The sequence below is a fragment of the Callithrix jacchus genome, chromosome 1, assembly GCF_049354715.1.
Source record: "Callithrix jacchus isolate 240 chromosome 1, calJac240_pri, whole genome shotgun sequence".
Lineage (NCBI taxonomy): Eukaryota > Metazoa > Chordata > Mammalia > Primates > Cebidae > Callithrix > Callithrix jacchus.
This window is the reverse complement of record NC_133502.1, coordinates 62,797,312-63,076,816: the sequence shown is the minus strand read 5'-3', so window position 1 is coordinate 63,076,816 and position 279,505 is coordinate 62,797,312. Positions and strand designations below refer to the sequence as shown.

General features: G+C 41.3%; 3 protein-coding genes, 3 long non-coding RNA genes and 1 pseudogene across 20 annotated transcripts; 3 read left to right on the top strand and 4 right to left on the bottom strand.

The window, feature by feature from the left end:
* The first annotated feature begins 16,345 nt into the window (after window positions 1-16,345).
* LOC100389552 (protein arginine N-methyltransferase 6-like) lies at window positions 16,346-18,930 on the top strand (annotated as a pseudogene).
* A 432-nt stretch (window positions 18,931-19,362) lies between these two features.
* LOC128931525 (uncharacterized) lies at window positions 19,363-21,713 on the bottom strand. The gene is made up of 3 exons (XR_008479948.2): window positions 21,587-21,713; window positions 20,031-20,930; window positions 19,363-19,721 (listed from the first exon to the last, which is right to left on the bottom strand). It is a non-coding gene; the product is annotated as an uncharacterized LOC128931525 (long non-coding RNA).
* A 42,689-nt stretch (window positions 21,714-64,402) lies between these two features.
* LOC144579477 (uncharacterized) lies at window positions 64,403-139,556 on the bottom strand. 4 transcript variants are annotated; one of them, XR_013527170.1, is made up of 3 exons: window positions 139,324-139,556; window positions 117,378-117,502; window positions 64,403-66,852 (listed from the first exon to the last, which is right to left on the bottom strand). XR_013527170.1 is itself a non-coding variant. In XM_078350348.1 (2 exons), the coding sequence occupies exon 2, from the start codon at window positions 122,185-122,187 to the stop codon at window positions 121,624-121,626; it is 564 nt and encodes a 187-aa protein (XP_078206474.1). In that variant the 5' UTR covers window positions 122,188-126,841; window positions 139,324-139,556; the 3' UTR covers window positions 119,292-121,623. The 4 variants fall into 4 exon arrangements, 1 of the variants encoding a protein (XP_078206474.1); XR_013527174.1 differs by having other exon boundaries at window positions 139,508-139,556; XR_013527186.1 differs by lacking the exon at window positions 139,324-139,556 and adding an exon at window positions 137,440-139,281.
* A 52-nt stretch (window positions 139,557-139,608) lies between these two features.
* Window positions 139,609-163,493, top strand: LOC108591197 (uncharacterized). 6 transcript variants are annotated; one of them, XR_004742184.3, is made up of 5 exons: window positions 139,609-139,765; window positions 151,497-151,639; window positions 152,922-153,056; window positions 161,002-161,145; window positions 163,459-163,493. It is a non-coding gene; the product is annotated as an uncharacterized LOC108591197 (long non-coding RNA). The 6 variants fall into 6 exon arrangements; XR_004742183.3 differs by having other exon boundaries at window positions 162,578-163,493; XR_004742180.3 differs by having other exon boundaries at window positions 162,155-163,493.
* Window positions 163,494-168,667: 5,174 nt separating this feature from the next.
* On the bottom strand, window positions 168,668-170,313 carry LOC108591195 (uncharacterized). Its single transcript, XR_001911028.4, has 2 exons — window positions 170,241-170,313; window positions 168,668-170,095 (listed from the first exon to the last, which is right to left on the bottom strand). It is a non-coding gene; the product is annotated as an uncharacterized LOC108591195 (long non-coding RNA).
* Window positions 170,314-170,451: 138 nt separating this feature from the next.
* Window positions 170,452-222,346, top strand: SUGT1 (SGT1 assembly cochaperone of MIS12 kinetochore complex). 4 transcript variants are annotated; one of them, XM_054252693.2, is made up of 14 exons: window positions 170,936-170,990; window positions 171,078-171,135; window positions 177,175-177,265; window positions 178,078-178,147; window positions 178,852-178,922; window positions 180,962-181,058; window positions 182,109-182,176; window positions 182,557-182,573; window positions 183,605-183,627; window positions 185,218-185,314; window positions 186,395-186,502; window positions 196,409-196,499; window positions 200,127-200,308; window positions 208,366-222,346. In XM_054252693.2, the coding sequence occupies exons 1-14, from the start codon at window positions 170,953-170,955 to the stop codon at window positions 208,465-208,467; spliced, it is 1,113 nt and encodes a 370-aa protein (XP_054108668.1). In that variant the 5' UTR covers window positions 170,936-170,952; the 3' UTR covers window positions 208,468-222,346. The 4 variants fall into 4 exon arrangements, with proteins under 4 accessions (XP_035152889.3, XP_054108668.1, XP_017826626.1 ...); XM_017971137.4 differs by lacking the exon at window positions 180,962-181,058 and having other exon boundaries at window positions 182,123-182,176; XM_054252685.2 differs by lacking the exon at window positions 180,962-181,058 and having other exon boundaries at window positions 177,175-177,906; window positions 182,123-182,176.
* Window positions 222,347-224,681: 2,335 nt separating this feature from the next.
* Window positions 224,682-259,864, bottom strand: CNMD (chondromodulin). 4 transcript variants are annotated; one of them, XM_008988963.5, is made up of 7 exons: window positions 259,709-259,864; window positions 259,330-259,470; window positions 253,890-254,030; window positions 246,179-246,292; window positions 233,938-234,091; window positions 229,765-229,943; window positions 224,682-225,229 (listed from the first exon to the last, which is right to left on the bottom strand). In XM_008988963.5, exons 1-7 carry the CDS (start codon window positions 259,859-259,861, stop codon window positions 225,014-225,016), a joined length of 1,098 nt encoding a protein of 365 aa, XP_008987211.2. In that variant the 5' UTR covers window positions 259,862-259,864; the 3' UTR covers window positions 224,682-225,013. The 4 variants fall into 4 exon arrangements, with proteins under 4 accessions (XP_008987211.2, XP_008987267.2, XP_002742678.4 ...); XM_008989019.5 differs by having other exon boundaries at window positions 224,682-225,226; XM_002742632.7 differs by having other exon boundaries at window positions 229,765-229,931.
* Window positions 259,865-279,505: the final 19,641 nt, after the last annotated feature.

The following is a 279,505-nucleotide window of genomic DNA, read 5'->3' as shown; positions in this document are numbered from 1 at the left end:
GCGTATGCCTGTAATCTCAGTTACTTCAGAGGCTGAGGCAGGAGAATTGCTTGAACCCATGAGGTGGAGGTTGCAGTGAGCTGAGATTGCGCCATTGCACTCCAATCTGGGCGACAAGAGCAAAACTCTGTCTTATAAAAAAAAAGTTATTTCACATGCATAAGCTTGTTATGCAATATATTTTATGGACAGTAACATCTCTACACCACTGTGTAGTAAAAGCCTTGAGTGTTTCTCTATTTCATAAGATAATCAGATATGAAGCCAAGAGAAGTAGGTCTCTGAGCCTATCCTTCTAATAAAGCTTCATAAGACTGGCTACAGTAAGACATCACTCATTGATATCTCATGTCTCTGTTTTGTCTGACTTTTTGATACTTAAGATCAAATTATTTAATTTCTTCTTTTTTTTTTTTGAGATGGAGTTTGCTCTTGTCCCCCAGGCTGGATCGTTGCCCAGGCTGGCGTGCAGTGCAGCTCACTGCAACCTCCACCTCCCAAGTTCAAGTGATTCCCCTGCCTCAGCCTCCTGAGTAGCTGGGACTACAGGTACGCACCACCATGCCCAGCTAATTTTTTGTATTATTAGTAGAAATGGGATATCGCCAGGTTGGGCAGGCTGGTCTCGAACTCCTGATCTCAGGTGATCTGCCTGCCTCAGCGTCCCAAAGTGCTGGGATTACAGGTGTGAGCCACCATGCCCAGCCAATTTAATCTCTTCTACCTAATTATTTGCTTTTGAAAATTTACCAGTTCTCCTTAGTCTCATTTCTTCTAGCTGTCCTGGAAAGACCTTTCAATAACTCAGAGAAAATCATCAGGCCCATATCCTCCCCCACAAATAACAAATTAAGATTTCAGAATTAGCACTTGGTAATTTACTTGAATTTTTGGTTCCTTTTTAAAATTTATTCATTTATTCATTCATTCGAGATGAAGTCTCTTTGTCACCCAGGCTGGAGTGCATTGGCATGATCTCAGCTCACTGCAACCTCCACCTCTGGTTCAAGCAATTTTCCTGCCTCAGTCTCTTGAGTAGCTGGAACTACAGGCACCTGGCATCACACCTGGGTAAGTTTTGTATTTTTAGTAGAGATGAGATTTTGTCATGTTGGCCAGGTTTTCTGGAACTCCTGACCTCAGGCAATCCACCCATCTCAACCTCCTAAAGTGGTCCTTTTTTTTTTTTTTTTTAGATGGAAATTCATTTGTTTAGGCAGATGCCATAAGTTCAAATTCTACTTCCAAAATCTGTTTCACATCTGCCCAGGTCTTTTCATCTCTAGCCTAATGGCATGTCCATATCTCTGAAGATTTACTACAGTAGCTTCTTGTGTTCCCCTCCTGCCCTTTTTTTCTTTTCTTTTCTTCTTCTTCTTTTTTTTTATTATTTTTTTTGATAGAGTCTCATTCTGTCGCCCAGTCTGGAGTGCAGTGGTGCAATCTCAGCTCACTACAACCTCTGCCTCCCAGGTTCAAGTGGTTCTCCTGCCTTAGCCTCCTGAGTAGCTGGAATTACAGGCACCTGCCACCACACCTAGCTAATTTTTGTATTTCTAGTAGAGACAGGGTTCTACAGTGTTGGTCAAGTGATCCACTCGCCTCAGCCTCCCAAAGTGCTGGGATTATAGGTGTGAGCCACTGTGCCTGGCCTGTTCCCCTTTTATATTTGCATTCCCTCCACAGAAAATAATGAACCATATGACTCTACTTCCTAAAACTATTCATCAGATTCACTTACGATAAAATGTAGCATACTTAATGTGGCCTAATAGGCTGTTCTTAATTGGACTCCAGTCATCCTCATCTCCTGCCACTATTCTTTTCAAACACTGTACTCTAGTCACATGGTCTCAGGTTCTTCAATACATCAAGCTGTTTCCTCCTCAGGGCCTTTGCACATACTGTTCCTCTTATCTACCATGCTCTTTTCTCTACTGTTTAGTCTTTTCTATAATTACAGTTACATTTCACTTGCTTGGTCTATAGGTGAGAAAAATTAAAAGCTAATAAATAGCATTTAAGAAATGATTTTCTGCATATGAGTAATTATAAAAACAAGTAGTAAGAAATAAAAACATAGGTGTACAAAAAGACTTGCACTTAAATATTCATAGGGCTTTATTCTTAATATCCCCAAGTTGTAAACAACCCAAATTCCATCAGCAGAAGAATAAACAAAATGTGCTATATTTGTACAATGCACTATTAATAGCAAAAAAGAGAACCTCGAATACATGCAACCTCGTGAGCCTCCAATGTAATATATTGAATCAAAGAAGCCAGATATCTTAACAGAAGAGTGCTTACAGTATGATTCTTTTTTTATGATGATTATTATTTTATTTGAGATGGGAGTCTTGCCCTGTCACCCAGACTGGAGTGCAACGGCACCACTTTGGCTCTGCAACCTCCACCTCCCAAGTTCAAATGATTGTCCTGCCTCAGCCTCCCGAATAGCTGGGATTACAGGTGCCCATCACCACGGCCAGCTAATTTTTGCATTTATAGTAGAAATGTGGTTTCACCATGTTGGCCAAGATGGTCTTGAACTCTTGACTTCGTGATCTGCCCACCTTGGCCTAGCAAAATGCTGGGATTACAGGTGTGAGCGACTGCACCCGGCCATGATATGATTCTATCTATGTGAAGTTAAAAGGCAGGCAAACCAATCTATAGCTATGGCAATCAGAACAACATTGCCTGTGGGTGTGTGTGTAGGGCAGGGACATTGGCCTGAAACAGCACAAGGGAACTTCCAGGGGTGATGCCAATACTCTGTATTCTGCTTTGGGTAATAGTTACAAAGGTGTTTGCATTTGCCAAAACTCATTATGCTGTACACTGAGCTGTGCTTTTTGTTATCTATGAAATATATCTCAAAGAATAATATAATCTTATGTTTTCATAACTTGGCTGCTCAAAAGAGACAGTTTCAAGAATCAAGTCCAGTGAATCATTTTATTTTATTTCTAGTTTCCTTCTTCTGGATCCTACTCAAAGCTCATGTATGTTGTTAATGTGAGAGGTTATCACACATGCTTCCCTATAGGACTCTTATTTTACATGTTATTTTATGATCTCACCTATTTCATTTTCAAGCCTACATCAAGTTAGAAGTAGCCGAAAAGTACAATGAGGCACATTGGTAATAGTAGGGTGATATCTTGACAGCAAAAGTGAAAAAAAAAACAACAACTAAAAGTATGACTTAAGAATTAAAAAAGAGTGTGGGCCTAGAATATGCTCTATTTTAAATGTGAGAAAGGATAAATACATGAAAATTCCATAGAGAACAGTTTAGAAAACATTTTTTGTTTTGGTGCTTAAAGGGCTAAAACATCAGATATCTGGATTAATCCAGGCAATGATTAAAGCCACTCCATGGTAGAGCCTGGGACTTGTGGTAAAAGAGCAACCTTCAAGAAAATAACTGACACTAAACAACTAACTGGAGCTTCAGGCAACTACAACGAGTCATGCAATACCAACAAGTAATGACTTAGCACCAATACTGCCCACGTGCCATTCTCTTATTGCTGTAATGATGCTGAGTAATTCAGAGAGCATGTGCTTTCCTTGAGTCACTTGGGTGGAAGCACTTCATAGGGTGAGGCCATAAAAAGGTCTTGCTAGGCCAGGTGCGGTGGCTAATGCCTGTAATCCCAGCACTTTGGGAGGCCAAGGCGGGTGGATCACAAGGTCAAGAGATTGAGACCATCCTGGCCAACATGGTGAAACCCCCTCTCTACTAAAAATACAAAAATTAGCTGGGCGTAGTGGCGTGCACCTGTAGTCCCAGCTACTCGGAAGGCTGAGGCAGGAGAATTGCTTGAACCTGGGAGGCAGTGATCCAAGATTGCACCACTGCATTCCAGCCTGGTGCCTGGTGACAGAATGAGACTCTGCCTCAAAAAAAAAAAGAAGGGCTTGCTAGTTCTTCTGAAAGCAAACCATTCTAAATGGGCTCTCAGAGAGTTTTCTGCATTATTTCTACTCTATATTTATTTTTGTTTTTGGTTTTTATATTTTGTAGAGACAGGGTCTCGCTATGTTGGCCAGGCTGGACATGAACTCCTAGCCTTACGTAATCCTCCCACCTTGGCCTCCTAAAGCATCAGGATTACAGGAATAAGCCACCATGGTGGGCAATTTTTTTTTAAAGAGATGAGGTCTCACTTTGTCACCCAGGCTGGAGTGCAGTGGTAGATCAGAGCTCTGCAGCCTTGAATTCCTGGGTTTAAGCAATCCTTTTGCCTCAGCATCCCGGTTGGCTAGGACTACAGGCACAAGCCATGATGCCCAGCTCAGCCCACTGAAGATTTGATCATAGAAATTTTCTAGTAAACTTGAAAAAAGGAGAAAAAAACCCAGCAAACTTCCTGTGACAAATACTGTACAAGGAGAGGTAAAGTGTTAAAGACATTTTGTTGTGTTGAAGAAGTTTTTGAAATAAGAGAAAAAGGTGGAATGGTCAAGAGGAAGAGACCTGATTTTAAAGACTAAAGAAAATCTTGCCGAAATTAGATAGCATAATGAAAAGGGGAACCCTCCTAGTTTGAGGTATTGCATCCCTGAACTCAGATTTCTATTTTTATTAGATGCTGTGTTTCTGCAGGAATGAAGGCCCCAGTGGAAGAGTTCTCACAGGGAGGCAGATGCTGTTGGAAGGAGAGAGCCTGGAATGTCCATCGTGGTCAAGAGAAATGTGTATGTGGGCGTGTGGGAGGGTATCAAGGGAAGTGATCACTGCCAAGCTGTTCTGTTGTTTAACTGCCAAAGCATTCCCGGGATATTTTTCCTAGTAGCTAGGATTAGAGAGCTTGTAAGTTTCAACAATACCTCCATCTATTCCAAGTACAAGCACTTTTTTGGTAAACATAATTTTAATTCTAAAAAGACGCTAAGATTAAGGAAACTTTGAAACAAAATGACCACTCAGAATTCCATTACTCTTAAGTAGGTGATATTGTATTTTTGTGTTTTCTTCTAGTCCAAATACTCTCTCTTTTTTTTTTTTTGAGACGGAGTTTCACTCTTGTTACCCAGGCTGGAGTGTAATGGCGCGATCTCGGCTCACTGCAACCTCCGCCCCCTGGGTTAAGGCAATTCTGCTGCCTCAGCCTCCTGAGTAGCTAGGATTACAGGCACACACCACCATGCCCAGCTAATTTTTTGTAATTTTTAGTAGAGACGGGGTTTCACCATGTTGACCAGGATGGTCTCGATCTGCTGACCTCGTGATCCACCCGCCTCGGCCTCCCAAAGTGCTGGGATTACATGCTTGAGCCACCGTGCCCGGCCCCAAATACTCTCTTTAACAAGACTTTTGTGTAAGTTTCCTCTTGGCATAATATCTGCTAAAGCAGCTTCTAACACCCAACAAGCTGGGAACAATTCTACATCACTCTGCATCTAGGTGGAAAGTTGAACATCAGAGATAAATTATTAATACCTACAAATATAATTTCATGCCTATTTGCAAGACTCTCCATTTCCACAACTGCTAATCAGTGACTGTATAGCTTGCTGAAGTAAAGGAAGGCAAACATTGTGGGTGAGAACCTCTTCATAGTTCTCCAGAACGGACGAGGGATTGTCCATCCTAATTCACTGTTTAGTAAGAAAACTGAGGCCCAGAAAGGTCATAAAGCTAATAAGTGCTAGAGCTCAGACTCGAACCAAGGCCTTAAAAAATAAGACTTATGGAAAAGTTACAAAAATAGTGCAGAGGGTTTATGGGTAACCTTCACGCAGCTTTCCCTCATGTTAGTAATTACTCATAGTTAAAGATAAAAACCAGAAAATTAACGTCAGTAACATTGGTACAATACTATTAAATTACAGACCTAATTTGAATTTTATGAGTTTTCTCGCTAGTGTCTTTTTTTTTTTTTCTACTGTTGTTAGTTCTGATTCAGAATCCCACATTGCACTAAGTTACCACTTGACAGTCTTCTCCAATCTGGGAGATTGTCTCAGGCTCTGCCTTCTATGACCTTGACCCTTTTGAAAAGTACTGGTCAGGTATTTGTAGAATGTCCCTCAGCTGGGGTTGTCTGGTGTTCTCATGATTAGGTTGAGGTTATAAATGTCTAGTGAGAATATTATAGAGGGGAGGTGCCCTTCTCAGTGCATCATATCAGGAAGTGCACGATGTCGATGTCTATTAACCTCGGTCACTTGGTTAAGATGGCATCTGTCTGGTTTCTCCACTGCAAACGTACTATGTTTTGCTTTGTGAATGATAGTTATCTTAGAGGAGATACATTGAGACTATGCTAATACCCTGTTTTACCTTAAACTTTCACCCATGGATTTGAGACTACCAGTAGATCTTGCCTGCAACAATTATCATTGTGTTGTCCACCCAACAGTAACTTTGTATTTTCCTCATTTCTCCTGTGTTCATTAATTACAAGTCTCCTGTAAGGCAGAGGTATCACTTCACCCCCATTTATTTATATATTTACTTATTTATTTATATTGATATGTATGGACTGATGGATATTTATGTTATTCAACTAGATTAGAATCAAATACTATCATTATTTTCTTGCTCAAATTGTTCCAGCTTTGGCCATTGGGAACTCCTTTGGGTGGGCTCTTGTATTCATGTGACCCTATCATTGAGGGGTAGCTGTTATTGTTTTCAGTCCTTCCTTGTTTTCTGACATCACAAGATTTTCATGCTCAATTAGATTTTCCCTGACCCAGTCCTAGAATCAACCACTTTTCCAAGGAGCTCTATGAACCAAGACCTTTTGATGTAAACTTATACTCCTTCCATTGGCTCATGTTACATCTGAAACAATTTAGACTTGAACGCTTTACAATGTTTTTCAAAAATATGCTGCAAAGACAGGTGGAGTTTGTACTTGCTGAGCTTGTTCCAGTCATCAGACATCATTTATGTTACTGCCAGTGCTCCTCCATCCACTCTGTACCACCAGGACGATCCAGACCTGAGAAGATGAGAGGATATGGAAGTGGATCAAAGTGTAGACAAGGATTTGGCTGTAAACAGAGGTGCTGTGGATACAGATACTGATGGGATAGGGAGGCCGGGAGAATCCCTAGACGGAACTCAAATATACACACCTAAATTCTTTTTGCTTCATCACTATGCAAATAAAAAACACAAAGGTTTTTAAAGCAAGTCCAGAATTTCTGAACTTTAATTTTTTCTGGCCCTTCTTGACACTGCCTGTAGGGCAAGTGCTCTCTCTGACTTCAAGGTCTCTTCTCTCTCTCCCCACCTCAAATTGCCTCCATCAGCTGTCTGGGCTGGTGAGGGGGTCATGGCAAGCCTGTTTCTCGATGAATCTCACACTCACTGAGTGTGTATTATTATATGGCCTGTGTTAGGGATGAATACAATTAAATACATGCACGTTAGATGAGAACAGTTACATTCATGGGTATTAAGAGAAAGACTGGAAACAAACAAGAAAACTAGATTTCCAATCTTTTGCATGAATAATAGGATTTTACCAAAAAAAAAAAAAACTTAGAAGAACTATTCCAAATAGATGAGCCTGAAATGTATGCAGTAAGTCCCATCTTCCATTTCAGAATGGCACTGGATTTAATCTAATCAGGTTAAAATGTGAGAGAAAAACACATCTGTAACATCTGAGCCGTGTTTTCACAGAACTTGACTGTGATCCTACTGGCACCTTTGAATGACAAGTTTATAATTCCTTGAGGATTTTCCATTTCTAGTTGACTCTGGATCAAGCTCTAATAATAGATATAATTTAAAACACAAAGAATTACACTAATTATAAAGATGAGATAATAATCATCCTCATTAGGGGCCAAATCATTGAGAATCTTCTTACTAAGCAAAAATAAAAGCACACTTGGGCTTCTTATTTACAAAATAAATATAACGCCTTGAAAAGTAAAACATGTAATCATAAGAGCATTGTTTATCAGGTTATTTCACAGGTTGAGTAATTCTCAGAATTGGCTGAAAACAGATTCATCTTGCATTATAATTGCATAATCTTTTCTCAGAAGGGGAAAAAACCTCTCTTGAGGTTTATTTGTTATTTCAACTCTGCCCAGCCTCTTACCTCCACCGAAAACATAAGGTTGAAATGGAAGAGAAGTTGGCTCTCAGATTTCCGGACCAATATGTCTGAGACACTGACTCAGACCCTCCAGAGAGTGGAGTGGAACGTTTTTATGCTAAAGAGCAGCAGTTCTCAAACCTGGCTACACAATAGATCACCCAGCAAACTTCTGCAGACAGGATGCCTGGGCCCCATCCCAGACCATCTAGGGCAGAGAGAAGCATCTGAATTTTTTAAAAGTTCCCTACTTGGTTGTGCTGCTGCACAGCAAAAGGTAAAGCCACTCGGGTGGAGCACATGCACCGCAAGCACACGCATGTCTGATCATAGCCATCATTACCTGCACAGGTGCTTCTCCCTCACGTGCATCTTGATGGACAGGCAGGTTACTCTTCTTCACCAAATAGGTTTTATGATTATTTTTGAGTTCTCCTTTAACACAAATTATACACAGTCAACAAGATTGGTTCTGAATGAGCTCTGAAGGCTACTTGGTTGATGTGCGATCAATGGAATGGCTGGACCGAACCCTTTTTATAGCTCCTTTTCCACACGGCAGCCTCAGTATTTCCCAGTCTTCCTCCATAGACTCTGTAAAAATGTCTGCTACAGACATTTCTGCAGGGTCAGGCTGCCCATCCCAGACCAGCTTTAGACATAAGGCTAATGATGGCTCGAGGCTGCCCACCATGAGCCAGGCCTCTGCTCTGGAGAGAACCACCACCATGCTGCCTCTCCCAGCACACACAGTCCTCTGTCCCAAGCTTTGCATGGCTTTTTCAGAATGCCCACTCCTCTCCCTTAACTCTGCCTCTCCAAATTCCACTCTTCCTCTCAGACCCAGTTTAGGCCACACCCACTTCTTTCATAAAAACCCATTTCCTGCTCATTCTGCTCATCTTGGCACCTGTGCACCTACGGGGCTTACTCTATGACTGTTTTGTGTCTCGTCATTCCAACCATTTACAAGTAGATCTGCATATACCAGAAAAAATAGTGGTTTTAATTATTATTTTTTATTTTTTGAGACAGGATCTCCCTCCGCTGCCCAGACTGGAGTGCAGTGGAACAATCACAGTTCACAGCAGTTTCAATCTCAGGCTCCCACCTCAGACTCCGGAGTAGCTGGTACTACAAGTGTCTGCCACCACGCCCCACTAATTTTTTAAATTTTTTGTAGAGATGGAGTCTCATTATGTGGCCCAGGCTGGTCTGAAACTCCTGAGCTCAAGCGATCCTTCTGCCTTGGCTTCCCAAAGTGCTAGGATTACAGGCATGAATCCAAGTAGGGGTTTTGTAGTCTGGTTTTTGTTTTGTTTTACTTTTTATTTTTTTTTTTGGGATAGAGTCTTGCTCTGTATTCTGGGCAGGAGTGCAGTGGCACAATCATGCAGCCTTTCACTCCTAGCTCAAGCAATCCTCCGGCTTTAGCCTCCCAAGTAGCTAGGACTACAGGTGCAAACCACCGTGCCCAGCTAATTTAATTTTTTTTGTATATATGGGCATGTATGTAAATATATATATATATATTTATGTGTGTGTGTGTGTATATATATATATATATTTTTTTTTTTTTTTTTGAGACTGAGTCTCGCTCTGTTGCCAGGCTGGAGTGCAGTGGCATGATTTCAGCTCCCTGCAACCTCTGACTCCCTGGTTCAAGCAATTCTCCTGCCTCAGCTTCCCGAGTAGCTGGGGCTACACGTGCGCACCACCACACCCAGCTCATTTTTGTATTTTTAGTAGAAACAGGGTTTCACCATGTTGGCCAGGATGCTCTCAATCTCCTGACCTCATGATCTGCACGCCTTGGCCTCCCAAAGTGCTAGGATTACAGGCATGAGCCACCACGTCGGGCCTTTTTGTACTTTTTTTTTTTAGAGCAGGGAGGGTCTCCCTATGTTGCCCAAGCTAGTCTCAAACTCCTGGGCTCAAGGAATCCTCCCACCTCAGCCTCCCAAATTGCTGGGATTACAGACATGTGCCCAACCTAAAGTCAGATATTTAAATATTTAGTCTGCTTTGTAATATCTAAGTGACTTTGGATGAGCTACTTAACTTCTCTGTATGGGGGTAAATTAAAGTAAGTATGGCTGGGCGCGGTGGCTCATGCCTGTAATTCCAGCATTTTGGGAGGCTGAAGCGGGTGGATCATCTGAGGTCAGGAGTTCAAGAACAGCCTGACCAACATGGAGAAACACTGTCTCTACCAAAAATACAAAAATTAGCCAGACATGGTGGCACATGCCTGTAATCCCAGCTACTAGGGAGGCTGGGGCAGGAGAATCGCTTGAACTCAGGAGGCAGAGATTGTGGTGAGCTGAGATCACACCATTGCACACCAGCCTGGGCAAAAAGAGTGAAACTCTGTCTTTAAAAAAAAAAAAAAGAAGTATGTATGATATGGTTTGGCTGTGTCCCCACCCAAATCTCACCTTGAATTGTAATAATCCCCATGTGTCAAGGGTGGGGCCAGGTGGAGATAACTGAATCATGGGAGCAGTTTCCCCCATACTGTTTCCATGGTAGTGAATAAGTCTCATAAGATCTGATGTTTTTATAAATGGGAGTTACCCTGCACAAGCTCTCTTGCCTGCTTTCATGTAAGACATGACTTTGCTCCGCCTTTGCCTTCTCCCATGATTGTGAGGCCTCCCAGCCATGTGAAACTGTGAGTCCAATATACCTCTTTTTCTTTGTAAATTACCCAGTCTCGGGTATGTCTTTATCAGCAGTGTGAGAAGAGACTAATACAGTATGTGAAAGCTCTAGTTCACAGCCTGGCAAATACAACTGAATTGTACCACACATTCATTTGACTTCTATTAATTTGTCTGTATGCACTGTGGCAGAAGAGAAAGAGAGAGAGAGAGACAGAGCGATCAATTTCAGCAGCATGGTGGCTCTACTCATGAGTGTGTGGGATGGAGACAGCCATCTCAGTGCCTGCAAGCTTCTCCTAGGAGGGCATTCTAGGGCACTGAGTGTGTTCCTAGTGTTTCAATAGTCATGTGTCTTTCTTACAACATGGTCTCCAAACACAGGCTGCCTATTTCATCTGACGCGCTTCTGAAGAAGCAGTAACTCTATAGACATTCTTGGGAGATGGAATGATCAATTTCCAATGTGGCGCCTTGAAGAGATTTTTAAGAATCAGTTCAAATGCACTCAGATTTTGCCTTAAATAGCCTTTAGAACCTTACCCTGCAGATAGCTGAAAAAATGCTAATGTGGTGGGTTTTTTCCCCCTCCTTCTGGGCATGAGCTTACACTCACTTTGGACTTTCTGCATCTAATCCAGTTCTGGTCTAAAGTTGCTGCTCAGTAAATACATATTGACTGATTCATGAGGAAAACAATCAACACGTACTTTAATAATAGCCATTCCTGACAGTCTCAGATGTCCTTATTATCTTGTGTAGTCTCTCATAAACCATAATAAACTGAAGCTCCAATGAGGTCTGACAGCTTTCCTATTACAAAAGAAGTCTGCATGATTATCTCTATGATAAAACTTTATCTTTTCTATGAGGAAATCATTACTTTTCATAGCAGCTCAATTTGGTTAGCTCTAAATCGATAGAACAATGTTTCCCCTAGAAGAACGAATTTACCTCTAGTTCTCTCCCCATCTTCTTTCTAATTTCTTTCATGTCATTGTGGTAGTGTTGGTGTATTTCCTCTAACTGCTTCCAATATTCCTGGAAAGCAAACCCAATCCAGAAACTTTAAGTGTTTATGAACACCATAACAAACATAATCCTTATGCAGTCTACAATTTTAAAAGTGTGTAATAGAAAATAAGATAGAAAAATCTGTTGTTCCTAAAATGATAATCTGCCTTATGTTTGGCTGCAGTACTTCACACCCTGTGAGACAGCGGCTTCAGATACAGAGCTCGATTTTATATATAACCCAAATGTGTTCATGATGTACACTTACTTTATAAATCCCATCTTTATATATAACCCTGATATGCACTGAATTTTGTCCCTCACCAAAAAGAGATATGTTGAAGTCCTAACCGCCAGTGCCTTAGAATACGGCCCCATTTGAAAACAGCGTTGCTGCAGATGTGACTAGTTAAGCTGGGATCATACAGGTGAGCCCTTAGTTCAACATGCCTGGCGTCCTTGCAAGAAGATGGCCATATGAAGACAGGGACACACAGGCAGAACAGCGTGTGATGAAGGCAGAGAATGGAGTTTTGCGACTGCAAATAAAGAAAATGCCAAAGATTGTCAGTAACGCACCAGAAACCAGGAAGAGGCAAGGAAGGATTCCCTACAGCTTTCAGAAGGCACTTGGTTCTGGTGACCCCTTGATTTTGGATTTCTGCTCTCCCAGAATTGTGAGCCAATACATTTCTATTGCTTTAAGTCAGCTAGTTTGTTGAACTTTGTTAAGGCAGCCCAGGAAACTTAATACAAATCCCAAATCTGTTACTGATGGACCATTACTCTGTGAATCCAAGGTGAAAAGCTTCATGAACTTAGCCATATTGCATTTTCTGAGAAAGTGAAATACCTAACTCTGTATCCCCTGTAACACTCAGCATAGTGTTGACAAATTGAGTGTCCAAGTATTTACACAACAGCAGCCTCTCAGGGGCACTGTAGGAAATAGAAGTAACTTCCTGTTACGTACAAAAGACAGTAATACAAAGAAATACAATGGTAGCCCTGGAATTAAACAGTCTTTAACCTGTTCCTCCATTTCGTTTTTCCTGAATGGCAGCTCCTGGAATCTAGGCTCTCCTCCATTACTTCTTAGCCCTTCTCTCTGGTTGCAATTTGGCTCCGCAGAAGATGGACAAAGACCCTATTTAATGAATGAAATAATTTAAAAGCATACTTTGATTTCAGAAACATCTTCTGATTTGACCTTGACTTTTTCCTATAAACAAGAATTATATCACTAAGCAAACTCAATATTTGGGAGGTTTTGTGGTAAGTAGTATATTTTTCTTAATTTAAGTATAAAACATTTATATATATAGAAATATATATACATATTATAGATATAGATATAGATTTATATACAGATATATAAATATATATAGATATTTTATATCTGTGTGATGTAAAATAACTCATAGATAATAGTCTTATTATACATTGCTATTCTAGCAATGTATTCAGCAAATTCTACTCTGTCTTCTACAGAGTAGAAACTCTGTCTCTACTAAAAATAAGAAAAATTAGCCGGGCATGGTGGTGGACACCTCTGATCCTAGCTACTCCAGAGGCTGAGGCAGGAGAATCACTTGAACCCAGGAGGCGAAGGTTGCACTGAGCTGAGATCGCACCATGGCACACCAGCCTGAGTGACAGTGTGAGACTCCATCTCAGATGAAAAGAAAAGAAAATAAGCCAATCATGTCAACATTATTATTATTATGGTCCCTTATGGCCCTACATTTCTCAGTCTAAATTAAACTGCTAATTTAAGAGGGATGAGGAATATTCTCACACATCTTGTCATTCACATCTTTAGTATTAAACTTAATTGTAGCTGATTCAGGCCTCGTGAAGCCTTGTTTAATCTTATTCTCAATGTCCAGGTTCCAACCTCTACTGTTCTTCGATTGTTGACCTTCCCTTGCCAGGCCTATCTTAACAGCTGAACCCTGGGCTTCTGTTTCTCTATCTTTTTTTTTTTTTTTTTTTGAGACAAGAGTCTCACTCTTGTTTCTCAGGCTGGAGTGCAATGGCACCATCTCGGCTCACCACAACCTCCGCCTCCCGGGTTCAAGTGATTCTCCTTCCTCAGCCTGACGTGTAGCTGGGACTACAGGCGCATGCCACCACATCCAGCTAATTTTTGTACTTTTAGTAGAAACTGGGTTTCACCATGCTAACCAGGACAGTCTCAATTACCTCGTGATCCGCCCCCCGGGCTTCCCAAGGTGCTGGGATTACAGGCATGAGCTACCGCACCCAGCCTGTTTCTCCATCTTTAACTGTGTTGTTTTAGGCTCTTGGGTAAAACCCTGTCAACTCAATCCCCAGGTTTCTTGAGCCACAGTGACGCCCCTGAAGTTTGTGCTCCCTGAATGCCCCAGAGCTGGAAACCTGGCAGCTTTTGCACATAAAATTCCTTTTTTATAAAAGTGTTCAGGCCAGGCATGGTGGCTCACACCTGTCCTTCCAGCATTTTGGGAGGCCAAGGCTGGCAGATCTTCAGGTCAGGAGTTTGAAACCAGCCTGACCAACATGGTGAAATCCCATCTCTACCAAAGATACAAAAATTAGCTGGACATGGTGGTGTGCGCCTGTAATCCCAGCTACTCAGGAGGCTGAGGCAGGAGAATCGCTTGAACCCAGGAGGTGGAGGTTGCAGTGAGCTGAGATCGCGCCACTGCACTCCAGCCTATGCAACAGAGCGAGACTCCATCTCAAATAATAATGATAATAATAATAATTTCCCACTAGTACATACTAACAGCTATGAGATACTGATTTTAAAGACTGTTTTAATGAAAGCAAATAACAGAACAGTGCCTTATGAGCCAATATTTAAAGAAAGCTGAGAGCATTATGAAATATTTTATTTTTATTGGCTGGTAATTATACCTGGATGGCTCACGAAATTACTGTCACATCCTTGGTTTTATTATTCCCTCAGGAATTCCTTCTTTATTTTAAATGTGTTTTATGCACTGAGTGCATTTAGTGTCTCCAGTCTGTTAGACAATTACAACACTGTACACACACAGAGCTATGTAGTGTGCCTATTTTAACTATAGATTAGCTTTCTAGGAAGAACTGTGTTGGTATCCTTTTCCATTTAGAGTCAAAAGGAGTCTGCTGGCAGTCCTTTACAAAGAGCTGTTGAGATGACTGAATCTTCCTGAGCCAAGTCTTCACATCTCTATTTTGTTTTTTTAATTTGAATAATTATGAAAGATGGATTTTTTTTTAAAGACAGATTCTCACTCTGTCACCCAGGCTGGTGTGCAGTGGCACCATCATGGCTTACTGCAGCCTATATCTCCCTGGCTCAGGTGATCCTCCCACCTTAGCCTCCCAGGTAGCTGGGACTACGCCTGTAGTCCCAACTACCATACCTGGCTAATTTTTGTAGGGATGGGGTTTTACAATGTTGCCCAGACTAGTCTTGAATTCCTGAGCTTAAGTGATCCTCCCACCTTTATCTCCCAAAGTACAAGGATTACAGGCATGAGCTACTGTGCCCAGCCAAAAAAGACTGAAATCTTTTATTTCTGATAGAGACCTCAAAGAGCTTGCTGTATAGGACTGACCCCAGCTTGTCTTTTTATTTCCTGCATTTTTCTTCTGTTGCTCTTCAGAGAAACTGTATGACATGAATGAATGAATGAATGTGTGTGTGTGTGTGTGTGCACGCATGCACACATATATCTCCATTCAAAAGCTATAGCACATGTATGTTTGTGTGTATGTGTATATATGTGCATTTACATAAGTATATACACACACACACACACACACACACCCCTATAGAAAATATATATCTTGTGACTAAAACTCTCTGAACTACCAGTAACTCCAGAAATCCTATTCTGGAAAACAATGGGTAACATCTAATTCATTATCTCTGAATTTTCACAAAAGGAATATGAAAATGTGGTTTCTACTGCAATGCAGTTCAGATGGGTATTCTCGGAGGCCATGGTTCCAAGACATTTGTTTGACAACTGTATTGAGTAGTATATTTCTCCACTTCCTTTATTTTTTCCCTTGCAAAAAAATTAAGAAAAATGTGTTATTCTTCCTTCAAGTTCTCTTTTTCCTGGCTTACAAAGTGAGTATGTTACTAGCAGAACTTTCTCTAAAATGAAAGAAAGTCATTGCTAAGAAGAGACAAAAAGTTAACAGGATTAAGGGAATAAAAAGGCACATGGAATTGCTGGGTATGTCCAGAATCTGAGAAGATTTGAGAAGAGGAGCAGCAAGAATTTTTGTATTTTAGAGTTTGAGGGGCCCTTCTGGCCTAGTTTGAAAAACACAATCAGCCCGGGCGCAGTGGCTCACGCCTGTAATCCCAGCACTTTGGGAAGCTGAGGCAGGTGGATCACGAGGTCAAGAGATGGAGACCATCCTGGTCAACATGGTGAAACCCCGTCTCTACTAAAAATACAAAAAATTAGCTGGGCATGGTGGTGCGTGCCTGTAATCCCAGCTACTCAGGAGGCTGAGGCAGGAGAATTGCCTGAACCCAGGAAGCGGAGGTTGCAGTGAGCCAAGATCGCGCCATTGCACTCTAGCCTTGGTAACAAGAGCGAAACTCCGTCACACACACACACACACACACACACACACACACACACACACACACACACACAAGTAAAAAAATAGCTGGGGATGTGTGCACATGCCTGTAGTCCCAGTTACTCAGGAGGTTGAGGTAAAAGGATTGTTTGAGACTGCAGTGAGTTGTGATCGCACCACTGCATTCCAACCTGGGTGGCAGAGAAAGACCCTGTCTCCAAAAGCCAGGGTTGGGGACTGGGGAAGGAACAATTCTGTATGATACTGGGTTGAGGATAAATGGCTCTGCATTTCTTAAAATCCATAGAACTGTATATCACAAAGTGGGAACTCTTAATACATACAATTAAAAAAAATTAGGGCCAAGATGTCGCAGCCCAAGAAAAGAAAGCTTGAGTCGGGGAGCGGTGGCGAAGGAGGGGAAGGAACTGAAGAGGAAGATGGTGCTGAGCGGGAGGCGGCCCTGGAGCGACCCTGGAGGACTAAGCGGGAGTGGGACCAGCTGTACTAGGAGTGCTACTCAGACGTTTCGGTCCACAAGGAGATGATCGCAGACCGTGTCCGAGACCGTGTCCGCACCGATGCCTACCGCCTGAGCATCCTGCGGAACTGGGCAGCACTGCGAGGCAAGACGGTACTGGACGTGGGAGCGGGCACCGGCATTCTGAGTATCTTCTGTGCCCAGGCCGGCGCCTGGCGCATGTACGCGGTAGAGGCCAGCGCCATCTGGCAACAGGCTCGGGAGCTGGTGCGGTTCAACGGGCTGGAGGACTGGGTGCACGTCCTGCCGGGACCGGTGGAGACTGTGGAGTTGCCGGAGCAGGTGGATGCCATCGTGAACCAGTGGATGGGATACGGACTCCTGCACGAGTCCATGCTGAGCTCCGTCCTCCACTTGCGAACCAAGTGGCTGAAGGAAGGCGGTCTTCTCCTGCCGGCCTCCGCCGAGCTCTTCATAGCCCCCATCAGCGACCGGATGCTGGAATGGCGCCTGGGCTTCTGGAACCAGGTGAAGCAGCACTATGGTGTGGACATGAGCTGCCTGGAGGGTTTCGCCACGCGCTGCCTCATGGGCCACTCGGAGATCGTGGTGCAGGGACTGTCCGGCGATGATGCGCTGGCCCGGCGCAGCGCTTTGCTCAGCTAGAGCTCTCCCGCGCTGGCCTGGAGCAGGAGCTGGAGGCCGGAGAGGGCGGGCGCTTCCGCTGCAGCTGCTACGGCTCGGCGCCCATGCACTGCTTTGCCATCGGGGTACAGGTGACCTTCCCTGGAGGGGAGTCGGAGAAACCCCTAGTGCTGTCCACCTCGCCTTTCACCCGCCACACACTGGAAACAGGAGCTCCTCTACCTGAACGAGCCGGTGCAAGTGGAGCAAGACACGGACGTATCAGGAGAGATCACGCTACTGCCCTCCCGGGACAACCCCCGTCGCCTACACGTGCTGCTGCGCTACAAAGTGGGAGACCAGGAGGAGAAGACCAAAGACTTTGCCATGGAGAACTGAGCTTTGCCTTTTCTCTCAGCTACCTCCCAAGGCAGACAAAGGGGAAATATCCGTCTCCCTTTTCCCTCATAGCCTCTGGGGAGGGAGAGTGACTTCATTCTCCGTTTGAAGAGATTCTTCTGGTGATGTTTATTTAAAAAGTGATCCCCTTCAACAACGGATGCAGCGTGCTTATTATTGGGCTTTTAAGCCTCAAAAACATGTAGTACCAAGCACTTGTATTTCCGTATATTTTGTCTCGCAGGAGAGGGAAGGGGGAAGAACACGGATGAAAATATCATTTTTGGAAGGGTCCATGCACATCCCTGACATCTCACACCTTATCTAAGTCTGAAGCTGGGGCGAAAGGGTTCATTTCGACTTCATAAATTTGCAATACGACTTTGGTGTCTCTCCAGAGCCATATTTTCTCAGTCTGAATTAATTCCCCATTCCTAGGTGCCTGTGGGCTATGGTACTTCTTCCTCATTGTTTTCTGTCAACTTTACTACTGGTAATGAAGGCCAAGGCTATGAGGAAGCAGTTTAACTAGCCCGTTCTCATTACTCTTAACACACACATAGGGTGCTAAAGTTGATGAACACATTAATCCATTAAGTAAAGTAGTCTTTGTAAAGCATACCTAAGAAACTCAGAAGGTGCATTTAGGAGAAAGAGACCGGAACGAGAAATAGTACGGATTTTAAAAATTCTTGTCTCTACTATTACAACCCAATATATATATATATATTTCATGTATGTCCCCTAAATATTTTTTTAATTCTTATGAAACAGGCTGGTAGAAGAGGTTTCTGAGCCTAGCCCAAGGGCTTATTCATCACTATGGGTAAATTATTTAAACTCAATTAAGGAAAATATTTTCCCAGCTAGGAAAAAAGTACTCATTCTCATTTAAACTCATTTGGAGGGATCATATGAGTTGGCCTACTTAAAACTAGTGAAAGTTCCCTTTTTTCTCTCTCTCTGTTTCACGCAGCCAAATGTGAAAGTTGTGTTTTAGGAAAATCACTTGTGATAAAGTGTAAATCTTATTATCAAAATTATTTTGCTGTTTTCCTCCTTATCCTTGTACCAAATAAAACATTGACATTCTCACATTTTGTAGATGAAGAAAAATAACCAGGATGGAGGGGAATGTAGATTTTCAGGAATGAGTGTCACTGTACACATAACATCCCTGAGGGGTTGGGAAAAGGAGCAAACCAAAGTAACCTTGCAGGTGCTGCTTTGACTTACAATTGCAAGGCTAAAGGCCAAAGGAACTGGACCTCAGCACTGTGTTGCAACTTGTAAGTTTGTTTCTCATCCGGCTTGGGGTGGGGCTGGGGGTGGGGAGGCTGTGACCAATTCTGAAATAGCTTTACATGCACCATGAGTAAGAAGGGGCAAATAAGTAAATGAAGAGTGGATAGTGGGGGTCAGGTTTTTCAATGCTGGAGAGAGAAGTTATAGATAAGCAAAGGCAGAAGGCTAGAAGGAACCCTGTGATACTGGATTTGAGTTAGAGAAATAAGTATGACTCATATTTAACCACACATATATAAAAATTTAATAGATATGTGTATATACATGGGTTAATACACATATCTCCTATCAGTGTGCTCTGAGAGGGCCTATTACAGGGTTACAGATAGTATAGGGTTGCCAGATCAACACAGGATGCATAAATAAATTTGAATTTCAGATAACAATAAACAAATTAGGTCTGCATGGATGAGAGTGTTGGGGAGGTCCTGCTGGTGCACCTTACTGGGGGCTTAAAACCATCCCAAGTGTTTGGGTGTGGAGGTTCACGCCTGTAGTCCCAGCACCTTGAGAGATTGCGGCAGGATAACTGAACCCAGGTGTTTAAGATCAGTCTGGACAATGCAGCAAACTCCATCTCTAGAAAAGAGAAAAGGAAAAATTAGTCAGGCATTGTGGCACACACCTGTAGTCCTAGGTACTGGGGAGGCTGACACGGGAGGATGGCTTCAGCCTAGCAGTTAGAGGCTGCAGTGATCCATGATGGAGCCAAGCAGGGGAGAAATATGGAGATGCACACACCCCTCCATCATCTCTACACAGACACAGAACCATGCACAGCTCTTGGGGGGAGGAAGATGAGCTGCTCAAAGCCAGGGACGGACCCGCACAGTGGCCAGCATGGCAGGGACGGTGCTTTTGCCAAGGCAGGGATGGCGGGAGACCTACTTGGGATCCTCAAGGAGGCTGCAGCACTTCCATGTTCTTTCCAGATAACAGGGATGTGTCGATGATGATGAGTGAGATGGATGTACACGCCATCGCAGACATGCTGAAGCTCTACTTCCGTGAGCTGCCTGAGCCCCTCTTCACTGACAAGTTCTACCCAACTTGGATGAAGGCATTGGTGAGCACTGGAGGCCTTGGCGTCATAGGAGGCATCTCCTCCATGTGCACTGCTGCCGTTAGGGGCTGTGGAAAGTGAGGTGTGAGAACCCAAGCTGTGTCCTTTCTGCCATGGCCAGTGTTTTAACCAAGCTCAGAAAGCAGGGACCACAACTGAGGCAGTTGTGTAAGTCCTCGTCTGTCCCCAGAGGACTCCTTGTCCTATTCCTCAAGGAGACCAAGAGAGTAAAATGCTCATCATTGCTGTGCTGTGGGGTCCTAAAGTCTGCTGTCCCCCTTCCAGCAGACCAGGGCTGAACGAGGGTCCCCAGGTGCTCTAGCCATGGGTCCTGGCCCAGTCAAGCACAGGATCAAACCTGGCCTGACCCCGAGTCCACCTGCAGGCTGATGTCTAAGCAGGGCACTGGCGTGTGTGGCCCTGTATCCTCTGCATGACCCTTAGGGCAGGCCTGCCTCCTGGGCCCACGCCCAGAGGACCAGCCTGAGGTGCCCCTGCGGAGTCTAGGGTGAAGAGAGGGTCTCTGCTTAGTTTGTGGGGCTGGAGCCACCCATCTCCCACCTCCTTGTGTCCCTCACTCCCCTTTTTAGTTTTATGCTGAGCCTCCACTACTCTGGGCTGCCCTTGGGAGGGGGTGGCAGCTGCAGTTTCCCACTGGCAGCTCTGCCCATGAGCCACTGCTCTCACGCCGTCTCCTGCTGCTGTTCTCCAGGTGCTGCTGACCCCTGTGGGGCAGAGAAAAGGGATTCAGGTGGCTTATACCCCACACTGGCACCCTTCACAGGGTCCTTATTGGGGCCCAGTGCTGTAGGAGTGAGGATGATGACGAGCCTAGGCTGTTCAGTAACATGTGTCCCAGGTGCTTCATGTCACCAAGTCGGGAGAGGTCTCCAGCTCGTTGTGACCATGAGAAGTAACCCACTGCCTTCTGCAGTAATTTCAGACCCCGCTGCAAAGGAGAACTCCATGCTCAACCTGCCCTCGTCCCGGCTGGAGGCCAACCTGCTCACCTTCCTTTTCCTTCTGGACCACCTGAAAAGGTAGCCCAGCTCTCTCATGGCTGCCCAGGGAGGGCTACAAAAACCCAGGCCACAGGGTGCCCCTCTGCTCACATCAGACCCCCAGCACAGAGGACCTTTTCCCCCAACCCATCTACAGTCCCTTACTGCCTCTGGGAACCAGCACCCCTGCCATCCCCACCCCAGCCTCTCCTCTTTGCCCTGCTCCCCCCTCTGCTCTGTGGCTTCACAAAGAGAGAGCTTTGGCCATAGCCAACAGTGCACTTGAATCCCCCAACTCCCTCACTCCCTGACCATGGAGGAGACCTCCCCACCAGCCCAGAGCTAACCCCTCATTGTGGGCCGCTGAGACCCACAAGTACCAGGGCTGGAATCAGCTTGCAGCACAGCCAGGGTCGAGGTCGCTCCCTCCCAGAGGACTCCAGCATGGCCCAGCCCCTCTGCCTCTTTCCTGGTGGTGGCATAGAAATAGCACCCTCTGCTTTGGTCCTGCACAGGGTGGTAAGAAAAAGGCAGTCAATAAAAGTCCCTGCACAACCTCACCATGGTCTTTGGCCCCACGCTGCTCCAGCCTCAGAGAAGGAGAGCAAGCTTTCTGCCAATCCCAGTGGCCCATCACCATGACCTACAGCTGGTCCTTGGAGGTCATAACCTACGTGTGGGAAGACAGGCTTCAGCCAGTCCATGCCACCCTGACTTGACAGAGGTGGCCTCTGCCTGCTACACCCTCAGTCCTGCCCTGCCCAGCTTCCTACTTGCATTGTCTGTGGTGGTGCCTGAGATTCAGAGAGAGAAACTTGCCTAGGCCTGCATGGATGAGAGTGTTGGGGAGGCCCAGGCCACCTCTTGGTCCTGCTGGTGCACCTTACTCGGGGCTTAAAACCACCCCAAGTGTTTGGGTGTGGAGGCTCATGCCTGTAGTCCCAGCACTTTGAAAGACCACAGCAGGATAACTGAACCCAGGTATTTGAGACCAGTCTGGACAATGCAGCAAACCCCATCTCTAGAAAAGAGGAAAGGAAAAATTAGTCAGGCATTGTGGCACACACCTGCAGTCCTAGGTACTGGGGAGGCTGATACGGGAGGATGCCTTGAGCCTAGCTGTTAGAGGCTGCAGTGCTCCATGATGGAGCCACTGTACTCCAGCCTGGGTGACACAGCAAGGCCCTGTGCACCTCTAAAATAACCCCCCCAAGTCATGCCTTGTCCTCATCCACACCCCCACCTCCCATCTCACTGTAAAGGTTTCATGGCAGCAGCAGAGGACCCAGCACCTCAGCTGGACTTGGGGCTAAAGATCACCAGCTGTGAGCACCCTCTGAGCCTCTCTCCTCTTTCCCACTCTTTCTGGAAGGTCCAGGTGCTGCTGTACTTCCTGCAGCTGGAGGCCATCCCTGCCCCAGACAGTAAGAGACAGAGCATCCTGTTCTCAACCGAAGTCTTAAGGCCCCTGTCCATCTCCAGAAGGCAGATAGATGTCCCTCTGTATAATCAGACCATTGTAGAGTGGGACCCAAACCTTCCTGAGGTGTCCTTGGGCCAGCCCCAAGCATCAGGCCATCTGCCAAGGGACACTGAGACAAAGCAGAAGGACAGGTGGCCTGGGAACATCCTGGCCAGGTCTGGAAGCCCCAGACTAGCCCTAAACTGTGGTTTTTCACATAGCCACCTGAGGGCATCCCAAGCCAGTGTATCTCAGAGTCTGGGCCAGGTCCTGGGGGACAGAGTGAAGGGAGTGGTTTTAGGAATTTACATGTCTTCTGGATCACATCTCAACATGTGCCCTCTCTGGGGACATAGGAATGTGACAGGATTTCCTCACTGTTGTATCTTGAATAAATGCTGCTGCTTCATCCTCTGGGGTCATGGCCCTATCCCTGTGTGGGAGGGGCCTCTTCCATTCCCTGACTAGGAAATGACACTCCATTTAGAAAAGAATTGAGAGGCTAAGTCAGCACTGGGTAACATTTTGACTCCATTCACAGCTTTCTTTTTTCTTTTTTCCAGAAGGACTTTTGTGCAGAAATGGATCTTTTCTTGCTGTGTTTGTCCTTATTGGAAGGCAACTCCAGGAGGCCTGTGAAATGTTGGGGGACTGGACCCCAGGGGAGGGAGTCCCAGGCTGTGCCCTTTAGGATTCCTCCTCCATGGAGAGCAACCTCATCCCCGATCCTGACCGCCCTCCTGGCTCACGCTCTCCTGTTTGGCTTCCACAGGACGGGACTTCTCTGGCTTCCCTCTGCCAACACTCTCCCCGCCTCAAGTGTCCCCAGCACAGGTGGCTTCATTTTTCTCTCAACTCAGGGAACTTGTTCAACTTCTGTAAAAGTCCCCACTTAGTGGTAGAAGCTTGCTGATGGCATGTTTTAAAACGTTGATTCAAATAACCTTTTAATACTTGAATATTTTAAGTTTTATACATAGCTCCTAATTTTTTCCTAACTGATTCAGATACCTAATAAGATCCTAGAATGGCACCATTTTGTGTTTCTCCAAGTGCCTGGCTCTGCTCTCTCAGGAGTGGGTTCTGAGGTCTCTGGACTACAGGATATTCAGAAGGTCAGGAAGAAGCCCGGCCTAGGGACGAGGGGCAGGGGGATGGTCTCCTTCCTCGAGCAGGCAGAGGCACAGCACCACCTGCCACCCCTTCTGCCAGCACCTGTGTGGGAGCCCAGGCATCCTTTGTAACCCTGCATTACCAGCAGGCTGAAAGAAAACAGAAGCGTGGAGGCCACCACTTATTTTCAACAAATTAACCCATAAACAATTCCTTCACTTTTTCAGAAAAAGGAGGTTGGGGCAAGGAGAGGGGAGAAGGGAGATGAAACCCAGAGCCGAGTTTCCAGAAAATCCTGCAGGAGAAAAGGATGCAGCTGCCCAGCAGAGGGAAGCAGGATCACACTAGCAAAGTGTGTGGGGTTCTGGATGACACCAACACCCAGTGTAGTTCTGTCCAGCTACCTCTGCACCGGACAAGGTGGGGAAGGTGAGTGTTCCCTAAATGTCTGTGAGCAGATCCTGCTGAGCATGCAGCATGTTGGGGAATCTGACACTGGAGCCATTCTCCTCCACTCCAGGCAAGGCAAGGTAGGGCAGGGCAGGGCAGGGAAGGGTAGGGCAAGGCAGGGCAGGGCAGGGAAGGGCAAGGCAAGGCAAGGCAAGGCAAGGCAATCCCAGGCAAGGCAAGGCAAGTCAGGGCAGGGAAAGGCAAGTCAGGGCAAGGCAGGGCAAGGCAGGGCAAGGCAGGGCAAGGCAAGGCAAGGCAAGGCAAGGCAAAAGGAAAGGCAAGGCAAGGTAAGGCAAAAGGCAAGGCAAGGCAAGGCAAAAGGCAAGGCAAGGCAAAAGGTAAGGCAAAAGGTAAGGCAAGGCAAGGCAAGGCAAGGCAAGGCAGGGCAAGGTAGGGCAGGGCAGGGCAGGGCAGGACAGGGAAAGGCAAGGCAAGGCAAGGCAATTGCAAGCAAGGCAATTCCAGGTAAGGCAAGGCAAGGCAATTCCAGGTAAGGCAAGGCAAGGCAATTCCAGGGAAGGCAAATCCAGGCAAAGCCAGGCAAGACAATATCAGGCAAGGCAAGGCAACCCAGGGTAAGGCAATTCCAGGCAAGGGAAGGCAAGGCAATTCCAGGCAATGCAAGGCAAGGAAAGGTAAACAAATTCCAGCAAGGAAATTCCAGGCAAGGCAAGGAAAGGTAAGGAGAGGCAAGGTCATTCCAGGCAAGGCAAGGCAATGCAATGCAATGCAATTCCAAGCAAGAAAATTCCAGGCAAGAAAAGGCAAGGCAATTCCAGAGAAGGTAAGTTCAGACAAGGAAAGGAAAGGCAATTCCAGGCAAGGCAAGGCAATGCAATGCAATGCAATTCCAAGCAAGAAAATTCCAGGCAAGAAAAGGCAAGGCAATTCCAGACAAGGTAATTTCAGACAAGGAAAAGAAAGGCAATTCCAAGCAAGGCAAAACAAGGCAAAAAAGGGCCATTCCAGGCAAGGTGATTTCAGGCAAGGCAAGGCAAGACAAGGCAAGGCAATGCAATTCCAGGCAAGGCAAGGCAAGACAAGGCAAGGCAATTCCAGACAAGGTAATTCCAGGAAAGGCAAGTCAATTCACCTGGAATTGCCTTGCCTAGAATTGCCTTGCCTTGCACTACTTTGCCTTGCCTTGACTGGAATTGGGTTGCCTGGAATTGCCTTGACCTGCCTTTGTAGGAATTGCCTTGCCTGGAATTGTCTTTCCCTGCCTTTTTTTGCCTTGCCTGGCCTGGAATGCCATTCCGGCAATTGCCTTGCCTGGAATTGCCTTGCCTTTTATTGCCTGGAATTGCATTGCCTTGCTTTGCCTTGTTTTGTTTTGCCTGGAATTGCCTGGCCTAGAATTGCATTGTCTTGCCTTACCTTGCCTTGCCTGGAATTGCCTTGTCTGAAATTGCCTTTCCTTGCTTTTCCTGGAATTACCTTGTCTGGAATTGCCTTGCCTTGTCTTGTCTGATATTTTCTTGTTTGGAATTGTGTTGCATTGCATTGCCTTGCCTTGCCTGAAATCGCCTTGCCTGGAATGACCTTGCCTCCTCTTGCCTTTCCTTTCCTTATCTGAAATTACCTTGTCTGGAATTGCCTTGCCTTTTCTTGCCTAGAACTTTCTTGCTTGGAATTGCATTGCATTGCATTACCTTGCCTTGCCTGAAATTGCCTTGCCTGGAACGACCTTGCCTCTGCTTGCCTTTCCTTGCCTTGCCTGAAATTTCCTTGCTGGAATTTTTTTGCCTTGCCTTGCCTTGCATTGCCTAGAATTGCCTTGCCTGGAATAGATTTGCCTTCCCTTGCCTGGAATTGCCTTACCCTGTATTGCCTTGTCTTTCTTGGAATTGCCTTGCCTGATATTGCCTTTCCCTGCCTTGTCTTGCCTTTCCTAGCCTGAAATTGCCTTTCCTGCAATTGCCTAGCCTGGAATTGCATTGCCTTGCCTTGCCTTGCCTTGTTTTGTTTTGCCTTGCCTGGAATTGTTTTGACCTGCATTGCCATGCCTGGAATTGAAATGCCTGGAATTGCCTTGCCTTGCCTTACCTGGAATTGCCTTGCCTGGAATTGCATTGCATTACCTTGCTTCTCCTTGCCTGTAATTGCCCTGACTTGCCTTCCCTGGAATAGCCTTGCCTGGAATTGCCTTCTCTTGCCTTGCCTTGCCTGGAATTGCCTTGTTTCACGTTACCTTGGTTTGCCTCTCCTTGCCTGGAATTGCCTTGCCTAGAATTTCCTTGCCTTGCATTGCATTGCTTTACCTTGACTGGAATTGCCTTGCCTTAGCAGAAATTTCCTTGCCTGGAATTGGCTTTTCCTGCCTTTTCTTGCCTTGCCTGGCCTGGAATTGCCTTTCCAGCAATTGCCTTGCCTGGAATTGCCTTGCCTTGCATTGCCTGGAATTGCCTTGCCTTGCATTGCCTTGCCTTGCCTGGTATTGCCTTGCCTTGCCTTACTTTGCCTTGCCTGGAATTGACTTATCTGGAATTGCCTTGCCTTGTCTTGCCTTGCCTTGCCTGTAATGGCCTTGCCTTGCCTGAAATCACCTTGCCTGAAATTGCCCTTTTTTGCCTTGCCTCGAATTGCCTTGCTTGGAATTTCCCTGCCTGCCTTGACTTGAATTGCCTTGCCTGGAATTACCCTGCTTTGCCTTGCCTTTTCTTACCTTGAATTACCTTGCCTGGAATTGGCCTGCCTTGCCTTGTTTTGCCTTGCCTGAAATTGCCTTGCCTGGAATTGCCATGCCTTGTCTTGCCTTGCCTGGAATTTTCTTGCATTGCCTTGCTTTGCCTAGCCTGGAATTGCCCTGTCTGGAATTACCTTGCCTTACCTGTAATTGTCGTGCCTAGAATTGCCTTGCCTTGCCTACCATGCCTGGATTTCCCTTGCTTGCAATTTGCCTTGCCTAGCTTTGCCTGAAATTTACTTGACTGGAATTGCCTTGCATTAACTTGCCTTGCCAGGAATTTTCTTGCCTTTCCTTTCCTTGCCTTCCTTTCCTTGCCTTGCCTTGTCTTGCCTTTCCTGGAATTGCCTTGCCTTGCCTTGCATTGCATTGCCTAGAATTACCTTGCCTGGAATTGCCTTGCCTTGCCTTACCTGGAATTGGCTTGCCTGGAATTACCTTGCCTTGCCTTGCCTGGAATTGCCTTTCCCAGAATTGCCTTGCCTTAGATTGCCTTGTCTTGCCTTGCCTTGTGTTGCCTGGAATTGCCTAGCCTGGAATTGCCTTTTCTTGTCTTGCCTGGAGTTGCCTTGCCTGGAATTGCATTGCCTTGCCTTGCCTTGAATTGCCTTCCCTGGAATTGTCTTGCCTTGCCTGAAATTGCCTTGTGTTGCCAAGAATTGCCTTGCCTGGAATTGACTTGCCTGGAATTGCCTTTAATTTCCTTGCCTGGATTTTTTTTGCCTTTCCTTTCCTTGCCTTGCATTGCCCTACCTGGAATAGCCTTGCCCTCAGTTTCCTTGCCTTGCCTGGCGTTACCTTCCCTGGAATTACCTTGCCTTGCCTTAACTGCAATTGCCTTGCCCCAAATTTCCTTTCCCTGCCTTGTCTTGCCTTGCCTGCCTTGACTTTCCTGGAATAGCCTTGCCTGGAATTGCCTTGTCTTGCCTTACCATGACTGAAAATGCCTCACTTTGAATTCCCTTGCCTTGACTTTCCTTGGCTGGAATTGCCTTGCCTTGCCTTGAATTGCCTTCCCTGGAATTGTCTTGCCTTGCGTGAAATTGCCTTGCCTGGATTGGCCTTGCCTTGCCTTGCCTTGCCTTTAATTTCCTTGCCTGGAATGTTTTGCCTTTCCTTGTTTTGCCTTGCCTGGAATTGCCTTGCCTGGAATAGTCTTGCCTTCCCTTGCCTGGAATTGCCTTACCCTGTGTTGCCTTGCCTTGCCTGAAATTGTCTTGCCTGATATCCTTGCCTTGCCTTGCCTGGAGTTTCCTTCCCTGGAATTGCCTTGCCTAGAATTGCCTTTCCCTGCCTTGTCTTGCCTTGCCTAGCCTGGAATTTCCTGTCCTGCAATTGCCTAGCCTGGAATTGCATTGCCTTGCCTTGCCTTCTGTTGCCTTGCCTGGAATTGCTTTGACTTGCATTGCCTTGCCTGGAATTGACATGCCTGGAATTGCCTTGCCTTGCCTTACCTGGAATTGCCTTGCCTGGAATTGCATTGCATTACCTTGCTTCTTTTTGCCTGGAATTGCCCTGACATGCCTTCCCTGTAATAGCCTTGCCTGGAATTGCCTTGTCTTGGCTTGCCTTGACTGGAATTGATTTGTTTCAAATTGCCTTGCCTTTCCTCGCCTGGAATTACCTTGCCTAGAATTTTCTTGCCTTGCATTGCCTTGACTAGAATTCCCTTGCTGGAATTCCCTTGCCTTGTTTTAGCTAGAATCGCCTTGCCTGGAATGACCTTGCCTCTCCTTGCCTTTCCTTTCCTTGTCTGAAATTACCTTGTCTGGAATTGCCTTGCCTTTTCTTGCCTGGAATTTCCTTGCTTGGAATTGCGTTGCATTGCATTGCCTTGCCTGGAATGATTTTGCCTCTCCTTGCCTTTCCTTGCCTTGCTTGGAATTTCCTTGCTGGAATTTGTTTGCCTTGCCTTGCCTTTCATTGCCTTGCTTTCCCTTGCCTGGAATTGCCTTACTCTGCGTTACCTTGCCTTGCCTGAAATTGTCTTGCCTGATATTGCCTTGCCTTGCCTTGCCTTGCCTGGAGTTGCCTTCCCTGGAATTGCCTTGCCTGGAATTGCCTTTCCCCACCTTGTCTTGCCTTGCATAGCCTGGAATTGCCTGTCCTGCAATTGCCTAGCCTAGAATTGCATTGCCTTGCCTGGAATTGCTTTGACTTGCATTGCCTTGCCTGGAGTTGACATGCCTGGAATTGCCTTGCCTTGCCTTACCTGGAATTGTCTTGCCTGGAATTGCATTGCATTACCTTGCTTCTTTTTACCTGGAATTGCCCTGACTTGCCTTTTCTGGAATAGCCTTGCCTGGAATTGCCTTGTCTTGCCTTGCCTTGACTGGAATTGCCTTGTTTCAAATTGCCTTGCCTTGCCTTGCCTTTCCTCGCCTGGAATTACCTTGCCTGGAATTTCCTTGCCTTGTGTTACCTTGCCTTGCCTTGACTGAAATTGCCTTGCTGGAATTGTCTTGCCTTGTTTTAGCTGGAATTGCCTTGCCTGGAATTGCCTTGCCCTGCCTTGTCTTGCCTTGCCTGGCCTGGAATTGCCTTTTGGGCAATTGCCTTGCCTGAAAATGCCTTGCCTTGCATTGCCTGAAATTTCCATGCCTGAAATTGCCTTGCCTCACCTGGAATTGCCTGGCCTAGATTGCATTGCCTTGCCTTACTTTGCCTTGCCTGGAATTGTTTTGCCTTGCCTTTCCTGGAATTGCCTTGTCTGGAATTACCTTGCCTTGCCTTGTCTTGCCTTGCCTTGCCTTGTCTTGCCTTGCCTTGCCTTGTCTTGCCTTGCCTTGCCTTGCCTTGCCTGAAAACGCCTTGGCTGGAATTGCCCTTTTTTGCCTTGCCTTGCCTTGCCTTGAATTGCCTTGCCTGGAATTACCCTGCTTTGCCTTGCCTTACCTCGAATTATCTTGCCTGGAATTGGCCTGCCTTGCCTTGTTTTGCCTTGCCTGAAATTGCCATGCCTTGCCTTGCCTGAAATTGCATTGCCTGAAATTTTCTTGCCCTGCCAGGAATTTCTTTGCATTACTAGCCTGGAATTGCCCTGTCTGGAATTACCTTGCCTTGGCTTGCCTTGCCTTGCCTGGAATTGCCATGCCTAGAATTTCCTTGCCTTGCCTGCCGTGCCTGGATTTCCCTTGCTTGCAATTGCCTTGCCTAGCTTTGCCGGAAATTTACTTGCCTGGAATTGCCTTGCATTGACTTGCCTTACCAGAAATTTTCTTGCCTTTCCTTTCCTTGCCTTCCCTTGTCTTGCCTTACCTGGAATTGCCTTACTTTGCCTTGCCTTGCTTGGAATTGCCTTTCCCAAAATTTCCTTGCCTTGCCTTGTCTTGCCTTGCCTTGCCTTGCCTGAAATTGCCTTTCCTGCAATTGCCTTGCCTGGGATTGCATTGCCTTGCCTTGCCTGGCATTGTCTTCTCTTGCCTTGCCTTGCATTACCTGGAATAGCATTACCTGGAATAGCCTTGCCTGGAATAGCCTTGCCTTGCCTTGCCTGGAATTGCCTTGCCTTGCCTTGCCTGGAGTTACCTTTCCTAGAATTGCCTTGCCTTGCACTCCTCTCTGCTTGTGGACTTGGTGAGGCAGGGAGCAGAAAATACAAAAATTAGCAGGACAAGGTGGCACTTGCCTTTATACCCAGGTACTGTTGACACTGAGGCAGGAGAATTGCTTGAACCTGGGAGGCAGAGGTGCAGTGAGCCAAGTTCGGGCCACTGCACTGTAGCCAGAATGACTGCTCAACACTCCAGCTCAAATAAATAAGAAATAAATAAATGTAAGCCTGTAATTCTATCACTTTGGGAGGCTCCGGTAGGTAGTTCACCTGAAATCAGGAGTTCGAGATCAGCCTGGCCAATATGGAGAAACCCAATCTCTACCAAAAATATAAATACTAGCTGGGTGTTGTGGCATGCGCCTGTAGTCTCAGCTGGTCAGGAAGCTGAGACAGGAGAATTACTTGAACCCAGGAGGTGGAGGTTGCCATAAGCCAAGATCACGCCACTGCACCTCAGCCTGCATGACAGAGCCAGACTCCATCTCAAAATAAATAAATAAATACAATTAAAAATTTTAAAAAATGTAGTAAGATTGCTGTCATGCAGTGCAAGCATACTAGTGAAGGCAGACTTCATACACAAATCTCACAAGCACTTTTATACCCACCCCTGAAAGAAAGCCCTGATTGCCTTCCAAAGAAGCAGTACATGGACAAATGCATGGGCTGTCCCAAACAGCGCTGGAATGATCAACAGAAAACAGGGAGTGACATGCTCAGCCCTTGAGGCCAAAATGCCCTTTTTCAGAGCAGCTGCCAGAAGATAGCAAGCAGGATCGGGTTGGTGGTCACCTGTGGGTGAAGGGGAGAATGGTCAGATCTGGGCAGGGGCATAGGAGCCTGAGCATCCTCACTGGAACAGAAGAGAACTGCTCCGTGATGCTCAGCTGACAGGCAGAGCCTTGCAAATCCAAGTTCTCATGGTACAGAGAGGCCAGCCAAGGCAAGGACAGACAGGCACACACATGAATGGTTTCCTGGAGGACAGGACCCAGTTACATCTCTCAAATGGGACCAGATTGGTAAGAAGATCAGCTGCTTTGGGCAACCAAGGTACCTTCTGGGTGAGCTCCCAAACTAGATGGTGCCAGGGGCCCTGGACCAGGCAGCTGGACTGGACATCTCATGGTCCTGTATTCCAGGAAACAGCATCTAGCACTTAACTGGCCAGTTCTCCAAAATTACCATCCACATACCATCTTTCCATTCCCCCACTGTTCACAGACTGGGCAGGGCCTGACCAGAAACTCTTCCTTAAGGTTTTCAGTCACTGCCAAAATCGGAGCCTGGCAGTGAGGAGGTGATGTTAACATGTGACTCTGGGCCAGGCGCTTCCTCAGGCTTTAAACTCAGTGCTTTTGGGAAGCTGAGCTGGGAGGATCACTTGACATCAGCAGTTCAAGACCAACCTGAGGAACATAGATCTCTACAAAAAAAAATAAAAATAAAAATTACCTAGCTCTGGTGACATGCACCCAGAGTCCCAGCTACTAGGGAGGCTGAGGTGGCTGGAGCTCAGGAGTTCAAAGCTGTAGCTCTGATGTTGCCTCTGCACTCCAACATGAAAGACAGAGTGAGGCCATGTCCTGAAAAAGGAACAAACACACTAGGCATAAAAGAAACATACCTGAAAATGGCTGGGTGTGTGGCTCATGCCTGTAATCACCGAACTTTGAGAGGCTGAGGGGAGTGGATCACACGACGTCAGGAATTCAAGAGCAGCCTGGCCAACGTGGTGAAACCCCATCTCTACTAAAAGTGCAAAAATTAGCCAGGCATGGTGGTGGGCACCTGTAATCCCAGCTACTCAGGACTCTGAGGAAGGAGAATTGCTGGAACCTGGGAGACGGAGGTTTCAGTGAGCTGAGATCCCGCCATTGCACTGCAGCCTGGGTGAAAAGAGCAAGACTTCATCTAAAAAAGAAAAAAACAACCAACGTACCTGAAAATAATGAAAGCTGTTTATGACAAAGCCATGCCTAACCTACTACCTAATGAGGAAATGTTGAAAGCATTTCCTCTGTAAACAGGAACAACACAAGGATGCCCATTCTCACCACTGCTATTCAACATCACACAATCAGGCAAGAGGAAAAAATCAAAGGTATCCACATTGGAAAAGAGGACATCAAATTATCCTTATCTGATCTTGGATTTAGAAACATGTAAAGGTTCCACGAGAAAACCCCTAGAGTTGATCAGTAAATAAATACAGTTATTGCAGGATACAGAATCAATGTACCAAAATCAGCAGCATTTCTATATACCAATAATGGTCTAGTTGGGAAGGAAATTAAGAAGGCAATCCCATTTACAGTAGCAACAAAATGAAAAAAGATATGCCACAGAATAAATTTGACAAGGAGTTTGAAGATTTCTACAAGAAAAACTACAAAACACTGATGAAAAACTTCAATAAGACAGAAAGAAATGAACAATCATCCCATGCTAATGGACGGAAGAAACTTGTAACATTAAAATGACCATACTGCCCAGAGCAGCCTAGAGATTCAATACAACCCCTGCCAAAATACCAGTGTCATCACTCACAGAATTGGAAAATCATACAATTCATATGGAACCAAAAAGGAGCTCAAAGAGTCAAAGCCTTCCTCAGAAAATAGAAAAAAACTAGAGGCATCCCATTCACTACAAATTAGAACAGACAAAATTTTTGACAAGTGCGTGGTAAATAAAACAGTATGATGTTATCAGGAAAATAGACACATAGATCAATGGGACACATGACAGAGCCCAGAAAGACAGCCACATATTCACAGCAAATTGATCTTCAACACAGCTGACAGAAACACACACTGGGGAAAGGACACCCTCTCAGTGAATGGTACTGGGAGGGCTGGATAGCCACATGCAGAAGAATGAAACTGGACCCTTTTTCTCTCACCGTATACAAACATCACCTCCAGATAGATCCAAGACTTGAACGCAAGGTACAAAACTAGAAAAATATTAGAAGGAAACCTAGAGAAAACTCTTCTGGACCTTGTTTAGTGGAATTGCCTAACTGGACAGTGTATAGTCTGAGGAGGCAGCATGTGCATCACAGGGAGAGGAAGAAGATGGGTTAGAAAGGGTCCCAGCCTGGCTCGAGGTGGAAGTGGTGGGTAAGGAAACCCCTGTGGCTGAGTGTGCTGTGGTGCCCTGGGCTGGCTGTCTTGGAGCAGAAGATGATGCCTGGGCTGCAGCTGAAGCAGCTGGATGGGAAGATGGATGAGGCCGCTTCAAGCCGTGGGTTCCCTGCTGCTGTCCATGAAGGACCACAGGTTTGGGCTGGGTGGTGGCTGCAGTGGTCACGGGAAGTTTCAGTACTGAGGTGGGACCACTGACCCTCTGTCTGGCCAGGGTGGTGGTGGGAGAGGTAGAAGATGGGTCAGTAAGGCTCCCAGCCAGGTCTGCAGCCCAGGTCAACTTTCTTTTGGTGCAGGGGCTCGAGGTGGAAGTGGTGGGTAAGGAAGCCCCTGTGGCTGAGTGTGCTGTGGTACCCTGGGCTGGCTGTGTTGGAGCAGATGATGAGGCCTGGGCTGAGTCCCAGGAGGGTGCCGAGGTGGCAGGAAGGGTGTCTGAGGAGGAGAACAGGGGGCCTGCTGACCTGCGCTTCCTCCCAGATGCTTGGAGGGTCATGGGGGTCCAGGCCATCTTGGGACTTGTGTCTCTCCTGCTGTGCATCCGTGCTGGGTTGCTTTAGGGACAGCAGGCAGAGAAGACGTCCCTGTTGCTGGTGAGGACAAAGCATGGGAAAGCAGTGAGGCTCTGCACTCCCAGAGAGACTTTTCCTCACCCTGCAGTGCACTATTTATGCACATGATTTCGGCGTTTTTCTCCAGGTCCAGGTCTTCAGCAGTGACCCGGAACCCCAGCTGTAAGGGAGGTGGCAGCATCAGAGGCTCCCCTCGCCTGCGTGGCAGCAGAGGGAACTTTCGTCTACGAGGCCTAGAGGCCTGAGATGTCGGGGAGCCACTCCTGGGGGCTGGTTTTCTCCCTAGGCGCTGAATCTGCTGCCTTTTCACACTGGGCCTGACCCTGAGAGACAGCCTGAGGGCTGACTTCACTCACTGTCTATGAAGAAGTGAGGGGCAGCTGGCAGTGGGATGAGGCTGGCCCCTTCCTCCTCTTTAGCCATGGGAAGCCTCCCGTAGAGCTGTAGGAGCTGGAGATGGAATTGCGTTTGACCCAGCAGCTCATCCCGGAGGGCTGGGATGTCTTGTCAGATGGGATTCTGACCTCTGGGCATGGAGGTCTCTCTGCAGGGGCCCGGGCCTGGATACAAAGGGAGAGAGGCCTCCACTGTCCCACAGGGGTCTAAATGCAGACTGACCGTGCATCCCTGGTGCCCTCAGGGCCCCCTTTCTGATAATAAGACTTCTCTTGGACTCTGGGGTCCTTGTCCTGCTCAGGCATCCCTGCTCCACTCTCCATGAGGGCCCTCGACATGATCTCTGGATGGGAGTGTGGGGTAGAGCTGGGTGTTCTGGGCCCCAAAAAGGTGAATACCTCCTCCAGGGTTTCTCTGAGAGTCCTTAGGATCTGTGCAATTGCTGTGCTGCCAGACATTCTGGTATAGCGAGCACACAGCACTGACTTGCTGTGGTACCTGTGCCTCAAATTGAAGGCAGGATCGCCGGACGGAACACAGGGCTTGTAGGATACAGAAATCCTTGGAGTTGTTTTGACACCAGGCTGATTCCAAGTGTCTGGGTACTTGTAGGATGGCTTGCCACTCCATCCAGGGGCAGGAGCAACAGAGAGATCCCACAAGCAAAGTGAAGTGAGGGATGCGGGCAGTAGGCTCAAGGCAACTGAGTCCTACTGGCAGGTCCTGGGCCCCGGGACGGGACCAAGACAGGGATAAAGGGCACAGAGTACCCAGGTAACTGCTCCTGGGAGCAGTGGGGTATTTTCGGTTGCTTGAACTCTCAAGAGCTGGGCTATGAGCATCCTCTTTTCTGCTGCCAACTGGCCAAATGCGAAGGGAGCATTCTCGTGTTGCCAGGAAGCACATCGTCCAAACCTGAGCCAGTGTGGCGCATGCAAAGACAGGTGCGAGTACTGGATCTGTGCCGGAAGGGTGACCTTAAGGGATTCCCACGACAAGGTATGCGTGCCAGGCACCCGCTGACAATGTGGAGTTGGTGGCGGTGGTGGTGGCGGGGCACCTGCTAGCAATGGCACGGGGCACCTGCTAGCAATGGCGCAAGGCACCTGCTAGCAATGGCGGCGGGGGAGGGCGCGGGGTAGAAGGGGCGTCTGATAGGTACTGGAAGGAGAGGCACGTGCACAAAGTATGCTAGACGTTAACGGTTTGGCTGGCAAGGTTCGCGCACAAGGCACCTGATGGCAATGGAAGGGTCGGTGCGCACAAGGTGTACTGTAGGGAGAGGCGCGTGCACTAAGGACCTGGGACCTTAATGGATTGGCGGGGCAAGGCACGGGCACAGGGCAGCTACTGGCAACTGCGGGATTGGGGGCGGGATAGGGAGCGTCACGCGCACTAGGTACTGGAGGGAGAGGTGAGCACAAAGGGCTCGGAATCTTCACAGATTGGCCTGACAAGGCACACGTGCAAGGCCATGATTATCAGTCCACGATTATTATCTCTAAGCTTTTGCTCATGCTATCCTCTCCCTTCCTGGAAAACCCTCCCCACCGCAAGGGTTATCGAGACCATCCTGGCCAACACGGTGAAACCCCCGAAAAATAGGAAAATTAGCTGGTAATGCTGGCACGCGCCTGTAGTCTCATCTACTCGGGAGGCTGAGGCAGAAGAATCGCTTGAACCTGGGACGCGGAGGTTACAGTGAGCTGAGGTCGTGCCACTGCATTCCAGCCTGGCAACAGAATGGGACTCTGTCAAAAGAAAAAAAGAAAAAGAACCAAAAAGAGCCAGCAGAGCCTTGTCCACACCCAGCGCCACAGCATCGACGAGCTGGAGCGGCGGCTGGACGGAGCTGAGCACAGAGAATCGCTGCCTGTGGGAGCATCAGCAGCTGCTGCAAGCGTAGCCTCCGCCAGGATTCCTTACCTGGTGGTCTTCCGGCTGCCGGCCTCCGAGGCCCAGGAACCTCTTCAGCACTACGGACAGCGCTCTTTCACCCAGTCACAGCCGGCGCTTCAGCCGGCACCGTTTCAGAACCACGGACAGCTCCTGGCGCAACCCCAGCCGGGTTCTGGCGGCAGGGCTCACACACCCCAGGCGCTCCATCAGCACCTGGGCACACTTGGGGCCAAGGCCAACAATGAGAAGAAAGGTTCCCCGGATTGCTATGTTGCCCCCGGAGCCCCTCTTCAGCAAGAATCTCCCTCGCCGTCGCCAAAGACGTACCGAGCAGCAGACCTGAGTGAGCGGGGAGGAGCAGATGGGCACTGCCATGGTGGGAGCAAGGGAAGCAAGCGGGTGTGAAGGTACAGAGAAATTGGGTGCATAGGAATTTAAAGGACCTGGGCGATGTGGTGTGAAGAGGTGAGAAGATGTTTGGGGGCAGAAGCCTGACAGGGAGATTTGTGCGGAAAGAGGGGAAAATATCAGTGTTTGAGAAGGTTTCAGGGGAATGTTGGAGCAAAAAGGAGTAACAAGATCATCGGTAGGGGCAAAGGAGGAAAGAAATTGGACATTTAAGCCATTGGGGATATTGAAACCTGGCAGCATTTAAAGGGGCTTGACTGGGAGGAAGTTGGAGTGAAAATCAAACTGAAGAAAATAGAACCATTGAAAAATTTTTTTTAAGTTAGAAAAAATTTGGAAGAGAGTTTGAGTAGTAAAAGTATTTGAATGGAGAGTGGGATACGAAAAAATCAGAAGCTTGGAGGCACGCGAAGAGCTCTAAAAGGGCTGCAGCAAAAAAAGGGTACTGGGTAGAGGGAAATTCAGAAAGCTGAAAAGCAGGAGTGATATGGGAAGGCAGGGGAGCTGGAAGCAGAGGAAGAGAAAATGTGGCTCCATACAGTGATAGTCACAGCCAAGAGTGGCTCATTTGGGGAAGCTTTCTCTGCTCTGACCCAAGTGAGCCCCTTTCTTCTGAGCACTGTGAGTCGCTGGGCCCGGTGACTCATGCCTGTAATCCCAACACTTTGGGAGACCTAGGTGGGTGGATCACGAGGTCAAGAGATCGAGACCATCCTAGCCAACACAGTGAAACCCTGTCTCTACTAAAAATACGAAAATTAGCTGGTAGTGCTGGCACGTGCCTGTAGTCTCAGCTACTCGGGAGGCTGAGGCAGAAGAATCGCTTGAACCTGGGACGCAGAGGTTACAGTGAGCTGAGGTCGTGCCACTGCACTCCAGCCTGGCAACAGAACGGGACTCTGTCAAAGAAAAAAGAAAAAGAACCAAAAAGAACCAGCAGAGCCTTGTCCACACCCAGTGCCACAGCATCGACGAGCTGGAGCGGAGGCTGGACGGACCTGAGCACGGAGAATCGCTGCTAGATGAGCATGAAATGTCTGCAGTAAATCCCATCTTCCATTTCAGAATCTAAGAACATCCGAGAGTAACAACCACACGGTTTCCTGGGGCACATTATGAGCACAAGATTGTTTTTGTGCTCTATGCATAGTAATTCCATATATTTTCTACAAAGGTGACACTATACTTTTTCTATATACTTGTCTGTGTGTGTGCATGGTTGCACATGGTGTCTGTGTGTGTGTGTGTGTGTGTGAGAGAGAGAGAGATAGAGAGGAAAGGGGAGTAAGAGATGACATACTAGTTCCTTATTTTTACTGGAAATTTAATACACGGCAGCACAAATCTAGACTGAGACTGACTCATTTGGCAGGAAGACTACGTTTACATGCCAGAGTAAACGGAGAATGGGGTGAGATCTCAAGAAAAGGGAAAGAGTGGGAAGGCAGTTTACAATTTAAGATATGAATAGAGGTGCCTTATTAAAATTATTTCCAATTTCTCCTAGTCATGTTGAATTTTTATCCTGACCTCCACAGTGCTTGTTTCAAATATCTAGAAAATTTCCTTCTCCCCTCCGTTCCCAGCAACCATCGAGTCATCAAGTGTAACCTCCTCTCCCTCCTCCACATCTGCACTTACCTCCTCCTTTCTACCCCCGCTCCCAGGTACGCATCTGGTTCAGGCCCTCACCAAGTTTTGTCTGAACTATTGCTGTAGTCTTATTCTCATTCTTGACTGCCTCTGAATCATTCATCCCTTGAAACTCATCCCAAGCATCTCTTACTCAGTAAGAGCCAGCCATTTCTCTCTTGGTGCAACCAGCAAACCTGGTGTTCACCCATTCTGTAATTTTGCCCCGAATGTATTCTAATTAATAGTTTACATACTTTTCTCCCCTTGACAGAGGCTGTGAGCTTCTTGAGAAGTACGGATCGTGTCCTCTTTATTTTTGTATCCCAATGCCTAACAGTGTTGGACAAACTAAGTGTTTGGTCAATGAATAAAAAAATGAATATATAAGTGGGTAAATTAATGAAAAAATCCACTCAGTTCACTGATGAAATATTAACTAGTAAACTACTCACTATCAATCCCAGCAAATGTTTCTCCCTGGGGCCAAGAATTTATTACATGGAAATCATCTCCCTTAAGATGACATCTTACAAGCTGTAGTTTCTCATCTGTAAATAAATTGTGTTTTTCAAAGTATCAAGACTTATAAAGTATTTCCTTTTTGAGGACATTTGTAGTTCTTGGGCCTCATGTCTCCATCTAGTGAAGCAAATTGGTAATACAGCAATTAAGATACCTGGGTATGAATATAAGAAACACAGTTGTGAAAAATTATTCATAGAAAATTACCCTTCCTTTTCCAAGGTTCAAAAACCTAGAATTGTATCTACTTTATATGTTCCAGAATTCAGCAAGCTCTTTCTTTCCCAAATAGCCTATTTCTAAATATCTGGACAGTGGACAGTGTCATGCTATTGGAAAATATATGGGTACATAAAAAAACTTATGATTGCTGATATTTCTTAACACAAATATTATTTAGATTTGTTATAGAATAACAAGAATAAAATTTTTGTAAATTATGCCAACAATCCTATCCATTTAACAAATTTCTATTTAAAACAGGGTTTTTTATTTTTGTTTTTGTTTCCTTCAACTTTTATTTAAGTTCTGGGGTACATGTGCAGGATGTGCAGGATTGTTGCATAGGTAAACGTGTGCCATGGTGGTTTGCTGCACACATCAACCCATCACCTGAGTAGTATTAAGCCCGGCATCCATTAGCTATCCTTCCTGATGCTCTCCCTCCCCCATCAGGCCCTCCCGGCAAAAGGCCTCAGTGAGTGTTGTTCCCCACCATGAGTCCATGTGATCTCATTGTTTGGCCCTCACTTCTAAGTGAGAACATGCGGTGTTTGGTTTTCTGTGCCTCTGTCAGTTTCTGAAGATAACAGCTTTGCATGGGTTGTGTGTGTGTGTGTGTGTGTGTGTGTGTGTGTGATCTTTCTTGCTGCTGCTGTTGCTTTCTGTTTTTTTTTTTTTTAACAGGCCACTTTTCCGCAGGGCTGCCGTGGTTTGCTGGGGGGGTTGCTGCAGACCCTAGTTGCCCAGGTTTTCCCCTTTCCTGGAGGTATAATCAGTGAAGGCTGCAAAACAGCAAAGATGGCAGCCTGCTACTTCCTCTTGGAGCTCCACCCCAGGGTGGGTATTGATCTGCTACAGGCCCAGATGCTCCTGTAGGAGGTGTCTGGACAACCCTGTTGGAAGATCTCATCCAGTCAGGAGGGACAGGATCAAGGGCCTGCTTAAAGAAGCAATCTGGCTGCTTTTTGGTAGAGCAGGTGTGCTGCATTGCGGGAACCCTTCCTGGACTCTCCAGAGCCAGCAGACTGGAAAGGCTAAGTTGACTGAACCACAGAGACCTCCGCTGCCCCCGACCCCCGCCTCCCGCCACCCCTGACTAGGGGCTCCAACCCAGGGAGAGATCAGAGTTCTGTCCATATAATCCTGTCTGGAGTTGCTGAAATCCCACAGGGAAGCCCCACCTAGTGAGGAGGGGTGGGTCAGGGTCCCACTTAAAGAGGCAGTCTGGCCACAATTTGGCACTGCAGCTGTGCTGTGTTGTTGGGGATTCCTCCTCGCCAGGACCACCTGGAGTCCCAGGAGCCAGCAGGCTACAACAGCTGAGTCAACCTAATGGCAGAAATGGCAGCTATCCCATGCTACACCCCCCCTTAATTATATAGGTTCCATGCTGCTCGGCATGCTCTACCTGGCGTTTCTTTGTTCTCTGTGGGTCAAGCCTTCTGCCTAGTCAGTCCCAATGTGAGAACCTGGATATTTCAGTTGGTGCTGAATTCACTCACTGTTTCACTCTTTTCCATGAGAGCCATGGACCATGGTGCTTATAATTAGCCATCTTCATCTCTCCTCCGGCCCCTCCACCTTCGTTTTTTTTTTTTTTTTTTTTTTTTTTTTTTTTTTTTTAATTGAGTCAGTCTTGCTCTGTTGCCAGGCTGGATGTAGTGGTGCAATCTTGGCTCACTGCAACCTCTGCCTGCCAGTCAAGTGATTCCCCTCTCTCAGCCTCCTGAGCAGCCGGGACTAGGTGTGCGCCACTACTCCCAGCTAATTTTTTATTTTTAGTAGATACAGGGTTTCACTTATTGTCCAGGATGGTCTCCATCTCTTGGCCTTGTGATCCGCCCGCCTCGACCTCCCAAAGTTTTGGGATTATGGGCGTGAGCCACTGCACCCGGCCGAGGGACACCTCTTTCAAAATAAAACGAAAGGGGCTGAGCGCGGTGGCTCGTGCCTGTAATCTCAACACTTTGGGAGGTGGTGGCGGGTGGATCACTTGAGGTCAGGAGTTCAAGACAAGCCTGGGCGTGGTGGTGCATGCCTGTAATCCCAGCTACTGGGGAGGCTGAGGTTGCAGTGAGCCGAGATCTTGTCACTGCAACCTGCCTGCCAACAGAGCAAGACTCTGTCTGAAAAAAAATCTATATATCCATATATCCCTCTAGGAGACTTTGTCTTGGCCCTTCCTTCATTCCAGCAGTGTTCACACTGTGTAGTGACTTTCGCTTGCTCATCTGTCTTCTTCGAGGTTGGGGCCCCTGTGTGTCTGCTCACTGTGTAACCCCAGTTTAGCCTGTGGTTGATGCTCACTAACCATTTGGCAGAAGGAAGGACCCACCCGAGGGAGCTCTGGGAGGAGGCGCTGCCCAGCTAGCCTAGCGCCGGGGTGGGGCCCACGCCGGGGGCGGGCCTGGCGGGAGTTCTGCTCAGGCTTCAATACAGTCGTGTCTGTTGACTTGGCCTGTGAAAACCGAATTTCACCTCCATGGTTTCCCCAGGATATGAATTGGGGGCCTAACCTCACCGATAAGGGTCAGGCGAGCTTTCTGGATGCGGAAGACCTTTCAGCCTGCGCCACCTGAGGAGCTCATCCCACTGCTCTGCCATTTCTGTGAGAACTCACAAAGCCTGGGAGGAGCCTCAGAGCCCCCGCGGGTCCTCGCGCCACTGCCTAGAGAGGGTGCTCAGAGCCCTGCTCAGGAACTGGTCCCCAGCGAGGTGTGGAACCCCTCCTTGCTGGAACTCTACGGAGAGAGTGGTAATAAGATAGTAATAATACAGACTACTGTTGATTGAACCTCCTTAGGCATTGGCGGTGGGGCCTTGGGCGGGGTGGAGTTGGGGGGTGGAATCTAAGGCCCAGATTTCCTCTATTACAGCCATATTAAGCCTAATAGAGTTGTTGCGAGACATGGAATGGGCAAGAAAGGCACTTTTTAAACAAAGTATTATTATTTTTGAGATGGAGTCTTGCTCTGTCACTCAGGCTGGAGTGCAGTGGTGCACCCTTGGCTCACTGCAACTTCCACCTCCCAGGCTCAAGCAGTTCTCCTGCGTCAATCTCCCAAATAGCTGGGATTACAGGTAGCGCCACCATGCCCAGCTAATTTTTGCATTTTTGGTAGATGCATCAAGGAGCCTGCATCAGCCTCCCACAGTGCTGGGATTACAGGTTTCATCATGTTGGCCAGGCTGGTCTCGAACTCCTGACCTCTAGTAATCCACCCGCCTCGGCCTCCCAAAGTGCTGAGATTACAGGTGTGAGCCACCGCATCCGGCCAAGAAAGGCACTTTTTAAAATCCATTTGTCTGTTGATGGACACTTGGGTTGATTCTGTATTTTTGCTGTTGTGAATAGTGCTGCAGTAAACATGGAAATACAGGTATCATCCCTTTGATATACTGGTGTTCTTTCCTTTGGATAAACACCCAGTAGTGGCATTGCTGGATTGTATGGTAGTTCTATTTTCAGTTTCCTGAGAAATCTCCTTACTATTTTCCATAGTGACTGTGCTAATTTACATGCCCACCCAACAGTGTATAAGAGTTCCCTTTTCTCCACATCCTCACTCACATCCATTTTTATTTTGTCTTTTTAATAATAGTCATTCTCACTGGGTAAAGAATGTCATTGTGGTTTTAATTTGCATTTCCCTATGATTAGTGATGTTGAGCATGTTTTCATATACCTGTATGTCATCTTTGGAGAAATATCTATTTATGTCCGTTGTGCACTTTTATTTATTTATTTATTGTAGTCAGGGTTTTGCTCCTGTTTTCCAGGCTAGAGTCAGTGGCGAAATCATGAGTTACTGCAGCCTCCACTTTCTGGGCTCAGATGATTCTCCTGCCTCAGCCTCCAGAGTAGCTGAGACCACAGGCACATGCCGCTATGCCCAGCTAAGTGTGTGTGTGTATGTGTGTGTGCACGTGTGTGTGTGTGCACGTGTGTGTATATATATTTTTGGAGACAGTGGTGGGAGTGCAGTGGTGCAATCACTGCTCATTCTAGCCTCAAACTCCTGAGTTCAAGTGATCCTCCCACCTCATTTTTTGATTTTTTTTTGTAGAGATGAGGTCTCACTATGTTACCCAGGCTGGGCTTGAACTCTTGGGCTCAAGCAATCCTACTGCCTCAGCCTCCCCAAGTGCTGGGATTACAGGCATAAGCCACCAAACCTAGCCTAATTTTCATATGTTTTTGTAGAGACCGGGTTTTGCTATGTTGCCCAGGCTGGTCTCAAACTCCTGGGCTCAAGGAGCCTGCATCAGCCTCCCAAAGTGCTGGGATGACAGACATGAGCCATCATGCCTGACCCTTTGCACATTTTTCTTTTTTTGAGACTGTCTCGCTCTGTCACCCAGGCTGGAGTGCTGTGATGCGATCTCAGCTCACTGCAACCTCCACCTCCCGGGTTCAAGCAGTTCTCTGCTTTAGCCTCCTGAATAGCTGGGATTACAGGTGCCTGCTACGACGCCTGGCTAATTTCCTTTTGTATTTTTAGTAGAGGTGGGGTTTCACTATATTGGCCAGGCTGGTCTTGAACTCCTGACCTCGTGATCCACCCGCCTCAGCCTCCTAAAGTGCTGGGATTACAGGCGTGAGCCATTGCACCTGGCTGTATCCTACAGCTTTACTGAATTTATTTATCAGATTTAAGAGTTTTTGGTGGCATCTTTAGGTTTTTTTAGATACAAGATCATGTCAACTGCAAAGAGGGACAATTTTACTTCCTCTTTTCCAATTTGGAAGTCTTGTATTTGTTTCTAATGCCTGATTTCTCTAGCTAAGACTTCCAGTACTGTGTTGAATAGGAGTGGCGAAAATAGACATCCTTGTCTTGTTCTAGTTCTTAGAGGAAAAGCTAAAAGCTATGATAGTATGATGTTAACTCTGGGTTTGTCATATGTAGCCTTTATTATGTTGAGGTATTAATATACTCCTTCAATGCCTAGTTTGTTGAGAGTTTTTATCATGAAGAGATTTTGAATTTTATCAAATGCTTTGTCTACATCTCTTGAAATGATCATAAGGTTTTTGTCCTTCCTTCTGTTGATGTGATGTGTCATTTTTGTTGATTGGCTTATGTTGAACTACCTTTGCATTTCTGGCACAAATCCCACTTGCCCTGGTATGTTATCTTTTTGATGTGGTGTTGGATTCAGTTGATCAGTGTTTTGTTGAGGATTTTTGCATCTATGTCTATCAGGGATCTTAGAATGTAGCTGTCTTTTTTGTTGTTGCATTCTTATCTGGTTATGGTGTCAGGGTACTGCTAGCCTAGTAGACTGAAGAAAAATTCCCTCCTTTTCAACTTAGTTTGAGGAGAATTGGTATTAGTTTGTCTTTGCAAGTTTGGTAGAATTTGGTAATGACATCATTATCAGTGAAACCAGTGGGTCCTAGGCTTTTCACTGTTGGGATACTTTTTGCTGTGGATTCAATTTTATTACTCATGATTGGTCTGTTTAGGTTTTCTATTTATTTCTGATTCAATCATGGTACGTTGTATGTGTCAAGGAATTTATACATTTCCTCTAAGTTTTCTAGTTTATTAATATATAATTATTCATAAATAGTGTCTGATGATTTTCTGGTATTTCTGTAGTGTCAGTTGTAATGTCTACATTGATTGATTGATTGACACGGGGTCTCGTCTGTCACACAGGCTGGAGTGCAGTGGTGTGATCATGACTCACTGCAGCCTCAACCTCCTGGGCCAAAGCGATCTTCCCACCTCAGACTCCTGAGTATCTGGGACTACAAGTTTTTGTCACCATGCCCAGCTGATTTTTAGATTTTTTTTTGAGACAGAGTTTAACCATGTTACCCAGGCTGATCTCGTACTCCTGAACTCAAGCAATCCACTTGCCTCAGCCTCTCAAAATTCTGGGATTACAGGCATGAGCCACTGTATCTGGCAATGTCTTCTTTTTCGTCTTGGATTTTGTTTATTTGGGTCTTTTTTTTTTCCTGGTTAGTGTAGCTAGCAGTTTATCAATTTTCAAAAAACTAACTTTTTGTTTCATTGATTCTTTGTATTGTTTTTGAAATCTATTTCATTTAGTTCTGCTCTAATCTTTATTATGTCTGTCCTTCTAATTTGGGGTTTGTTTTGTTCTTGCTTTTCTAGTTCCTTGAGGTGTATCATTAGTTTGTTTATTTTAAATCTTTCTACTTTAAAAATATAGGTGTTTATTGCTATAAACTTCCCTCTTAGCACTGCTTTTGTTGTATCCCATAGGTTTTGGTATGTTGTGTTTCAATTTTCATTTATTTCAAGACATTTTATTTTTTGAGACAAGGTCTCTCTCTGCTGCTCAGGCTGGAATGCAGTGGTGCAATCTCAGCTCACTACAACCTCCACCTCCTGGGCTCAAGTGATCCTCTGCCTGAGCCTTCTGAGTAGCTGGGATTACAGGCACACACTACCATGCCTGGCTAACTTCTATATTTTTTCATAAAGACAGAATCTCACTATGTTGCCCAGGCCAGTCGCAAACTCCTGGGTTCAAGCGATCCACCCACCTTGGCCTCCCAAAGGGCTGGGATTACAGGCGTGAGCCACTAGACCCAGCCTGTTTCAAGACATTTTTTGATTTCCTCTTTAATTTCTTCCTTGACCTAAAGGTCATTCAGGAGCATGTTGTTTAATTTCTATGTATTTGTACAGATTCCAAAGTTTTTTTTGTTATTGATTTCCTATTCTATTTTACTGTGGTTTGAAGATACTTGGTATGATTTTGATTTTTAAAAATTTGTTGAGACTTATTCTATGTTCTAACCTATGGTCTATCTTGGAGAATGTTCTAGGTGCTGATGAAGAAGTATGCATATTCTGTAATGAAATGTTCTGTAAATGTCTGTTAGGTCCATTTGGTCTAAAGTACAGTTTAAAATCAGTGTTTCTTTGTTAATTTTCTGTCTAGATGATCTGTCTAATGCTGAGTAGACTGCTGAAGTGCTCATCTATTACTGTGTTACAGTCTATCTCTCACTTTAGATCTAATGACATTTGCTTTCTATATCTGGGTATCCCAGTATTAATGCATATACGTTTAGAACCGTTATATCCTTGCTAATATATCTCCATGTCATTATATAATAACCATCTTTGTCTCTTTTTACTGTTTTTGACTTAAAGTCTGTTTTATTTGATATAAATATAGCTACTCTTGCTCACTTTTGGTTTCCCTTTGCACAGAATATCTTTGCCCACTCCTTTTCTTTCAGTCTGTATATCTCCACAGGTGAGATGGGTTTCTTGTAGGCAGCATATATTCGGGTCATGTTTATTTTTAAAATGCATTCAGCCAGTCTATATCTTTTCAGTGGAAAGTTTAATCCATTTACATTGAAGACTATTTTTGATATGTGAGAGCTATTCCTGTAACTTTCTTAATTGATTTCTGGTTGCTTTATATATCCTTCGTCCCTTTCTTTCTGTCTTATTATCATTGTGGTTTGGTGGTTTTCTTTAGTGATAACCTTTGAATTGTTTTTCTTATTTGTGTGCTTGCTCTACCATTGGGTTTTATACTTTCATGTGTTTCCACGATGGTAGATATCATCCTTTTGCTTCCAGCTGTAGGACTCCCTTACACATTTCTTATATAGCTGGTCTAGTGGTGAGGAATTTCCTCAGCTTTTGCTTGTCTGGGCAAGACATTATTTCACCTTCATTTATGAAGGATGACTTTGCTGAATGTAGTATCCTTGGCTTATGTTTTTTTTTCCTATCTGAATTTAGAATATATCATGCCATTCTTTCTTGTCCTGTAAGGCTTATGGCGAGAAATCAACTGTTAGTCTCATAGGGTTTCCCTTATAAATGACTAGACATTTTTCTCTTGCTGTTTTTAGAATTTTCTCTGTCTTCAATTTTTGACAATTTGATTATAATGTGCCATGGAGAAGATCTTTTTGAATTATATCTGTTTGGGATCTCTGCACTTCCTGTATCTACATGTCTAAATCTCTTGCTATACTTGGAAAATTTTATTACCTTGTTAAATAGCTTTTCTATCCCCTTGGTTTGCTCTTTGCCGTCTGAGACACTGAAATTCATATGTTTAGTTGCTTTATGGTATCCGATGTGTCATGGAGGATTTGCTCATTTTTTTCTTTATTTTTGTCTGATGGGGTGATTTTAAAAGATCTGCCTTCAAGTTTTGAGATTTGTTATACTGCTTACTGATTGACCTAGTCTGTTGTTGAAGCATTTTTTTTTTAATGTTTATTCCACATTGTGTCAGTTCTCACACATCTCTTAGGATCCATTTGACATGTAATCTGTTGGTTTTCCAGCAGTGATGGTTTCATGTAAAATCCTAAATCTGACCTGAAATATTTTCTCTTCTCTTTTTATCTTTACATCAATATTAACCATTTTGATATACTGAGATGTAGTTCAGTTGGTTCATGACTATTCCAGTAGCTTTCTTTTTATATACAAATAGACATGTCTAAATCCAGTTTATTTTTTTGTATGTACATTTTATTAATTTTTAACTTTTAGGTTCAAGGGTACATGTGCAGGCTTGTTATATATGTAAATTGTGTGTCATGGGGGTTTAATGTACAGGTTATTTTGTCACGCAGGTAATAAGCCTAGTACCTGATAGGTAACTTTTTGATACTCACCCTCCTCTCAACCTCCACCATCAAGTAGGCACCAATGTCTGTTGTTCCCATATTTGTGTCGATGTGTATTCAATGTTTAACTCCTACTAATAAGTGAGAATATGTGGTATTTGGTTTCCTGTTCCTGTGTTAGTTTGCTTAGAATAATTTTTAAGCTGAGGCTGTATGGCCTCCAGCTGCATTCGTATTGCTGCAAAGGACATGATCTTGTTTTTGTTTTATGGCTGCATAGTATTTCATGGTATATGTGTGCCACTTTTTTTTATTCAGTTCACCATTGGCCACCTAGGTTAATTCTGTCTTTGCTGTTGTGAAAGTGTATATTTATATATATACACACACACACACACACACACACACACTCAGTAATATGATTTCTGGGTCACAGGGTAATTTTCAAGTTCTTTGAGAATTCACCAACTGCTTTCCATAATGGCTGAACTAGTTTCCATACCCACCAGTAGTGTGTAAGCATTCCCTTTCCTCTGCAACTTTGCCAGAAACTATTTTTTGGCCTTTTAGTAATAGCCATTCTGGCTGGTATGAGATGGTATCTCACTGTAGTTTTGTTTTGCATTTCTCTAGTGATTAGTGATGTTGAGCATTTTTTCATGTTTGTTGTGTATGCCTTCTTTTGAGAAGTGTCTGTTCATGTCCTTTGCCCCCCTTTTTTAAAAAATGAAGTTGTTTGGTTTTGCTTGTAAATTTGTTTAAGTTCTTTATAGATTCTGGATATTAGGCCTTTGTCAGATGCATAATTTGCAATTTTTTTTCTCATTCATTCTATAGGCTGTTTTGTCTGCTGATAGTTTATTTTGCTGTGCAGAAGCTCTTTAGTTTAATTAGGTTCCACTTCTCCGTTTTGTTTTTGTTGTAATTGCTGTTGGCATCTTCATCATGAAATCTTTGCAAGCTCCTACCTATGTCAGAATGGCATTTCTCAGGTTATATTCCAGGGATTTTATAGTTTTAGTTTTTATCCACCATGGGTTGATTTTTGTTTGTGGTAAAAATAAGGGGTCCAGTTTCAATCTACTGCATATGGCTAGTCACTTATCCCAGCACCATTTGTTGAGTAGGGAGTCCTTTCTCCATTGCTTGTTTTGTTGGCTTTGTTGAAGATCAGAGGGTTGTAGCTGTGCAGCTTTATTTCTGGGTTCTCTAACCTGTCCCATTGGCTTATGTGTCTGTTTTTGTACCAGTGCCATGCATGTTTTGGTCACTGTAGCCTTGTAGATGGTTTGAAGTCGGGTAGTGTGACACCTCAGCTTCATTCTTTCTCTGTGGGATTGCTTTGGCTAGCCTCCACATAGCTAGTCAATCACAAGTTGTGCTAATTTTTTCTGCTGTTTCTCAAATCTCTCTTCTCAGTTCTTACTACCACCCTGGTTTTTCAGGCCCTCAACATCTCTCACCTAAGCTGTGCAGGAGCCTCCTAACTGATCCCTGACACTTCAGTGTTGCCCCTCTCTCCTCACAAAGGCAGACTACCTAAAACAAAATTATCATGAGACTTCCCTTAAAATCCCTTTTTGACTCTTTGTTGCCTATTACATAGTATTTATTTTTGTTACTCCCTTGCTCTACATTTGTTACTGTAGTAATTAATTATTGACTGTCCTTCAAGCACAAGCTCAAGAATCATCTTTTTCAGAAAACCTACTTTGAAGTTCAGAGTGGACCAATGGCCTCTTTCAATGCTCCCCATAGTGTTGATCTCTATCTTTTCTTTTTTTTTTTTTAATTTTTTATTGGATTTTAGGTTTTGGGGTACATGAGCAGAGCATGCAAGACAGTTGCGTAGGAACACACATGGCAGTGTGCTTTTCTTTCCTTCTCCCCTTCACCCACGTTTGGCATTTCTCCCCAGGCTATCCCTCCCCACCTCCCCCTCCCACTGGCCCTCCCCTTTTCCCCCCAATAGACCCCAGTGTTTAGTACTCCCCTTTCTGTGTCCATGTGTTCTCATTTTTCATCACCCGCCTATGAGTGAGAATATGCGGTGTTTCATTTTCTGTTCTTGTGTCAGTTTGCTGAGGATGACGTTCTCCAGATTCATCCATGTCCCTACAAACGACACAAACTCATCATTTCTGATTGCTGCATAATATTCCATGGTGTATATGTGCCACATTTTTCCAATCCAGTCTATTATCAATGGGCATTTGGGTTGATTCCAGGTCTTTGCTATTGTAAACAGTGCTGCAATGAACATTTGTGTACATGTGTCCTTATAGTAGAACAATTTATAGTCTTTTGGATATATACCCAGTAATGGGATTGCTGGGTCAAATGGAATTTCTATTTCTAAGGCCTCGAGGAATCACCACACTGTCTTCCACAATGGTTGAACTAATTTACACTCCCACCAGCAGTGTAAAAGTGTTCCTTTTTCTCCACATCCTCTCCAGCATCTGTTGTCTCCAGATTTTTTAATGATCACCATTCTAACTGGCGTGAGATGGTATCTCAGTGTTGTTTTGATTTGCATCTCTCTGATGACCAGTGACGATGAGCATTTTTTCATATGATTGTTGGCCTCATATATGTCTTCTTTCGTAAAGTGTCTGTTCATATCCTTTTCCCACTTTTGAATGGGCTTGTTTGTTTTTTTCCTGTAAATCCGTTTGAGTTCTTTGTAAATTCTGGATATCAGCCCTTTGTCAGATGGGTAAACTGCAAAAATTTTTTCCCATTCTGTTGGTTGCTGATCCACTCTAGTGACTGTTTCTTTTGCCGTGCAGAAGCTGTGGAGTTTCATTAGGTCCCATTTGTCTATTTTGGCTTTTGTTGCCAATGCTTTTGGTGTTTTGTTCATGAAGTCCTTGCCTACTCCTATGTCCTGGATAGTTTTGCCTAGATTTCCTTCTAGGGTTTTTATGGTGCCAGGTCTTATGTTTAAGTCTTTAATCCATCTGGAGTTAATTTTAGTGTAAGGTGTCAGGAAGGGGTCCAGTTTCTGCTTTCTGCACATGGCTAGCCAGTTTTCCCAACACCATTTGTTAAAGAGGGAATCCTTTCCCCCTTGCTTGTTTTTGTCAGGTTTATCAAAGATTGTATAGCTGTAGATATGTTGTGTTGCCTCCGGTGCCTCTGTTTTGTTCCCTTGGTCTATATCTCTGTTTTGGTACCAGTACCATGCTGTTTTGATTACTGTAGCCTTGTAGTATAGTTTGAAATCCGGTAGTGTGATGCCCCCCGCTGTGTTCTTTTTGCTTAGAATTGACTTGGCTATGCGGGCTCTCTTTTGATTCCATATGAAGTTCATGGTGGTTTTTTCCAGTTCTGTGAAGAAAGTCGATGGTAGCTTGATGGGGATAGCGTTGATTCTGTAAATTACTTTGGGCAGTATAGCCATTTTCACGATATTAATTCTTCCTAACCATGAACATGGAATGTTTCTCCATCTGTTTATGTCCTCTCTGATTTCGTTGAGCAGTGGTTTGTAGTTTTCCTTGAAGAGGTCCCTTACATTCCTTGTGAGTTGTATTCCAAGGTATTTTATTCTTTTTGTAGCAATTGTGAATGGCAGGTCGTTCTTGATTTGGCTTTCTTTAACTCTGTTATTGGTGTAGACGAATGCTTGTGATTTTTGCACATTGATTTTATATCCTGAGACTTTGCTGAAGTTGCTTATCAGTTTCAGGAGTTTTTGGGCTGAGGTGATGGGGTCTTCTAGGTATACTATCATGTCGTCTGCAAATAGAGACAATTTGGCTTCCACCTTTCCTATTTGAATACTCTTTATTTCTTTTTCTTGCCTGATTGCTCTGGCTAGAACTTCCAGAACTATATTGAATAGGAGTGGTGAAAGAGGGCATCCTTGTCTAGTGCCAGATTTCAAAGGGAATGCTTCCAGTTTTTGCCCATTCAGTATGATATTGGCTGTTGGTTTGTCATAAATAGCTTTTATTACTTTGAGATACGTTCCATCGATACCGAGTTTATTGAGGGTTTTTAGCATAAAGGGCTGTTGAATTTTGTCAAATGCCTTCTCTGCGTCAATTGAGATAATCATGTGGTTTTTGTTTTTGGTTCTGTTTATGTGGTGAATTACGTTGATAGACTTGCGTATGTTGAACCAGCCTTGCATCCCCGGGATGAATCCTACTTGATCATGATGAATAAGTTTTTTTATTTGCTGTTGCAATCGGCTTGCCAATATTTTATTGAAGATTTTTGCATCTATGTTCATCATGGATATTGGCCTGAAGTTTTCTTTTCTTGTTGGGTCTCTGCCGGGTTTTGGTATCAGAATGATGTTGGTCTCGTAAAATGATTTGGGAAGTATTCCCTCTTTTTGGATTGTTTGAAATAGTTTTAGAAAGAATGGTACCAGCTCCTCTTTGTGTGTCTGGTAGAATTCGGCTGTGAACCCGTCTGGACCTGGGCTTTTTTTGTGTGGTAGGCTCTTAATTGCCACCTCGACTTCTGACCTTGTTATTGGTCTATTCATAGTTTCAGCTTCCTCCTGGTTTAGGCTTGGGAGGACACAGGAGTCCAGGAATTTATCCATTTCTTCCAGGTTTACTAGTTTATGTGCATACAGTTGTTTGTAATATTCTCTGATGATGGTTTGAATTTCTGTGGAATCTGTGGTGATTTCCCCTTTATCATTTTTTATTGCATCTATTTGGTTGTTCTCTCTTTTCTTTTTAATCAATCTGGCTAGTGGTCTGTCTATTTTGTTGATCTTTTCAAAAAACCAGCTCTTGGATTTATTGATTTTTTGACGGGTTTTTCGTGTCTCAATCTCCTTCAGTTCAGCTCTGATCTTAGTTATTTCTTGTCTTCTGCTGGGTTTTGAGTTTTTTTGATCTTGCTCCTCTAGCTCTTTCAATTTTGACGATAGGGTGTCAATTTTGGATCTCTCCATTCTCCTCATATGGGCACTTATTGCTATATACTTTCCTCTAGAGACTGCTTTAAATGTGTCCCAGAGGTTCTGGCATGTTGTGTCTTCATTCTCATTGGTTTCGAAGAACTTCTTTATTTCTGCCTTCATTTCGTTGTTTACCCAGTCAACATTCAAGAGCCAGTTGTTCAGTTTCCATGAAGCTGTGCGGTTCTGGGTTGGTTTCTGAATTCTGAGTTCTAACTTGATTGCACTATGGTCTGAGAGGCTGTTTGTTATGATTTCAGTTGTTTTGCATTTGTTGAGCAGTGCTTTACTTCCAATTATGTGGTCAATTTTTGAGTAGGTGTGATGTGGTACTGAGAAGAATGTGTATTTTGTGGATTTGGGGTGGAGAGTTCTGTAAATGTCTATCAGGTTTGCTTGCTCCAGGTCTGAGTTCAGGCCCTGGATATCCTTGTTGATTTTCTGTCTGGTTGATCTGTCTAATATTGACAGTGGAGTGTTAAAGTCTCCCACTATTATTGTGTGGGAGTCTAAGTCTCTTTGTAAGTCATTAAGAACTTGCCTTATGTATCTGGGTGCTCCTGCATTGGGTCCATATATGTTTAGGATCGTTAGCTCTTCTTGTTGTATCGATCCTTTTACCATTATGTAATGGCCTTCTTTGTCTCTTTTGATCTTTGTTGCTTTAAAGTCTATTTTATCAGAGATGAGAATTGCAACTCCTGCTTTTTTTTGCTCTCCATTTGCTTGGTAAATCTTCCTCCATCCCTTTATTTTGAGCCTTTGTGTATCCTTGCATGTGAGATGGGTTTCCTGTATACAGCACACTGATGGGTTTTGGATTTTTATGCAATTTGCCAGTCTGTGTCTTTTGATTGGTGCATTTAGTCCATTTACATTTAGGGTTAATATTGTTATGTGTGAATTTGATACTGCCATTTTGATGCTAAATGGCTGTTTTGCCTGTTAGTTGTTGTAGATTCTTCATTATGTTGATGCTCTTTAGCTTTTAGTGTGATTTTGGAATGGCTGGTACTGGTTGTTCCTTTCTATGTGTAGTGCCTTTTTTAGGAGCTCTTGTAAAGCAGGCCTGGTGGTGACAAAATCTCTGAGTACTTGCTTGTTCGCAAAGGATTTTATTTTTCCTTCACTTCTGAAGCTCAGTTTGGCTGGATATGAAATTCTGGGTTGAAAGTTCTTTTCTTTAAGAATGTTGAATATTGGCCCCCACTCTCTTCTGGCTTGTAGTGTTTCTGCCGAGAGATCTGCTGTGAGTCTGATGGGCTTCCCTTTGTGGGTAACTCGACCTTTCTCTCTGGCTGCCCTTAGTATTTTCTCCTTTATTTCAACCTTGTTGAATCTGACGATTATGTGCCTTGGGGTTGCTCTTCTTGCAGAATATCTTTGTGGTGTTCTCTGTATTTCCTGCATTTGGGTGTTGGCCTGTCTTGCTAGGTGGGGGAAGTTTTCCTGGATGATGTCCTGAAGAGTATTTTCCAGCTTGGATTCATTCTCTTCGTCCCCTTCTGGTACACCTATCAAACGTAGGTTAGGTCTTTTCACATAGTCCCACATTTCTTGGAGACTTTGTTCATTCCTTTTTGCGCTTTTTTCTCTAATCTTGGTTTCTCGTTTAATTTCGTTGAGTTGGTCTTCGACTTCAGATATTTTTTCTTCTGCTTGGTCAATTCGGCTATTGAAACTTGTGCATGCTTCGCGAAGTTCTCGTATTGTGTTTTTCAGCTCCTTTAATTCATTCATATTCCTCTCTAAGTTAGCCATTCTTGTTATCATTTCCTCATATCTTTTTTTAAGTTCCTTAGTTTCTTTGCATTGATTTAATACATGTTCTTTTAGCTCACAAAAGTTTGTCATTATCCACCTTCTCAAGTCTAATTCCGTCATTTCGTCACAGTCATTCTCCGTCCAGCTTTGCTCCCTTGCTGGTGAGGAGTTTTGGTCCTTTCTAGGAGGCGAGCTGTTCTGGTTTCAGGTGTTTTCCTCCTTTTTTCACTGGTTTCTTCCCATCTTTGTGGGTTTATCCGCTTGTCGTCTGCGTAGTTGCTGACTTTTCGATTGGGTCTCTGAGTGGACACCCAGATTGTTGATGATGAAGTATTTCTGTTACTTGGTTTTCCTTCTACCAGCCTAGCCCCTTTGCTGTACGACTGCTAAGGTCCACTCCAGGCCCTGCTTGTCTGGGGTGCACCTCTAGCAGCTGTGGCACAGCGAGGGATGCTACCCGTTTCTTTTTCTGCTATCTTTGTCCCAGGATGATGCCTGCCAAATGTCAGTCTTTTGGATATAGAGGGGTCAGGGAGCTGCTTGAGTAGACAGTCTGTACTTTTTTGGAGCTCAATTGCTGAGCTGTGAGCTCTGTTGTTCATTCAGGGCTGTTAGGCTGCTATGTTTGATTCTGCTGCAACAGAGCTCATTAAAAAAACCCTTTTTTTCTCAAATGCTCTGTGTTGGGGGGTTCGGGCTTTATTTTTCGATGTCCGTTGAGGTTTCCTGCCCAGCTAGAAGGCAGACTAGCCACTGTTTGGCTGCCGAGGCTCTGCCCTGCTGTTGTGTGATTCGCCCTGTTCCTGCAGGCTCTGCTGTGATCTCCGCAACGCCCTGCGGCGGAGTCTCTTCGTTGTAGCATGTTGCCTCGGCAACGGCAGGCTGCGTCAGCAGTGGGCGTGTATCTCAGTACGGACGGGTTGCCTCGGCAACGGCAGGCTGCGTCAGCAGTGGGCGTGTATCTCAGTAGGGACGGGTTGCCTCGGCAATGGCTGGCTGCGTCAGCAGTGGGCGTGTATCTCAGTTGGGGCGGGTTGCCTCGGTAGTGGTGGACGCCCCTCCCCCACAGAGCGTCTCGGACCCTCTGCTCGGGATAGTTTGAAATCGCGGTTTTGTTCCTCCCACTGGGTCCCCCAAACGCTCTGTCCCTGCAATCCCCTGGGCTGGCCTAATGTCCAAGTCTCGTTCAGTCTCAAGTCCAGCCCTCTCAAGTCTCAGGTTGCCGGTTCAACAGGGCACTCGGACAAGCGCGCCCTGTGGGGATTGCTGGGTAGGGCCGGCCGCCGCCGCCCCGGCTGCCGGCTTCACCAGGCAGACCTACTGCCTGGCGTCCCATGTCTTTTTTATGCTTGGGAGTTTCCCCGTTCTGTGGGCAACAAAGATCAGTCTGGAAATGCAGCTCAGACTTACCTCTTTGCGGATTCAACGAGAGCTCCAATCCTGGGTTGTTCTCACAGCGCCATCTTGAGTCCTCCGATCTCTATCTTTTCACTTTAAACATACTTTTAAAACTACTTTCTGAGTATTAAATTTGTTATAATTTTAATATTTGTATTTTTCTATGTCTTTTTCTTCTCTTTATGGTGTCTGTTGACTCCTGTTTATGGAGGAGTTTGACTCTTCAACTCTTTGTTAAATTTTAGAAATAGCTCACATTTGTCTAAACTTTCACTTAGGGTATCCTGAGAGACCAGAATTGAGAGGATTTTCTTGGTTTCTGCTTGGCTCTGAAAGTAGTACCAATCAGAAACCATTCTAGTTTGATTTATTGGTTTGAGGTTTCTTGACTATGAGAATAGTGTAATCAAATTTTAGCATAAGAGAAAAGCTGGTTAGAAACATTAGGGAAGACTATTAAAATTATTAATGTTCTAAAATCCACCTCCTGCAGAGGCTGGTTTGCTTATGGGTTCACTTGTCATATCCTTCCAACTTTGTATTTTCTACTAAATATACAGCCCATTTTGATACCTGGATTTATGTGGAGATCCCAGATTCAGTTTTCTGCTTTGTCAGGTTCAAATCCTATTAGTCAGTTAACCAGAAAAATTCTAGATTCCCCAAGAATGTGTCAGAGCCTTTCAAAGTCCCCTATTGACATCTCATTCCTGGCTTTTAAAAAAAGAAAGTATATTGATTTTCCTATTAATAACCCCAATTCTCACTCTTCAGAGTGAGAGTCCATCTTTAAAAAAAAATTATAGGTAGAAGACATGAACAGAAATGTCTTCTGATGGCAACTGGATTTGGTACTCTCAGCATTTGTTTTTTGTTTGTTTTGTTTACACTTTTTTTTTAGCATATTGTATATCTCAACTTATCTATACTTCAGGTAGTCATGATGCTGAGCAATAGCCTCTGTCTTAACAAAGGCGAAGGGAGCACCAAGTCAGGCCAAATAAAGATGGTCTTGTGAGTGGGGTTTTCCTGGGACCTCCTAATCACATCACATAATGACATTTCTTTGGGAATAAGGCTTTGAATGAGTCCCAAGCCCTTTTTGTTCCTTTCTGTGGCTCCCAGGAGCTTGTTCTTCTCCAAGATTGTAGGATGTTGGTTTTAAGGCTACCATGAAGCTGGGAGGATATGATGAGCATAGAAGAACACTACAAAGCTCACTATTCTCACCAAAATTCAGCCTACCTTCTTACATAAATAAAATTTTCAACAAAATCGATAGCTAAGCTAGCCTGATCAAGAAAAAAAGAACTCAAAAATATGGTAAATAAACTAAGTAAATAACAACAAAAAAACCCCCAAATCCTAAGATAATCTAGTAAAAATTATGAAAAACCAAGAGCTAATATTTAACTTAATGGTGAAAGTCTTGAAGCTTTCTCCTAAGAAGATGAACAAGACAAGGATGCCTGCTCTTGCTTTTTCTATTCAACATTGTACTGGAGGTTCTAGCCAAGATAATTAGACAAAAACAAAACAAAACAAAAAGAAATAAAAAGCATTTAGATTAAAATGGAAAACGTGAAACTATTTTTTTCCAGATAAATAATCTTGTATATAGAAAATCTAAGGAATCTGTAACAATAAGAACAAACCTCCTGGAGGTAACAACTGAGTTCACAGAAGACAGAAGATCAATGTGCAAAAATCAGTTATATTTAGAAACACTAGCAATGAGTAGCCTGAAAGTGAAATTAAGAAAGTAATTTTATTTACAATAGCATTAAAAAACAAAATAAGGGCCGAGCATGGTGGCTCACGCCTGTAATACCAGCACTTTGGGAGGCTGACGTGGGCAGACCACAAGGTCAGGAGTTCAAGACCAGACTGGCCAACATGGTGAAACCCTTTCTCTATTGAAAAAAATACAAAAATTAGCTGGGCATGGTGGCTCATGCCTGTAATCCCAGCCACTTGGGAGGCTGAGGTAGGAGAATTGCTTGAATTGGGACCTGGGAGGCAGAGGTTGCAGTGAGCCAAGATTGCACCACTGTATTCCAGCCTGGGCTACAAAGTGAGACTCCATCTCAAAAAAAAAAAAGAATAAAACAAAAGAAATGTAAGATACAAAACATTATTGAAAGTGATTAGTAAGACCTAAATAAATGGATATACATTCTGTATTCATTGAATGGAAGCCATTACTGTTAAGATGACAGTACTCTACAAATTGATCTACATATTCAGCTCAATTCCTATCAAAATCTTAGCTTCTCTTTTTGCAGAAATTGACTTGCTGATCCTAAAATTCATTTGAAAATGCAAGGGACTCTGAATAACCAAAACAATCTTGAAGAAGAACAATGAAGTTGCAGAGTCCACACTTCATTATTTCAAAATGTACTATAAAGCTATAGTGGTTAAAATTGTAGTACTAGAATAAGGATAGACATGTAGATCAATGGAACAGAATTGAGACTCCAGAAGTAAATCCATACATTTAAGGTTAATTGATTTTCCACAACAATACCAAGACCATTCAGTGGAAAAGAATAGTCTCTTCAGCAAATGCTGGGACAACTGGATATCCACATATAAATGAATGAAGTTAGCTCTCTTCCTCACATCCTACAGAACAATTAACCTCAAGTGGAAGAAATATCTAAATGTAAGATCCCAAACTGTACCCTCAGACAAAAACATAGGTGTAAATTTTTATGATGTTGAATTAGTAATGATTTTTTTCCTCTCCTTTTATGTGGAACAGGAAAGCTAGAGGGCTTTAGAGTTGTCTTACTGCTTTTTCCCCATGTCAGACAAGACCCTGTTAAGCCAGTTTTTCTTTTTTGTGAGGGGATGAAGTCTCACTCTGTTGACAGGCTGGAATGCAGTCGTGCTATCTTGGCTCACTGCAACCTCCGCCTCCTGTGTTCAAGCGATTTTCCTGCTTCAGCCTCTCGGTAGCTGGGACTACAAGCACATGCCACCATGCCCAGCTAATTTTTGTATTTTTAGTAGAGATGGGGCTTCACCAAAGGCCGTTTTTCTTTAGGGCGGTTCTTTCACACAGGGAATAGAATGCTCTGGGTATATTTCAAAATGGTTGCTATACCCACTCACTCTCTCTATCCCCCAACTAGGGTATATTTTGAAATGGCTGCCTTTCCCTTTTCCTTGTGTAAAAAGCCTGAGGAAATTTTCTTCAGCCTTCGTTATGAGAACCTGGCAGTAAAATTCATGAAAGTATAAGGGGTCCCCAAGACAGGACTCCCAGAAGTTTTTAATTCTCAAGCTAGTCCACACTCAGCCACCAGTAATTTACTGATTACCACTTAAGTGTTCCTACCAGCACTTGGTGAACAACAAGTGGCTTCTGCTTGTGATTTTCTGTAGTCACCCATCTCCCTAGTTTTCGAGGAAGTGGTTTGCCCTGTGACCTCTATTCTCTGACAGATCAAAGAAAAATTGTTGATTTTCAGATTGATTATCTTTTCTCCTGTTGTGAAGATGGAAGTGATGACTTCTAAGTTCTCTACACGTTAGAGTGGGAACTAGAAGGCCTAAGTAACTTCTTAAGAAACTGCCAAACTGTTTTCCAAAGTGGATCTAGCATTTTATATTCCTGGCATTGTATGAGAGTTTCAGTTTCTCTCTCTCTGTGTCAACACACCATCTTTCTAATTTTAGATATTCTAATAGGTATCTAGTGGTTTCTTACTGTAGTTTTAATCTGCATTTCTCCAATAGCTAGTGATGATGACCATCTTTTCATTTGCTTATTTGCCAGTTGCAAATCTTTATTAGTGAAGTATATGTTCACATATTTAGCCCATTTTTAAAAAGTTGGGTTGTTTTCTTAAAATTGAAGTTTATTTTTTCTTGTAATCAAATTTTAACACATAATAAATTATACATATTTATGAGGTACAATGTGATGTTTCAGTACATTTATACATTGTATCATGATCAAATCATAGTAATTAGCATACCCATTGCCTTAAACAGTTACCATTTCTTTGCTGTAAGAACATTCAAAATCCTCTCTTCTAGGTAGAATATGAGTGTATTTTAAATGTACAACTGTTTGTTTTCTTTTTCTCACAATCTTATAAAATGATAGCTTGAATAAATGAAGGTTTCCCCTCAAGTCCTATCAACCTTGCCTATTTTAGTAAAATTTAATATTGTCTAGAAAACACTGAGCCCTCTAGTTATTCTCTCTAACCCACAAAGGAAGCTGAACACTTGATGTTAAACTTCATCAGAGTAAATAAGAATCCCCTCTATTACATACAAAAGAAAAAATAACTGGAGAGACAGTCTCTGCTCTGAGGTTATTATTTTGGGGTCTTTGGTTTTGGCACATTCTCCCCACCCCATGCCTTCTCCCTCATCTTTATTGAGTATCTGCATCTGTGGCAGAACAGCATCTGTTTTTAAGTCTGCAGTCTTGGACCAAGCTCATTCTATTCCCCACTCTTCGAGAATCTCAAGAGCACCAGGATTGTTTGGGGTTGCCATGGATGGACACAGAGTTCTTATCCCAGTACTCACTTGTTCTCAATATGAGGTAAGGTAAAGAACTAGAGGTGAGGGTCTCTGAGCAAGGGAGTTCCATCCCATCCTCTGCCCTCTCTGTTGGCTAATGTTGTCCTCTCATCCTCATCAGGAGGATTAAAATCATGTAAAGTTTTTGTGGGGGAACTAGATGGAGGTCTCTTGGGCCCACAGACAGGAAAGTTTGCTTATACCAGAGCTGTGGAGATCACTAACATTCCTTTCCCCTCCCAGGGACCTTACAGAGTCTCCTTATCCTCATGGTGCAGGAGGACCACGGGTGTAGGGCCAAATAGCAGTAACCTTGTTACTTGCCAGGAATGGGGTAAAGATTTGATTTAACAAGCTTAGTTTTGGGAAATTAAAAATAAAAAAAGGAAAAGCCATAATACTGAAAGGCAGCAGGAGATGAAACTGCTAACAGGATCTTGAATAAATTTCTCCCACTTAGAGAAAACTGTATGGAAGACACGAAACCTGAGACGTGTCATTTTTGTGGCTGAATTGACCCCAGGCTCTTCTGAACGGCAGTGGCCCTGAAGCAGTCTGGCCTACAGGTAAGCAGGTCCAGGGCTTATGGGGAAAAACTCCCAGAAATCCAGCTCTGTCTTGGGTTTCCCTAGTTCACGTCCAAAGATGTGCTAGGGTCACATCTCTGGAGCATGAGGTGGTAGACTGAGAGCTTTGATATTTATACTCCTACTGCAGATGAAATGGTGTAACCTGGAAGGTATGGAATTTGCTGCTGTCTTTGACCCAGCAAATAGAAACAGAAAAAGAATTAGATAGGAAAATAATAGAAATAGAAAAAGCATTTAAAATAAAAAGCCTCACTCAATGCCTGTTAATGTTCTTAAAAATAGGACATTTTAGGCAGCGTGATAATATGCATCTACTGGTTGCTTTAATCTTTCCCCTAGGGGAGGCTTGTCCTAATGGTGGATGCTGTGTTCAAAGATGGTGAGCTAGTGTTCAGCTCAGGAAGCAACTCCACAGAGATGGCCACCAAAAGGGCTTCAGTGGTCCCATCTCAATTAACACCTGAAACATTGTTAATTATTACAGTGAAGGTCACCAATGGGTTTTTATTAGAGATTGGTGGCTTACAAAGCAGCATGATGGATGTTACAATTATATGACATTTTAAGATCTGTGAATAGCGCAAGTATTTTGGAGACAGCCCACCCTTGCATAAACAGGATAAATGAAGATGAGTGTGGCCTTTAGTGTATACTTAGAGATGACACCCAAGGCTTGATCCTCATATGGTCCTATCTCCAGGAAGGTTTAGGAAGACTTTGGCCTCTGAAATATTAGGAATCTGTTGAGAATGAATCTTTCATGCTTGGAGCACCTAAAGTTCAGAAAGCTTACAGAAGCTTACAAACTGTGCCTGCTTGCCACTGAATGTTTTGTTATATGGAGACCTACTTTTCATTATAACGTGGTAGCATGATTATAAAGGTGTGGCTAACCCTTCACCTACCTCAAACTTCTGTGGTTGCTACTATCTACCAAAAAGCATTTAAGAATTCTGCATGACCACGTTAGTTTAGGAGAGTTTGCAATTCTCACCTTCCTTAGAAGGCAATTTAGCTATCTACTTATTCATGTCCCATGGGGGAAGTCATTCTGCACCCCCAAGCAGCTTATCAAAGTATTATTTTAGACTTCATGCAATACTCTCCCTGAAAGGAGTTCAGGTAACCTCTATGACTGTCTTGTGCCCTTTTTGGAGATTAGTGTCCCAAGGAACTTGCTCAGTGGTCCTGGCTTGTCATCTGGATCTGAAGAGTAATTTGAGTGTCTTCCAGTTCTCTTCCTCAGTCAATAGAAGATATCTGAAAAATCCAGTAATCATTCAATAAGGCTGTTTATGTCAGAAAATCAAATTCTTACCTTTTTGGTGTTCTGAACATTTCCCCCGTTATGACTTACTAGTGTATTCTGCATAGACAATCCAGTTGTTCTTCCTGCTGAAAATCAGGGATACCTGTAGATGGCTTTCTTTTTGTAAAAGGTATTCTTTTTCTTGAGACCTAGATGAATTTCCATGAGCCATTCAGGACATGAGAACACTCACTTAGAACTGGAAAGGCTCCTTTCATGGCCCTCAGACCAGGCTAAGGAGATTTGATAATCTGAACTCCAACACTCCTTTCCTCACAGGCTGAAAGAATAGCACAATATTAATGTCTATCTACTCTTAAAGGTTTCAGCTATTGATCAGAGTCCAAAATTAGTTTGTGTAGGAGGACTTTCACTTAAAGACATAAAAAGATACCATTGAATATATTGTTTCCAAAATGTATTTCTCACACATTTCCTCTGTGAGAAAGAGGTTCTATGGTCAAATAAGTTCAGAAACCTCGGCACACTCTTAGAGAATCCCAGTTTTTATCAGCAGCAAAAAAATGTGTGCAATCAGTTTCTTCAACTTATTTAAACATTTGAAAAGTTAGCAAACTGTGGTTAAGAGCATTAATTATTGAGTCTTGGAAGTATATTACTTCGATGAGAATGTTTATGTATTTGAAACTAAAAATACCTATCAGTTTATATTGCCACATACTGATTTTTATGGCATAATATATGGTATAGAGGGCAAGTTGTTTAAAAAACAGTATTTGCAAAATGCTGAATATTCAGCATGGTTTACAAAGTGTACAGATGTGGAATGTGTTTTGCATGTGTCTTAACTTGCAGATGAGGAAATGGAGTTGTAGAGAGATAAGTTAGTCAAGCCAGTGCTTTGGGTGCTAGGAAGTCTTGATTTTGTAAAATATAGTCTTATATATAAGTTAAAAAAATGAATCCAGACAAAAAGAACAAAATCGTTCTGAATATATAATCTACTTTCAGTTCACAAAGTCTTTTAAACATAATTTAGGCTATCCTTGACTTACCTACTTGTTTACTTTTCCTTCCAAGGATGACCAGGAACTAGCCATTGATATAGGAACATTCATTTTTCTGACATTTTCTTTCTTTTTTCTGTATTCTTTCACACACAGAAACACACACACACACACACACACACACACACACCCATACCCATCTCAGAAGTACTAGTGCTGTACCCTGAAATTGTTTTAGTTTTTGTCAAAATTTCTCTGATTTTACTTTTTGTGTCCTGAAATACCATGGAGATTAACAACCTGATTGCCTTCCAAGATATCTGACTTTATTTTTTGTATGTGTTTTTTACTCTCTGGTAGAATTATGGATTCATTAACAGCTTCTACTGTACGCTCTGACAACTATGACCACAATGGGTGAGTTCACCGATCTAAGTGGGGAAAAATACTGGGAGCATCAATGGCCATAACAGCTTTCCATAAAAGACTATAAGCATCTTTAGGTAATGTTGTATTTGAACCTAAGTGGAAAAAGTAAGATCAGGTCAGAAGAGGGACACTTGGCACTCCAAGATTATTTGTGACCCTTAGTAATTAGCAGCCAAAACCCTCAGGAAACTGTCAGAATGCTTGCATATGAGACTCTATCAAGAGCCATCCAAGAGAGGAGAGAATCCTACCTGGAGAAAGAAGGTGGTAGCATTGGACAAGCAGCAGCGAAGCCCTCAGCAGAAAGAAAGTGGTAAGAGACCCTGTATCTGTCCCTCACCCTTCAGTGCTGGTGCCCCAAACCCAAAGCTATCATCACATTGGATGGAGCTCTCGCCTCAGGTTTAGTCTCTTGATCCTATTTGAGAGGAAGCAAAGATACCTGTGACTCACGAAGAGCATGAAGGTGGTGGAGGGACTTGAGAATTAGGAAATCAAAATGGGCAAGAACAATGTGCGCCTACAAATAGAACACAAATTTTAAGCAAATTTAAATTCAACTTGATGTCACACATGATGATCAGGTTCAGTAATAAAGACTTTTTTGAGAGTTCTAAACAATTTTTATTACCAACACATAAAGACTTCTACAGAAAAATGAAGTGCCAGGTGGCAAATAACAGCCTTACATGAGAATTTTTTAGACAACACATTGTAATTTGTAGTGCCATCATAGCCAATTTGAACCAAAAAAAAAGGAGTTTATGAATTTATGTTGTTTCTTCCTATTTAGCTTTTAATCCTTTTCCCTGATCCCAATGAATTGAAATCAGAAATCTGTGCTGAAGCCAACAACGAAAGGTGATGTCATAATATATATTGGAGATGGGAGGGATTCAGGTTTGTGAAATTCAGTCTCAGAATTATTCATGGGAAAACAGTTTTCTGGACACTCATTCTAAAATTCCTTCTAAAAAGTTAGGTCGTCAGTGAGCTAAGTCATATTTGCCATATCTTTTAGATACAAAGAATTTTGTTGTTCAAATAAATTGGTCATATCACCACTCCATGTGGCAAATCTCTAATATGTTTTTGCATTTGGTATTTAAAGTGAAATATAGCAACCTTACATAGAGATTTATAATAAGCTTCATGTGCTAAAATATAATTGATACTTTTATGACTAACGCTGTTTGTTATACTCAGAAAGTTCTTTCCTATCTTAAGATTACAAATATATTCACCAATTTTTTTATACTTTGAATTAATTTTCTACATTTAAATAAAACAAGTGCTAATGTTGTTACTACTCCCTTTCAACATCTACCCAAATTAGTGTTTTATTCTATACACTTTATGAGATGCCAGCTTAACAAGACCCTTAATATGGCCCAAAGATGCTACAAAATAAAATGCCAGTATGTTTGACAAAAGTGTTTCCTGGCTGGGTGCAGTGGCTCATACCTGTAATCCCAACACTTTGAAAGGCTGAGACGGGCAGATCAGGAAGTCAGGAGTTTGAGACCAGCCTATCCAATATGGTGAAACCCGTCTCTACTAAAAATACAAAAATTGGGCCGGGTGCGGTGACTCATGCCTGTAATCCCAGCACTTTGGGAGGCCGAGGCGGGTGGATCACGAGGTCAAGAGATCGAGACCATCCTGGTCAACATGGTGAAAACCCATCTCTACTAAAAATACAAAAAATTAGCTGGGCATGGTGGCGCGTGCCTGTAATCCCAGCTACTTGGGAGGCTGAGGCAGGAGAATTGCCTGAACCCAGGAGGCGGAGGTTGCAGTGAGCCGAGATCGCGCCATTGCACTCCAGCCTGGGTAACAACAGCGAAACTCCATCTCAAAAAATACAAAAATACAAAAATTATCCAGGCATGGTGGCTCACACCTGTAGTCCCCAGCTAACTCAGTAGGCTGAGGCAGAAGAATTGCTTGAACCCGAGAGGCAGAGGTTGCAGAGAGTCGAGATCTGCCACTGTACTCCAGCCTGGGAGACAGAGCAAAACTACATCTGAAAAACAACAAAAAAAGTGTTTCCTGTGCAGTTTATCTATTCATCACTTGCAGACTTGAAGTTTACTAGGCATGTATGATATCTAAAAATTCATTTGAAGGATTATTATTTTCAGTGCAAAAAAAAAATGTTTAAAAGTGGGATATAGGAAGATGCAATGATGCAATCTCCATACATTTCAATTTTCACCAGGAGGACGTAACAGAATGTCTAACAGCTACTTTTACATATTTTTGAAATGTCAGCAGGGTGATTTAGTTAACAAAAAGTAGATTCTGAGATTAAAATGTTTATTGACTGTTGGGGGCAGGAAAGACAACTAGGATGAGGAAAATAGAAAAGGTGACTGGAGGTGATTGAGAACGAGGAATTCAGATAGGATTATAAGAAGGGGGACTTACAAACTAAAGTTGAACTGGAATTAAGAGCCCTACAAAAATGCTGTTATACATTAAGATAAAGATACAGTTCCTTAATCTGGATGCATTGCTATGTTCACAGCCTATGATATTCACTATTAGTATATAAAAGCTCATTTCTAATTTAAAATATGCCATCCCAGGTCAATTTAGTGATATACCTACATGTGAATATTTAAAATGTAATCAGGAAATAACTCAGAGTAACTGGAGCTAGTTGAAGCAAAACATTAGAATTACACATCATGTCTGACTCGACAATATTTGTCCTTTAGTCCCCATCTGAATGCCCTGGAGGGACTCATCATTGACAGAACCACCAATAACATGTGTTATAAAAGATGAACACATGGCCAGGTGCAGTGGTTCATACCTGTAATCTGAGCACTTTTGAGGGGCTGACAGAGGCAGATACCCTGAGGTCAGGAGTTTGAGACCAGCCTGGCAAACATGATGAAATCTCGTTTCTACTAAAAATGCAACAATCCTAGCTACTCAAGAGGCTGAGACAGGAGAATTCCTTGAACCGGTGAGGTGAAATTTGCAGTCAGCCAAGACAGCGCCACTGTACTCCAGCCTGGGCAGAAAGAGCAAAACACCATCTGAAACAAAAAAGAAAAAACAATAAACACACACAGACAAAAAAGGGATGGAGAAAGAGATTGAGATTAGTGGGATTTACTCTCAGGAGTGTCCATGGCAATACAGAGTGTCTTTGACACAGTTTCTTTATCATCTCACTGTATCACATATAGGTAAATGTCCATACTTTTACAGTTGTTTAGGAAAAAAGAGTAACAGACTATAGCGGGAGGCTTCAGTCTGTTACTATCTTGTCACCCATAGTTCATAGCAGTCAAAATACCTTGGAGAGTCAGATTTTCTGTTTATGAGACATACTAGGGTGGGCCAAAGGAAGAGAGAATCCTATTTGGAGCAAGGAGGAAGAGGGAGTCGTCAGGGACCTGTGACGCTCTCAGCAGAAAGGAACAGAGCTAACAGCCTTGGAGTCCTTCAGCCTCCAGAATTCTGCCACCATGGAGGCTGGTGCTCCAAACCTCAAATTACCATCATACTGATTGTGTCCCTGTGTCAGACCTCCAGTTACTTGACTCCTTTTATAGGGCTGGGGAGACACCCATGCTGGGGGAAAGCAGCAGGTAATGAAGGGCCTTTGAAACAGGGCATTCGGTGAAATAAGAGGGCTGACTACCTCCAAACAAAAGTTGAGTTTCAAATAACTGCCATTGCAAAAGCTGTCCCACATTGGGACTGAGGTCATAATAAAGAGGTTTACTTAAAGCTGGAAGCATTACTGTTTTCCCAGCCTAAGATGTTGGTTGCCATCATATAAATCCTCATTTTTAATTTTAAAAAGAGACATTTTAGAACCAAACAGTGTTTTACAAATGAATAGTCAGAAATTAACTGATTTATGTGTAGAGTAATGAAAGCTAGTTTTCCCGGAAAAGTAAATTTTGAATTGTGTCTCCTGTCTGACTGTATTCTTTTATCCTCCTCTAGGCTACACGCAGATGACTTGGCAGGAGCAAACAGGCAAACATCAGTGAAAGGTGAGTTATGATCAGATAAATAAACACATGAATGCATAACTGTGCACAGAAGTATTCACACAGCCAGGCACATAAACATATCCATGTATCCATCGTTGCATCCATCCATACACACTTCTCTCAGCACACGTCCACTAACAAACCCATGCACACAATGGAAACATACAAGGAAACAGATGGACATTTGTGGAGTTTATTGTGGGAAGCCCACATGGCCATAGAGAGTGATTTTTAACAAGGTTTCCAATTCTTCTCATTGCAGGCTTAGTAGGTAACACTGCACTCTTTTTAAATGGAGTTGTATAAAAAGGAGCAGGTGCTAAGAGTGTTGGTTCTGCCTCTTAGTGTATTTGTCACCCTTAGTTCCTAGTAAGCAGCTTCTTAAATGACTCAGGTTTCCTGAGTTTGAGAGGCTACCAGATTGGCACAAGGGAGGAGAGAATCCTATTTGCAACATGGAGGAGACAGCAGCTGACAAGGAGCAGCGAAGCTCTGGGCAGAAAAGAACGCAGCTAGTGGAACATGGACTTGTCCCTCACACTCAGAGCTCTGTGAACATATGAGGTTGGTGCTAAAACACAAACACAAGCACCCCACCTCACTGGATGCAGCCCTTCATTAGGCCCTCAGCGACCTGTCTGTGTCTCACAGACAGGAAAGACTAGCATGATGAGTGAAAGGAAGGATGTGATGGGGAGATCCAGGAAGTAGATCCATTAGATGGGAGTAGAGGGATGACTGCCTAGACAGTGGAGTTGATTGAAAAGCCATTTGGCCACAAAAGTCTGTCATGCAATGTTCAGCTTTAGTGGTAGAGAATTTTGGTTAAATCTTGAGGCACTGAGTCCTGGATAGGTATGAAATGATTGCTGCAATCATGTAAAGTAGGACGTGTAGGGAAAATGGCATGGCAGCTTCCCAAGAATCCCAAGAACCAAATCCACACATGGAGTTTGTAAGGGTAAAGCAGTTTACAGGTGGAAAAGTAATTGGATGGCCAGCTGTGGTGCCTGATGCCTGTAGTCCCAACAGTTTAGGAGGCTGAGGCTGGTGCATCACGTGGTCAGGAGTTTAAGACCAGCCTTGCCAACATGGTAAAACCCTGTCTCTGCTAAAAATACAAAAATTAGCTGGGCATGGTGGCGCACACTTGTGGTCCCAGCTACTCGGTAGTCTGAGGCAGTAGAATTGCTTGAACCCAGGAGGCAGAGGTTGCAGTGTCCTGATTGCACCACTGCAGACCAGCCTTGGTGACAGAGCCAGACTCTGTCTCAACAAAGGAAAACAAAACCAAAAAACAAAAGTGGGGATTCCAACAAGATGGCTGAATAGGAACAGCTGCAGAGTGCAGCTCCCAGCGAGAGAGATGCAGAAGGTGAATGACTTCCACATTTCCAACCAAGGTACCAGGTTCATTTCAATGGCACTGGTTGGCCAGTGGGTATAGCCCAAGGAGGGCAAACCGTGGCAGGGTAGGGCGCTGCCTCACCGAAGAAGTGCAACTGACCAGATAATCGGGGACTTCCCACCCCACCCCCAGCACTCTGGTTCAGATACTGCATGTTTCCCATGTCCTCTGCAACCCACAGACCCAGACCAGGAGATCTCCGCCAGGCTCAAAAGCACCATGAGTTACACAGATCTGAGTGGCAGCTCCGGCAGGCACCATGGGTTGTCAGCACAGATCTGGGCAAATGTTTCAACCAGCACTGAGAGCACCTGTGGGATGGAGCTACCCTCTTCCCAGAAAGAGTGGCAGCTGAAAGCAGGGAGACAGGTGATACAGCTGGGTGGGTCCCACCCCCACAAAGACCAGCAAACTGAAGCCCTCTCACTTGAGAGTTTCACAGCTAGCATATCAGTTCGAGCTTGATCTGGGTCAACTGAGCTCTGTGTGGGGAAGGGCATCTGCCATTGCTGAGGTGGGTCTAAACCTACCTGTGTAAATGAAAGCCAGAGGAAGCTTACACAGCAGCAGGACTGAGTCTGTGATGGCCCAGCAGCACCTCTGCAGGTAGACAAGGGACAGACTGCCTCCTCAAGCTGCTCCCTGACCCCTGTATAACCAAAAAGATGCCTTATACAGAAGGGCTTTGCTGTCACCTGGCAGGTACCCTTTCAGGATAAAGCTAGCAGAGGAAAGATCAGGCAGCAATACTTGCTGTTCTGCAACCCTCATGGGTGATTCCCAGGCAAGAAAGGTCTAGAGTGGACCTCAAGCAGTGGGACCCAACTGTTAGAAGGAAAACTAAAAAACAAAAAGAAATAGCTTCAACATCAACAGAAAGGACGTCCACTCAGAGACCGCATCTGAAATCACCAACTTCAAAGATCAAACATAGATAAATCCATGAAGATTGGAAGAAACCAGTACAAAAAGGATGCGATCATCAAAGACCAGAATGCCTGTTCTTCTCCATGGGATCACAACTCCTCACCAGCAAGGGAACAAAACAGGATGGAGAATGAGTTTGACAAACTGACAGAAGAAGGTGGGTAATAACAAACTTCTCTGAGCTAAAGGAAAATGTTCTAACCCAATGCAAAGAAACTAAAATCCTTGAAAAAAGGTTAGATGAAATGCTAACTAGAATAATCAGCTTAGAGAAGAACATAAACAACTTGATGGAGCTGAAAAACACAGCATGAGAACTTTGCGAAGCATGTACAAGTTTCAATAGCTGAGCTGATCAAGCAGAAAAAAGGATATCAGAAACTGAAGATCAGCTCAATGAAATAAAATGAGAAGGCAAGATTACAGAAAAAAGAGTGAAAAGAAATGAACAAATCCTCCAAGAAATATGTGGCAAGACATAATCTAGGCTTGATCAGTGTACCTGAATGTGACAGGGAGAATGAATCCAAGCTTGAAACACTCTTTGGGATATTATCCAGGAGAACTTACCCAACCTAGCAAGGTAGGCCAACATTCAAATCTAGGAAATACAGAGAACACTACAAAGATAATCCTCAAGAAGCGCAATCCCAAAGCACATAATCGTCAGATTCACCAGGGTTGAAATGAAGGAGAAAATGCTAAGGGCAGCCAGAGAGAAAGGTCGGGTCACCCACAAAGGGAAGCCCATCAGACTCACAGTGGATCTCTCTGGAGAAACCCTACAAGCCAGAATAGAGTGGGGGCCAATATTCAACATCCTTAAAGAAAAGAACTTTCGACTCAGAATTTCATGTCCTGCCAAACTTAGCTTCAAAAGTGAAGGAGAAACAAAGTCCTTTATGGACAAGCAGTTACTGAGAGATTTTGTCACCACCAAAGCTGCCTTACAAGAGCTTCTGAAGGAAACACTAAACATGGAAGGAACGGCCAGTATTGGCCACTGCAAAAACATACCAAATGGTAAAGACGAATGATGCAATGAAGAAACTGTGTCAACTAATGGGCAAAATAACCCGCCAGTAACAAAATGACAGGATCAAATTCACACAGGACAATATTAACGTTAAATGTAAACAGCCTAAATGCCCCAATCAAAAGACACAGACTGACAAACTTAATAAAAATTCAAGATCCATCAGTGTGCTGTATTCAGGAGACCCATCTCCCGTGCAAAGATACACACAGACTCAAAATAAAGGGATGGAGGAAGATTTACCAAGCAAATGGAGAGAGAGAGAAAAAAAGCAGGGGCTGTAATCCTAGTTTCTGATAAAATGAACTTTAAACCAATAAAAATCAAAAGAGACAAGGGCATTACATAATGGTAAAAGGATTAATGTTACAAGCAGAGCTAGCCATCCTAAATATGTATGTACCAAATACAGGCACACTCAGATACATAAAGCAAGTTCTTAATGATCTACAAACAGATATAGACTCCCACACAGTAACAGTGGGAGACTTTAACACTCCACTGTCGATATTAGATCAATGAGACAGAAAATCAACATGGATTTAAACGAAAGTTGCCCGGGAAAAAAAATCAACAAGGATATCCAGGATTTGAACACAGATCTGGACCAAGCAGACCTAATAGACATTTACAGAACTCTCCACCCCAAATCCACAGAATATACTTTCTTCTCAGCACCACATTGCACCTACTCTAAAACTGACCACATAATTGTAAGTAAATCACTCCTCAGCAAATGCAAAAGAATGGAAATCATAACAGTCTCTCAGACCACAGTGCAATCAAATTAGTACTCAGGATTAAGAAATGCACCCAAAACTGTACAACTACATGGAAATGGAACAACTTGCTCCTGAATGACAACTAGATAAACAATGAAATGAAGGCAGAAATAAAGATGTTCTTCGAAACCAATAAGAACAAAGACACAAAGTATCAGAGTCTCTGGGACACATTTAAAGCAGTGTCCAGAGGGAAATTTATAGCAATAAATGCCAACATTAGAAGCAAAGAAAGATCTAAAATCAACACCCTATTGTGAAAATTGAAAATCAATAAATCCAGGAGCTGGTTTTTTGAAAATATTAACAAAATAGACTGCTAGCCAGACTAATAAAAATAAAAGAGAGAAGAACCAAATAGATGCAATAAATGATTAAGGGGATATCACCACTGATTCCACAGAAATACAAATTACCATCAGAGATTACTACAAACAACTCTATGCACATAAACCAGTAAACCTGGAAGAAATGGATAAATTCCTGGACACTTACACCCTCCCAAGATTAAACCAGGAAGAAGTTGAATCCCTGAATAGACCAATAACAAGGTCTGAAGTTCAGGAGACCAATTCATAGGCTACCAACCAAAAAAAGTCCAGATCCAGACGGATTTACAGCTGACTTCTACATATTCAAAGAGAAGCTGGTACCATTCCTTCTGAAACTATTCCAAACAACACAGAAAGAGGGAATCCTCCCTAACTCATTTTATAAGACCAACATCATCCTGATACCAAAACCCAGCAGAGACACAACTAAAACAGAAAACTTCAAGCCAATATCTGTGATGAACATTGATGCAAAAATCTTCAACAAAATACTGGCAAACTGAATGCAACAGCACATCAAAAAGATCCATCACGATCAAGTAGGCTTCATCCCAGGGATGCAAGCCTGGTTCAACATACACAAATCTATAAACGTAATCTAGCACATAAACAGAACCAAAGACAAAAACTACATGATCATCTCAATAGATGTAGAGAAGGCCTTTGACAAAATTCAACAACTGTTTATTCTAAAAATTCTCAAAAAACTAGATATCAACAGAATATATCTCAAAATAATAAAAGCCATTTACAACAAACCCACAGCCAATATCATACTAAATGGGCAAAAACTGGAAGCATTCCCTTTGAAAACTGGCACTAGACAAGGATGCCTTCTCTCACCACTCCTATTCAATATAGTATTGGAAGTTCTAGCCAGAGCAATTGGGCAAGAAAAAGAAATAACTGGTATTCAATTAGGAAAAGAGGAAGTCAAATTGTCTCTATTTGCAGATGACATGATTGTATATTTAGAAGACCCCATTGTCTCAGCCCAAAACCTGCTTAAGCTGATAAGCAACTTCAGCAAAGTCTCAGGATACAAAATCAATGTGCAGAAATCACAAGCATTCCTATACACCAATAACAGACTAACAGCCAAATCATGAGCAAACTCCTATTCACAATTACTACAAAGAGAATAAAATACCTAGGAGTACAACTGACAAAGGATGTGAAGGACCTCTTCAAGGAGAACTACAAACCACTGTGCAAGGAAATAGAGGACACAAACAGATGGAAAAACATTCCATGCTCCTGATTAAGAAGAATCAATATCATGAAAATAGCCATACTGTCCAAAGTAATTTATAGATTCAATGCTATCTCCATCAAGCTACCATTGATCTTCTTCACAGAATTGGAAAAAACCACTTTAAACTTCACATGGAACTAAAAGAGAGCCCACATAGCCAAGACAATCCTAAGCAAAAAGAACAAAGCTGGAGGTGTCACACTCCCTGACTTAAACTATACTACAAGGCTACAGTAATCAAAACAGCATGGTACTGGTACCAAAACAGAGTTATAGACCAGTAGAACTGAACAGAGGCCTTGGAAGTAACACCAAACATCTACAACCATCTGATCTTTGACAAACCTGACAAAAACAGGCAATGGGGAAAGGATTCTCTGTTTAACAAATGGTGTTGGGAAAACTGGCTAGCCATGTGCAGAAATCCAAAACTGGACTCCTTCCTTACACCTTACACTAAAACTAACTCCAGATGGATTAAAGGTTTAGCCATAAGACCTAACACCATAAAAACCCTAGAAGAAAACCTAGGCAAAACCATTGAGGACATAAGCATAGGCAAGGGACTTCATGACTAAAACACCAAAAGCAATGGCAACAAAAGCCAAAATAGACAAATGGGATCTAATTAAACTTAACAGTTTCTGTACAGCAAAATAAACAATCATCAGAGTGAACTAGCACCAAGAGAATGGGAAAAAATTTTTGCAATCTGCCCATCTGACAAAGGGCTAATACCCAGAATCTACAAAGAACTAAGCAGATTTACAAGAAAAAAACAAACCCATTCAAATGTGGGCAAAAGATCGAACAGACACTTTTCAAAAGAAGACATTTATGAGGCAAACAAACATGAAGTGAGATTCTAATTTTACTTTCTTCCACATGAAAAGGGAATTTTGTGAACATGAGTTGTTAAAGAATTTACTTCTTTTGTTGATTTGTAATGCAATCTTTAACAAATATATTTCCATATATATTTGTTTCTCTTTCTGGAGTAATGTATTTATTGTTCTCTTGGCACCACAGAACAATAATGGCAAGTCAATTTAAAAGTGAGACAAAAACTTTAATTGGCATTTCTTCAAAGAAGATATGCAAATAGCCAGTTAGCACCCAAAGAGGTGTTCAGCATCATTAGTCATTAGGAAAATGCAAATCAAAACCACAATAAGATACCACTTTATACAAAATATTAAAAAGATGGGAAATAACAAGTGTTGGTGACAACTTTTACAACTTTCTTGGCATTATGTTTTTCTTCTTTTAAAATTGAGGTATATTTTTCATATACTAGAAGATTCAGCATTCTAAAGTGTATGACTCAGTGTATGACCATCTGGACTGGTCATTAGAGAAATGCAAATCAGAACCACATTGAGATACCATCTCACGCTAGTTAGAATGGTGATCATTAAAAAATCTGGAAACAGCAGATGCTGGAGAGGATGAGGCAAAATAGGAACACTTTTACACTGTTGGTGGGAGCATAAATTAGTTCAATCATTGTGGAAGACAGTGTGGTGATTCCTCAAGGATCTAGAAATAGAAATTCCATTTGACCCAGCAATCCCATTACTGAGTATATACCCAAAGGATTCTAAATCATTCTACTATAAAGATACATGGACACATGTGTTCAATGTGGCACTGTTTACAATAGCAATGACCTGGAACCAACCCAAATGCCCATCAGTGATAGACTGGATAAAGAAAGTGTGGCACACATGTACCATGAAATACTATGCAGCCATAAAAAAGGATCAGTTCATGTTATGGATGAATCTGGAAACCATCATTCTCAGCAAACTGAACCAAGAACAGAAAACCAAACACTGCATATTCTCACCTATAGGCAGGTGGTGAACAGTGAGAATACATGGGCACAGGGAGGGGAATGCCACACACTGGGGTTTATTGGGGGGTGGGGACTAGGGGAGGGACAGCGGGGGGTGGGAAGGTGGGGAGGGATAACATTTGGAGAAATGCCTGATGTAGGTGACAGGGGGATGGAGATAGCAAACCACCATGGCATGTATGTACCCATGCAACAGTCCTGCAAGATCTGCACATGTATCCCAGAACTTAAAGTACAATTTTTAAAAAAAGTATTGGGAACTCTTTTTCACTGAAAACATTAGGTCTAGGAAGTTACATGTTGTGTTACTCTGTACACTGTAAATCCTTTGGCATTGCCCTGTGTGTGAATTGAGAGTATCTTCTAGCAGGCTGGCCAATGCAACACGTGATATAAAGGAATACAATTACACATGTATATATGCACATACAAACACACATACATGTATACACAGATTGAGATTTGGGCTAGTCACTGTCACGAGCATCCATGGGAACAAGGAGTTCTTTCCAAAGTATTTCTCAAGTTTTCTCAGGATGAGCTTTGTATTGAATATTCTCTTGGTTTTTGGATGGAGGGAGGAAAATGGGGAAGAACTCATAGAAGGAGGCTTTTATGTTCGTGTTTGTCACCTTTCATTTCTGTGGGAATGAGACTGTACTAGTAGTGTGGACAAGGGAGAAGCGAATCCTGCTTGGAGCAAGAAGGAGATAGGAGTGGACAAAGAGCAGAGAAACCCCAGAAAAAAATAATACAGAGCTGATAACCCTGGAAGTATTTCACACCTTCCAGAGCTCCACCAGTATGTGCGGCTGACTCCCTTGGCCCAAACCCACCATCACATGGGATGGATGGAGCCCTTGTTTGAGGCCACAGCTACTTGACCGTAACCCTTGGGCAGGAAAGACAACTAGGATGCGTGAAAAGTGAGGAGGTGATTAGAGGTGACTGAGAATGAGGAATTCAGATGGGATTATAAGAGGATGGACTTCAACAGTAAAGTTGAAGTGGAATTAACTGCCCTCACAAAAGCCTGTTAAACATTGAGGTAAGGATACAGTTACTTAATCTGGATATATCACTCTATTCACAGCCTAAGATATTCCCTGTTGGCATAGAAAACCTAATTTCTAATTAAAAAATGCCATTCCAAGTCAATTTAGTGATATACAAACGTGAATATTTAAAGTGTAACCAAGGAATCACTCATACAGTAACTATAGTTATTTGATATAAAATACTAGAATTATACATCGTGTCTGACTCTGACCATATTTGTCTTTTAGTCTCAATTCGAATGACCTGCTGGAAGTCAACACTGATGAAACCACTGATGATATGTGAGTTACAAAGGATGTACACACAAACAAAACAATGACAGAAAAAGAGGTTGAGATTAGTGGGATTTACTCTCAGGAGTGTCCATGGCAATACAGTGTGTCTTGGACAGTTTCTTTATCTTCTCACTGTACCACATTTTTCGTTGTTTTGGGAAAGAGAGAAACAGACCATAGAGGGAGGCTTTTGTCTGTTACTGTCTTGTCACCCTTCGTTTGTAGCAGTCAAATGCCTTGGAAACTCAGATTTTCTGTGTATGAGACATACTAGGGAGGGCCAAAGGAAGAGAGAATCCTATGTGGAGAAAGGAGGAGGTAGAAGTAGTCAGGGACCTGTGAAGCCCTCAGCAGAGAGAAACAAAGCTAATAGCCTGGAGGTGTTCTCCACCCTCCAGACCTCTGCCACCGTGGAGGCTGGTGCTCCAAACCTCAAATCATGGTCATATTGGATTGTGCCCCTGTGTCAGACCTCGAGTTGAGTCTTTTCTGTGGGGCTAGGGAGACTATCATGGTGGGTGAAAGTAAGGAGGTAAGGAAGGCCTCTGAAACAGGACATTCAATGGAGTAAGAGGGCCTACTACCTAAAATTGGGAGTTGAGTTTGAAATAACTGCCACCATAAAGGCTCTCACACATTGGGACTGAGGTTGTAATAAAAAGATTTACTTAAATTTGGAAGCATTACTATTTTCCACATCCTAACATGGTGGTAGCCATATAAATCCTGATTTCTAATTCAGAAAAGATATTTCAGATCCAAACAGTGCTATACACATGAATAGTCAGAAATTAACCAGTTTATGTGTAAAGAAAGCTAGTTTTTCAAGAAAAGTAAATTTTGAATGATGTGACCTGTCTGACTGTATTTTTTTTTAATCATTGTCTAGTCCACACACAAATGAACTGACAGAAGAAACCCAGGAGACCTTTATCTATGAAAGGTGAGTTATAAATAGATAAAGACACATGTATGCATAAGGGGGCACAGAAGTATACACACACACAGGCACATCATCAAACATATCCATCCATCTATCTGTACACACTTCACATCATCCATCCATCTATACACACTTCTCCCAACACACATACAGAAACACATACACATCATCGAACATATCCATCCATCTATCTATACACACTTCTCCCAACACACATACACAAACACATACACATACACATCATCAAACATATCACAGAAGTATACACACACACAGGCACATCATCAAACATATCCATCCATCTGTCTATACACACTTCACATCATCCATCCATCTATACACACTTCTCCCAACACACATACACAAACACATACACATACACATCATCCATCCATCTATACACACTTCTCCCAACACACATACACAAACAAACCCATGCATACAACTGAATCATAAAACAAGGAGACAGATGGACATTTGTGGAATTTTCTCTCAGGAGCCTGCATGGCCATACAGAGTGTTTTTTAACAGTTTCTAGATCTTCTCATTGTTGCATTTGTACATAACTTTGCATCCTTTTTTTTGATGGGAGTTACATAAAGAGGAGCAAGTCATAGAAGAGTTGCTTCTTTCTGCTTGTGTATTTGTCATCCCTAGTTCTTTGTAAGCAGTTTTTTAAGGGACTCAGAGTTCCTGAGTTCAACTGCCTACCAGAGTGTCTCAAGGGAGGAGAGGTTCCTAGTTGCAACATGGGGGAGATAGCAGCTGACAAGCAGTGAAGCCCTGGGCAGAAAGGAATGGAGCTAATGAAATAGGAACTTGTCTCTCACCCTCCAGAGCTCTGTGAACATGTGAGGTTGGTGTTCAGACCCAACCCCAAACCCACCAGGTCACTGGATGCAGCCCTCTCTTAGGCCTGCAGCTACCTGTCTGTGTCTCATGGACAGGAAAGGGTAGCATGATGGATGAAAGGAAGGATGTGATGGATGGTTTTCAAAGGCATGTTCAAACCTCTACTGGAATTAAATCATTAATAATTTAAGTAATAGGGAAAACCTGATCCAAGTTAATTATAGTATAATGCTCAAGAAAATTTACAAAATTAATCAGATGTCATAGAAGCTATGAAAAGAGTGTGTTTAATAACTGATTTTTAAAGAGGTTATTTGCACAATGTATTACCACTTCTTTTGCAAGGAAACATCAAGGTGAGAGTTTTGTAATTGTTCATTAAGCAGTAGTATACTAATTGAATATGTAGTATTTATTTTTTAAGCTAGTAAATAAAAATTTTCTCTATTCATTTTATAGTACAGTGGAGACATGGATGAATTAAAATGTATTTCTAATATGCAGATAGGTTTAATTTTTATACTGTCATTTAATTGTGGTTTAATTAATTGGCCATTGAAAAATTAGTCTTTGCTAATTGTTGGAATTTACTTACTGGACTTACAGGATTTGCATACTTTCACTCATTACATATGTATATATTTGATATTTTATTTTTATGGAAAAACTCCTTTTGTGCAAAAAATGTTTTTGCTAATAGTGTCAAAAAAAGAGAAAATCATGTGGTGTTTATATGTCTAAGTACCTTTTTACTCCATTATCACTGACTTCAGTGAAAAGACAACAGTAACTCCTGAAGCAACCTTCAACAAAATGTGAGGTCTAAATAAATTAAAAGCTAGATGTGAACATACGTATGTAAATGTACACATAGACACACGCAAAAAAACATACATGTCGAGAAAGAGATTCATATTTGGGAAGTTCATTGTCTGGAGCATTGATAACAATACACAGTGTCTTAGATACTGTTTTCTAAAGTCTAATTACTGTAGTATCTGCAGTTATCTTTCTATCTCTTTTGGATCTAGTTGGATAAAAGAAGAACAAGTAATAAGAGCAATACTTATTCCTATTCCATTGATCACTCTTATTTAGCAGCAGCCAAACACCTTAGGAAAATATGAGAATGTGGGTATGACACAATATTGGAGTGAGCCAAGAGATGAGACAGTCCTATTTTTAACATGGAGGAGGTAACAGTGGGCAGGGAGCTGAGGAGCTGTAAACAGAGAAGAATAAAGTCAGCAGAACTTTGGTCTCTCCCTCTGTTACCACATGAGCTACTGCCCCAAGGCAAACCCACCATCCAACTGGACGGAGCCCCTGCCTTAGGTCTGCAGTTACTTAACCATATCTGAGGGGTAGAAAAGACATCCATGATTGGTGAAGGGTTATTGGTATTTACATGTGAGAAGGCAGAAAATTACAAGGGTAAGCAAGGTGGGTATTTACAAACTGAAATTGAATTTATGTAAATTTTGGCAGAAATGGTAACTTGGAGATTAGGGTTAGGAGTAAAGAAATGTATATAAAGTTGATTCACAAGTTTTTTTACAGGCCTAAGAATTTCACTACAAACATCTGAAACCTCATTTCTAGAGAAAAATTAAAGACCAGGTTTCAAATAAATAACTGATTAACATGTAAATTTTTTAGGGTAACTAGATTATAAATTGTAGAGTAATTACTGCTAATTTGTATTAGAAAAATATGTCTAGGAAGACATGTGGAGTTTTGCTCTGTTCATTTTTAATTGTTTGGCTATTACCCTACTGAATTAAAAAGAGTACTCTGTGGGAGAGTCATCAATGTATGGAGAGAAAGAAGAGAAGGAGATAGTGAGATTGGTAAGATTCACTCACAAATGAAATAATAAATAAGTCCACTTAAATTTTGATTCACTAGGCTGTTATTAAGGCTCAAACAAGAATTCCTTGCATTATATAAGGCTTTATTTTAGGAAAAAAATGATATATTAATACTAGATTCCAAATATTGACATATATATTTTCAGAATTCAAACCATTTATAAATGTAGAGCAATGTGGAGCAATTGTACATAACATCAACCAAGTCTCTGAGAAGTAAGTCTCTGAAGTTGCTTGATCTGACAGGTACATTTTTAATCCTTACACTGGCCCAGATAAAATGACATCAGTAGTCTTTCACTACTTTGATATATCTGATATAATGTGCCTTTCAGTGGTAGTGTCACTGAAGATGAACTGATATTATTAATTTGGGTCGGTGTTAAAGGATGTATCTATACACACACACACACACACACATTTGTATATATGTATGTGTGCATAGATATATCCTTTAGCTATATATATGTTTGATATATATAGATACCTACGCACATGTGTGTATATACATATATACAACATATCTATATATGTGCACATATAGATATATACATATCTTAATGTGTATCTATATGTACATATATATGTATCTATATATTCCATAGCACTGACCCAAATTAATAACATCAGTAGTCTTTTTATATACATACTTTAGCATATATACGTACATATGTATATACATTGTTTAGCATATGTGCATATATACATATATGTTTGTGTGTATACATGTATACCTTATTTTATTGTGCTTTACTTTATTACCCCTTAGATATTACTTTTCTATAAACTGAAGTTTGTAGAACCTTGCATTGAGTGAGTCTCTTGGTTTCATTTTTCCAATAGCATGTGCTCACTTTGTGTCTCTGTGTCACATTTTGGTAATTCGTGCAATGTTTCAAACTTTTTTGTTGTTATCCTATCTGTTTTGGTGATCTGTGATCAGTAATCTTACTATCGTAATTGTTTGGGGGCAACATGACCATGTCCGTATAGGACAACAAACTTAATCAGTGCCATGGTTTTTGGCTGCTCCACTGACCAGCCATTCCACCATCTCTCCCCTCTTCTGTGGCCTCCCTGTTCCCTGAGATACAACAATATTGAAAGTAGGCCATTTAATAAGTCTGTGATGGTTTCTAAGTGTCCTAGTGAAAGGAAGAGTCACAGGCCTCCCATTTTAAACTAAAACCTAAAAATGATTGTGAGGAAGGCTAGACTTCTTTTTTTGGGGGGGAGGAAGGCAGGAAGGGAGGGAAGGAGGACGGTAGGGAGGAAGGAAGGGATAAAGGAAGGAAGGAAGGGAAGAAGGGGAGAGGGAGGGAGGGAAGGAGGGAGGGAAGGGAAGGAAGGAGATCAAGCAATGAGAGAGACATTGCCGACCTGGATCTAGAGGTTTACAAGTTGATTTCTTTTTTTTTGAGAGAAGGAAAGAAAAAAATAATAAGTAAGGCCAGGCGCGGTGGCTCAAGCCTGTAATCCCAGCACTTTGGGAGGCCGAGGTGGGTGGATCACGAGGTCAAGAGATTGAGACCATCCTGGTCAACATGGTGAAACCCCGTCTCTACTAAAAATACAAAAAAAAATTAGCTGGGCGTGGTGGTGCGCACCTGTAATCCCAGCTACTCGGGAGGCTGAGGCAGGAGAATTGCCTGAACCCAGGAGGCAGAGGTAGCGATGAGCTGAGATTGCGCCATTGCACTCCAGCCTGGGTAACGAGAGCGAAACTCCGTCTCAAAAAAAAAATAATAATAATAATAAGTAAAGGAGAGGAAGAAAGAGGAAGAGAAAGAGGGAGAGTAAATGGAAATATTGCTTTATTCTGAAAAAAATTAAGTATTAATAATGGCCAATCAATGTTTCATTTAAACTTATGGGTAGGTGTGATGTGGTATTGACAAGAATGTATATTTTGTGTATTTGAAGTGGAGAGCTCTATAAATATTTATTAAGTTTACTTGTTCCGGATCTGAGTTCGAGTCCTTGATATCCTTATTAATTTTCTGTCTCATTGAGTCTAAGTCTTTATGTGTCTGGGTGTTAGGATCATTAGCTCTTGTTGTTGCATTGATCCTTTTACCACTATATCTTTGTTGCTTTAAAATCTACTTTATCCGATACGAGCATTGCAACTCCTGCTTTTTATTTATTTATTATTTATTTTTGCTCTCCATTTGGTTGATAAATCTTTCTCCATCCCTTTGTTTTGAGTCTTTGTGTATCCCTGCATGTGAAACAGGTCTGGATGTAACATGCCATTGGGTTTTGGCTGTGTCTTTTGATTGGGGGATTTAGTCGATTTAAATTTAGGGTTACTGCCATTTGATGTTGACTGGCTGTTTGATCCATTCGTTGGTGTAAATTCTTCTTTATGTTGGTGCTCTTTACTTTTTGGTGTATTTTTAGAAAGGCTAATACTGGTTGTTTCTTTCTGTGTGTAATGCTTCTTTCAGAAGCTCTTGTAAAGCAGGCCTGGTGGTAATAAAATCTCTGAGTTCTTGCTTGTTCATAAAAGATTTTATTTTTCCTTCAGTTGTGAAGCTTAGTTTGGCTGGATATGAAATTCTGGGCTGAAGGTTCTGTTCTTTGAGGATGTTGAATATTGGCCCCCACTCTCTTCTGGCTTGTAGAGTTTCTGCTGAGAGATCTGCTGTAAGTCTGATAGGCTTGCCTTTGTGGGTAACCTGACCTTTCTCTCTGGCTGCCCTTAGTATTTTCTCCTTCGTTTCAGCCCTAGTGAATCTAACAATTATGTGCCTTGGGGTTGCTCTTCTTGAGGAATGTCTTTGTGGTGTTCTCTGTATTACCTGGGGTTGAATATTGACCTGCTTTGCTAGTTTAGGAAAATTTACCTGAATAATATCCTGAAGGGTATTTTCCAGCTTGGATTCATTCTCTCCGTCGCATTCAGGTACACCTATCAAACGTAAATTTGGTCTTTTCACATAGTCTCACATTTCTTGGAGACTTTGCTCATTCCTTTTTATCCTTTTTTCTCTAAGCTTGTCTTCACGTTTTATTTCATTAAGTTGGACTTTGACCTCTGATATTCTTTCTTCTGCTTGAATAATTCGAGTGTTTAAACCTGTGCATACTTCTCGGAGTTCCTGTATTGTATTCTTCAGTTCCATTAATTCACTCATACTCTTCTCTAAGTTGTCTATTCTCAATAGGATTTCATCGAACCTTTTTTCAAAGTTCCTAGTTTCTTTACGTTGGGCTACAACATGTTCTTTTAACTCACCGAAGTTTGTTATTATCCATTCCTTGAAGAGTGATTCTGTCATCGGGATGTGCTTGTTCTCCATCAAGCCTTGTTCCATTGTTGATGTGGAACTGTGATCATCTTTAGAGGGAGAGGCGTCCTGACTTTGAGTATTCTCAGCTTTTTTATGCTGGTTTCTTCCCATCATTGTAAATTTATCCTCCTGTCCTCTTTGAATTTACCAACTTTCAGATTAGGTCTCTTGAGTGGGCGTCCAGGTTGTTAGTTCCCAGGGCCAGAGCAGCGACGTTATAACTGATGGTGCTTTTCTTCCCAGGATTCTCCTGTCGGGCTTCCTTTTTGTGTCGGTAGTAGGTGACTCTGCCTTCCCAGGGCTCCAAACCTCGGTCAGAAGGGGAACCGGTCCCGTTTACTCTGCGCCGAGCACTGCCGCATCGAGGTGCCATCACAGCCGCTGCGCCGGGCTCTGGTGTTGTGCTGGGGGCCCGTGCGGGTCCTCCAGACCTGTTTACTCTGCTCCAAGAGCTGCTGCACCGAGGTGCCGGCGGAACGGCTGCGCTGGCCCTGAGAGTTGCGCTGGCCACCCATGCGTTTCCTCCACTGGGGGATCTTCTGCTTCATGAGCGACCAGAATTTGTCTGAAAGTGTGGGGTCCTCTAGTTCTCCACACCTTCCCTGAGAGCTGCAATCCTGGGATGTTAGCGATCGGCCATCTTGGATCGTTCTGGCTAGACTTCTTAAACCAGTCAGCCAAGTTGTGAGTGAAAAATAAAATTCTTGAAGAAAATTAAGACTGCTACCCCAGTGAACATACAAATGATGAGGAAGCAAAAGAGTTCTGATTGCTAATATGGAGAAGGTTTTAGTGGTCTGAATAGATCAAACCAGCTATGACATTCCCTTAAGCCAATGCCTGTCCTCACTCTCTTCAATTCAATGAAGGCTGAGAGAGGTAAGAAAGCTGCAGAAGGAAAGCTTGAAGCTAACAGGTTGGTTCATGAGGTTTAAGGAAAGAAGCCATCTTCATAACATAAAGTGCAAGGTTAAATAGCAAGTGCTGATGCAGCAGCAGCAGCAAGTTCTCCAGAAGATCGAGCTGAGATAATTGATGAAGCTGGCCACACGAAACAACAGATTTTCAATGTAAACAAGAGAGCCTTTTATTGGAAGAAGATGCTATCTATGACTTTTATATTTAGGGAGGAGAAGTCAATGCATGGTTTCAAAGCTTCAAAGCACAGGCCAATTCTCTCACTAGGGGCTAATGAAGCTGGTGACTTTAAGTTGAAGCCAACAATCATTGACAGTTCTGTACATCCTAGGGCTTTTATGAATTATGCTAAATCAAGCAAGATGAGTGACCAGAGATGCCTGGTGCTCATCTCACCTACAAGAAATAACCTAGGTAACAAATACACATCTAAGATTAGAGTATCAAATATCTGGATAGTCCTGGAGTGCAGCAAAGGAGTGGAGACATACCTGTGGTAACTGGAAGCACTCAGCCTCTGCAGCCCCTTCCCCCTGACCTGGACTGAATTAGCCCAGATACAGGAGGGACTTCTCATTGCAGGGTAAAGGTAAGCAGAAGATCCCCACGAGCCCCACTGCCATCACAAACACAAAGTCTTTACAACAGGAGAATCTCTCAGTCTTTGCAAGCCCTGAGGCCAATTTGGAGAACTACCAAGAATTTACACAGCTGTATGTCCTGGACTAGTAATACAAAGTAAAGACATCCCACCCCCAGAGATCTAAGCTGCAGCAACAAAGCACCATCTTGAGACCAGAGTCATCTCTTGAGTGTGCCCTCCTCTAGGGGCCAGTAGCCACTACACCTCTCCAGCACTGGAGCTTTATCTTCAATACACAAGGCTACATGGGTGGGTTAAATACATAACTCCAGCTGTGTGGAGGTTGGTCCCTGGATTGGCTGTAACTCAAGTCCTGCAGAGCAAGGAAATCAACCCCTCGCCACCATGCTTCCAGACAGGAATTATCTGCAGTCCCATCCAGGGTGAATTCACCCTTGAGCCAAACCACTACATGCCCTCTCCCAAGTGGGAGAGGTCCCTAACTAAGCCTCTGAGCAGCTGATACACCCCCAGGTCAGCAGAGTTAACTCTGAGCCCATGCTCAGGACCTGAGAAACAGCCCTGCAGGCCCATCCAGCACAGACATGCTCCTGGCCTGTCCAGCAGCCCTCTGCCTTTAATAAAGGGCCTGAGAAACAGTCCCACAGGCTGTCCCCAGCAGACACACCACTGAGTGGGCCTCGCACCTGTGTCTCAGACCTGAGAAACAAGCAGCTGTGTGTGCCCAAGTCTCAGACTGAGAAACAACCCTGGGAGCTTACTCTGGCCAGCATACCCTCAGGCCAACTAAGCAGTCACATACCTATGTCCCAACTTGAGGAACAGCCCTATAGGCCACCCCCCAAAGAAACACTCCCAGGCCAACTAAGCAGCTGTACAACCTTTCATGAGCCTGAGAAACAGTACTATACCCATTCCCAGCAGATGGATATTCAGACCAGCCAATCGGCCATGAATGCCCATGTTCTGGACCTGAGAAAGAGCCCCATGGGCTACTCCCAGAAGACATAACCCTAGGCCAGCTGAGAGCCTTGTGCCCACATCCTGGGTCATAGAAGCAGTCCCCTGGGCTTCCCCTGGCAGGTACCACCCAGGCCAGCTGAGCAGCAGTATGCCCACATACTGAGCTAGTCCACATCCTAGACTACCCCCAGCAGACACACATTCAGGACAGCTGAGAAGTCATTTGACTGTATCCCAGGCCTGAGAAACACCCTCTCTTGGCCAGCCCTGGCAAAGATACCTTCAGTCCAGCTTAGCAGCCATGCTGCTATACATTTGGACCATGAGTTTCCCCCAGCAGACTGGCCCCAGGACAGATGAGCAGCTGTGTACTCACATACCAGGCATGGGAAATAGCCCTTCAGGCCACTCCTGAAGTGCATGCTTCCAGGCCAGGTAAATAGCTGTGTGCCTGCATCCTGGGCCTGAGAAACTGCCGTGCAAGTCACATCTGGCAGGCATGCTCTGGTTGAGCAACTGCATCCCCATGCTACTAGCCACAGTAACACACCATGGCCAGCCCCACAAAGCCATACTCCTATGATCCAATGTATGCCTGCCCATACCCCTACCCTGAGAAGCAACCCAGTGAACCCACCCCAGGCAAAGCTGCACCACGATTACCACAAACTTCCTTAGCCTACGCCACTGAGAAACTTGCAAATGTTACTAGAGTTTATCACAGCTGAATAAACCACATGGAGAATACACTTACTGCATCCATGTAGAATTAAGGCCAATATACCCCAATGAAGTGACACCAAAGACCCATTCATACAAACAAATTCATACAAGTAAACCTATTCCATAAAACTGGAAAAAATGACTTTTTCACATGATGTACAGAAATCAACATAGAAACATATCAATCATGAAAATGCAAGAAAACATGTTACCTACAAAGGGAAATAATAATTATTCAATAATAGACTCTAATCATAAACATACAAAATGCCAGAAAAAGAATTCAAAAGAATAATCTTATGGAAATTCAGTGAGATATAAGGTAATACAGACAGATAAGTCAATGAAATCAGGAAAACATGATTTGAATGAAAAATTCAGTAAAGACACTGATATCATCAAATGAACCAAACAGAAGCCTTAAGAACTATAACAGTTCAATAGATGAAATAAAAAATACGGCCAGGCGCAGTGGCTCACACCTGTAATCCCAGCACTTTGGGAGGCCAAGGCGGGTGGATCACGAGGTCGAGAGATCGAGACCATCCTGGTCAACAGATCGAGACCATCCTGGTCAACATGGTGAAACCCCGTCTCTACTAAAAAATGCAAAAAATTAGCTGGGCATGGTGGCACGTGCCTGTAATCCCAGCTACTCAGGAGGCTGAGGCAGGAGAATTGCCTGAACCCAGGAGGTGGAGGTTGCGGTGAGCCAAGATCGCGCCATTGCATTCCAGCCTGGGTAACAAGGGCGAAACTCCATCTCAAAAAAAAAAAAAAAAATACAATTAATGGCTTTACCTACAAGAAGAAGCAGAAGAAATAATTTCTGAACTTGAAGACAAGTCTTTTGAAATAACACAGGCAGACAAAAAAGAATGAAAAAAGCCTACAGGATTTATGGGACACCATTAATTTGAACAAATATTCATATTAGGGCATTACAGAAAAATGTGAAGAGAAAATGTGAGGAAAACATATTTAATAAAATGATAGCATAAAACTTCCTAACTCTTCAGAGAGCACTAGACATCTATTTCCAGGAAGATCAAAGAACCCCAAATACATTCAATCCAGACATACTGTGAAGTTGTGAAAAATCAAAGACAAAGATAGTTTAAAACAGCAAGAGAAAAGCATCAAGACACTTGTAGTGGAATCCCTGTTAGACTAATAGCTGATTTCCCAGCAGGAACCTTAGGCTGGAAGAAAATGGGATTATGTATTCAAAGTTCTGAAAGAAAAAAAAAAACTTTTAACCAAGAATATTATACCCAGCACAGCTTGCTTGTTTGCTTTCCTTCCTTCCTTCCTTCCTTCCTTCCTTCCTTCCTTCCTTCCTTCCTTCCTTCCTTCCTTCCTTCCTTCCTTCTTTCCTTCCTTCCTTCCTTCCTTCCTTCCTTCCTTCTTCCCTCCCTCCCTTCCCTCCCTCCTCTTCCTTCCTTTCCTTCCTTCCTTCTTTCCTTCTTTCCGATGGAGTCTCACTCTGTTGTCCAGGATGGAGGGCTATCTAACTTGGCTTACTGCAACCTCCATTTCCTGGGTTCAAGCAATTCTTCTGCCTCAGCCTCTCAGGTAGCTGAAACTACAGGCACATGCCACCTTGCCCAGCTAACTTTTCTATTTTTAGTACAGATGGGGTTTCACCATATTGGCCAGGTTGCTCTCAAACTCCTGACCTTGTGATCCACGCAGCTTGGCCCCTCAAAGTGCTGGGACTGAGCCACCACACCCAGCCAGCTATCCTTTACAAATGAAGAAGACATAAAATCTGTCACATATAAACAAAAATCAAGATAATTCATCACCACTAGACCGGCCTTATAAGAAAAGCCCAAGGGAGTCCTATATCTGGAAATAAAAAGATGAAAGCCACCATCATAAAAACAGAAAACTTTAAAAGCCACTGGTAGGGTCAATACATGAAGGATAAAGAGAAAGAAATGAAACTTTATCACTACAGAAAACTACCCAACTTCAAAAGTAAACAGAGGAAGAAAAAAAACATACACAAAACAACCAGAAAACAATAAAATGTCAAAAGTAACTCCTAACATAACTTTGAATGTTAGTAGATTATATACCCCATGAAGGATATAGACTTGGTAAGTGTATTAAAAAATAAGACCCAACTATATTTTATCTAAAAGAAACTCACCTTACCTGTAAAGAAACACATAGACTGATAATGAAGGAATGCAAAAAGATATTCTATGCAAACAGAAGCCAAAAGTGAGCAGGAATAGCTATACTTAGACAAAACAGACTTCAAGTTAAAAATCATAAAAAGTGACAAGATTATTATGTAATAATAAAGGGTTCAATTCAGTAACAAATACAACATAATTGTAATATGTATAGAATTGTAAATATGTATGCATTCAACACTAGAGCACCCAGATATATAAAGCAAATATTACTAAATCTAAAGAGGGATATAGGCCCTATTACAATAAGAGTTGGGCACTTCAGTATCCCACTCTCAGCATTGGACAAATCATCCAGGCAGAGGATCAACAAAGAAACATCAAACTTAGACTGCACCATAGACCAAATGGACATAACAAACATTTACAGAACATTTCACCTAACAGTTGCAGAATATGCATTATTTTCTTCAGCACATGGAACATTATCCAAGACAGACCATATGTTAGGGTACAAAACGATTCTCAACAAATTTTTAAAAACTGGAATTCTATCAAGTCTCTTACCTTACCACAATGGAATAAAACTAGACATCCATAACAAGAGGAACATTCAAAGCTATACAGTTATATGGAAGTTAAACAACATGCTCTTGCATGACAATCACTGAAGAAAGAAATTAAGAATAAATTTAAAAATTCCTTGAAACAAATGTAACTAGAAACACAACATACCAAAACATAGGGGACACAGCAAAAGCAGTATTAAGAAGCATCTTTATAGCAATAAATGCCTAGATTAAAAAATAACTAGAAAAATTTAAAATAAACCACCTAATAATTCTACCTCAAGAAACTAGAATAGTAAGAACAAACCAAAGCCCAAATTATTAAAAAGAAATAAATACTAAAGACCAAACAGAAATAAACAAAATTGAGGCAAAAATTACAAAAGGTTAATAACAAAAAAGCAGGTTTAAAAATATCAACAAACCATTAGCTTGACTAATTAAGAAAAAGAGAAGACCCAAATAAATAAAATCAGAAACAAAAAGACCTCAAATCAGATATGACAAAAATAAAAAGGATTATTACAGACTATTATGAACAACTCTACAATAAATTTGAAAACCTAGAGGAAGTGGATAAAATCCTCGACCCATAAAACCTATCAAGACTAAACCAAGAAGAAATAGAAAACCTGAACAGACCAAAAATTAGTAACGAGATTGAATCCGTAATAAAAGGGCTTTCAACAAAGTCCAGGATCTGATGGCTTCACCACTTAATTCTACCTACTTTAAAAAATGAATTAATATCAATTCTTACAATATTACAAAAAATTTAGAGGAACATCTTCCTAACTCATTCCATATAAGTAAAACTGTAGTTAATAGAGCAGTGGTAGGATCTGAGAGGATTCACTACAATTTTGAAAAGAAGTTCTACTGTGGGTAAAATGCTAACAAATGGCATCGCGTTACAGAGAAATCACTTGTGAAAGGAAGAGTCATTTGATACAGTGAACTTCGTTGTTGTCTTATTTTAAGAAATTGCCTCAGCCACCCCAACTGTTGGCAACTACTACTCTGATTAGTCAACAGCCATCAACATGGAGGCAACACCCGCCATCAGCAAAAGGATTCCGACTCGCTAAAGGCTCAGGTGATCATTAGCATTTTTTTAAACCAATACAATAGTTTTAAATTAAGGTATGTACATAATTTTTTTGGGAGGGAGCCATTGATGGGTCTCTTATCTTTAGTTAAACAGGGCTTACACTGAGGCAAGATGGAAAAGGGGAAACTATGGAAGGATATCAAAATGTATGGGTGGGAAAGTATACCATATTTATTCTAGCTGAATTCTTAGACAAGTATTATTTTGAAAAAAAAATCCATCCATTCAGAAATAAATGTTCTTCTAGCTTGAAAATGTAAAAAGTATCCTTAGAAGAAATTAATTTCATTAAAAGTTTTTGTTTAAAACAGGAATGCAGAATGCTACATATTCATCAATAGTGAATCTTTCTTATTTTTACTGGATATTGTGTGATTTCCCAGTTTTGTAGATTTTGCCTATGAGCAAATGGTATTGATAGCAAAAGCAAACACGTTTTGCTGACTAAAGACCTCTTTATGCTCATTGGGATTTTATTCTTATTTGTTTCTCATCTCACTAGAGTACTTCCTATTGCACTGACCTGAAGGCATTTTACCATTTACTTCACTTTAATGAAACAATATGTTCTTAAACTGGCTTGTGTCTGAACTGCAGACATATTCAGGAGGTTTTTCATCTGCTTCTTTATTGCCCAGTTGTATTGCTCACCATCTGTGTCAATGTTGGAGAGGAAATATTGCCATAGAGGAAGTTAATTCATCATAGTTGTAAACTGTTGTTGTCTAAACAAAGATTACATGGGAAACAAAGAGAGCAAATACAAATAGTTCTTCAAATTTCCCTGAATATTCATTTTCTAGAAATTTTTATCATGGGCCATCAAATGAAGAATTCACAGTACCACTTACTTAAACTGTGTGTCTGCATATTAGCTATACATTTTCTATAAAGAAGCTGCTCAGTGCTGAGGCAAAATTAGATTGAGCAAGGCAAGCATTTCCTTCTTTCCCCACTCAAAACAAAATTAAGCAGGTTTTTGTGTTATTTTTAAATTGCCAAGTCTCACTGAATAGATATAGGAAGAATTTACAGTAGTCCCTGTGAGAAATGTTGGTGTTTCACACCAGGGGGATGATCTTGGATCTATAGTCAAAACTGGAATCAGTGCTTGGCTTTGACAGCACATATTCCCTGACCTGATACTCAGAAAGTCACTAAATCTCTTTATCTTTCAGATTATTCAAATATAAACTAATTATAATGCTATCTATGTACTGGATATTGTACTGTAAAAACTTAGTAATAAAACTAAACATGCAAAAATACTTTGAAAACTCTGTAACTTTGTAAACAGATTTTATGCTAAAAACTGAAAATAACATAAGAGTTAAAGGAAAATCAGAAAATACAGTCAACAAATTTACCCACATATAGTAATTCTTAAGCTTTAATACATTCATTTCTAAGTTCTTTAAGCGTATATTTTTGGTTTACAGATATGACACCATACTTATATTCTGTTGTAAATAACCTTATTACTTAGTGATATCATGACTATATTTTCTCGTTAATATACATTCATGTGTACTTATTATTTGTAATAGCTGTGTAATACTTCATAGTGAAGATGTGCTATAATTCATTTAATAGTCAGATATTGCTGAACAATTAAGTTTTTTACATGTTTTTACTGTTATAGAAAATGAATATATTTGAGGCTAAATCTCTGTATATTGTTGGTTATTTGCTTATAAATTCTCAGAAGTGGAAATTGTGTCAAAGGGAATAATTGTGATGCTATTGATATTGATATGTGCTTTAACGTCAAGATGCAAAAGTGTACATTTCTCCCCTCCCACACTTAACACTAGCCATCATTGGTTTTTTTGATATTACTAAATATATTTGTTCTAATGCACATTCTTTGACATAGCTTCATTTATGCTTTCTTCAGTTAATATTTCATCATTTGTAAACTATCTTTGCCCAGTTAAAATTGGGGTGTTTTTCTGTCTTTGGACTGAAAAGTTAAATCTATTAATCCTTTTTCTATTTTATGTAATATAAGTAATTTCTTCCAGGTTGTCTTGCTTTTCACTATATAAAAGTATTTAATCTTCATGTAATCAAATGTATCTTTACTTATCTTTGTGATGTATGCCTTTACTGTTATTCTCAGAAAGTCCTTCTCTATCCTAAGGTTTTAAATATATTCACAAAAATTTTTTTGATTTTCTTCATTTAAATATCTGCCCTGAATTTACTTTGCCTTAAGGTATAAAGTATAGAAATTTACTTTTCTCCTAAGTGACTCACTCTCAGCATCAAATTATCATCCCTCTTTTAGTGATCATACCCTGTTTTAGTGATCTAGAATGAGAGCAGGTAGACCAGAGAGTCACTGTATTTCTAGTGCTCTGGATCCTGGCCATCTCCCTAACCCCTGAGTCTGGACCAGAGAAAAATGTGTCCAGTGGGAGACATAACACCTGTCCTCAATACAAATCCCATTTCATTAAACATGGTCTTATTAGTGTTATGTAGCTTCGACCTTCTATTGATAAAAAATAAGTCATGGTCATAGTTAATACTTGTGCTTTGAATTCAACTTTGATATTAATATTGGAACTTTTAGTGTTTTAAGGTTTAGTATCTCATCTATTTTTTTTTTTTAGACAGAGTCTCACTCTCGTGTTAGGCTGGAGTGCAGTGGCACGACCTCGGCTCACTGCAACCTCCGCCTCCTGGGTTCAAACAATTCTCCTGCCTCAGCCTCCTGAGTAGCTGGGACTACAGGTGTGAACCACCACACCCAGCTAATTTTTTGTATTGTTAGTAGAGACGGGTTTTGACCACGTTGGCCAGGAAGGTCTCAATCTCTTGACCTAGTGATCTGCCCACCTCGGCTTCCCAAAGTGCTGGGATTACAGGCATGAGCCACTGCACCAGCCTCTATCTCTTTATTTTTAAATGTCATTTAAATTTAGTTTTTGTTGTGTATAGCATGTAAGGCCTTTAATTTTAAAGTTATCTGAGAGTATTTCTCAATATGCAATATGAGAATAATATGTTTGTTTTTATGACTTTTGGTATGTTTGGTTTTAATGTATCATCTTTTTATTAAAATACTTGGTTATTTTCTTTTTTAAATTGCATTTTGCTATTGATTTGTTTTTGTCCATTTCATTTTTTAGTGATATGCAAGTCAGAAGCCTATTTCTAGTTTATCAATGTTTATATTTAAATGTTTAGAAAACATAATTATACTATTTTTCTCCATCAATATTGAGAATAAAGCTGGACTTGTACCTGTAAAAAATAAGAAATGCAACCTGCCTTTGTCTTCTTCAAAACCTTGAATCTTAGTGTAAGAATGCCTAAAACTTCAAATCAATACTATTACTGATCATTTTATATTAGTTATCTTTACTTTTAAAATCATTTATTTACATTTTCACCTGCTACATTTTTATGCTACATTAACAATTATTATTTACTTATTTAGTTCTGAGTTTATATTATTTACCATCTTTTGTCTATATGTCATCTTCCTTATTTCTATGTTCTTCATTTTGATTCATTGCTCAGCTGACTCAAGTACTTTGAGTAACTGTTTTTAGAAAAGGTACACGGAGGCTATGCTTCGAGTTGCTGCATGTTGGAGTGTCTGTTGCTCCCAAGTGTGAACAGTGCTTTTCCTGGATACGGATTTATTGAGTCATAGTTATTTCCCTGCAAACAGCACGTAACTGCTTCAAGCTGCATTTAGACAGTACAGTTTTTTAACCAAAAAAGTCTCAATTGTATATTTTCTTGGTATAGTTTCTGGGGATACTGAAACAGATTGGAGAGGCTAAAGCCACCCAAGCTACTCCTTCATGCCTTCAGGCTTGGTTCTGTATGGTGACACTATCAAGTGAGTTCAGATTTGTAACATTTCGCTAATAACCAGAGATCCAGTAGACTGTGTGGGATCAGAGGTTCTTGTAGTAAGAGAATGGCAACTTCAGAAGAGAATTCATCTCTTTTGGCTAATTGATCCTCCATCTACATCAGCTTTAACTCTCCAAGCCTGGGTGGAGGTGATGGGTCCAGGTGGAGGAAGGGAAGATTAGAAGGATTGGGGATTTCCTTTATCTCAGGTTAACCTAACATCATTCATCAAAGGTCAGTTTTTTTTAATCTTTTAGGTTTGGAGGTACATGTCAAAGTTTGTTACATAGGTAAACATGTGTCAGGGAGGTCTGTTTTACATATTGTTTCATCACCCAGGTATCAAGCTCAGTACCCAAATAGTTATCTTTTCTGGTCCTCTGTCTCCTCCTACCCTCCCTGCTTAAGCAGACCCCAGTATCTGTTTTCCTCTTTGTGTTCATAAGTCCCTATCATTTAGCTACCACTTATAGGTGAGAACATTCAGTATTTGGTTTTCTGTTTCTGCACTAGTTTGCTAAGGATAATAGCCTCCAGCTCCATCTATGTTCCCACAAATCTCATTCTTTTTTATGGCTGCATAGTATTCCATGGTGTATATATACCACATTTTCTTTCTCCAGTCTGTCATTGATGGGTACTTAGGTTGATTTCATGTCTTTGCTATTGTAAATAGTGCTGCAGTGAACATTTACATGCATGTGTCTTTATAGTATAATGATTTATACTCCTCTGGGTATATATGCAGTAATGGGATTGCTCAAACAGTAGTTCTGCCTTTAGCTCTTCAAGGTATCCCCATACTGCTTTTTACAATGGTTGAACTAATTTACACTCCCGCCAACAATGTATAAGTGTTCTGCAACCTTGCCAGCATCTGTTATTTTTTGACTTTTTAATAATAGCCATTCTCACTGGTGTGCAATGGTATTACATTGTGGTTTTGATTTGTATTTCTCTAATCTGTGATACTGAGCTTTTTCCATATGCTTCTTGGCCACATGTATGTCTTCTTTTGAAAATGTCTACTGATGTCAAAGACCAATTTTGGCAGTGGCCAGTTCTGCTCAGTATCTGTCCTCTTTATTCTCCAGTCTTAGGCACAGGCTGTGAGCACTGTCAGGATTCATGCCTCTTGGGGTGGAATTTGAGTCCTGTGTTGGAGGCTTCAGTATGACACAAACCTCCTGAAGGCTTCTCCTACTGAACCTCCTTTGTTGGAGGCTTCTCCTACTGAAGAGCCTCTAACACAGGAGGCTTCAGGAGGACAAAAAATTGTGCCTCATCTGCTACCTTGTCTCCAGCCATAAGGTAAAATGAGGCATTACCAGAGGCTCCATCAAATAGGTTCTCCTTCCTTTGATTAATAGAAGGAGCCCAGTCTTTCAGGTGTTTCTCCTTTGAAGTATATCTTACTAAAATGTCTACCTCTGAAGTTCATTTGCAACCTCAAATGCAACTCTCACTAATGTGTATCTGTTCATTAGACGTCTAGTTTCAAGAGATGATAAAAGCATCATTTACTCCCTGTCTGCATCCCTGAAATACCTTATTTTATTGCTGTGGAAACTGAGATCTGGCCAAAGTTGGATGACTTGCCCAGGCTGGCATTAAAATGCAGTTCTCTTCTACCATTCTTTTCTGTCTCCATGCTATATTCCTTGAATTGATGACCACAAGTGTAAGTTTAGTATTGCCATAAAGTTGGGGTTGGGGCTTTACATGCAATGGAAATGTTACTAAACATCCAAAGTTTACTGTCTTATTCCTATATATTCTGGATAGGAAAGTAAAATACTCATGGAGCAGAAAGGATAAATTTTTAGTTATTGGTAAAAAGCATTTTGTTACACAACTTCTTATCAATTTTCTTTGAAAATCGTATTTATAAAGGCTTTTGTTTTTGGCTAAATTTATATGTTAGACATCTGATTACTTTTATTTTTACTTCTTTTTGCAGCAGCAACATTAAGAAAATTGTGCATTCAGTTGTATCATCCTTTGCATTTGGGTTTGTGAGACATAGAAAGCACCACATATTAAACATATCTGAGACTTAATACAGAGAAAACACCATGTATTAAATATATCTGAGACTTGGCTGGGTGCAGTGGCTCATGCCTGTAATCCCAGCACTCTGGGAGGCCGAGGCAGGCAGATCACCTGAGGTCAGGAGTTCAAGACCAGCTTGGCTAACATGGTGAAACCCCATCTTTACCAAAAATACAAAAATTAGCTGGGCATGATGCTGGGTGCCTGTTATCCCAGCTACTCAGGAGGCTGAGGCAGAAGAATTGGTTGAACCTGGGAGGTAGAGGTTGTAGTGAGCCAAGATTGTGCCACTGCACTGCAGCCTGGGCGACAGAGCAATACTGCTGAGACTTAACATTTCAATGAGAAAGACTAAAATAAAAAGCAAAACCAAAAAGCATTTCCACCGTCCACTGGTTGCTAAGTAGACATGTGCCCCATCTAATGTAATCTAATTTATCATGGAATTTTGGTTTAAGCTGGACATGAAGACTTGCAAAGAAATGGGCTTTGCCTAAGGTTAATAGGAAAATATTAATATTGTTTTTCTTCCATCTGCAAAAGTAAAGTTAATGAAAATCGAATGTTAAAATTCTGTAAGTAAAGTGTTTTATTAAGTACATTATACATCTAGAATTACTCTTTAATTCTGGAAACAATTTACTTAGACTCTACATAAGAGTAAGATTTCATACTATGATAGAGATTTACACAATATAATTGTTTCCTTTTGAATTTATGATATTTTCATTTGAGCTGCAATTTTTTTTAGTTTTTTAGTCTTAGTTTACTAGGAACATTTCCGAAACTCCTTAAGATATGAATACATTAATGGAAGCATGATTCCAATTTATGAATATATCAACAGTTAATCACCTATCACTGGATATTCAAGTTGCTTATTTTTATTTCAATTAATATTGCTCTTATATGATTTCCTAGAAATTCTGATCCTCCTATTGCCCCACCATAATTACTTTAAGAGAGAATAATAACTTTTGACCACTTTTCAAAGAAAAATATCCCAGAAGACTGTAACTTTTCTCTGTAAGATGCTTCCACTTTTGCACTGATGACAGATAAAATCTATGTGCAAGGTCTATGTGGGCTGCTTGGGAATCCTGCTGGCTCATGTGCTCTCAAACTAATGTATTTAGGGATTTAATCTTGGAGACTGGCCTAGTAAGGATTAATATGCTTTTCCTTTGTCCTCCTGATTATAAAATATATTTATACTTTCAGAAGCTTTTAAACCTCTTCTGCAGAGAATATGTATATAACTTATAATCAAGTGCTTGATTATAACCTCTGTGATCTTTTCTATAAAATGGATGATAACAAATCTGAGCCATGATTTTCCTTATATTATTCAGGAAAACTGGGTTCTCGAATTTATTAAATTGATGTTTCCAGAATGTAAGTGCTCTGACATAAGATGACACCTCATTTCTTTCCAAAGGCTTTCCAGTGTTTGCTATGTTTATGGTTTTGACCCTTCATAAATTCTTTGATGTACAATGTACTAAAACTCATGGTTAAAGAATGTAATATTTATTGGCTGGTCTCAGTGGCTGACACCTGTAATCCGAGCACTTTGGGAGGCTGAGGCAGGCAGATCACTTGAGCCCAGGAGTTCAAGACTAGCTTGGGCAACATGGCGAAACCCCACCTACAAAAAACACAAATATTAGCTGGGTGTGGTGGTGCCTGCCTGTAGTCCCCAGTACTTGGGAGGCTGAGGTGGGAAGATAACCTGAGCCTGGGAAGTTGAAGTTCTGGTGAGCCATGATTCTGCCACTGCATCCCAGCCTGGCTGACAGAGTGAGACCCTGTCTCAAAAAAAAAAAAAGAGAGAAAAAGGAATATGTTATTTATTGAATGATTTGAGTAACTTTTGAGTTTTCTTACACCTACCGAAAGTTAAATGATATCTGAGGACTCTTTTGATGTATATTAGATATACATGATTAACTCAATGAATTCTTTGATGTAACAATATGACAATGTATGGTAGTCCTCCGTTATCCATGGGGCATATGTTCCAAGACCCCTAGTGGATGCCTGAAACTGTGAACAATACCGAACCTGATTTCTGTCAGAACCCATTTCTTTTTTTTTTTTTTTTTTTTTTTTTTTGAGACGGAGTTTCACTGTTGTTACCTAGGCTGGAGTGCAATGGTGCGATCTCGGCTCACCGCAACCTCCGCCTCCTGGGTTCAGGCAATTCTCCTGCCTCAGCCTCCCAAGTAGCTGGGATTACAGGCACGTGCCACCATGCCCAGCTAATTTTTTGTATTTTTAGTAGAGACGGGGTTTCACCATGTTGATCAGGATGGTATCGATCTCTTGATGTTGTGATCCACCCGCCTCGGCCTTCCAAAGTGCTGGGATTACAGGCTTGAGCCACCGCGCCCGGCCCAGAACCCATTTCTATTCATGCCTTCCACCCACAAATTTAATGTCTTTTTCATCTTAGCACTTATCATGCATGTACTATGGCTATAACTTTTGCAATTTGAGGTGTGACAACAAAACTAGCACAAGTTTCTTTTTCCTTCTTCACAATTTCTTGGATTCTTACTATAAATATAAATAATCTCAGCATACAGTTTTCTTTATTAAGTCAACAACTTTCACCATATCACTTTAAAGAGTCCTTTATAGCTTACTTTTGGTGTATGCAAATTGCCAACATCACTACTCTTGCACTCTGGGGTCACTATATGATAAGGATAGCTTTCATGCAAGCACTGCAAACCCATGACAGTCAATTTGACAACTGAGACAGCTAATAACTAATGGGCAGGCAGCATATACAGCATGGATATAATACTGCAAAAAAGGGATGATTCAAGCTGGGCACAGTGGCTCACTCCTGTAATTCCAGCACTTTGGGAGGCCGAGGCAGGTGAATCACTTGAGGTCAGGAGTTTAAGACCAGCCTGGCCAACATGGTGAAACCCTGTCTCTATTAATAATACAACAATTAGCTGAGTGTGGTGGCACACACCTGTAATCCCAGCTTCTCGAGAGGCTGAGGCAGGAGAATCAGTTGAACCTAGAAGGTGGAGGTTGCAGTGAACCAAGATCGTGTCACTGCATTCCAGTCTGGGAGACACAGCAAGACTCCATCTCAAACAAACAAACAAAAAGATCATTCACTGTTTTGCATCATGAGCAGGAAAGAGAATGACAGTGCAAAATTTCATCACATTATTCACAATAGCATGCAACTTATGCCTTTATGTTCTGTGACATACAATGAGAGTTGGTTTAACACTAAAGATTTCCCACATTCATTATATTTGTAAGGTTTCTCCCATGTGAATTATCTGATGTTTAATGAGAGCTGACTTACTACTGAAAGCTTTCTCATAGACACTGCATTTATAGGGTCTCTCTCCATGTGAATTTTCTTACGTTTAATAATTGGTGCCTTCTGGATAAAGGTTTTTCCACACTCACTGCATTCGTAGAGCTTCTTCTATGTGTGAGTTCTCTGGTATGCTACGATGACTGACTTCTAGCTGAAGCCTTTTGCACATTCACAGCATTCATAAGGTTTCTCTCTGGTGTGAGTTCTTTGATATACAACTGTTTGCTTTATGGATAAACACTTTTTCACATTCGGTACATTCATAGAGTTTCTCCCCAGTTTGACTTCTCTGACTTTTATTAAGGGCTGGCTTTTGGTAAAGGACTTTCCCTCTTTGGTTAGGGTCAAAAAATTTCTCTGCAAGTTGAGTTTTATGAGGATTAGAATGGAGGCATACTTTCCAATATGCCTTACATCCATCATCTTTCTTTCTTTCACAGCTTCTATTTTGACTAAGAAAGTTTATGTTTGGAATGCATTTTCCCATGAGTAATATTTAGGGAGTTTTTGTCTTACAGAATCAAAGTCTGTGCTGAGATAAATGCTTTTCTACATGTTCTGCATTCTTACATTCTTAACCACTTTCATCCTTCTGTGTTTCCTTGCCTATGAATGCAGCTTGCCACATAAGTTTATCTTGGCCTTTCTTGCAGCAATCTATCTGCTCATCAACTTGCCAGACTTCTGCACAAGTCGTTACCAGGATCCCTCCATGTGCCATCCAGGACTCTTCTTCTGGTCCCAACCTGAAGATCACATCTGACTTGGCAACTAGATGCCCCATGGACACCAGGTGGCTGTTGTTCTCAAGCATGAGATCCCTGCAGAGGTTCTTTTGGGCAGAATCCAGTTGCTGCCACTCTTCCAGGGTAAAATCCACAAATACGTGGATCAGTGATTCCTGGGACATGGCCACCCTGTTCTGCTTTGGACAAAGGATGGAGATCTCCTCCTGGGGCCTCAGCCTAAGTCTTATGAGACAAAGTGAGGAAGCCAGGCACAGATAAACTGGAGTCTGAAGTCGGTGAGGAGTGGTCTCAGGTCTGCACTCTGACCTTCATTGCCAAGAGCCTGAAACCTCAGAGGCTGATGACAACAGCCTGAGCTACAATTCTTTAAAAAGTGCTTTGAAGACTAATTCATCTTCATAGATTAGGCAAATAGTATAATCAATTGATGGGGAATATACTGAGAATATGTAACATATCAAGCGTCAGGAGGTACCTTAGAGTTCAATACTATATTGAATTTTTTCTCATGTGTCCATCACTGTGCTAGAAGCACCCATAAATACATAATCATGTACTTGTTGAAAACGTCACTGACAAAAAATCTTGGTCTTCTAAGAGCTTATGTTACTCATGCTTTCGTTTTGTTTTTATAAATAAATTCTTAAGAATTATCCAGATTAATGAGGTTTTATTTTTTATGAGAAATTGGTATAAACTTCTTATAAAATCCTCAAATTTTAAGAAGAGTTTACAAACAAACACAGGTAATTTTAATTCAGTTTTACTTTTCTCTCTTGAGGTGTCAGTCTGATATGTCTACTATAAAAGGGCATGATAACATCCTGTGAAGTGGTTTAGTGGGAATTTTATTTATTAAGAACTGCTTCTATTGGGTGAAAACAGTGATTTTCCTGAGGTTCTATGGCATTACAGTTTTTCCTGACACTGGGCAGTATAATTAACATAAAATAACAACATTTTGGTTCCCAATCATTGGCCTAAATATAGTATAACTATAGGGACAAAAGCCCCTTTACCTTTGCTATTATTTACTTACTTACTTATTTATTGTCAAATATTTGGAGTTTTCCTGATCTAATTGGTTGTGGCTCTCATCCTTGCCGACCTAATTTTCACTGATAGCAAAGTGTATATTCTTTTGGAATATTGTTCTATTTCTCTAGCTATTGCCTTATTTTATCTCATGATAAAATACTTCTTGAAGTATTTATAGAAGACTAAGTTTGATTATTTTTATAATGCATTGTACTTTTATAAGAAGCACTTTGGAAGGCCGAGGTGGGTAGATCACAAGGTCAGGAGTTTGAGACCAGCCTGGCCAAAATGGTAAAACCCCATCTCTGCTAAAAATATAAAAATTAGGACAGGCACGGTGGGTCAAGCCTGTAATCCCAGCACTTTGGGAGGCCGAGGCGGGCAGATGACAAGGTCAACAGATCGAGACCATCCTGGTCAACATGGTGAAACCCCGTCTCTACTAAAAATGCAAAAAATTAGCTGGGCATGGTGGCGCGTGCCTGTAATCCCAGCTACTCAGGAGGCTGAGGCAGGAGAATTGCCTGAACCCAGGAGGCAGAGGTTGCCGTGAGCCGAGATAGTGCCATTGCACTCCAGCCTGGGTAACAAGAGCGAAACTCCGTCTAAAAAAAAAAAATAAAAAAAATTAGCCTTCCCAAGGAAGATGGGTACAACAAGCCCTGACAGTAAAAACTACAGTTAATACCTAACTCTTCCATGCCCAGACACAAAAGAACATCTGCTAACATCAACACTATCCAGGAAAACATGACCTCACCAAATGAATTAATAAGACACCAGGGCCAATCCAGGAGAAACAGAGATATATGACCATTCAGACAAAGAAATCAAAATAGCTGTGTTGAGGAAAGTCAATGAAATTCAAAATAACACAGAGAAGGATTTCACAATTAGATAAGTTTAACAAAGAGATTGAAATGCTTAAAGAAGAATCAAGCAGAAATTCTAAAACCAAAAAATGTAACTGGCATACTGAAGAATGCATGAGAGTCTTTTAATAGCAGAATTTATCAAGCAGAAGAAAGAATTAATGAGCTTGAAGACAGGCTATTTCAAAATATATAGAGGAGACAAAGAAAAGAATAAAAAACAATGAAGCATGCTTATAGGATCTAGAAAATAGCCTCAAAAGGGCAAATCTAAGCAATACTGGCCTTAAAGGCAAGGTAGAGCGAGTGGGGGATAGCAAGTTTATTCAAAGGGACAGTAACAGAACTTTCCAAACCTACAGAAAGATATCAATATCCAAGTACAAAAAAAAGTTATAAAACACCACCCACATTTTACTGAAAGACTACCTCAAGGCATTTAATAATCACACTCCCAATGATCAAAAATAAAGGAAGGATCTTAAAAGCAGTAAGAGAAATGAAACCAATAATATACAGTGGAGCTACAACACATCTGGCAGCAAACTTTTCAGTAGAAACATTTCAGGCCAGGAGAGAGTGGCATGACATATTGAAAATGCTGAAGGAAAAAAACATTTATTCTAGAACAGTATATTCAATGAAAATATCCTTTGAAATGAAAGAGAAATAAAGACTTTTTTACAAACAAAAGCTGAGGGATTTCATCAACACTGACCTGTCCTGGAAGAAATGCTAAAGCAAGTGCTTCAATCAGAAAGACAAAGACATTAATGAGCAGTAAGTAACCACTTGAAGGTATAAAACCCATTGGGAATAGTAAATACACAGAGAAATGCAGAATGTTATAACACTGTAACTAGGGTGTATAAACTACTCTTATTCTAAGTAGAGAGACTATGAGCCAATCAAAAATTTTAACTACAACTTTTCAAGACATAGTATAATAAGATAGAAATAACAAAAAGTTAAAAAGTAGGAAGACAAAGTTTTAGAGTTTTTACTTTCTTTTTACTTGTTTATGCAAAGTGTTAAGTTATTGTAAGCTTAAAATAATGGGTTATAAGATAGTATTTGCAAGCCTCATGGTAACCTCAAAACAAAAAACATGTAATAAATACACAAAAAATAAGAAACTAAATTATGTCACCAGAGAAAATTACCTTCATTAATGGAAGACAGGAAGGAAAGAAGGAAGAGAAGACCACAAAACAACCAGAAAACAAGTAACAAAATGGTAGGATTAAGTCCTTACTTATCAATAATAACATTGAATGTCAGCGGACTAAACTTTTCAGTCAAAAGACAGAGCGGCTGAATGGATGAAGAAACAAAACCCGCCAGGCATGGTGGTTCATGCCGATAATCCCAACATTTTGGGAGGCCGAGGTGGGCAGATCACAAGGTCAAGAGATCAAGACCATCCTGCCAACATGGTGAAACCCCATCTCTACTAAAAATACAAAAATTAGCTAGGTGTGGTGGTGCACATGTGTAGTCCCAGCTACTTGGAGGCTGAGGCAGGAGAATTGCATGAACCCGGGAGGCCGAGGTTGCAGTGAGGTGAGATAGTGCCACTGCACTCCAGCCTGGGAACAGGCTGAGACGCATCTCAAAAACAAATGAAAAAGACCTATTGGTCTGTTGCCTACAAGAAATACTCTTCCAGGCTGATCTCCCAAGGCATGGTGCCATATTAAAGGCTCAGTGGAAGATGGCCGAATAGGAACAGCTCCAGAGTGCAATTCCCAGCAAGTACAATGCACAGGGTGAGTGCTCACTGCATTTCCCAACAAGTTTTCACTGCCCACAGACCAGGAGATTCCCAGGCCAAAAAGCACCATGAGTGTTCAGCATGGCTGGTGCTGCAGGTTGGCACATAGAAACTCACACAAATCTGGGCAGTTGGCGCATAGAAACTCACACAAATCTGGGTGGCTGTTTCAACTGGCGCCTGGAATGCCTGGGAGACAGAGCCACCCATTCAACTGAAAAGGAGGGGGCTAAGACAGGGAGCCAGGTGATCTAGCTTCGTGGGTACCACCCCCACAAAACAAGCAATCTGAAATGCTCTGGATTGAGAGTCTTGCAGCAAGCGCAGCTGGACCCAGGATGGTCCAGCTCAGTGGGGGGAAGGGCATCTGCCACTACCAAATACCACCACTACCAAGTCTGCCCATACTGAGGCAGTTCACACAGCAGCTGGGCAGAGCCTGCGGCAGCTCAGGTGTCTACCAATACCTCTGCTGGCAGACTGTGACTAGACTACTCCCTGTGGGGCAGGGCATCTCTGAAAAAAGGCAGCAGCACGTCAGGAACTTATAAATAAAGCCAACTTTCCCAGGTCAGAGAACCTGAGAAAAGAGGTGGTTATGAGTTCTGCTGCAGCAGACTTAAAGGTACCTGCCCAGCAGCTCTGCATGGAACAATGGAGCTCCCAGCACAGCACTTGAGTTCCCATAAGGGATAGACTGTCTCCTCAAGCAGCTCCCCGACCCCCGTATACCCAAAGAGACACCTCATAAAGGAGAGCTTAGGCTGACATCTGGCAGGTACCCTTCTGGGACAAAGATAACAGAAGAAAAAACCAGTAGCAACCCTTACTGTTCAGCAGCCTTTGCGGGTGATCTCCAGCCAAGCAGGGTCTGGAGTGGACCTCCAGCAGTCCTGCAGCAGAGGGGCCAGTTAGAAGGAAAACTAAGAAACAGAAAGAAATAGCTTCAACATCAACAAAAAGGACATCCACTCAGAGACTCCAGCCAAAAGTCACCAACTACAAACACCACAGGTAGATAAAGCCACTAAGATGGAAAGAAACCAGTTCAAAAAGAATGAAATCACCAAAAACCAGAATGCCTCTCCTCCTCCAAGGGATCACAACACCTCACCAGCTAGGGATCAGAAATGGATGGAGAATGAATCTGATGAATTGCCAGAAACAGGCTTCAGAAGGTGGGTAATAACAAACTTCTCAGAGCTAAAAGAGCTAAAAGAACATGAGGTAACACAATGCAAAGAAACTAAGAACCTAGAAAAGAGGTTAGATGGGATGCTAACTAGAATAAACAGCTTAGAGAAGAATATAAATGACTTGATGGAGCTGAAAAACACAGCATGAGAACTGTGTGAAGCATACACAAGTTTCAATAGCCGAATTGACCAAGCAGAAGAAAGGATATCAGAGATTGAAGATCAACTCAATGAAAAAAAAAATGACAGGCAAGAATAGAGAAAAAAGCATGAAAAGAAATGAACAAAGCCTCCAAGAAATATGAAATTATGTGAAAAGACCTAATCTACATTTGATATGTGTAGCTGAATGTGATGGAGAAAATGAATCCAAGCTGGAAAACACTCTTCAGGATATTATCCAGGAGAACTTCCCCAAACTAGCAAGGCAGGCCACCATTCAAGTCCAGGAAATACAGAGAACACCATAAAGATATTCTTCAAGAAGAGCAACCCCAAGGCACATAATTATCAGATTCACCAGGGTTGAAATGAAGGAAAAAATGCTAAGGGCAGCCGGAGAGAAAGACTGGGTTACCCACAAAGGGAAACCCATCAGACTCAGAGTGGATCTCTCTGCAGAAGCCCTACAAGCCAAAATAGAGTGGGGGCCAATATTCAACATCCTTAAAGAAAGGAACTTTCAACCTAGAATTTCATATCCAGCCAAACTAACCTTCATAAGCAAAGGAGAAATAAAATCCTTAGCAGACAAGCAATTGCTGAGAGAACCTGTTACCATCAGGCCTGCCTTGCAAGAGCTCCTGAAAGAAGCACTAAACAAGGAAAGGAACAACCAGTACCAGCCACTCCAAAAACATAACAAATGGTAAAGACCATCGACACAATGAAGAAAATGCATCAACTAATGGGTAAAACATCCAGCTAGCATCAAAAGGGCAGGATCAGATTCACATATAATATTAACCTTAAATATAAATGAGCTAAATGCCTCCATCAAAAGACACAGACTGGCAAATTGGATAAAAAGTCAAGACCCATCAGTGTGCTGTATTCAGGAAACCCATCTCACATGCAAGGACACATAGACTCAAAATAAAGGGATGGAGGAAGATTTGTCAAGCAAATGGAGAGCAAAAAAAAAAAAGCAGGAGTTGCAATCCTAGTATCTGATAAAATGGACTTTAAACCAACAAAGATCCAAAGAGACAAAGAAAGGCATTACATAATAGTAAAAAACATCAATGCATCAAGAAGAGCTAAGATCCTAAATATATACATACCCAACACAGGAGCACCCAGGTACATAAAGCAAGTTCTTAATGACCTACAAAGAGACTTAGACTCCCACACAGTAATAGTGGGAGACTTTAACACTCCACTGTCAATTAATATTGACAGATCAATGAGACATAAAATTAACAAGGATATCCAGAACTTGAACTCAGATCTAGACCAAGCAGACCTAATAGATATCTAGAGAAATCTCCACCCCAAAACAACAGAATATACGTTATTCTCAGCACCACACTGCACCTACTCTAAAATTGATTGCATAATTGGAAGTAAATCACTCCTCAGCAAATGCAAAAGAACGGAAATCATAACAGTCTCTCAGACCACAGGGCAATCAAATTAGAACTCAGGATTAAGAAACTAACTCAGAACTGCATAACTTCATGGAAACTGAACAACCTGCTCCTGCATGTCAAATGGATAAACAATGAAATAAAGGTAGAAATAAAGATGTTCTTTGAAACCAACGAGAATGAAGACACAACGTACCAGAATCTCTGGGACACATTTAAAGCAGTGTCTAGAGGGAAACTTATAGCAATAAATGCCCACCAGAGAAGTGAGAAAAATCTAAAATAGACACTCTATCATCAAAATTGAAAGAGCTAGAAAAGTAAGATCAAAAAAACTCAAAAACTAGCAGAAGACAAGAAATAACTAAGATCAGAGCAGAACTGAAGGAGACAGAGACAAAAAAAAAAAAAAAACCTTCAAAAAATCAATAAATCCATGAGCTGGTTTTTTTAAAAGATCACCAAAATAGACCACTAGCCAGATTAATAAAAAAGAAAAGGGAGAAGAGTCAAATAGATGCAATAAAAAGAGAAAAAGGCAATATCACCACAGATTCCACAGAAATACAAACTAATATCGGAGATTACTACAAACAACTCTATGCACATAAACCAGTAAACATGGAAGAAATGGTTAAATTCCTGGACACTTGCACCCTCCCAAGCCTAAACCAGGAAGTTGAAACCTTGAACAGACCAATAACAAGGGCTGAAGTTGAGGCAGCAATTAATAGCCTACCAACCAAAAAGTCCAGGTCCAGACAGGTGCACAGCTGAATTCTACCAGATGTACAAAGAGGAGCTGGTATCATTCCTTCTGAAACTATTCCAAACAATCCAAAAAGAGGGAATCCTTACCAAATCATTTTATGAGACCAACATTATCCTGATACCAAAACCCAGCAGAGACTAAACAAAAAAAGAAAACTTCAGGCCAATTTTTATGATGAACATAGATGCAAAAATCTTCAATAAAATACTGGCAAACAGATTGCAACAGCACATCAAAAAGCTTATCCATCATGATCAAGTAGGCTTCATCCCGGGGATGCAAGGCTGGTTCAACATACGCAAGTCTAAAAATGTAACCCACCACATAAACAGAACCAAAGCCAAAAACCACATGATTATCTCAATAGATGCAGAGAAGGCCTTCGACAAAATTCAACAGCACTTTATGCTAAAAACTCTCAATAAACTAGGTATCAGAGGAACGTATCTCAAAATAATAAAAGCTATTTATGACAAACCTACAGCCAATATCATACTGAATGGGCAAAAACAGAAAACATTCCCTTTGAAAACTGGCACTAGACAAGGATGCCCTCTCTCACCACTCCTATTCAGTTTAGTATTGGAAGTTCTAGCCAGAGTAATAAGGCAAGAAAAAAAAAAGCGTATTCAATTAGGAAAGAAGGAAGTCAAATTGTTTCTATTTGCAGACGACATGACTGTATATTTAGAAGACCCTATCATCTCAGCCCAAAATCCCCATAAACTGATAAGCAGCTTTAGCAAAGTCTCAGGATACAAAATCAATGTGCAGAAATCACAAGTATTTCTACACAGCAATAACAGACTAACAGAGAGCCAAATCATGAGTGAACTCCCAGTCACAATTGCTACAAAGAGAATAAAATACCTAGGAATACAAGTAACAAAGAATGTAAAGAGCCTCTTCAAGGAGAACTACAAACCACTGCTCGAGGAAATAAGAGAGGACACAAACAGATGGAGAAACATTCCATGCTCATGGTTAGGAAGAATCATTATCATGAAAATGACCATACTGCCCAAAGTAATTTATAGATTCAACACTATTCCAGAACATCAAGCTACCAATGACCTTCTTCAAAGAACTGCAAAAAACCACCTTAAACTTCATATGGAACCAAAAGAGAGCCCACGTAGCCAAGACAATCCTAAGTAAAAAGAACAAAGCCAGAGGCATCATGCTACCTGATTTCAAACTATACTACATGGCTACAGTAATCAAAAAAGCATGGTACTGGTACCAAAACAGAGATACAGACCAATGAAACAGAACAGAGGCCTTGGAGGCAACGCCACACGTCTACAACCATCTGATCTTTAAACAGGGAATCCTTTCCCCATTTAAGAAATGGTGTTGGGAAAACTGGCTGGCCATGTGCAGAAAGCAGAAACTGGACCCCTTCCTGACACCTTACACTAAAATTAACTCCAGATGGATTAAAGACTTAAACATAAGAGCGAACACCTTAAAAACCCTAGAAAAAAACGTAGGCAAAACCATTCAGAACATAGGCATAGGCAAGGACTTCATGACTAAAACACCAAAAGCATTGGCAGCAAAAGCCAAAATAGACAAATGGGACCTAATTAAACTCCAGAGCTTCTGTACAGCAAAAGAAACAATCATTAGAGTGAATGGGCAACCAACAGAATGGGAAAAAATTTTTGCAATCTACCTATCTGACAAAGTGCTAATATCCAGAATCTACAAAGAACTAAAACAGATTTACAAGAAAAAGCAAACAAACCCATCCAAAAGTGGGCAAAGGATATGAACAGCTTTCAAAAGAAGACTGCAGTTAGCTATGATCATGCCACTGCACACTCCAGCCTGGGTGACAGAATGAGACCTTGTCTCAATTTTTTAATTAAAAAAGCAGATGCAAAACAAAACGTAACCATTGCTATGCAGTAAAACAATGCTATTGCTTTCTCTTGCTGTTTCTATGAGAATGTTCAAGGAATAGTATATTTTTCACGATAAATATTTAATTTAAATGCTGATATTTGAATCTGGTTTAGATAGTGCTAAACAGAATCTACTAAGTACCTATGCTTGTATATACCCAAGTATTCTGTAGTGAATTCTTGTAATTTTTTTGTTGCCTCAGCATCCCTTTTAAACATAAATCGGACTTTCTGGTATCAGAAGCAAGTTCAGTCACCCTCAGCAGTTTCCAGTTCACCTCCTCCCTGTTTTTCAATGTTACTGATCCCAGTATCTGCCTTATACACCTTCTCCTGGTGACCACTTCATTATAGGACATCTTGATATAACCTACTTGACTCACCCCACAGATCTCACATGGACTGTGTGGATGTATCAGTGACCACCTCTCTCAGTCACGGCATGACTCCATGGAACACATGGCTGTTGCATTCAACCCATCAATTAGACCTCCCCATAGGAAACCTGCTCAGGTAGCTCCTTACATCCCAATAAAGGCTTCTACTCTCAGGTCCCTCCCTCTCTCTTGCTATTGCTCCCCACCCATCACGGGTCTCCTGGATGGCTCCCCCGTCCAATTGGCCCTGTGAAGTGTGCTGCCCTCTTCTGTCTGGAATTAATTTAAAAAACTGCTTCAGATATTCCATGTGTTGTACTGTGCTGCCTTCTCTGTGTTTCACCCAACTGAGTCACCCAAGCCTAACTCTCTTTCCCGTCAGTGCTCCCAGCTACTCAGGAGGCTGAGGTGAGAGGACTGCTTAAGTCTTCTGTTCTTAGAGTAATATGTATAGATTGTTTTGAAATCCACTACTCCTACTCACAGCCAACGTCACCTAAGCCCTGGGGGAACTCTGAAGGGAGGTAATCTTTTCATTATAAACACTGGTCAGCACTATGTCTACAGGAAGTCATTATTATTTCCTCTTTGGTGCTAGACGCTACTTTTATGTTAAACTGTTTTTTTTTTTTTTTTTTGGCCACAGTATCACTCTGTCACCCAGGTTGGAGTGCAGTGAGTGGCATCATCTTGGCTCATTACAACCTCCACCTCTTAGGTTCAAGTGATTCTCCTGCCTCAGCCTCCTGAGTAGCTGGGATTACAGGCACATGCCACCACATCTGGCTAATTAAACAAAATTTTTTATTTTTCGAGACAGCGTCTCACTCTGGTTGCCAAGACTGGAGTGCAGTAGTATGATCTTGGCTCATTGCAGCCTCAACCTCCTGGGCTCAGGTGATCCTCCCACCTCAGCCTCCCCAGTAGCTGGGACTATAGGTGCATGCCACCATGCCTGGTTAATTTTTATAATTTTAGTAGAGACAGGGTTTTACTGTGTTGGCCAGGTGAACTCCTGACCTCAGGTGATCTGCCTGCCTCGGCCTCCCAAAGTGCTGGGATTATAAGTGTGAGCCACCGCGCTTTTTTTTGAGATGGAGTTTCACTTTTGTTACCCAGGCTGGAGTGCAATGGTGCGATCTCGGCTCACTGCAACCTCCGCCTCCTGGGTTCAAGCAATTCTCCTGCCTCAGCCTCCTGAGTAGCTGGGATTACAGGCACGCGCCACAATGCCCAGCTAATTTTTTGTATTTTTAGTAGAGATGGGGTTTCACCATGTTGACCAGGATGGTCTCCATCTCTTGACCTCGTGATCCACCCGCCTCAGCCTCCCAAAGTGCTGGGATTACAGTCTTGAGCCACCGCGCCCGGCCTGCCACCGCACTTTTATACCATTAGCAAAATGCAGAGTACTGGAAGAGGCTGTCCGGACCAGATAGATTTGAGGAGTTGAAGGTCAGAAATATCTGAGATTTCACCTTTTTTTTTTTTTTTTTTTGAGATGGAGTCTCGCTCTGTAGCCCAGGCTGGAGCGCAGTGGTGTGATCTCGGCTCACTGCAACCTCCATCTCCCAGGTTTAAATGTTTCTCCTGCCTCAGCCTCCCAAGGAGCTGGGATTACATGTATCTGCTAGCACACCTGGCTAATTTTTGTATTCTTAGTAGAACAGGGTTTTGCCATGTTGGTCAGGAGGGTCTCAAACTCCTGACCTCAGGTGATCCACTTGCCTTGGCTTCCCAAAGTGCTAGGATTACAGGTGTGAGCCACCGTGCCCACCCATGTGAAATCATTTCAATAAAAATTCTAAACAGAAGAAAAAGATTGAACTGAAACTGCCCTACATCATCTCTAGAACCTGCACTAGGGTTAGCGTCATGGGAACTGCCAGTGGTTACTGTTTACCATCTTCCCCTGGACCCAAGAGGAGCTCTTAAAGCTTCATCAAAATGCAAAAGGCAGCTTACAAAAAATATTTAAGAAATACAACTTCCTAACTTTGACATTATACATAGTTGATTCCATCTGAAGTCTGGAAAGTGGAGTTGGGGGAGGAGCCATTAATCCTAATTCTCAATTATTTCTTGGCAGATAAACCAACATTTCCAACGAATCTAAAAACTGCTCTGTCTCTTTTTTAAGCAAAAAGCAAGACGATCTCTGTGATCCCATCATTACTGTTCATTTCTTCCAGGAGAGGAATGACACACTCTGCCTTTAATTGACAAATTATCCCCAATTCGGCATTAGTGAAATATAATTTAATATGAGTTTAGTACAATAAATTTAGAGTCATTCCCTCCCAGGTACTGCTGGGCTATGATAAAATGAGATCTGAATTACATTAAAATAATTATTCCAAGAGAAGAGGTGACTGTCAGAATTTTTGAAGTGGATACGTAATTTTGATAACCTAGATGCAGATAAGCTGCATAAAGCATTTAACTCAGCACATTAATATTTTAACTTGATCATCTTGAACAGGTCAGGCATCACAGGTTACTACAATACACATCTGCTGTATATGTTGGACAGTTAAATTTCCAACAGGGAGAAGGTGGGAGGCTAATGAATATGCAAATGCTAGCAACAACTGTCTCCCGTCCTCTGTGAGGGTAAGCTAACTTCCCACGTAATTTATTACAAACGACATGGTCACAGTACTCACTGTGCCCTCAAGTGAGAGAAGACTGTTCTGAACACCAGTACCAACCATGGAGCCTGACACCTAGTGGGTTCTAAAAGGATCTACCAAGTCTATAAAGCCATGGATAAATGACAGAGATTATATTTCTCCACTTGCCTAGAAGTCAGAATTCTGATCTTATTCTTCTTAAAAGACAAATAAAAACATTTTTTTTTTTTGAGACAGTCTCACTATGACACCAGGCTGGAGTGCAGTGGTGCAATCTCCACCTCCCAGTTCAAGTGATCCTTCCACCTCAGCCTCCTGAGTATCTGGGACTACAGGCACACACACTATGCCCAGATAATTTTTGTATTTTTTGTTTTTTTCAGTAGAGACGGGGTTTCACCATGTTGGTCAGGATGGTCTCAATCTCTTGACCTCGTGATCCACCTGCTTCGGCCTCCCAAAGGGCTGGGATTATAGGTGTGAGCCACTGTGCCCAGCCAAAAACATTCTTTAGGGCCGCATGTGGTGGCTCACACCTGTAATCCCAGCACTTTGGGGGGCCAAGGGGAACGGATCACAAGGTCAAGAAATGGAGACCATCCTAGCCAACATGGTGAAACTCTGCCTCTACTAAAAATACAAAAATTAGCTGGGCGTGGTGATACACACCTGTAATTCTAGCTACTCAGGAGGCTGAGGCAGGAGAATCACTTGAACTCAGGAGGCAGTGGGCGGTGATCACACCATTGCACTCCAGCCTGGTGACAGAGCAAAATTCCGTCTCAAACAAAACAAAACAAAATTCTTTAGATGGTGTAGTGGCCAGCTAAGCATCTTATTCCACAGGAGAGGTACTTAGACTATGTCATACCTAACAATTTACCAAGGGTGATGGTTTGGCTTTTCAGTTTTTGACATAGAGTTGTTAAACCATGAGACATAGAGGAAATCTTTATCTATATATAGGGACAATGTCTCAGGGAAGGTAGGGACAGTGTCTCAGGGAAGGGACAGCTCTGAAAGAGCAGGCAGAGATGTGAGAAGAGAGCTGACTCCACACCTCAGGACCAGGTCCACCCAAGCAGAGGTGAGACCCTCCAGCCCTATGGAGGTCATCCATAAAAGTTCAGTTTAACAGGGCAGGGAAGCATACCATTTTCAAGAAACTCTAATCAAAAAAGGTTTGGGGTTGTTTATAATTTTGGCACTTGAGAGGATAAACGTCAGTGATCTGAAATACCACATTCCCCAACTACGCTAAACAAGGTACCCTGCAACAGTAGTCACAGCAGTGACTTCATTGCTTTAGAGTTGTTGAATGACTAACTTTTAAGGTGGTACCAAATGTCCCTTTAAGACTGTTTAACTTTTGGGATCCATGCTGCCTCATTTTAACAATTATCTAATTACCTAACTAAAGTTTTCAAATCCTCTTTCATCCTAGCTGTCTAGGGCTCTAGATCTCTTAACAGCCACTGCAGATAGGGAAATAAGAACTTCCCAGCACTTTGGAGTAGATGAAAACCTGTGTGGTAAGGGAAATTTTGTTTAAAAGGAAAAGGAGAGACATGCAAAACAACACATTTAGGCTCCATCCACATCACCTCAGGCAGCAGCTGGCTCTGTGCTTACAGTCGATCGCTTCCCTGGGTGGCCTCTGCCACAGAACACTACAACACTCTGCTCCTAGCAATGGCTGACGAAAAACCACAAAGCCCAGCAAGATCCACATCCAGAGAGACAGGGTGGCAAATGCTCCAAACTAACCCTCACCTCGTGGCATGCTCCAGACCCATTACAGAGTAGTAAAGCAGAGACAGCAACATCATCAGACGAGGGACCCAGGGACTATGGTCCTACTCTGTCTTCACACCATCTGGCTGTGTAACCTTGAACAAATCTACCGCCCCTCTCTGGGCCTCTTTTCTACAACATCTTCATTAGAGGGAATCCTACTTTCCATCTGCATTCCACAGGCCTCACTGTAGAACGGAGGTTTTTCTGTCACTAATGGGCACCTCCTCTGCCCAGCCCCCTCTCGCATCTTGCTCCTCCACATCCTACCCTGCCAGAAAAGGGGTTCATTGTCCTCAGAAGTTAGACTACCCATGGCAGCTCTACCTTAGTGAGGGGCGTCCCTGTGTTGCCAGCACAGGGAGAAATACCTGTCCAACAGTGATGAGAACAGTTAGGTGTCAGTATGTATAAGGGCCCAATATATGTTCAAAACATGCTCACCGGCAAATGCCTCACATACCAGGCCCCCAACCATACTGTTGCAATCTCTCTCTCTTAAACTAATTGTAAATTATAAATATGGTACCCAAATACCCATGTGCGCATAGGTAGGAAAAGGTAAACCTTTTAATTCTATCCCAATAAATTCTAGATCTTTGCTAGACTGATTGAAGGTTATAAAATGTCAAAAGTGAGACTCTCTCATGTGGCCAAACACCCTCCTACTGCAGAGACAGAACTAAGCCCAAGAGCATCCATGTGCTGGTGAGAGGCGCCCAGGGGCAGGCAGATGGTTGCACCATTCTCAGGGTCAGCCTCCTCCCCGGTGTGGCATCGGGGAGAAAATGGGGCACTGGGCCTGGGAGGCTGCAGCCTAAAGGCACACAGTGGGCAAGGGACTACTGGGTGGACCCACACCGGCCTTTAGTTCTCCTGCTTCTGGGGCCGGGACACTCCTTGTGGGCTCTGCCCTGAGAGAAGTGCCCTTGCCCAGTGCTCCTTATCAGTGTCTGTGACACACTCTCTCTAGTCCTCCTCACTAGCATATCCTGGCCAACCTTTGGCTCAGAAAAACACTTTGCTCTTCTCCGAACAATTTCTTTTTCACAACTGAGCAAATGACGGGGTGAGAGATGACCACACTCATGACCATACTCATCGTTGCTGGTGGTGGGTGGGTGGCATACTGGATAAGGAGCTCATTGGGCAACACCCGCTCTGGCCTCCCCAGTTCAGGGAGCTGCAACCACTATGAGAATCCTGTGGGAGGCCAGGGTAGTCCAGGGTTTCCCTTTGGGCAATTAGCATTCCAACCACTCCTACTCCAGTCCTAAGACAAGAACTCTGGAGAACTAAATTACACCAGGCACTCACTTCCCGTTCCACCATGTGCCTCAGCCTTAGGGTGCTGCTCCTCCTGCATATTCAAGCTGATCTTTCTAGGGAGTAGCCTGCACAGTGCCAGCACTGCCCCCTTATCACAGGCAGCACCTCCCTGTGCCGGGGGAGCCTTGGTCTGCCCTTGGGCTCGGGTCCCTAGGCTCAGGTTAGCTGACGTTCCCAGCGAATCCTACTTCTCCTTTCCTTTCAAGGCTCTAAGACACAGTCCATTATCACTCTCATTTTTAAGGACATTTCTAAGAGTGTCCTCCGTTCTTTCCCAACACTAGTAAGGACAGTAAGTGGTGTTTCCTGGGAGGGATGTATGGTATTATTTTTGCACACGAGCTCTGAAGACTGCCGGGCTAGAAGTGAAGAACCATACAGGGCTCACAGAAAAAGAGACAAGGGTTTATATCTGAGCTGTTTTCCAGCTGTTCTGGGCACTTTCCACCCCTCACCCTGACTCATATGGTGTTAACAACAATGGATTCTACTATGTCTTTGGCCACGCTTTCAACAACACTACACTATCCATCAAATGGATTCATCCCAAAGGCAAAGCACGTTGCTTCTGGGGGGAGAAAGGTAATACTTTCTTTTTTTTTTTTTTTGAGATGGAGTCTTGCTCTGTCACCCAGGCTGGAGTTCAATGCCGTGATCTTGGCTCACTGCAACTTCCGTCTCCTGGGTTCAAGGAATTCTCCTGCCTTAGCTGGGATTACAGGCGCCTGCCACCATGCCTGGCTAATTTTCAGTATTTTTCAGTAGCGACAGGGTTTCACTACGTTGGCCAGGCTGGTTTTGAACTCCTGAACACAGGTGATCTACCCGCCTTACCTTCCCAAAGTGCTGGGATTACAGGCGTGAGCCACCACACTCTGCCGAAAGGTAATGTTTTCATACCATTTCATTTGATCTCATTTAGAAGGTACTTTAGGAATAGAGAGGACTGGGTTTTCCCTGGAAAAAGTTCGGCATCATTTAACGACGGGGACATGCTCTGAAAATGCGTTGTTACACAATTTTGTCATTGTGGCTATTACAGAGCATACACACCTGACCCTAGATGGCATAGCCTACTCCACACCTAGGCTGTACAGTATGGCCTGCTGCTCCTAGGCTACACACCTGTGCAGCATGTTACTGTACTGGGTACTGTAGGCAACTATAACATAGTGGTATTTGTGTATCTAAACATATCTAAACACAGAAAATGTATAGTAAAAATATAGTGGTATAATCTCATGGGACCACCATCAGATACACCATCTATCACCGACAGAAACATGGTTATGTGGCACATGATGGTACCTGCAGCTCCCTCCATGAGGTCAATGGCAGCCTGGATAGCAGGACTGGACTTCATGTTTGCCTACTCTTCTTCTGGTCTCCGTGGAAGGCAGCTCACTGGACCTTATGACAGGCACCACATATTCCTGGGGGAGGTAAGAGTTCACCATTAGTCCAAGTCTCTACAGCTTCCCATTCTCTAGGCCCGCAGCCAAATTACTGAACCTATGCTGCTAGGAGTCATGAACTGGGATCTACATTGCTCCAAAGGAAAGGGGCTCAGGGTATCAGTGCAGCTTAGCAATTGACTGCCCCCTAGAAAGGTCACAGATCAGGCCGGGCGCGGTGGCTCACGCCTATAATCCCAGCATTTTGGGAGGCCAAGGTGGGTGGATCACGAGATCAAGAGATCAAGACCATCCTGGTCAATACGGTGAAACATCATCTCTACTAAAAATACAAAAACTAGCTGGGCATGGTGGTGTGCACCTGTAGTCCCACCTACTTGGGAGGCTGAGGCAGGAGAATTGCTTGAACCCAGAAGGCGGAGGTTGCGGTGAGCCGAGATAGTGCCATTGCACTCCAGTCTGGGTAACAACAGCGAAACTCTGTCTCAAAAAAAAAAAAAAAAAAGAAAGCTCACAGATCAAAAAGCTTCCCTGCTTATCAATGCTACAGCCACCAGGAGCACTTCAACCAACCTTTCTGAAAACTGTAAAAATGAACGCAAAACAAGCCAACCACAGATGTACCAAACCACATCAGACTGGTTTTTCAGAGGCTTAAGTTGAGCCATCAATTGAATGGGCTCAGTTCTAAACTCAGAGAGCAGCCTGAGCTGGGTGCCTAAGGGGATGTCACAAGACATCCCTAGTAAGACCCTAGTAGGTCCAGGAAGGAGCACTCAGGCAGCCAAGGGTGGGAGCTGCACCCCAGAATCACACACGCCTTAGTGTGAATGCCTGCTCTACCTGTGGCTCTTTTGGCTTCTATAGCTGGAATTCTCATCTGAACAAGGTGAATAAAAATATATGATATTTAATATAAATATTATATAAAAATTTATATATATATAAAATTATATATATATATATATATATATAAAATTATATATATATATATATATATATAATATAAAATATAGGTCGGGCATGGTGGCTCATGCCTATAATCCCAGCACTTTGGGAGGCTGAGGCGGGCAGATCACGAGGTCAAAAGATTGAGACCATACTGGCCAATGTAGTGAAAACCCGTCTCTACTAAAAATACAAAACAGCCCTGAGTGATGGCATGTGCCTCTAGTCCCAGCTACTTGGGAGGCTGAAGCAGGAGAATTGCTTGAACCCCGGAGGTGGAGGCTGCAGTGAGCTGAGACCGTGCCACTCCAGCCTGGCACCTGGCGCCTGAGCAAGACTCTGTCTCAAATAAAAAAATAAAAATAAAAATAAATAAAAAACAAAAATATTATAAAACAAAAGCAGTCACAAATAGCCACAGGGACTGATGGGATGCTCCACTGTGTACAGCATCATGTGTTCTTAGAACAAGGCCCTGCATGGAGCACCAAACATCTTCTGTCACCATAGTCCACTAGCCCTTCAACTGTAAATGTACACAGGAGTCACCTGGGGGCTTTGCTAAATAGAAAGCAGCTTCCAATTCAATAGCCTCAGATGAGACCAGAGATTCGGCCTGTCTTGATGAGCTCCCAAGTGAGGCAGACAATGCCAGTCCAGACTCACACTTGGAAATACAACACCTGGGCCCTTGTGTCCAAATCCGCTTGATAACCTGGGGCACTTGGTTTTTTTTTGAGACAGAGTCTGCCTCTGTCGCCCAAGCTGGAGTGCAGTGGCCATGATCTCGGCTCACTGCAACCACCACCTCCCGGGTTCAAGCAAATTCTCCTGCCTGAACTTCCCGAGTAGCTGAGAGTACAGGTGCATGCCACTGCACCAGGCTAATTTTTGTGTTTTTATTAGAGATGGAGTTTTCACCTTGTTGGCCAGGCTGGAACTCCTGAACTTCAGTGATCCGCCCACCTCAGCCTCCCAAAGTACTTAGATTACAAATGTGAGCCAAGGCACCCGGCCTGGAGTACTTATTAAATATTCAAATTATCAGGCTTTTCTTCTGGAAATATTGATTCCGTATGTTTGGGTTGGAGCCTTGGGTATCTGGCAACACTAGAATTTATTCCTCTCCCTTTAGACAAAAGTCAACTACTGCTGAGGCATGCACTTAATCATGTTGACTAAAATATCCAATTCAACAACCAATCCTGTCTAATTTTCAAACTGTTGGTAACTTATTTGTGAATAATAAGGAACAATGTCTTCCTCATCACACGAGCCATGTGACCCCAGTCGTGCTGGATCAGAGATGAACACCAAGTGTCTCCTAATACCAGTGTCATCCTGAACGTCAACAGAAAGCACTGGCCACCGAGAAGATTTTTTAACCACTTGAAGCATTTTACCAATGGCCAGACTTCAAGAATCTTCCTTAATTTACAAAATATTTAAGACCAGCGGCAACAAAGGCACAGTACTGAATAAAGCAACTAAGTCAGAAGTGCGAGACATGCTTCATATGCTGCTGCTAGACACGGAAGGACAGGACCATTTACTAGGCTGAAAAGGTGATGGCCATCTGGTATCTTCCTAAAACAGTATATCAGGGTCCTAATCCTTTTCCAGAAGGCAAACTAAGGTCAGAGCAAGAGAAGGTCTCCAAGGCCACATAACTAGTCAGTGACAGAAGAGTCAGTTCAGTTCTGTCCTTTTAGGTCTGTGCCTATAAATCAATACTTCAAGTATTCCAACCAGGCCAAAAATATCACAAAAGACCCAACCCTGCATTTTAGGAAAAAAAAAAAGGGAAGCAAAAAAGAGGAAGGAAACAATGGAGGCAACTGAGAAGACAAGGCATGTCCAGTGTGGCCTCCCAGATAAACTTCAATGCGTTTGTTTCTTTTGACGTAGCCACTTCCTTCTGTACTTGGAAGGAAAGTCACATCACATTGCATTCTATCTGTCCATGAGAATTCAACCCTGCTGGTGAGTGGCAGCATTCACGCCAAGGGCTTGAGACAGTAGCTGTCTCACCCCAACTTGGCTGCTGGACCTGTGCTGCTCTCCCCCTGCTCTCGAGGGCTGTCAAGTCGAGGTAAAAATGGCTAAGCCACTGAGGCAAAAACAGAATGCAGAGTAAGGGCTTGCGGTTTATGAGGACATTGTGCTGACTGCTTCATATCCCCCTTAGTCTCTGTGTAAGCAATAGGCTTGCCGCAATTGAGGTGCCTGAGAGGGGCAAGAGACCCCTGCCTATATTTTCTCAGGAGCTGAGCCTTTGCTCTACCTCCTGATGGAAAGCATAATTAACAAGCCACCTTTAAGGAACCATTGTTTGCTTGCACTGTGTATCTTTGAAAAACGTATATTAACTCTTGAACTGCTTTGTAAACTATTATCACAGGCCCCCTTAGACTGCTTTGTAAGCTATTGTCACAATCCCCCTTGAAAATGCTTTGTGAGCTGTTATCACAGGCCCCTGATAACTATTTTTACGTGATTTCTGTTCCCTTTTCTGTTTGCCCCCTTTAGCTCTGCTGAGCTAAAGTAAATGTAACAAGAAAAAAGGTATAAAAGCTGTAACCTACAAAAATAAAGTGCTGTGTGTTGCTTGACTGCACGCAGACCTCCAGACCCCACTTTTCTATTCTCTTTTTTTCCGTGCGCTCTCTCCCTCAGGTTGAACGAGACATCTACGTTGGTGGTCTTGGGGACTCCCGCGGGTCGGTAGCCCCCCTGGCAGACGTGCCGGACCCTGACAGGTGAGCCAAACTTAAACACATTAAATTATACAAATAGCACTTGTAGAATTGTTAAGATAGAAAACAATGGTGGATACTAACAGATTCACCCAGGAGTGGGCAATTAACGGGCTAATTCAGATTATGTGTAGCTCTAGCCAGGAGAAGGGCTGGGGGGAGGCAAGACTGTTTAATTAGAACTGATGTATGAGCTTGCTGTAGCACTTGGAATAGAAAAAATCTTTTCAGCGCCTTTGACCCCTCTCAAACTACACCAGCGTGCGACCAAGAAACAACAGCGCCGGCCACCCATCCTTCTCCATCCTTGGGGAAATAAATTTTGGGGATGGGAGAGTCAAATGAGGCTGCCTTTTCCACCAGGGAACACGAACTGCTGCGCGAAGATCCCAGCTTCTGGCTAAGGCTGGGCGGTAGGGGCTGCCGGCCAGCTCGTCATCCAGTCCCCAGAGCCCGCGCTGCAGGGCGCCGGGATGCAACCAGTTTTGCCGCCAAGGAGCCCGGCCAGGCGTCGTCTCCTCCCGGGCCTCGCAAGGAACAGGTTAGGGAGTCAACTTTCACGTTTCTCTGCCCCGCCCTGAACGCTCGCCGCACCTGCCCAGCCGCCCTCTGTCTGGCAGCCTGCAAGTCTCCATTCAGAAGCGGCTCCGGGCTGCCCAGCGCTGGCGCCCTGGCGGAGCGGAGCCCCGAGGCCAAATGACAGGATTTGGGGGCAAAGAAGGACCACAGTTCCCACCAGGTGGGCGCTGCGGTAAGGAGGCCGATGACCCCGAGATTCTCTGGCGGTCCGCCCCGGGCCGGAGCGCGGCTTCCGCGGCACGTGCGCGGCGGCTCTAGCCGCTTCCCTCGCTGGCCGAGATACGCCCACGCGCCGAAGACCCCCTCGCGCCCCGCTACCCCCGTCGGGTGCGCTCCCCGCGGGACAGTACTGCACTCATCGCCGCGCCGGTGTGGCCGCGTTCTGCTCAGGCCCCGTCTGCTGAGGTGGCCGTCTAGCATGATGTCTCTCACCCCCACCCTCCCGTGAAGGGGTCCAGGAGTCGGCCCCGCAGGGTTGAGGAGCGCTCCTGCTGCCAGGAAGCCGAAGTGGGCGCGCCGCGCGCGCAGCCCAGCCCAGCCACCTGGAGAAAGTGGAGGGCAGGGCCTGCACCTCCAGGTGCTTTCCTGCCTTTGGGCTCCCCGAAATCCTCTCTGAGGCCGGACCCTAATTAGCCCTCTGGGCTGGGGATGAGGGCTGGGAGCTGAGAATGTCAGTGAGTGGTTGGGAGGGCTTAAGTTTTTAGTTAGTTCGACCTTGCTGGGAGGCTAAGGCCTTAATTATAACTTATTTGAGTAAAAAATTATTCTTGGGATTCAAGGCCGTATGTTAAAATTACAATTAAGTATGAAAATACTGGAATTCTTAAGATGGAAAGTACATTATTTTATTACCAGTTTATAAAAAGCCTTTTGCCAATCCCCCTCTCCAAAGGAAATCCATCGGAGTGCACTGATGAAAACTGTAACACTGTCAGCTCTGATCTTGTAGTCCCTAAGGAATTATAGGTTTTATTATGCAAGTGAAAGTATTCAAGGAAGCTGTTGTTTGCCCAGGGTAATTTTCTTTTTCTTTCTTTCTTTCTTTTTTTTTTTTTTTGAGACAGAGTCTGGTTCCAGGCTGGAGTGCAGTGGTGCCATCTCGGCTCACTGTAACATCCAACTCCCGGTTTCAAGCAATTCCTGCCTCAGCCTCCCGAGTAGCTGGAATTACAGGTGCACGCTCCCACCAGACCCGGCTAATTTTTTATATTTTTGGTAGAGAATGGGTTTCACCATGTTGGCCAGGCTGGTCTCAAACTCCTGACCTCAAGTGATCCTCTTACTTTGGCCTCCCAAAGTGCTGGGATTCCAGGTGTGAACCACCGCATCTAGCCTGCCCAGAATAATTTTGTTTAATGCCCTAAGACAAAGGGTCAGAAGGGTCTTGGTCTACTTGAGACAGCCACTCAACATAACATGCAGCCACTGCCCTCCCATTGATTTGGTTCAGCCTTTGTGTATTGATTTTCATTTTCAACACAATTTTCTTCCTTAAACAAAGTATGGTGACACGTGCCTCTAGTCTTAGCTACTTGGGAGGCCAAGGCAGGAGGATTGCTTGAGGCTGGGAATTGGAGGCCATGGTGAGCTATGATGGCACTGTTGCACTCCAGCCTGGGTGACGGAGACCTTGTCTCTTAAACACACATACATACACACACACACAGTGTAATTTTCTTTTACAACTTTCAACCTTGTTTAGATATGCTGTTGCATTATTACCTATGTAATTTAAGTGATTTGGTTGGTGATAGTGCTTAACATGAATGCACACCTGAATAGACCTCTCAGGCTGTAGTAGATGCTATGATGAGATCAGAGTGCCTTGTAAATTGGCACTCATCAGAATCAGCACTTTAGTACTCTGGCTTCTGGACCATAATTGAGTTACAGAAACAAGCCAGGAAGCTGAGATGACTTGTCCAAAGTGAACATAACTAATAGGAAGCAGATCCAGGAGCTAAAACTACAGTTACAGCAGCCTAGAGTGATGGGTAATATCACCTGGTCCAGTAGTTTTTGTAGCTTAAGAAAATGAGACTCAGAAGAACCCTGATTAAGGACAGACTTGGCTGGGTGTGGTGACTCACGCCTGTAATCCCAACACTGGGTGGGAGGTTGAGGCAGGAGGATCACTTGAGCCTGGAGGTCGAGGCTGCAGTGTTCACACCACTGCACTCCAGCCTGGGTGACTGACCAAGACCCTGTCTCAAAATAAATAAATAAATAAAAGGATAGACCCTGTTCTAGAATAGAAAGAGCACTGGACGTGGGGCCAGGATTTCTGTGTAAATGTCCCTGTGTGACCTTTAATGAGTCACTTAACCTTTTGTAAACTCCAGCTGGAGCATGACTGCATCATCAGCTCCTCTGAACCCCCAGTGCTCAGCCTGCTGGAACGATCCACCATGCAGGATGCTTGGCACTTACTCTCCAGGAGCCATTGGGCCCCAGCCTAGTGCTTTGTCTGGTCTTCCCTGAGCCCCGTCCTCTCCTATCCTCACAAGGGCTGTTCCAAGCTCATCACTGCCAAGCAGTCCACATTTCTCCTCTCCACACCTCCCCTGTGCAACTGTCAGCCTCAATTTATTCTATAAGAAACAATCTGAATTTTGCTCAGATTTTTAATCCCTAATCTATAAAGTTACCTCTTTTTTTTGCACAAACTCTCCCCATCTGTCCACTGTCCAACTTGCTTGCTGTGTCCCCTTGCCTAGCCCAATGACCAGGAAGAATGAGGATGAGGGAGAAACCAAGGCTTAGAGAGGCCAGGTCACTCCCCCCAAATTACACAGGTGCTAAGAGAAAAGCAGAGACTCAGTAAAGTTCTGTCCCACTCCAAAGGTCAGGCGCTGAGCTGCTACTCTGTGCAGTACTCCCAGAGGCTTTTTTCTTTTTTTTTGAGATGGAGTCTCCCTCTCTCACCCAGGGTGGAATGCAGTGGTTTGATCTTGGTTCACTGCAATCTCCGCCCCCTGGGTTCAAGCAAATTCTCCTACCTCGGCATCCCTGACTGAGTAGCTGGGACTACAGACCCGTGGCACCATGCCCAGCTAATTTTTTTTTTTTTTGTATTTTTAGTAGAAAAGAGGTTTCACCATGGTGGGCCAGGCTTGTCTCAAACTCTTGATCTCAGGTGATCTGCCCGCCTCAGCCTCACAGAGTGCTGGATTACAGGTGTGAGCCACTGTGCCCAGCCGAGACTTCTTATTAAAAGCAAGAGGGCCGCCGAAACTGAAAGTTCTTTCTTCTGGAATAGATCTCCTTCCATAATATATTGTAGAAATCGCCTCAGCAGCTTAAAATCCCCCACAACAGTGGCTCCTTCTGCTGCCTTTATTTTAGGAATACAGAAATAAAGATATAGATGTTAAAATGCTTCATATCTCTCAGATACTCAGAGAACTAATTGCAAAATCACCTGGTTGGCACTAAATCAAGAAAATATCTGTGCAAACTTTGTTCTGAGTGTAACTTCCTAGGAATCCTATGGCCTCTTGAGAACAGCATTTAAGGGATGTGGATCACTGCTCTCTACAGACGTAGCTCAACCCAACAGTATTTTACACCTAGGCTCCAAACAGCAAATATGTCAACACTGACCTCTCTGCTCCAGGTGACTGTTTGCTACACGTGGGATTGCACAATTCAGAGACTTGAATGCAGCTGGCTTTGTGATGGGTGGCAGGTGTGACCTGGGTCAGAGGTGAGAGGACAGAGAGAATGTCTGCATGGAAAAGCAAGCATTTGCTATTCTACAGAATTTCATAATGCACTGGTTAATGACACTAAAAGCAGAAATAATTTCACAAAATGTATCTCTGGTCCTGATACCATGTGGGGCATGTTTTCATAAAGTGAGTTAATTGGGTTGCAAATAGATCAAGAGCATAAAACATCTCTGACTCAAATGTATTTTGAGTTAATAAGAAAGAAGAGGGGCTGGGCACGATGGCTCGTGCCTGTAATCCCACCACTTTGGGAGGCTAAGGCAGGTGGATCACTTGAGGTCCGGAGTTTAAGACCAGCCTGGCCAACATGGTGAAACCCTGTCTCTACTAAAAATACAATAAAAAAAAATTAGCTGGGTGTGGTGGCAGGTGCCTGTAATCCCAGCTACTTGGGAGGCTGAGGCAGGAGAATGGCTTGAACCTGGGAGGCAGAGGTTGCAGCGAGCCGAGATTGTGCCACTGCACTCCAGCCTGGGTGACAAGAGTGAAACTCCATCTCGGAATAAATAAATAAATAGAAAGAAGAAAACTTGCTTTTTATTATGCAATTTTAGTTTCCATTAAGTGTTTTTGGCTGCTGATTAGAAGTAAAATTCTAGAATTTAAAAATTCTAGAAGTAGGAGGTTTCAGAGCTGGTTAATTTAACAGCTCAACAGTATCTGGGGCAGTCTCTGTGGCTCTCTTAGCTCTTCCCTCATGACTACAAGATGGATGCCACAGCTCTGCCTCACATGCAACATCCTCACATGCAACATCCAAAGGCAAGAAGGAAGCATGCTCAGATATCTCCCTCTCATCAGAGAAAACATCTTTCTCAGACACTACCCCACAGAGTAGTGTCTAATACTCTGTCAGGCTTCCCTTGTGTTTCAGGCCTAGAAATGGGTCTCATGCTCCTCCCAAAAATCAACACTCGGAGGAGACTGGTGTTAGCATGATCGCTTGAGAATAGGGTCAGCAACATTCTTCTGAAGAGGACCAGCCAGTAAATGTTTCAGGCTTTTTAGGGGATGCCGCCCCATCACATCTATTCAGCTCTGCCGTGGTAGAGCCAAAGCAGCTAGAGACACCAGAAACAAGTACATATGCCTGTGTTCCAATGTTACTGTGGACACTGAAATTGGAATTTCATATATTTTTTACTTCTCACAAAGAATTTTTTTTTCCAAGCCAACTAAAACTGTAAAAAGCATTTTGTGTGGTATGAGGCCATACAAGCACAGATGGCAGGCCAGATTCACTAGCAGGCTGTAGTTCGTCAACCCCTGGTTTGGAGCAATGAGGACTCATCCCCTTGGGGCTATGGGAGGGCCCACCTTCCCGGAGATATCACCACCTCCACCTGAAAAAAAGAGTGAGAGTTAGGCAACTGAGAATGTCCCCTACAGCATATTAAGGATATGGGAAAGTGCTGAGGGTTATGATAATTTTTAAAAGGCAGATTACATGTCAATATGGGCAGGATGATCCCAACCAATTCTGCTTGTTGACATTCTTGCCATCCACTGAGATCTATGTTAGATGCTGCCACCTCATAGCACCTGTTTCTGATTCCTCAGAAGCACTCAGAAGCAAATCGGAGCATTCTGACATGCACTCAGAAGCAAATCGACGCATTCCTTCGTATCCATGACCTAACTTCCTTTAGCACCTAGCTTGTGCTGGATGCTGTCAACCCAAAGTAACTGCTGGAAATGCAGAAGTGAAAAAGCCAATGGCTAACCTCAAAGAAATCATTGTCCAAGCAGAGGAAGAAAAAACAAGCAATTATAATTCAGGGGGGTATGCGGCAAGAGGCGTGTGGGTAGGGGGCATTCACAGAGGGCATGAATGAGGGATGGAACAGGTTTCAGGAGAGGCCCACAGGAGACCTCCATGCCAACAAGGATGGCATCTGGCCCTTTTTTAAGAGAATGAAGGTAGGTTGGTTTATCTCCTAACCCAGGGTTTAGGAGAGTTGCAACTAAGCCAGGCTCTTAGTTGTAATCAACAGAAGCACAAAAGGGGATGATTACAAGGATTAAAAGGCTATAGAGTGACTCTTCTGATTGCTGGATGGGAGGTGGAGTGCCATGAACAGCTTCCTGGAACAAGGCCTTATGCCCATGGCAGAAATGGCCTTCAGTGGAAACCACTGCTGCTGCCCATCTAGAGCTCTGGATGTGATGGTTTGTGACACTGCCCCTTCTTGTGCCAGGGCCACAGCCCGGTAACTTTTGCTCCTCCAAAGTTGGGTGCCTGCATTACCAGCTTTGCCTGATACATCACTTCCACACCACGTCCACTGCCTTGAATTGCTCATCTCTAACTTGGTATCTCATGTAGATGCAGCTGATGGAGGGAGGCTGGGTCATGTGCCTGTACCCTGCTCTGCAAAGAAGCCTGGCCGAGTGGGATCTCTGGCATCTGCCTTGGAGAGGCAGAACTCACCCATGTGTTAGGAAATTCCCAGAACGTAGCCAGGGTTTTCAAACAATTCTAGGCAGCCAGAAAACATGACACATGTTCACTCTGCATGGGCCGAGCAACCCAGTCAGAGGAAACATGCAAAGGCACAGAGGTGTGAACTGGCAGAGCACATTTGGGGAACTGGAAGCAGTTCAGTTCTGTAGGAGAATAGAGCAGGGAGTGCAGGGAGAGTGGCTTGGAGCAGCCGGCAGGAGCCCCTGCTAAACTCATGGTCCCCGTGGCTCCAATCAACCACAAGGGAGAGTAATTTTTCTTTTTTTTTGAGACAGGGTCTTGCTCTGTCACCCAGGCTGGAGTACAGTGTAATGATCACAGCTCACTGCAGCCTCGAACTCCTGTGCTCAGGCAATCCTCCCACCTCAGCCTCCTGAATGGCTGGGACTACAGGCGTGTGACACCATCCCCAGCTAATTTTTGTATATTTCTGTAGAGATGGGTTTTTGCCATGTTGCCCAAGCTACTCTTGAACTCCTGGTCTCAAGCAGTCCTCTTGCTTTGGCCTCCCAAAGCACTGGAATTGCATTTGTGAGCTATCATGCCCAGCAAGAGCAAGTACTTGTATCTTATTCAGCATTCCCTGCTGAGGCCCAGGAGCTGTGACTAACTCCTTGCCTGGCCCAGCGCCCTGCCCCTGGTAGGTTTAATCAGTATCTGTCTAAAGGAATCATCTTTATTAACTGTTGGACTGCATCGTTGTTGCGAAGTAGCAAGTGTATGCAGCTTCTCTCTCACTCCTTCTCTCTCGTGTGTACACATCTACAGCGTACTATTTTATAATTACATTAATAATGGTTCCCCCAATAAAAATAATCTGAATTTAGACCCTTTGCATCTAAATATTTGTATAGCACTCATTACTAGACACTTAGCCATATATAAAAATCTTTTAAAAATGCTTTCCTTAAATTAGTTATTCTAGTTATTGAAAGGACACACAGATAAAGGCCCAGCGGAGTTGAGATGCCATCACCTTAGAGATTAGAATGCAGGCTCTAGGGTCAGACACCTCAGGGGAAAATCCGAGCCTCTGTGCTTCCAGTTGGATGAGTCAGAAAAGTCTCCTGGGGTAGGAATGAGAGGAAAGACCTGGTTCTGCCAGGTGATGCTCTCAGTACTCCTTGCTCCATGCCACTGCTTCTCGGGGGTTCTCACTCTGTTGACCAGACTGGTCTCTAACTCCTGGCCTCAAACAATCCTCCCATCTCAGCCTCCCAAAGTGCTGAGATTACAGGTGAGAGCCACTATGCCCAGCCCTAACGCTCTTATTTACTATGAGATTGTTTCCCTCACTGTGCCTAAAATTGTAAAACATGGCCAATTCTAAATGTGCCATCATTCAAAGTATTTAGTCAACTTCTTTGTTCCAATTAAGCACCGGAAGTTTGGAGAGGAAAAGCCGCACCTCATTTCCTTTATTGAGAATCACACAGCCGGGCACAGGGGACTGGGAGCAGTAAGACATGGGCACAGAACCCAGCCCAGAGGACTGGGAAAGGGTCTGGAGCTTAGGGCAAGAGCTGAGCATTGAAGTAGGAGTAAGAGTTACGCAGGGAAGAAGGGAATACACCATAGGATTGCAAGGAGGTGGGGGAAGGCATGGTCATGTCTGGGAGGTGCAGGGACACCGGTCAGGGTAGGAGGAGAGGTAATGGGAAAGAGATAAGCACAGGAGGCAGGGCTGATCTTGAGGGGTCTCATAGGCCCTGCTAAGAGAGGTAGGGTTTCTTTAGAGGATGGTAGAGGGAGCCGCTGAGTAATGCAGACATCGTGATGTGAATGTGGCTGTGTGGAGGAGGCTGACAGCATGGACTCCGGGTCGACTGTCCAGTCCTCAAAAGCTGGCTCTCCCACCTGATGACTTTGTGATGGTGAGAAGCTCCTGTAAGCCTCAAATTTCTCATCTTAAAAGGAAAAAAAGGGTGTTACTTGCCTCAGGAAATTTTGTGAAGATGAGACAGTACATATAAAGTACTTTATTATACTAATACTTAGTAAGTGGTCAATAAATGCTAACTATTATTATTGATCATTTGAATAATAATGAATTATATAGTCTGTCTCATTTTTTAGACTTGTGATAATGGAATGAATTCACTTTGTCACAGCAAAAGAAGTTTAAAATGTTAGTTGTGTGGATCACGAGGTTAAGAGATCGAGACCATTCTGGTCAACATGGTGAAACCCCATCTCTACTAAAAATACAAAAAATTAGCTGTAATCCCAGCTACTCAGGAGGCTGAGGCAGGAGAATTACCTGAACCCAGGAGGCGGAGGTTGTGGTGAGCCAAGATCGTGCCATTGCACTCCAGCCTGGGTAACAAGAGTGAAACTCCGTCTTAAATTAAAAAAACAAAAAACAAAAATTAGCCAGGTGTGGTGGTGCACACGTGTAATCCCAACTACTTGGGAGTCTAAGGCAGGAGAATCACTTGAACCCAGGAGGCGGAGGTTACAGTGAGCTGAGATGACACCACTGCACTCCAGCCTGGGAGACAGAATAAGACTCTGTCTCAATCAATCAATCAATCAATCAATCAATCAAAAAATCAGTAGCTTTTCTACATGCCAACAGTGAACAATGTGAAAAGGAAATGTAAAAAGCATTCCCATTTACAATAGCCACACATAAAATTAAATACTCAAGAATTTACCAAAGATGTGGACGGTCTCTATAATGAAAACCATAAAACACCAATGAAGGACATTGAAAAGGCCAGCAAAAAAATGAAAAGACATTCCATGTTTACGGATGGGAAAAATTATTATTGTTAAAATGTTCATTCTACCCAAAGCAAGCTACAGATATAATGCAATTCCTATCAAAATACCAATGACATTCTTCACAAAAATAGAAAAAAGAGAATTCTAAAATTTAACCTGAAACCACACAAGACCCAGAATAGCCAAAGCGATCCTAAGAAAAATGAACAAAACTGGAGGAATCACATTACCTGACTTCAAATTATACTAGAAAGCTATAGTAACCACAACAGCATGGTACTGGCATAAAAGCAGACAGATAGACCAATGAAACAGAATAGCGAACCCAAAAACAATCCACACTCTACAGTGAACTCACTTTCAACAAAGGTGCCAAGACATACATTGGGGAAAAGACATCTCTTCAATAAATGGTGCTGGGAAAACTAGATTTCCATCTGCAAAAGAATACAACTAGACCACTATCTCTCAACATATACAAAAATCAAATCAAATCAAAATGGACAAAAGACTTAAGACCTCAAACTATAAAACTACTACAAGAAAACATTGAAAAAAATCTCAGCCAGGCGCGATGCCTCATGCCTGTAATCCCAGCACTTTGGGAGGCCGAGGTGAGTGGTTCACGAGGTCAAGAGATCGAGACCATCCTGGTGAACATGGTGAAACCCCATCTCTACTAAAAATACAAAAAATTAGCTGGGCATGGTGGCATGTGTCTGTAATCCCAGCTACTCAGGAGGCTGAGGCAGGAGAATTGCCTGAACCCAGGAGGCAGAGGTTGTGGTGAGCTGAGATCGCGTCATTGCACTCCAGCCTGGGTAACAAGAGCGAAACTCCATCTCATTAAACAAAACAAAACAAAACTCTAAGACATTGTTCTGGACAAAAATTTCTTGAGTAATACTCCACAAGCACAAGCAACCGAAGCAAAAATAAACAAATGGGATCACATCAAGTTAAAAAGCTTCTGCACAGCAAAGGATACAATCAACAAAGTGAAGAGACAACCCACAGAATGGAAGAAAATACTTGCAAACCACCCATCTGACAAGGGATTAATAACCAGAATACATAAGGAGCTCAAACAACTCTATAGGAAAAAATCTAATAATCTGATCAGAAAATGAGGAAAAGATTTGAATAGGCATTTCTCAAAAGAAAACAAACGAAGGGCAGACATACAAAAAGGTGCTCATCATCATTTACCATCAGAGAAATACAAATCAAAACTACAATGAGATCTCATTTCACCCCTGTTAAAATGGCTTATATCCAAAGCCAGGTAATAGCAAATGCTGGCAAGGATATGGAGAAAAGGGAACCTTTGTACACTGTTGGCGGGAATGTATGTTAGTACAACCACTATGGAGAACAGTTTGGAAGCTCCCCAAAAACTAAAACGTAAGCTACCATATCATTCAACAATCCCACTCCAAGGTACATACCCAAAAGAAAGGAAATCAGAATATCGAAAAGATATCCACATTCCTATGTTTGTTGCAACACTGTTTACAATAGCTATGATTTCTAAGCAACCTAAGTGCCCATCAACAAATGAATGGATAAAGAAAATGTGGAATATATACACAATGGAGTACTATTCAGCCATGAAAAAGAATGAGATCCAGTCATTTGTAACAACATGGATGGAACCGGAGGTCATTATGCTGAATGAAATAAGCTTGAAATAAACACAAAGACAAACATCTCATGTTCTCACTTATTTGTGGGATCTAAAAATCAAAACAATTGAACTCATGGTCATAGAGAATAGCAGGATAGTTATTAGAGGCTGAGAAGGGTAGTAGGGAGTTGGAGGGGAGGTGGGGATGGTTAGTAGGTACAAAAAACAGAATAAATAATACCTACTATTTTAATTGCACAATAGGGTGACTGTAGTCAATAATAACAATTGTATATCTTTAAATAATGTAAAGAATGTAATTGAATTGTTTGTAATTTAAAGGATAAATGCTTGAGTACTCCATTCTCCATGAGGTGATTAATATGCATTGCATGCCTATATCAAAACATCTCATGTACTCCATATATATATAAATATATACACCTACTATGTACCCACAAAAATTTAAACAATAATTAAAACAAAATTTTAAAATAATATACTGATAAAATGAATGAAATTAATTAATTAACAGTTTCCTAGGATGTGGTAGCAAGCCTCTGAAAATAGTCCCCCAGTGACCACTGCTGCTGGTACTCGAAAGCAAGTGTAGTTCCTTCCCTTCAAATCTGGACTGACCCTGTGACTCATTCTGCACCAATACAATGAGATGCAAGTGATGCTATGTGACTTTCAATGCTGTGCAGCTTTAGTCTTGTGTGAATGTTCACTCTAAGGCAAGTCAATTGCTCTGTAAGAAGTCCAAATATGCTGAGATGCCATGCTGTGAGGAAGCCCAACCTCGCCAGGTACAAAAGTCACGGGGCAGGCTGGTGTAATCCCAGCACTTTGAGGGGCCAAGGCAAGTGGATTACCTGAGGTCAGGAGTTTGAGACCAGCCTGGCCAATATGGTGAACATCTATCTCTACTAAAAAAGTATGACAATTATCCAGGCATGGTGGTATATGCCTGTAGTCCCAGCTACCCTGGAGGCTGAGGCAGGCAGATAGCTTGAACCTGAGAGGCAGAGGTTGTAGTAAGTCGAGATCACAACACTGTGCTCCAGTCTGGACAACAGAGTGAGACTTCATCTCAAAAAAAAAAAGCTCAAAGGAGTGGAGACAGATGCAGCCAGCCCCTGTTTCTTTCAGCTATTCCAGCTGAGGCATCAGATGGGTGGGTGAAGAAACCATCCTGGACATCCAGTCTTATCTGATGGCAACCACATAAGAGATCAAGGAAAAAAATCCATAGGAAAAAATCTAATAATAGATTTTTTAGGAAAAAAAAAATCTGAGGCCTATGTATCACAGAACTGAGGCCTATCTATCACAGAACCAGGAGAGTTATTCCAAGATACTAAGTGTTAAGATGGTTTGTTGCACAGCAGTGGATAACTGGAATACATGATGATTTTGTTTCTTCATTTTCCTGTAAGGTTTGTTGAGTTAATTAGTATAGAATTTCATGAGGTATCTAGGACAAAGTACTGATCAATAATATATCAGGACTGATTTCAGCTGATTTGCTATTTCTTGCCAAAGGAGGCTTGTTTCTAAAAAGTGCATTTCCAGGGGTTCCTGGGAAGAAAATGATTAGTGAATCTAATACCATAATAGAAAGTTAGAGGAGGAAAAACATTTTCTACTTTCTGGCTTCATTTTTGTCACTCTGACAAATGATTGCTCTGGACAAACATTGCACAAGTTATAGTTTTTCCAAGGATAGATTTATGACATTTGGGGGAATTTACTGAAATTCTCTTTATGGTTTAATTTATGGCCAACTAGAACTATCCTATTGATTTTTTTAAAAATTAAATTCAAATTTATTTATTTATTTATTTGAGATAGGGTTTCTGCCTGTCACCTAAGCTGGAGTGCAATGGCTCGATCACCACTCATTGTATCCTCGACCTCCTGGGTTCAAGTGATCCTCCCACCTGAGCCTCCCAAGTAGCTAGGACCAGAGGTACACTATGCCTGGATAATTTTTTGATTTTTTAATAGATTTGCCTAGGCTGGTCTTGAACTCCTGGGACCAAGGGATCTTCCTGCCTTGGCCTCCCAAAGTACTGAAATTACACGCATAAGCCACCATGGTCAACCTAAAAGGTGTACAGATCTATGAATTTTGACAAATGTGAAAGATCAAATAAGCCCACCAGAGTCTTAGCAGTCTCTCTCTCTCTTTTTTTTTTTTTTTGATACAAAGTCCCACTCTGTTGCCCAGGCTGCAATGCAGTGATCTTGGCTCACTGTAACCTCTGCCTCCCGAGTTCAAGCAATTCTCCTGCCTTAGCCTCCTGAGTAGCTGAGATTACAGGTGCAAGCCACCACATCAGGCCAATTTTTGTATTTTTAGTAGAGATGGGGTTTCACCAAGTTGGTAAGGCTGGTCTTGAACTCCTGACCTCATGATCCGCCCACCTCGGCCTCCCAAAGTGCTGGGATTACAGGCGTGAGCCACTGCACCTGGCCAACAATCTCTTAATAGAGTGTTTCAATAACCCCCAAAAATTTCATCCTGCCTCTTCGTCATCAATTCCTTCCTTCCATCTCTATCCCATGGTAACCAGCGAGCAGATTTGTGTCCCTGTAACTTTTTGCAATGTCATGTAAATAGAATCACACAGGCTTGGTCTTATATCAGGCTTCTTTCACTTAGCATAATGCCTTTGAGATCCATCCATGTTGTTTCAGAATTTTACCTTTAGTACAGTACCAATTCTATCAGCTTTTTCTTTATGTGTATTCTAAGGACATGCAGAGTTTTGAACAGCTAAATAAGCCGTAGGGCCATGGCAATGTTTCTCAAAGCTCTGTCAGAGGAACACCTGTAGAATCACTTGGAGTGCTTGTTAGATTCTCAGATTGAGATCTATTGAGTCAGTGTGTCTGAGCTACTACTCAGTAATGGATGTTAACAAACACCCCCATGTGACTTTTACACATGGCTAAAGTAAGAGACCTTCAGCTGTTCAAGAATGAACAAGAATATTAGTCAGATGGCCTTCAATTTGAATGTGGTTCTGCCACTTACTAGCTTCATGAAGTTGGGTAAATTACTTAAGACTTCGCTGCACCTGTTTCTTCTTTTGACTGGGAAACAGTTAATTTATTCACTAAATGGTTTTTGAGCCCCGTTTTTAATTCTAGCTACAGCTCTAAAAACTGAGATTGCAGAGGCTAATAGGACAAAGTCCATGCCTTCATGAAGCACATACTCTATTATGGCAAGATAGACAATAAGCATTTTAGCCATAAATATGAGATAATTTCAGAACATTGATAAATACTCTGTAAAAGGAAACAATGTTTTGACACAGGGTAGCTTAGTTAAGGTACAGCCTAGGCTACTTGTAACAGAGAGTCAAAAACACATTGAAACAACATGGAAGTGGATTCCTCCTTTTTCCTCTGTAACTCTCTGGAGGAGGTGGTGAAAGACACATGTAGAATGCCTTTGTCACCCTCATGTCTGCAAATTTTCATCTTTCCATTGTCTAGTTGCTTGAATTTCTATCATCTGGTCTGTATTCCAGCTAGCATAAAGGAGCAAAAGTATGTGGGACCCGCGTGCCCATTTTTTTAAGGTTACATCACTTCTGTTCACATTTTATTGATTAGAACTTCCGGTCCATTACACATCTATCTGCAAGGGAAGCTGCGCAATGTAATTTCTACCTCTGTGGTCATGTGTTCAACTAAAACTCCAGAGGAGAATGGCTATAAGTGGACAACAGCAATCCCTGCCAGAGAGTGTGACTAGATGGGGCAGGAAACTACTTTAACCAGGGTAGTCAAAAAAAGCCTCTTTTTAAGAAAGTGATAGTTGAAGGAACCAATTGGTAGAGAAATTTCAATTCCCACTTGTGATCCTCAGCCAGGCACTTTCACATAGTCACAGCCTATGTGCCCTCATGCAACAGGGAGGTAATTTACTGTGTCTGCACTGCCTTAGCGTAGATTAAGAACAGGGTAACTGGGACAAGATCTTCCCCTAGAGAAATTGTGAAATTAGATGGAAATTTCCACCTCCTTTGTCAAGAGTTTTTAGGGTTTTAAAAAACCCATTTGAAGGATATTATAAAAAATTTTAAAAAATGAAGTAACTATTAAATGTGATTTGGATGGATTGCTTATACTCAAGAATGGATTTTCCACTGGGTATCAAATCATATCAAAAAACGTGTGCCCTACTGCTAATAGTCTATTTCTTGATCCAGGTGGAGGTTCACATGCGTGAATTAACCCTATGATCATTTCTTAAACATATTTTTGGCTGGGTACAGTGGCTCATGCCTGTAATCCCAGCACTTTGGTAGGTCGAGGTGAGCAGATCACCTAAGGGCAGGAGTTCAAGACCAGCCTGGCCAACATGGCGAAACCCTGTCTCTACTAAAAATACAAAACCCAGCCCTGTGCAGTGGTGCATGCCTGCAGGCCCAGCTACTTGGAAGGCTGAGACAGGAGGATCACTTGAACCCAGGCTGGGTAACAGAGTGAGACTCCATCTAAAAAAAAAAAAAAAATTTTTCATCAACATATTTATGGTTCATGCACTTTTCTGAATTGAAGATGCTAAAGTTTATAGGAGGCCATAGTTTTGGATAAGCTTTCTGTACTATCCCCCAGCACACCAGAGCAAACCCGAATAATCACTTGTGTTAAGTGCCAAGTAATCAACTTGAACTTTGAAATCAGGGTCAGTTTTCCAAAAGCAGGAGACTCACAGCACCAATCAGAGGGGGCCTAGTTTACCTGAGCCAGCATGACAAGGAAATCCCCTCTGTTTAATTTTATAAGGAAGGTAACTTTGAAATTACCAATCTGATTTTTGTTTCCTGTTTCTAATTTTCTTCAGCCCTTTTGTGCCTATAAAGCCAAACTCACTCAACTTGATAGAAAGAGATGTTGCCCTATTCTAGAATCACAAATAATATATTTCTATTTCCATTTTTTAAAAAAGTTTGTTTTTTACAAATTAAAACAAAGTAAGCATCCCCAGGTGTACTTTGTATAGCATTCAGTCACAAAGTTTCTGTTAGTGGATCTCAGGAAGATCTGCTCAATGTAAGCTGTCTTTTCAGCATCACAAAACATTAGCCAACGTTTCCTACCGGGTTTATTCTCATGCCTTTCCAAGGTTGGGAACTCCACATTTCTTCTGGCTCATGGTTCCCTTCTTCATGAAGGACAGGTAAAAGCTAAGTCTCTCTTATATCTTTTTTTTTGTTTTCTTTGAGACGTTGTCTCACTCTGTCAACCAGGCTGAAGTGCAGTGGCACGATCTTGGTTTACTGACACCTCCACTTCCCGGGTTCAAGCGATTCTCCTGCCTCGGCCTCTCAAACAGCTGGGACTACAGGCAGGTGCTACCACGTCCAGCTAATTTTTGTATTTTTAGCAGAGATGGGGTTTCACCATGTTGCCCAGGGTGGTCTCGAACTCCTGGTCTCAAGTGATCCACCCACGTTGGCCTCCCAAAGTGCTGGGACTACAAGCCTGAGCTACCACACCTGGCCTGCACAGGCATTTAATAAAAATTCTATTTCCAAATAGGAGTCCATTGACCTTATGGGACTTTTTTTTTTTCCATAAAAATAGGTGTAGAATGAATTTTTTGCAAATTTATTTTTAAAGACTGCACCCAAACGCAATGATTTTATTGGTTCCCTTTTCAAATAACTCATTAAAGTCCCTCAGTGATAAGAGACTCTGTTAAGATTTTTAAACTATGATAAAATTAGAATATATAAATAATCCTTTAATATCCATAAGCATTTGCTTTGTGTATGTTCATGATCAAATTAAAACTTAACTTTGAGACCTCACAGGTCGACAGCACGAGCTCCATTAACAAGAGTAATACAACATCCTAATCACATAGCATAGAGACAACCTTTCACTATTAAAAAGAACCATGGTAAGATCTGAATCCGGCACTTAGCGGGAACCTGCGACACGAAAGCCCGGCCAGCCCTTGGAGCCACGCAGGGTGCGATTAAGCCGGGAACACCTTGTACCACTGGCCTGCCTCGCGGCTTCTGCCTTCCCCACCGCAGCAAGAGACAGAGGGGAGGGAAAGGCTGACCGGTGTCACCTCCCACCCACCCTCTGAGTGGGCCTAAGGGAACAGCGGCGGGGCTCGCTGCAGCGCGGGCCGGTAGGGCAGCACACGCCCCCGAACGACAAAGAGGATAAACTAAAACTCTCTTTAAGTTCCCTAAGTGGGAACTCGCGACAGCGCGTCAGCTTTTTCCCACGCTCCAGCCGAACTGCCGGTTCCCTGCACCCGCCTCTGCCTGCCGAATTCCCCGGGAGCCCAGGTTCGCAGCCTCCCGCGCGCCTCGGGAAATTCGTCCAAACTTCAGCCTTCGGCGTAGCTTGAATTTACAGGCGTGCGCCGCCACGCCCGGCTACTTTTTGCATTTTTAGTAGAGACTGGGTTTCATCATGTTGGTCAGGCTGGTCTCGAACTCCTGGTCTCAGGTGATCCACCCTCCTCGGCCTTCCAAAGTGCTGAAACTACAGGCGTGAGCCACGCGCCCGGCCTAAAATCACTTTTGAAAAATGAAACCTGTCATATTTTGACTCTACATCAAGAATAAAGACAGAAAACAAACGCTATTACATCAGGCAGCAGGCCCTGGTTTTTAAACCTCTTTGGTGGCCATGGTGCATTTTGAAAACGCGATGAACGCTGTAGATAGACCCTTTCCCTCCAAACAACGGATCACGAGGTCAAGAGATCGAGACCATCTTGGTCAACATGGTGAAACCCCGTCTCTACTAAAAATATTAAAAAAATTAGCTGGGCATGGTGGCGTGTGCCTGTAATCCCAGCTAGTCGGGACGCTGAGGCAGGAGAATTGCCTGAACCCAGAAGGCGGAGGTTGCGGTGAGCCGAGATCGCGCCATTGCACTCCAGCCTGGGTAACAAGAGCGAAACTCCGTCTCAAAAAAAAAAAAAAAAAAAAAAAAAAAAACCAGACTGATCTCACTGGCGCTTTTCCGGTTTCAGCACAGCTGATCACGCCCTCCACGGTCCGGGATCCGCCTCGGCCAGCGAACCATTGCTGCACTCTGGCGAGGACTCTGCTTCTAGGACTGGAATTGCGAGTGGGTGGAGTCGCCTGGAGGCAGCTGGCTCCGCCCGACCCTCCGGCGAGTCCAGAACACAGTTACCTGCCCCGGTTGCCCGCCAGAACGCAAAGGGAGAGGAACACGCCAGACCGGAAACGGAAGAGAGTGCGGGGGACTTATTTGGCACCGGGACGCGCTATTTCGGTTGCCCTCCTGGTTGGCTTTGTGTCTTCGCTGTTTCCTAGAGTCTCGGCGTTCCTACCTCTGCGCCCCCTTTCCTGCCACCGTTTGTTCTCTGGAAGCCCGGAGACATACAGCGGCTGTAATTGTGCTACTCGCTGCTCGCTATGGGACGGTCAGGTACCGCAGTTCAGCGCTCTTGGCCCCGCAGGTCTTCGGAATCTCGGTGCCCTGTCCTGTACCTTCAGTCATCCCCCGACTTCCTGGGGTCGATGTTATTACCTGCTGGGTTTTAGAAGCTGTTGCTTTAAATCTGAGAAAAGAAAAATCCCGAAAAGATAAGATGACTAGCGCAAGGTCATAGCATGCGTGGAAAACAGGGCTGCTATTTCAAGCCTGATCGCTGTGCTTCATTCCTCTTGTCATCATCTCCTGTCAGTTTATCCACGCTCCAAAAGCGAAGTTGTTTTTATCTTTTGCCTCCCAAGATTTGTTTGATAGTTTCATTTCTGTAGCCTTCATTTATTCTTTAGTTCATTATTGGAAAACTTTATAGCCTGCCAGTACTGGTTATAAACCCCAAATAAGGCAGTCTTCTCATCACGGAGCGTGTAGTTATAGCAAGTAGACAATACAAGTGTTGTGTAGTGAAGTAATCGCTGAGATAGTGTACGTAAGCACAGAGTGCACTATTTCTTCCAACAAGTAATTGCGGGAGGAGCAAATAGGGACACCTAACCATTGCAGGAGAGACTCCGGATATCCTTTCTGGAAGAAAAGGCTGATGAAATGAAGGTGGACCACTGGTTGAAGTTAGCCAGGAAAGAAAAGCTGTTGTGACATTCTTGGTTTTGCTGTTTATTCTCCAAGAACTTTATTATTATGAAAGCCTAATTCCACTGCATAAATTCCATGCATAACACTCAGAAGGCAATTTGATTAAGTAAAGTGCTGAAGCAGGTTAGTAGCAGTGAAGATGAGAAGGACCAGCTGAATGGAGGAGATAAACTGCACAGGTAGAATTAAGGGGATGAGACATCATGGGATAATGGTAGGATGGTCAGAGATAGCAAAGATTTCAACTGGCTGTGTTGGAGGATGAGGGTATCCTCAATGTTAGCAGAAGAATGCAGGGCCGGGGTTGAGAAAGACTTTTACATATGTTGTAGTTTTTAGAAAACAAAAAAAAAAATCTCTTTATGTCTGGGCATTTCAATATAGAAGTGTGAAAAATAGAAAGTCAGTCTGAAAGGGGCAGTCTTGAATATCGTTTTGAAGGTGTTGCATTTGAAGTACTGATGAGATGCTGTCAATGGAAACAAACTCAGGTGGAGGTTAGGTCTAGAGTTTTATTATTTTAGTGTTATGGAGTTACTTGGACATGATTTTCCTGTAATGTAGATTGCTTTCTGTGATATGACAGCAGTCTTGAAAGAAAGCATTGTAGTAAAGATTATATGTGAGATTCATTCCATCCCCCTGATTACCACTTTTCTGTTAAAATAACTTTAATATTAACTTTATTGACTTTATTTTTGAGATGGAGTTTCACTCGTAATGGCTCGATCTCGGCTCACAGCAGTCAGATTTGGTTTTGAGAATAATAAATTGTCATTCATTAACCATGTCAGAGTTTATCTACTGAACTCTGGGGTAAATGGAGGAAAGGAACAGATCTGGGAGTACCAGCACCCCTAGGCCTCCCCTGGCCACCCCAAGGAGCAGGTGATTAATATCTCAGCACACCTCTACTTATTAGTGGCACACCAGTGTGTCTTAGACCTTAGTGAGCTGTGATGTGCATGACTTTGGGTAAGTTACTTCTCTGTTTCAGTTTCCTTATCTGCAAAATGGAGACCTTAGGGAGTTAATATGTGTATGTCAAATGTACCTAAAACATAATGCACAAGGTGAGGCATGTAGCATATGCTAATAAATGGTAAGTTGCTGCTGTTATGGTTAACAATAATTATAAAAAGCAAATGGAAAGGGCTTGAATTGAGAAAAATTTTAGACACGTAGTTTTTTGCTTTATTAGCCTGCATTGTAGTTTTCATTTTTTTTCTTTAATGTGTCTTTCCAGAACAAAAAATAATATCCAAAGATATTTTGGCACTAACAGCGTGATCTGTAGCAAGAAAATGGAGCAGTCTATTTGAACTGTTGATTCTTCCAAGGAGACCTCAGAGAGCCAAGACAGTATAAAGGAAAATACGAAAAAAAGACTTATTAGACATTATTAAGGGCACAAAAGTTGAATTAATCACAGTTAATGTACAAGCAGCAAAGCCACCCAACAGCAGACCACTTAAAATCTGCAACTGGCAGGCTTCAAAGAGCTACAGAACATGCTCCAAAGAAGAGAGAAATTTAATTGTAATTTGAATGTTGTTTGAGACTAATTTTTGAAACTCCAGTAAATTATTTTTTTTGGCAAAAACTATTTTTAAATATGAGTACTTGGGAGATGTTGAATTAATGAAGTCCAAGTTGAATTAGTGAAGAATAAATATCAGCTTGTAAACACAGGGACCCTAATAATTACTTGCTCTAATATATTTTAGAAAAAAAAAAACCTCTTATATCGGGGCATTTTAATATAGAAGTGTGAAAAATGGAAAGTCACTCTGAAAGGGTAAGTCTTGAATGTAGTGTAATGAAATGCTGTTATTGTATTATATTTATATAACAATACGATATTTTGCATACAATCCAGTGAAAGGAAAAGAGAAGTGATGTCATCAAGAATGCCACACTCTTACATATTTATTAGTGTTATTAACTGCCAGTTACTTAATTGCCTCTTTAAGCTGTTAATTAACAATACCATTTACATCCTGATTTGAAGGTAGCTTCATGTTTGTAAAGGACTTTTGAAATTTTCCATTTTAAAGATTTTTTTTGGAATAAAGTTTTAGCATGTTGATTACAACTGCTTTATAGGACTTCCTTTGACCAATAACTATCAGTGCTTTCAGCTTTCTTGGTTACCTCAGAGCATTATCATTACTTGTGCTTGTCAAAAGAGTATTATATTTAATTCTAAGTGCAACCAGTGGTATCTTGGCATTGTATTGTAGGTTAAATGGCAGTATTTTTTTTAGTGATACATAATGAGGTATTTCATGATGTCATTTTTTTTCAATAGAGGAAAAAAAGAAAAAGAGAAAGAAAGAAAAAGAATGAAATAGAGAAAGAGGAAAAGAAAGAGGGAGAGAACGGGAGTGTTGCTTTATTGCCCTGGCTAGAACGCAGTCTAAAAATGGGTATTGAAAACCTCCTTTATGCCAATAATTGTGCTTAACAATGGAGACAGGAGGGAATAAGGGAGGAAAATGACAAACAAGCAGCCAACCAATATTTCATTTAAACCTGTGAAATCCTATGCAATTGCTGAAGAGTGATTTGCTTCCTATTATGTAGTCACTTTTAGAGTAGGTGTGTTGTGGTACTGATAAGAATGTATGTTTTGTGTATTTGGGGTGGAGAGTTGTATAAATGTTTATTAAGTTTACTTGTTCCGGGTCTGAGTTCAAGTCCTGGATATCCTTGTTAGTTTTCTGTCTGATTGATCTGTCTAATATTGACAATGTGATGTTAAAGTCTCCCACTATTATTGTGTGGGAGTCTGAGTCTCTTTATAAGTCATTAAGAACTTGTCTTATGTATCTGGGTGCTCCTGTATTGGGTGCATATATATTTAGGATCGTTAGCTCTTCTTGTTGCATTGATCCTTTTACCATTATGTAATGTCCTTCTTTGCCTGTTTTGATCTTTGTTACTTTAAAGTCTATTTTATCAGAGGCGAGAATTGCAATTCCTGCTTTTTATTTATTTATTTTTGCTCTCCATTTGGTTGGTAAATCTTCCTCCATCCCTTTGAGTCTTTGTGTATCCTTGCATGTGAGATGGGTCTGGATGCAGCATACCGATGGGTTTTGGCTTTTTATCCAATTTGCCTATCTGTGTCTTTTGATTGGGGGATTTAGTCGATTTAAATTTAGGATTAATAATAATATATGAGTTTAATACTGCCATTTGATGCTAGCTGGCTGTTTTGCCCATTAGTTGATGTAAATTCTTCATTATGTTGATATTCCTTACTTTTGGTATATTTTTGGAAAGGCTGATACTGGTTGTTCCTTTCTATGCGTAGTGCTTCTTTCAGAAGCTCTTGTAAAGCAGGCCTGGTGTTGATGAAATCTCTAAGTACTTGCTTATTCACAAAAGATTTTATTTTTCCTTCACTTGTGAAGCTTAGTGGCTGGATATGAAATTCTGGGTTGAAAGTTCTTTTCTTTAAGGATGTTGAATATTGGTCCCCACTCTCTTCTGGCTTGTAGAGTTTCTGCTGAGAGATCTGCTGTGAGTCTGATAGGCTTCCCTTTGTGGGTAACCTGACCTTTTTTTCTGGCTGCCCTTAGCATTTTCTCCTTCATTTCAACCTTGGTGAATCCGACGATTATGTGCCTTGGGGTTGCTCTTCTTGAGGAATATCTTTGTGGTGTTCTCTGTGTTACCTGGAGTTGAATATTGTCATGCCTTGCTAGGTTAGGAAAGTCTTCCTGAATAATATCCTGAAGAGTATTTTCCAGCTTGGATTCATTCTCTTCCTCACATTCAGGTACACCTATCAAACATAAATTAGGTCTTTTCACATAGTCCCATATTTCTTGGAGACTTTGCTCATTCCTTTTTATCCTTTTTTCTCTAATCTTGTCTTCTCGTTTTATTTCATTGAGTTGGTTTTTGACCTCTGATATCCTTTCTTCTGTTTGATCAATTCGACTGTCAGAACCTGTGCATACTTCTCGGAGTTCTCATGTTGCATTTTTCAGCTCCATCAATTCACTTATATTCCTCTCTAAATTGTCTATTCTCGTTAGCATTTTGTCAAACCTTTTTTCAAGGTTCTTAGTTTCTTTGCATTGGGTTAGAACATAGTCTTTTTTAGCTCACAGAAGTTTCTTATTATCTACCTTCTGAAACCTGATTCTGACAATTCATCACACTCATTCTCCATCAGGCCTCATTCCCTTGCTGATGAGGAGCTAGATCCCCTGAAGGAAGAGAGGCATTCTGAGTTTGGATGTTTTCAGCCTTTTTGCGCTGGTTTCTTCCCATCTTTGTGGATTTATCCACCTGTTGTCTTTGTAATTGCTGACTTTCAGATTGGGTCGCTGAGTGGATATCCAGTTTGTTGGTGGTAATGTTATTTCTGTTTTTTTGTTTTCCTTCAGCGGACGCCCCTCCCCAACAGAGCTGGACCTTCCTGGGTTCAGCTGTGCTTGCTGTGAAACTCAACGTCAGTGTTTCCAATTGCTGTTTTTTTGTGGGGGTGGGACCAGCTGAGCAGATCACCTGGCTCCTCACCTCGGAGTCCCCTTTTTTTCTTTTCCTAATTGAATGGTTGATTCTTTCCCAGGTGCCCCAGTCGCCCACCGAAAAGGTGCCGGGATCTGTGCAACTTCCTGTGTGGAGACCACGCAGGCTGAAACAGCTGCACTGAGATTCCTCACGCTTTTCTGCCTGGGAATCTCCCAGTCTGGCTCCTGGCTTCAGTCCCCCTCCCAATCAGCTGAATGGGTTACTCTGCCTTCTCCGAGCTCCAAACGCCAACTAAAAGGGCACGCAGTCCCGCATACTCTGCACTGAGAACCACAGTGCTGGGACTCCGGCAAAACAACTGCGCCGGCCAAAAGAGTCGCGCTGGCGACATGTGGGGCTCCTCCGCTGGGAATCTCCTGGTCCCTAAGCAACAAAAATTCGTCTAGAAGTCTGGCATCTGGAAGTCATGATGTCATTAATTCAAGTAGTAAGGTATGTGGCTTTCGGATACCCATCACTTAACTTCTCTTATCAGAACAAACTGATAATATAGGCTTCTGTTTTCCAGAATGATTTAACATCTTAATGGAACTTCTTGGTTTCTACATTGTATCAAAAATACCTCTAGAAAGTATAATTGGGTGGTAGAGTAAGCTAATTCAGACTATCATTACCCATAATAGGTACTTCCTCCTCTTCCTCTTCCTCCTTTAGAAACAAAACAATTATATATAAGGGTATGGAAATAAATAATGCACACATAAGCATATATAAATATTTATCAACAAAGGCATTTTTAAAGCTCCCAGACCTGTTTATGTCCCCTCATGTTCTTTACTATAATTTAATTAAATATTAGAGAAATGGTAAAATGAGTTGAATGCTTTGGAAAGAGTCAGTAAAAGTCACTTTAAAAAAATTTCTTTCCAATTAAGTATGAGTGAGACAAATGTACATATGCAGGAGGATAGTACACTTAGATTGCTTTGTACGCTTTCTTACATTCTTGCTCTACTTTTCCACTTAAACCAAAACTGAAAATACTGGAGGATGGGTGTGATAGATATAAAAGATGTGTCTTAGAACCTTCTATCAGTGGCCCTATGTTTAAAAGAGGCTTTGATCCTACATCAAAAGACTGGCGAATGAGGTACATTTGTTTTGAGTTTTTAAAAGGTGTCTTAATGATTTTTGCTCCCCTCCCAGCTTTTCAAGAACTCCAAGGTGCATGGGATTAGGTTAGTCATGATCTTTGCTTCATGAGGCACTGTCTTCATAGCTTTGTGCATAGTGTGTGTAACCCCCATATAGGTACTGAGGAAGGAGAGCTAAGCAGAATCCTGGCACAATTAGTGCCTGAAGAATATCTCAATTTATAGTGTTACTACTCAGTTATTTCCTTTTATATAATCCTTTATATATAATCATATATTCGTTTATAGAATTAGGTCTTGAAGAATATCTCAGTTTATAGTATTACTACACAGTTATTTCCCTTTATATAATCCTCTGTGTGTAATCATATATTAGTTCATAGAATGAGTGCCTAAAGAATATCTTACCACTCACTCTTCCATATATATATACATATATATATGTATATATATATATCTTAATTCATAATCAGAGAAATGCCTAGAGTAGACATGGTACAGAGCATGAATTAAGGAATAAGCAGCTTATAGTTGGAGGAATGTCTGGAGCAGACACAGTGCAGAGCATGATTTAGGGAAAAACAGTTATTCTAGGACAAGAATCCATGGCCCAGGCGGCAGCATTCAGTATTGTAAAGATACCTGCTGTATGGCAGGCTTGGGGCAAGAGCCACTCCTCCTGTTAAAGGTTGTAGGACCTTGCCCCAGTTCTTGTGGAAGGCTGCCCTCAGACCGACAATCCCTTGAGCATCGAGCATCGAGGGCTCAAAACCCCTCCCGATAATCGCACCTTGGTGACTGTGAACTTTATCATCTTTTGTTACTGTGCTGCTTAAAAAGCATTTTCCTATAGAACTCATTGGAAGCTGCCAGCAGGTGGCGATAGACCCTGACAGCTGTTTGACTGCTGTGGACTTAAGCATCCTCCTATAAATCTTAGGAGTAGCACGTGCATAGATAGACGTATTGCCCACTGCACCCTCTTCACTGTGCACGGCCCACCTCCATGCCTCGGTGACCTAATGGGAATGGACCCCTTGCTGCACACTCTTTACCTCCTAGACTAGGTGACCTAATGGGGGTGGACACTTTATTTTATTGCTCACGACCCTATCCCTATCCTTAAAGATGACTTCACTCATGACCCTGCCCCCTAACCTATACATAATAAATACAGACCCTTCTGGACATTCAGGGCCTCGCCTGTCTGCCTATTGGTGGTGTGGCCCCCCGAGCCCAGCTGCATTTTCCTTGTATTTCTGTGTCCTGTCTCTTTGTTTGTCAGATCCTGCACCCCAGCGCAGCATAGGGGACACCCCACAACCCTGTGGGGCCCTTAGCCCTAAACATAGCCTGCTTTTCTTTCTTTGTATTACATATTAAATCCCCATTGATACTGTTCCCTGGCTATACTATCTCCCAAACTTAGTGGCATAAAACATTTACTCATATGCTTACAGATTCTGTGGGTTAGCAATTTGGCTAGAACAGTGGGGAAGGCCAGTCTGTGCTCTGTGACATCTGGGGCCTCAGTTGGAGGACTTAGGAGTCTGAGGCTGGAATCATCTGAAGTTTGCTCACTCATAGGTCTGGCAGTTAATGCTGGCTGTCAGCTGAGACCTTGGCTGAGGGTGTTAGCAGAAACACCAACATGTGGCTTTCTTTGTGGCCTGGGCTTTCTCACTGCATGGTGACTGGGTGCCGGGGGTGGGGGCGGGTGTCTCAAGAGAAAATGAGCCAAGAGGAAATTGTATTTTCTTTTTAATGACCTAGCCTTGTAATAAGATTGGACATTACCATGTTCACCCCTGTCCCACATTGATTCTCCTCAGATACTTGGTTTTACCACAACCACTTCTGAGAAACCATCTTGACAAGGATATAATGCCATTGATAGGAATTGAGCAGTATTCAGTTGGCCCTCTGTATGCACAGGTTCTGCAGCCACAGATAACCTCTGATAAAAAAATAATATATTTTTTAAAATACACAGAAAAAAATACCAATTAAAAATACAGTATAACAACCATTTATGTTAGGTATTATAAGTAATCTACAGATGATTTAAAAGTATTTGGGAGGGGCCAGGAGTGGTAGCTTATGCCTGTAATTCCAGCACTTTGGACGCCAAGGTGGGCAGATCACTTGAGGTTAGGGGTTTGAGACCAGCCTGGCCAACATGGTGAAACCCTGTCTCTACCAAAAAAATACAAAAATTAGCCGGGTGTCGTGGCATGGGACTATAATCCCAGTTACTCAGGAGGCTGAGGTGGCACAATCGCTTGAACCTGGGAGGTGGACATTGTAGGGAGCCGAGACTGTGCCATTGTACTCTAGCCGGGGCAACAGAGTGAGACCCTATCTCAAAAAAAAAAAAGTTTTGAAGGGGAAAAGTATGTATATTCATTAAATAGTCTTTTTTTTTTTTTTTTGAGACTGAGTTTTGCTCTTGTTACCCAGACTGGAGTGCAATGGCACGATCTTGGCTCACCGCAACCTCTGCCCCCTGGGTTCAAGCAATTCTTCTGCCTCAGCCTCCCAAGTAGCTGGGACTACAGGTGCGCACCACCATGCCCAGCTAATTTTTGTATTTTTAGTAGAGACAGGGTTTCACCATGTTGACCAGTATGGTCTCGATCTCTTGACCTCATGATCCACCCGTCTCAGCCACCCAAAGTGCTGGGATTATAGGCGTGAGCCACCGCGCCTGGCCGAGAAATAGTCTTAATTACAGGATAGAATAGATTGTTAAAAGATACTTTTTTACTTTTTGAGAAGGAGTTTCACTCTGCCTAGGCTGGAGTACAGTGGCGTGATCTCAGCTCACTGCGTCCTCTGCCTCCTGGGTTCAAGCAATTCTCCTGCTTCAGCCTCCTGAGTAGCTGGGATTACAGATGCCCTCCACCGTGCCCAGCTAATTTTTTGTATTTTTAGTAGAGACGGGGTATCATCATGTTGGCCAGGCTGGTCTTGAACTCCTGATCTCCGGTGATTCACCTGCTTCGGCCTCCCAAAGTGCTGGGATTACAGGTGTGAGCCACTGCACAGCCGAAAAGCTACTTTAACAAGTTCTCATTACATTGTTAAAATATATGAAGAAAGATCCTGTATGTGAAAATTATCTTAATCAGTAACACAGGCTCCCCACAATTTACATTGGGAATTATAAATTATAACGCCAGAGACTATAACTATGAAGGAAACCATTGTTGTAAAATGTAAGATTCTAGAAAATGAATATTCATCTATGTTCTTTGCATACTCTGGTCAAATATGTATATTAAAATTTGAAAATGAAGTTTATAAGCAGTTTATGAAAGAAATAACAATGACTTGGAATAAGGTTAAAGTTTTATTCACCGATAACAGTTCTGAAAGCACATTTCATTTTAACTGTTAGATTTCCTTTTTTCTTTTTCTTTCTTTCTTTTTTTTTTTTTTGAGACAGGGTCTTGCTCTGTGGCCCACGCTGTGTGTGGTGGAACAGTCGTTGCTCACTGCAGCCTCAATCTCCCAGGCTCAACTGATCCTCTCACTCAGCTTCTCGAGTAGCTGGGACTATAGACGCATGCCACCACTCCCGGCAATTTTTTTTTCTTTTTGTTGAGACGGGGTGTCACCATGTTGCCTAGGCAGGTCTTGAACTTTTGGGCTCAAATGATCCTCCCTTCTCCGCCTCCCAGTGTGCTGAAATTAACAGGCATGAGCCACTACACTCAACCTTGTTTCATTCTTCCATTTTTCTTCTATTTCTATCAGATTTTAGATCTTCCATATCCTAGTTAAGTCCTTAAAATCTTTCTCCAAGAACTTTAGGAATTTGGAACGTTCATTTGCATATCAGGTAATAGATGGTAATATAGAAAGCCAGTCATAATAATATATTAATTTGGATCCCACTTATTGAGATGTCAGTTCTCAGTGAGTGTAAAAATGTTGCAAATAGGCTGGGTGTGGTGGCTCATGCCTATAATCCCAGCACTTTGGGAGGCCCAGGCAGGTGGACCACAAGGTCGAGAAATTGAGACCATACTGGTCAACATGGTGAAACCCCGACTCTACTAAAAATAAAGAAAAATTAGCTGGGCATGGTGGTGCACGCCTGTAGTTTCAGCTACTTGGGAGGCTGAGGCAGAAGAATTGCTTGAACCGAGGAGGTGGAGGTTGCGGTGAGCCGAGATCGCACCATTGCACTCCAGCCTGGGTAACAAGAGCAAAACTCCGTCTCAAAAAAAAAGAAAAAAAAAAATGTTGCAAATAGCCAGGTATGGTGGCAGGTGCTTGTAGTCCCAGCTACTTAGGAAGATGATGTGGGAGGATTGATTGAGCCCAGGACTTCAAGGTCAGACTCTATAATGTATTGAAATCTCATCTCTTTAAAAAAAAAAAAAAAGGAAAAAATGTTGTATATAATTTGCTTTCTTTTTATAATAGAATGTTTTTTTTAATTAACTTGCTCTAATTTATTTAGGAAGCTTTAAAAGCTTTTTTTCTTATGAAAAATTTAAATATATGCGAAGAACACAAAATGGTATGATGATTTTGTACTGTCACTCAGCTTCAACAGTGATCAACATTTTGCCATTCTTGTATTATCTATCTTTCAACAAATTTCCATCTCCTACTTGATAGTGATTTGTGGCTTTTTTTTTTTTCCAGGTAAAATTTTCATACATTAACGTGTACAAATCTTAGCTGGAGGGTTTTGACAAATGGATAAGCCCATGTGACCCACACACTTAACAAGACACTGTGTTTCCCATTTTCACCTTCCCAGTCAGTAGCCTTCTGTCCTGAAGCAATTGCTGTTTTGATTGTTTTTTCACCTCAGATTAGTTTTGCCTGTTCTGGAACTTGATAGAAATGGAATCATACAGAATATATTCCGTGTTCAACTTCTTTCACTTGATCTAATGTCTATGAAAGTCATTCATGTTGTCATGAGCTGAGTATTCTTCCATTGTTTGGCTATCTCACAATTTGTCTTTTTCATTCTGATAATAGACCTTTAGGTTGGTTCCAGTTTGGGGTTATTATGAGTAAAGCTTCTCTGAACAGGTCAAGCTGCCTTTATATTTGCTTGCAGTTTATATTGTTTTTGAAATACAATAGCATCTAATTGAAAATTCCACTAATTTATAATATTTGAGGCTGATCCCTTGGCCCTCCACCTTAATATATTGTTCTGAGTTAGTGTTGTGCTTCAGCAAGTATCTGTTAATTTTAAAGTTTAACATTTCAAAGTTTATATAAAACTGGTACCTAATAGTTGAGAATTCTTGCTTTTGTCAGAAATTGAATTGAATGATACTTTTTGGCACAACAGAAAGTTTTCCCCCAAAAATCATCTTACCTTTTTCACTAAACTAATGGCATAATAAGCAATCTCTCTTCTTTCTTTCTCATTTTGTTTTCATTTTCTTTTTCAGAAGCAAGACCCTGAGTCCCGAGTTGGTGGCAGCTGCATCTGCTATTCCCTTTTGACAAGCAAACAAGCCAGAGCTGCTCAGGCAGCTCAGTAGCATGAGGAAGAGTCAGGGGCACAGAGAGATGGATGGAGACCTAAAATTAGGTCAGTAATGTTTATATCTCAAAATAAACCATTTTCATATGGCTAGTAAGTAATATATATAATATATACCAAATAAGTGGAAATTTACATATAGAATATACCATATAAGTGGAATTTTAGCAATTCAAGTTTTTAAAAATCTTATGTCTTAAGTAAGATTATAGTTTTAAGAGACCAATTGAACAGTTAAACTTTCCTTTTAGGAAGTTACAGTTTCTTGTCCATGAAAAAATAAATGATAAATTCAGTAATGTTATTAAAAATAAATAACAGAATAAGATAGCTTTTCTGAGAAAAGTAATTTTTTTTTAGTTTAATAGCTTGCTGGTTTTATGTACCGTATGGCAATCTTCAGGTCTATTTTCTTCTCTTTTTTCTTTTACTTATGTTTAAGCTGACACCTTTCCACTTACTCTCTTCATCTCTCATTATTTTATACTACGTTACACTACTTGCTGCTTACATTGTAGTTAAGTGGTAACACTACTTCATTTTGGAGAGTGATCTAAATCAGTTGTTCCCAATGAGAATGTGTACTAGATTTATTTCAGGAAGTTAAAAGAAATGGCCATGGGTGGTGGCTCATGCCTGTAATTCTAGCACTTCGGGAGGCTGAGTCAAGAGGATCACTTGAGGCCAAGAATTTGAGACCAGTCTGGGCAACAAAACAAGACACCATCTCTACAAACCATAAAAATTAGCTGGGCATGGTGGCATGTGCTTGTAGTTCTAGCTACTTTGGGGACTGAGGTGGGAGGATCACTTAAGTCCAGAGTTTGAGGCCACATTGAGTTATGATCACATCACTGCATTCCAGCCTGGGTGACAGAAAGAGACCCTATCTCTAAAAGAAATTGTAAAGAAAAATGAATATCTGGACTGTCAATTCAGTGACTCATTTTGTTTGAGTTTGAACCAATACAAGGCAATAAATAAATATGGCTACCTCTTGGTTTTAATTTAGTTATGGAATGTAGGTGATAGGTATGCAGATACCAATTGTACTTTCATTTTCTCAGAATAATTTTTCGTGTCACACTTTTATGTTTCAAATGAAGGTTTCTGAAGAACATCTTTAAAAGGTGGAAGTAAACATAAATTGTAATGTTCTGTGTTATATGAATGTTAATAGATGACTTTTTAATTTAAATGTAACTTTCTATGTTATATAATGTGTATAAAAATGAAATAAGAATTATCAGTCTCCTGTTTAAGAAAGTTTATTTCTGTTCTGTAGCTAAGATTTCTAATATATTTGACCTTTTTGTTATTTCGGTTTCAGTAGCAGAATATCAGATATGAAAGTTGCCAGATGTGCTACACCTAGAGTTAGTATAAGAACAGAGCATCAGATTCAGTTTGCCCAAGGCTATGACAATTATCCTGACCAGGAGAAGACTGCTGATCTTAGAAAAAGGTATCAGGCTTTGTGGTCGCCTGGGTTTTGTTTGTATAGTTAGGTTTTACTTTAACCATAGAGTTACCTTATTACGTGTATCTATTATTGCTGTTAGAAATGTGAGCATTATGAATGCATTTATATCTGTGTTCTTACTGTTCTTACTCTCTATATACCACTTCCTATAGAGGGAACCATGTACTGGATTTAGCCAGTCCCGCATTTTTCTATTGACTCAAAATGGGCCATGCTTCACATCTACCCACAATGAATAGGGGTCCTTTGATTTAGAATAAATAGAGCTGACTGAATTCTGAAAAAAATGAGTATTTTATAAGCAACATTATTTTTCATTTTAAATATAAATGCCTAATATTGTGTATTCATTTACCCTTTATATCCATATACATGCTTATCTTCTGTTATATCTTAGAGAAATGACCCACCATCAATGAAAAGAAAGGTAAAAGGAAAAAAAGTTTATATAATTCCTTAAAATGGTAGATTTGTGGCCATTTGAATTTACTGATTTGAAGTTCTTAAAGATGCTGAGCCATGTCTTACATAGTTATTTTTAGAATCTAAAGTTGGTCTTTATTTACATAAAGTTTCTACTCTTTCTCTCCTTTAAACCCTGAAAGTGGTATTGGGAAGGAGAAGCCCAATGTTTGGCATGGTATGACAAAAATTAACTTGTCTTTTTGTTTTTGAGATGGAGTCTTGCTCTGTCGCCCAGGCTGGAGTGCAGTGGCGCCATCTCGGCTCACTGCAGCCTCTGCCTCTTGGTTTCTAGTGATTCTCTTGACAGCCTCCCAAGTAGCATGTGCCACCATGCCCACTAATTTTTGTTATTTTTATTTATTTATTTATTTTTTGAGACGTAGTTTCGCTGTTGTTACCCAGACTGGAGTGCAATGGCGTGATCTCGGCTCACCGCAACCTCCGCCTCCTGGGTTCAGGCAATTCTCCTGCCTCAGCCTCCTGAGTAGCTGGGATTACAGGCATGCGCCACCATGCCCAGCTAATTTTTTTTGTATTTTTAGTAGAGACGGGGTTTCACCATGTTCACCAGGATGGTCTCTGTCTCTTGACCTCGTGATCCACCCGCCTCGGCCTCCCAAAGTACTGGGATTACAGGCTTGAGCCACTGCACCCGGCCAATTTTTGTATTTTTAGTGGAGACGGGGTTTCACCATGTTGGCCAGTTTGGTAACTCCTCACCTCAAGTGATCCACCCAACTCGGCCTCCTAAGTGCTGGGATTACAGGCGTGAGCCACAGCACCTGGCCTAACCTGTCTTTATAGCAGGATATGTTCACATTGGAGTGTTTTCAATACATTGCATATTCCGTGGATTTGTTTTAAGTGAAATCAGGTACTTGAGTTAACTCCTTCGTAGTGTTAAATTACTGATTTATACAGGAAAGTTGGAAAAGGTGGTCAGCATTTAACACAGAAAGTTCAAGAGTTTATGATAACTTTGGAATATTATTTGAATTACTAATTTAAAGTGGTTTAGTATCTGTTACATAGTCATACTGAATAAAGTAGAAAGTGTACTTGGAGTTTACTTAGGAATATTTCACTGGGAGGCTGAGGCTGGTGGATCATGAGTTCAGGAGATGGATACCATCCTGGCTAATACAGTTAAACCCCATCTCTACTAAAAATACAAAAAAATTAGCCGGGTGTGGTGGCATGCGCCTGTAGTCCCAGCTACTTGGGAGGCTGCGGCAGGAGAATCACTTGAACCCAGGAGGTGGAGGCTGCAGTGAGCCAAGATTGAGTCATTGCACTCCAGCCTGGGCAACAGAGCAAGACTCCGTCTCAGAAAAAAAAAAAAGAATATTTAACGGAATCAGTTAGTACTCGAGAATATTTAGCTGAATCATTCATCTTGCATATAATACTATACATCGAGATGGCATATTTGATTTTTAATACTAGATTTGGTATTTAACATTTCAAAAATTAGGTCGCAAAGGAGAAGCTAAACAAGTAGGAAAGGGGTTTCTGTGCCTTCAGTGTGTTAAAAAGTCAGCTAAAGGGGAAGCAATGATGAGATGCCAAGTTGTTGATCCTGGTATGACTCGGGCAGTGTCTGGGGTATCAACCCTAGACAACCCAGGCCTGGACTGATTCCTACTGTGGAAGATTGGCAGTTAACACTGGCCTACCTCAGAATGTTGGCACTGCCACTAACTAATTCCGTGACTGGGTACCTTTTATAGTCTCCATCAGCCTGTTTCCCTAGCTATAAAATGCTGAAAGCGAAACCGAGCTTAAATGGGGGCTTTCTTGAGCAATAGAAAAGAAACACTTATAAACTATCTGGTACATAGCAGGTGCTCAACAAACATCCATTCCATTTATTTGTTGTACATTCCTCTTTTGAAGTTCAGTACTTTACCAAGGCATTCCCTCTGCTGTGAGGTGCTTTAATCCACCATCCCGTTCACCAGATGTGTAGTTGAGGGAGAAGAATGCAAGGCACTGAAGAAAGTTCTGGAAAATGAAAGCCTTTGTTTACAAATGACTTGGGAACCTGCTAGAGGAAAGCTTGTATGACTTGAGATCACATTATTTGACCTTCACATGGCATTTGCATTTTTTCGACTTAGTTCTGTTTAATAGAGAAAAATAATTTAGTCCATAAAAAAATTCAAAATTATTTTTAAAACTAACCCTCCAGTTTATAAACTGGATTTTAATCAGTCAGCAAGTTTATTCAAGTAAATATGTAAATTGATGCATAAAGCAGTTGATTATCACCTGTGCAAGAAACTGTTACCTATTAACTCTCTGATATTAATCAATTTCAATAGTTAATTTAGAATGTCAGGTATAGAAAGTTGATAATTATTTTAAAATTATAGAATGATTGCTTTATGAGAGGGAATGTTGTGATTTACCTATGCGATCTTTTATAATTATAATTTGTAATTAATCATGGCAGTGTGTTCTGCCCTTAAAAGCAAATGTTGACTTTAACAGCTTCTATTTTAGCAGAGTTTTAGAGTTTTTTACAAAATGGAGTTTTTAAAACCTTGATAGAAAAGGGAACAAATAAAAATTATGGCAAATTAAGCTAGTCTTCAATTAGATACTTTGGAAATTAAATTGCTTTAACTGATTTGTTGTATTATGAATTAAAAGTTTAAGTGCACGTTTCTGTTTTAGTTTATCAGCCCTAAAAATGTGGCAGTTTAGCTCAGATGTTTGATGTGGATCAGTAGAATTATTTTCAGTTTTTACATAGAATTATTTCACTTAAAATATTTTCTCATAATTTTTGTTGATAGTTTAAAATATATTCATTAAAATTTTTTTTCATGGGGAAGAGACTTAATATTTTTGACATCTTGGCAGTTACTAAAGAAGCACCTGAACAGGTTTGTTAGGAATAACTATTTTGGCCGGGAGCGGTGGCTCGTGCCTGTAATCCCAGCACTTTAGGAGGATGAGGTGGGCAGATTGCCTGAGCTCAGGAGTTCCCAACCAGCCTGGGCAACATGGTGAAACCCCATCTCTACTAAAATACAGAAAATTAGCCAGGTGTGGCAGCATGAGCCTGTAGTCCCAGCTACTTGGGAGGCTAGGGCAGGAGAATTGCTTGAACCTGGGAGGTGGAGGTTGTAGTGAGACAAGATTGCGCCACTGCACTCCAGCCTGGGCAACACAGCAAGACTCCATCTCAAAAAGGGAAAAAAAAAGGATAACTGTTTCTCAGGTGGAGAAATACTCCATGTTTTCAAGATGTCCTTAGTGTTTGTTCTGATGATATAATAGTTGGATATTTTAACATTTCATCCTGCCATTGGCCTGGATCCTAATTATGAATGTGGCAGTTGTTACAAGGAAAACTTGGAGCTATAGTGTCCCCCAAAATTGGAAAGGCATTTAGAGACCAAAGAAAATTTGGGCAAGTACAGCTTGATGAATAGATGAGTTTACTAGGACTTAAATAATGGACATGTCTGGGCAGCTCTAGAGTCACCCTGCCTCTTATCACTAAGCTGCTTTTAAGCTAACATTCTGGCTGTTTGCCTACTGTGTATGCCCGATGAGACTATTTTCCTTGTTTTGTTCCCGGGTATGCCCTAGGTTCTCAGGGACATCTGCTCCTCAGCTAGGCACTATGGCCATGGCTCCCTGCCCAGCCTTCAGCATTCAAGCAACATACATATACCCTTAAGTAACCTGGTGGGGGACAAATCACACTACAGTTGTTGACATGTTAGTTGTCAGGGTTTCAAGGGTTTCCCCCTTGAAATGTTGGCTTCTGTGAGACAATGGAAGGTAAGTACTACCAATTATATTAATCCAGAGGTCCAGATAGCTACTAATTTGGATTAGAACATTATTAATCACCTACCATTTGCAGTGTATCTCTATGCTATTACATAAAGATATACTTGTTCCTGCCTCTAGGCGCTTACTATCTAGAAGAGGAGATAACATTTATAAAATAACTTATTGAAGTGCCTTCAGTGCTTCTGTGCCTTCAGTGTGTTATTGTTCAGGAGATGGGAAGAACATTCAAGGAATCTGTTTAACAGACTTGTGGTGTTTTTTTTTTTTCTCAGCACATGGTTGGTCTTTGCTCTCTATTCTTTCCCTTTTCTTTGGGTGAGAAATTTACCATTTTAAGTCTAAAAGAGAAATGAATATCCTCTTGCTTACATTAAATGTAGTTTGCTAGTAAAATAAATGAAGAAACTTAATACAAAATGGTCTCCAGAGTCTAAGTGATGAGGATTTCTAACGAATTAAAGTTGGTTTTTTGGACTTTGATAGAAATTATGTTGTATATGGACTTAGGAGGCTGAGATGACAGGATGGCTTGCGATTAGCAGTTCAAGACCACCCTGGGTAACATTGTGAGACTCTTTCTCTAAAAAATATATAAAACATTATTTGAGTATAGTGGTGCATGTTTATAGTTCTAGCGACTTGGGAGGTTGAGGTGGGAGGATCACTGGAACCCAGAATTTGATGCTGCAATGAGCTACAATTGTGCCATAACACTCCAGCCTAAGCGACAGTGAGACCCCTTCTCAAAGGGAAAAAAAATGTTGTATGTGTTAGATAAGTTCCTAGGCCAGCCTCCAATGGCTTCTTTAATCTTTCTACCAGTTACTTATGTGAACTTCTGATTTTCTTCTTATTTAATAAACTCTCTTAGAGGCTAGATCTCATTCATGTCTGTATACCCTAGAGCATCTACTCATGTGGCTTACAGATCATAGGAACTAGTTATCTTAAATCTTAAATTCTTTTTTGAACAAACTGTACTATAAAAATACATTTATTAAGGAAAGTAGTTAATTCAATTAAGGTTTATTCATTTGAACTGAAGGTGAAGCTAAAAGAACAACCCCCTTGTATTACAAAAATTGCATTCTGTTGTGTATGATAAAAAGGAAATGCGGCTGGCCTTGGTGGCTCAGGCCTGTAATCCCAGCACTTTGGGAGGCCGGGGCGAGCGGGTCACAAGGTCAAGAGATCGAGACCATCCTGGTCAACATGGTGAAACCCCATCTCTACTAAAAATACAAAAATTAGCTGGGTGTGGTGGCACGTACCTCTAGTCCCAGCTACTCAGGAGGCTGAGGCAGGAGACTGGCTTGAACCCAGTAGGTGGAGGTTGCAGTGAGCCCAGATCACGCCACTGCACTACATGCTGGGTGACAGTGCAAGACTCCATATCTTAAAAAAAAAAGGGGGGATATGCAAAATGTATAGGGACTAGGAATCACCTCTCCTCTGCTCAAATGATATCTGTTAAGCATGCATCAGAAAGGTATTTTTTGTCAGGGCAGCTGCTGTTGTCCAGCCAAAAGAGACACTTGGATTCTTCAAGAAGCTAGCTTACTTTTTAAAATAAAATTTTATTTCTAAAACAAATTAGTTGGCAAGGATGCATTTAAATTTTATGTATTTTATAAAACAATATCAAGTGATTATACTCTAGTGAGGAAAATAGCACACAAATTTATGTATTAATTTACCCTAATGAAGGTACCGTTTGAATATGCTATACTTGCATGAGTTTTTTTGTTTTTTGTTCCCAATTAAATATAAGAATAGCAAAGTGTGGAAACTTAAATTTAGCAATTGTTCAGTTGTTTTCCTACCACCCCAAATAATGCTGGAAATATAGTTGGCATTCAGTAATCTTTTATTGATTGATTGAATGAGTTATTCTGTTCCATGATTCCCAAGTCTTCTTGCCCACTAAGTTCTTAGCACTGCTACAAAGGATATAGTCATAGGCCCTAGTGGTTATCCCTGAATCGGCAGGCAGTATAGCTCAACAGAAAGAGTGTTGGTGTTGTGTAGAACTGGATGCAAGTTCAGATTCTGCCACACTAACCTTTCCCCACCTATAAAATGAGAGTTAGTACATACATCTTAAGGATTACATGAGGTCATCTGAGAAAAGTGTCAAGCACAGTGCCTGGAACATAGTACACATTTAATAAAGGTTATCGAAACATGTAATTTGATGGTGGTAATTAGCCAACTTATAGGATTAGTTGTGAGGATTAAATGTACTAATGCATAAAAAGCATTTGAGCACAGAGGAAGTACTCGGTAATCATTAGCAGTTTTATTGTTATTATTTTGTTGCTGTAACGTCTTTGGTTGTCAACAGTAATATATTAGTGACTAATTTTGATAGACTAAAAATAAAGATTAACAGCCTAGATTTTGAAAGACGAAGTCACATTTTGTACAAAAATATTCATATTCGGCCGGGCACGGTGGCTCAAGCCTGTAATCCCAGCACTTTGGGAGGCCAAGGCAGGTGGATCATGAGGTCAAGAGATCGAGACCATCCTGGTCAACATGGTGAGACCCCGTCTCTTCTAAAAATACAAAAAAAAAAAAAAATTAGCTGGGCATGGTGGCGCATGCCTATAATCCCAGCTACTCAGGAGGCTGAGGCAGGAGAATTGCCTGAACCCAGGAAGCGGAGGTTGCGGTGAGCCGAGATCGGGCCATTGCACTCCTAACAAGAGCAAAACTCCATCTCAAAAAATATATATATATTCATATTCCTAAAAATACCTTTAAACAAAATACAAATATATATTTTTCCATTAGAGGAGGCAGTGATTACCTGGCATTGTTGTAAAACCAAAGTTAAGCTTGTCATTATTATACTAATAGTCTTTTTTATTTATGTATTTATTTATATATTTTTTGAGGCAGAGTCTAACTCTGTCACCCAGGTTCAAGTGCAGTGGCCCCATCTTGGTTTATGGCAACCTCTACCCCTGAGTTCAAGCAGTTTTTCTTCCTCAGCCTCACAGGTAGCTGGGATTATGGGTACCACCACTGTGCCCAGCTAATTTTCTTTTTCAGACAGAGTCTTGCTCTGTTGCCCAGGCTGGAGTGCAGTGGCACAATCTTGGCTCACTGTAACCTCTGCTTTCTGGGTTCAAGCGATTCTCCTGCCTCAGCCTCCCAAGTAGCTGGGATTACAGGCACATGCCACCATGCCCAGCTAATTTTTCTTTTTTATATTTTTAGTATTGATGGGGTTTCACCATGTTGGTCAGGCTGGTCTCGAACTCCTGACCTCATGATCCACCCGCCTCAGCCTCCTAAAGTGCTGAGATTACAGGCGTGAGCCACCACACCCAGCCTATTTTTTTGTATTTTGAGTAGAGATCGAGTTTCACCATGTCGGTCAGGTTGGTCTTGAACTCCTAACCTTAGGTGATCTCCCACCTTGGTCGCCCAAAGTGCTGGGATTACAGGCGTGAGCCACTGTGCCCGGCCTAGTCATAGTCTTAATTTTTGTTGCAGTTATCTCTCAGTAACTTTTTATTATATACTATAATTATGAGTGTCAAGGTATGAAAAATACATGATCAATTCAGGATTGTTTATAACATTTTTTAAAAAGATATTTACATTGACTTGTTTCTATTTAAAATGTCTTGTTATACAGACATATGACCTTCTCTTTGGGATGTGGAATTTGCTAAGCAGTTAGCCACAGAAAATGAACAACTCCTTCAGAATGGGTTTGAAAAGCTGATCCAGTGGACAAAAGAAGGGAAACTGTAGGAGTTCCCAGTTAACAGTGAAGCAGGTAAATGGTCCTTTCAAGGGTTTATAAAATACATTGAGATTTTTTTCTGCCAGATATTCACTTTTAGAGTGCAGATACTTACATGAATTTCAAAACTCTGTACAGATATCTTCATGGTGTCCTAAAGAAAGTTGCAGCAGAATGCATGCAATATAATAGTATTTTATAAAATTCAAAAACAAAGTTTTGAATATACTTTCTTAGCTATAAAGGTGACAAAACTACAAAAAAAGATCAACATAATATGGTATTTCAGGAAGGCAGGGTAATTGAGGAAAGACACCCGGGGCTTCAAGAGTACTATCATTCTGTTCCTCAGGTTGGACGGCAGGTTCACAGGTGGTCATTTCATCATACTTTTATGTTATTAAATGTTATATTATACTATGTGTTATACATATTAGAATTATACATTATACTATACATATTCTTTTGTTTGTAACAGTGTTTCATAATATTTTAAGGAATGAATGGAAATGGGCATCTAATGAAGATATGCAGCGCTTAGCCATCAGTAAAGTTCCAGAATTATCAGAGTCCAAGATAATTCCTATACAAAAATAAGCAAACAAGGGCATGTGATCTAGAATGAAAAGACCATCCATATTCTAATAAACTGAGACAATTAAATAGGGAATCCCTCTTTCAGGATGGCATTTGTTGTATGCTTGGAAGTGTTTTGAAGCAGAAATTGGTTGTGAATCCACTTCTCCTTATTACTAGGAAAGTATAGGCTTGCTTTTAATGTCACTATTATCCCTGCCAAGAAATTAAAAATCCTGGAGGTAGTATTGCTTATGAACTCAATTCCTTGCTTATTAATCAACCTGAATTTAATCCTTGATTATATCTTTCTGTAGAGTTGTTTTTGCTGTTTTTAGAAAAGACAGGTACATTGACCTTCTTAGGGGATGACCATGGGTATTTTAAAAGATAAGAAATTTGCTGAGAATTTCTTAAATTTTTCTACTTTTCACTAGCCAGTGAAGACATTGTCCCTTTTTTGCAGGTAGCTTTGAAAGATGATGATACCTCCACAGTTGAGACCATGTTGTTAATACATCCTTCATTTAACCATTTACACATTTGGTTCTAGAGAATGTATTATCCTTAGATTCTTGTTTCTAAATAATGTATTATCTTAAGATTCCTGTCTTACTACTATGCTTAAAATTGCTCTAAAACTTGCTGAAGTAATCAGCTTTAAATTCTGTAAATACAGATAAAATCCTCTTAATCCTAAAGGTGCTTTTAAAATTCATGCATTTTTATAGGTATGCAAATTGGTTATTAAATTGGGAAGATTTTATTCTAAGTAACCAAATCTTAAGGAGCCAAAGCAAACCTGCTTTATAAAATATATTCATTCAAAGACAAAGCAATTTCTGAAAACAGACTGATTTACTGTGCTTCTGAATATTTCTCAAACTAGAATGCAAGCGATGCTGGCAGAGGGAGGAAGTAACTCATACTAGGAAGAACAAACAGCTGCTGAAATATGCTTATGGTTTAGCAGTTCTTTTCAAAATCCTGTCAGCTGCAAAAGAAAGGAAGGACTAATACTTTCCACGATTTCAGAAACATCTTTATTAACAGGCTCCTTTTGAATGTGGTAAATAAAGTTAGAAAACACTTAGGCATGGTATCTGGCATAGTGCTCCTAGGGAGCATTTCATAAACAGATGGTCCGGGGCTTATGATGGTTTGACTAGAAGTTTTTGACTTTATGATGGTTCCAAAAGCAATGCACAATCAGTAGAAACCGTACTTTGAGTCCCCATACAACTATCCTGTTTTCATGTTCAGGACATTGTTCCCATAAATTACATGAGCTATTCAACACTTTATAATAAAACAGGATTTGTATTAATTTTGCCTCTGTAGGTTAATGTAAGTGCTCTGAGTACATTTAAGGTAGGCTAATCTAAGCTCTGAAGCCCAGTAAGTTAGATGGATTAAAGGCATTTTGACCTACGATATTTTCCCCTCCCCCAGTAAACCCATTGTAAGTTAAGATGCACCTGTATCTGATAGAGGTCTGCCTTTATCAATTTAAACTGTGACAAATTTAATGCTCCTGTTTTGCTTTTAAATTGGAGAGCAACAGCAGGTCTGAAATAAATACTGCAGTTACCTTTGTGTTCTTCACTATTTATTGAACAGTTCAGAGGGCAAGGAAGTAAAGAGAAATGCTCTGAGTGTGTTGAATTGTTAAACTGAATTGTTAATGGTACTACAGTGGCCTTACTGTGTTTTTTTCTTCTTTTTTCTGTTCTCTTTTTTTTTTAAACCTGTCTTAAAAAAAATAAAAAGATTCCTTGGGAATACATAATGTTCGTATATGGAAACTCTCAATGCCTTTCTTGCTAACTGTAGGATAAAGTCCAAAATCCTTAGCTTAACATTCAAATTCCTCCATCAAACTGGGTTCCTAGGCCGACTATTTCAGAGTTAATGTAATTCTCTTCTTTTTTGAGATAGTGTCTCGCTCTGTCACCCAGTCTGGAGTGCAGTGGCACAGTCTTGGCTTGCTGCATCCACCTCCCAGGTCTCAAGCGATCCTCTCACCTCAGCCTCCCGAATTGCTGGAAACATCGGCTTGCACCATGCCTGGCTAATTGGATTTTGTATTTTGTGTAGAAAAAGGTTTTCATCATGTTGCCCAGTCTGGTCTTCAACTCCTGGGCTCAAGAGATCCACTCCTCCTTGGCCTTCCAAAGTGCGGGCATTACAGGTGTGAGCCATTGCACCCAGCTGATGTTTTTCATAAAATGCAAATTCTTTGGTTCCACCCCATACCTACTGAATTTGTATCTCATGGGAAAGCTATACAGTTTGCATTTTTTACTAGTATTGTTTATTTCTTGCTACTCAGAGTGGTGCCAAGTGAGATGCTCCTTTGACAATCTCAGCCATTTCCATGGCTCGGTCACATCTGATATCCACATCCAATCAGTCATGCAGCCCAGGCAATTTACCTCCTGAAAAGCTTTTGTCATTCATCTTCATGTTTCGACTTTAAGTTACCATCATTTCTTGCAATGAATATGCAAACTTCTGAACAGGGTTTACAAGCACCAGTATGATCTGCCCCTATATCATGTCTTGACTCTCTGTAGCCCTAACATATTCTGGTCACCAACTCTTGAGTAAGACATGGCTCTCAATACTTGGTCTCTCCACACCAAATCATTGATTCAACATTGTTTTTCAAGGAAGGACCTGTGATGCCACTGTTACTGTCCTTTATTCTGTGTTTCTGTTTATCAGTAAGGAGACCTTTCCCAGAATCCCTGAGCAGACATCTCATACATGGCCCATTGGCTAGATTAGTTATTATACCCCTTCCTAAACCGTACTGTTGCCCAATATGGCCAAAAATGTGGGGTTGGGGTCCCAACAATGTGGGATGTCGGATTACCACAAATGACTTAGTCATGTGCTGGAGAAACAAAATTGAGGCTCCACAGCAAGGGAAGAAGGGAGGAATGAAGTATTCTATGTTTATATATACACACGTCCTTTCTGTATAAACATTCAAAAATGTTCATGCCCATGTGAAAAATGTATTTATTTCCCAAAGAGAATCAGCCAGAATCTCATCAGGATACTCTGTCCAGCTTCATGTCTGATACTCTGGTGGGACATGCAGGCTGTGGCTGCCTGGTGTCTTATCCTCAACAGTCACATGTGATATTAGCACTGGGAAGAAGACTCTAAGGCTGCTCAACTTTAGAGTACATTTCCTTATGGTGTGAGTTTGATGTCCTGTCTCAGAGTCACTATTTTCCCAGGCTGAAACAGTTGTGTCTCAATGCCCTCCATTTTGCCTTTTCCACCTGGCCAGTTACAGACCATTCCAGATCTGTTTTGTAGCACTCCACTTCCAAATACCAAATTGTCTATCGGTTTGGATTCTTAAGCAACAGAGATGGATTCTAGTTTTCAGTATAAGATAAATTGAATTAGAAGAATATTGTTCTGCTCACAGAATGGCCAAAAGGACTAGAGAATCAGCATCAATCTGAGCCACATGGCTAGGAATAAATCCTGCAACGATACTGCATAACTGGTTGGGTGAGGAAATTGTAGCCACTGTTGCCAAGCACTGACACACTGTGCTTTGTAACACTATCTACTGCTTTGGAAATTTGATCTTGACACATGTGCTGCTGCATCTGGAGAGGATATGCTAAGGTCCTGCCTTGATTTGTTGTTGTTAACCAGCTACCAATTTTAAAGTTTGTGCAAGTTCAGTTAAGTTGTTTAGTATTTCAGCTTTTATAGAGGGAGACTGGCTCAGTGGGAAGACTCAAGGAATTCCCCAAACAAAAGAAAGACCTACTTAAGGACAAATCCAGGTTTTATAGTGCCAAAATTTACACAGTTTGGTGGGGTTGTGGAAGTTGAAAGGGGATTTATTTAGGAAAAATACATATAAATTTATAATAAATTAGAGGATTTGAAGGGGCTTTTGCAGATGAACATCCCTGAAGTTCTACTTCCCAAATCACTGCACTAGCTCTGCTTTCCAGCCACTTTGCTCAGCAGTTTATCTCATGCTGGTTAACTCCTATATGTTCTTCAGGCTTCGGCTGGGACATTGCTTCCTCTAAGAGCTTTCTCTGAGCTTTCAAAATCTTCTGACTGCTCTCATAGAACCCTTTAATCTCTCCCATTTAGACATATATGACACTATAATAATTGCCTGTTGATATGCATGATTCCAACACAAGATTATTAAGTACCAAGATTGCAGTCATTTTAGTATCCCCAGTCCCTAGCATATCTATAAATAGTAGGGACTCAATATTTATTAAATGAGAAAACTACATATTGTCCTTGCCACCACCTTCTCCCCCTTTTTCTTAAGGTAGATGTTGCTCTGTTGCCCAGGTTGGAGTGCAGTAGCATAATAGTAGCTCACTGTAGCCTTGACCTCCTGGGCTCAAGCAATCCTCCTACCTCAGCCTCAGGAGTAGTTGGGACTACAGGCGTGCACCACCACATCTGGCTAATTTATTTTGTGGAGACAGAGTTCTACCATGTTGCCCAGGTTGGTCTTGAAGTCCTGGACTCAAGGGATGCTCCTGCTTTGGCCTCCCAAAGTGATGGGATTACAGGTGTGAGCCAGCCACTGTGCCTAGCCTCCTTGTCTGTTTTCATGATCATGTTCTCATGTTGCTTACAACTATCCATATGTTGATGACTATCAATTTTTATCTATACCTCTAAATGTGTTTTTAAAAAATGGCTTTATAGGGCTATAATTGACATAAAGCAAACCCCACACATGAAAATGTACAGTTTGAAGTGTTACATATATATATACACACTGGTAAAATCATCACCATCATCAAGATAGTGAACATCCCTATTAATCCAAAATGTTTCCTTGTGCCCCTTCTATTATTGAAATTCTGCCCTGCTCTCCAACCCCCGCGTCCCACCCAGTAAGCCACTGATCTGTTATCTGTCATAAAGATGAGTTTTTTTAATTTCCAGGATTTTATATAAATGGAATCATACAAAATGTACTATTTTTGTCTGATTTCCTTCACTTAGCATAATAATTTTGAGATTCATCCCTATTGTAGTGTGTAGCAATGCTTCATTCCTTTTATTGCTGAGTAGTATTCCATTGTATGGCTATACTGGCTATATTACTGTTGTTTTTTGTTTCTTTGTTTTGAGACGGAGTCTCACTCTGTTGCCCAGGCTGGAGTACAGTGGTGTGACCTTGGTTCACTGCAGTCTCCACCTCCTAGGTTCAAGTGATTCTCCTGCTTCAGCCTTCCAAGTAGCTGGGACTATAGATACATACCACATTTTTTTTGTATTTTTAGATGAGACAGGGTTTTACCATGTTGGCCAAGCTAGTCTTGAACACCTGATCTCAGGTGATCCGCCCACCTTGGCCTCCCAAAGTGTGGGATTACAGGTATGAACCACCACACCTGGCCAGCTGTACTGTTTATTCACCTATTGATGTACATTTGGGTTGTTTCCAGTTTTCAACTATTAACCATTAAAACTTCTATAAACAGTCATTCCTGCAGAAATATTGCATGAACATGTTATTTCATATCTCGGGTGCTAATTGTATAGCAGTGGTCTAAATCATCTTATGGTTGTGCCTTTTTACATTCCTACCAGTGGTGTATGAGTTTTCCAGTTGCTCTACATCCTTGACAACATTGTCAGTCTTTCTCATTGTAGCCATTTAAATGGGTATGTAGTGGTATATGGTTGTGGTTTTAATTGGTTTCCCTATTGAATTATAGTTTGAGTTTTGAGAGATTTTTATATATTCTGGATGCAAGCTCTTCATCAGAGATGTGATTATAAATATTTTCATAGTGTATAATCTTTTAAATTTTGGTGAAGTCTAATTTACAAATTCTTTTATGGATCATGCTTTTGGTGTGCTAAGAAATCTTTGCCTAACCCAAAATCACAAAGATTTTCTTTCTTATAGAAGTTTTATAGGAGTTGTAGGCCCATAATCCATTTTGAGTTAATTGTGCATGGTGCAAGATATGTACTGAAACTTACTTTTTGGTATATGTATATCCAATTTGTTGTAATGTCTATCCTTTTCAGCTATTTTTTCTTCACTGAATTACCTTTGGACCTTTGTTAAAAATCAGTTGTCCACATATGGTATGGGTCTATTTATGGATTCTCTGTTCCATTAATCTGTTTATCTTTGTGCCAATACCACAAGGTTGAAAAGTCTTGAAATCAGGTAATGTTCTCTCGAGAATAACCCTATGGTCGAAGAACTTACGTTTGGAGTCCTGGGCTAAGGAATCCAGAGTAGCAAACCCTGAGATTCACTCCCTATCTATGAAGAACATCCACACCTCTAGCCCATATCTTGGAACACAGGCTGTACAGGGGATCAAGGCCCTTTGTTTTGGGTTCAGTGGAGGTTGCCAGAAAGAGGGTGCTAAGTGAAAATACTACACAGACTATATGTTTTTTACAAACAGTAGCAGTTCTCCTATCCAGCGTACCACCACTGGACCACCTTTATATGTAAGTCCTGAATAAACCTTGTCTCCACTGGCTCTGCCTCTCCCTTTTTCTTTTTTTTTTTTTTTTTGAGACAGAGTCTTGCTCTGTTGCCCAGGCTGGAGTACAGTGGTGCGATCTTGGCTCACTGCAACCTCCACCTCCTGTGTTCAAATGATTCTTTTGCCTCAGCCTCCCCAGTAGCTGGGACTTACAAGGGTGTACCACCATGCCCCGCTAATTTTTGTATTTTTAGTAGAGATGGGGTTTCATCATATTGGCGAGGCTGGTCTCAAACTCCTGACCTCGTGGTCCGTCCTTTTCGGCCTCCCAAAGTGCTGGGATTACAAACCTGAGCTCCATTGCCTGGCTCCACCTCTCTTCTTACAGTGCCATTCCAAATGGAGTCAGTGGGGGTCCAGAAGGACAACTGGCCATTTAGATAACATTTGAAAGTTAACCAGTGTAATTCACAGTAAAAAATACAAATGAACATTTCAATAAAGGCAGAAAAAGCATTTGACATTTAATGCTTTCCTCCTGATGTTCCAACCAAGACAAAGAAGTACATTATCACTCTTTCTATTCAATAGTGAAAGTATTAGAAACAAAAGGCAAAAATGAAAATAAAAGCTATAAAGTTTACAGCATGTAAGGTCTGACTGTGAGGTGGATGGCATGACAACCCCCATGAACCGCACATACACCTGTGGAGGGCCTTCCATAATTAGAAAACCTTAAATAGAATAAGATCATGGAAAGAGGAAGAAATGATCAACCCCTGGGGTACCTATTTAACTCAGAGACATTCTCTATTGTTTCTTATTCCGGGCCTCAATTGACAAGGCCATTGGACTTTGTAACTGACCTTGGCCAACCTCATACCACACCCTATGACCCCCTCCCAGCTTGGCCAACCTCTTGACTCCACACCCTAAGACCTCCTCCCAGTTGGCCAACCTCTTGACTTCACACCCTAAGACCTTCCAGCTTGGCCATTCTCGTGACTTCACACCCTACGACGCTCTCCCAGCTTGCAAAAAACCACCCTAAACTTATCTTTTGTAACTTTCCACTGCCTCCCCCACAACCTATGAAACCAGCTCCTTTTCCACCGCCCTGATTCTGTTTTCGGCCTCAGCCCACCTGCACCAAGGTGAATAAATAACCTGTTGCTCACACAAAGCCTGTTTGGGAGCGGGGGAGGTGTCTCTTCATTCAGAGCGCGTTTTAACGCAGAAGAGTTAAACTGTCTTTATTCACGGATTGCAAGATTTTGATCACAAATTCCGGAAGAATCTGCAGAGTATTACAAATAACAAGGGAACTTAGCAAGATGCTTGAATATAAGGTCAGTGTGTAAAAATCAATAGTATTTCTATATTTTTATGAGTCGAATATTAAAAAGTGCCATTTAACATTGTGTACTAAATACTCAAGAATAAATCTAATGAAAGATGCATTACCTCTATGCTGCAATCTATCCAAGCACAGCTGCATTAAAATATAGATATGTGTGCAATCTACAAAACATTGCCAGGAGAAATTAAAGACCACTTAAATAAATGTTGGGGAAGAAAGATATTCATGGATTGAAGGACTTAATGTTAAGATATTAGTTTCCCCCAAACAGATCTATAGATCCATGCAAGCCCAGTAAAAATCCCAGTAGTTTTTGTTTATTTTAAACAAGCTAATTCCAAAATTCATCTAGAAATACAAAGGCGCTGGAATAACACAAAGCAACCTTGGGAGAATAAGTTACAGGACTTCAAGACTTATTATAAAGCTACATTAACACACTTTGGTAGTGGTATAAAGTTAGACAAAGTCCACTCCCTCCCGCTTCCCAATCTGCCCTCATCCCTGGAACATGCGGGCAGCTTTCCCCATCCGATCTGCGTAGATCAAAGGGCGCTGAGGGAGGGCTGACCTACGGGGGAAGGAAACAAAGCGGCACTAAGATAACTTCAGGTACCGACCCTCGGAACCTTCGGATGGAAAAGGTTTTCCTTCTTGGTCTGGGAAGCCCACTAAAGAAAGCCTGGGCTTTAGAGATGCAGGGAAGGGAATAGTACCGGCACCTACTCCCCAGGAATAGCTCGTCGCCCCAGGAACCAGACGGCGTTTAGACCGCTATTAGCGCAGAATAACTTCCGGCGAGTAACAGCCGTTTGGGATTCCCAGCCCAGCGATCGCGGGGGGGGGGGGGGGGGGGGGGGGGAATCTACGCGTCATCCGGGCCTCTGCTCCCGGAAGCGACCACGCAGACGCGAACGACGTAACGGAGACGAAAGGGCTTGGCTACCTGTGGCAGCCATGATTAAAAATTAGTGAAAATGGAGCTCGCAGTACCTTGCATTATTAACCGATCTACAAACGCCCCTAACCGCCACATGTTCCTGAGGGATGACATTACGTTACAAAAGTGCTTCTAAGCTACTACTCCTGAAAGCTCTGTGGAAGTGCCCGCCGGCGTGGGTGCGGTGAAAGAGAGGGAGAACGTGTAGGTCCCAGGCTTCCGTAACCATGGCTGCGAGGGGCGGGGACTGCGAATGCTGGTCCTGGGCCGGCGGGCCGGCTGGAAGGAATCGGTCCTCCACTGTCCCAGCCGGCCCCGCGCCTGCAAGTTGCCTCCCGTCCCGCTAGTAGTACGCTGCGTGGCTGCTCGTTGGCTACTTAGGACGGAAGTTCGGTTGGTGTTTCTCCAGAAGTTTCCCCTTTGGGCGGTGGCGGAGGTGGTAACCGCGATAGTAGCAGCTCTCGCGGCAGCAACAGTGACTACGAGGGATGGCGGCGGCTGCAGCAGGACCTGCAACATCCCGGAGGTGCGTGTTTTTTTTTCCCTTTGCTGTTTATTTTATCCCCCTTTCTTTGGCTAGTGAGCCCTGCTGAAGTCGTTGTTTTTCTGGCAGATTTTTCCAGAGCTTCTCGGATGCTCTAATCGACGAGGACCCCCAGGCGGCGTTAGAGGTGAGAGCCCATTTCTGCTTCCTCCACTCTGCTTACGGGAACTGGGCCGCTTCGGGTCCCGGCTGACCCGCCTTCTCCCAGCACCGCGGGACAGGGACCCAAGCTCCTGTTGATGCTGCGTCTCAGCCCGGGTCTCGGTCTCCTTTCTCTGTCCCACGGCAACCGCGTTACCCCAGGCTCCTATCTTGCTCTTTCCACTCACAGACTCTTGCATTCCTCCAGCTCCTAAGAAAAACCTTTTTTGATTTCTTGGGAGCATGGTTGGCATCTGTAGTTGGGCTGGAAGGATTTTTTTGTAATGGCATTTATGACTAGAAGAGAAAAGTGGACTCTGGGCTCGATGAAATTAATTTTTTCGCTTGACAATCATTCTTGCCATTCTTATGTAAAAGTGTCGGCATGAAGTCAGTCTACTGGAACAAAAACCTTTTTTCTCACGTTCCTGAAACTTTCCAGATGTCTTGTCACAGTTCATTATTCCCTCATTTGTGTATTCGTCAAAAAGTTTTTTGGAGTTGCTGTGTGCAAAGGAGCTGATTGCTGTGGATTAAAGTCTCGGTTATATACTTAGCTAATCTAGAGATCACTTTTTGTCGGTGTGCAGTGAAGACAAACCATAAAGCTGTAAAGGAATGTAAAAGAATTAAATAGTAAGAATTAAAGCGGCGCCTAAAGATCACAGAATTTAGCCAGGAGGTTTTTCTTTGAGTTAAATCACAGAAAAGAGGAAACCCTGTTTTGTTATGATCCGACATAAGAAAGTATAACAATTTCAGGCAAGATAGCATCTTTTCTAGCTATGACTTATAAATGTGCAACATGGTACTAGAGCCTCCGTTGAGGTGGTCTTGGAGCGGAGGCCTGAAGGAACAAGGGAGTTAACTTGGAAGCTTTGGGGGAAGAGCATTCCAGGCAGGACCAAGAGCCAGTGCAGATCCCGAGGTAAGAATGAATTTGGCCTTTGTATGAAGCAGCAAAAAGGCCCTGTGTATTCGAGGGCCCATTTGATTAAGAGATAAGGTTGGACAGGAAACCAGGAGCCCCAGGTCCTGTGAAGCCTTTTAAGGTCCAGATATGTTTGACATAAAAATTTGTAGACCTTTAGAACTGGGAATAAGGCTTCTGGGATCGGTTTGGGGATAATGTTACAGGAAGCACTGAGAATTTTTCTCCATAATTTATTATATTAGCTAGACAGCTATTAACTTTACATTTGTTGCTGTTCTCTTAGACCTGCTTCCTTTAGAAATCCAGTTTATATAAAAGTTGCTTTTAAAGGATATTAAATAGTGAATTTTATTGTCAGTTTCCATCTTATTTTACTTTTAAAATTTTTTATGGAGGCATATATGAATCATGTAAATAACCCAGATTTTAAGTCTCAGTTTGATGAGTTTTTACATGTGTGTACAGCACCAGATCAAGATACAGAGTATCACCATTCATAATGCACCTTCATGCTCCTCAGCCAGTAATTCTTACTGTCCTGCTGACTCCTGTTTTGACCTCCATCACCATCAGTTAGTTTTGCTTGTTCTTGACTCATAAACAGAATCTTTGTTGAATGTAGATGCTTTGTTGAATGTAGACTTAGTAGATGCTTTGTTGAATGTTTTTGCTCATTATTACGTGAATATACATACATATTGTGTGACGTGGTAGTTCTTTTACATTGCTGTGTAATGCTCCATTGTGTAATTGTATATGTTGTATAGATGTAAGTACAGCACAATTTATTCCAACAGTTGACATCTGGGTTATTTCTAGTTACTAGCTAGCATAAAGCTTCTGTGAATGCTCTTGTATGTGTATTTTGGTGAACACATGCATTTCTTTTGGTTGTAAGTACCTAGGAGAAGAATTGCCTAGAATAGTCACGTGGCTAGCATTAGTAACTTCATTTTTAATGTGTGGCCCTTGGACCAGCAGTATCAGCATCACCTGGCAATTCATGAGAAGTGCAAATGCTTTTTTTTTTTTTTTTTTTTTTTTTTTTGAGTTGGAATCTCACTCTGTCGCCCAGGCAGGAGTGTAGTGGTGTGATATTAGCTCACTGTAACCTCTGCTGCTGCCCAGGATCAAGTGATTCTGCTGCCTCAGCCTTCCGAGTAGCTGGGATTACAGACAGGTGCCTGCCACGGTGCCTGGCTAATTTTTGTATTTTGAGTAGAGTCGGGGTTTCACCATCTTGGCTAGGCTGGTCTTGAACTCCTGACCTTGTGGTTTACCCGCCAAGGCCTCCTTAAGTGCTGGGATTACAGGCGTGAACCACCACGCCTTGCCTAGAAGTGCAAATTCTTATTGAAAGTCCTTAAGACTCATGTAGTCTAGTACTTATCTTTCCTTTTCAGTGTACAGAAAAAGAGACCTGACTGAGCATGGAGTCCCATGTCTGTAATCCTACCACTTCGGGAGGTCAGGAGTTCAAGACCAGCCTGGGCAACATAAAGAAACACCATTTCTTAAAAAGAGAGAAAACGGAATAAATCCAAATGATCTGTCATAGACATGTACATACCAGTTACAGGCCTTAGGACACAGGTTTTCTGAATTTTAGTCTAATGCTATGGAACAGTGGTCCTCAAAGGTGTGAGCTCCAGATCACCTGGAGCATAAACATATTGTAAATGCAAATTCTCAGGATCCACTCCAGACCTGGAATCAGAAACCTTGAGTGTGGGGAGGATGATCATGATAAGAACCAGTTGTATTAAGAAATGTTCTTTTTTTTTTTTTTTGAGACAGTCTCACTTTGTTGCCAGGCTCCAGGCTGGAGTGCAGTGGTGCGATCTTGGCTCGCTGCAACCTCCGCCTCCCAGGTTCAAGCAGTTCTCTTGCCTCAGCCTCCCAAGTAGCTGGGACTACAGGTGTGTGTCACCACACCCAGCTAATTTCTGCATTTTTTAGTAGAGATGGGTTTTCACTGTGTTGGCCAGGATGGTCTCAATCTCTTGGCCTCGTGATCTGCCCACCTTGGCCTCCCAAAATGCTGGGATTACAGGCGTAAGCCACCACGTCCGGCCAGAAATGTTCTTTTTGAACTGTGAGATGACCTCACAAAGATGAATAGGTTAGTATAAATTATAAAATGATTGGTAATGGTAAGTAGGGTTCAAATTTTGGTGAGTGTGAGTGTATTTCCCTTGGATTTTCTCAAGGGCTACTTGAACAGCCATTTGGGATTCGGGTCAGTTGGTACCATGTTAAAATGTATATATTTTATATAAGATCATCCAGTTAGGAATAAAAGAGAAATGTTCTTATCACATAAGCTGTTTCACATTTTCATTCATTCTACAAAGAATGGGCATTAGTGGTGAATGCTTTACTGGAAATCAGGAGTCTAAAGATGAAAAGACTACAGTGAGTTCAATCTAGTGGAAAGACAGAGGAGTCAACAGATCATTAAAATAGAGTTAACTCCTGTTATGGGTTGTGTATAAAAGAGCATAGAAGAATAGAAGCTGACTGAGGGTGTTAAAAACGTTATAGAGAAGGATGGAATTCGGTAAGGTGAGAAAATGTGTGAACTTTGAGATTTGTTTGAGGCCCACTATGCATGGTGGTTAAGAGCCCAGGCTCTGGAGTTAGAAACATTTAGGTCAAAATTCTGGTTTTATGATAACTGTAACTTCAGTAAAGTTCCTGTCAACACTCCAGAGCAGATTTCTCATCTATCAAATGGGAATAAATAGGACCTACTTGAAAGGGTTATTGTGAAGATAAGTGAGGGTACCCTATATGCTTAATACAGTGCCTGGCGCATGGCTATTCTGTTTTGGGAATAAAACCAGTTGTTCAGTAATATTAGATTATAAAGTGTGAAGAGGCAAGTGCTAGGAGATAAAGCCTAGATAAGTGGAGAGAGGCCAGGCCATCAAAGACATTAAGTCCTAGCACAGGGTTTTCGGTTTTATCATATGATCATGGAGATCTGTGAAGAATTTGGAGGAAGGAAATGAAATGTTCTGAATTACAAAACCTTTAAAAACAGTATATAATGAACTGGTGGAGGCACAAGGGATATTGGATAGCAGGAAGATAATGGTGCAGACCCTGTCAAAGATTAATATCTGCATGTAGGGCAATGATTGAGGGCATGGAGGGAAGTTGTTTCATGTAAAACGTGCTGGTCTTGGTGATGACCGGAATATAAGGGATGACTCCTGAGTTTCTGGCTGGGGAAATTGGTGCCATTCATTTAGATAGCACTTAGGATGATAGCACTTAGAAGATCGCAGTCAGCATGGAAGAATAGGTTGGAGGAGAGAAAGTAGTTTCAGATTGTGAGTGTTTGTATGTGAGTTGCTTTTGGGACATTTCAGGTAAAGTCTAGAAAAAACTATATGCTGATGTTGCTCAGGAGCAGTCTAGGCTCAAGATAGACTTCAGTCATCTGCATACATCCTTAACTATTGTGAAGCCCCCAATAGTTAAGGAATCAAAGGATTTTTCTAGAGGGGAAGAAGTCTTAAGTACTGAACCCAAGGAAAACATTAGTTTTTAAGAGGCAACAGAATGGTAAGCCGAAAGGCCTTATTATTAATGTCAAGGGCTACAGAGAGATCAAGTCAGGTAGGAATCAATTGGATTTCATAAGGGGTTATTAGTGACTTGAGAAGATTGACTATAGAGAGGCAAATATTTTCATATTCTGTGGTAAAGGAGATGAGGTCAAATTAGAGACTGGGGAAAAGGCTGAAAAAAGTTTGCAAGGAGAGAAAGCAATACTTTTCATTAAGTGCTTACTAGATGCCAGGTACAGATCTAGGCAAGCCCAAAACCCTGAAGTCATCTTCAGTTTCTCCTATCCCACATGGTCATCCATTAGCAAGTCTTGCTGGTTCTAGTATATTCCAACTCACTGTATTTCTCTTCATCACCTCTGTGGCTAAGATCCTTTTCTAGCCTAGACTTAATGTAGTAGTTTCCTAAGAAGTCTCCGTTTCCAGTCCTGATTTGATCATGTATTCACTATACTGCAGCCAAAATGACATTTTTTAAAAAAGGTAAGTAGGACCATCTCTTTCTCTTACTAACAGTGAACTTTCCATGCCCTCCCATCACTCCTAAGGTCCAAATTCCTTGTAACAGCTTGCAAGCTACACAGTGAGCCATTGAAGTAGCATCTTAAAGCTTCTTTGCTCTCTTGGTTTGAGCCACACTTTCTGTTGATTGACTGTAACCCCCGGTGAGTTGAGGAGCATCTGTATATGTTACTTGTGAGAGTCACACTACTAGGTTAAAGCAAAGTCAATGACATGTGGCAATTGAAATAATTTTACCATTTAAGAAAACTACCATATCCCTAGAGTTTGTAGGCAGTTGGCAGAAAATAAGTGTTCCTGTGTTCCTGCAGTTGTCCTTGATCTCCCTATTTGTCTAATCTTTTGCATCATGATTTTTCCAGCTACCACACCAATATGTTGTGACTGCACAGGTTGAAAAACTTTCAATGTCTCTAATGTTAACTCTTGGTATTTGGCATAGCCATCTATTAGATTGTAGGATTTGAACAGAATGTTAGTTGGGTTTTATTAGAGTTGTGTGCTATTGATAAACGATAGGAGAGGGCCAGGTAAACTTGATCGTGTATGTATTGATTGTTTTAACCTCCCTCAGTGCTAGATTTAACTTCTAGTCTTTTTTTAATTGGACAGCTTCACGTTTTCTGGGAATCCCAAATTCTATATGGCGTTTGAATCTTCTCCAAATTGGAGAAAATCTGTAATGGCCACTGCATGTAACAAACTCTTCAGAATATATGAGGTGATAATAATTACCATTTATTGAGTTCTACATGCCAGGAACTAAATGCTTTACGGTACAGAGATACTACATTAGATTGTCTACTTTTGGGAGGAGGGGCAGGAGAAGTGGGGGAGATACTGATTGCATTATAAGGAAAACCTCCAAAGTTATATCCCTATTATCTTTCCTCCAAATAGCTTCTGACAGTAAGTTATTTGATTAAAAATTATGTTTTAATTAGAATTTGATGAAAACTGTTACTGACACTTAACATGTTTGTTTTTGTAGGAGCTGACTAAGGCTTTGGAACAGAAACCAGATGATGCACAGTATTATTGTCAAAGAGCTTATTGCCACATTCTTCTTGGGAATTACTGTGGTAACTTTTCTTACAAAGTATATTGCCTGCTTTTAATAAGTTACTTATGCATTTTACCCATGATAAATTAATCAAATAAAGGTTGTCTTTGAGAATTTTTAAATTGGTCTTTTATAGAAGGTAAAGTAGGTTAAAAGTGACAGACACGTTGAGCAACACCCATTTAAATTTTATGGATGTCTCTTTTCTTTTGTTGGGTGGAGAATGTATACAGATTTAATTTGTAGTTAATGGGTATGCTGATAAAAAAAATAGCATCACATTTACTATTTGACAGTATTAAAATGAAATGATCATTTGTATTTTTTTAATATAAAAAAGAATGTGGCCAGGCATGGTGGCTCATGCCTGTAATCCCAGCACTTTGGGAGGCCAAAGCAGGAGGATCATTTGAAACCGGGAGTTCAAGACCAGCCTAGGCAACGTAACAAGACCACCTATATTTAAAGAGTAATGGATATCTGTATTTTGTAACTTTAAAAAATTATTCTGATCAAGAATCTGAAGAAGGAAAAACTGAATACTTTGAGTCAAATTACGTAAATGATGTTAACGAGACAAGGAGATGAATTTTGTGACACAGCTGTATTCATTGACTGAAGAGCTTTAGGAAAGAAACTAAATGTTAAGCCAAAAGGAAGGTACACAAGTAATATTTATTTGAATTCTATCTTGTATTAGCTTTCCTAATTTAAAACCATTTGGCATTTCTAACAACTGGAAAATTTAGAAATCTAAGACTGATTTGTACGTTGTGTGTATTTGCTAGGATCTGTAAATAATTGACTAAAAACTCTTGTTTTTCTATATAGTTGCTGTTGCTGATGCAAAGAAGTCTCTCGAACTCAATCCAAATAATTCCACTGCTATGTTGAGAAAAGGGTATGTAGTAGCTACTCTAATTGTTGAGCTTGGTATAGATAGTGGGTGTTAAATTTGTTGAATGAGTTCATTGCAAGTTTTATATAAGTAGTAAAATTCTGTATTTATATATTGTATAGCAGAGATATGATTCAGTTTTAAATACAACTTACAGTTTTGTTATTTTGTTAACTATAGTATGTGATAGGAGATCTATACTTAGTAAATTTTAAAATACTGATGATTGAAGTAATTGCAAGGTATAGATGAAACTGACAGATTTCACATTCCTTTTTTTGTTTATCATTTGGAATTTACTATATTTGATTGACTGGAGAACATCCTATTCAGCCAAACTGAATAGGCTCCATTTAATGCTATGTAAGCTCTATATCTATGTACTTTATATCTCATTTTGTTTCTGTTGATAAGTAAGTATAGCTATTCTTTAAGCAAGAAACTTCCTTTATTCTTTTGTATAATTACATTTTGGAATGAGCAAGTCTACAATTTTAAAGGCAGATTTCTGCTGAACTGAGTTCTAAAATTGAATGTTACTAGGAATTGTACTAGATGTTAACAGTATATTAGTCTGTTGGTTTATTAGCATATACTTAAATTTTTTCTTTCAACAGTAGAAAATACTAAGTTTTTTTATTTAGAAAGAAAGCTATTTTCCAACTCTTTTGTGTGTGTCTTAATTTGTTTTAAATATATTCATGCAGAATATGTGAATACCATGAAAAAAACTATGCTGCTGCTCTAGAAACTTTTATAGAAGGACAAAAATTAGATAGTAAGTATTGAAATTATGCTCTAATAAACTTACCTGTTTCTATCTTAAATACCAAAGCTCAATTTTGTTAATGTTAATTTCAAGTTAATTGTAGAAGCCCAATACCTATTTTTCTCATCTTAATTACATTTCATGTGGATTGCAGGTATGAGATCACATAAAATTGATTAAATTAGCCTTTTGGCATTTGAATTACCATAAACTTTACCATTACAAGTAAAAAATTGCATGTAAACACTTAACATGCTCTCTCTGCTTAGTCTGGCTTTGTTTTTTTCTAATGGAGAAGTGAAAGTTTAATTTGCTTTCATGGTTAGAAGTCTCTTCATTTTAAGTTACTCGGATTGCTGAGATGTGAAATTTTAACAGTAAAGGTTTTTATGGAGAAGTAAAGGGTATGTTTGGGTGAATTATGACAGATTACAGAAGAAATACAATTTTGAGAGTATTGTGACTTTTAATGTTATATTTTTGAGGGGGATATATGAAAAGTATCACAGTGGTATAGATATCTAGACATATATAGACATTGTAAGAGCCAAGAATTTTTAAATCTGAAAAATACTAAGAGATTATGAGTAATCTCAGAAAATTGGAGACTACATAATCCTTCTTATACTGTCATTTTATCTTTATTTATGATAGAGCTTTATCACAATTCTCCAAAGAAGTAGTTCTTAACTGGAAACAATTTGTTTCCCAGGAAACTTTAGGCAGTGTCTAAAGAGGATGGTCATGAATGGTGGGTGGGGGGTGTGCTACTGATATGTAATGAGTATAAACCAGAAGTGCTACTAAATACCCTATAATGCCCAGGACAGCCCGCCTGACAAAGAAGTATCAGGTTCAAAATGTCAGTAGTACTGGAGTTAAGAAACTCCACTCTTAGTATTGCATGTTACATTCTTAATCTGTACTGCTTTGAATGTTTGCTTTTCTGCTGTGTAGCTATTCAGAAAAAAGGATTTTAGGACTGATTATGCAAATGGAGGCTACAAATTACAAAAGGAGAGGTCTGGTTGATAGGGCTTATTCTCAGACTTGCTTATCCCAGTTTTAGTACGTTAATAGTAAGGCTATTCAGTCAGCAAGCAGCATATCTGCACTCTTAGCAAATTCTAGAGTAAAGTTACCTAGTAGTGCCTTGGTATGTATTTGAAAACCCTGAAGAAACATGAGTCTTAGCATTCTTTACAATTTCTCCCTTTTTTTTGAGACAATCTTGCTCTGTTGTTGAGGCCTCCCAATGTGTTGGGGTTACAGGCGTGAACCACTGTGCCCAGTCTCATCCTCTACATTTCTAAGCCCTATTCCTTTTAAGAGCAATAGAAATGTTTTCTGCCTAAAATTCCTTTCTTTTTTTTTTTTTTTTTTTTGTTGGGGGGAGTTGGGGCACAGTCTTGATCTGTCACCCAGGCTTGAGTGCAGTGGCACCATCGTAGCTTACTGCAGCCTTGAATTTCAGGGCTCAAGCAGTCTTCCTGCCTCTGCCTTCTGAGTAGCTGGGACTGGAAGTAGTGCCACCACACCGAACTAATTTTTTAAACATTTTTTTTTTGTAGGAACAAGGTCTTGCTACATTGCCCAGATTTGCCTCTGAACTCCTGGCCTGAAGTAATCCTACTGCCTTGGCCTCCCAAAGTGCTGGGATTACAGGCATGAACCACTGCATCTGGCCCCTAAATTCTTTTCTTGAGTAATATCTTAATATCATGCCATTGACATTTATTCTATAGTTATTTCAGAGGTGGCCTTTAGAAAAAGGCCTCTTTGATAAAATTGCTATGAGGATATTTCACTTAGAAATAAATTTATCTTTAAATCCAGGAAACTTCGGTTTTTTTGTTGTTGTTGTTTTGTTTTGTTTTTTAAGCTGGAGGCTCAGACTCTGTCGTCCAGGTCATAGTGCAGTGGCGTGATCTTGGCTCACTGCAACCTCTGCCTCCTGAGTTCAAGTGGGAATTCTCGTACCTCAGCCTCCTAAGTAGGCGGGACTACAGGCTCATACCACCACTCCTGGCTCATTTTTGTGTTTCTAGTAGAGACAGAGTTTCATCATGTTGGCCAGGCTGGTCTCAACCTCCTGACCTCAAGTAACCCACCTGTCTTGGCCTCCCACTTGCTAGGATCACAGGCGTGAGCCACCATGCTCAGCCAAAATCTGAGAAAAATATAAGTTAAACTTTCAGGCTTCTATTTTTATAAGACAGGGTAAATAATTTTTACCTTTGCCACTCTTTGTGTGATAGATCGCTTGGTTTTAGGTACTGATTGTTTAAAATAATAGGTTACTCAAATCTAGAATTTTGATACAGTATTTCTCTAGAATATAGTGTGTGTGTGAGAGTTTATTTAAAATTTTTATTAAGCCTGTCTGTATAGTTGGATTTCTTTTATAAATTAGTAAAGTATAAATTTTTAAGAAATTTTTGATTTAAAATTTTCAGATTAATCTTATCTGCAGTTAATTTGAATAAGCTTTTATTTAGAGTACTTTAAAATTTTTTTTAACATATCTCACTATGTACTGTGACTGTTGAAATGTAATCATTGTTCTGTATCTCCAGAAATGAATGATATGTTTATGCATACATTTACACTGTTACCTATAAATATGTAATACATCACCGATAGCCTCTCGACTGCCATGTAACTTGAAGATACGACAAAACTTCACATACTTTAAAGATGCTTTGTGTTTGTAGGAAAGGCATGGTAACAGATAAAGCCACTGAGAGAATAGTGGACTGAACAGGTAGCTGCATTGAAGAGCAAGCTGAGGCTTGGAAAGGCTTTTGGACCTCAACTCAGCTCCCAGATAGCAAGCCTCCTCCCCACCCTAACTGATGGCATATTGGGAGTCTGATTTACATCTGATTTTGTTGTGTGTGTGAAGCTTCTCTAAGAGCAGAGTAATTGGGGGAAATGTAGATTGTTTGTATCTGTGAAATTAATAAGGTTGCTGTAGTTAAAATTTTTAAAAAATCAAAATATTTCAGGATGAACAACTAAATGTTAAACTGTTGGTATATTTATAAGTAAAACAGAGTTGGCGATAAGGTCTATTAAGACAGATTTTATTCACTGCTGACTCCCCAGTGCCTAGAACAGTGCCCAAGATGTAGTAGCTATTCAGTAAGTATTTGTTGATTAATAGGTTGTGCAGAGGAGTGATGTTATAGTCAGTTTTTTCTTTCTAGGTGCAGATGCTAATTTCAGTGTCTGGATTAAAAGGTGTCAAGAAGCTCAGAATGGTATGTAGGTCTCCTGTGGTATTTCAATTTAAAAAGTAAATATCTGAAAGTTTTTGGTTTAAACAGATTTGTTTTTACCTTTATGATTTAGTTTAAATAGTATACATTTCCTTAGATGTGGACTTCCAAAGATATACTGGGTTTTGCATAGCTTCTTATGTTGAAAGGGAGATTTGGGTGGATTTGCTTGTATAGTATTTCAGTAAGAAATTACTAAGGGGCCCAAAATGAATTCAGGTTACAAAATGAAACTACTATAGTTGAAAGGTATGGAGAATTTGCTTGCTTAATCAATACATTTGTGCTATAGAAATCATATAAATAACTTTGCTTATAAATTTACTGTTACCTGAAAATTCTTCCTTTTTATGTTTTATTAGGCTCAGAATCTGAGGTGGTAAGTCCAAAGTTTTTTCTTCATGTTTTTATTTACTTACATTAAATTTAAAATACCAGATATATTTGGGACAAGACTCAGGATGAGCTCACTGCTGGTTAGATATTAAGCAATTCTATTTAAGTACTGGTTCCTCTAGGAACGGAAATAAAATCATTTTTTGAAAAATGTAGAAGTTTCTAGTCATGAAAATTATTGGGCTATTTTAATGAATTTAGTGTGTGGTTAAAGTTGATTTCGTATGTTTTAGTATGGTCAAGATGATTATTTTTCCCTTACTACACCTTATCACATTTATTTAGGTTCAACAGTTTGAATCAGTTGTAGGGCTTTTTATGATAGGCTAAGACAAAAGTTAAGGAAAATTGGAAATGTTTATCTCTGATTCAGTGTAGTGTTTGTTGTTTTGGACATGAAAACTTACAAGTCTTTTCAGTTAATAAAGATAGTGGAATTGAATAAAAGTAACTTTAAATTTTTTTTTAAAAAGACAATGTGTTGCTCTGTCACACAGGTTGGAGCACAGTGGTCCCATCAGTTTGCTTTAGCCTCAAACTCCTGGGCTCAAGCAGTCTTCCCACCTCTGCCTCCCAAGCAGCTGGGACTCTAGGCATGCTCCATCAAGCCTGGCCAATAATGCTGTTTCCTTAAAACAATTTCTAAAACAATGCTATTTTGGTTTAGGGGGTTGCTGAATCTTAGAACTGACCATTTTATATAAGCAACCTTTTCTAATCATGCCTTTAGAAGTTTTCTGTTATTTAAAGGTCTGTTATTTTAGAGAAAAAAATCTTTTCTGAAATTGAAACTAAGATTTTTTTAAATGCCGAACATTCTAATTTTTTTGAAGACTAGTTGTATTTAACGATTACAGTCACTATACTTTGTCTTGAAGTTTTCATGTAGTTATTTCATATCAAAATAACTGCAGTATTGGGTAAATAATTATACATATATTTTAATATACAGTTGCTAAACTGACTTGTAAAAATCTTTCTCTTTCAACTTGCCAATATCAATCTGCATCCCAGTGGATTCATCAGTCAAAAATCAAGTAAGTGTTTCTTTTTCATTAAACAATGGGTGATAGCCTAAAGGGGGGAAAAACCCCTGTAATTTAATACAAAGTAAGCAAATTCTTACCATGTGATCCTTAGTGTTTGTTTTCTAACATTGTGGCAGTAGCCTTATGTAAAGCTAATTTTAAGGCTGTTTAAGGATTAATAGTTATACTTAAGTTAAATTTAAATCATTTCTCATCTTTAAAGTTGCTTCACTTGGTTTCATATTACATTACCTTTCCATATGTTAAAGGGGGTCTCTTCCAGTTAAGTTTATGTTACTTCATAGGTAAACGAGTTAGTAGTAGACTAAACAGAATTGTAACTTACCGTGCCTTTTATATTTGGAGCAGATTTTTCATGGGAACATTATATATGAGTTGAAAGTTAGTATTGCTGAGGGCAGCAGTTGTAATATTGAATAAACAACTAGCAAGTCTTTGACTTTTAATTATTCATTAGCCTGTGTACAGCTTCTATTCTTAGGACTGTAACAGAAAGAAACACAAACTATTGATCTGGAGCTTTGCATCCTTACTGAATTGCAAAAGGAACTGAGACTCTTAAAGTTCACTTCTTTAATCAAGGTGATTTTGGATATCATTACCTAAAATGGCCTGGAAATGTTAAAAGAATCTGTTCATGGTCGTTGTAGGGAGATATAGAATGAAACTCCAAGCACCTGGTAGATAATGGACTTTTACTTGCCCTAGTGTTAGCAGCAGGAGTAGGGCACATAACCATGAAATAATAAGGTGTCCAGAGCATAAAATAATCTAACATCTGACTTAATATATGTGTATACTTGATCCTAGGAGTGTAATAGGGACAGAATAAACAGCCCTGCCCTCAGGGAGCTTTTAATCTAGTCTAATTTGAAAGTGAGAATTCCTACTTTTCTATAGCTTTCAGAACAAAAGGTGCACAGAATTAGAATCTAGATCCATTAGTCTTCTTGTGTATCTTGAGATTGAAGGAAAGTGTTGTATTTCATGTTGTGCCTGCCACAGTTAAACTTTATATGATTTTAATTTTAGCTCATTTGCCCCATTTCCTGTGCTCAAGTCTATCTGCTTCCAACTTCAGTTACAGGAGTTTGGATTGTTGATTCAGGCTGACCTGGGTCCAGTGCACTACTGCTGCTGACTGGCTTATTGCTTCACCTTTCCGAGCTTAAGTTTCTCCTCTGTAAAATAGGGATTTAAGGGTTTATCTTTAGTATTTGGATGAAATGAGAGTGTAAAACTCTGTTGATGGCATATTAATATTAGCTGTTTAAAATAAATGATATCTTTAATATTTATATTAGCTTAAGCACAATAGCGCTAGAGATATGAATCAGAACCCAGAAAATCATGTAAGTATTTAAGTCTACTGGAAAGGTTTGAACACCATCTACCTTACTGTTTTTTTTCATTGGGACGGAGCATAAAAACTAGTTATATAAAGTTGATTCTGTGAATCAGTAGCTACTTTGCTGTTTTCTTCCTCCAGGTGGAGCTCTTGTTATTTATCAGACTAGTTTTTGTTTTGACAACAGCTTTAAAAAAATTAGAAATGTTATTTTTCTTTTTTTGTAATAGGTATGACTGGTATCAAACAGAATCTCAAGTAGTCATTACGCTTATGATCAAGAATGTTCAGAAGAATGACGTAAATGTGGAATTTTCAGAAAAACAGGTCGTTAGACTTTAAATCATTTTTCAATGTTGATTACTATTATTTGCAAATTAGTATATTGCAGAATAATCTGTAACAGTTTATCAGATAAATGCCATTTCTTCCTGAGATGATGTGGAAAATGCTGAATAAAATCTGAAGCCATTGCTTTGAAATAAGAATAAACATGTTGTAAGTTATAGCTAGGTGTTTTTTTTTTTTCTTTAGGTTTGAAATTCAAAGCAGAACTAGGTTATATTAGTAAGATAATGTGATTTGGTTATACTTGTGTACTTAATGAAAAAGGTTTAGTTACTTTTGTGATCACACATGTCTTAGAATTGACTAACCATGTTAAATGAGTATGACTTTTTTTTTCTTTTTTTTTTTTTAAGACAGAGTCTCTTTCTTGCCCAGGCTGAAGTGCAGTGGTGTGATTTCAGCTCACTGTAATTGAGCTCCTCCTCCTGGGTTCAAACAATTATTCTGCCTCAGCCTCCTGAGTAGTTGGGACTATAGGCATATGCCACTGTGCGCAGCTAATTTTTGTAGAGACGGTGTTTCATCATGCTGGCCAGGCTGTTCTCAAACTCTGGACCTCATGGGATCCACCCACCTCTGCCTCCCAAAGTGCTGGGATTATAGGCATGAACCACCGTTCCCAACCTTATGAGTATGACTTAACCACTTGATTTCTTAGCATTTAGTAGAGAACTTCATGATAGATGATTTAAAAGAGGTAGTGGTGGAACTGGATGTTTTGCACACGAATAGCCTTTTGTTATATATCATTTTGCTTTTGTATATTTTGTTTTCTTGAGATCTAAATGTCAAATAGGTGTGATTAAATATATGATAAATATTATGAAACTTACTCGTTTCTGCTATTTAACGATGTATGTAAGAATTTGTGTCAAGGATATCAGATGGGAAAAAAAGGTTATTAAATCTTTATGAACCTTTTCAGGTTCTCTAATATTCCATATATAGTGTTTAAAATAATTTGTAACATTATTGAAGTTTTGTAATTATTTTATCTTAAGTTTTTTGCCCTCCATTATATACATTTGCAAAATGTGATGCTAATTTTGTGTTCATTAGTTGTCTGCTTTGGTTAAACTTCCTTCTGGAGAGGATTACAATTTGAAACTGGAACTTCTTCATCCTATAATACCAGAACAGAGCACATTTAAAGTACTTTCAACAAAGGTAAGACAATTTGAAAGGGTTGTTACTAGTAATATTTCAGAATTATAGAAGTACTGGTAAACTGATCACCCATGTGTTTATAAGCTTGTAGATTCTTTCAGCCACATATCTTTAAAAGGGACAGGAAAATAAGGATGATATTTTTTTAGTATTAGGGTTATTTTACCTCTCAAATTCTAGTACAGTAAAGTCTAAAAATCCAGTTTATGTAAGGTTTGTGCACTTATTAGGACAGATACAATGTTTTTTTTTTTTTTGAGACAGAGTTTCGTTCTTGTTACCCAGGCTGGAGTGCAATGGCGAGATCTCGGCTCACCGCAACCTCTGCCTCCTGGGTTCAGGCAATTCTCCTGCCTCAGCCTCGAGTAGCTGGGATTACAGGCACGCACCACCATGTCTAGCTAATTTTTTTGTATTTTTAGTAGAGACGGGGTTTCACCATGTTGACCAGGATGGTCTCGATCTCTTGACCTCGTGATCCACCCGCCTCGGCCTCCCAAAGTGCTGGGATTACAGGCGTGAGCCACCGTGCCCGGCAATGGTTTTCAGTAAGATTTTTTTTAAAAGATAGATAAACTCGGCCTGCAAGATTTGATCTGACAATGTCTCTTCTCTTGAACTTGTCGGTTTTGTCTGCTTTGATGTACAAATACTTTTCTCACACTATCTCACACAGTTAAAAATATAAGCTGTTATAAAGATGAATCTACTTTTTTTTTTTTTTTTTTGAGACGGAGTCTCGCTCTCTGTCACCCAGGCTGCAGTGCAGTGACGTGGTGTTGGCTCACTGCAACCTCTGCCTCCTGGATTTAAGTTGATTCTCCTGCCTCAGCCTCCCAAGTAGCTGGGACTACAGGCATGCACCACCACACCGTAATTTTTGTATTTTTAGTAGAGATGGGGTTTCACAATGTTGGCCAGGCCGGTCTCGAACACCTGACCTTTTTTTTTTTTTTCAATTAAACCGAATTTTAGATTATTATGAAGGAACAATGAATGAATTATTTAATTAAAGTAAATTTTAGATTCCTTTATGTTTTTAGAAAGAGGTAAAGATATACAATAGAATTAATATTAAGGGAATATCACTCAAAAGATGTAGATAGTAGTGTAATTTAGTAGGAAAAGTACTGAATTGAAAATGTAAAAATCTGACTGAATCTTTGCTTGCCCTGTGAATTTAGTCTAGGCACAAAATGACTATAAGACTGAACTTTCAGCACTTTTGAAAAGAGGGCTGTGGACTGGAATCCTTTCAGCTGGATAGAATTGTGTGAAGGTATATGATAAATGATGAGTTAATGGGAATAAATGATGTAGGTAGGCTTTTTTTTTTTGGAGACAAGAGTCTAGCTCTGTTGCCAGACAGGAGTTCAGTGCCATGATCTTGGCTTACTGCAACCTCCGCCTCCTGGATTCAAGTGATTCTCCTGCCTCAACCTCCCGAATAGCTGGGATTACAGGCACACACTGCCATACCCAGCAAATTTTTGTACTTTTAGTAGAGATGGGGGTTGCACTATGTTGGCCAGGATGGGCTCATCTCCCAGCCTCGTGATCTGCTCTCCTCGGACTCCCGGAGTGCTGGGATTACAGGCATGAGCTACTGCACTGGGCCTACTACTCCTTTGTTATACTCAAGTCCTACAGCATACTGTGTTTATATTTATTAAGTTGAAGTTCTAAGGACATGGGAAATTTCTTATTCTGGAACAGGATCAGGGTTGGCCTGTGTCATGAAGAATGATAATTAGGCCTGCAGAAAGGAGATAGCTGCAGAAGGTTGGAGCAGGAAGTGCACAGTGAAGTAGTTTTTTGCATCTAGTTAAAAAGGCTCTGCCTGTTTATTTGGAGATTATTAAGAACAAAGCTGATTAATTTTGAGGCAGATTTATGAAATAGCTGCTTGGGACAATAGAAGGTGAGGAAAGATGAAATCTTACCAGGATTTTGGTCTGTCACTGGCCATATCCACATAGTATAGAATTTGTTTAATAAAAGAATTTTGAGTAATCCGACACAAAACTGTAGGTAGATTTGAGAGGGCTGTAGTTCAGGAAATTATGAATTTGACTTTTTGGGTATGTGTCTATCAAGAGAATGCTAATGCAAGTGAGCTGAGATCACGCCATTGCACTCCAGCGTGAGCAACAGAGTGAGACTTTAAAAAAAAGAGAGAGCGATTGCTAATGCATGTCCATTTGAAGTAATTTAAATTGAGTGTGAATAAATGATAAATGACTTAAGAACTTATGTTACTGAGCCACCTCATATGGTGGAAGAATATCACGTGTGGTAAATATACACCTGTGCAGCTAGAGTTGAGGTTGTAATTAAGCACTCTCATCTCTAATTCATTTTTCTCTTTTGAGTCTTGGATTTGTTAATTTTAACCATTCTTCAACTATATTGTTCTCAGTTTTCGTTTTCTGCCCCTTTCCTCTTTAAATGCCAAGTGACTGCTTTTCTTCCTTGTATAGTAGTTTGTTTATGTGTACATTTCATGTCCCTCGTTCCTATGTAACCCTTTGAGGCTAAGAAGCATGTCTTATTTGTATCTTTGTATGTGCTCCAGTTAGGGTTCCCAGCTAAAGTACTCACTTAAGTTTGTACTTCAGATAAACAATGAATAACTTTTCATTATGTAAGTATGTTTCATGCTGTATTTTTATTTCCTAAACTTGGCTGCCCTCACCACATGCATTGCACTGAGTGTGTTTAGTTCAATGAATGAATTAAAGTTGGGTTCTGGTTTTGGTCCCATGACATCGGGAGAGTATTTTTATTCTAAGTTTTACAGGTGGAAAAAAAATCTGACGTTAAAGGACTTTAAATACTTTCCCCAAGTTTACCTAGTTAACCAAATTGTTCAACCTGGCCCAGGAGACATACACTTCTGACTGTCAACCAAACTAGTACAACTTTGCTTACGTTTTTCTAAGTTTGAGATTCTAAGGTTGTTTTCTAAAGAATTACGATGTTTCTTGTCCTGACCCTGGTATCTCCACATTTTATATATATTTTGACACACTCATAATCTTGTTAGATTACTAACTCTTAACTATTTAGGGGGGGAACAAATCGAAAGAAGTTTTCTTGATTATGTCTTAAGGGAAATAAATGAAAACGTCTTTGAATTTCCTTTTGCATACAGAAGAGGGAGACAATATTAAAACACTAAAAATAAAATCTCTGGGTTACTGAGGCTTACTTCATGGACACTAAGAGAGAATAGTACTAAAAGTAATTTGTTTTTCATGCATTCAGATGTCTTGATCATTCAGATATCTTGGACCTTTGTTAATTGAGAAAGGATGCATTTTTCAGAGGAGAATCTGCTTAATATTAGAAATCTGTAAAATTTGCAGCTTAAAAGGGTGATTTCTTTGCTTTTGGGAATTGTCTTCTCTTTCCCACTTTGAAGATTAAAGAATGTTGCAGTAGCCAGTGGTTAAATGTTATTAATTTGAGTGATATATAATTTGTGATGAAAGTAGGAGGAGGAAGGGATAAAACCCTGAAATTAACGTAATAGTATTTCTTAACTATCTTGCAATCTAATATCTAATACGTTTTTTCAAGCCAGGGTTTATATTTTTTCAGTATCTGATAGTTACTGCTAGCTTTTACTGAATATCAGCTTTCATGTCAGCCTGTTAATTTTTTTAGAAATTAAGAAACTTTGATTTGAAGGTCTCTTAAAAAAAAGAAAAAGAAATTAAGAAACTGTATTTCTTTCATTTCATCTTGTTAATTTCATGACACCGTTCTCTCATCAGTCTCAGAATTGTGACTTTAGTGGCACCCATATTGTAAAATACTCATTTTAAAAATTAAATTTTATTCCCTTTAAGATTTCGAATTCTCAAGTTGGGCATGTTGGGTCATAACTGTAATCCCAGCACTTCAGTAGGCCAAGGCGGGCAGATCACCGAGGTCAGGAGTTTGAGAACAGCCTGGCCAACATGATGAAACCCTGTCTCTACTAAAAATAGAAAAAAATTAGCTGGGTGTGGTGACAGGCACCTGTAGTCCCAGCTACTTGGTACACTGACGCAAGAGAGTTGCTTGAACCGGGGAGTTGGAGGTTGCAGTGAGCAGAGATTGCTTCACTGTACTCCAGCCTCCTGGGTGGCAGAGTGAGACTCCCATCTCCCAAATAATAATAATAATAATAATTCTCAGTCTTTTGGGTGAATTTGCCATTGTGAAAATGTTCTATTTTTAGTCATAGTAATTTTTCTGTATTATACATTTATAAAATACGAAGGCCTGGAATTATGAGAAATAAATATGTATGTCTTAGAAACAAAATAGCCTCCTTTTCTCTTCACCCACTAAAATTTGAGAAGTTTAGGAGTGAATCCTTTTTCTTAATGTTCATAGAAGAATATATGTGTGTTAAAGAAAAATCCTGGTGATAATATAATGGAATGGGGTATCTGGGCAGGATGTTCCTGCTTGTCTGATACATAGATATGAGAGTTTTAAAAATTGTTTTGTTTTGCTTTTTTGATACAGTGGTGTTGATAATAATGAGATTTGTTTGCTTTTTTTTTAATTGAATTAGTTTTGAAAATCACAAATTGTAGATCTTGGAATGTACTTTTTTTCTATATTTTGTAATGTATATTCATGTATTTTTGAAAGAAGAATTTTGCTCTACATAATTTTTAAACAGCTACACTTTGTTGATACTTTTGTCATGCCCTTACATATTCAACAGCAAAGTATTTCAGTGTATGCATATATTGTAGCTTATTTAATCAGTCCCATTTTATTTGACCTGTGGAGAATTACAATAGCTGTTTTGACTGTTGTATCACATGCCAGGCATTGTACTGTGTATTATCTCATGTAATTCTTACAGTTACTGGATGGTCTAGGTATTTTTATCCCCAGTTTACAGGTAGAGGAACTTAAAGATGTTCAATAATTTGCCCAGGTTTTTTAGCTGATTATAATGATGAGGATACTGATAATAGCATTCTATTGTTATTTGCCAGACACGGTTCTTTATTCTTTTCATACATAATGTCATTTAATCTTTTTGAGAACCCTAAATGAATCAGGGCCTCCTAGTATCATTTTATAGGAGAAACTGAGGCTCACTGAGATTAAGTTGCTTGCTTATGGTCATACATCCAACGAATGGCACCGATTTGTGACTCTACTAATTATACAACTGATTTTTATCTTATTATCAACCCCTGCTTATTTCCTCAGAAATAAGCACAAATTTTGGCTAAAAAAGGCACTTACAGGAGATTATTTCATATCTTGGCTCTCTCATCTCTAAAATATGGATAACAATCTTTTTTTATGGGGTGATTCTATTAAGTAAGATGATATACATGAAGCATGTAGCACACAGGTTAATAAGAGCTCAATAAGTGTTTCTAGTACTATTCTTAGTGGTTTTTTGTTTTTTGTTTTTTTTTTTTTTGAGACGGAGTTTCGCTGTTGTTAACCCAGACTGGAGTGCAATGGCACGATCTCAGCTCACCGCAACCTCCGCTTCCTGGGTTCAAGCAATTCTCCTGCCTCAGCCTCCCGAGTAGCTGGGACTACAGGCATGCGCCACCATGCCCAGCTAAATTTTGTATTTTTAGTAGAGACGGGGTTTCGCCTTGTTGATCAGGATGGTCTCGATCTCTTGACCTTGTGATCTGCCCACCTCGGCCTCCCAAAGTGCTGGGATTATAGGCGTGAGCCGCCGCGCCTGGCCTATTCTTAGTGTTTTATTTTCATTATTTAGATTTTTATTCAACCTGTAAATGCAGTAAGTTCATGTCATAGAAAGTCTGGAAAAGATAAAGGAGCTTAGGAAGTAATGACTCAGACTCACCAGTTAGGTAACATTCTAGCATGTTTCCTTTCAGATAATTCGATGTTTCCTGATACATAGGTCAGTCACTACTCATGGCACATACTGGAATCTTTTTGTTTATGGGAATGTCTCTTCTGATTGATTACTTTAAGAGGAACAGAGGTTGTGTCCTTAGGTACCAGCTCTGTTTCTGGTTCAAAGTAGGTACTTGGCAAATATTTGAAATGAGCTGTTAGAAGCCTGGGAAGACCTTTCAGTTCTTCTCCATTCATTGCCCTTTTTTTGCATTTAAAAAGTGATTGTAGAAATACTTTAGTGTAGAAACAAGGTAGGTGTGTTAGTTTGGGCTCAAAGACTGAGCTATTACCAGACAAAGGAATTCGATGCAATTAAATGTGCAAAGAGCTCTGTTAGAGTATGTTGGGAAAGAGCTCTGTAAGAGTATGTTGGGAAGGCTGTATTCTGAAGATCAGGGGAACCGTTATTTAATGAGTACAATCTTGAAGTATATGGTTCTCAAAAGTTTGCCAATAAATTGCCCTAGCTCTTTAGTCCCTGGGAAAGATTCCTTCATGTCAGTCTGTAGCAGTAAGTGTGATCTTATTACCACTTAAGACAGTGGTGTCTGGATATCACGATTTGCTTAAGAGTAATGACATCTCATTAAATCTAAAGTTTCTTTGATTGGAAAGAATTAAACTCTCTGCTATGCAGAAGAAACTTTAGAAGTGGATGGTAATAATGGTAATACATGATAATGTTGAGAATTAATGATCCAGCACAGTAGGCATTCTTATGGATAACCTGTGAATACTCTTTTGAGATATCAACACCTTGAAAACTTTCCCTGTACATATGAGAGTAACATTCAAGCAATCTACTAAAGTTTTAAGTTACTTTTAATGTATTTTTTACTTAAAATAGAATGGTTTGTTAATGGTTGCAATAAAAACCTCTGAAATTGTACTGGTGCTAATTCTGGAACTATGTGCTAGAATCATCAAGACTTAAAACTTCATTTTTAAAAGCATGTACAGACATTGAAAGTGAATTAAGTGCAAAAAGGAATTAATAGGGAATTAGTTCCTCCCTTTTACTTTTTTTTGTGGAGGGGGAGAAAGGGTCTCCCTCTTGCTTATGCTGGAGTGTATTGGAGTGATCATGGCTCAATAGTCTCCATCTCTTGGGCTCAAGTGATCCTCCCACTTCAGCCTTCCAAAGCACCAGGATTACAGGTGTGAGCCACCACACCTGGTCCCTTTTACCTTTTTTAAAAAGCTACTTTAAATGGTTTATTACATGTAGTTATTTTAATGAATGGATTAAGTATAATTTCAAGTTGAGGTCAGCTTGTGTCAGGTGAAACAGGTTGTTACTAAGAGCTTTGCCTTTGGCTTTATAAAGTTCTCTTGTTCATACTGCACAGTTACTGAGGTTATAGTGCCTTTCAGTAAATGTGAATGCTACTCTGTGCTGCTCTTCAGGTAAAACAAGAAACTTTTCATAGACAGTATATACATAGTTACGGGAATGTGAAGTGTGAATATAGGGGCCAGTGGCCAAGTTTAGTGTGGTGGTGTACACAGTACTTTCCAGGCCCTCATTTTTTTAGATGAGTTGAAAATTAAGCAAGATGCAATTTTAATTTTTCAGATAAAATTAAGTTATTAGTAACTGTTGCTGTGTCGTTGCCTTCTGTTGGATTTATGTCCCCTTTTGATAAATACTGTAGCAGCGACAACTTAAAGTAACCAAATACTATCACTTAATACTGTATATGAGAAAATGTTGGTGGTGGATATTACTTTATAAAAAATTAATTGTTCACTTTAGGGAATTCTAGAGATTCTTATGAAATAATGTTTTTATGTGTGTAGTTTAAACATGTAAATTACATCAAAGATACTATACTTTTTCTTTCTTTTTTTTTTTTGGACAGAGTCTTACTCTGTTGCCCAGGCTGGAGTGCAGCAGCATGATCTCAGTTCACTGCAGACTCTGCCTCCCAGGTTCAAGCAATTCTGTCTCAGCCTCCCAAGTAGCTGGGACTCCAGGCATGTGCCACCATGCCTGTTTAGTTTTTGTATTTTTAGTAGAGATGGGGGTTTCCCCATGTTGGCCAGGCTGGTCTTGAACTCCTGACCTCAGATGATCTGCCTGCCTTGGCCTCCCAAAGTGCTGATTACCACTCTTTGACCTTATCTCATTGACATTTGTTTCGTATTTTTCTTTTATGAAAATAATTCTTTATTATGTTTTTTTGCTCCTAAAGAAAATAAAAATAAACACTTGAGACCCCATATCCCAGATACATATACCATCACTTCATGTCTGATTAAAAATATTGGTAGATTTCCCTATGTTAGCAGTTTGTTAAGGTATTTTAACGTGCTTTCTAAATGCAGATGGTATAAAGATTACTAGGAATTGCTAGTTCAAATGAGTCATCCGATAAAAAGAAGTCAAAGAACCAAAGGGTGAATAGACTTTTCTTTTTAAGTCTGCCTTTTGACTTTTTAATTCTGTTTACAAAAATAGTGATCCTTTTCATAGGGAAAAAAGCATTAGAATATATAATTCTAATTCAGTTCATTTAAACTATTTTATATAATGTTTATTACAGTGCTTACTTTAATATTTGGACTAAAAATGCTGATTTTAACCAGTTAAAAACAGAGGTGAGAACATTATTTGAATAAAGAAAACAAAAGGTAGATAAAAATACTACGTGTCTGTGTGTTAGGGGTAAGGATAGATTCAGGGCTAGCCTTGATTAGAGAGTAAAAGATGCTATTAGGATACTGTTAACTTTTCATTTTAATAAGTGAACTTAGTCTTCTTGGTAGTCCCTGATGTAGTGTCCTTTCATACCCCACTGCTTTGGTTAGGCCATTCCCTGTGCCTCTGGAGACCTACCCCTTTACTCTTGCAAATACGTCTATCCTTCAAAGCCCTTCAAGGTCTATAAAGCTTTTCCTCTTCACAGTCAGGTGTGGTCTCTCCTGAGCTTTTAGAACATTTACTTATTTAGAACTTTTGTAACTTTCTTAAAGTATCTCACATACTTCCAAATGGTTGAGGGTATGTATTTAATATTTTAAAAATCCAGCCAGGCATGGTGGCTCATTTCTGTAATCCTAGCACTTTGGGAGGCTGAGGTCGGAGAATGGCTTGAGGCCAGGAGCCTGAGACCAGCCTGAGCAACCTAGACTCTGTCTCAACAAATAATTAAAAAACAAAATTGCCAGGAGTGGTGACACATGTCTGTAGTCCCAGCTACTTGGGAAGCTGAGGCTGGAGGATCACTTGAGCCCAGGAGTTAAAAGTTGGAGTGAGCTGTGATCTTTCCGCTGCACTCCAGCCTAGAAGATAGCAAGTCCCTGTCTCTAAAAATAAAATAAAAATCTCACACAGCCTTGAAGACTATATTATCTCATAGTAGGTGTTTAGTAATTATTCGTTGAATGAATGATTGCCAATATGTTAGTTGTATTATGTTTATACAGTGAAGTAAGTTTCTCCACTGTAAAACAGGTTTATACAGTGAAATAAGTTTCTCCACTGTAAAACAGGTGTAAAAAATGCACATGTAAATGCAGTCATTCTTTTAGAATCAAATTTCTAAATAGCGGTGTTATTGACATTTTGGAAGATTGCCTGGTACACTGTAGGATGTTTAGTAGCAACTGTAGTCTCTACTCACTAGATGTAATTACCACCTCTCCCCTCACTCCAATATGACAACCCACAGTGTCTCCAGACATGGCTAAATAAATGTCCCTTGGAGGGCAGAATCATTCTTGGTTCAGAACACTGCTTTGGATGAAAAAAAGGCATATGTATTTCAAGTCTCTCCTTGATTGTAGCTTATAGAGTACATATGTTGTTTTCCCAAGGGTGAATTCTGAGTGTGGAAACAAAATTGTTTCAGTTTTTCAAATTTAACCTTTTATAATTTAAAGAAACTGTCAAAGATACTATTCTTACAAAACTTTTGATAACTTAAGAAAACTGCATTTTTTACTGTTTTGTGTATTTTATATTGACTAATGGATTTTATTTGGTGTTTTCTCCAGATTGAAATTAAACTGAAAAAGCCAGAGGCTGTGAGATGGGAAAAGCTAGAGGGGCAAGGAGATGTGCCTACGCCAAAACAATTCATAGCAGGTTTGTTTTCTGGCCTTGATGAGCTTTATATTCATATCGTGTTGTGTAATTGAAATTAAATAGTAATGAACATGCTTTTTACTTTCATTGTTTATGATCCCAAGATAAGATACATTGAATGTAATAAGATTGCTCTGTAATGAATATAAAGTAGACTTCCTGTGAAAGTTCTAACTTCTCAAATTCTAAGAATACAAATGAATGGCAGCAAAATCCCAGAGGGAGTTGGGGTTTATTGTTTACTATGTAAAGTTTATGACATCAGTTGGGGGATGTTTATTTTTGTGTATTGGCTCTTCTTGTTTCTTTTTGAGTTGTAACTTGGTTTACTCTGCTGATATATTTCTCCTTTTCCCTCTCCCTCTTATTTATTCCTTTCTATTACTTCTACTGATACTGTCATCTAACTTTCTGAAATTTTCAGGGTTTCACAGGGTAAGGTATCTACCCCATTTCATATTGCCAGTTTAGAGATGGACACACATAGGTAATGAATACCTTAGGAAAGTCTAGGAGAAGAGTAGAAAACCAGGATTCATTGTATATATAACCCTGTAACAAACAGAACTTTGTGTTGAGGTCAATTTTAAGCATATGCAATGATTAGATAAGAATTTTTCTGTTGGACTCATTCACAGCACACTCAGAACTACAACCTAAGATTAAATTTTATAGCAATAGCCTTATTAATGAGTGGAGGGAAATTTCTTTTTATTAGAAGTAATGGTCTGATTTAATGACTGAAATGAGCTAATACATATCTCAGCTACTTTTTTCTGATTTTGACTGCTTTCTTTAACAGAAAACACATTTCCTTTTGGCACCTTTTAGAAAACACTGAGTTATCGAGCATATCATTTTTGTGTGTATGAATAGTTATTTCTTTAGAAATAAGTTTATATTTAGAAGTTACAAAAATAAGAAATTCCCATGTAACTTTCACTCAGTTTCCCCCAGTGATAGTGTTGTAACTAGTCCAATGATTACATCTTAAGTAGTCTATGGTATAAGTTTCAAAATCAGGAGATCAACACCAACATACTTTTTAAGGACTGAAATATATCTAGTTGGTATTTAGTTAAGCATCTGCCTCACACTTTATTTGAAAGATGTATGTGCTTCTCTTGGGACTGACTCCAAGATTTTTAGGCTGAGGTTTATATGTAGCTAAAACTTTAAAAAAATTTAATCACTTTAAATGTATTATCTTACTTAATTCTAACAGCCCTGTATAACAGGCAGTCCCTTAGTATTCCTCCCATTTTACAGGCTCAGAAAGGTTAAGCTCAAGATTATCCAGCAGTTCTCATTGTCTAGGACTAAAACCTAGGTCTGCTCAGTTGGGTCCAGTTATTCTGTTAACCCCTTTTCTACTCCTTGAGTACTGCTTGTTGTTGCATTTTGTAACAATGGAAACAATCTTTGCTGAGGTGAATATCTGTGCGGTTATTTGATATGATAGTGAATGAGCAGGGAAGTTAGATTACTCATCTCTCAGTAGTTCTACCATATCCAGGTGTTAACAGTTTTTCTGAGATTAAAAATAAATGTTTTTTCAGTGTTGTTAAGTTTTTTCTAAACTCAACACCTTAGATATTCAGGATGATATTCTTCCTGTCCTGTTTTTGTAAGAAATCAATATGCTTGTCAGATTCTTGTGTATTGCAAGCTGGAGACAGTAGATAAGGGCAAGTCACTTAACCTATCTGGGCCAACTTGCTTATCTATAAAATAGAGATTAAAACCTCTATTCTCATTCTTCCTGGGAATCAGCATTAAGATTAATTAAATCCATGTTTCCCAGGCTCTTAACTTACCATGGCATGCATTTTTTGTTCTCTTTGTCTACTAGTAAAAATGTACAAAGATAGAAGGATATCTAGTTGAAGGAAGGTGGATAGGATTTTCAAAATAATATATTTGACCATGAAAAAATCTATGTGGCGGTGTTGTGTGTGTTGTGTTGTGTTGTGTTTTGAAGAGGAATGAGCGTGGAGAAAGTTGGTTTACAAGTGAAGGGAAAGGGTGGAAAAACGGTGGATGTTAAGTAGTTTCTCAGCTATTTTGACAAAAGGGATGTAGAGGGCGGTATTGGGAGGAACATTTAGATTAGTATCTGTGTGTCCTAACACAGTACAGATGGAGAAATTTTGAATTGGGTTTTTTGAAAACTATAGCTCTGTTGTCTAATATAGTAGTTGCTGGCTACATGTACCTGTTGAGCACTTGAAGTATGACTAGTCTGCATTGAGATGTGCTATGTGAAATATATGCCACAGTTTGAAAACTTAGTATGAAAAAAAGAATATAAAATATCTTCATTTTTTTTGTTGGTTTCTTTTTTTTTGAGAGGTGGGGGAGGTCTTGCTTTGTCACCCAGGCTGGAATGCAGTGGTACTGTCATGGCTCAGTGTAGCCTTGACCTCCTGGACTCAAGAAGTTCTCCCACCCCAGCCTTCCAAGTAGCAGGGACTGCAGCATGTGCCACCATGCCCAGCTAATGTTTGTTTTTTTTTTTTTTTTTTCCCCGTAGAGATGGGCTCTCACCATCTTGCCCAGGCTGGTCTCACACTTCCGGCCTCAAGTAATTCTCCCACCTTGGCCTCTCAAAGTGCTGAGATTACAGACGTGAGCCTCCATGCCTAGCCCTTTGGTTTCATGTCAGAATATACTATATTTGATACATTAGGTTAAATATGACTGCATTTCACCTGATTCTTTTTAGTAATATAGTTACTAGAAATTTTATAATTATATATGTGGCTGACATTTGAGGCTGTCATATTTTAAGTGGACAGTGACCAGAGCTGCTCCTATAGCTACTAGGTTGGCTAGTTATTTTCTAATTATTTGTGTGCCAAAATCTTGATGCCCTTGGTCTTTGATGCAGTCTTGGCAGTACCCAGAGCCTGTGGGCCAGTAGCATCTCTGGCTGCAAGCAGCCTATGTTTACCCCAGTGTGCCTTACAAATACTGTTATTTGCTTGGTATATGGGATATGGGCATTGAACTTTAGATCATCAAGTGTCATACTTTAAACATTCAGGAATTGCTTATTGTTACTGCCTATTGAAATAATTTTACATTTTTGATGTGGGGAGAGTATGGAGTGGCATGGATGATTATTTCTATTTTTAAGTTGTTTATAGTCTGAAAGATACATAAGTACTTTAGAAAAAGTCACATTTTTAACGTTTATTAAAATTTTAGTTACAAAAGATTTCTTAGGCAGCCTTTAAAAAAACTTTCGTTTTTAGAATTGTTTGTACTATCTTTGCAACTTTTCTGAAAACATAAAAGTTCCTGTATACTTTTTGTCTAGTTTTTCCTGTTATCAACTTGAAGATTCTGCTTTTAATCTAATTTTGTATAACATGTCAAAAGTTCACACTTAAGAGTTATTTTGCTCAAAAGAAATCGCCGATTTTACATTATGGTAACTGACTCAGTTTTTGGAAACATGAATTTTGTTATTGATGTATATATCAGAAAGACATTTATTGCATACATGAAATTCAGTAACCTAAACTGTTTGCTAAGATGTTCCATATACATAGTCACAAAGTTTACGTATTCCTGACATAGTGAAACATGTTGATTAATTACTTCTGCCTTTTTACTTCATAGATGTAAAGAACCTATATCCATCATCATCTCCTTATACAAGAAATTGGGATAAATTGGTTGGTGAGATAAAAGAAGAAGAAAAGAATGAAAAGTTGGAGGGAGATGCAGCCTTAAACAAATTATTTCAGCAGATCTATTCAGATGGTTCTGATGAAGTGAAACGTGCCATGAACAAATCCTTTGTAAGAATATAAACTTAAAGAAATGTATATAGGAGCAAATTTTACATATTTTAAAAGAGAAAATTGGTAATGTGAGACCAAATTGCATGTACTATAGCTGGGAGAACTTTTTGAATAAGGTCTGTCTGAACGTTTCTTTTTGCTCTAAGAATAATTTTTGAGGAAGTTGAAAATTTATGGAAGAGATGAGAAACAGGCGGTTTATCCTAAGTAGGTATTTTTTTTTTTAATCAGTGAGTTAGATTAATATGGAGTCATCTTACTTGGCTTTATCATAGTAGCTGAGTGAACTTCTATTGTTTCCCTTCTAGAATCGTATGTAGTCTCACTGTTAGAGATGAAGAATATAGATGGGAAACTTTCCAGAAGAGTGTTTGCAAGTAGAAGATGCACATTATTCATTAATTTAACAACTCTCTTAAGAAAATTTAGGCTTTTTTCAGGGCAGCATAAATACATAAATTAGACCTCAAGATTTTAGTAACAATTCGTCACTGTAGAACTGTGTAGATTATTACCTTGCAGTTGTAATCATGTGACTTTTATTAATACCAGTAGCTCTGGAAATAATGACCATTTTCTTTTAAGACATATTTACAGTAGAAAGGTAAAATTAGTATTTAATAATTTAATAGTTTATGTGGTCGATGCTCAGGTTTTTCACACTTAAGAAATATGTGGTAGTTGGTCATGATTGTGCTTTGTATGGTTTATTTATTTATTAAGAGACAAGGTCTCTCTCTGTTGCCCTGGCTTGAGTGCAGTGGTGTGATCTTGGCTCTTTGCAGCTTCTGTCTGCTGGGCTCAACTGATCCTCCTACCTCAGCTTCCCCAGTAACTGGGACTATAGACATGCATCACCACACCTAGCTAATTTTTTTTTATTTTTTGTAGAAATGGGTTGTGCCACATTGCCGAGGCTAGCCTCAAACCCCTGGCTTCAAGCCATCTAGTCACCTCAGCCTCCCAAAGTGCTAGGATTACAGGTGTGAGGCTGAGGTAGGAGGATTGCTTGAGCCCAAAGATCTTGAGATCAGCCTGGGCAACATAGAGAGACCCTATCTCTACCAAAAAAAAAAAAATTAACTAATTCTGGTGGCATGTGCTTGTGGTTCCAGCTACTTGGGAAGGTGAGGTGGGAGTATCTCTTGAAACTGGGAGGTCAAGGTTGCCATGAACTGTTTTTTTGTGCCAGTGCACTACAGCCTGGGCAACAGACACCCTACCTCCAAAAAAGAAAAAAGTTTTTATTAAACTTTTATTTTTGAGATAATTGTAGATTCACATGCAATCATAAGAAATGAGATTCATTGTACCCTTTACGAAGTTTCCACTGATGGAAACATTTTGTCAAAACTATGGTACAATGTCACAACCGTGATATTGACAGTTAATGGCTTCATGCAGTGGCTGATACCTTCTATCCCAGTGGTTTGGGAGTCAGACCACAGGATCCCTTGAGGCTAGGAATTTGAGACCAGCCTGGGCAATATAGTAAGATCTGGTCTCTACAAAAATGTAAAAGCTAGCTAGTCCTGCCCCTATCATCCTAGCTACTCTGCAATCTGAGGCAGGAGGATTTTAAGCCCAGGAGTTCAAGGTTGCAATGAGCTGTGATCCTGCCACTGCACTCAGCCTGGGCAGCAGAGTGAGAATATACATACATGAAGATCACATACAGCTCAATCTAACTCTTACAAAAAAAAGAGTGAGATACAGAACATTTTCATGCATTCCAAGGATGCCTCATGTTGCTATTTTATAGCCATACTCACGAACCCCACCCCTACTCTTCCATGATCCCTGATGATCACAAATCTGGCAAATGTTTGTCAGATATGTAGTTTGCAAATATTTTCTCCCAGTTTGTAGTTTTCATTTTCTTAACAGGGTCTTTCATAGAGCCAAAATATTTGATTCTGATGAAGTCTAATTTACCAGTTGTTGTTTTTATGGATCATACTTTTAGTTTCAAGTCTGTTAACTCTTTGCCTAGTCCTAGGTCTCAAAGACTTTCTCCTATTTAAAAAATAAATAAAAGTAATATTGTTTTACATATTACATTTTTAATTTAGAGACAGGGTCTCATTCTGTCACCCACTCTGGAGTACAGTGGTACAGTCACAGTTCACTGTAACCTCAGAGTTCTGGGCTCAAATGATCCTCATGCCTCAGCCTCCCAAGTAGCTGGGACTACAGGTACATACTGCCATGCCTGGCTAGTTTTTCAAATTTTTTTGTAGAGATGGGGGTGTCTCTGTGTTGCTGAACCAGAAGTTCTCTACAAAAAAATTTGAAGAACTAGCCTGGTCCTCAACTTCTGGCCTTGAGCAGTCCTTTGGCCTTGGCCTTCTAAGGTGCTAGGGTTACAGGTATGAGCCACAGCATCTGGCCCACATATTACATTTAATTCTGTGATGCATTTTGAATTAATTTTTATGTAAAGTGTGAGATTTAACTTGAGATTCCTTTTTGTGGGATGGATAGTGTGTCCAAGTGTTCTAGCACCTATCTTTTCTCCAGTGAATTGTTGTCACACCTTTCTCAAAAATCAGTTGAGCATATCTGTGTGAGTCTAAGTTCTCCATTCTGTTGGATTGAGCTGTGTGTGATCTATATGTTTATTCCTCTGTCAGTCCCACTGTCTTGGACTGTTGGCTTTGTAAGTCTGAAATTGGGTAGACTCATTCCTCCTACTTTATCCTTTATTTTCGCAATTGGTTTTAGATACTCTGACTCACTTGTCATTCCATGTAAATTTTAGAGTAAAGTGATGTATATATATATAATTTTGGTGTTCATTACTAGACTCTAGGCATACAGTTAATTTTGTGTGTATCTTGTATTCTGTGACATTGCTGGACTCAGTTCTAGGAGTATTTTCGGATAGATTTGTCATTTTTTTAATGTAGACAATCATCTTCAAATATGGATAGTTTTATTTCATTTGCAAATATGGAGAGTTTTACATCTTCCTTTTCTGTCTGTATGCCTTTTATCTCCATTTGTTACTGTATTTCACTGGCTGCAACTTGAGCACTGTGTTGAGTAAGAGTAGTGAGAGTGGACATCCTTGCCTTGTTTCCCATTTTAAGGGAAAAGTATTTTTTCTTTCGTTATGTTAACCGTAAGTCTTTTTATAGATGATCTTTGTTAAGTTATGAAAGTTCTGTTGTATTCCTATTTTTTTGAAATTTTTTAATTAACTTTTAACATTGACTTTTTGTCAAATGTTTTGTAGGTGTTGACTGATATGATTATATGATTTTTCTTCCTTAGCCTCTTAATACGGTGATTTTATCTGATTAATATGATTGATTTGCAAGTATTGAGACAGCCTTGCATGAGTCCTACTTGGTCATATTGTATATCTCTCAGTTCTGTTTTCTAATAAAAAATATATATATATAATGGCCAAGATGGTCTTGATCTCTTGACCTCGTGATCCGCCCACCTCGGCCTCCCAAAGTGCTGGGATTACAGGCATGAGCCACTGTGCCCGGCCATTTTCTAATATTTTTTATGGGTTATTGTATCTATGAGGGATCTGAGTCTATAATTTTCTTTTTTTGTGCTATCTTTGTTTGGTTTGGCATCCGAGTAATACTTCATAAAATGAATTAGGAAGCATTCTTTTTTTTTTGAAATGGAGTTTCACTCTCGTTACCCAGGCTGGAGTTCAATGGCGCGATCTCGGCTCACCGCAACCTCCGCCTCCTGGGTTCGGGCAATTCTCCTGCCTCAGCCTCCTGAGTAGCTGGGATTACAGGCACGTGCCACCATGCCCAGCTCATTTTTTGTATTTTTGGTAGAGACGGGGTTTCACCATGTTGACCAGGATGGTCTCGATCTCTTGACCTCGTGATCCACCCGCCTTGGCCTCCCAAAGTGCTAGGATTACAGGCTTGAGCCACCATGCCCAGCCTGGAAGCATTCTATTCTCTTCTACTTTTTAGAAGATATTGTGTATAATTGGTGTTAACTTTTTTTCAAGTATTTGGTAGAACTCACCAGTGAAACAATCTGGTCCTGGAGATATCTTTATTAGGAGATTTAAAGTTATAAATTTAGTTAACCTAGAAGTTTTTATAGGACTGTTCAAATAACTATTTCAGGTGGATGATTCGTGGTTTGTGTTTCTAAGAGATTGATCCATTTTGTCCAAGTTGACAGTGTTTGTATAGTCCCTTATTCTTTCTGTTTGTTTTTGTCTTTTGTTTTTGAGACAGGGCATTCTCTGTCACCTAGGCTGGAGTGTAGTAGTGCAATCATAGCTCACTGCAGCCTCAACTTCCCAGACTCAAGTGATCCTCCCTTCTCGGCCTCTCCAGTGGCTGGCACTACAGGCATGCGCTGCCATGTCCAGCCTACTTTATTTTTATTTTATTTTATTTTTTGTAGTGATGCGGTTTTGCTGGTCTGTAACTTCTGAGCCCAAGCAATCTGCCTGCCTTGGCCTCCCAAAGTGCTGGGATTACAGGCATGAGCCACCATGCCTGGCCTTCCTTACTCTTTTGATGTCTGCAGGGTTTATAGTGATATTTTTACCATTCTTAAAATGGTAATTTATGTCTTCTGTTTTTTCTTTGTTAGTCTTGCTAGAGGTTTGAAGGACACATTATCTAGTATATGCTTACACATTGGCTAGATTTGCTTATTTTATTGAATTTTTTTCTCCCAGTTAGCTCTGTTTCATTTTTTCTCCATTTTTTTTGTTCTACATTTCATTCATTTTTGTTTTTATAATTTTCTCCCTTCTACTTGCTTTAGGTGCACTTTGTTTTTATTTTCCTAGGTTCTTAAGATGTACATTTCTATGATCTATTTCTGTTTATTCATTCACTTTTGAGATGGGGTCCCTCTCTGTCACCTAGGGTGGAGTGCAGTGGTGCGATCGTGGCTCAGTGCAGCCTTGGCCACTTGAGCTCGAGTGATCCTCCTGAGTAGCTGGGATCACAGGCGTGCACCACCAAGTTCAGTTAATTTTTTAATTTTTTTGTAGAAACGAGGTCTCCCCATATTGCCCAGGCTGCTCTTGAACTTCTGAGCTCAAGCAGTCCTCCAGTGCTGAACTCGCAAAGTGCTGAGATTACAGGCATGAGCCACCATGCTTGGCCTGTTGTCTGAAAGTTTTTTGTTTTCCTAGGCAGTGTCCTTTTCCTGATCTCTTGGCAAGAGAGAGCAGGGGTTTGTTGGGCCTTTTGTTTGTTTGTTTGTGCCACTTGGTGTTTCCATCTACTTCAGCTCCAAGTCTAGGATATAGGAGGCAAAGGAAAACCCAGAGAATTTGGTACCACATCATTTCTTGAGTCCCAGGGTCTCTAGTAGGTCTGTCTTCACTTTACCTTTTGGTGTCTTTTTTTTTTTTTATCCTAAACAGGGTCTTGCTCTGTTGTTCCAGGTGGAATACAGTGGTGCAATCATGAATCACTGCAGCCTTGAATTCCTGAGCTCAAGTGATCCTCCCACCTGAGCCTCCCAAGTAGCTGACACTATAGGCATGCACCGCCACACCTGACTGTTTTTCTTCTTATTATTTATTTATTATTATTATTACTATTTGGTAGAGATAAGGTCTCACTATGTTGCCCAGCCTATTCTTGAACTCTTGGACTTAAGCAATTCTCTTGCCTTGTCCTCCCAAAGTACTGGGATTATAGGTGTGAGCCACTGCACCTGGCCCCTTTTAGAGCCTTTTTACCTTTGTTGCATATGTAGTGACTAGGGTATTTAGATTTACTAGTGGAAGGAATAGGAAAAGTACATCTACTCAATCCTCCCAGGAGAAGTCATTCTCACTTTTGTTTTTTTATTTTGTTTTGTTTTTGAGATGGAGTCTTACTCTATCGCCAGGCTGGAGTGCAGTGCACAATCTCTACTTACTGCAACCTCCGCCTCCTGGGTTCAAGTGACTCTTCTGCCTCAGCCTCCTGAGTAGCTGGGACCACGGGTGCATGCCACCACGCCCAGCTAATTTTGATATTTTTAGTAGAGATGGGGGTTTCACCATGTTGGCCAGGATGGTCTTGATCTTGTGACCTCGTGATCCACCCATGTCAGCCTCCCAAAGTGCTGAGATTACAGGCGTGAGCCACTATACCTGGCCCATTCTCACTTTTGACTTTTAAAAGTATGGTAAACAAAATCAGCCATGTATCAGATCAAAGATGTCAAATCATATCAAAGATCAAAGGTAGAATCTACACTCATTTTCACCTAGAAACTTTGATAATTATAAGCAAATTATGTATACCCATAAAGTAAGCCATTTGGGCAGCAACATTGATCTGGAACATACCAGGGGCTTCTGTCATGGGAATACGAAATAAACTAAATATATCTTGTTCTCTATAATCTCCTTAACCAACTGGGACAAAAGAACAAGATATACAAACAAATCAGAGGCAAAATGCTAAATTGCCCTACAGTCTATAAGGAGAGGAGAGATGGTACGGGTGGGTGGGAAATAAGTGTCATCAGAATATGGTCACATTGTAAACTAAGTCCACTTTTTTTTTTTTTTTTTTTTTTTTTTTTTTTTTTTTTTCAGTTTTAAAAGTTAAGGTCCTCTTGGTGTAGTCTGTTTATTTGTCTGTTTATTTGAGAGAGAGTTTTACACTGTTACTCAGGCTGGAGTGCAGTGGTGCAATCTCAGCTCACTGCTCCCTCTGCCTCCGAAGCTCAAGTGATTCTTGTGACTCAGCCTCTGGAGTAGCTAGCACTGCAGGCACATGCCACTACACCTGGCTAATTTTTGTAGTTTTAGTAGAGATGGGGTTTCACCATGTTGGCCAGGCTGGTTGGTCTTGAACTCCTGACCTCAGGTGATCCACCCGCCTCGGCCTCCTAAAGTGCTGGGATTACAGGCATGAGCCAACATACCTGGCCTTGAGGTAGTTTATTATACAGACTTGTCAAATGTAATTCAGTCATTTTATTTAAAGTCCATTATGTGCTAGGCCACTGCACTTAGAACTAAGATACGAATATTAGTAAAATATACTCCTTGCCTATAATGAGCTCTCAGCATTAGTTGAAGATCAAAAGTGGAAAGCAGGTAGAAGACAGAACCTTAAATTGCAGCAATGCAGTGTGACACATGTTAATTAGCTAATTAGGCTCACACAGAAGACAAAGTTTTTAGGAGTAGAGAAATAAGAGGTCAGAGAAAGCCACAGAGAGGTGGTGACATCTCATGTTTGGAAGATAAGTAAAGTCACAACTGCCATGCAAAAAAGCCCATGTAAGGGAACGCAATAGAGTATGTCAGACATGAAGTTACATTGAGGTTTCAGTGTGCAGGATATGTAACTGTATACATTGGCCACTAACACAGTTGGTTATTTTTAAATGTTTATATTTTAATAATTTACACTATTCTTCTATGTGGTTCAAATCCATTGATTTTTATCATGTTAAGGAAGTCCAGAAGTTTTTTTTTTTAATATATTAATGAATATGCTTGGTGGGTGGTAGATTCAGTAGATGGTAAATAAATAACCAATTCTTCACTGAGACACTGACTTTCTATACCTGCATATGTGTGTCTTGATTTTTAAAAATTTTCGCAGTGAACTTGCATGTGTTTGGCACAAAGACAGCACAAAGTGGAGCTCCTTAATCTCTTCAGCTGATGTAGAAAGAGATTATTTTGACTGGTCTTTACAGTTTTAAGCAAAAGAGATTACAGTAATCATTGTCTTTGGGAGTTAATATTTCATTTGAAGGTAGTTTTTCCTCATACATGTCTATGCTGATTAACAAAGGAAGATATGGTGCACCTCCCTGACTACTTTAGAATTTCCTTTTCAGATTTTTATGGAACTTGTTAACCTCTGGAATGCCTAAGATAAAAAAATACTGGTTTGAGTTTATATTGAGCTATATATTTTATCTGTGTGTAATCTATTATGTATAACACATGTATTGCATGGAGTTTATATTCAGCTATATATAGTAGCCAATATTTGGGGCTCTGTTCTTGGAACATTTTTAGAAAAATATTCTATTTTGATTATATGGCCCGGGAATTAATGTATTTTTATTTTTCATTGCAGATGGAGTCTGGTGGTACAGTTTTGAGTACCAACTGGTCTGATGTAGGTAAAAGGAAAGTTGAAATCAATCCTCCTGATGATATGGAATGGAAAAAGTACTAAATAAATTAATTTACTCTACTGTATTGTGTATAATTCACCTAATGCCCATTGTGAATTGATATTGCATTCTTGAATTTTGAACACTGAATATCTTTTTGAAAGATTATACCTCTTTACCTCTTTGTGCTTTAGAAATTATTTTCCTTTAAGTGTTCAAGTCTAATGAAGAATGAAGATCACATTTTATCACATCTGTCCTTAAGGATTTCAGACACAGTGAAACTGAATGAAGCGTATCATTTGCTCCTAGTTAGATTCATTCTCTCTAGTTGTGGGGATAGAGAAATCTTTAATGCTATATTTTGGGTTATTGCCTTATTTTTGATGTAGTATTCTGTCAGTAAGTTATTAGACCTGGCAGCTTTGGGTGAGCATAGATTTTTCACCTTCAGTGTTACAATGTGTTTGCTTTGAAAAACTGCTTTTGAATGGAGTTGTAAATACAATTTTTCTATGAAGATGTTTGGTTTATTTACCTTTTTCTTAAGTTTTTAACGTGAACTTTGAGAAATTATCACAGGGAATTCCCATTTAGTTCTTTTAATGGGAAGAATCTGTGATTTTAATTGCAGAGATATTTTGGTTCTTACCTTGCAACTTTCTGTATAAATCGTAGATCTAAGTTTAACACAATGCAAATTTAATTATACCAAGGATAATCTGTGAAGGTGGTGCAAAGAAGGTTCTAGGAAAGCCCAATTCCACTTGCTTCTTTCACCACAGTAGAATTCCTGAAATTATAGCATTGGTGGGGTTTTTTTGGTATGTCTTTTCTTTATTAGAAAATCTCTGTTGTCATGTCTCCATGATTACTTTGGTTTCATGGTTTATGGTAACTACTGTGAGACTAAATTAATGTATATATGTTTAGTATTTACTCAATGCCTAGAATATATAGATATCATGAGAATACAGAAAGTAAAAGACATGATTGTTAACTGCAAAGAGCTTATAAACGTAGCAGGGAAAAAATTAACATTCATGAAGGAAGTGTGGAAAGATTGAATGCTGAACTCATTATAAATACACTTTTGAGACAGGAAAATTGTTCTGTGATTAAAATTGTTTACAGTCTAAGCTGTTACAAAGTATAGGCTACAGATGACCTATAGATCTGACTTTATTTTCTCACCGTAATTTTCTCAACTGTAATACCCCAGAGGTTGGTCTCAGCTCTGTTAGGTGTCACTAACATTTATATGGCAAGGCACTACTCTGTACCCTCAGAGCAGGAGTGGGAGGCAAATGGGCCATCATTTCAGCTTCCAAAACAGTAGGAATTCAGCTCCTTCCTTCCAGTCTTTGTTGTGGAATGTAGGGGAGTTAATAAGGAAAGTTCCAGTAGGGTGATACCAGATAGTGCCCAAACCTGTTGTTTTAGCTTGTTGAAGCATTCTGGAGTTTTCACTTGTCCTTCTGCCCATTTAGAGCTACTAGATACTTTTTTTGTTCTTGAACACTGAAGGAAAAGACAAAATTAAGTTTTTGCTTGGATGGATTTCTAGTTTTCTCCTTAGGGAAATAGGATAGTGACTTCTGTATTCTGTATGTTAAATTTTCTCAGTACCATTAATCCTAAGATGAAGAGGAAGACTATTGTTTCAGAGGCATAGTTGAGGACGTACAGCACTACACCAGAGACAAGAATCCTTAGCTCTAGCAAGTTTTCCATCATTGCCAACCTTCATAATCTTCAACAGGTTTAGGCCTTTCTTAGTTCCTTTATAGCTAATCCATAGAGTCTTAGAGTTGTAATTAAAGGGCCATGATTTTAAATAAAGAAGCATATTTTTGCCACTTAATAACTTTTTCTTTCTTAAAAATGACACTATTAAAATAGCTGTTTTTGAACAGGTGCAGTAGCTCATGCTTGTAATACCAGCACTTTGGGAGGCCAAGGTAGGCAGATCACCTGAGGTCAGGAGTTCAAGACCAGCCTGGCCAACATAGTGAAACCCCGTCTCTACTAAAAATACAAAAATTAGCCACACATAGTGGTGGGCACCTGTAATCCCACTACAGGCAGGGGGAATTGCTTGAACCTGGGAGGCAGAGGTTGCAGTGAGCCAAGATCATGCCACTGCACTCCAGGCTGGGCAACAGAGTGAGACTCTGTCTCAAAAAAGTAAATAAATAAAATAAAAATCTATGACTATTTTTGGTTGTTTTTAAAGGATGTATTATCTAGAATATGCTTACCTATTGGCTAGATTTGCTGAGTGTTGTGGGATTTGGAATTTTGCTGATCTAAGGGGAATTTGTAAAACATATGACTGAAAGCATTATAAAACACACCTGGTCAAATGCATTAGATTTATAGGTCAAGGGAATTTTGAAACGTAGGCTAGCTTGCTGCCCAAGAATCCCACTCTAAAGTACTGCTTTGTTTAGTCATTCTAGATAATGGAAGGTTGTAAGCCTCTAGAAAGTTAAAACAAGAAACTTTATTCTGATTAAGAGCCCCTTAACTCTATCCTTATCCTCTGCTATCTCAATGTAGCCATTAATTGTTTCATCTTTGTTTCTAGACCCAATTTTCATTTCTCAAATTTTGGTTTTCTTAGGACTCTAATTAGCCTTCTGTTACTTCAGAATGTGTATTTTTTTTTCCTCTTAGTGTTTCCTTTCCATTTTAAGATTCATCTTGGAATATGTGTCTGTCTTGGTCTTGGGGACTTCATCTCTTCTGATTTCCATAATAATAATTTGCACCATGATGACTTTCCAGAATTACCCCACTGTCTTCAAAGAATCTTGAACAGAATAATCTGCTTCTTTGAACTCTGTAATCTCTTTAGATTATCTATACCACAAGTTTGGAACATCAAGGTCAATTTTGATAATTTCCTATCTTACATCTAAATACCTATTCAGAGTTGATTGCCAACTTTCAAACTGAGTCTTTAGCACTTCACTTGACACTTTTTCTCTTTATAGGGAATCAAATGAAATAGAATGGAGAAGGGGATGCTTTGCCTTAGTAACTCTAGTTTTTAAAAACATATTCATTCCTTTTTTAAAAAAATTTTTTTAGAGACCCAGTCTTACTCTGTCACCCAGGCTGGACTGCAGTGGTGCAATCATGGCTCACCATAGGTTCCAACTCCTACAGGATTACTTACTGGGCTCAAGTAATCCTATTGGCTCAGCTTCCCAAATTGCTGGGATTATAGGTGTAAGCCATTGTGCCTGGCCCACATTTTCATTACAGTAGCCTTCACCTTTCAGGCTCAAATGATTTCTCCCATCTCAGCCTCCTACATAGCTGGGACTATAGGCATACACCACCATACCAGGTTAATTTTTGTTTTGTTTTGTAGAAATGGGATTTCACCATGTGCCCGAATGGTTTTGAACTCCTGGGCTCAAGTTAACCTGCCTGCCTTAGCATCCCAAAGTGCTGGGATTACAGGAGTGAGCCACCACACCCAACCATGAACTTCAAGTAAATATTTAAAATAGAGCTATACCACTGTGGTATTATGAATAATTTAGATAGAAATTTTAATTTAGTTCAGTACTTAAATATTTTTTGGCTATTCTTTCCCACTTTTCCTACATATTAATTTACTGATCTCTGAGATATATCACTGACCCAGAGCAAAATTGCAAATTACCATCTAATCAGTCTAATGCCAATTAGATTTCTTTGGAATCTTTCCTGTTCATATTGGTGTGCATCTCTCTGAATTTGTAGCTTTACTGACATTTCCAAAAATAGGTAGAAGGTTTCTAGGTGGTATGTTTGTTTTTGTTAGTTACTAGAGCCACTTACCCTTTGTAACTTGCTGTAAGGAAGTACATCTTGAGGTAGACAAAAGCTAAAAGGACAAAATGCTGATTTCTGTGCAGGGAAGGGTCATATGTAGTTTTAAATAAAAGAGATCATCTCTTTTGGTCTGGTTTCCCCTTTCTCCGTCTGTGCATTTTTAAAATTGTAAGATCATTTTACACGTACCAAGAGGTTTTATTTTGGAAACTTGTGGGGAAGATAATGATTTACCTACAAATGTTACTATTTGGAGCCATCCCTGTGATTTGTTTCTGAGATTAATTTATCTCTTAGCCTCACTTCCTACCTTAGTAAATTTGTCCCTCCAAATCAGCTAAAATCATATACAGTGCTAACCCATTACTGCAAATAGTGGTAGTTACTGTGTACTAGTGTTTCTTATGGACTGGGTGTCACTGTCTCATTTTTAATAGCCCCTCAATAGCATCCCATTATTGCAAATCAGAAAGATGGGGTCAAAGTGAAATTCTTTGCCCAAGTCACTCTACTAGTAAGTAATTGAGCTGGGATGTAACCCAGGCCTGTCAGACTCCATTACCCATGCTTTTGGCAACTGCAACCCTGTGATCAGGTCAGTAAGCTAAGTGTGGAATAAATGATTTTTATTACCAAATCAGCTGACTGGAAATGAAGCAGAGAATATGCAAGTTAAATAACTAACTCTTTTTTTTTGTTTGTTTGTTTGAGGCAGAGTCTCACTCTGTTAACCAGGCTGTAGTGCAGTGGCATGATCTTAGCTCACTGTAACCTCTGCCTCCTGGGTTCAAGCGATTCTTCTGCCTCAGCCTCCTGAGTAGCTGAGATTACAGGTGAGTGCCACCATGCCTGGCTAATTTTTGTATTTTTAGTAGAGACGGGGTTTCACCATGTTGGTCAGGCTGGTCTCAAATTCCTGATCTTGTGATCCACCTGCCTCAGCTTCCCAAAGTGCTGGGATTACAAGCGTGAGCAACTGCGCCTGTCCAAGAACTAATTCTTATATATGAGCTGGGAAGATACATTCCTAGAGATCCTCACTTTCTTAAGAAGGAAAGCTTATAAGGAATCCAAATCTCTTGCCTCATACAGAAAGTAATTCAAAGAAGTCTGATTTTTGAGAGAGTGCTGTTTTTCTCAAATCAGATCGTTACAGAGAAACAGTATACTTCTAACAACTATTGCAGGTGTAAGAAGACTGGCACATGATGCCAATGAAATTCTTTTTTTCCTTTAGTTTGGGAGCTCTCATACCAGTTCCATTGTACAAATGCTGAGATTGTTTCAAGATTTTATTCCTAGAGACATGTTAGGATTTGTGTATCACTGATTTCTCCATAAAATTTGAATGATTCAGGTTACTTCCTTTTTTCTAACCATGTTAGCGTTATATATATATACACATTTATTTATTTATTTTTTTAATATTGGCTTGTCTGGAGTCTTTTAAATGCATGCCGTGCCTTCACATTTGGATTTTTTTCTTATTTTTTCATCAAGACTTCTACCTATATCACTGGCTTTATTTTTTCCTATAATTAAAGAATTCACTTATACAAAAAGATGTTTCAAAAACACTACTATTTACCTACAGGTGATTTTTAGTTTATTAGAAGGAGTTAAGAAAACAGTCCTTAATGCCTATATACAGTTTTTTAAAAAAACCATATGTTAGCATGGGGAGAAATGCCAGATGTGGGTGAAAGGGAGGAAGGCAGCAAATCACACTGCCACGTGTATACCTATGCAACTATCTTGCATGTTCTGCACATGTACCCCAAAACCTAAAATGCAATAAAAAAATAAAAATAAATTTAAAAAACCATATGCTACAGTGCATCCACCAAAGCTCTAAATAATAAACAATTGCACATGCTGTTAATACATATTTGATCCTTTTGTTAAGTACATGAAAAGACAGTATGCTTAGAGGTTAGATGCATGGACTCTGAAGCCATCCTGTTTGGGATCATCCTGGCTACATTGCTTACTAGGTATGTGACAATGCATAGGTACTTAATGTCTCTGCACCTCAGTTTTGCGTCTATATAAAGGAGATGATACAAAGAATCCACCTCGTGCCTCATGCTCACTTATGAGTTGAATGAATTTATATAACTCTACAATTACTTCTTAATCCAAAAGGCTCAAAATATTTTGTTTTTTGTCCATCTGTATGACAAGTGGCATAAAACCCGACATGAATTTATGATATGAATAGTCACATTTTGCTGCAGAAATATTAGTATGTTTAATTATAGAATGCTAGCACTGATCCTGCCTAAATTGTTACAGAATACAGCAGTTGCCCGTTATCTGTGGCAGTTACATTCTAAGACCCCCAAAACCTAAATAATAAACAATTATTATTTATTTTTTTATAAATAATACTGAATACTGTATATAGTACGTTTTTTCCTATACATATATGCCTATGATAAAGTTTATAAATTAGGTACAGTTAAGATATTAATCATAAAAGAATAATACAATATACTGTAGTGAAATTTATGTGAAAATTTGGACAACAGTTGACTATGGGTCACTGAAATTGTGGAAAGCAAAACTATGGGTAAAGGAGAACTATAAATGGTCTATATTGCATTATCTTCTAAAATCCAAAATTCTGAATTCATAAACATATTTGGTCTGAGGGTTTTAGAATTATGTATCCATGTGTGTGAAGTGCAGAGAGCAGTGCTTCATGTTACAGATAATGTCAGATGATCTCAGGCTGGAAGGTGTAAATCCTAGAGAAGCTTTTTTGTATTTTAAGTTCAGTCTTCAAGATTTGGAATTCTCTCAAAGGAAAAGTATATCAGCTAGTTAACAATTGTTAGTGTAATTTATAAAATCTGTACTTTGGAGAGCATAAGAGTTTATGAAAAGTTTTTAATTTTAATAATTTTACGTAATTATTTTTGGCAGCACTTTATAAAGTGGCAGAAAATATAAACTATATGTAGAATGTTAAGGGACTTCCTTCAGAAGTTCTCTGATTTTCATTTTAATTTCAAAGCTCAAAACAGAAGGTAAAAGACTATTAGGATTTGTTAAAAAAAAATAGAGGGTATAAAATCACGTTGTTTATAAACCACAAATTGTCTTGTTATTTCCATCAGTGAAAAGAAGCTGATAGATGTTTCTATAAGAGTCAGTTCATCAGTCTCATTCTTCTTGCCCCAAATGGATCAGTGTGGAACAGATATAACTGTATGGATATTAATATGGGCTCATACTCAGCTGGGAGTTCTCCCCACAACTACCACTTTTTACTGATTATCTGTTCTCTAAACTTTTCCTGTGGCTTGAATTGACTAAAAGTGAACACATTCATAAGTAATGAGCTTAGGCTAAGGATATATATCCAGTGGGCGTGAAACATGCTTAAGAAATTGAATGCATTTCCTTGACTTTATTATCATTATTTTGCTATTGCAGAACAGTTGACTTAAAAAATATTACACTTTACCACAGAGACAGCTGTTTTGTAATGGAAGTAGTAACTTACAAATCCAGACTCTTACACTCCCAGTTCTGATACTTTCATAATTGTGTTTTGAAGGCAAGTGACTTATCTCAACTTTTTTCTTATTTATAACACTGGATGATAATTAACCCTCAGGATTGTGAGGATTTAACAACTTAAGTCCTAACTCAAATTATGTGATCAATAAATGCTGCTTAAATATAAAGTCCTTGATTTATTTTTCCACCTCAGTCCTGTTGAGTGTTGGAATTCTTTAAAGGAGAGTGAGTCTGCCATTTACCTGCTATTCAAGAATTTTCAGAATTCAACCCCAGCCAAAATTTTCAGCCTCATCTCTTGTCACTGCTTTGCTGTGTACTAAAGCTCCCAGCCACACAAGAATCTTCTAGGCATAGTCAGACTTTTTCTGTAAAGGGCACTTAGAATTTCTGTTGCATATTCTTTGTTTTTAGTGTTCAGATTTCTGCTGTATCTGAATATGTCATGTGTTTTCATTCCTCCTTCTGCCCCTCCTGGGCATCTCCAGTTTCCTACTAATGTGTCAAAACTGAGTTTGTATACTACCTCCAGGAAAGCTGTCTCATCTTTTGCTGCTCTGTTACTGACATTTGTGGCATTGGATTGGGTTATTTGCTTATGGCTGAAACATCATTGGATCCTTTGATGGAGTCATACCAAAACCGCAGTGGGTCATGAGCATGCTTGAGAGTGCTGATCTATTCCTTGTTTGTCAGATTAGTACATTACAGTTGATTCATTTCTTCCCCCATGTGACTGAGCTTCTTGGGAGGTGGGGACTGGCTTCCATCTTTGTATGTGTAACACCTGGTACCTATAGACTAGGCTCTCGAAATTGGATGGATTTGCTCATGGTCTTCCCACTACACAGATGCCCTTATTTTCTTACATTCATTCTGTGAGACCTCAATTAGAATATCAGTACTCTTATGAGATTCCCTGCACCATGCCCTCTACTGAAATGCATTGCAACTCTAGTTGTGATGTGGAGGCACCTTGTTTATGCCTCTGTTATGACACCTCTAGTGGTGTCACATGTTTTAGGGTTAATTGCAGCTGTGTTTGTTTTACCTTGTGTGTTTTGGTCAGTTAGTGTTACTTAAGCTTTGGATCTTTGATACATAGCACTGTGCCTTTCACGTGGTATGTACTCAGATACTGGAAGTTACTTCATCCTAAACTATAGTTTTTTAAATTGGGGTTTTTAAAAAGTATCAAGCCCTTAAAGTTTATCATTCATTTGTCAATGTAAATAGAATAGCAATTTGTTTTCCAAAAGATGGGGTTTTGCTATGTTGCTCCGGCTGGAGTGCAGTGGCTGTTCACAGGTGTGATAATTGTGCATCATAGCCTCAAAGCCCAGGGCTCAAGTGATCTTCTTGCCTCTGCCTCCTAAGTAGCTGAGACTATAGGCATGCACCAGTGTTTCTGACAGGATTGTAATTTTTAAGTGTGTTTTTAAGCCACAGCCATGAGAGCAAATTTTACCTACATTTTTAGAGGTAGTAACAGTTATGTAACTAATAAAAACCAGTGGGATTTTGTCCAAATACTTCTTGTTTTGCTACTTAATTTTGAGATACTGTGGAGGGGCATCCTGGTTTTTATTTCCTTATTTATTTATTTATTTTGAGATAAGGTCTTCCTCTTTGCCCAGGCTGGAATGTAGTGGCACAGTCACAGCTCACTGCAGCCTCCATCTCCTGGGCTCAAGCAATCCTCCCACCTTGGCCTCTCAAAGAGTTTTAGGTATCAGCCACTGTGCCCAGCAGTTTTTGTTTGTTTGTTTTGAATTGAATGCACTGAAGTTTAGTTTCTAACTATGTTGGCCCTCCTTTCATAAAAAATCTTGAGCCCAAGTGTCTTGGGTAGAGTACAGGGGAAGCCACATCTTAAAAGACAGGCATGGAATTAGGCTTGAACATATGGAGCAATCGGTAAACCAACAGTGAGTCAATTTATAAGCAGACCAGTCTTTGGAGACAAAAGTTTGAATTGCTTACCAGTCCATTTTGTTTTCTGGAATCCCCAAAGAAATTTTGAGATACTGGATAGTAGAAAACCCTCTTTGATGAGGGTTATATACTTTATTTTTAAACAGTATTAACACCCTTGAGGCCCTTGAAGTCTTTGCTGTCAAAAGGTATATACTTTTCCTTTGAGTGAGCTTTTACTTTAAGGTATGTAATAGAATGATATAGGTAACTGAAAAAGAACTTGGTTCATGACATCCACTCATTCATTTATTCACTCAGCAAATACTCATTGATTGCCAAATGTGTGTCAGACACTGAACTAGGGAATAGGTAAACAAAGTTCCCTCTCTCCATGGAGCTTAGCTTGTGGTGGGGGGAAGAAGCAAAATTTATGTTAAATGATGTTAACAGAAGAGTACAGTAGGCAGTTAAAATTTGATACAGGTGATCAACTGACTAAGCAAGTGATATTTGAATACAGACTTGAAGGAAGTGAAGGAGTAAGCAGTGCAGTTTCTAGAGAAAGCTCACCAAGCCACAGGAATGCCACATGTGAAGACCCCAATGCAGGAATGTTCCTGATGTGTTTGTGGCAAGCTGAGGAGGCTGTGTAGCTTGAGCACTGTGAGCATGGAGTGGAGTTAATTGATTAAGTGAAAGGGGAAAGGGGAGGACAGAGGTCATGTAGGGCCTTGCAGGTAATAAGAGTAAGGTGGTGGCTTGGGCCAGGGTTTGTCCCAGCTTAATTTGAAATCCTGTTCTCTGTTTTCAAAATGTTACCAGTTGTCATTTAATTTTTTTTAAATTTTAATAGCTATGTACATATAAAGAAATAGTACTAAAGGGTTTACAATAAAAAGCGTTAGTCTTCTGCTCTCCCCTCCACCCCAATCCTCAGGCAACTGTGGAAAATTTTTTTTAGCAACCATTCTCCCAACCCCCAAAATCTCAATCTCTGCAGTAATCTGGGTATACTTTCCCTCACCATTCTGTTTCTGCTTTCATTTTGCTGAAGCTTATCCTCCAGTAGCTTTCAAAGTAAGCATCTAGGTGGATTGGCAGGGGCAGGTTGTGTATACCTGATCTCTTACGGGAGTGAAATTGTCTTTATCTTATCTTTATACTTGAGCATACATTGAGTGATAGTTTGGTTGGCTGTACAAATTGACGTTGAAAAGAATGTTTCCTCAGCATTTTGAAGGCATTTTACCATTTTGTTTTCTGGAATCCCCAAAGCCCAGTTTTGCCCTTAGGGAGTCCAATACCAACTCTTGCATGCTTTTTGTCCTTGAGGGGTAATGTTTGTTTTTATTTCTTCACTGTCATTTTATTGCACTTAGGAAATAGGGGGAAAAATATGTGAAATTGACACTTTAAATTAGAAGGTACATCATTTTTTAAAAGTGTAGCTGTATCAGTACACGTTTTCTTTTTTTTTTCAGTCACTGGAATTACTATAAATGTGAGCACTTGATTTTAGAAAGGAGACAAATTTATACATCTAACAAGGATTGCAGTGCTGTTTTATTCTGAATACCTTGATGGTATTGATGTGAATTTGAGTTACGATATATGACTTAATGAGCATATTGGAAACCTTCAGTCTGAATACTTAACTTATTTCTGCCCTTTTCTTCCTTAACACATTAAAGTATATAGGTAATAGCAAATGTTTGTTTAATCTTGGTTTAGCCAAACTATTTCTTGTTCTGGCATATAAATACAATTACAGCAGAATAAGTACCAAGGCAAGATTGAAGAATGACCGGCTGTGAGCAGGGACTTAGGAATACGCATAGCATAGGATTTTATTTTAGAGTTGTTAAAGTCAGATCAACAGATCATGTTTTTATGGGCCATCTGCCAAGACTAGAGGTAACTTTGGAACTTCTTATTCTCTGGAATGCAAACATATTTGCATTCCATCCCCTGTCAATATGAGGAGACAAAAATTAAGTCAGGATTTTAGGGCTGGAATGGATCTTAAATAATATGAAGTCCAAATCTTTGGTTTTATAAATACACTTTTTCCAGAGTGCCGTCATCTCATATACTCTTTTCTTCATAACAGGTTTTTAGTGTAACTCACTTAGATAATTGGTATAGACTCTCTCTTAAAATCTATTTATCCTAGTTTTTTTTTTTTTTTTTTTTGAGGCAGGATCTTGCTCTGTTGTCCAGGCACACAGCTCAGTTATAGCTCACTGTAATCTCCAACTCTTGGAATCAAGTGATGCTCCTGCCTCAGCCTCCCAAGTAGCTGGGACTACACTACTAGTACACTAAGCTAATTTAAAATATATATATATATATATATATATATATATATATATTTTTTTTTTTTTTACTTTTTTTGTAGAGACAGGGTCTTGCTCTGTTGCCCAGGCTGCTCTCTTAACTCCTGACCTCAAGTAATCCTCTTGCCTTTCGCTTCCCAAAGTGCTGGGATTGCAGACATGAGCCACTATGCTTAGCTGATTTACCCTAATCCTCTGCTGACCTTCAGACAGCTAAAATTAATATTGGGCAGATATTTTGTATAATATATAGGGTAATCATTTTTAAGCTTATTGGTGAGTAACCCTCACCTGGGAAGCTTGTTTTTAAAAATGTAGACCTTCATTACTCCAGAGATTTTGAATTCGTACCTTTGGTAGAGGATCCAGTAAATCTTTGTTTTTAAGGAACTGATGGTTTTGAAGCAGGTGACCTGGAGGACTGCATGTAGAATACAGTGATGTCAACGAGTAAAGAAAACGGAAGTGAGATTAGCACTAATCACCTCTAATGCCTTATTTCCAATAAAGTTTAAAGAAGAGGAAAAGCTACTTGGGAGCTTGCTCCTTTGAAGGTTTTGTTTCTCTCTCAACGTAGAAATTAAAAGGTAGATGAGAGATGCTAGCCGATCCTTTTTTTCTTCTTTGATTAGAACCTTGGGGGTCATTATGATTAAGTTATTGAATCCATGTCACTGTGTGACAGCACATGATGAAAGAAAATCAAATGTTTGTTTCAATCAAAGTGAAGCAAAATGAAAATATTTGGGCTAGACACTATTTTGTCGCTGCTAAAATATTACTAGAACTGAGCAGAGAAATAGAGCCATGGCATATACTAATTAATAATGAGATACTATTTAGCAACTGGATTGTTCTCAGATGATGCCTGTTTAATTACACATAGGTGCTAAGTGAATGTTAAAAATTATGGTGCTGGTTGAATAGGCAGAGTAGTTTGTGGTAGGGCACATCCCATGGAGATATTTTTTACTACTTAATTTTTTAGAGTTAACTCAGTAACAACAGGCAGGAATAGAGTTTTAATTGAAACGAAACCACTTGCCTTTAACAGCATTAGTCCTCCTAAGAAAAAGTTTTTGCTCTAGTTTATGATAGGTCTTCGACTTAGCATACAGCAAATTTAGTATAAAAGATGGCTAATTAGGCTGATGAAATATAGACAACTGAAAATAAAATTCTTAGCAATTAAATAATTTGTACCTTAGAAGGAACCCGGAAGGACAGGAAGCCATAGAGATCCTGCTTTTTAAAAAAAGTGATTTCAAGTAAGTTTGCAAATACAATGCTAGTAAAAAGTATATAGAGGTATTTCTTTCAAACTATCTTGTTACTATTAGAATTTTTGTAGTCATGTGCAGAAGAGAGAAAAGGGGTTGGATTTTCTATGGTTCTGATTGAGTTTTAAGAATTTGGTGTGAAGAGAATTTTTGCAAAGGAGCAGGCACAAAGGTGAGAAGAGGAATACAAAACACAACATCTGTAAATTACTAAGAGGGAATTTAAAGTGGGGTGTATCTCTTAAAACAGATGGTTTTGAATAATTTGGTGTTTTCAACCAATGACTTAATATAACTTAGTGGGTATACTATTTCCAGTCCCATTACTGATTTTTATCCCTTTGTGATAACATACACCCTAATAAAGACTGACTCCTATATAATTGATTTTAAAACTATTAAGATGTAAAAAAAGGTTCACTAAGCCAAACACCTTAGAAAATAGCTTCAGCTATTTGCTATGTTTAGATTATATATGCATAAAAGTATTTATGTATAGATGTACTTACTTACACAGTAAGTACCTAAAAATTGTAAATTGAATACTTTTGAATGTAGGCAGTTGAAGTAAAACCTGTGGTGAGTTCTTCAGTCAGTCAACACAAACCTGTTTTGTACATTTAATGCTAGAATTATATTGGACTTTCTCAAAATGAAGCACACCTATATATGCATATAGTATATGAGCATGCATATATGTACAAAAGCCCTTAAGAAGGACTTCAGCTTTCTTTTATAAACACCAAAACACTCTCTGCCTGTAAAATGTTTTTGCTGCAATTTGTATCATTAACTCTCAAATTTACATCTTCATGTTTGAGATATACTTTTAGGACTGTCTATGCATGTAGACTTTTGTCAACTCCCTCCGACTCCCTCAATAAATCAACTTCAAAAATATATTGTGACCATTTTTATAAAATACATGTTCATAAAACAAATCAGCATATTTAGCTTATCCAGAAATAAGTCAATCCACCCAAAGAATTTCTATTTTGTAAAAATGTAGCTTGTATTTCAGTATAATAAAATCTGATATAAGAAATAAACTTGATGGGGTTAAGTGATTATTCTTAGTATATCTACTTTTTTAGTATCATGGTTATTTGTGGTGGTGGTAGAAGAGGAGGTGTAAAAACACAAGTTTTTGCAGCCAGAAAACAAAAAGAAAACATTTTCCATGTGCTGACTAAACGGCAGCTGTCACGTCTTTACTTCCATTCGGAGTCAAACTAGGACCTTGAAATCTTAACTTGAGATGTTCCATCAGGATTGGTTTGTACCACCTCTGAGGATTAAATGAGTATCTGTAATAAAGTACCAGCAGTACATATATGTCTATACACACATACTGATATTTCAGTCAAGATTCAGCACAGCAAACTGGACTATATTTGCAACGTTTAGACTGGCCTGGTTAAAGGTAATTTGGGAAATCAGTACCACGTTGTCAAGAAGTTTGTAATTCTTCCCTGTTCTCTCTTCCTTTATTGAATGCTCATCTGTCCACTTCTCTTTCAAAGTAGACCCTTATCTTCATCCTTAAATACAATTTAAGTCTCCTTTGTCATTCCTATCCTTAATCCAACCTTGAATTTTTCCTCCTTAAATCATCCTAATTTTTTTCTGTTAAATTGATGTCCTTGGGTATTTAGTGACGTTCCACACAGCATAATCCCCTTACCTATTAGAATTAAATTACCCACCTCCTATATTTTCATCTAAGAAGCGTTGAAAGGGAGCCTCTTTTCAAAAGGGAACATTCCCTTATGACCTGCTGTCCTTATTAAGATGCCTCTTGGGCCTGTATGGCACCTGCTCAGTTTTCACCTGGGAAGCTGCCAAGGGGGATTCATTTAAGGTGAAAACTTAACCAGCTCCCTCCTTGGCCTGCAACTTTTCATTGGTTCCCTATTTTCTATACACAGACACACAAAATCCCCAAATTGGCATGCCACTTAAAGCTTCTGCCTACAATTCCATCTTGATATTTCCTACCCTGATCTGAATGCTGTTTCCCTGCTTGTACCATACAGCTTCACATCTCAGGTCTTACTCAAACTCCCTCTGCCTGGAATGCAAATCCTCTGTCACCTTCACTTAGCTAACTCCTGCTCATCCTTGAAAATATAGAGAGTAGGCATTCTCCAAGAAGCCCATTGCCTCCATCTTTATCAAGGCTGTGGTGTGCTGAATCCTGATTATCTGTATCTCTCGTAAGACCATACGCTCTTCTGGGCTGGGATCACTAAATAATTTTCTTTCTTTTTAGAACCCAGTACAGGTTGCTGAGCCATGGGGGTGGGAGATGGTATGCAGAGCCATTGGCACATTATATGTTTAGTTAATAGAATAACAACAGTTTTAAAGACCAGACGTAAAATTCGTAACTGCAGTTAGTAGGTGCTTTCTGAGAACAGTGCGACCGTTGCATGTCATTATGGTGTCTTTCCTCTTTTCTTCAGAGACCTACGTTTGCTATATATTTAATTAAATGGAGGGGTCTGAGTGTTCATCTAAAACAGGGTTTTAAAATTCTTTATCATTTTATAGACTTTAATTGGAAAACACCAGTATTAGGGGTTTACTGTGGAATACACAATAATAAGATGTATCTGAATATGAGAGTGTAGTGAGATCGTGGTATCATGACCTTTCTGTCATCTCAGAATCCTGCGTTTTGGAAAACTTACTTTTATTTTCCTTAGGAAGGTGGTTTATCTCTTGAACTGTGGGATGCAAAACTGAAATGTCACAAATATGAAATACCTGCTCATCTTCTTGATCTAATATTTCAGTTTCTAAAGACAGTCCTTGTTCCTGAGAGACTTACTTTATGTCATTATACATAAATAAGCTATTCCTCCTCAGCTGTATCTGCCAAGCAACACTGTCAGCTCTGTTACTAGGAGAGTAACTTATTTGGTAATTGGACTACAGCAGCAGCCTGATTTGTACTACAAAGGTAAAAATCATTATGCTTCTTCATGCCCAGTGACCACTTACTGAAAACAGATTGGGAAAGGTGTGAAGACCTGCTTTTCAGAATGTCAATAAAGTCTGTCCTCCCCAAAAGTCTGATTTATCTTGGACTGCATTTTTCTTTATCCTAGTGCTCTTTTCCTGGAGGTGACTGTTAACACGGGTCACATGCCAGTGCACTCAAATAATTCCCCATGAGCTTCCACACTGAGGCTAAAAATGTTCACTTTTAGGTAGATTCCATTATATATCCTTTCCTTTTTGCTAATGTATGTTTTTATCTGGAAATTGTGGGGGCATGTTTACAAGAGGAAGAACAAAAAAGATTAAGAACAATTGAGGAATTCTGTACAAATAATGAGTTATTTTCACGACAAAAGGAGCTCAAGTGTACAATTGAGATTTTTGACAAATTGTAAATAATTCTTCATGTTTATTTAAAATAGGTTTGAAGATACAAGCAAGGAAGACTTATGGCAACGCAAAGCAAGTAAAAAGTAACATTTAATAAAGGGGTTATGGCAGTTTAGACTTGAACTACCCTTTCAGTACATTTGCACATACTAAAGTTCTGGAAAACAGTTGAGAAAAATTCTGTTAAGATTTTCAAGAATAGCCGCTCAGGTTGAGTGTAAAAATACTTTGTGGTCCCACTGGCATCAACATGCCTTATGCTGCTTTGGTTGTCTCTTCAGCTAGTTCTTACTTTACAGTACATGATACATGAAGTGATTTCACACCATGCCCAAGATACGGGCCACCCACCAGCTACATGGCATGATGACTCTGCAGGCTGAACGGCAGCCCTGATAATTATAAGGCCATGGGTAGTAGCCCCCCAGGGGTTCACAGATCTTCTGGCAGTGGGTGTAGCTCCGCCTACATTCTATACAACAGATTCCTTCGTGATCCAGTCTAGGGTCGAACGTCATGCTTTCCCCTTCCTGCTGCTGTGAAATAAAAGATAATTATTTGTGATAATGAAGGGCATAGCATGCATGTTATTTTTAAATGAGATTACGAATTTTCCACTGCTACAAGAAAGCATAATCTGCTATGAAGAGTTTCAATCTTGTTAGCCTGCTGTCATTCAGAATTTCTTCTGACATCAAGGACTACGCTTACCCCACTTGTCACTGACTAGAAAGTTTTGTCTTTTAAAACAATATCCTGAAGTTTCTCCATGCCTTTAATGAACCATGGTTACCACTCAGTAACTCAGCTTGTTTTAAATAGGAAAGCAAAAAGGAAGCATTCTGATAAAAAGGAGCATTTCTGCCACTGCTAATTCTAAGTCAGAAGCTTGTGGCTTCTTGCTGTAACAGCCTCCAGGGCTCTTAGAAGCACATTTTGAAATTCATCAATCCAGGCTAAAGACATTTCAATTCTAGTTGCACTGGCTCTGAGAACACAAGTCATTTGGTTTCTCCTGCTTTCATTTCAGTACAGAATGGGGATGTTATCTCAATGGGGACAAAGGGGACTCAGGAAAAGACTCCACAAAAACATGTAAAATTTAAGGCCTTAAATTTTACTTTCTAGTTTGTTATGTAAGTATAGTTACATAAACACAGGATTTTACTGATGAGGTAAAAATCTCCGTTTTCACTGCTGGTGAGATTATAGAACTGAAAGGAACTCCCATTTCCCCCAAACCTGCCTGGTTTGCATATCTTATTTTCCTTTTTGGGGATTTACTTCTAAAGATAGAGATTCTGTATTATTTTTAATATGGTATTAAGTAAACATTCCCAAGAAGCTCTTATCTTTAAATTCTTGATTCAATTTGAGCCTTTTTCCTAAAGTTAGCTGATTCTGGTGTTTAAACAAAAAGTCTTTCATCTTTGGGATGGGGGGAGGTTATTAAAAATTTCACCTGGGCAGTGGCTCACGCCTGTAATCCCAGCACTCTGGGAGGCCAAGGCAGGTGTATCACCTGAGGTCAGGAGTTTGAGACCAGCCTGACCAACATGGTGAAACCTCATCTCTACTAAAAATAAAAATTAGCTGAGCGTGGTGGTGGACACCTGTAATTCCAGCTACTTGGGGGTCTGAGGCAGGAGAATCTCTTGAACCTGGGAGGTGGGGTTGCAGTGAGCAAGATTGTGCCATTGCACTCCAACTTGGGCAACGAGCGAAACTCCCATCTCAAAAAAAAATTTTTTTTCCAAACATTGTGGAAAGTAGAGAAGATTATATATTGAAGAACAATAGACTCATCATCTAGATTGAACAGTTGCTAACCTATTGTCAAATTTGCTTTTTCCCTTCCTGCAGTAGCAAAAGATAAATATATGTTCATCAAAGCAAAACTAGTATTTAAAATACTTTAAAAGTAAATTCTGAAGTCAATTTAAAGACAATTGAAGGAATTGTGACATTCCATCCATCTGTCCATTCATTTAATATACCCCCAAATAGGGATATTTTCCTAAATTTACAACCACATTGCCATTATCACAAAATTAACAACATGATCTGATACAACCTATAGTCAAGTTATGTCATCAAAATATCATTTATTATCTTACTCCAAGACTGGATCCGAGGCAAAATCACATCCTGCCCTTCTATAAAGGTGCTAATGCCCTCATCCCTGAAGCCAGATTCAGCCCACCCAGCTCTCTAGGGAATAAACTATATTAAATTTTGTTTGCCTATTCAGATTTTTTTACTATTATTATTCAAGCTAAAGGAGTGAAGTAATGTGGTGTGCTGAATTTTCTGATAAGACTTTGGTTATCTAGAAAATACTTTTTGCCCCACATTTTTCTAAAATATTTTTAAAATGATAAACTAGGAAATATATTTGCAACACATGAAATAGTGTCAGACTGAATAGGCTACATAGAAAAACGTGCAAATGACTTCATATATGAAATGAAAAGATGCTTAACCTTACACATAATTAAAGACAGGCAAGATAACCAGGAGGTACAATTTGCAGCCAAGAAATTGGTGAAAGTTTTTTTTTGAGATGGAGTTTCGCTCTCATTACCCAGACTGGAGTGCAATGGTGCGATCTCGGCTCACCGCAACCTCTGCCTCCTGGGTTCAGGCAATTCTCCTGCCTCAGCCTCCTGAGTAGCTGGGATTACAGGCACGCGCCACCATGCCCAGCTAAATTTTTTTGTATTTTTAGTAGAGACGGGGTTTCACCATGTTGACCAGGATGGTCTCGATCTCGTGATCCACCCGCCTCGGCCTCCCAAAGTGCTGGGAGAAAGTTCTTTTTTTAAGTTTGATAATAAGGGGTTCCTTTCATTACTGTTTGCAAACATACAGCCGATGTAATTCCTTGAAAGGCAAGTTGATATCCTCCATTAAAATGTAAATCTACTTCGTTGCAGGAGACTCATGCTTCAGTATTTATGCTAAAGATACACTTCCATGTGTGTACAAAGAGGCGTAATACTAATAGCTAACATTGAGAAAGCTACTGCTCACCTATATATGCCAAGCCCTGTGTTAAGAGCTCCACCTGCATTACCTTGATTTACTCTTTCTCATAATCCTGCAAGTCAAGTACAGGATTGTATCCTGTAACAGTACTTGCAACAGCAAAAAGGAAATAATTTGTAGTCATGAAAGCCTAACTAGTTAAATTTCTGTACATTTATGTATACAATAAGTTACTATTAAATGAATAGCCATTAAATGAATAAGGTACTATGTAGGAAAAATACTGTAACTGGAAAGAAAGCAAGGTATAAAAGTTTTGTTTTAAAAGTGTGTGTATGTATGCGTATCTGTGTGTACTTATGCAAAGAAACTGGACAAATAGTCATTGTTAATAGGTTGCTTTTAGGAGGGTGTCAGGTGGAAGGGAAACACTTTTCATAATATACCTTTTTGGACTGTTTTTAAAAAAATTTCTGCATGTGTTTTTTATTTTTAAATTTTATTTATGAGTCGAAGTCTTGCTCTGTCACCCACGCTGGAGTGCAATAGCACGATCTTGCCTCACTGCAACCTCCGTCTCTTGGGTTCTAGCGATTCTCCTGCCTCAGCCTTCCAAGTAGCTGGGACTACAGGTGCTCATCACTGCGCCCAGCTAATTTTTTGTATTTTTGGTAGAGATGGGGTTTCAACATGTTGGCCAGGCTGGTCTCGAACTCCTGACCTCAGGTAATCTGCCCATCTCAGCCTCCCAAAGTGCTGGGATTACAGGCGTGAGCCACCACGCCTGGCCCGTATTTTTTATTTTAAAAGCTAGTTACAAATAAATATTTTACTTTTTCATTCCCTGCAAAGTATAATGGTAAATATATTGTGGAAGATTTGAGTTTTTAGCACCTTTGTGTTATCCTCACAAATATTACTTCTCAGTGTTTCAGCCTAAAGTGTCTTACATCTAAGATGGGTCTATTCTCTAACTGGACTGAGAGCCCCTGAGGGCAGAAGCTTCTCCTGACTGTGCACAGAGCCTGGTAAAGAGCAGGTGCCTAAATGAATGTCTGTTGAATAAATGAATAAAGTGGACATAAAGAGGGAATGAGAATACTTCCATTCCTTGTGTTGCCTCTAGGGAGCACTCAAGGAAACATTTTCAAATAATCAAATTCCTGATACGAATTTGTTTTCACTAATTTGCATGTGAATCAAAAAAGGAAAGAGGAAAGGACAGAAAATAACTGAATAAGGGTTACCAGTCAATCAGGATTTTACATTACAGAGGTAAAGCTTAAGTGTTCTTACCCTTAATTATAAACCTTGCAACAGGCTGGGCATGGTGGCTTATACCTATAATCCCCAGCACTTTGGGAGGCCAAGGTGGGTGGATCACCTGAGGTCAGGAGTTCAAGACCAGCTTGCCCAACATGGTGAAACCCTGTCTCTGCTAAAAAAAAAAAAAAAAAATACAAAATAGCCCGGAGTGGTGGCAGGCGCCTGTAATCCCAGCTACTTGGGGGCCTGAGGCAGGAGAATCGCTTGAACTCGGGAAGTGGAGGTTGCAGTGAGCTGAGATCACACCACTGCACTCCAACCTGGGCAACAGAGCAAAACTCCATCTCAAAAACAAACAAGCAAAACCTTGCATCAAATGAAGATGTATCTTTAAAATAATTGAGAAGTTGAATACTAAATGATCATTTGAAACCTCAAGTACCAACACCATTTCAGCACTGTTTTGTTTGTTTGTTTGTTTGAGATGGAGTCTTGCCCTGTCACCCAGGCTGAAGTGCAATGGCGTGATCTTGGCTCACTGAAACTGCCGCCTCCCAGGTTCAAGTGATCCTCTTGCCTCAGCCTCCCGAATAGCTGGCATTACAGGCACGTGCCACCACACCTGGCTAATTTTTTGTATTTTTAGTAGAGATGGGGTTTCACCATGTTGGCCAGGCTGGTCTTGAACTCCTGACCTCATGATCTGCCCACCTTGGCCTTACAAAGTGCTGGAATTACAGGCGTGAGCCATCACACCTGGCCTTGGCACTATGTTTAATGCATCTGTCTAAGCATGTCATAAAGCACCGACACGCACGTGGTAAGGATTGTCGGGATTGAAGGCTTGTGAGTCCTCTTGAACACTGGGTCTGGTTTCATTATTCAGTCTTCCAGCACCTGGGCTGCCCTGTGGTCCACTGTGTAGTCTTCTTGTGGTAGTTGGAACAATTTTTCTTACCACTTCTCTTCTTTCCCTCTGGATTTCTGCAAAAATTTCTGTAAATTAATCCCTTTATTTGAACAATTAAGGAAATTAGATCTGTGTTTATCAGGGTGAAAAATATAGGAAAAGGAAATCAAAATGTGTGCATGACCAGATACTTTGAAAATTTTTTTACTGATGTTTGTAATTTAAAAAAGCACATTTTAGAGTCTTGGGCTAGTAGTTAAACATACAAATAATCTGAATTTGATCGTAATAGGAATTGAAACCAACATTGTAAGATGGCCTGGCAGACCTCACCACCACCTCCCCTCTTTCTTTTGGTCTGCCGTCACTACTGGGGCTGTGAAAATAAACCACCACACATTTCCCCAGCTTCCTTTGCAATTAGAAGTGGCCAGGTGAGACATATCTGACCAGGGAGACATCAGCAGAATATGCTAGTGCACTTTCTGGGAAAGCTTTTTGTTTTCTCGGTAAAGGGGGACAGATAGGCTTCCCTGTCTTGTTTTCCTTTCTTGAACGCAGATGTGAGTTATGAGAGCCAACTATGACTATGAAGTGATAGGCACCATAAGCCAGCATACTACAGGCAGTAAAATGGTAACCAGAAAGATACTTGATGGTATCATTGAATAGCTGATAGTGTCAAAAACCTCCTCTCTCTAGAATCCTGGCTATATGAAAAAAATAAACCTGTATTTGTTGAAACCACTGTTGATCAAATATTCTGTTAATTGCGGTCCTAAGTATTCCTAATGGATTGACTGTATCAGTATAAAGCTTCACAGTTCGCAAGGGAAATATTGTCCTGGCTTATTCTTTTTAAAAATCCTATGGAATAGGAAAAGCAAATGCTTTTATACATGAGGACATCAAGGCTCAGAAAGGCCAAGTGACTTGGCCAAGATCACAGGCATAGCTAGGTGCCCAGTGCAAACTTCCTGGCTCTAGTTTACCACACAGACTCATGGGTCCTGAAGCGAGGCTGATGGCTGCCAATTAACAAAAATACAGGCCAGGAGTGGTGGCTCATGCCTGTAATCCCAGCACTCTGAGAGACTGAGGCGGGTGGATCACCTGAGGTCAGGAGTTCAAGACCAGCCTCGTCAACATGGCGACACCCTGTCTTTACTAAAAATAACAAAAATTAGTGGGCGAAGTGGCAGACACCTGTAATCCCAGCTACTCAGGAGGCTGAGACAGAAGAGTTGCTTGAACCAGGAGGCAGAGGTTGCAGTGAATTGAGATTGCTCCAACTGCACTCAAGCCTGTGTGACAAGCGTGAAACTCCATCTCAGAAAAAAAAAAAGAAGAAAGTACCACACAGCTTGGATTTTGGTATCTCTCTTAGCCTCAGTTTCATTATCTGTAAAATGGGGATAATATCTAATTCATAGGGTAGGATAGGGTTAATGAGAATCGGTGTCTAAAGGTTTTAGCACAGTGTGTTGCATCTAATAAGCACTGAAATATTAGGTGATGAGGATTATCTCATGCTTTGTTATTTAGGAGAACTCAGATGTGCTTTGAAGCCATTGGTAGCTTCCATAGATAGTATGTTGGAGAGGCACCAGTAATACCTGGATTTTATCACAATTCTGTTTCTTTTAACGAACTAAATGACCTTAGGCAATACTTATCTCTGTGAACTTTAGTTTCTTCCTCTATAAAATGGGAATGAGTAGTTATCCCAACAGTTGTTGGTAAAGATTAAATGAGGACAAAGCATAATGCTCAAGTACCATGGCTGACACATAGAGCTCTGCAGGTGTTAGCTCTCCCCCTCCCCTTCTGACCTGTGTCCAGCTGCCATTCCCAGTGTCTCTGATAATACAGCTGTGTGACACTGATGACCTGCTGGCTTCAAGATCCAAGGGTATGGGCTGCTGGGCCCTGGAGTGTGGGGTTTTCATTAGAATTAGCTGGTAGGAATCATGGCATCATCAGAGGGGGACTTATTTTCTTGATTGTATTATAAAATATAACTGTACTTATGAGAGATAGGGGGAGTCCTTTATTTTTAATATCTATAATATTCCATTTTTGGATATATCAACATGTACCTTTTCTAATCTGGGGGCATTGAGGTGTTTTCCACTTTTCTTGTGTACACAATATGTGTAATTCTTGTGTGGATGTTGTGGTGATTGAATACTTAAGATGTGCTCATGCTATTAGGCTAGGAGGGACCAGGCCTTATCCTGGATGTGTAGGGAACAAGTTCTTTCCCCAAGTGAGAAATTACTCATCGGATCAGTTGTCTTAGCACTGCCAGTAATGCTGTGTTCTGATCACCAATGCCCACCCCATGGCCGGCCCTGCACTGTGATTTTCCATAGCACCTTGTATCATATTATACAATTTTCTTATGTTAATTTAATGGTTATTTACTGTCTCCCCTTGCTACAATGTAAAACTCCTTGAGGGCATGCATTCTTGTGTATTCTATTCACCGATGCACCTCAAGTACCTACAAGTACATGGCACATGGTGGCCCTCATAAGTGTCTCTCAAATGAGTGAATGAACTCTCTGGGTAAGAGGCTTGTCCTCAGACAACGTGACTGGGGAGAGCTCTAATGGGTAGCACACTGCAGACTCCTGTCCTCAACTGGAAAAGGTGAGAGTTCCTGCGCCATGGAAATAAGAAGGCCCACCCAGGTGGTGGCAGGTGTGGAATACAAAGCCAGTGGTAAGCCGTCATATAACTGTGAGTTGTGACCACCCACTTGGCAGCCTCTCCTGCCCCACCTGCGACCACCTCCTTGGCCCATTTGGTAGCCCCTCTCCTGCCCCCTCGAGCCAGCCAGCCCCTACTGCCTGAGTATGGAATTCTTTCTTACAGAGCCTGCATGTGGTCTCGAGATCCTTCTCAGCCCACTGTGCCAGGCAGCTCTGCCAGTGCTTGTCACTGAATCCTGTCTGCCTCCCCCAGGCTTTTATCCACCTTTGGGACAGAATGGGACTTGTGAACCACAAGAATAACTTAGTCATGGCAGAATCAGAAACCTGCACTTCCTAAGCCTGGTGGGTATTTTTAAAAATTGTAAAATATACATAATGAAATTTACGATGTTAACCATTTTTAAGTGTACAATGCAGTGGCATGAAGTACATTCACACTGCTGTGCAATCATCACTACCCTCTAGAATATTTTTCCCCTTACAAAAAATGAAACGGTACCTATTAAACCCTAACTGCCCAGTCTTCTCCCTGCCTGTCCACCAAGCCTAGTGGTTTTAAAGGCCTATATTTTCTTTATTTCCATGCTGCTATCTCCTAGTGTTCCATAAAATCTTTCAGAAAACATTAGCCCCTCTCAGCTGTGCTAGAAGAAAGGCCTTTTTTTCCCCACTTTTGAAGCAAAGCTACAAAATAGGCCTTCAGGAGGCCAGTGTGGTGACTGTGGTAGAAATAGTGGGAGAACTTGGGGGACAGGAGAAACTCAGGAGGGAGAGTGAGGCCCACCAACTCACCTGTCCTTCATCACCTGGAAATAGCTCAAAGATATGCTCCAACCTAGCTATGAACCCCAGGGAGTCTGCATTTATTTTCACTGGACTTGGAAGCTAATATTCAAGCTCCGAACTTGAGGAATCTCCGCCTATACCCACAGCAGCTTTTGGCTGTCCCATAATTCTAGGTTTGAGCACAATAAAGACTTGGCGGTATGACAGTTTCTTAGTCCCTTGATTCTATGCCTCAGAAATAAAAAAATGTAAAATTGGAAGGTGCAAACAACTGAGATTAAGGGGCAGAGTGGAAAGAAGTGGGAGCATCATAAATAAAAGCTGCAGGTAATGCTGTGGCGTTGTCTTCCCAGCCTGCCTCCTGTTAACCCCACTGCTCCTTCCCTTCCCTGCAACAGTCACTGGCTGTTACTTTCCTGCTTTCTTCTCTCATGCTAATTACTGAGAACACTGCAACATGCATCCTGATTTATCCTCCTTGTTACATGCTCAGGCCTTTGGAGGGGCTTGAAGGAACCTCTCATGCATCAACAGGAAGAGTTGTAAACAGCATTAAGAGAATTTAAAATGTTACCTTTTGGATAGGTTGGTTTAAGCCAGAAAATAGGAAGGTCGCCACAGAGTTCTAAAACCTTAGAACTCAGAAAGCTGTTGTCCTTCACAGGCTGATCTACAGCCACCCAGATAAGAGAATTTTCTTCATATTTGACTGGCATAATCTTGCCTTCCTGAAAGTAAAAACGATTGCATTTGAGCAAAGAGGACAGTGAAACATGCTGCGTATTAAGTCACGTGTTGCTAAAAGGTTATTTTGCCTTATGAAAAATTAATGAGAATTTCGAGCGTGCTCGTGTGTGTGTACGTGCGTGCACTTTAAGATTCTAATCTCTTCTCTTTGTAGCTCTTTTCACAATATTCAGCACCCTCCTCCTGTGGCCCTGCCTCTGGATAGCTGTACCGTGTGAATATAAGTACCCTGAGTTGAAGTGAAAATTACTTGATACCAACTTTGAGATTTAGGTTAATCTAATGTTTTTGATCAAAGATGTTTTTGAGGAAAAGCAATTGAACGAACCCTGGAATCCTACAAAGGATAGAGGAACCCTTCATTTGAAGTGAAAAGTCTTGTGGGGTTTTGTTCTGCAGCTTCCGAACAACAATGGAAAAAGCAAGTGGCTGGTTCTTTAATGTCTTCAGTTCAAAGTATTATTTAACATAAACCATTTCTCCATTTCCCAGTTATAACAACACATATTTCAGATGTTCCTCGCATCAAGCACACCACTGAGATTTCAAAGTTAAACCCTGGATTTTCTTCCACAGTGAGATGCTGAGAACGGTTTGATAACCCAGGAGACAGATTTATCTTGCCAGGTTGTTCCTTTCATGTGTTTATTAGTTTGTAATAGCTTGGAGAAATTAAAATGTTTTATCCTAATTTTTAGCTAAAAGCAGTACTTCATTTATGCTTTCTCCCTCAGGCTTACGGCCACATTAAAACAACTTAAAGTTATTGGAGGAAGCTAACAGTCAGGTAATCCAGTTATTTACCTTAAATTAAATGGCTCCATCCAGGAAATGAATGCTCTTTGAGTACTGTAGCTTTTTAAAGTTATACAAAACTGATGAAAAATTTATGAAAGCAAGTGGTACATAAATCTACCCCATCTTAGTCTAAAGTGTGTGGGGAAGAGTGGGATGACTGGATAATGCATATAGATGCATCCTCCAAGCTGAGAATATTAAATAAATCTTGAGGTATGTACTTTTGGTTGCCTACCCAATCTCCTTCCTCCCCACCTGCCTTGTAACATAGTCCTTCTTTTATTGGAAGCAGCAATGAGCCCAGCCCCAGGAGAGACACTTGCTTTCTCTAGTTCTCCAGCTGTCTGGGGTGCCTGGGTGACCAGTGCCAGCCAGCAAGATCCAGGCCAAAGTATGCTGGAGGCCTGGGAGGCCTTCTGCTTTTCCTAAGGGAAGTCGTGGTTGGTACTGCTCAACCTCTTTCTTCCTGACATTTTTACTTGAATGCCAACTAAGGAAGTTAGGAAGAGGTTGAGCAGTGGCAACCACGATTGGAGCTGGAAGGCAAGATTTTTAAAAATCACAGGATTGCTGGCCACTGAGCCAATGCCTGCAGCACCCGCCTCCACATTGCTTACTGTGGGGGAAAAAACAGATCCGGTTTGTTTAATTTACTCTAAGGGGAGTTTTCCAGTACTAACAGCCAAACGTATTCCTAATTCACACAAATGTATTGTCTGAATTTGTTTCTGTCCACTAGAAGATCCATCATGCATGACACAAACAAATAAAACACAGGACAAATCATCTACCTCTATGGCCTAAGAATCAGATGCAAAGATTTAAATAGAAAAGCTTTCACCGTCATGGTGAATTTATTTACCATGGTAAATAATGGTATTTAAAAATCGTTATTTTTAATTGTTATTATTTGACATAATGAAAAATTGAAGATATCTGAAGTATTTAAAAATAAAAAACTTTTAAAATTATAATCATATGATAAAGCATATGTCCATTATAATCTACATTTCAGAAGAACTAAAGTTACGACAATAATAAGCATTATTGTACAGTATAATTTCACTTATGGAAAGACTATCACACACACACATGGAAAAAATTCACCAAAACATCAGCATTAGCTTTTTGTGGATTATGCAATTGTAGGTAATTTTATTATCTATACTTTTTCCCTAAGATGTCTCAGTATTGAACCATTTGTACATCCCTGAAATAAACCTTACCTTGTCATGACATGTTACTTATTCAACATATTGGTATATTCCTGTGACTAATGTTTTAGTTAAGATTCTTACATCTATTTTCTTCTTAATTTTTGTGGATCTATAGTAGGTATATACTTATGGGTTACCTAAGATATGTTGATACCAGCACATCAGGGTAATTACTGCAAGCATTTATCCTTGTTTCAAACAATCCAATTATACTCTTTTAGTTATTCTTTTTAAAAGGTACAATTATTTTTTACTATAGTCTCCCTGCTGTGCTGGCTAATACTAGGTCTTGTTTAGTTTTTCTATTCTTTGTTCTTTATAACTATTTTTTGTACCCATTAACCATCCATCCTCCCTTCCCCGCAACCATTCTAGCCTCTGATAACATCATTCTACTCTCTATCCCCATGAGTTCAGCTGTTTTATTTCTTTTTTTATTAGACTTCAGGTTCTGGGATATATCTGCAGAATGTGCAGGTTTGTTACACATGCCATAGTGGTTTGCTGCACCCATCAACCCATCATCTACATTAGGTATTTCTCCTAATGCTCTCCCTCCCCAAGCTCCCCAGCCCCTAACAGGCTACAATGTGTGATGTTCCCCTCCCTGTGTCCATGAGTTCTCATTGTTCAACTCCCACTTATGAGTGACAACACGTGGTGTTTGGTTTTCTGTTCCTGTGTTTCTTTGCTGAGAATGATGGTTTCCAGCTTCATCCATGTCCCTGAAAGGCACATGAACTCATCCTTTTTTATGGCTGCATAGTATTCCATGGTGTATATGTGCCATATTTTCTTTATCCAGTCTATCATTGATGGGCATTTGGGTTTGTTCCAAGTCTTTGTGAGTAGTGCTGCAATAAACGTACATGTACATGTGTATTTATAGTAGAATGATTTAAATCCTTTGGGAATATATCCAGTAATGGGATTGCTGGGTCAAATGGTATTTCTGGTTCTAGATCCTTGAGGAATCACCACACTGTCTTCCACAATGGTTGAACTAATTTATACTCCCAGCAACAGTGTAAAAGCACTCCTATTTCTCCACATCCTCTCCAGCATCTGTTGTTTCCAGACTTTTTTTTTTTGAAACGGAGTTTCACATTGTCACCCAGGCTGTAGTGCAGTGACATGATCTCGGCTCACTGCAATCTCTGCCTCCTAGATTCAATCAATTCTCCTGCATCAGCTTCCCGAGTGGCTGGGACTACAGGCATGCACCACCATGCCTAGCTAGTTTTTTTGTATTTTTAGTAGAGACAGGGTTTCACCGTGTTGGTCAGGATGGTCTTGATCTCCTGACCTCGTGATCCACCCGCCTCAGCCTCCCAAAGTGCTGGGATTACAGATGTGAGCAATCACACCCGGCCTGTTTCCAGACTTTTTAATGATCGTCATTCTAACTGGCAAGAGATGGTATCTTATTGTGGTTTTGATTTGCATTTCTCTAATGACAAATGATGATGAGCTTTTTAAATATGTTTGTTGGCCCCATAAATTACTTCTTTTGAGAAGCGTCTATTCATATTCTTTGCCCACTTTTTGATGGTTTTTTTTTCCTGTAAATATAAGTTATTTGTAAATTCTGGATATTAGCCCTTTGTCAGATGGATAGATTGCAAACATTTTCCCCCATTCTGTAGGTTGCCTGTTCACTCTGATGATAGTTTCATTCACTGTGCAGAAGCTCTTTAGTTTAATTATATCACATTTGCCAATTTTGGCTTTTGTTACCATTGCTTTTGGTATTTTAGTCATAAAGCCTTTGCCCACACCTATGTCCTGAATGGTATTGCCTAGGTTTTCTTCTAGGGTTTTTATGGTTTTAGGTCTTATGTTTAAATCTTTAATCCATCTTGAGTTAATTTTTGTATAAGGTGTAAGGAAGGGGTCCAGTTTCAGTTTTCTGCATATGGCTAGCCAGTTTTCCCAACACCATTTATTAAATAGGGAATTCCTTCCCCATTGCTTGTTTTTGTCAGGTTTGTCAAAGATCAGATGGTTGTAGATATGTGGCATTATTTCTGAGGCCTCTGTTCTGTTCCATTGGTCTATAGATCTGTTTCGATACCAGTACCATGCTGTTTTGGTTACTGTAGGCTTATAGTATGATTTGAAGTCAGGTAGTGTAATGCCTCCAGAGTTTGTTCTTTTTGCTTAGGATTGTCTTGCCTATATGGGCTCTTTTTGGTTCCATATAAAATTTAAGGTAATTTTTTCTAATTCTGTGAAGAAAGTCAATGGTAGCTTGATGGGGATAGCATTGAATTTATAAATTACATTGGGCAGTATGGCCATTTTCACAATCTTGATTCTTCCTATCCATGTGCATGGAATGTTATTCCATCTGTTTGTGTCCTTCTATATCCTTGAGCAGTGGTTTGTAGTTCTCCTTGAAGAGGTCCTTCACATCCAGTGTAAGTTGTATTCCTAGGTATTTTATCTTTTTGTAGCAATTGTGAATAGGAGTTCACTTGTGATTTTGCTCTGTATTATTGGTGTTATTAATGCTTATGATTTTTCCACATTGATTTTGTATCCTGAGTCTTTGCTGAAGTTGCTTATCAGCTTAAGGAGATTTTGGGCTGAGACAATGGGGTTTTCTAAATATACAATCATGTCATCTGCAAACAGAGACAATTTGATTTCCTCTCTTCCTATTTGAATACGCTTTATTTCTTTCTCTTGCCTGATTGCCCTGGTGAGAACTTCCAATAGTATGTTGAATAAGAGTGGTGAGAGAGGGTCCTTGTCTTATGCCAGTTGTCAAAGGAAATGCTTCCAGCTTTTGCCCATTCAGTATGATATTGGCTGTGGGTTTGCCATAAATAGCTCTTATTATTTTGAGATACGTTTCATCAATACATAGTTTATCGAGAGTTTTTAGCATTAAGGAGTGTTGAATTTTATCAAAGATCTTCTCTGCATCTATTGAGATAATCATGTGGTTTTTGTCATTGGTTTTGTTAATGTGATGGATTATGTTAATTGATTTATGTATGTTGATCCAACCTTGCATCCCAGGGATGAAGCCAAACTGATTGTGGTGGATAAACTTTTTGATGTGCTACTGGATTGGTTTTCCAGTATTTTATTGAGGATTTTTCACATCAATGTTCATCAGGGATATTGGCCTAAAGTTTTCATTTTTTGTTGTATCTCTGCCAGGTTTGGTATCAGGATGATGCTGGCCTCATAAAATGAGTTAGGGAGAAATCCCTCTTCTTCTATTGTGTGAAAGAGTTTCAGAAGGAATGGTACCAGCTAGCTCTTTGTACCTCTGGTAGAATTTAACTGTGATTCTGTCTGGTCCTGGGCTTTTTTTTTGTTGATAGCTATTAATTACTGCCTCAGTTGCAGACCTTGTTATTGGCCTATTCAGGGATTCAGCTTCTTCCTGGTGTAGTCTTGGAAGGATGTATGGGTCTAGAAATTTATCCATTTCTTCTAGATTTTCTAATTTATTTGCATAGAGGTGTTTATACTATTCTCCGATGGTAGTTTGTATTTCTGTGGGATCAGTGGTGATATCCTCTTTATCATTTTTTATTGTGTCTATTTGAGTCTTCTCTCTTTTGTTCTTTATTAGTCTGGCTAGCAGTCTATTTATTTTGTTAATCTTTTCAAAAAACCAGCTCCTGGATTCAATAATTTTTTTGAAGAGTTTTTCATGTCTCTATCTCCTTCAGTTCTGTTCTGATCTGGATTATTTCTTGTCTTCTGTTAGCTTTTGAATATGTTTGCTCTTGCTTCTCTAGTCCTTCTCCCTCCCTCCCTCCCTCCCTCCCTCCCTTCCTTCCTTCCTTCCTTCCTTCAACAGAGTCTTGCTCTGTTGCCCAGGCTACAGTGTAGTGGTGTGATCTCAGCTCACTGCAACCTTCGCCTCCCAGCAAGTGACTCTCCTGCCTCAGCTTCCCGAGTAGCTGGAATTACAGGTGCCCACGACCTTGCCCAGCTAATTCTTTTTTTTTTTTTTTGTATTTTTAGTAGAGATGGGGTTTTACCATCTTAGCCAGGCTGGTCTTGAAGTCCTGACCTCATTATCTACCTACCTTGGCCTCCCAAAGTGCTGGGATTACAGGCATGAGCCACCCTGGCTGCTTCTCTAGTTCTTTTAATCGTAATGTTAGGGTGTCAATTTTAGATCTTTCCCGCTTTCTCCTGTGGGCATTTAGTGCTATAAATTTCCCTCTAAATACTGTTTTAGCTGTGTTCCAGAGATTCTGGTACATTGTGTCTTTGTTTTCATTGGTTTCAAAGAACTTACGTATTTCTGCCTTAATTACATTATTTATCCAGTAGTCATTCAGGAGCAGGTTGTTCAGTTTCCACGTAGTGGTGTGGTTTTGAGTGAGCTTCTTAATCCTGAGTTCTAATTTGATTGCACTGTGGTAGGAGAGACTGTTTGCTATGATTTCCATTCTTTTGCATTTGCCGAGCAGTGTTTTACTTCCAATTATGTGGTCAATTTTAGAATAAGTGTGATGTGGTGCTGAGAAGAATGTATATTCTGTTGATTTGGGGAGGCAAATTCTGTAGATACCTATTTGGTCCACTTGGTCCAGAGCTGAGCTCAAGACCTGAATATCCTTGTTAATTTTCTTCTCATTGATCTGTCTAATATTGACAGTGGGGTGTTAAAGTCTCCTGCTATTATTGTATGGGAGTCTAAGCCTCTTTGTAGGTCTCTAAGAACTTGCTTTAAGAATCTGAGTGCTCCTGTATTAGGTGTATGTATATTTAGGATAGTTAGCTCTTCTTTCATTGATCCTTTTACCATTAGGTAATGTTGTTCTTTGTCTTTTTTGATCTTTGTTGGTTTAAAGTCTGTTCTATCAGAGACTAGGATTGCAACCCCTGCTTTCTTTTGTGCTCCATTTGCTTGGTAAATCTTCCTCCATCCTTTATTTTGAGCCTATGTGTGTCTTTGCACATGACATGGGTTTCCTGAATACAGCACACTGAGGGGTTTTGACTCTTTCTCCAACTTGCCAGTCTATGTGTTTTAATTGGTGCATTTAGCCCATTTACATTTTACGTTAATATTATTATGTGTGAATTTGAACCTGTCATTATGATGCAGCTGGTTAGTTGATGCAGTTTCTTTATAGTGTTGATGGTCTTTACAATTTGGCATGTTTTGCAGTGGCTGGTACTGGTTGTTCCTTTCCATGTTTAGTGCTTCCTTCAGGAGCTCTTATAAGGCAGGCCTGGTGGTGACAAAAATCTCTCAGCATTTGCTTGTCTGTAAAGGATTTTGTTTCTCCTTTGCTTATGAGGCTTAGTTTGGTTGGATATGAAATGCTGGGTTGAAAATTCTTTAAGATTGTGGAATATTGGCCCCCACTCTCTTCTGGCTTGTAGGGTTTCTGCAGAGAGATCCACTGTTAGTCTGATGGGATTCCCCTTCTGGGTAACCTGACCTTTCTCTCTGGCTGACCTTAACATTCTTTCATTTCAACTTTGGTGAATCTGATGATTATGTGTCTTGGGGTTGCTCTTCTCGAGGAGTATCTTTGTAGTGTTCTCTGTATTTCCTGAATTTGAATGTTGGCTTGTCTTGCTAGGTTAGAGAAGTTCTCCTGGATAATATCCTGAAGAGTGTTTTCCAACTTGGTTCCATTCTCCCCATCACTTTCAGGTACACCAATCAAACACAGGTTTGGTCTTTTCACATAGTCCCATATTTCTTGGAGGCTTTGTTTGTTCCTTTTCATTCTTTTTTGTCTAATCTTGTCTTCACACTTTATTTCATTAAGTTGATCTTCAGTCTCTGATACCCTTTCTTTTTTTGAGATGGAGTTTTGCTCCTGTTACCCAGGCTGGAGTGCAATGGTGCGATCTCAGCTCACTGCAACCTCCGCCTCCTGGGTTCAGGCAATTCTCCTGCCTCAGCCTCCTGAGTAGCTGGGATTACAGGAATGTGCCACCATGCCCAGCTAATTTTTTGTATTTTTAGTAGAGACGGGTTTCACCATGTTGACCAGGATGGTCTCAATCTCTTGACCTCGTGATCCACCTGCCTTGGCCTCCCAAAGTGCTGGGATTACAGGCGTGAGCCACCGCACCTGGCCCAGCCACAGTGCCCTTTCTTCCTTTTGATCGATTAAATTATTGATACTTTTGTATGCTTCATGAAGTTCTTGGGTCGTGTTTTTCAGCTCCATGAGGTCATTTATGTTCTTCTCTAAACTGATTATTCTAATTAGCAATTCCTCTAACCTTTTTTCAAGGTTCTTAGCTTCCTTGCATTGGGTTAGAACATGCACCTTTAGCTCGGAGGAGTTTGTTATTACCCACTTTCTGAAGCCTACTTCTGTCAGTTCATCAAACTCATTCTCCATCCAGTTTTGTTCCCTTGCATGAAAGGAGTTGTGATTCCTTGGAGGAGAAGAGACATTCTGGTTTTTGGAATTTTCAGCCTTTTAGCACTGTTTTTTCCTCATCTTCATGGATTTATTAACCCTTGGTCTTTGATGTTGGTGACCTTCAGATAAAGTTTTTGTGTGGACATCCTTTTTGTTGATGTTGATGCTATTTCTTTCTGTTTGTTAGTTTTCCTTCTAACAGGCCCCTCTGCTGCAGGTCTGCTGGAGTTTGCTGGAGGTCCACTCCAAATCCTGTTTGCCTGGGTATCACCAGCAGAGGCTGCAGAACAGCAAAGATTGCTGCCTATTCCTTCCTCTGGAAGCTTCATCCCAGAGGGGCACCTGCCAGATGCTAGGTGGAGCTCTTCTGTATGAGGTGTCTGTCGACCCCCGCTGGGAGGTGTCTCACAGTCAGGAGGCACAGGGGGTCAGGGAACCACTCGAGGAGGCAGTCTGCTCCTTAGCTGAGCTCGAGTGCTGTGCTGGCAGATCCGTTGCCCTCCAGTGCTAGCATGCAGGAACATTTAAGTCTGCTGAAGTTGTGCCCCGGCTGCCCCTTTCCCCAGGTGCTCTGTCCTAGGGAGATGGGTTTTATTTATAAACCTCTGACTAGGGCTACTGCCTCCTTTCAGAGATGCCCTGCCCAGAGAGGAGGAATCTCGAGAGGCAGTCTAGCTACAGTGGCTTTGCCACGCTATGGTGGGCTCCACCTGGTTTGAACTTCCTGGCCGTTTTGTTTACACTGTGAGGGGAAAAATACCTACTCAACCTCAGTAATGGCTGATGCTCCTCCCCCCACCAAGCTCGAGCATCCCAGGTCCACTTCCGACTGCTGTGCTGGCAGCAAAAATCTCACGACAGTGGATTTCAGCTTGCTGGGCTCCATGGGGGTGGGATCTGCTGAGCTAGACCACTTGGCTCCCTGGCTTCAGCCCCCTTTCTAGGGGAGTAAATGGTTCTGGTTTGCTGGCGTTCCAGGTGCCACTGGGCTATGAAAAATAGAACTCCTGCAGCTAGCTCCTTGTCTGCCCAAACGGTCACCCGGTTTTGTGCTTGAAACTCAGTGCCCTGGTGGTGTAGGCACTGCATTTCCAACTGAGGTAAGTGGCTCATCTCGGGACTGGTTAGACAGTGGGTGCAGCTCATGGAGAGTGAGCCAAAGCAAGGTGGGGCATCGCCTTACCTGGGAAGCACAAGGGGTTGGGGAACTCCATTCCCTAGCCAAGGAAAGCCATGAGGGACCATGCAATGAGGAACAGGGCATTCCGGCCCAGATACTATGCTCCCATGGTCTTTGCAACCCGCAGACCAGAAGATTCCAGAATATCTCACTGGGACTGGTTAGACAGTGGGTACCGCCCACAGAGAGTGAGCTGGAAATGCAGAAATCACCTGCCTTCTCTGTTGATCTAGCTGGGAGCTGTAGACTGGAGCTGTTCCTATTTGGCCATCTCTATAGTTCTATACATCTCTCAAATTTCCTACAGTAACACAGTATTGTTTTTAAAAATCGGGAAAAAATGTATTTAAATCCAGAAAATGCTGCAAACTTATGATTGAATCTGGGTCAGTCATTGTTGGGGAATTGGTCCTTGTAGAAGGCAGAAGAGGAGAACAAGTTCTGGGTATGTTTATAGGGAAAATGGCAAGGATTCTAGTTTACTAAAGTCTTCATGACAGAAACTGAGGGATATGACTATAAAAAATGGGAATGCAATAAAAGCAGTTCAAGGGTCTGAACAAAGGAGGTCTTGGTCCCATTTTTATACTTGGTATAACATATTCACAATGAGAAGATGGCCTTTGATTCTGAACAGCACAGCTCATAATGAACCAGCTGGAACACCATCAGGAGAGAATCACGGAGTGAGGAAGGTCTGGAATACAGCTCACAGGATGGATGTTGGGGAAATGGAGTAGAAAAGAGGAAACGGGAATGGTGGCCAGCTTTACAAACTCACAGGTTTGTTTTTTAGCTTTTGTTTTGTTCTGTTTTGAGACATCACCTGCAGCTGCTCCTATGGGGGCAAACAGGCAGTTTTAGGCACCTTTGCTTACACAGAGTTTTCCTCATTTGCCTTGAGGGAGCTGATACTTGCTTTACTTCCCTCTCAGGGATGCTGGGAGCATCAAAGATGATCATAATAAAATTAACAACAATGAGCAGCCGCCCTCTGTCAACCATCAAGTAGATACGAGGGCCATGGGCACAGTATGCATACCCCCAGCTTGCAGATGACAATATCCATAGGGAGTATCAGAGCTGGGATGTAAACCCATGTTTTCTGACTTCAAAGCCCATTTTCTCTCCACCCTATCCTGCCACAATTCAAATAAAAGACAATAATCAATGAGACCACTTTGTAAGCCCTAAACTACCATTAAAAGTAAAGCATTGTTGTTAAATGTGTCTTTAGAACTCTGTATACAATTCCTAAAGTAAATTTTAAAAAATCAAATTCAAAGGCAAGTTGTTAATAATAAATGAAAGAATCATGTTTTTAAACTCACAGGTTTGACACATAGAAAAGGAATTAGATATACATTGTATAGCTTCAGTGGGCTGAAACTGAACCAACGGGAAGAAATTGTAGGAGGAGCTATCTCAGCTTAATGTAGGGCAAAACGATTAGAACCACCCTCAGTGAAACTGGCTGGTGTGGGAGTGGAAGATGAGTGCCCTGTGGCTGCTTTCCAGTGGAGGCTGTGTGATCAGCTGCTGTGGGTCCCTTTAATGAAGACTCTATCTTGTGGAGTCCTTTGTCTTTATTGTGGATTCTCTTTTTTGTGTGTTTGTTTGTTTGTTTGTTGAGATAGGGTCTCTCTGTTACCCATCCTGGAATGGAGTAGTGCAATCTCAGCTCCCTGCAGCCTCAATTTCCTGGGCTCAAGTAATCCTCCCACCTCTGCTCCCTGAGTAGCTGGGTCTATAGGCACACACCACTAGGCCCAGCTAATTTTTTTTTATTTCTAGTAGAGACAGAGTTTTTCCATGTTGCCCAGGCTTGTCTTGAACTCCTGGCCTCAAATGAATCACCCACCTTGGCCTCCCAAAGTGCTGGGATTACAGGCATAAGCCACCATGCCTGTATCTATTGTGGAGTTTTAACCACAGATCAGCTAGTTCCCTAACCTCAGGCAAATAAGGCCATGTGAGCACCCAGCCCCTTTATGCACTTTAAAATGTGGCTTCCCAAAATGTTTAAATATACTATGTCATGTGAGAAGAATCCTTTGACCCCAGTAGGACAAAAACAGTTTAAATTCCTTTGGCAGAGACGAAATAGACTTTATGGTCTGGTCATGAACCTATCCAGACACTAGAAACCAAAAGGGTTGAGCCTTCAAGCTGGGCATGGTGGCTCACTCCTGTAATCCCAGCACTTTGGGAGGCCTAGATGGGCAGATCAATTGAGGCCAGGAGTTCAAGAACAGCCTGGCCAACATGGTGAAACCCTGTCTCTACTAAAAATACAACAAGTTACCTGGACGTGGTGGTGTGCCTGTAGCCCCAGCTACTTGGGAAGCTGAGACAGAAGAATCGGTTGCAGTGAGCCAAGATCGCAACACTGCACTCTAGAGCGAGACTCTATCTCAATCAAAATCAAAATAAAAACCGAAAGGGTTGTGCCTTCAAACAATTTGCCAAACACTTCACTGTCTTAGGCATGTTGGTACCCACCAGTTCGGAGGAGATGCTCTGTTTGGTCATGGCGCCCACCTCAGGAATGCGAGCCTTCACTTGCGCTTTGATGTAGCACTTCTCTCCTCCAGCAAAACGAATTCCTGTGATGCCCTGTGAAACAAAAGTGTATCCATCCATCTATCCATTTGTTCATTTACTCAGTTTATTGAGAGTCTACTGTGTTCCAGATGCTGTTCTGGGTGCTGGGGATAGGGATGAAAAAAAGAGATGGAGCTGCCTTCGTGGAACTTACCTGTTAGCATTTTTTACCAATAATAAAAAACAGCCGGGTGCAGTGGCTCATGCTTGAAATCCCACAACTTTGGGAGGCTGAGGTGGGCAGATCACCTGAGGTCAAGAGTTCGAGACCAGCCTGGCCAACATAGTGAAACCCCATCTCTATTAAAAATACAAAAATTAGCCGGGTGTGGTGGCAGGCACCTGTAATCCCAGCTACTTGGGAGGATGAGGCAGGAGAATCGCTTGAATCTGGGAGGTGGAGGGTGCACAGAGCCAAGATTAGCACTGCACTCCAACCTGGGTGACAGAGAAAGGCTCCATCTCAAAAACAAAAACAACAGAGATAAAGTCAGGTAATAACCGTTCTGAAGAAAAACAAGACAGGAATGATGGGGTGGTAATTTAGGCTGCACAAAGGAGGTAACTCAATGAGGGGATGATATTTAAGCTGGGAGAGAATATGTTAGTTATTCCATCTATATTCAGAAGCTCAGATGACCTGCCATCTTCTCCGTGCAGCCTTCTCTGGACATCTCAGCCTAAGCAACTGTCTTTCCTCTGCTTTCCCATGAGGCCACCCATCTTCATTCCTCAGCTGGGATGCTTACTCAGCTATACACGGCCCACCCAGGTATAAGCTTCTCGAGATCAGTATTTAAATCTTTTCCTTTTTTTCTTTTTTGGTGACCCCACGAAGGTTCTCAAAAGATGTTGATCAAATTAATTAATTCTTTGAATTTAGAATTCTCCTAAGTTACTGAGTGCAGAGTAAGCAGTTAAACTTTCTACAGCACCAGGTCCTGAACTTTGCTTCTATACCTTACCCACGGACTTGGATGTTTTGTCTTTTTTTGTCTCCTGAGAGATATAAACAGTATCTTCTCTTGATCTGCCTAGGACCTCCCTCAAGGGAAACATCAGACACAAAGCTCCAGTCTTGGCTGACAGCACAGCCCAGATTCTACCCACAGAGGACATTAGGGGTAACAGGATGTTCTGTCCCAAGAATGCTTACTCTTCCACTGCTGTTTTTAGTTCTAGGACTAGTGAACCTAAAATAATATTAAAGGTCTACAGTTTTTATGGTATAATAATGTAGATACTAGCACAAATCTGAACCTTATTGGTTCTCTGTCGAGTTGAGACAAGTGTTGGGATGATATAGAAATTGTACCAGGGCCAGTGATAAGGAATGGGGGAAGAAAACACTTAAAACCTAGAGATCCTGGGTCAGGTTCAGTCCTTTACAATGAAGAAGAAAATTAAATGTAAGTCATGCTGCAGGGGATTCATGGATAGTTCTACCTTATGTAGTCACAGAGCCAGGAGCCCTGCAGAAGCTGGTGAGTAAAGGACTGCAGAAGACAGAAGAAAAGGCTCATTCTTCCTCAAGCTCTTTATTATTTGCCTTGTGCCTTAATTAATCATGTATACATATGTAACTCATTTCACTGATTTCTCCCAGCACTACTGCTCACTCAGAGAGAGACAGGGGCATTATCCCCACTTTACAGAAGAGGAACTCCACGCTTATTGCAGAGGCTCTGCTCTCACTGCACCTGCATTCCCTGGAGAAGGTTTAAGAACACAGATGGCTGGGCCCCTTCCCAGAGATTCCAATTTGATTGGTCTGCTTTGGAGCCCTGGTACCGGTATTCTTAAAAGCTCCCCAAGGGTTTATAATTTAAAAGGTTGATGCCAGGGTTGAAGACTACCATATAAAGGAGAAAGCTGTTGAAGGTAACAAAGCTTTTAAATGATCGCAATAACCTTTGGACCCAAGTTTCTTTTGTATCAGTGGCTCACAAACCTTCCCATGTATCGAAAATCCCCTGGATACCCAGCAAAACTTCAGAACAGTCTTATTAACAACCACACCTTAAGCCACCAAGGAGAATCACAGAAACCACTGATGCTGTTTACAACTTAAAAAAAAAAAATCATACAGAGACTAGACTGATGCCTGCACCCAGAATCAAAGCCAAAGTGCCCTACCTAACTGACGCCAAAAGTTCACCCCTACAAAAACAAATTTAAAAAACTGGAATAAGCAACTGTTACACCAGATGCAGATTTCAACGCAAGGATACAGGAAGCATGAAAAAGCAAGAAAATATGACACTCCCAGAGCAATACAATAACTCTCTAGCAACAGATTGCAATCAAAAACACATTTATGAAATCCCAGAAAACATTTTAAATATTGCTATCAACGAAGCTCCATGAGATACTAGAAAATACTGAAAAACACAACAAAGAAATCTGAAAATAAAATTTCTGATTCACATTTTAGTATAGAATGAGAAATTTAGGTAGGAGATATATATTATAAAAATGAATCAAATAGAAATTATGGAACTGAAGAATTCATTGAATGAAATACAATATATACTTAAAAGACTCAACAGTGGAGGCCAGGCATGGTGGCTCACGCCTGTAATCCCAGCACTTTGGGAGGCCGAGGTCAGTGGCTCACCTGAGGGCAGGAGTTCGAGACCAGCCTGCCCAACATGGTGAAACCCTGTCTCTACCAAAAACACACAAAAATTAGCTGGGTATGGTGGCACACATCTGTAATCCCAGTTACTCAGGAGGCTGAGGCAAGAGAATTGCTTGAATCTGGGAGGTGGAGGTTGCACTGAGCTGAGATGGCACCACAACACTCCAGCCTGGGCAACAGAACCAGACTCTGTCTCAAAAAAAAAAAAAAAAAAATCAACAATAGACTATATCAAGCACGTCAGAACTTGAAGGCAAGTCTTTTGAAATAAGCCAGTCAGACAAAAATAAAGAAAAAGAATAAAAAAGGGCCAAGCACAGTGTCTCATGCCTGTAATCCCAACACTTTGGGAGGCTGAGGCAGGAGGATAGCTTGAGCCCAGAAGTTCGAGACCAGCCTGGACAACACAGTGAGACCTCCCCCCCGCCATTTCTACAAAAAAAAATTTTAAGAATTAGCCAGGTGTGGTGTTGTGTGCCTGTAGTCCCAGCTACTTGGAAGGCAGAAGGATCACTGGTATATATCCAAAATAAAATACTATTTGACCAGAGGAAAGAATGAAGTCATGTAATTTGCATAATATGGATGAAACTGGAGGTCATTATGTTAAATTAAATAAGCCAGGCACAGAAAGACAAATGCCATATGTTCTCCCATGTGGAAGCTGAAAACGTTGATCTCATGGAAGTAGAAAGTAATGGTAGATACCAGAGGCTGAGAAGGGTATGTGGGTGGAGCTGGGGGAATGAAGACAGGTTGGTTAATGGTTGGTACAAACATGCAGTTAGAATAAATAAGTTCTCATGTTCAAAAGCAGAGTGGGTGACTATAGTTAGCCACGATGTATTGCATGTTTCAAAGTAGCTAGAAGAGAGGACTTGAACTGTTCCCCACACATAGGGTAACCAAATATCCTAACTTTATCCTTACACATTCTATTCTTGTAATAAAATATCACATATATCCTATAAAGATACAAAGTATTATGTAACAATTTTTAAAAGAATTAAAAAATCACCTGGAGGACTGGTTAAATGAAACAGTGTCATGCCCCACCCCCAGTTTCCCATTCAGTAGGTCTGGGGTGGGGCCTAAAATCTGCGTTTCTAACAAGCCCTCCAGTGACGCTCCACGGGCAGCCTGAGGAACATGTGTGGAAATAACTGCTTTCTCGTACGCTGGCTCTTGCAGGGCTGCTGCTCTTATCTGGCATGTAAATTTAGGACTCATAGTTTGAAAAACACAAGGCAGGGAGAGAGATGATGCCTCCTTATGTGACATATTCTCTTAACTTCAAACACATCCCCTGAATGTGAGATGTGTGGAGGGAACGCTATACAACCATCACCATATCCCCAAAGGAGAGAGCTGATTCTACTGAAGGATTCACAGCACTGAATGGGAATCTAGCATTAAGTTGGTTCTGACAGTCGACACACCGCAGCGAGAACTGAAACCCCCATGGGGTGGGAAGTGTGGGAAAGAATTCACACGTATTAACCACCATGTCTAACTGAAACTCTATATTGAGCAGCCATATATATTAAGAGAATAAACAGAGGGAACTAAAAGAAGCACAAGAAAGCCAACCAAACCTGTTTCTGCGAGCAAACAAGGCTTTAGAAGCTGGTGATAATGAAGAAATTTGCTAGCAAGGCGGAGGAGTGAAGAGTCCAAGAATCTAACATTCTTTTATCAAAAGAGTGAGGCAATCTTACCTTAGCTGTACATTTTTTTTCTTCCTAAGGTATCTCATCTATTTCTATGGCTTAAACCAGAGGTTCCCAAGGATGGTAGGATTTCCTATCCCCAAGAGGGCACTTTAGAAATCCTTGGAGTTTTTTTGTTGTCACAAAGACTGGGGGCACTCCTGGCCTTCACTGCACAGGGCCCATGGATGTCAGGTCTGGTAGAGCTTGGGGCCATCCTAAAGAACTAACTGTCCTGGGTTGGAGGAAAAAAACCTGTTTGTAAACATCAATGCCTAGAACCCAACATTGTTTTATATGTAAACACCAAGTAATCATTGGCATAGTCTTCATGTACAACAAATTTCCTAGGAATGCAATTACTGTGAAATGGAGAGAAAACAGTACTTTTCTTCACTGTCTGAGAAAATTACATAGTATTTAAATTGCCAACACACACTTGTGTCTGTCTTTTTTGGGCTGTGGCATTGACAGTCATTCAACTACTGCTATACGTGTTTGACTTTATGTCTTCTAGGGCACCTGGCTGAACATTTACACAGGAAGTCCATATATTTACTATACATTAGTTTCATGTTATTTTTCCCTTATCTTATAGTTGGAGGCTGAACTGATAGGTTACGCTATCTCTATGTTCTCTAGCTGTTTAAATAAAAAATTTCAAATATTTACAAACATAAAAGAATTATACAGTGAACACCCATATGCCCATCAGTTTATTCTTGTAACTTCTAAGGCTTTTTGTTATATGAATGGGGCATGCAGTCTGAGAGGGTTGGCTTAAAGCAACAGCACTGGTGCTTGTGAGGGTATAACTAGAATGGATCTCATACAAAATGAATGAACTTCACTTTTGTATCTCTCAGGGTGGAGAGCCTGGAGCACTTCTTTCCAGTGCTGCCCTCCCTGGGGGGTTGTTTTCCACTTCGCTCTACTAAAATCTTGGTGGTGTCCTAGGTGAACCAGGGAGACTCCTCATTTACAATTCAAAACCTTTTGTAATCTAGCCTCACCTGCATCCCCATCTTCTTTCCTTCCCCATGTTAGGCTGAACTGGGCTACTTAGAATCAGAACCCTGGAGCAAGCCTGCACATTCGTGTTCACTATTTTCCCCTGGGCCTAGAGAATCTTCCCCTACCTCTCTGACAATTGAAATCCTAATCATTTTTCAGGAACTGATTTGGTTGTCACCACCTCTGTGAGACCTGCTCCAACCCCTTGTTTAGCAAGGATGCTTCCTCTCTGTTCATAACTCATTGCAACACGTTTTCCAGGCTAACCTGAAGCTGTTTCCATGTGTGCGTCTGCCTCCTGGACTGAACTGGAGGGTCCTTGAGGGAAGCATCAATCATTTTTGCATTCTCCCTGCTTAGCGCCATCCCTTGCACACAGTAGGTCTCAATATATGCTTCCTGAATTTGATAATTCAAAATACAGGAGAAAGTGATAGCGTAGTTACCATAGTGGCTGATTCATGTGTTTTCAAAAGTTCAGGCTTGTTTAAACCCATAACAGGTTCTATCCTTCAAAAAAATGTTCTACTCACCAGTTCTGACTTAGAGAAATGTGGAAGCTATCAGAGAGAATTGATCAGTTTATAAAATATCTGTGGCCCTGCTGGTCTGTGAGAACAAAACACAATCGATACCATTATTAGAAAAGAACCAAAGGATTATAAAACAGAAATATAGGTTTGGGATTAAAATATATTAAAAGAATATTTTTGATACATGAACATCTCAAGAAAGATGAATCTTATTCATCTTTGTAGCTTCCTTTGCATATCTTAATATTGTGGCACACCACAGGTATTCAATTTCTGGATTGAATGATGTGTGTTGGGGAGTCCGATTTTATTAGTTTCTATTGAGCAGTACAAAGAAAAAATGATTTTACCCTGTCCTGGGTTTTGCAGTAAAAGCCTTTAATAGGTGCAGAGGAATTATACTTGTGCATTGACCAAAATCATTTGTAAAGCTATGACTAAACAAAGCACAGCTGGGCACACACAGAGCTGCAGAGGCTGCCCCCAGGGCAGAGGCCATTCTGAACACAGCCAGTTCTTGTCATGACCAGATAATATCTAACATTACGGTAGCTCTAATGTTGGCATCAGTTGGGTATTCAAATGGACCTATGAGGTATATTTTGGTGCCAAGAAGAGGAGTGCTTTCACTCAAATGAAAAGCATCTTCAGCTTTTCTCATCAATCAGAGGAAGATGGGTCGATGAGGTGTTTGTGGACCAATAAACTATCAGAAGAGACATTCTTTTCAAGAGGCTTTTTTCATTATGAAGTTTCACCTATTCCATTTGCAGATTTAACAGGAGAACACAAATCGTGATGCTTATTCCTCATCCTAAAACACGAAAGAACATAAAATATTTATGTTGGCCAACAGGAAATTAGGCCTGGAGCGACACTTTGGTTTGCAGAGTACACTGAAACATTACTGCACAGCTTAATGTCTCAAATTGCCTGTAAATTAAATTTTTGTAAAAAAAAAATCAAAACAAAACAGTCTCCTCTTCAAAGGAAATGTGAATGTTTTATCTCTAAAATGCTATGGTCAGAAAACATATGCTGTAATAGGAGAATTTGCTCATGGTAATTTTCTGGATTAAATAGGAAATCAGAATTGAGAAAAGTATATAAATAGATTCCACCTATTGATGAGATTATTAGGTCATTAAAATTTCCCTCTTCTTCAGAAATTTAAATTTCAAATCTTACAATATTCTAGGATAGTTTGGAGCATTTTATTCATCACATTACAGAAATCTGCTTGAAAAGAAATAGCTCCTTCAAGTCTTTCTGTCAAGACTTTATTTAATTCCAAGAAGAACCTGCTCTTTTCAGTGCTATGGTATTGTGGGTTTCTTTTCTCCGTTTTTAAAAATCAAGTTTTATTTTGATTTCTAGGGACATACCTTTAATTTCCTAGAAGTAAATTTTTCTTCAGAACAGTTAAAACCTTATGTACATGAATTCAGTAAAGGTGGGTTTTTTATTTTTTTTTGGTTGTGTTCTGGTATTTTACAACTGAAGTGTTGTTTTTTCCTTTTGCAAATATGAAGGACAAAGTTTGGTCCTTTCTCAGCTAGAATATGCTACATGACACATGTTGATTAGTGGTCTACAACTGCTAAAAAAACAGTTATCACTTGGATGTGTGTGAGAAATGCTGCTTCTCCTTGAATTAAAGAGTCCCCCAGGCTTGCCTGGTTAAACTCTCTAAATGCACAAAATATACTTACATTCTGGAAATCATTAACTTCAATTGCTTCTTCAGCTCCACTTCCCATTTTAAAGGTCTCCAAGTTGTTCCCAGCATCTATTTCCATTGACCCATCTTGTAATTTCCCATTGATACTCATGGTGTAATGGACATTGTAAATCTGAAAGTGAGCATAAGAATTAGTGATGCTTTTTTTTTTTTTTTTTGAGCAATTCAGGGCTTATCTGTAGAACTGCAGTGTATGAGGTACTGCCCATGTGTTTCAGGGATACATGGGATAGTCCTTACTAAGAATACATTTATATATGAACACTTCATTCATACAGCAATCAGTTAATGCAATGATTTCTTTAAAAATACCTTAAGAGTAAAACCTTTGGTAGTTTCTGACACTTATCCAATAGCTCAGTAAATTGCAATGCTGGTTGTACTTTAGAAACACCTGGGCAGACTCTCTGGGTACCATGCCTGGGTTTCACCCTGGACAAACCAAGTTAGAAGCTCTGGGGAGGGCGCTTGGGCATAGGCCTTTCTTTTTCTAAAGCTCAATTCTATTATGCATCTGGGCTGAGAACCATTGATGGATAAATGGAAATTGACGAGGCAGAAGGTTAACTGGGCTCCCAGCTGAACACGTCTGCAGTGGCACCTCCATTTCAAACTTGTTTTCATCTTTTGGTCAAGATTATGCATGCAGTGCCTTAGGTGTATGGTATATGGTATTACGTATATGGAAAGGACTGCAGACAGGACCACAGTACACTTGGTATCGAGCAGCATGTGTGGAGAGCAAGGCCAATGTGCACATCTCTTTCAGCTCAAAACGGTAGCTACTCCCTGAATGATGCTATGGGGCAGGCGCATGGTGCCATAGGGCATCTTGTCATGAGATGTGTGGGGTATGTGGAAGAGGGAAAGGGACCTGGCACTGCAGAAAAGCACCAATCCAGGAATCAGGAAAACAGGTGGCCACACCACTCATCTCTGGATCTTGTGAGTTGCCACAAGTATAGAATGAAGTTGGACCTCATCTATGTCCTTAGAACTGTTGGGGTTTCACAGGCATGGCTCAGAGGTGAAGATGATATCGTGGCACTCTGTTCTCTCCTGTCTATTCACAGTCTAACCAGAGTGGCTCTGCTTTTTCTGTCTTATATGTTGCATTTCTGAGTAGCATTTTGTTAGAAAGACAAATGTCAATACTTAAAACTTTTTTTTAACTTTGCCACTAATTAGCTGATCTAAAGGGCTCAGACACCTGATTGCTGCACTGGTTTCTAAATAATTCAGATGCTGCTCCTGTTCAGTGTGCTGCTGTCCTGTTAGACCTTTCTGTGTGGCAGGGCTAGGAAGTGGATCTCTTCCTTTCTTGGATTTAGATGTATATGCATATCTATAGCTTACATATATTACATATCTTATATATAAATTATAATGTCCATATACACATATATATAAATCTTTAAAGGGGAGAAATGAGAACTAATGAGAAACTATTGCTACTCAGCCAGTCAAAACTGCAAACAGCTTAGATTCAATTCAAGTCTGATTTTTCTCCCTCAATACTAAGAGCGACTGCTACATGGACAAACACTGAAAGAAGGTTCTGTTATTGTTGGATCATTTCTTGCAGAAAACTCATTATTACAGGATCTACAGTGCACTATTATATTATCAGCAGAGATACAGATATGGCTTTGCTATCTAGCACCCTTTTAGGAACAGCTTTCATTCAGCAGGACAGAAAATACCAGTGTCCTATTTCAGCTCAACCACCCCTCATTGCCCCTCCTTTCCTGTCTTTTTCTGAGGAACTCAGACATCTGTGACTTACTGTCTCCTGGGCTCCCCTGATCACAAGAACCACTCTTAGGGGTTCTGATTTAGTGAAGATAGAGCACAGCTCACCCGTCTCTTTTCCCCTTGCCCCTCAGGTGGCCCTTATGATCATCCAGGTTTGGGAAACCTGTTTTCTTTGGCTGAGATGGGACTCTTGCAGGTGAGGTTTGGAGAGCAGGCTCGGTTCTGTCTGGTGCTCTCTGAGCATCCACTGTTCATATGGGTCAGTGATGACTGTCAGAAAGAGCCTGGCAGACAATGCCCATGTGAGTGTCTTCCACTCATGTGACAAGAGGCTCTGCTTTTTTTGAAAGAACATCACACATAAGCTTTTACTAATAAAGCAATGCAACATTCAAGAACATAACCATTTCTCAAATTCTCAGCAGTTCTTAAGGAGACAAGGCTGTAACACCAGAAGAGTGACCTGTGTTCTGAATTTCACATTCCTCCGCCTACCCCTGGCTGTCTTTTCCCTAACAAAGCCTCCCTAACTAAGTGCAGGGGTGTCCAATCTTTTGGCTTCCCTGGGCCACAATGGAAGAAGACCTGTCTTGGGCCACATATAAAATACATTAACACTAATAATAGCTGATGAGTTTTTCTTTTTTTTTTTTTAGAGATGGAGTTTCACTCTTGTCCCCAGGCTGGCGTGCAATGGCATGATCTCGGCTTACTGCAACCTCTGCCTCCTGAGTTCAAGTGATTCTCCTGCCTCAGCCTCCCGAGTAGCTGGAATTACAAGCATGTGCCATCACACCTGGCAAATTTTGTAGTTTTAGTAGGGATGGGGTTTCACCATGTTGGTCAGGCTAGTGTTGAACTCCCGACCTTAGGAGATCCACCTGCCTTGGCCTCCCAAAGTGCTGGGATTACAGGCCTGAGCCACCGTGCCCAACCAGCTGATGAGATTTTTTTTTTTAAAGAATCTCAAAAAAAAAAAAAAGTCATAATGTTTTAAGAAAGTTCACGAATTTGTGTTGGGTTGCATTCGAAGCCGTCCTGGGCTGCATGCAGCCCATGGGGCGTGGATTGGACAAGCTGGAGAGAGGGCATCTTGGTAGTGCCGTTGCAGTCCACTTTTTATGTGCACCATGCCATCTGCATGGGGACAGCAGGGGAAGAAGTGGGGGAAGGAGGCAGTCCAGTTTCTAACATACTAGACTCTCAGCTGGTGATGAGGCTGGGCTGTTGGAGCAGCAATGACCTTATCTGCTCTAAGTCCATGGACTTAGAGGGCACCCAAGTCCATGTGGGCACCCAAGCCTATTTTTATCTAAATAAGATGGAATTTATTATTTGCCAAAATTCCTCTCAATATGGTGCCTTTTACAGTCAAGGATATTTGCTAATGAGTTTTTAATAAGGCCTGTGTTCTATAAGATTAATTACATAATGTTTGGGAAAATGTCTAGAAAAATTAGTCTGAGAAGAAAGGCCCCAGCAATGATCTCCTTCCCTCATCCCACAGGGTGGGGTTGTCAGTTATCTCATATTGGTGGAAACTTCCATATTTCAATGCCTTGTTCCATTTACAGTAATGTGGATGAAAAATGGCCTCAATATTGGAGACCAGTTTGGTTGTCCCTGATTATTAGTACTCCGGTGCTTCACAGTCCTCCAGCTAAATTTGAGTAAACCTATCCTAAGGGGATTTACCCACATGAAAGGGATAGGAGCTGAATTACAGCTGTTTCTCCTCTATAAACCAATATAGAGGAGCGGAGGCACAGATAATCCCCAAAGAGTGGATAATCCATTTGGTTTGACAAGTCTTTCTGTTTGACAAAGACTTACCTTTTTTGATTACATTTTGTCTGAGCTATTTAGATTTGTATTCAGGGAAAGCAGACCTGTGCATGTGCTATGCGTAGATGGTGCCAAATTTACTCTATTTAGTATTTTGTGATTTGTTTTTCATACTTAAGTAATATGGATCAGGGAGAAAAAAACTATCATGATTTTCTTCATTCTCACTGTGTAGGATATAGCAATAACTTTGATTGTTGGCAATAAAACGTGATTCACTATTCCTCTGAATTCTTAGAATTTAATACTGCTTCCCTGAACCGGACAACCAACCATCTTGCAGTAAAGGTATGAAAAAGGGAGCTGCTTATTCAGTATGATTGATTAATCTCTCTTTTTAGAAGCTTGTCGGTTAGCGATGTTTACCTTGAATAATTAAATGCCAAATGGTATTCATTTTAAAATATATCATGACCAGAATCTTTACAAAAAAAAAATTAAAGCTATTTTTATTCCCCATTGACCTATACCATTGAGGCCTTGTTATCCAAAAGATAGCATTTACATTCTAAAACCACAGAATTTCCCAAGGAGATGACAATCCAAACCCCACTATTAGCGGAGATGTAGATATTGAAATCATTCTCTTATTCACATTTGCGGTTTCAAACATGAGCATCTGGCCCAGCTTCTATATTTAAAATACAAATACATTAAGGCACTTTTCAAATACACACAAAATACAGTGCAATTCTGATCTTACAAATCGATGCTTGTAATTTTGATGTAGTCTCTAAAACAGACTTGGTGCTAAAAGGCACGCTTATCTACATTAGACATTTGAGTTAAAAATACAAATTATGCAGTGACTGCAGAAGATGCGATGTGTAAAATGGTTGAATTGCTTTCAGCACCATTTTCTGTAAGTACTGGAATTCGTTCATGCTTTGCATTTCAGGGGAGGAGAGAGAGAAAAAAACAGCAGTCACCGATCCTCTGAGGATAGTGATTATGAAAGAGCCCTTTGTGTGTGCCCTGGAGATGGAATTCTTTTCCATTAGTCGAAATAAGCTTATACCAGACCTGGCAGTGGTCATCAAGACAAAATGCTCCCTTTCACATAGGTGAACACATTCAGAGTATTTAGAGAACACACTGGAACTCTGCCCAGTCAACTTAGAAGCAGTCTTTATACTCCTCCAGAGCTCACGGAGCTTTAAAATAAATAGTTGCATACAAAGAAAGTAGGACAGCAGTTAGTTAAACATCTACTATTAAATCACATGTGATGGCTAGGCCAGAATTAATTGTTAAAGACATTTTCTACCTTCAAGGAAGTTAGACTTTCCCCCCGCCCCTCCAGAGAGAGAAGGGAATGTTCATGGCTAGGTCACAAAAAAACCTCCTGAAAGGCAAAAATTCCTTCCCAATTATGCGTCTGAATATTCCTCCACTATCTTTGTCCCAGATTTTACATCCACGGCCTTTCTCAGCAGGGAGAGGCCTTAAAGAGCATCCAGTTCCATGTTTTCCCTTAAGGCCGAGTACACTGAGGCCGAGAAGTGACGTGCCATCCCCACTGTCGCGCCACTGATTAGCGGGAGATGAGCCGAGAACGGCTTTTCTCGGACGGTCCACTGCATTCTCCCCTACTCCATGCTTCAATCTTCTCCCGTGAAACCTTCACTTGTTTTTCTACAACGTTGACCGGAGGTGGAAAGCGGCGTGGCAGAGTGGGAATGGGAGAGGGACGCTTACGCTGGGCATGAGGGTCCCTCCGGCAGCCGCGCGCCCCTCGCCTGCCCGCGCTCGGGCTCCCCCTAGGGGCCCCGTGGGCAAGGGGGTCCCCGCGCGCCACCGTCTGGACTTACGTGACTGTCGCTTCCCTTCCAGAAGTAGAAGGCCCCGATGGCCCCGAAGAGCAGCAGTACCGCCCCGGAAATGAGGACCACGGCTCCCACCTTGAGCAGCCGCGTGGGGCTGGAGGGCTTCACCGTCACCGTGGCGTAGGCCTGCGGGCCGGGGCGGGAAAGGGACCGTCACGTCTGTGCCGCGCGCACCCAGGTCCCACGCGCACCCGGGCTCCACGCGGGGGCTCCCAGGGAGTAGGGAGTCGGGCGGGAAACAGCTCGCCCGGGCTCCTACGGGTGCCCTTGAGCCGCGCTCCTTCCCAAGGGTCCTTTGTAGTCAGGCGTGGAAGTGCGGTGGGCAAACCCGGGCCCTGCGAGTGGAATCTGGGGCGGCACTCACCGGGGGGCTGCAGAACTCCACGTCATCAGGCCCCACCAGCGCAATGGGAACTTTGTCTGAGTCCTCTGTCATGGTTGCTGCGGGAGGAGCGAGGCACTCGGAGACTTCCCGCGCGTCCTGGGCTCTGTCCGGCTGCCCCGACGTGCAGGGCATTTCAACGCCGCGCACACACACGGTGCACGGTCCCGCCTGGGCCAGCCCAGCGGTCCCCACCCCTTCCAGCACCTCACCTCTCTCCTCCCTTCTCTCTCCCGCCCCGGGCAGCTCGTCCTGCATTCCCAGATGCCCTCTTCTCCTCACTCTATCCTGGCTACTGGCCCCCCAAACAGCATCCTGGTGAATCTGAATGTGGGGGTGGTTGCATCCCTCAGAGCGGGATGCTGAGTCCTGGGACCCAAGGAAATTCTTAGGTGCCAGAGCAATTAGCCGTGCACTCAGGATGTCTTAGAATGTCAGCGGGCTCTGCTGTGACACCTGGCTGGAGGCCATTTCGTGTAGGATCTTTGTCTGTGTGTGTTGGGGTGGAGGTGGGGGTGGGGAAGATGGCTCACGGAAGGTGAAGGAGAAGAGAGCGGAATGGTGCAGGGGGACTAAGAGTGACAGGGTTAGGCCACCTTCACACTGGCCTGGCATTGCTGGATGGCCCCTGGGACTGGAGCACGGAGTAGGGTCTTGGGGATGGCTCCTTGCCACCAGTTTTTCTAGGGGATTGGTACAACTGCAGCAAAAGTGAGGGCTAAGTAGAGGGAGGCTGGAGGGAAGGGGACGGGGATACCAGAATAACAGTGCATGCTGGTTGGTTGAATAAATTAAACAAGTGCAAACAAAAGCAACAATGGCAAAGCATGTGTGCACACACACACACATAGTACTGACGTGTCCACAGAAATAACACACACACAATACACATACACACACACACACATACACACAGTACTGATGTGTCCACAGAAATACACACACAACACACATACACACACACATTTTCACTTTTGGAAATGCCATCTTCCAGTTCCAGAATACATGGTACTGCATTTGATCCAGGCTTCCTTAATTCACGCTGGGTTCTAGCTTTGTGCAGAGCCTTCTGCTGAGGTGTAGGTGAGGGGCACTGGCACATGGGAAGGACTGAGGTTTCCCCAAAGGGCAGCAGGAGATTGCATGTGCAGGACTGCAGAAGGAGAAAGTGTTGAAGAATCATCCAAGACACATGATGAAGAGAGCGGTGACAAGCATGATGGCCCGGGGCCGGGAAGGAGGGGAGAAGTGGAGGAGATGACTTTCACAGGAGAATCGATGGGACTTGGAGACTCCAGGGTTGGGGAAACTGAGTTTTCAGACCTAGGAGGATTGGAAGAGTGGTAGGGGCCCTAGAGAAGTGAAAAAGTTGGAAGGAACAGTTTTAGACATGTTGAGCTTGATGTGCGGATAAAAAGTAAAAGAGCCAAGGAAATGTCCGAGCCTGCGTTGGACTCAGCTATGGCAATAGCTGTCTGCACATCGTGTTAGACTTATGGTGCTTGGGAAGAACCCCAGCAATATCTCCAGCCAGAGCTCATCCCCGGGGCAGAGTTCGAAGACCTCTTTCCCAAGGGCATTTTTCACAGAAATTTCAGTGAAGGAAGAAGAGAAGTAGTCGTCATAGAGGTGGGAGATGATGCAATATAAAGTAGTGCATGTAATTTTAAAAGGCACATTCAGGAAAGGTGGGTCAGCAGTGACAAATGCTGCCAAAAAAAAAATGAGCACAGAGAAAGGCCTTGGGAGGGCACAACCAGGAGGCAATGGGGGACCAGGGAGACAGTGGTTCAGTTTGCTTCACTGGGCACAGAAGACGCATTGCAAAGGGTTACAGAGTGATTAAAAATATTTGCAACTTACACCACAGACAAGTAAATAGTTTTCTTATATAGAGTTTTCCTGGGAAAAACCAAAAGACCGAAAATGTAGTAGAAAAATGGGCAATGGATGGAAACAGAGAGCTGGTGAAACAAGAAATACAAATGGCTCTTAAATGTAAGAAGAATGCACAACAGCATTGTTTTGCTTTTTTGTTGTTGTGTGTTTTTTGAGACAGAGTCTTGCTCTGCCACCCAGGCTGTAGTGCAGTGGCTTGATCTTGGCTCACTGCAACCTCCACCTCCTGGGTTCAAGTGATTCTCCTGCCTTAGCTTCCCAAATAGCTGGGATTAAAGCCACCAGCCATCACATCCAACTTATTTTTCTATTTTTAAGAGAGACGGGGTTTCACTGTGTTGGCCTGTCTGGTCTTGAACTCCTGACCTCAAGTGATTACTTCAGCCTCCTAAAATGCTCGGATTACAGGCATGAGCCACCATACCTGGCCGCAACTGCATTCATAAAAGGAAATGCAAATTAAAAGTAGACTGGTTCACCTATGAGACTGGAAAAATATAAAAAACGCTTATTAAAACAATCTGTTGAAAAGTATGAGGAACAATAATCTATGGACTGTTGTGGTAGGTGAATTGGTACAGCTTCTATGGAGAGCAAATTAATTCCAAAATGCAAAGTGCAGTTTCATTTCTATGGATCTATCCTACAGATGCACTCACAAGGGTGGAAAAATCCTATATGTGCAGGATGCTCATGTGGCATGTTTGTTAGAACAAAGCACTAGTAATATCCTCAATGTCCAGAGTAGAGAATTTATAATCCATCCTCACCATGGGAGTTTAGCAGCCATTTAAAAGAATGAGGCAGCTTTGGATATAGTGATGTAGACAGAAGAATCTCTAAGATACTTTAAGTGAAAAAAGCAAAGGGTGGAAAATGTGTAGAAATGCTTCCATTTGTATAAAGAAATACAAATAAGAATAAAGTAAGTATATGCTTTTTGGAAAGATAAACAAGATGCTGGCAGTGGGGGTTGCCTCTGAGGAAAATGTGAAGCTTGGGGAGACTGGTGAAAAGAAGATGCTTAACTGTGAACCTTCTGGAAGGTTTTGAATTCTATATTGTGAAGGCATATCAGCTATTTAATAATTAATTGAAGAGAACATTAAGTAACAGGGAGTAGGTGGGGAGGAAGTGAATGCTACAAATGGAGACAATTCTTTCAAGAACTTTCAAAGTGAGGGGAAGAAGGATGAATGTAAGGAAGTCAGATGAGGGGAGTTAGTGGATCAAGGAAGGTACCCCTCCCCTCGATGAACCTTGAGAAGGAGAGAAGGACTGGAGGGAGTGAGCAGTGAGTGGAGACTTTGGAGACACACAGACATTGAAGATGGGGAGGAGTCAGGGGATATGCAAGACCTTGTCTCATTTACACATTTTTAACACATAATATACAGAAAGCAGCTGACCAGGGCGTGAGGGGTGAGGAGTGGGTGTGGAGACCAGTCACCTCCTCTGAGCACATTCTTCTAAAGTGGCATCTTTTCAACAATTTTAAGGTGGTGTGTTCACATGATAATGTTATAGATAATGAAAAGGCAGCAGAAAAAGCAGTAAGGGAGCGAGACTGAGAGGCTCATTGCTGTGGTTTGAATGTGTTTCTCAAAGTTCATGTGCTGGGAACTGAATCTCTAATGCGAGTGTTGAGAGGTGGACCTCTAAGAGATGATTAAGTCTGGAGGGCTCTGCCTTTGTGAAAGGGTTAATGCCACCATTGCAGGAGTGGGTTAATTATCAATTATCATGAGAGTGGGTTCCTGATAAAAGAACGAGTTTGGTCCCCTTTCCCTTTCTCATGTGGGTATGTGCTCTCTCGCCCTCACCTTCTGCCATGAAGGCCCTCATCAGATGCAGCACCTTACTCTTGACTTCACAGCCTCCAGAACCATGAGCCAAATAAACTTGGTTTATAAATTAACCAGCCTGTGGTATTCTGTTATAGCAGCACAAAATGAACTTAGACACTCGTGAAGAATGAAATCAAAGGGGTGCTGCCTTTCACAGGCTTGCTTTCCTCCACCCACCCTGCCGCTGGGTCCACCGGTACACCCATTCCCTGGTGGTTATAACCCAACTGTGCTCTCATGTCAGGCACTGTGTTAGGTCTGGGCACACAGTAAAGAGCAACTGAGACATGGCCTCTGCGCTTCATCAGCACATTGAATAGTGCAAAACATGGTCACCAAGCAGGTGATCACGAAATATGCTGTCATTGCATTTGTGACACACACTATGAGCAAAGAACATAGGCTACACTAACATCCTGTAACATCTCATTTACCCTGATTGGGGAAGGGGGAAAGCACCTGAAGAAGTGACCTCAGGTTGAAAATGGAGAGAAGAGGAATTCTTCAGGTGGCGATGGTGAAAGGGTGTGGGAAATGTGGAGGGACAGCATATTAGAAGCCCATGGAATGGTAGAATTTGGCATATGAAAAAGGAAAAGCTAGATTGCAGAGAATAAAAGAAAGGGTGGCCAGAGATGAGGCTACAGAGAGAGACAGTTACCTCAGCTAATAAGGTCTTCTAGGCTATGTGAAGAATTTTGAAAATGTCTTTTTAGAATCGGGAAGTCAGTAAAGGATTTAAAGCAGTGGAATGATGTGATCTGGTTTGCATTAAAAAAATATTATTTTGGGCTGGGCGTGGTGGCTCACACCTGTAATCCCAGCACTTTGGGAGGCCGAGGTGGGTGGATCATGAGGTCAAGACATCAAGACCATCCTGGCCAACATGGTGAAACTCCATCTCTATTAAAAATACAAAAAAGTAGCCGAGCGTGGTGGTATGTGCCTATAGTCCCAGCTACTTGGGAAGCTGAGGCAGGAGAATTGCTTGAAACTGGAAAACAGAAGTTGCAGTGAGCTGGGATTGCACCACTGCACTCCCACCTGGCAACAGAGTGAGACTATGTCTCAAAAAATATATATATATTATTTTGGCCACTGTGGGGTAGAATAATCAATCTGGAGTGGGCAAAGTAGAAAGGGTAGTTTTAAAAATTTATTTTATTTATTTTTTTGAGATGGAGTCTCTCTCTGTTGCCCAGGCTGGAGTGCAGTGGCACGATTTTGGCTCACTGCAACCTCCACTTCCCGGGTTCAAGCAATTCTCCTGCCTCAGCCTCCCAAGTAGCTGGAATTACAGGTGCCCACCACAACTCTCGGCTAATTTTTGTATGTTTGATAGAGACCAGGTTTCACCATGCTGGCCATGCTGGTTTTGAACTCCTGACCTTAAGTAATCCACCCGCCTTGGCCTCCCAAAGTGCTGGGATTATAGGCATGAGTCACCACGCCAGGCCTAAAATTGTAATGTTTTAAAGCCAGGGTCTGGCTCTGTGGCTCAGGCTGGAGTGTAGTAGTGGGATCAAGGCTCACTGTAACCTTGAACTCCTGAGCTCAAGCCATCTTCCTGCCTCAGCTTCCTGAGTAGTTACAACTACAGGCATGCACCATACCTGATTAATTAATATACACATATATTTATTTGTAGAGGTAGTGTCTTGCTACATTGCTTAGGCTGGTCTTAAACTGCTAGCCTCAACTGATCCTCCTCCCTTGGACTTTCAAAGTGCTAGGATAACAGGCATGAACACTGAACATGGCCCAGGGGTAGACCTTTTAGGAGGCTGCTGCAGTGGTCCAGGCAAGAGATGATGTTGGTATGAACTAGAATAATTGTAAATGATGCAGCTGGGAAGAAATATGAATCCTAAGTAGTCCACTAGGATTTCAGATCCATATGGGAGGTAGAGTCAACAAGCTCTGGAGATTGGTTGAGTGTGAGGTGAGTGAGAGAGGAAGTCAGGATGACCTCATGTTGTAACTGAGCTAGTTAGAAGGAACGTGCCAGGCTCCAAATTAAGAGTCCAAATTAAGGGTCCTTTATTGATTTGCCGGGGACCAAGAGACGGCTAATGCTCAAAATTCTCTTGGCCAGAGGAAGGGGCCTGATTATCTTTTATATCTTGATTTAGGTAGGGGAGGGGAGTACCCAGCTGAAGCAGAATTTTATAGAACCAGAAAAGCAAGTTAGAGGAAGGGGCTGCAGGCACAAGTGGTTTCCATACAATTACCAAGAAGAGGGGTGATCAGGCTCCTTCTACAAAATGATCAAAAGAAATTTTTTTTTTTACAGTAGCAGTGGGGAGGTATGACAAGCGGGACCCAGTTCCAATGGTTACAAGTGTTAAGAACAGTAGCTTCAATGCTTCTAAGTGCAGCATGACCCAGTCATGCACCCAGAGGTGCTGTGGTAAGGAGGGGGAAGCCAGGTTGCTGTTCACAGCTAAAATGGAGTCAGTTATGCTAGCCCAGGGTAGGTTATTACAATGTATCAAGCACAAACAACTGGGTAGATGTAGAAACCACTGGATGAGTTTGGGACATGTTAAGTTGAAGAGCTGTGAAAAGTCAACTGCGGATGTAGTTCTTGATAGTGTCAGTAAATAAGCTGAGAAGACTATCTGCTGAGAGTATCCAGCAGGGCTCGTGGAGTGTGGGAGAAGTTGACAACAGTTGTATGAAGAATACAATAAAGAATTTATAAGAGCAATGACCATTTGGGGCTGGAGAATATGAAGGAGCCAAGACTCCCCATCCGCCCTGACTGAACAGAGCAGGTTAGAGGAACCTGGAAGATATTGGTGGTATTGGATTTTTGTTTTTTGAGATGAATTCTTGCTCTGTCAGGCTGGAGTGCAGTGGCACAATCTCTCTGCTCACTGCTGCAATCTCCGCTTCCCAGGTTCAAACGATTCGCCTGCCTCAGCCTCCCGAGTAGTTGGGACTACAGGAGCATGCCACCACACCCGGCTAATTTTTGTATTTCTTTCTTTCTTTTTTTTTTTGAGTCGGAGTTTCGCTCTTGTTACCCAGGCCAGAGTGCAATGGTGCAATCTCTGCTCATCGCAACCTCTGCCTCCTGGGTCAGGCAATTCTCCTGCCTCAGCCTCCTGAGTAGCTGGGATTACAGGCACGCACCACCACGCCAGGCCCAATTTTTGTATTTTTAATAGAGACGGGGTTTCTCCATGTTGGCTAGGCTGGTCTCGAACTCCTGGCCTCAAGTGATTCTCCTGCCTCGGCTTCCAAAGCGCTAGATTACAGGCATGAGCCACTGTGCCTGGTCAGGTATTGGTTACTGAAGACCGTCTTGAGAAGGGGAGAAAGTCAGGGACTAGGCGATTCTAGAATATGGGCTGGGATGGAAGGTCCATGAAGTGAGGAAGTGTTCCTGAACCAGGAATAGGGAAGGACTGATGCGATGATGGTGTCCGGATGGGACAGGAGAGGGAGAAACTATGAAGGTTGTAATCAGAGAAGGAGAACTCAGACTTTGAGATTTTAGAGGTGAGCCAACTTTGCATAAAAATGTGGTCTAAGATGTGGACATACTAACAAAGGATTGGAGATAATGAGGCATCTAGGAGTTGAGGATATTGAAGGAAGGGTGTGAAAATTAGTGTGCATTTTGACGTTGCTGTTTTAGTCCATTCAGGCTGCTATCACCAATGGGGTAACACATAAGCAATAGGAATGTATTGGTCACAGTTCTGGAGGTTTGGAAGTGTAAGACCAAGCACCAGCCAATTTTGTGTCTAATGAGGGCTCAGCCTCTGGTTCAGGACAGAACCTTTCACTGCGTCTCACACAGTGGAAAGAGCAAACAAGCTCCGTCAGTCCTCTTTATAGACACTAATTCCAGGAGCCCTTATGACCCATCATCTCCCAAGGGTCCCTCCTCTCAGTCCCCCCACATTGGGGATTAGGTTACAGCATATGAATTTGGCAGGGGGGATGCAAACATTTACAGCATAGCAGTTGCTGTGGGCATGATAGGGACCTGACAGGGAAAAAACCAAAAAACCTGTGAGGGAGTTGCAGAAATTGTGACAGAGAGTGGGAGAATGTTTCTTTTTTTTTGAGCTAGAGTTTTCTCTCTGTTGCCAGGCTGGAGTGCAGTGACGCGATCTGGGCTCACTGCAAACTCCAAGTCCCGGGTTCAAGCAATTCTCCTGCCTCAGCCTCCCAAGTAGCTGGGATTACAGGCATGTACCACCACGCACAGCTAATTTTTGTATTTTTAGTAGAGACAGGGTTTCACCTGTTGGCCAGGATGGTCTCCATCTCCTGATCTTGTGATCCACCTGCCTCGGCCTCCCAAAGTGCTGGAACTACAGGCATGAACCACCGCGCCCAGTGAGAGTGGGCGAATATTCTATGTGGAACTCCCTGTGAGGGAGAGAAGGTGATATGAATGGATGTGTGAATGTCAGAAGAAGAGATTTTGCAGAGAGAGGGTGGTGGAACAAAGTCCTGGAATGGACAGTGGAGAGCCAGAAACAGCCCCTTGTCTCCCGGGAATCCATGCAGAGCCTCCCTCTTCCAGAAGGGTTGGGGAGCAATGAAGAGCTCCAATTAATGGCACTATTATTGTAGTTACCTTTACATACAGCTTTCCACCACTACTGCTTTCTGAACACTCTGGCGTTTAGATTAGGAGAAGAGGAGCAGCTTCGGGACAGTGGTTAAAGATAAAGGAGAGCTTTGAGGGAATTCCGCAGGATCACTAACGAATAATTGCTCCAGTCAAGCAGCTGAAGAATCTCTAGAATTTTCTGATGATGACACTGATGTTTACAATCTAGGTGGCAGGAGGTGAGAGGGCACTGCTGCCTGGCTATCATAGGCAATTAACTTTTTTTTTTAGATGGGTTCTCACTCTGTTGCCAGGCTCGAGTGCATCCCTCGATCTCGGCTCACAGCAACCTCCACTTCCTGGGTTCAAGTGATTCTCCTGCCTCAGCCTCCTGAATAGCTTGGGTTACGGGCACTCACCACCATGCCTGGCTAATTTTTATATTTTTAGTAGTGACAGGGTTTCACCATGTTGGTCAGTCTGGTCTTGAACTCCTGACCTCATGATCTGTTTTAGCCTCCCAAAGTGCTGGGATTACAGGCATGAGCTGCTGCTCTTGGACTGGCAACTAACTTTTTGTGCATTATTACAGACCCTACATCCCTGTGCCCATGAACTGGCTCTCGGGCTCTTTTCCTTTCTACTTCCTGTTGTCTAGCCTATTTGGAGTTACTGCAGGGAACATTTTTACATTCGCAAAATAAAAAAAATATTGCACTGATGACAGATAAAAATCCAGAAAAAATAGTCACATTCCAAAGCTAAACCAGGTATTCATTCATTATCTGTCTTTTGGAATCATCAAAGCAGGGTTTCTTGCTTTTAGTTTAGCAAATTTTGAGCCTTTAGAAAGTATATTAGTCCACACAGATAGGTTAATTTTCAAGTTATCTTTACCATGTGTCTCTAAGCTTCCTCCTTCTCATTCAAATGCCAGAGTGTGCAGGATCTGCACAGATCACAGTGACATAAAACTATGTAGAAATAACTGGAGCTATGCTCTGCTCCTGCATCCCTCATGGCAACTGTATCTTGGTGTAGGGGCTCCATCTCACCCTTCCGCTCTCAAGAACTCAGACCCCTTTCAGTGGAGTTTTAAGAGGCAGTCGTCTCTGGGATAACACAAGAACCTCCTCACTGTCTTCAGTCTAGCTCCTTTTCATCTCTTCCCCTTATAGTGACATCACCTTTTCTGAAGTGCAACTCACATCTGCTCATACCTCTGCTCAAAACCCTTCTGTGGCTCCTAGTTTCATCAGAGTCAAGTCTAGATGGCTTTGAAGCACATCTGAAGCTCTGGTCACTTTCCTGCTTTCCTCTTGGCCTATTTAATTGCCTGTTGTCCTCACCAGACCATCATGTAAGCATCTGGGAGTTCCTATCTGTGTCTTATTTACTGTTGTTCATTGGGCAGATGGATAGTAAATTAATACATGAAAAGAAAAGTGGACTGGGCATGGTGGCTCATGCCTATAATACTCGCCCTTTGGTAGGCCGAGGGAGGTGGATCACCTGAGGTCAGGAGTTCGAGACCAGCCTGCCCAACATGGTGAAACCCCCTTCTCTACTAAAAATACAAAAATTAGCTGGGCATGATGGCAGTCGCCTGTAATCTGAGCTACTCAGGAGGCTGAGCTCTCCAGCCTGGGTGGCAAGAGTAAAACTCCGTCTCAAAAAAAAAAAAAGAAAAAAGAAAAGCAGGGCAAAGACCATCGAAAACATGTGCCAAGTCATTGCATAGAAGACCTTGCTGAAGAGGCTCATGTTCCTTGTTAGTCATCACTGCCGAATGATGAATGGGCCAGTTACCTATGGTAAGAACTAGTCATGTGGCAAGTGGCCTTCATCAGAACTTCTGCTTTGACAGAGGACTTTTGTGTTTTCAAATAGTAGAGGTAGCCTGAAAAATGTAGTTTGGATTTTTGACTATTGGAATTTTTGGAATATTTCAATGATTCATGGGATAATGGCAGAGCAAATGAAGTGTTAGATGAGCCCAGAAAATCCGGGACCTGTGATCACACATCACAAGGATCATGGAACTGTTGTTGTCTAAACTGTATGACTTGTGTTGTGTTTATTTTGTAAATTCCTGATCCCTTTTGTAAGACGGCAAGCTCCTGGCTTTCTGGGGACTGACTTCTACATCTTAGGAACCTTCCCATGTTTAATATGGTGCATCGAATGCAGTAGATTGTTGGTAGATGTTTATTGAATGGCTGAATAGGGACTAGGTCAGTTATCTCCTTGGTGCCACAGATGATTGCTCAGGGGAATGAAGACAGACTATTCAGGAACTTCTAGATACTGTTCACAACAGAGCAATTACCACCTATGCCCATTCACTGGGGCTTACCCTGGGTTTCCCCAGAGAACAGCACATCCAATTAATAGTTTATTCAAAGCAACTCTAACTTTTGTGACTTGCCTTGGAATCACCAAGGAGAATGGGCCAGGCTGATAATTTTCAACCCATCAGTATGTTTTTTTCCAACTGTAGTCACTCAGATACCTTCTGTCAATTGTGGCAAACTTCTAAGAAGAATAAGGACTGCAAAAATAGGAAAATGGACTGAATTCTCTGTGCTGAAAGTAATAAAAATAGGAGGGGAGAGAAATGAAGATGGGGAGCATTCTGAAGGGTCATTAGGTCTGCCTCCTCTTTATCATTGTTGAATAGCTATTGAGTGTCAACCCACAGCGGGCACAGTAAGTGGGTAGGATCCCTGCACAGCGAGTTAATCCATATGCAAACACAGTGACCCCAATTGCTTTGCAATCGTGAGCCACATGGCCTGTGCCCTTAAAATACATCATTTGGGCAGCTGCCAGAGGGCTGATTTATCCCAGCTGGCCAGAAACAGCCCTGAGATCATCAGCGCTTTTGTTAATTGAGAGAGAGGGGCAGAGGAATCAAGATATTCCTGGGCACCAAGCATTCATTAGCCACCTGGCCTCCCTAAATTATGATCCTGCCATGATTTTCCCAGTGCTTCGACTGAAATTTTAATATTTGGAATGTATTAATAACTCGGAACATGTCATTTCCTAAATAAGCAATGCCCTTCTGGACTCATTGGAGAAGAGAGCCCAGAGAATGGTTGAATAGCACAGATATTGGCTACCCAGTGAGATGAGCAGTACGAGGGTGACCCTGGAAGTTCTATCCACAAAGCAAATACAAACAGATGCAATATATGAATGGACCTCTGGGTTAATACCCTGGCTTTCTATGCATTTGTTCTATTCACATAGCATCTTAACAGGACCAGCCCCAGGAAAAATGGTGAAATAGATGATAATAGCAGCTAGCAATTCCAGAGCACTTGCTATGCACATGCCATGTAGATTACAAGAGACCCCCACAGGGCACTGGTACGTCTCATGGGGATGCTTGCTTCATAAAGGCAGAGACTTAATCTGTCTTAATCGCCTTCTTATGATCTCTAGCACTGAGAACAGGTTCTGGTACACAGTAGCTGCTCAATAAATATCCGGTGAGTGATTAAATGAGACTCCAGGTTAGATGAGGTAGTTGAGGTATGGCAGAGTTGGTAACCTGTCCAGGTTGTACAGCTCTAGAAAGTGACAGAAGCAGGATTCACAACCTTCTTCACCACCAAGAGGATCCTCAGGCATCCTGGGTGCTTGAAACCCCATCAACCTCCCATTCAGGTCTGTTTCCATCAGTGCTTTGTCCTCAAAGCCTTTGTTATAAACCGAATGTTTGTGTCTCTCTAAAATTCATATGTTGAGCCCTAACCCCCAGTGTAATGATACTTGGAGGCGGGGCCTTTGGGAGGTGATTAAGTTTAGATGAGATGACGAGGGTGGAGAGCCCATGATGGGATTCATCTCTTTATAGCAAGAGGTAGAGAACAAGAGCCCACCCTCTCCACCAGGTGAGGATACAGCAGGAAGGTGGCTGTTAGCAAGACCGGAAGAGAGCCCTCATAAGGAACTGCATCTGCTGGCACCTTGACATTGAACTTTACAGCATCCAGAACTGTGAGAAATAAACATCTGTTGTTTAAGCTACCCAATCTGTGGAATTTCGTTACAACAGCAGCCTGAGCAAACTAAGGCAACTTTTCAGGCTCACTCATCAGAATTTACTTATCCTGTATTCTATTCATTTAGGACTCTGCTTTTCACCATGACAGCTGGAGATCTGACCAGCTTCCTACCTCCTCTTTCTGCTCCCTCACCCCTCCAACATCTCTGTAGCACATCAGAGTTTACAAAGACAGTTCACATGCAAGAGTTCACATGAAACTCAAAACCTTGCCAAACAAGCAGATAGTCATTTCTATCCTCATTATACAGATCAATCAACTGAATTTGGGCAAGACCACAGGACTTACCACAACATAGCAAGGACTAGGACTCAGGTGCCCTGACTCCCTAGCCCAGTGGCCTCTTCCTCAGGACCACCTCGTGTATAATAATATGTCGTTCATTCAGGAGTGGGTTGCAGTGTAACCAGAGGCTGATGGGGAGGTGGGATGTCAACTTAAACAAATGACTCTCCTGGGGCAGCATTTTTAGCAGGTGAGCTCAGAGATTTTGAAGTACTTCAGATGAATCTGAGTTCGCAGGTGTCTATCGTTCCTACTCTGAAACCTGGGGCAGGATCATTTGCAAATGAGCTGCCAAACAAGCATACTTCTCCAATTGCACACCTAGTTGATCTTCAACCCCTGACCATTCTGAGAAATGTCACCTGCATTTGTGCCCTTCTGACCATCCCTACTTCCTGTCCCCATGTCTCCACATGGATCTCATAGGGCTTCATCCTGTAAGCATGGACTATTGCTGTGGTCTCTTAACTGGACCCCTGCTGCACGTCCACCCTGTCCAGGCCTCCTCCTATCTTGGGACCCTGTCTGGTAACCAATTCAATAACAAAACCTCCTACTTAAAATGCTATGTTTGCTGAGCCATGTGAGGTGAATGTGGCAGACTTTAGAAATAGAAAGGATTAGGGCCCACTGGTCAGTTTTTGTTTTTGTTGCAATTGCTTTTGAGGACTTAATCATACATTATTTGCCAAGACCTATGTCCAGGTGGGGATTTCCTAGGTTTCCTTCTAGTGTTTTTATAGTGTTGGTACATAAAGATGGAACAATAGACACCGGGGATGGCTAGAGGGAGGAGAGAGGGAGAGAGGGGAGGGGGCTGAAAACTACCTACTGCATACTATGCTCACTACCAGGGTGACTGAATCATTTGCATCCCAGACCACAGCATCACACAACATACTTATGTGACAAACCTGCACATGTACCCCCGAACCTAAAATACAAATTGAAATTTAAAAAAGAGAGAAAAGGTAACAAAAGAGAGAAGGATGGCAAAAGTAAAAAAAAGAAAACAAACCTTTTCTTGGGGAAGACTTGGAAATTATTTTACTCTTTAAAAACTTCTCTTCATACTTACTCTTAGCAAGTAAGCTCAGTGAGAGCAGGATTTTATCTACTTACAGCACAAACCCTTTAGATACCTAAACACTAAATAAAATGCAAAAGAATGACCACACATGCTGTTAATTCCACTAAGGCCTTGGATATTTGGTGTGTCACAAAATTTAAAACAGAATCCATTTACATTTATTTTTAAAAGAGTGTACCAATTTTTGGCTCCAAGGAAATCATTCACAAGAAGAGAAAAATCAATAAAAATGAAGATGATCATTGTGGAGTAATTCATAATAAAGAAAAACCAGAAACAACTTAAGAGTGAGTAGTTAAGTAAATTACATTGTCAGTTTGATGGACTACCATACAGTCACTAAAAATTGTAATTATGCAGACTGTGTAGCATCATAAATGTGATGGTATAATGTTAAACATGCAGAGTGGAATTGCAAATTGCAAATATACTTGATTACAACTCTAAAAATCATGTTTACATATGGGCAAGGACTGGAAGCGAGAAGAATGGAAACAGATGAGTTCGGCTGGTGGGATTGGGAAGGATCTCCCTTCTTTCTGAATTTGTGTTATGTTGATCTTGTTTGTGCCGTCTTAAAAGGATGCTGTTCATCCCATTTGGGGACCACTTTCAAGATTATCAGTCCCAGGAAGGCACATAAACAGCAACAAGGACTGCAATTCTTGATTTTACCTCATTGCTGGGTCTCTCCTGGGTGCCTGGCTCTGCTGATGGGAATTCTCTGATCCATCCTGAGCATGGCTGTTTGCACAATTGCTCCCAAATAGAGCGTTGCTGCAGAAACTCAACCATGGAATTAATATTTATATGTAAGTGTGATCATATTCACAGCCATTTACTACATTTTTTTTTTATTATTTAAAAACAACTCAAGCACATGCTGAGATTCCATTTACTTGGAACTGCTTTTGAGGCTATAGAAGTTCGAACAAGATGATCTCAAAGACCTGCTGAATCTAACTCATGATCGTGTGACCTTTAAACACACATCATTTAAGGAACACCATGCTGGCATGGACTGGCTGGGCTCTGGAGTCCACTAACCCTGGGGTCAAATCCCAGTTATCCCACTAACAAGCTTTGTGACTATAGAGTTACTTTTTTTTCTTTCTGAGACGAAGTCTGGCTCTGTTGCCCAGGCTGGAGTGCAGTTGTGTGATCTCGGCTCACCACAACCTCTGCTTCCTGGTTTCAAGCAATTCTCCTCTCTCAGCCTCCTGAGTAATTGGGATTACAGGCACACACCACCATGCCTGGCTAATTTTTTTGTATTTTTAGTAAAGATGGGGTTTCACCATGTTGGCCAGGCTGGTCTTGAACTCCTAACCTCAAGTGATCTGCCCGACTTGTCCTCCCAAAGTGTTGGAATTACAGGTGTGGAATTACATTGCCCAGCCAATGAGTTAGTTTTTATATCTCTGAATGTCAGGTTTGTCATCTGTAGAATCGGAACATCAAAACTTATCCCTATGAGCAACATGGTGAAACCCCATCTCTACTAAAAATACAAAAATAAGATGGGCATGTGGTACATGCCTGTAATCCCAGCTACTTGGGAGGCTGAGGCAGAAAATCACTTGAACTCAGGAGGCAGAGGCTGCAGGGAGCCAAGATTGCACCACTGCCCTCCAGACTGGGCAGCAGAGTGAGACTCCATCTCAAACAAACAAACCAAAACCTGTCCCTGAAGGTTACTAAGAGCATGGAAATGAGCTAACACGTGGAGATGCCCAGTGAGAGTGGCTAGCATGTAATAGGTGCTGAGTTAAACGAAATGCACAGGAGTGGCAGAGCAGAGCAAACTGGTGGGCTTTCACACATGAAAGCACAGGAAAAGTGAATTTTAAGCAGGGATTTAAAAGAGCATAGAAACAGAAGACTGCTGATAACATATGCCACAACATAAAGGAAAAGCTGGGTGTTACTGCCAGTTTACAAATGGCAAAAATACTGTTTCTCCTGGGAGCAGCTGTAGCAAAAACAAATGTGAACAATCACGAGGTTCCTAACTTTCATTTAATTGCAAAAAATCAAATACGTAATCTGAGGCTCATCATCGGCACCTGCTCTACCTTCTCTTGCTAAGCCAAGAAAGATCTCATCTGTAGCGATGAGTTCAACCTTTCGTGCTGCATTTCAGAGAGAAGCTTCCCTAATAAGCCAGCTTCTCAGATTGATGCCAGCTACATGTATCATGTGAGCTATTTTCTGTTTTAAATCCCTGGCAGTTCTCTTGGGACCAAGATTTCCACTGACATTGAGATCCGGTATTAATTCAAAGACTATCTACATAGTCACATAAGGATTAGAGAAACGAAAACAGAAAAACGTTGGACTTTTGTAACACACTATTAAGTTTTCTTCCCCCTCATCCCTGCCTTCGCTTTGTTTAGGAAAGTAAAAATGTTGAAAAGAGAAAGTGGCACCTATTATTTTGTATAAAACATAAAAAGCAATAAACCATTTTGATTTCTCAAAACTGTACCCTGAGCATGCCAGAACCTTCAAATAGATCAGAAATGTGGAAACTAAAGTAATGAGCATGCCCCGTGAAGAGATTAAATACAGGAGATGGTATTTTCAGAGTCAACAGAAAACCCACCGGGCATTCATGGCATCTGAAGACTGGTTTTTATGAAACCTACTGAGCCAAGTTTTGTGCTGAAGCCAGACCTCTGAAAAAAGTTGGACAGAGGCACTATTCACAGTACTTGGGGATTTGTGTGGAAACAGTTTACAGATTTTCTGACAACCTTGTCTTTCAATTCAGATGAATGAAGCACTATTGTTTGGTCATGAAGAAATTTAATTTAAAAAGTTGTCACCAAAGCTGTTTCTCATTGGGTGCAAGTGTGTGGAAATGACGGTCTTTAAATTTTGCTTGAAAAATGAAATTATACCAGACACCAAAATCAATGCCAAAATAAAGTTAACTTTGAATTTAAAAAATAAGAAAAGTGACGGAATGCCACGTTAGGACTAATAACCTTTGGACTTTGTTAATAGATTTGTTCTTGTCTCCCACATTGGACCTTGATTTAGATTACTCTGAGAGGCATGTTTAGGGTCTTCAGGACAATAAGATATTTTGTAGGTGGCTGCTTGAGTGTCACTTTGAAACTATCTTACTGTATGCTTTGACCTGGTAGAGGCCTTCGTGATGTCACATCGAGGCATGCTTATTAGGTCTCCTAAAATCATAGCCTGTCTTGGTTTCTATGTAAAATTTCAAATTTTGTGCTGTATATGAACATACTTGTCTCAGTCCATTCAGTGCTGCTATAAGAAATACTAGAGGCTGTGTAATTTCTTTAAGAAAGAGATTTATTTGACACTCAGTTCTGCAGGCTGTACAAGAAGCATGGCCCCAGGCTGGGTGTGGTGGTCCGGGCTTGTAATCCCAGCACTTTGGGAGGCTAAGGCAGGTGGATCACCTGAGGTCAGGAGTTTGAGACAAGCCTGGCCAACATGGCAAAACCCCATCTTTACTAAAAATACAAAAATTACCTGGGCGTGGTGGTGGGCGCCTGTAATCCCAGCTACTCAGAAGGCTGAGGCAGGAGAATTGCTTGAACCTAGGAGGTGGAGGTTGCAGTGAGCCCAGATTATGCCACTGCACTCCAGCCTGGGTGGCAGAGCTAGACTTTGCCTCAAAAAAAAAAAAAAAAAAGAAGCATGGCCCAAGCCTCTGTTTCTGATGAGGGCTTCAGGCTCCTTCCACTCACAGAAGAGGGGAAAGGGAGCCCATGTACAGAGATCACATGGCCAGAGAGGAAGGGAGAGAGAGAAGCAGGGGGATGCCAGGCTCTTTTCAACAGTCAGCTCTTGGAGGAATTAATACAGTGAGGACAGCACCAAGCCATTCATGAGGGATCTGCCCCCGTGACCCAAACACTGCCAATAGGCCCCGCCTCTAACACTGAAAATCCAGTTTCAACATGAGGCTTGAGGGTTAAGTATCCAAACTATAGTCATACTTCCATGTGTTGAGACTTCCATAGTTTCTAAGGCATTTTCGGTTTGTAAATCAGTTTGAATGGACTGTTAGGTAGACAACTGCTCTAATACACACTGAGCTGAAAGAATCAACATGGAGCCCAAGGATGCTAAGGCTTTCAAAAGATCCAGTCCAACGCCAGTTAAGAAGGAAGAAGATTTATTTCTCTATTCTCTTCAAGGCCAGGTGATTTAGCAGAAAGTGCAATGGACTCGTAGTCAGTAGACCTGGATTTGAATTCTAGCAGAAAGAGAGTGAGATTTGGAATCTGGGATGTGGGTATTCAATTGACCAATCCTAGCAATGGTGAGACCTTAAAAAGGAAAACTTTCTCACTTCTCAAAGCCTCAGTTTACTGCTGAGAAATGGGCCTGCTAGGAAACATTGTTCTAACAGGACTATTGGGAGAGTTCCACAGGATATGATGAATTTAAAAGTGCCTTGTGTCTTGTAAAGTACTATGCTAATTTAACCATTATTCTTACTAGTTATGTGATCTTGGACAAATCTCCTAGTTTTTCTGAGCCTTAGCCTCCCTCCTTCTCTGTAAAATGGGGAGAGTAACAGCAGGCTTATTCATCTCATGAATAAGTATCTTAAAGCTCCAAATGAAATGATGTGAAAAAAACTGGGTATTCTGCAAAATATTATTTTAACAACTTTTTCTTCTTGCTTTCTTTTTGAGACAGAATCTCATTCTGCTCCCCTGGGCTGGAGTGCAGTGTGATCTCAGCTCACTGCAGTCTTGACAGCCCTAGTTCAAGTCATCTTTTCACCTTAGCTTTCAGAGTAGCTGGGACTACAGGTGCCACCATGTCTGGCTAATTTAAAAAGTTGTTTTTGTAGGAACAGGGTCTCAAGATTTTGTCCAGGCTGGTCTGGAACTCCTGGGCTCAAGTGATCCTCCTATCTTGGCCTCCCAAAATGCTGGGGTTACAGGCATGAGCCACCATGCTTGGCCTAACTTTTTCAAATTAATTTAAGAATACTTAAGTGAAATGCCTTGAGTATTATAAACTTTGGGATGATTTAATAATTTTCATACCTTGTTGAATGCTGCCATTCATTTAATTTGATCTACAGATGATCTTCAAGATTTTAATAATCCCTTAAATAGTCAAAGGCATAATTATATTGGTGGCTTAAAATAATCTTCTCACGTTACTACAGAATTGTTTTCAACTACTCACAGGACAATCCCCTCCCAAAAGTCGACCCATCACTGTACCTGCCTTTTCTTCTTTTGGTGGTGGATATTGTCTTAACCTCTCTATTTGCTTCAGTGATGACACATATTAGGGAGCCAGCCCTAGTTCCCTCATTATTCTTTTCATCTTTTGCAAGTCTGGAAGAGATGGTCTCTGCTAAAAAGTTGACATTAGTAACACACAGTTTTTGTGGAACAGAAGAGCCTCTGACATGCTGTGGAAACAGACACTTGAAAAATACCTAGAATAGCCGGGCACGGTGGCTCATGCCTCTAATCACAGCACTTTGGGAGGCCAAGGCAGGCGGATCACTTGAGGTCAGGAGTTTGAGACCAGCCTGGCCAACATGGCGAAACCCTGTTCCTACTAAAAAAAAAAAAATTAGCTGGGCATGGTGGTACATGCCTGCAATCCAGCTACTTGGGAGGCTGAGGCAGGAGAATTGCTTGAACCCAGTGGGCAGAGGTTATAGTGAGCCGAGATTGTACCACTGCACTACAGCCTGGGCAACAGAACAAGGCTCTGTCTCAGAAACAAAAAAGAATATCTAGATAGACAGACAGGAGGGAAGAAATTGCATGTGTGCATCCTTGAAGAAAAACCTCTCCTTACTGTGCAGTAACATTGCAGTCTCTGAGGTATTTTATAAGCTTTCAGTGCCAATGTATCACAGTGTTCACATAAGAGCCAACATGCCTTGAAAGATTCTGTCATTGCCTTTATTCGGGGAGGGCTGGCTCAGCCTAGCTGAATACATGCCCTTTCTTTAGAGAGGAGCCCAAAGACAGACACTGTTGA

Excerpts from the sequence above, each read along its gene's own strand:
- LOC144579477 (XM_078350348.1), bottom strand. The coding sequence starts at position 122,187 with ATGCTAGACGGCCACCTCAGCAGACGGGGCCTGAGCAGAACGCGGCCA.
- SUGT1 (XM_035296998.3), top strand. The coding sequence starts at position 170,718 with ATGCTGGTCCTGGGCCGGCGGGCCGGCTGGAAGGAATCGGTCCTCCAC. Across the intron at positions 183,628-185,217 it reads ATTCATCAGTCAAAAATCAA|GTATGACTGGTATCAAACAG; the intron begins GTAAGTGTTTCT and ends TTTTTGTAATAG. Across the intron at positions 200,309-208,365 it reads GTGCCATGAACAAATCCTTT|ATGGAGTCTGGTGGTACAGT; the intron begins GTAAGAATATAA and ends TTTTCATTGCAG.
- CNMD (XM_008988963.5), bottom strand. The coding sequence starts at position 259,861 with ATGCCCTGCACGTCGGGGCAGCCGGACAGAGCCCAGGACGCGCGGGAA. Across the intron at positions 229,944-233,937 it reads TAAACCAACCTATCCAAAAG|AAATTTTTGCAGAAATCCAG; the intron begins GTAACATTTTAA and ends ATTAATTTACAG. Across the intron at positions 225,230-229,764 it reads ATCCCGACAATCCTTACCAC|CAGCAGGAAGGGGAAAGCAT; the intron begins GTGCGTGTCGGT and ends TTTATTTCACAG.